Source organism: Apodemus sylvaticus, chromosome 1, assembly GCF_947179515.1.
Source record: "Apodemus sylvaticus chromosome 1, mApoSyl1.1, whole genome shotgun sequence".
Classification (NCBI taxonomy): Eukaryota; Metazoa; Chordata; class Mammalia; order Rodentia; family Muridae; genus Apodemus; species Apodemus sylvaticus.
This window is the reverse complement of record NC_067472.1, coordinates 76,969,421-77,243,183: the sequence shown is the minus strand read 5'-3', so window position 1 is coordinate 77,243,183 and position 273,763 is coordinate 76,969,421. Positions and strand designations below refer to the sequence as shown.

The following is a 273,763-nucleotide window of genomic DNA, read 5'->3' as shown; positions in this document are numbered from 1 at the left end:
GGTGTGGCCTTGTTGGAGTAGGTGTGGCCTTGTTGGAGTGTGTCACTCTGGGCATGGACTTTAAGACCTTTGTCCTAGCTTCCTGGAAGCTTCTCCTAGCAGCCTTCAGAACACGATGTAGAACTCCCAGCTCCACCCGTGCCATGTCTGCCTGGATGCTGCCACGCTTCCTGCCGTGATGAACTGAACCTCAGACCCAATAAGCCAGCCCCACTTAAATGTTGTCTTTTTTAGGAGTTTCCTTGGTCATGGTATCTGTTTACAGAAGTAAAACCCTAAGTGAGACAGAGCCCTAATATCAGTTGTTTGGCTTTTGCTGCATCTAGAAAACACTATCTTTTTCTGGAGATCCTCAGCAGGTAAAGTAATAGCAACCCAGAATACCTGATGATCACTACGTACAGAAAGTCTGTCACACAAAAAAAAGGCAACCAGAAGAAAACAGACATAAGAGATGGGTAGAGTGAGCCTGTGACCTAACCACAGGACTTGAGCTCCTGGATCTAACCAGGGAGGAATGCTATCATACTAATCTGTTTTCTATTGCTATAACAAAATACAGGAGGCCAGGCACTTAAATGTTTTGGAAGCTGAAAATCTGTGATCAGGTTGTACTACCCCCAAACTCCCACCCCCAACACCCTATTCTCAACACCCAGCTATGTCACAATGTGGTTTAGAAGCAGAAAGGGAAGCAGTCACACACAAAAATGGTGGCTTCACTTTATAATTTTATGTTCTCACAATAGCTAGCTTACTCTATGAGACAATATTAATCTCTTCAGAGGTCAGGAGCAATGACTCCATAGCCTAAGGGAACAGACTCCCTTCCAACATGAACACACCAAATCAAGCTTCCAGCACCCAGATCTCCGGAGGACAAACCACACCCCAAAACCATAACAGATGCTACTCCTCTGCGGGGAGCTTCCTGTGGAGAACACACACTTACATTCTTTGTTTTGCTTTCTGTTGTGTTTTAGCTGAGATGGAAGGCCCTGCACAAATGCCTTTCTCATCTCTTTTCCTTGGCTTTCTGACTCACGAGTGTTAATCCTAGTTGAGTCTGTGACATAGTCCTCCCTGTTCCTAAGTCAATGCCATTGGCTATAGGGCCTCTTGTTTCAGGGTGGTTATGACGATGTGTAGGAGAGGCCACGGAGGTTCTACAACACAGAGAGAACCCTTCTGAGACTGAATCACCCTCAAATGCATCCTGTGAAGCCAGTGTACTGGGCCTAAGGCCAGGGCAAAGTGAGTCCTTCCTTATCTACCTTCCTAGTTTCCCAGCTTCCTGGAAGGAAAGGAGACCCACTAACCCCTGCTCTGGGATTTATTAGCTGCCCCAGCCTCCAACGTGCCCCAACTCCTCCCTTAAGACTGGGCCAGCAGCATTAACATATATGTAAGTGCAGGCTGGAGAGATGGCTCAGTGGTTAAAAGCATGCTTTTACTTCCACTGCTTTTGCAAAGGACCCAAGTTTGGTTCCTAGGATCTATAGTGCGTAGTATCCAACTACCTGTAGCTCTTTCTCTAGAGGATACAAGGCCCTTTGCCCTTTTTTTCTGTTTTCTATGAGCACACCCCACCATGTATACACACACACACACACACACACACTCACACAAATAAAGACAAATCATTTTTTAAAGATATCTTTAAAGGGCTCTCATCACTCTATGCTGTCTGCTTTCTCACTTCCTAGTCCACTGGAGTTTTAAGGGTACAGACTTAGCTGGCTGGCTCTCAGAAGCTACATCTTATAGGACCATATTAGCAATCACATGTAAGTACAGGGACAAAACTTTCTATAGACAGTGTAAGCCTGTCAAGATCAGACACTCCTTTTTCTTCTTCTTCTTCTTCTTCTTTTCTTCTTCTTCTTCTTCTTCTTCTTCTTCTTCTTCTTCTTCTTCTTCTTCTTCTTCTTCTTCTTCTTCTTCTTCTTCTTCTTCTTCTTCTTCCTCTTCTTCTTCTTCTTCTTCTTCTTCCTCTTCTTCTTTTTTTTTTTTTTTGGTTTTTCGAGACAGGGTTTCTCTGTACAGTCCTGGCTGTCCTGGAACTCACTCTGTAGACCAGGCTGGCCTCGAACTCAGAAATCCGCCTGCCTCTGCCTCCCAAGCACTGGGATTACAGCCGTGTGCCACCACGGCCCAGCTAAGATCAGACACTCCTTAAACCTTCCCTCTCTTTCTACTTTTCCTCCTGCCCCTCTCCTGCCTTTTCTTTTTCTTTGCTCATTTCTAGTTCTCTGCCCTTTCTCTATCCCTGCCCCCATAATGGACTCTTAAATCCGTAGTCCACCTCAGGATTTGAACCCAACCCGAATTGTCTGTAGACAGATGCCCGAGCAGGATGGAATCCAGTTAGCCCAGTAATTTATTTGGATGAGGAGACAAGTCATAGATCACTGGCCTCTAGTTACAGGCTGTAGCTGTTTAGTGCTTCAGGATCAGGAAGTGGGGGTGATGTCTGGCTTAATAGGGGCTGTGGAAGGGAACAACGGGCCATGAAGAGCATCTTTGTGTGCCTCTTCACGCTTCCATCCAAAGCAACTGGCCCATGTGCTTAGCAGCCCGGAAGCTGCTCTCACTGCGCTCATAAACGATGTCTTTGTTATTGGACCAAATGGGTGGTACTCACTGCTCTCTGTGCACAAGTGTTCTGTTCTCCAAGCTGTTGACTCTTTCTTTGTAATTTCAGTGCCTCTCTTTCCTCTCCTACTTACTGTTCCGCAGTTTCTTTCCAGGCTGTCTGTGAACTTTTCTTCCTTCTTCTCTGATTCAAAGCCCGCTTCTTCTGCATGGGGGTTTTACTCTCTTCTCCAGGGTCTTGTTTGTTTTTGTTTTTCTACTTCTTCCACTGACAATCTCATTCTCCCATATGGCCCCAGCCAGTCACCCACGCTGTACTGACAGGTTCCAATATTATATATCGGCTAAGGCCCCTAGACCGCTTCTTGGACTGGGCTAATAGACTTGCTTAGGTTAAGACTCAAGTCAACAGGACATGTAAGTCTCTCACGCCTGATGGGTGTGACTTTCACAGGTGGCTCCACCCACTGTTCGAACTGAGAATAGCCTCATACTCAAGGTCTACCTCTCCCTCACTTTACCCTGAACTCAATAACGACACATAAAAGAATCAGTGCCCAACACATAAAAGAATCAGTGCCTGTGGTTCCACATGCTAAATGCCCGGTGTCCAGCCTCTAAGCGTTTTTTTCTGTTGACCTTCCACCACTCCTCTAAGTCCTGAGATTCTTCAGACTCCCAACAAGGCTTCCGTCTGACCTTCAGTTTTCCAACTCCCAGGTTTAGTTATGTCACAGCTCTGATAGATCCTTTTCATCGTACTTTTAATTTTTTAGCATGTATTTTTATTATTTTAATTCCTGGGGCGGGGGTTGGTATGTGCGTGTGGGTACAGGTGGTGCCTGAAGGGAGACTAGAGGCATTGATCCCAGGAGCTGAAATCCCAAGGCAAAGGTGCTGGGAACTGAACTCAGGTCCTCTTAACCATGGAGCTGTCTCTCCAGCTCACTATTACTCTTTAGAGCAAATGTAGTCATAGTAATTTAAATGTACAAAAAGACTCAAATCACTGCAGAATGGAGGAAGGCTTGCTTGCTTTAAGATAAATATATGTGTTAGCTACTCTTTTTTGTTTGGTTGGTTGTTTTTGTTTCTCCGAGACAGGATTTTACTGTGTACCTTTGGCTGTCCCTTGGAACTCACTTCGTAGACCAGGCTGGCCTTGAATTCACAGAGATCCACCTGCTGGGATTAAAGGAGAACACCAGCACTGTCCAGCTCTTTTAGTTACTGTTAAACATTTTATTATGCAGAATTTCGAACATATGTTAAAAAAACAACAACAAAATATTAGGAGCTGGAGGCGTGGTTCAGTGGTGGATCACTTACCTAGCAGATACAAGGTCCTAGGTTTAAGTTCTGCCACAGCAAAACAAAAAATAAAATAAAATAAAAAAAGAAGGCAAAATAGCATATACTACAGATTATAGCACTATCCTTCTCTCCCAGCCCCCCCAAAGCACTGATGATGCGAGCCAGCACTACCCTGTTCCTATGCAAATCCACTCCCACTCACATGATGTTTTGAAACAAATGCAGTATGCCTGATCATTTGATTCATACATATCTCAATATGGACTTCTAAAAGAAAAGGATTTGCCTAGAAGAGTGAAGAATAATTCCTTAGGATCATTAAAAACCAATGTTCATATTCCCAGTTGGTTGCATAGGCACATAAATGTTTCAAAGAAGAATGTTAAAATGCTAAGACAGGCAGTGGTGGCCCACGCCTTTAATCACAGTACTAGAGAGACAGAGGCAGGTGGATCTTAGTAAGTTTGAGGTCAGCCTGGTCTACAGACAGAGTTCCAGGACAGCCAGGGCTACACAGAGAAACCAAAACCAAAACCAAACCAAACCAAAGCCTTTGAAATGTAACTTCACCAGAACAGTGCATGTGACTCCTACAGAGACACATAAATACGACTCCCTGGAGACAGTTACACGCACACATGGGGTCCCCTGAACACCTTCTTCTTCCTAATTCCTGTGCTGAAATCTGCATTCAAGCCTTTTCTTAATAAACTCTTACTGTGCCAACACCAGCTCACCCTGGTACTCTTTTCTGTAGTGAACTCAGGAACCTGAACTTCTTCCGGGGAGAGTTGTCAGTAAAGAAGTCTCAAGGCTGCTGCAGAATCCCAATAAGCCCCCAGATCTGCTCCACAGTTACTGACAAAGTGAGGTCATAGGATGGGCTGTAACATAGCAGATCCAATATCCTTATAGAAAACAGAGAGGTCTTGCTGGAAAGATGGCTCAGCGCATACGAGCATTTGCTGTTTTTCTAGGATCCTTGGGAAACTCAAAGAACCTGTTCCACCTTAACCTTGGACCCTGAGCCTCTAGACAAGCTTGGCCTTGCTCTGCACCACACCCAGCTAGACAGCATTATGGGCTTTGTTCCAGAGAATATGCTCTCAAGTCCCCATCTGTTCCTGCGGCAAAATGAGAGACTGGCAATCAGACAACTCTTTCTCTGTTCTAATAATTGTGCTTCTTAGCCTTTCTTATTGTTCTATTACAGAGTCTGGTAAAAATGCTGGGCACTGAGACACTTACATGTCCTGTTCCCTCGCTTAATGAGAGTGCCTGTGGCATTTCATAGATGAATACCACACTTGCTGCTGGGTCTTAATCAATACCTTTCTTCCAATTAATCAGCCATGGGAAAAAAAACCCTCCTGTTCCTACCCTTCTGTCTGGAGACCCATGCTCACCCTACTGTAGAGAAAATAAATTACAGGCTCCTTTTTGTTCCAGGTCTTTGTCTAGCTTCTTTTTTTATGCCAGGAAAACCATCTTCAACTTTCAGACACCTGACAACTTAAAGAGGACGATGCGCAATTTCAGTTCCTTTTCTGTTGCAGCGTGGAAGAAGCAGGCTGCTGCTTTTATCTCCTTTTTGGAGAAATGCTGTCATCCTTTAATGGTTTCCTCTCTCTGGGGAGGGGAGACCACTCCTAGCAGTAGGTGGTCTTAGAGATGAGGCTCCAGGCGCTGCTCTTCTTCCATTTTCTGAGTTCAGAATGGACTCCCCTGTGTTTGCCATCCATTGCCAGGACTGCCTTCTGGGGAAGAAAGTGGTATGAATCCATCACTCTATTCTGGTTCCTCCATTAGGACTGGATGGCTGTGAGTCCTGTTCCGTTCAGTAGTCAGGGAGAAGGACTGTCTCATTTAGGGCTAAGCTTTCTTTTTTTTTTTTTAAATCATATTAAAATCTGGCCTTCACTAAAGTTCTCTTCAAAAATGGTGTGCAGTTTCCTATAGGGCCAGATACTCTTGCTCAGTTACATGCTCTATTGGTGTGAATTCTAGAACAAGACAGGACTCCCTCCACCAGGAACTCTGGAACTGAGTGTGGTCTCTCATTAGACAAGGACATGAGCTGACAGCTGACACCAGCCTGCCCCTCCTTTAATAAGAATGACAACTGTTTACTATGCACCTCCCATGAGCCAGGTAAGGTTCTCTCTCATTGGTACCTTCTATCTATGCCCTGGATGAAGTGTTGCCATCTTCATTTTCTAGAAGGAAACTTCATATATCGATACCATGACATGTGTGTTAGTGTAAAATCTCCACTGCTCATGGCATGGGCTGGGCCTAGCTCAGTCTTCAGCAGTACAGAGCCTGTGTTAGCCACATGAGTGTCTGATCTTGCCAAAACATGCATATGCTCTGATTTAGTTTCTGCATTAATTCAGGTACTTTGCTTTAAAAGACAGAGTCTCGTGTATTCCAGACAGGGCTTCTCACTGTGTAACTCTGGCTGGCTTGGAACTGTAGACCAGGCTAGCCTTGAACTCACAAAGATCCTCCTGGCCCTGCCTCCCAACCGTTCAATTTAAAGGTACGAATCACCACGCCCAGGCCCCAAATAAGTCTTTCTTTTTTCTTTTTAAATATGTATTTATTTTTATTTTATGTGTCTGAGTGTTTTTTCTACATGTATATATGTGTATTGTATGCATGTCTACTGCTCATAGAAGCAAGAGGAGGGCTCTGGAGCCCCTGAAACTGCAGTTACAGGTGGTTGTAACCCACTATGTGGGTCCTGGGAACTGAACCCAGGACCTTTTTAAAAGCAGTTAATGCTTTTAACTACTGAGCAATCTCTCTGTTCTCCCCCTCCCAGATAAATCTTCTTTTAAATATTGTGGCTTAGGGGCTTGCTTCTAGGCCTTATACTCTGATTCAACAATAATTCAACTTTCTTTATACAAGTCTATTTGCCTTGGCCAACATTTGTTGGATGACAGGTCCTTGGCATCCAGGATGCATGGGGAACACTGAGAACTAGATGACATTTGGTCCCATTCTACCACGCAGAAAGTGCCATCGCCTCCCGTGCCTCAGCTGAGTGTTTTGACCTCTGACCTAAATGTGTGGTTTTCATGCTAAAGAAGAAATCTGAGAAAGTCAGGACTAAGATTCTCTCTTGCAAGGTTTCTCTTCCCTTTTCTATTTCAACACTTTTACTCTTGGTAACCATGCATAAAAATGTCCCCACTCCCCTTTCTCTGTATTTCTCTTTTTCTGAAGAATTAAACAAGGTTGCCTCATTTTACAAACCTTTATGAAATCTCCTGTCACATACTCAGAAAAATGACTCTTCAAAAATGTTAAACCTATAGTTAAGCCTTGTCCAGCCCTGTAATTCCAGTTGCCAGACATGCATAAAGACAGGCAAATTGCAAGTTCAAGGCCCATCTAGGCTACAGAACAAGTTTCAGATCATCCTTAAATAACAAGTAGGAAGTAGAAACCTAGTTATCGGTGGGGAACACTTTCCCAGAATTCACAGAGCTTTAGGCTTGATCCCAAACACAGCCAACAGTAAAAGCAAAAACACCAATCAAAATAAAAAAATTTGGGGCTGGAGAGATGGCTCAGTGGTTAAGAGCACTGACAGCTCTTCCAGAGATCCTGAGTTCAATTCCCAGCACCCACATGGTAGCTCACAACCATCTATAATGGGGTTTGATGCCCTCTTTTGGTGTGTCTGAAGGGAGGGACAATGTACTCACATAAAATAAATAGATAAATCTTTAAAAAATAAAATAGAAAAAAATAAAAATTTGAAAGAGGGCCGTGGATCTAGTTTATTGTTAGAGCATTTGCCTGGCATGTAGGGAGATTACGGAGTCAAGCCTAGTACCACAAAAACAAGTAAATGTATGTATGCAACAATAATATTTCTACATCTACACCTGACAAATACTGGGTGTTCATGATCCCATTGTAGTCCCAAGCCTTTCTCAGGGTGAGTTTTTAAGCACAAAAACCATCTTGTAGGTTGACATACTTCAGTTAACAAGAACAATTAGCCAGAAGCAGAACTATAGAAGTCCCTAAAGCAAGAATAGTACATTTAGAGACTTTTCCAGAACAATGGGCTTGGGTGGATTAGGTCTTTGTTTTAGTTTTGTCTGGTGGGGCAGTTTACATGTGAAGTTTAATGGCCTGAATGGTTCTTCCATCATGGAGTCAGTTGTGCTAAGGTCTGGGACCTGTTATAGTCCTTGTTTAGCTCATGTTTAGTCAGGTTGGTGAGACTGTATGAGTGTAGCTTCTGACATTAGTAGGAGACAATGTCTCATAGCAAACTCCCTGATCATGCGGCTCTTTGAATCTTCACACCCCCTCTTGTACAATGTTCCCTGAGCCTTAGGCATGGGAGTTGTATTGTAGATAGATCCCCTGGGACTGAGCTCCAGGACAGCATTTTGATTGGTTGTGGTTTCTGTAGCCATCTCCCTCTGCTGCAAAGAGAAGTTTCCTGATGAGAGGCGAGAACCACACTTCTCTGTGGGAATCAAGACGGATATTTAGAGCATAGTTAGGGATTATTCTGGTTTATTAAAGTGATGGTTATAGGTTCTTCTCCAAGATCCATGAGCTCACAAGACCTTTGGTCCAATCCCAGACTGACATTATAGACATGCACCACATTGCTTGCTGTTTACAAGGGTGCTAGGGAATATTGTTGTGATCATAAGTCACAGCACCAATGTTGTGATAAAAAAAAAAAAAAGAGGAATAGGCATAGGAATATGTTCTATGGCGGTGCTGGGGAAGGGGGTGCCTCAGCAGGCCCTTGCCAGGGCATCCCTTCCCCCTGGGGGACCAGATACATGAATATAACATACATGAATATAACATACATGAATATAACATAGAATAGAGTTATTCAGGGCATGAGGAAGGGAGTTAAGGGGGTGGCAGAGGCAGAGAAAGGGAGAGAGAAAGAGAGAATAGAGAAGTAGGGGCTGGCCATGACCATGTGGAGAGAGGGGAGAGGGAGAGAGAAGAGCCCAAGAGGGCGAGAGAGAAGCTAAGAGAGTGAGAGAATAAGAGTGAGGAAGGGCAAGCAGCCCCTCTTATAGTGGGCCAGGCCTACCTGGCTGTTGTCAGGTGACTGTGGGAGGAGCTTACCTGGCTGTTGCCTGGTAACTATGGAGTGGCACTTAGACAGAATCCTAACAGATATGACCTCAGGTGCTGATGCTTGCAGTGCTGGTGCTTTACTCACTAAGCCATCCTTTCATTGTTTGTGTGTGTGCCCGTGTGCCCGTGTGCCCGTGTGCCCGTGTGTGTGTGTGTGTGTGTGTGTGTGTGTGCCTGTGTGTGTGCCTGTGTGCCTGTGTGTGTGCCTGTGTGCCTGTGTGTGTATATGTGCCCGTGTGTGTGTGTGTGTGTGTGTGTGTGTCCGTGTGTGTGTGTGTGTGTGTGTGTGTGTGTGTTAGGGACTTTTGGATTCCACATTAATCTCCAGCTGGCTCTGTAGCTGAGGATGACCTTGAACTCTAGTGCTCCCATGACTTCCTCCTGAGTGCTCTTATCAGCTACCACCTCCTTTCCTGAGGTGCTATGTCTGGACCTCAGAGCTTTATGAATTCGAGCTAGACAAGCTCCGTCCCTAGTTACATGGGCTCCTTAGCCCATACATTCCATTTATGTTTTTTTTTGGGGGGGGGGGTGTTTTGTGTTTTGTTTTGTTTTTTTTGGATTTGGTTTTTTCAAGACAGGGTCTCTCTATGTAGCCCTGGCTGTCCTGGAACTCACTCTGTAGACCAGGCTGGCCTCGAACTCAGAAATCTGCCTGCCTCTGCCTCCCAGAGTGCTGGGATTACAGGCGTGCGCCAGCGCGCCGCCACCACCACCACCCGGCTCCATTTATGTTTTAATCTATATGTGGCCTGGGAAAGCCTTCGGATTGGCTGAGGAATTGGCAAGAGAGAGAGGAGAGGCATGGTACAGGAACCACCCAGGACAGCCACAGAAACGCCAGGCACCGTCATGAATTAGGACGTGAAGCTTTTGTTTCACCCTCTGTAAACACTGCGACTTCTGTCAGGTCCAAAGAAACACAGGACAAATGGCTAGCTGTGCCTCCTATTAGCATACCAAAGTGTATGCTCGACTCTGGGCTCGCTCGCTCGCTCAGTAGCTCCTCTTACTCCTTCTCATCTGTCCCCTACCCTAAATTCTCCAGCTCATGGGCGCCCCTTTCTCCAGCTACTTAATCCTTTATAACCTTGCCATTTCGGTCATCCTCCCTCCCTCTCGGTCTTCCCTCCCCCAACCCCTCCCGCTCCCCCATTCCCCCACCTCCCGCTCGAACCCCCTTGGCCGGCCCCACCCGACCCGCCATGCGTAGTCTGCTACTCTCCCCCGCTCTGGACTCTTGCCAATGCCTCTGGCTATTTTCTCCCTCACATCTACAATAAAAACCTTCCCCTCAACCATACCTTGATGCGGCCATGTCCTCATGGGTACGTCTGGTGCCCAAACCCCCGACTCCATGCAACTTCCTGTGCACGCAGAATGAACTACATCTTTACAGTGTCTTCAACACTGTAGGGGCTGCCATGAAAATTGGAGGCGTTGCCTTTCTTCTCATCTCTTTTCTATTTGAACTGACTCCCTCTCATCCAGACTAGCTTTTCATTTCATTTCTGCTCCGTACCTGACAGAACTTCTTGTTCTGATTCATTGCAGCAGAGGTGTTATGTTTCCCATTCTAGCCACTTGAAGGGGATGGACATTTCAGTTTAATGGGTCCTTGGCTTGTTAGGTTATAAAGATGAGTGTAAATGGGACACGTCCTGCTTTGCTCTTTTGGTAATTTGTGAAATTGACGTAAACCCAGTGGCCCAGTGTGTTTTTTTTACACCTCCCACAATGATTATGAGTCACAGAGAACCTAGAAGTAACAATAGGCTGGTGACCTAAGAAGAGAGCCTCTGCTTAACGACATGATCATTAGCCAGACCCTCTGTGGCCTCCTACTTTCTGAGTCAACAAAGGTCCTTTTTTACTGTTGAAAGAGGATTCATTTGTCCTGGTGCTAGAGATGTTTGTAAGCTTTCCACACTCAGTGTTAACCCTTTAACAGAACACTGGATATATTTATTTTCCTTCATGTCATGAAGAAAACTATGACTAGTTAGATTTATTTCTGTGTGTGTTTGTGTGTGCATACAGTCCTTTGTCTTGCATTTTGTCTCCTTTTTTTTTTTTTTTTTTTTTTTGCTTTGCATTGTTTACCTTTTGTTGTGTTTGTCTGCTCTTTTTTTCCCCTTGAGACAGGGTCTCATTCAGGCAGCTCAGGTTGGCCTTGAAATTTCTATGTAGCTGAAAATAACCTTGAATTTCTGATCTTCCTGCCTCCACCTCCTGAGGGCTGAGACGTATGCTTGTATTACCACACCTGGTTTATTTGGTGCTGGAGATGGACTCTAGGACTTCCTGCTGCGTTCTGCTAACAGACCTCTACACCAGCATATCGATTTTTTCATTTTAAAGAGACAATATGGTCAGGTGGTTGCATGCCTATACTAATACTAACTCTGGGGAAGTCTAAATCAGGAGGTTTTCTCATTTGAAGCCAGACAGGGCTTCAAAGTGCCACCCTGTCTCAAAACAAAACAAAACAAGACACAATAAGACAATTTAAAAAAAGAACAATACTGTCTCACAATTTATGTTTCTTATGACTTATAAACCTCATGATTTTTCTCTTGCATTCAGAGGCTTTATCTTGTGCTGAGGGGTTATCTTTAGCATACAGCAAACTTGTGGTTTTAGGTCATATTAGTAAATAAAATTAAGTCAGTTTCATACCTATATTTTTCTATTTACTTAATAAATATTTGGGTGATGTCTCTGAAGCAATCACTTTTCAATAGTTACTCTCATTTGCTCAACAGCATTATATAGTATCAATCATGGATACATTTTGTGAAGGATCTGCCTTATTTGTATATTTATAACTTTAGTGATTTTGTATTATATAGAAGGAAAGGAATCAAAATTCTGCAGCAATTTGGATGGACTTTATATTAATTACTTTCTTTGTTGTTGTAACAAAACTCTAGACAATGGCAAGTTAGGAAAGTCCAGTGAATTCCGGCTCCTGGTTCAGGGTAGAATCCATTAGCAGGGAAGGTATTGTCGTAGGAGCAGGAGATAGTCGGTTCCATCAAGTCCTCAGTCAGGAAGCAGAGAGACATGAACCAGGCTGGTGGATGCTGGTGGCTTTTTCCCTTATTGAATCTAGGACCCTTGGCTAACACGGTGTCACCCAAATTCAAGATGGGTTTTCCCCCTTCAGTTACATGTTCACAGACACAGCCAGAAGTGTGTCTCACAGTTAAAATTGGCTTGTTGAAGTGACTGTATTTGGAGATGGGACTCTGACAAAGCTAGTTAGAGAGCAATGAAGTCATAGGATGATTTGGGGCCTGGTGAACACGGAGGCTGAGGATAAGCAGAGAGATGACAGTGAGACAGGGCCACCTATAAGCCAGAGAGGGTGAACTCAGCGATGAGCCCCACTGACTCCTTGGACTTGCAGCCTTCAGAGCCTTGAGGAAGAGAAGTGTTGTTGTCTCAGCCCCAGAGCCTGTGATAGCTTGTTATGGAAGTGCGGGCAGGCTGCAGAAGCTGGGGCCCAGCTGTCTTTTCTTTCCTGCTCAGGAGACCAGTTCAAAGGGCCCGAGAGGGACAGACCCATTGGTTTGGACATTTTCTGGATCCACCTTTGAGAATGCTGGGTAAGTCATCACATACAGGTTGGCTAACAGAAGGCATCTCTTTTGAAGACATCAAAGGAGACAAATGTGGATACCAGAAGCTACACTCAGCAGGGACAGAGGGAGAACACTCAGCAGGGACAGAGGGAGATGGTTGCGCATACTAGTACTTTGGTTGCAACATCCCCTGTTTCCTTAGGGCTGCTGCTCTAGTCTTCCTTGGAAATAAACAGATCTGTAGAAGGAGCCATAAAAAATCTAGGCGTGGTGGTACACCCTGTAATCCTAGCACTTGGGAGGTAGAAGCAGGTGGATCAGGAATTCAAGGCTAGCCTCTGCTTACATAGTGAGTTTGCAGCCAGCCTGTGTTACATGAGACTTTCCTTGTCCTTAGAAAAAAGTGTGGTGTGTGTGTGTGTGTGTGTGTGTGTGTGTGTGCGCGCGTGCGCGCGCGCTTTCTCACAAAGAGATAACTTGGGTAACAGTACTTGCTGTGCTGACCTTAGTACCCGAGCTTGGTTTCCCCACAGTGAAAGGAATCATTCCCAAAGGCCATCCTCTGCCCCCTTCATAAGAATGACATGGCATAGCCGGGCAGTGGTGGCACACGCCTGTAATCCCAGCACTCTGGGAGGCAGAGGCAGGCGAATTTCTGAGTTCGAGGCCAGACTGGTCTACAAGAGTGAGTTCCAGGACACCGGGGTTATACAGAGAAACCCAGTCTCTGGGGGAAAAAAAAACAAATCCAAAACAACAACAACAACAAAATGACATGGCATGCATGTACACACATACACATATCACATATATCGCATGCCACTCACATACACAATTTATTCGTCCATTCACTTGCTCATTTAAAAAGGTGTAGGAAGCAATTTATGGTGGCATATACCTCCAACCCCAGCACTCTGCTGGAGGCATTAGTAGGGGGATCTCTTTGAGTTCAAGGTCAGCCTGTCTACCTAGCAAATTCCAGGCTAGTCAGAGCTACATAATGAGACCTTGTCTCTAAATAAATAAATAAATACATAGATAGATAGACAGATAGATAAATAAGTTTGACAGAGGGTAAGAGACATAAAAGAAAACAGGGCTACAAGCCAGGGCGCAGCTCAGATTGTCAGAATTCACCAGAGCCTAGGACAGAAGGGGGGGGGGGGGGGGCAGAGAGACAGAGGTATGAAAGAACAGGTTGCTATTGTTTTAAGCCACCTGGTTTGTAGTGTTTTGCCTGACACTCCTAGGGCATTGATATGGGAATGAACAGGGCAGGAACACGTGTGGTCTAGGCAAGTGTCTGTCTCTTGGGGGAGGGGGTAGATCGGCAGATCCACAAAAATGCCAAGCCTGTGGATCAGCCAAATGTGAGCTCTCTCCTTCTCCCTCTCCCTCTCCCTCTCCTCCTCCCCTCCCCCCCTCCCCCTCCCCCTCTCCCTTTCTGGTACACGTGCAAATGGAAATCGCTGGCTGGGATCCCAGGAGGAAAGCTCTTGAGAGAATTTATCAGCATAGAGAGATAACACACAGAGCTTTAGAATTAGAGTGTGCCCCCAACTGTGGGGTGATTATTTTTCCTCTGGTGCAAAGGACCTTCTACACAGTGTTCTCAACCATCCTAATAGCTGCTCAGCCATGTAAATAGACTCACTGTTTAGAAATGTCCCTTTATGAGGCAGAATTATCATTTAGCCACAGTACAGGAAGCCAAGCATTTGGAACTGCAATGCAATGTTTTCTTTTTTTTTTTAAACTCTCTCTCTCTCTCTCTCTCTCTCTGTCTCTCTCTCTGTGTGTGTCCAGATGCCCAAGGATGTTTCATAGCCTATCACTGGAGTTACAGTGGGTTGTAAGCCATACAATGTGGGTCCTTTGCAACAGCAGCAAGCCCTCTTAACTGCTGAGTCATCTCTCCACGCCTGACAATGTTCCCTTAAATCCTTCAGAGATAAAGGATGCAGTCCCGGTGTCTGTGTTTAGTGGGTGTGATTTAGTAAAGTACAAATGTGTGGCTGATTGTAAGTGAAATCGCAGGCATCAGAGTTTGGGAGTCACCAGGAGGTGGGTGGTGTGGTGAGAACTGGGCTAGATTAGGTGTTCTGAGGCCTAATAACATCACTGATTTATTCCCTGGAGGTAGGCAAGTAGCCAAACTTGCTGAGTCCTCATGAGACTACACAGGTGCCTCCTGGAGTTGTCTCTTTACTCCAGGGAGGAACAAATGGGGAGTTGTTCTGATAATGTGTTGAATAGGATCCCCCAAAGGGGGACCATGAATGTCATTTTATTGGGAAATAGGGCTAGGTATAGTGACACACATTGACAATCCTAACATTCTAGGGGAAGAGGAAGGCAGTTCTCTGCCAATTCATAGCCAGCCTAGTATACATAGTGAGGTCTAGGCCAGTCAGAGCTAAAAGTGAGACCTGCCTTTTTTTCTTTTTTAAAAGATTTTATTTATGTATATGAGTACACTGTAGCTGTCTTCAGACACACCAGAAGAGGGCATCGTATCCCATTACAGATGGTTGTAAGCCACCATGTGGTTGCTGGGATTTGAACTCAGGACCTCTGGAAGAGCAGCCGGTGCTCTTAACCCCTGAGCCATCTTTCCAGCCCGAGACCTGCCTTTTAAAAAGGGCAGGGTAGGGGACTGGAGAGAGAGCTCAGGGGTTAAGAGCATATACTGCTCTTATATTGAGTTCAGTTCCCAGCATCCACATAAGATAGTTCTCAACTGTCTGTAGCTTCAGCTTCAACTCTAGGGATCTAACTAGCACTTCTGGCCTCCACAGAAACATACTCTTCCCACATCCAAATACACCTAATTAAAACAAACAAACAAACAAACAAACAAACCTGGGTCTGGAGAGATGGCTCAGTGGTTAAGAGCACTGACTGTTCTTAACCTCACTGACTGAGGTCCTGAGTTCAATTCCCAGCAACCACATGGTGGCTCACAACCATCTGTAATGGGATCCAATGCCCTCTTCTGATATGTCTGAAGATAGCTGCAGTGTACTCACATACATAAAATAAATTTAAAAAAAAATAAATAAATTTTAAAAAATATAGAAATTTAAGAATGTTTTTGTTTTAATCCCAGGTGTAGGAATGTAGGGCTGCTTTGGACTGACCATAGCAGCTGACTGTGGTTTGTCTCATGCTCTAGCCAAGGCATAATTTTGCCAGCTGCAGATAGTTTCTGTGATTGTGTGAAGTTTGAAATTCTGGGAACTTTTCAGACGGTTGTGCTCAAAGGAAAAAAAATTAGGAAAAGACTTAGAGATCTCTCTCTTTCTCTCCCCTATATTCTTCTTTCTGTTCTATCTAGTGATGGGGGCGAAATGGGGGGACGAAGAGTGGGAAAAAGAAGAACTCAAAGAGTAGCCGAGACCAGCTATACCCTTATAAGGGAGCGCAATGGAGAAAAGACATAGAAAAGGCAGTGGGAAGCCCATGTGAGGATGAAGACAGAGATGGAGCAATCCCAGTTAGGGAGCACAAGAACTGGTGAATTCCTTGAATGTATTCTGTGAGACCCTCGGAGGGAGCTAGCCCAGTGGTACTTTCTTCATTTTGTACTCTCCAAAACTGTGAGAAAATAAATGTACGTTTTAAAAATATAAGCTGGGCGGCGGTGGTGGCGCATGCCTTTAATTCCAGCACTTGGGAGGCAGAGGCAGGCGGATTTCTGAGTTTGAGGCCAGCCTGGTCTATAGAGTGAGTACCAGGACAGTCAGGACTACACAGAGAAACCCTGTCTGAAAAAAACTCTATATATCTATATCTATAGGTATCTATAGATATAGATATATTAAAGGTGAGGAAGAGAATTTGGGGACGTTTCTTAGCTCTTGGGAGAGCTTTTAATTGGCAAGTGAGGATGCTGGATGCCCACAGACACACAGCCTACCCTGAGTTGGTCGCCTTTGGCTTCTTGTTTCTTTAACTCAAACGATGAAATTCACAGATGACAGAGAGTAAGTTTTGAAAAGAAGTATTTTATTACAGGAAGATTAAGAGGGGGAGAAAAAGGTAGATGTCATATCCTGCTGTGTGGCAGGAGGAGTCCCTGGGCGTGGTACCTTGGAGTTGCTAAGGCTTTATTGGATGGAGACATGGATGAGGAAAAGGAGCTGGTCACTCCAGTTCTCATTCCAGGTGTCGGTGCCTCTCAGTCTCTTGTCACATCCTCATGGATGGTTTTCAGTAGATGGGATCCTTCTTTAGAAGAAGAGAGATAAGATCCCTGTTCCTGGCATCTCTGGCCTATGGTTAGAGCAGAACCAAAGATGTTTAGACTTATGAACCTCTGTCATCTCTAGCTTCTGTCGGTGGGGAAAAATAAAAGACTGTCAAAGGATTTTAGCCTAAGAGACACTGTTCCCTTTTGGGGTCCTTTACCATAGCCAATTTTTATCTCTTATTGTCTTAGTCAGGGTTTCTATTCCTGCACAAACATCATGACCAAGAAGCAAGTTGGGAAGGAAAGGGTTTATTCAGCTTACACTTCCACGTTGCAGTTCATCACTAAAGGAAGTCAGGACTGGAACTCAAGCAGGTCAGGAAGCAGGAGCTGATGCAGAGGCCATGGAGGGATGTTTCTTACTGACTTGCTTCCCCTGGCTTGCTCAGCCTGCTCTCTTATAGAACCCAAGAGCACCAGCCCAGGGATGGTACCACCCACAAGGGCCCTCCCCACTTGATCACTAATTGAGAAAATGCCCCACAGCTGGATCTCATGGAAGCGGCACTTCCCCAACTAAAGCTCCTTTCTCTGTGATAACTCCAGCCTGTGTCAAGTTGACACACGAAACTAGCCAGTACACTTATTATTGTCAACAGCTTGAATTGGGGATAGCGTCAAAGAACTATTTATAGGTGTTAGTCTCTCCTTCTGCCATGCAGGTTGCAAGAATCAGACTCAGATGATGTGGAGGCAAGCATCTTTACCTCTTGAGCCATTTCCTTGACTTCTAAATTTATGTTTTAACGCCCTCTCCCAAGTTGGAGGTCAATTTCACAGCAGCCCTAGCCAAGAAATGACATCTCTGCAAGTGAGGAAGACACTGGCACAAAAGTCTTTTGACCCCATGATCTCTGTCTTAACCAAGTCAAACTCATACAATAGCAGTCATGTTTCTTCCTATGGCTGGTGTGTCAATGACTACAGACCTGGTGCCATAAACTCATCCTGGAGCACAAAAGTCCAGTCTCACTGTTATCACAGTCAAGATTAGACTCACTGAGCCAAGATCAAGGTGACAGAAGGACCCTTGTCAGGCTATAAGGACGAGTCAGTTCTTGCCTTCTCCAGCCCTCCTGGTGTCAGTTTTCCTTGGTTTGTGGCCATACCATGTCTGTCTTCAGGCCCACATCTTCTGACTGTACAAACTTTCTCTGTGTGTTAAGTCTCCCTCTGCTTTTCTTATATGGATACATGTGGCTTGATGTAATATCACCTGGATAATCCAGGATACGGTATCTGTATTAGTCAGGGTTCTCTAGAGTCACAGAACTTATCAGTAGTCTCTGTATAGTAAGGGAATTTGTTATGATGACTTACAGTCTGTAGTCCAGCTCCCCAACAATGGTCAGCTGTTTTTGGGAAGTCCAAGGATCTAGCAGTTGCTCAAACCCACAAGGCAAGCAGGCAAAAAAGAACAAATCTTCCTTCTTCCAATGTCCTTATGTAGGTCTCCAGCAGAAGGTGTGACCCAGATTAAAGGTGTGTACCTGTTGTGGATGGGCTTGGTGCTGTTCTTGTGAACCAATTCCCTAATAAATAAGGGAGCCAATCACTGGGCAAGTAGGCTGGACTTCTGAGAGGAAGAGAGGAAGCAAGAGAGTCAGGTCTTTTTGGAATGATATCATGGTGGATCCAGATTTGTAAGGATCCTCCACGAGAGGAATCAGATTTTAATAAGGTTCACGAGATTAGGTTTTAGTTGTTGCGCCCAGAGATTGAGTTACCATTGTTTCTGAGCTAAGTTAGTGTTGTGTTGTCCTTCATGCGGTGGCTTGTCTGGGTTCAAGAGAGAAAGGGTGGCAAAGCATGTTTTTTCCAGGTGTGCACCACCATAGGGGATTTGAAGTGTGGGTTTAGCATGGTAGCGGCTCACCATTGGGAACCTAGCAAGCTGGGTGGAGAGATTGTGGAGTTCTGAGTCAGAGTCTCCATGAGATAAAAACAGGTCTGCCATTGCCCACCAGTGCTGCCGGGAGAAAAGGCACAAGCGCAGAAACATACAAGGTTTTTTTTTTTTTTTTTTTGGTTTTTTTTGTTTGTTTGTTTTATGTTTTGGATTTTTTTTTTTTTTTTTTTTTGAGACAGGGTTTCTCTGTGTAGCCCTGGCTGTCCTGGAACTCACTTTGTAGACCAGGCTGGCCTTGAACTCAGAAATCTGCCTGCCTCTGCCTCCCAGAGTGCTAGGATTACAGGCATGCACCACCACTGCCCGGCTGGAACATACCAGTTCTATTTTTTTTTAATATTTCCCGAAACATGTACCACCACACCTGAATCTGGGACTTGTTTTGCCCCAGGCTGACTTTGAACTCAGAGATCTCCTTGTCTTAATCTCCTGGGATTCATAACCACTATGCCTCAAGATCTCCATACCAAGAAACTTGTATCTCCCAGCCTTAAGATCTGGATCCTTTTTTCACAGGAAAAACCATGCTTTGCCACCCTTTCTCTCTTGAACCCAGACAAGCCACTGCATGAAGGACAACACAACACTAACTTAGCTCAGAAACAATGGTAACTCAATCTCTGGGCGCAACAACTAAAACCTAATCTTGTGAACCTTATTAAAATCTGATTCCAATTCTGGATTGTAGTTCATTCTAGACATGGTCAAGTTGACAACCAGGAATAGCCATTATGCAATATCTAATCACATCTACAAAGACTCTTTCCTACTATGGTAATGATCCCAGTTTCATTTTTGCTGCCATGATAAAATGACTGAGGAAAGTCAAATGAGGGGAGAATGGAGTTATTTTGATCGCAATTCCAGCTTACAACTCATCATTACAGAAAAGTCAAGGCAGGAACTTGAAGCGGCTAGTCACATGGTGACGAGGCAAGACAGTAAGCAGAGGTTCCTCCATCTTGTATTCTTGCTGAGGTCAGTTCAAGGCTAAAACTAGAATTTGATCTCCTTGAGGGAGAATTTCAATCCTAGGAACCAAAGGTCAGGATGCCCTAGATAACTTTTCTTAGCCTTTGTTAAAACTGCTTTGTTTGTGCAGAACCTCCTCCAGCTAACCCGTCATCTTAGCTGCCTGTTTATACAGATTCTTAGCCCCCCTCAACTACTTAGCTTCAGTTAAAACTTCCTGCTTCAAACTGCTTACTCTGAGCAAGATGCCTGGACGTGCGCTCTGCTTTTACTGGATGCTCACGGTCACACTGTGGGCCTGGCCAGACTTTCTATTGGCCAAATGCTGTGTCTGCGTGGTCAGCAATGATGGGCTCCCTGTAACAGAATCATATTCACAGTCAAGAGCAGAGAAAAATGAATGCATGCATGTTTAGTGCTCAGCCAGCTTTCTCTACTCGGAGGCAGTCAGATGCCCCAAGCTAGGGAATGGTGATGCTCACTCTCAGGCTAGGTCACCCCACATCGACTAATAAGGCAGTTCCCTCCAGATACGCCCACAGGCCAGCCTGATCCAGACGATTCCTTATTAGGACTTTTTTCTCTGGTGACTCTAGTTCGTGATGAGTTGATAAGTAAAATTAGGCATCACAATAACCTGGATTTTTCATATCCTTGAGGATGATAATGGTTCAGTTGATTACATTAAAGGTTTTGATGATACCTTTACTGACATATCAGATAAGCAACTTAAAACCACTCAGTAATGGGACTGGACACGGTACCTTCCTCTAATGGTTCTTTTGCTCACACAGTTTAGCGTGCTGATAGGGTGGTGTGGAGACTTGTCTCCGTTTAGGCTTTTGGAACATACTGAATGGGAGCCACATATTACCTGAGTTCTATTTCCTACCCTTCTTTAATTCCCCTCTCAATGAAGATTTCCCTAATCACTACCTCAGAAAATCTACCCTTTCCCACTGGTCTGATCTTTATTTCCCTAACTATCCTGTGATCTTTATGTCATTATTTAAATTGTGTTGTATTAGTGTGTCTATGGGTGAGCATGGAGAGCTCAGAGGACAAGTTTGCAGGATTGGCTCTTGCCTTCCACAACTGTGTGAGCCCCAGGGGATTGAACTGGAGTCTCCAGGTTTGGAAGGCAAGCACCTTCACCTGCTGAACCATCTTGCCAGCCCTCCTCTAATCTTTAAATGCTTATAGTGCTTCTCTAGCATTCAGTTCTGCCCTGTGGATGGGTGGAGTGACCTTGGACCCCCACTGCTGGAGGGGGAGGACAGTGGTACCATGCTGCTTCCAAGCAGGGCTTTGTCCTGGCCTAGCTGTGGCTAGGACAAGGACAAGCTCACCTTGCCACGGAGTATTCCATTCTTCCTCAGGCAACCTAGTCTAACATCACTTATGAAAGCACTTTCTTCCTATTAACGCTCTGTGATCCACCCATGGGGAATCTATAACCCGAGATTTACTGAATCAAAAGTGCTTCATAGCTCTGTTTTTCCTATCAGGGCTCCAGGTGAACTGGAAATAGCTCCACCTGAGTCACAGGGATGCCACCCTGGAACACTCAGTTTCCAATCTCTAAATTTCTCTCCTAATAGAACTGTGTGTGTGTGTGTGTGTGTGTGTGTGTGTGTGTGTGTGTGTGAGTGTCTGTGTGTGAACACCCAGCTATATAATTATTAGTGCATTAAGGAACTGCAGGGCAAGTCTAAACTCATAAAAGGGGGGAGGAATACAGGATAATGATTAAAGAGAGAAGACAATGAGCAGGCACAAAAGCCTTCTAGGGGATAAAAGCACAGAAAACTTTTTCATGCACATGCTGGAACTAGGTGTCTGGTATCGACTCTTTCAAATGGGAAGGGAGTTTAGAAATAATACAAAATAATAATCACAGAATCAGAATTTTGGGTGAAGTTGAGAGATCTCAAAGCTTAAGCTTTATCATTCGCAGGACACACCCTCTCTGTGTGGGAGTCAAGACTCTGATGACACTCCTGACCGATGAAGGTCAAAGGTCACTCTTCTCATTTCCCAGTGATGCATCTTGAAATGACAAATTTGAGTCACATGTACATACCTATGTGTGTGTGTGCATATACATACCCGATAGTCACAAGGATGGATGCTAGGTTGAACACAGTAGGCAATGAATTGTTATTAAGGAGGCAGAATAGAAGGCCCTAGAACATATGACTCATCCCTTACATTCCAGTTTGCCATAATCACTACAATTTTAGTTAATCAGTCTTGTAAGACCTTCAACCTAGACTGCCTTTTCCTGGGGAATTCTGTTCATAGTTAAAATGTTAGGGTTCTCTCAGAGGATGAATCTCAGAGGAGAAATTTTATACATTTTATATTGGAGACAAGATCTAACTATGTAGCCCTGCCTGGCCTGGAACTCTGAACAGACCAGGCTGGCTGACCTGGGATTTACAGAGATCCACTTCCTCTTCCTCCCCAAGGCTGGGATCACCACATCTGCCATGTTTTATTAAAATTTTCTATTTGTGTGTGTGTGTGTGTGTGTGTGTGTGTCTGTGTGTGTACTCATGCACATGAGTATAGGTGCCCTCTGAGGACAGACGAGGAGGTCGGATGAGTTGGAGTTACAGGAGATTATGAGCGGTCTGACTTCAGAGCTAGGAGTCAAATTTGGGTCCTCTGAAAGAGCAGTGCACCCTCTTAGCCTCTGGGCCGCTTCTCCAGGCCTGCATAAAGTAGATTTTGAGAAACTATGGGATGGCTCAGTGGTTAAAAACACTGACTGCTTTTCCAAAGAATACAGGTTTTTAATTCCCAGCACCCACATGGCAGCTCACACCTGTCTGTAACTCCAGTTCCAAGGCTTCTGACATTCCAATACAGACATACTGGGAGGCAACACACCAATGAACATAAAACAAACAAACAAAATGATTAAAAAGGAACAAACCCAAACACACAATGCCAGTGGTGGCATATGCCTTTAATCCCAGCTCCATGGAGGCAGACACAGTGGGTCTGCAATTTCATTGTACAGAGTGGTTCTAGGTCAGCCAGAACTACACAGAGAAACTCTGTTTTGAATTTCCTGAACCCCCAAGACAAAGAAAACCATAAAATTAAAATTTTCTCCTTGAAAAAAAATGTTTATTGAGTACCTGGCTTATTGCTCTGTTGGCCACACACTTGAAGACCGGTTCAGATGCAGGTGCACATCTATAATCTCAACAGGAGGTTTAGGCAGGAGAATCAGAAATATAAGGGCATCTTCAAAGTTGGAGGCCAGCCTGAGCTACACCAGATCCTGTCTTGGTGTAAAAAGAAAAAAGAAAAGAGAAAGAAAGAATGAAAGAACGAATGAATGAATGAAAAAAGTACCATCAGCAGTCATAGAATTACATTTTAGTAACATTACAGTTCTTCAAAGATTTTATTTCATTTATTTCCAATAAGAACCCCATGTGTGTGTAAATTATATTTTATCCCCAATTTCTATAGGAGAAACTGACCTTGGTAAGACTGAACATTTGTCTGGGCACATCTGGCTGGTTAACGGGAGAGAGAGAGGGGCAGGGGAGGCTAGGACTCAGATGTCAGCACTGACTGAGGGGGAACTAGAGTTGGTAAGCACAGCTGCTTATCCAGGCTGGCAGAGTTGGGGGAGGAAGGAGAGCAGGACTGAGCAAGCTGACGGGTTTACCTCAGCTGCCCCTCTCCCCCTCCCCCCACATCCAGCTCCTCGCCTCCACTCCTCCCCTGCAGGACTGAAAGTAATTTGCTCCAAAGAGAAGGGATCATCTGTAAACAGGGGTGGGAGAAACCCTGGGGACCGATTCTGAGCTTCAGCAAGTCCGTCTCTGCAGATGGCTCCCAGCTCCTGAAACGAAAAATAAACAAAACATCAAAAGACTGAAGAGAGCCAACAAAACCCCTGAAGTAGCTGGTCCTCTGTGAATTAAGCCGAGCTCCAGTCAGAAAATCACAGGGGAGGGAAAGTCCAGACACTACTCTGCAGTACAAACTCTCCAAATTGAATAGTTGATGGTTCACTTTTTGTTAATACCTTTCCTGAGACCTCACCAGATCCTTCCCTAGACGTGTCTGTGCTGAAGACTAGAGAGGCTTGGTGAAGGGTCAAGCAGACCTCCCAGCCTTTCCCTCTCCCTGCAGAAAGGACTGATTTCCCATCCACCAAAGAGGTCAGGCCCTAGCAGAAGAAGTAGCTCTCAGTGGCTTGGTTAGATTTTACAGCAGCAGGAAAAGAAGCTAGGAGTGTGCTTTAGTGCCTCCTCCCCCCACAAGAAGAGGCCGGTATAAGTATTGTGTTACAAAAAGATGGTTAACAAGGAAAATGAAATGAAAGACGATTTTTAAAAACATACACAGGTCTTTATAGAATTAAAGAATTTAAAATTATATTCATTTTTTAAAAATTATTTTTAATTACGTAAAATGGGCGCTGTGGAGGTAGAGGCAGGTGGATTAGGTGGGCCTGCTCGACATAGTGAGTTCCAGGCCAGCCAGGACTGCATAGTGAGAGTCAGTCTCAGAAAAACCTCAAGAAAGGCAAGGCAAGTGTATTTGCCATATTTTTCTATTCAGCTGCTCCCTGGTTTCCTCTCATAGTTAAAAATACCATCTTGGAAATTTGGCAAGTCACAGTTTGTTCTTGCCCTTCCCCTTCAGTACCCTACCCCCAAGCCTTTGATCATGGTCAGAGCCCTGCAGACACCCCCACACCAGCACAGTTATCCCACCCCAACTGCTTCAGCGCCCGCCCGCCAGCCTGCCCGCCAGACTGAATGAAGGATTGCTGTCAAATCACTGGGAAAAGAACGAACAGAAATAGGAAAGCCCGGGCCTCGCCGCTCTTTGCTTCTAGTGCTCTGCTCACAAGATGTCCACGCACTATATATACAATGCTATTATTTTCTTAAAGCAGAAGAGACAACAGGTCCAAAGTCAATCTGCCAAGCAGCTATTCCAAGGATGTGCAGACCCTCCTACCCAGAGTCATCCCCCCGCTGCTGCTTACTGAGGCACTGCAAAGTATTGTTTAAAAAAACAACCTCAGCGACAACGATCCAGCAGAAGGCATTTGGACAGTTGTTATTGACTTGTGGCGGTACAGGCCCTGACAGGCCATCAGTTATGTGAGAATTACAGACAACGGAGACATTAAAACCCGTGCAACTGCTGTAGCTGGGAAACCTGGGAACTCTGCTCCATCTATTCCATTTAAAAGCCTGGCATACAGCTTAGGAGGGGCAGGAGCTCTCAGGCAGTATGAGGAACGAATACAAAAGGCTTGTCCTGGAATTTCTTGCCTGCAAAGGCAAAAGGTTCTAGAGCCTCAGGTGTCTTTGTGTGAGTTGGAAGAATGATATACATGTAAGTACTTAACTAGGAAGGGCGTGTTTATTAATTTTTGTTTTGTTTGGGGTTTTTTTTTTTTTGTTATTGTTTTTCAAGACAGGGTTTCTCTGTAGACCCCTGACTATTCTGGAAATTCCTCTGAAGACTAGGCTGGCCTTAAATTCTGCGATCCACCTGCCTCTGCCTTTCAAGTGCTGGGATTAAAAGTATGTACCACCACCACCTGGCTTATCTTTTTACATCTTAAACATCTTTTTTAAAAAAGGCTTCTTATAAGGGGAGAAGAAAATATTAAATAATATTAAAATAAATAAATAAGTTTGAACCCAGAGCCTTGTATTTGCTAGGCAAAGTGCTCTATCATTGAACTAAATTCCTAACCCCCTGTCTCTCATTTCAAGGATTAAGGAAGTGGTTCAAAAATAAAAACGTTGGCTATGGGTGTGGCAGTTGGTAGAGTGTCTGTCATTCACTAGGATCTGGATTTGATCCCTAGTGCACCATAAAATTGTGCATGCATATATGCACATCTTTAATCCCAGCCCTTGGGAAGCGGGGGACAAAGGCTCGGGAGTTTAAGACCAGCTTCATCAATGTAGTGAGTTTGAGACCACCCTGGGCAAGTGGGGCCCTGCCTCAGCAACAACAACAAACCTGAGAAGCAGCGAAAAGTAAATGTACAACAGAAAAGAAGGGAGAACCATCTGTCTAACTTAGATAAATATGAGATAATTATTGTAAAAGGATAATTGGCAGCTGGAGAGACAAGAGATCATCAGTCAGGAGCACTTGTTGGTCTCCAGAAGACTGGAGACACAACCAAGCACAAACCCAGCTCCCCGAGATCCAGCACTCACTTCTGCCTTCCGGGGCCATGTCCCCATGGCCTACATCCACACACTCAACACAGATATGTAAATAAACTAAAGGGGCTGGGGAGATGGCACAGCAGGTAAGAGCACTAGCTGCTCTTGCAGAGGACCAGCTGATCTCAGCAGCTGCATGGCTGCTCACAGCCATCGGTAACTGCAGCTCCAGGGATTTGATGCCTTCTTCTGACCTCTGTGGACATTGCATGCACACAGTGCACATACCTATATGCGAGCAAACACTCATACAAATAAAAAAAAATATATTTTAAAACTAATTTAAAACATCTTTTTAAAAAAGGCTTCTTATAAAGGGAGAAGAAAATATTAAATTCAGGGAAGTCTGCCTTTCTTATACACACATTTACACATGCTAAATAAAAATGTTAGGGAGGGCTGGGGAGAGCAGAGATGTCTGAGCTGTTAAGAGTATTGGACGTGTAACTTGTGGCTGTGCCTATCTTTAAACCCAGTACTTGAAAGGCAAAGGCAGGCAGATCTCTGTGAGTTGGAGGCCAGCCTGGTCTACATAGTGAGTACCAGTACAGCCAATATTATATGTAGAGAGTGTAAGACTCTGGCGAGCCTTAGCTTACCAGAGACCTCCTGAGTGAACAACTCGGAGTCGGGAATCGATGCAAAAGGCAAGAGGAATTTGTTGTTCCAACATGCTGGGGTCATCTTGCACATCGAGAGAGAACGACCATGTGCAGCCTGTCCGATGAGCCTTTCTACAGTTCTCAGGGCAGCTGCCATTAGGCACAATGTGATTGGCAGAACGGTGTGACTTTTAAACTGATTGGTCTCTAGGGAATGAGGTAGGTGGCCAAGGATCAGCCCTGGGAAGGTGGTCAGTGGTCAGGGGTCAGTCCTTCCTTCCTGTGGTTTAAAGAATGTAATTTAGCCCCTCCCTTCTGGCTTTTGGTGGGGAGGGATGCCTATATTCTTTATAACCTTTCTCTTCCAGGAGGGGTGGTGTCTAGTGGAATTTTCCAAAGTTTCTGAGCTGACCTCTTCAAGAGAATCTATGTTCAAAGGGGGGAAGGGCACTAGCTGATTTTCCTGGGTTTGATTCCTAACACCCATATGGTGACTGTATTGGCTAGTTTTATGCCAACTTGACACAAGCTAGAGACATCAGAGAGGAGGGAACCTCAGTTTAGAAAATTGCCTTCATAAGATTGTGGTGTTGGCAAATTTGTAGGACATTTTCTTAATTACTGATTCATGTGAGAGGACCCAGTCCATTGAAGGTGGTAGGGCCACCCTTGGGCTGGTAGTCCTGGGTTCTGTTTGTTTGTTTGCTTTATTTTTCCCCCCGACAAGCTTTCTTTGGCTGTCCTGGAACTCACTATGTAGACCTGGCTGGCCTCAAATGCAGAGATCCACCTGCCTTTGCATCTGGAGTGCTGGGATTAAAGGCGTGTACTACAACACCTGGCTTAGCCCTGGGTTATACAAGAAAGCAAGCTGAGCAAGCCCTGAGGAGCAAGCCAATAAGCAGCATCTCTTGATGGTCTTTGCATCATGATGCTCCTGCCTCCAGGTCCTGTTTGAGTTCCTGTCCTGACTTCCTTCAATGATGAACAATGATGTGGAAACATAAGCCATATCAACCCTTTCTTCCCCACAGTTACTCATGGCCATGGTGGTTCCTCACAACAACAGTAGCCCTAACTAAAAAGACAGTGCTTACAAACATTTGTAACTTCAGTTTTGAGATCTGATATCCTCTTCTGGCTTCAAGGGCCCCAGGAATACATATGCTTCATAGACATACACGAAGACAAAACACCTATATATTTAAAATAAAATTATAACAGGGCCCCAGACCTTAGTAGGCCTCTACTGCCATTCAGGCTGTAAAACTCAGTACATAGACAGCCCCACCAGCCAAATGAGAACAAAGACCTAATCCATCAGAGCCCTGGGAAGCCATCAAAGTTCTGGGAAAGTCTCTAAATGTACTAACCTTGCTATTTTGCTTTGGTAGTTTCAATTCTGGCTAACTGTTCTTGTTAACTGAAGTATGTCAACCCAGGACATGTTTTTATGCCTAAAAGATCACCATGAGAAAGGTCTGGGGCTCTCTTGGGATCCTGAACCCCCATTGTAATTTCTGGCCAGCTAATGAAGACTTCTATTGGCTTAAACCCATGTCTAAACAGTCATCTCTGGTGAATACTCCACAACACAAATAAAATTTAAAAAATTGTGAATCTGGCTGAAATAACTTGGGTCCTTGACAATTGTAGCCAGTTCTTATCAGCTGTAGGATAGAGGGGAGGAAATTATGGTCTTTAATGTTAAACAGGGTGAAGTCTGTCTCTCCCACTCTCCTTAAAAACCAATATGACAATCTCCTCATGAAGAACATTCCCCATTGGTCTAATTTTTTCCAAGTATTTATTTTAATTTTAGGTCTCTCTGTCTGTCTCTCTCTCTGTGCACGTGCAAGTGTGTGTGTGTGTGTAGTATGTGTATATGCAGGTGCCTGCAGAAGCCAGAGGACCACTCTGGAGCTACAGGAAATTGTAAGCTGCCTGATATGGGTACTGGGAACTGAACTCCAGTCCTATGGAAGAGCAACAGTCTTCTTAACTGCTGAATCACCTCTCCAGTCATATAGTGCTTCCTAAACAAGTGTGTGTGTGTGTGTGTGTGTAATATAAATACAAAAACACATATGCATATATATATATATATATATATATATATATATATATATATATACTTTTACAAGGTAAGGTCTCACATTGAATATGGACTGAACCTTACTGATTCAGTTAAATTTGCTGGCCATCAAATCCCAAGTATCTCTCTGCCTCTCTAATGCTCCATTCTGTCAGGCTTTATTCATGTGTTTTTTGTTTTGTGTGGAGAAACAGAACCAATAGTATCCGTAAAAATACATGTAAAGTCAGGTGAAGTAAAAACTTGTGGTTTCTTTGGAAAGTCATTTATGTTAAATGATGTTTTGCTGGGGCACACAGGTAAAAAGATTTTTTCCCTTGTTTTTTTTTTTTTTGTTTTTTTTTTTTTTGTGTGTGTGTGTGTGTGTGTGTGTTTTGTTTTGTTTTGTTTTTTTGAGACAGGGTTTCTTTGTGTAGCCCTGGCTGTCCTGAAACTCACTCTATAGATCAGGCTGGCGTCGAACTCAGAAATCCACCTGCCTTTGCCTCCCAAGTGCTGGGATTACAGCGTGCGCCACTACTGCCCAGCATGAAAGGATGTTTTGCTGAAGCAGACACATGAAAGGATGCATGATGAAGGAGTATGCATATGACCCCACAGATGGCAGGAGCTCAAGCACTGGTTGTATTTGTTCTGCCTTGCTAGTCTTTGCTAAAGACAAGCATGTATTAGTTCACCTTATTGCTGAACTCTGCTTGTGGTGATGCCTTAGAGAGAAACTGGACAAAGAACCTCTGGTGAGGTTTCTGTGGTTCCTTGCTGCTTCCGAGGCCTTGGGCAGGTTGGCAAGCTTTGCTGTTTCTTATGGATTGAACTGCCCTTGCTGGTTCCTGTGTGGTGACTGCCAAGTGGAGTGGACTGCAGCTGCTGGTTCATGTGTGGTGTCTGCTGACAGCTGTATTCGTATTTGGTGTTTGCTATAGGACTGAACTGCTGATATCCTTACAACAAAGAATGGACTTGCCCCCAAAGAACTATTTTTAAATAGGTCTATTTCCCCCGTGTCTTAATACCTTTTCTCTTCTACTATCTCTGGTGGTGGTGGGCTAGAGGAGAGGTTGAACATTTATTAAAGTAGGTTGAGAAAAATGTATACTTATAGCTGGGTGTGGTGGCACAAGCCTTTAATCCCAGCACTCAGAAGACAAAGGTAGGGGATCTTGGTGAGTGCAAGGCTAGCCTAGTCTACATAGCAAGTTACAGCCCAGCCTGAGCTACATAGTGAGACTTTATCTGAAATAGATATATGAAATATCTGGAGCTAGATAGATAGGTCAGTGGTTAAGAGCATTTCCAGAGGATCTGAGTTCAGTCCCTAGCAGGTAGCTCAGAACCACCTATAACTCCAGTTCTAAGGCATCAGACTCTTTTCTCAATTTCATGGGCCCACACGCACAGTTGGCATGTACTCATACAGATGAAATAGTTTAATAGGAGAAGCTAGCTAGCCTCAGTGGGAGGTCTCTCGAGGGAAACAATTTAAGGCTATACATATCTAGGGAGAGGAAGCTTTGGCCAATAACTATATCCTGGTCAATTTTTTTTCTTGGATTTTTGGATTTGGTTTTGTTGAGACAGGGTTTCTCTGTGTAGCCTTGGCTGTCCTGGAACTCACTCTGTAGACCAGGCTGACCTTGAACTTAGAAATCCTCCTGCCTCTGCCTCCCAGAGTGCTGGGATTACAGGCGTGCACCACCACTGCCCAGCCTGGTCAATTATTAATAACGTAAATGCTCATATGTACTTAGACCAGAGGAAGGCTTTGCCATCTCTGTGCCTCACACAAATATTTGTATTTCCATGGGACTGAGGCATTGGGTCCTTGATCTGGCTGCACTCATCTCAATAATATACACACATTCTGGAATTGCTCTGCTCCCTACACTCTGCCTCTGCTTTTCTGGTCCTGAGGCAGCCCCCAATGGATTAGATATAACTGTCTACACAGATGAGGGGGACTTCTCTGGTAATAGAAAACTCCTCCATCACACCACTACAAAACCCAAAGCATCCTCCATCACAGCTGTGTCATGGGCCTGTAATCCTAAAGTTAATCAATTCTGACTGCTTATCTAAGTAGGCATACAAGTGTAATTACATCATGCAAGAGGTTAGGGATTGCTGCATGCTTTCATCCACCCACAGAGACATAGATCCTATCTCAAAGAAAGAAAGGAAGGAAGGAAGGAAGGAAGGAAGGAAGGAAGGAAGGAAGGAAAAAACAAGCAAAGGAAGGAAGAGTCCATCAGACAGCTGATCAAAGAAATTATCTTGTGAGGAGGGAAAAATATTTGTAAAAACAAAATAAGCCTATTCTTGCTAGGTATGGCATCTCACCCCTGTAATCTTAGCAGTGAGGCGTCTGGGGTGAGGAGGATGGCAACATTTTGGGACACTGGAAGAACATACTGAGGTCTAGGGCGGCCTAGCCCTTAGAGTAAGACTATCTCAAACCCCAAACCAAACAACCAAAAAAACCCAGTCTCTCCACCGGGATATTTTTTACACAGAGATAAGACCTAAGAGCACGGGCTGCTCTTCCAGAGGACCCATGTTCGTTCCTACCATCCCCATGCAGCTCACAATAAGTCAGGTTCCAGGGATGACACCTGCACACAGACGTATATACAGTCAAAATACCAAATGCACATAAAAATAAAAAAATACATCTAAAAAGGAAAAAAAAAAGAAAAGCAAAAGATCTCATAGACATACCATGTACATGACTGTGAACAATTACAAACAAGAGACAGGAAATGATTTCAAATTTCACCAGAGGATACCAAAGTCTAATCAGACTTAAACAAACAAACAAACAAACAAAAAAAAAAACCCAAAAAACCCTCAGTGTCAATAACACTAATATTGAGAAACTGGGGTTTATAGCTCATGTGTCAAGTTCTAGTCTGTCATGTGTGAGGTCAAGGGTTCGACTTCCTTTACCACAAAACCAAAACAACAACAAAAAAACCTGACATTGAAGGTCCAAAATTCTTATCAGAGTTGGGTCATGTACCACTTTTATTTGAGTAAAATTAAGCATGTGGATACTATTGGCATAAATTTTTTTGCAAACTACTTTTAAGAAGGAAGGGTTCAACCTCTCCTCTAGTCCACTGATGAGGTAGTGGAAGAGAAAAGCTATTAGCATGTGGGGGAAGGGGACCTGTTCAGCAATAGTTCTTTGGGGGGCGAGCTCGGATCTTCTTTGGCAGCAGTTTAGTACTGTAGTAAACATCAAATAAGACTCAGCCACTATAGTCCAGTCCACTAGGCAGTCACCACACACGAACCAGCAGCTACTGTCCAGTCCTTTCAGCAAGCAGACATCAGGCACAAACCAGCAGCTGTAGTTCAGTCCTGAAGGAACTGCCAGGCTCACCAGTTGCCTTGAAGAAGCAAGCTGCTGCAGGAACTTCAAAAGCAGTTCTTGGGGGACTGGAGAGATGGCTCAGAGGTTAAGAGCACTGACTGCTCTTCCTGAGGTCCTGAGTTCAATTCCTAGCAACCACATGGTGGCTCACAGCCATCTGTAATGAGATCTGATGCCCTCTTCTGGTGTGTCTGAAGACAGCTACAGTGTACTTACATATAATAAATAAATAAATTTTAAAAAAAGAAGAAAAAAAGCAGTTCTTGGGCAAGTTTCTCTCAATGGCTGTGTTACTCTGCCTGCAGTGCAGGGGGGGGGGGGAAGAGGGTACCTCAGCGGGCCCATGCAGAGGCATCCCTTCCCCCTAAGGGGCCAGACACACACCTGCATAGTATAGAATAGAGTTTATTCAGGGCATGGGGAGGGGAGTTAAGAGGGTAGTAGAGACAGAGAAAGGCAGAGAGAGGGAGAAAGGGAGAGAGGGAGAAGCAGAGGCCGGCCATGACTACATGGAGAGAGGGAGGAGGGGAGAAGAGCCCAAGAGGGGGCAAGAGAGAGGCTGAGAGTGTGAGAATAAGAGATGTAAGAGAGAAAGGAGGGGCTGAGCAGCCCTTTTTATAGTAGACCAGGCCCATCTGGCTGTTGCTAGGTAACTATGGGGCGGGGCATACCTGGCTGTTGCCAGGTAACTGTGGGGTGGAGCTTAGACAGAATCCTAACAACCATGAGCTGGGCTCAACAATGCTATATAAAGCATGTCATTAGTGAAGAACAGAGAGTTGGAGTAAACCAAACCAAGGCTCAGTGATCACCTCCCAGTGTCTGTGGGGTTATATTTACACTCCTTCATCGCAGGTCCTTCCATGTGTTAGCTCTATTAAAACATCCTTGCATTTGCGTCTGCTTCAGGAACGCATTCTCTCACTTGTTTTAGCAAGACACCCTTTCACCTGTGCGCCCCAGCAAACCATCATTTGACATAACTAACTTTCCAAAGAAACTAGAAGTTTCCACTTCAGGATACATTTGTGCACATTTGTTGATTTCAGTGCTGTAGGGATTCTCTATTTTTTAAATTGAAAAAGAAAAAGAAAAAATTGGAGAGGTGGTGCAGCATTTAAGAGCATATATTGCTCTTGCAGAGGACCTGAGTTTGGTTCTTGGGCACCTGACTGGAGTGTGTGTGTGGGTGGGGGGGCTGGTGGTTAGGGTAAGGGAAAGGACTTGAAATGGAAACTTAAAGGTTCTTTGGAAAGTTAGTTGTGTTGGATGGTGCTTTGTTGGGGCAAACACGTGAAGGAGTTTTTCCTGAAGCAGACACAAGTGAAAGGATGTTTTGCTAAGGCAGACTCGTGGAGGAATGTTTCACTGAAGCAGACATAGGTGAAAGGGTGTTCTGCTAAAGCAAGCATGTGAAAGGACATGTGATGAAGGATTCTTTGATAATGACACACATGTATTATTTTGCCTTACATTGTATAGTTGAGCTACATTTGCCCATAGAAAGAAATGAACCCCCCAAAAATTTGTGGTGGTGTCCTGCAGCTCCTTACTGCTTCCTCGGACTCTGGCTGATTGGCAGAGTGATGTCAGCTGAGATAGATAGACTCACGTGGCATTTCCTAAGACAGTCTCACACGCTGAGTCAAGACACATGGTGAGGCAAGAGCTGTGGAGGACATGTGATGTTTGGAGGGAGTACTGACAGGACTCAATGCGCCAGTGAGAGAGGCTGGCTGGTCAAGCTAGTTCTGCAACTCTTCTTGGTCTTGAAGCTTCGCTGATCTTTGCTTCGCTGAGGGAGGCATGGCAAAGAACTTCTCCTGGCATCCCTTTTGGTCCTGATTCCTCCTGCTGACTCGTGCCAATTCGCCCAAGGCCTGACTGTATTAGGCTGTACCGCCACTGCTGATTTATGTTTGCTATCACGATTCTACAAAACTGGCTTGTTGGTATATTCATGAAGTATTTGTGTACAGACTGAGTTGCTGCTGCTGACCTGTGAACTGAATTGCTGATTTCCCCACAACACAGATGGGATTTGCTCCAAAGAACCATTTCTAAACAGGTCCACTTCCCCCATGTCCTTACTTTTTCACTACCTCTGGTGGATGGTGGGATAGTAGGGAGGTTAAAGTGTTTAAGAACCATTATTAAAAGTAGGCTTTGAAAAAAATTAAAATAATAGGTTTCATACTCACTCTGGCTTCAGGGGATCTGACACCCTCTTCTAGCCTCTGTGGGCACTAGATTCATATCCCTATACACACATATTCATACTCACACTCAGACATATACATACAGATGCACAGACGCACAGACACAGACAGACAGACAGACACACACACACACACATACACACACACATGGACACACAGTTAAAAATAAAAATAGAAGGCAGGGTTATGGTAAAATGTGCCTTTCATTCCAGTACTTGGGAGGCAGAGGCAGGTACAGGCAAATCTTTGTGAGTTCAAAACCAAGACTGATCTAGGTATTGAGTTCCAGGCCACATATATAGTGAGACCCTGTCTCAAAAACCCAAACATAAGTTAGGCAGAGGTAGCACATGCCTTCAGTTCCAGCACTCGGGAATCAGAGGCAGGCAGATCTGTTCGAGACAGGCAGGGTTACACAGAGAAACTCTGTCTTGAAAAACAAACAAAAGAACAATTAAGATAATTAAAATATAACCATACATGTAAAGGACGGTAACTAACAAACATGTACAATGGTCATCGATGTTCAAAAACTAAACAACAGAAACCACTTCCCTTGTAACCTGGGTGACACGCAGAGTAGAAAGACCTTGAATCAGCAAGTTGGGAGAGGGATGAAGCTTAGAAAATAGCAATAGGCCAAGCAAGGCCATCACATGTCCACAGGACCTGTGGACAGGTCAGGCAGGGGTCAGGAACTCTGCAGGATCCAAGGGTCACACAGTCTAAGGTGAAGGGAAGTCAGCTGTGGCAGGAACTTGTTGAGATCCGCCTGAGGAACAAAGTACTGCCCCCTGGCCCTTGCCCCCCTTTGCCTGGCTGGGGCTCCACCTACCCCAGGGCTCAGTGTGGTTTTGGAACCTGAGGGAGAGAGCAGTATGCATTTTAGTCAGACAGATTAGGGGAGTATCATTTTCCCAGAGTGTCCTCTCTCTTACTGAGTGTTAGGTCTTGATTTATAGGTACCCAATCTCATACAATGATATTAAAGAGTAACTACTGTTTACCAGACTGTCAGGCAGTTTTCCAATTAATTTCATTCAAAACAGTGCTTCTCAATATTAGGTGCACATTATACTCATTTGATTGAGTTTAATAAAAAAAATACTGGTGCCAACGCCCTTCACTAACTAAGTTCTTCAGTTGGTCTGAGGTCTAAGCATTTATATGTTTTAAAAAAATTTCCAGCTGATTCTAGTAGGTAGCCACACGGTTGGAACCACTGGTTTAAAAGAGTCAGAGAAACGGGGCAGTGGTGGCATATACCTTTAATCCCAGCACTTAGGAGGTAAAGGCAGGCAGATTTCTGAGTTCGAGACCAGCCTGATCTATAGAGTGAGTTCCAGGAAAGCAAGGTCTATACAGAGAAACTCTGTCTTGAAAAAAAACCAAACCAAACCAAACCAAAAAACATTTGGAAAAGTTTTAATCATATAATTTTTTTTTTTTTTGGAGACATGGTCTCATGTAGTCCAGGCTTAGCTCTGAACTCTTGATCCTTCTTGCCTTTACCTCCTAATTGTTGGGGTTTTGGGCGTGCACCATCATTGCCTGGCTTAGTCTATTTTAAACAGGATTGTTTAATGTAATTCTTTAATAAATAATGAAATAATTTTCAAGACATGCTGTCTTCAAAGAACTTTCTCAGTACTTATGTTTGCTGAATGTGTCAACATATGCCTGAATTCAACAATAAATCTGCAGTTGATTTAATTTTCTAAGTTTCTGTTGAAACTTTTTACTGTCATTACCTGCTGTAGGGTTTTACTACTACATGGTGAGTAGACACTATGACCAAGGCAACTCTTTTTTTGTTGTTGTTTTTGGATTTGGTTTTTCTGAGACAGGGTTTCTCTGTGTAGCCCTGGCTGTCCTGGAACTCACTCTGTAGACCAGACTGGCCTCGAACTCAGAAATCTGCCTGCCTCTGCCTCCCAGAGTGCTGGGATTACAGGCATGCGTCGCCGGGCGGTGGTGGGATTACAGGCATGCGCTACCACCGCCCGGCGACCAAGGCAACTCTTATAAGGACAGCATTTAATTGGGGCTAGCCTACAGTTTCAGAGGTCCAGTCTATTATCATCAAAGCCGGAGCATGGCAGCATCCAGGCAGGCATGGTGCATGCAGAGCTGAGAGTTCTACATCTTCATCTGAAGGCTGACTTTCAGGCAGCTAGGATGAGGGTATTAAAGCCCAAGCCCACAGTGACACCCCTACTCCAACAGGGCCACACCTTCTGATAGTCCCACTCCCTGGGCTGAGCATATACAAACCAACACATTACCTTTACCCAAATCACCTCATAAAGATTTGGTAGAGTAATCACAACCCTTATGGTGGGCTGTCTGGAGCAGTCACCAGACACTGAGCTTATGGAGAAAGATCCCAGGACATCTTGTTGTCATGAGCCTTTTGATGGGCTGTGGAGATCAGTATGGGCTTAGCAATGATTAGTAATAAGAATTTCTTCCTGTTTTTGGAGACTTCTCAATTTCATTTGAGCAAAAGGTTGAAAGTATTACATCCTTTTTGGTATCTTAGGCTTTTTAAGAAAAACAACAACAACAACAACAACAATAGCAACAACCATTTACTTTATATTTATGTGCCTGTGCACTACATGCATACAAGAACAGAGGTCAGAAGAGTGTCCAATCACAGTTGGTTGTGAGCTTCCCTGGAGGTGCTGGGAACTGAACCCGGTCCTCTGCAAAAGTAGCAAAGTACTTTTGACCCACCCAGTCATCTCTCCAGCCCTTAGGACTGTTTTTTAAAAAAAGAATGGTTTTTTTTTGTTTGTTTTTTTGTTTTTTCAAGACAAGGTTTCTCTGTGTAGCCCTGGCTGTCCTGGAACTCACTTTGTAGACCAGGCTGGCCTTGAACTCAGAAATCCGCCTGCCTCTGCCTCCCAAGTGCTGGGATTAAAGGCGTGAGCCACCACGCCCAGCTAAAAAAGAATGTTTTAAAGGGAGACAAGTCATTAACATGCTAAGTGGAAGCCTAAGAATGTAAAACAAGGTCACAAATTCAACCAGTAGACACTAAAATAGTCCCAAGATCATATAGCAAAACATAACCAAAGAGGAGTCTGGAGACTGGGAGATAGGTCTAGAACTGGAAGCTTTATCTCCCAAATCCTTTCTGGTTCAGATTGCCACCTAGCCATTTTACTATCTCTGAGGGACATCCCTTTTACTTCATGAACTGACTTCCTATAGGTGGACTTCTCAGACTTTCCTTTACCTTCTCCTCACTAGCCCTGCTAACTCGCATGTGTATTCTGTTGTTTCACATCTCCACTGATGTGCATTTACTAAATGATTGTTGGGGTCCAGGTTCTAATAGGAAACGCCAAAATAGAGCGGCCTTTGCTCAGCGGTGGGCCAACTTGGGATAGAACTCTGGTGTCAACCATGGTTTGGTCTTCGCTCAGACTGGGGGTAAATGTACTCCGGGGAGGAAGTACTGTCAGGTGGATTCCGGGACTTGACCAGACTTTTTTAGGAGCTAATGGTAGGAATGAAGGACCGGCTTGCACATCAGGGAAAGATCAAGAAATGGCTGCACAAAGGGCGTCTAGCCAGTATAACCAGACTTAGTCAGGCCCAGGGTCTGCCTGTGGTCGCAGCTGCTCTCTTAGGCCGGCGAGTGGGAGAGGCGGAGGAGTGGAGATTATAGACAGAGAGGGAGGAACTGAAAGAGGCGCGGCGAGAGTTGAAAGAAGAGGCTTGAGACTCAGACTGGGAGAGGGCTGAGCTAGAAACTCATGGGCGGGACCAGGGCGGCGCCTAGGAGGGCCTTCGGAGAACTACAGAGGGAGGCGGAGTCGGAGGAGGAGCCTGATCAAGGGCGGAGCCTAAGGGAGAGGGGAGGAATTATAGGAGGGAAAGTTGCAAGGCGCGGGGCGGAACCTGGGAGGAACCTGGGAGGAGGCGGAGTGTATGGAGAGCCAGGATGAACTATAGGAGGTGGAGTCTCAGTGTAGGAGGCGGAGCCTAGGTACAGGAGTTGTGGGGGGAGGGGGAAAAGGCCTCCCGGGCCTCGGCTGCCCAAGCGCGTTCTTGGCCGGCGGGTCAGGCCCCCGAGTGCTTCCCCACCCTGTTCTTCCGTGGGGTGGATCCTAGGAGTCTCCTCGAAGCACAGACTCTGGTGGTCGCGGTGGAGGAGGACTCCTGCATCGCTCCCGGGCGGGCCGCTGCCGTGCCTGGGCCGGGGGACCGCCGCCTCCCGGAGCGCGTGGGGCCGGCATGGAGCTCTTTCAGGCCAAGGACCACTACATCCTGCAGCAGGGCGAGCGTGCCCTGTGGTGCAGCCGGCGCGACGGCGGCCTGCAGCTCCGACCCGGTAAGGCGCGCGGCGCGGGCTGGGTGGGGCGCGCGCGCCAGCTGGAGCGCGGGGGGCGCGGCCCAGCCCCTCCGGAACGGGGATCGGGAGGCTGGGCGGGATGCTTGGGGTTGTCAGCGCTGGTCCTGAGGGGAGCGGCCTCCGCCTCGGCGCGCATTCCTGCCTGAGTGAGGTCGGTCACCCCTTTAGTGCACCTCCTCCAGTATCCCGGGCCTGGGGTGGGGGGACCGGGTCCCTCATGAAGCCCCCGCAGGCCTCCACCTGGAGCATCGTCTCACGGTCCAGCGTGGGAAGTTCTGGGTTCCAATTCCATCAGTTCACTGGAACCTTTTTCGGGCCACTCCTTGTTGACATCCTTGAGTTGTTCCCGGTCACTTACTAGAGTGACTTCAGGACGGTTACCTCACAGCACTTGGTCGAAAACTAGTGTATGAACTGCCGTTTTCGAGAAGAAATTGTGTTGGATGTCACACACAGGAGAGGCCAAAGTCTCCAGCCACTAGTTTGTTTTAGGAAACTTTGTTTGCAGTTGGGTTAAGCAGTAGCTCCTGTTCTCAGACACCTGCCATCAGTTATCGCTCTGGAGGAGCTTGGGTAGCTTCTACTTAGTTCGCCAGTGCTGTTTTTTTTTTTTTTTTTTTTAATTGGTCAAAATCTTTTTACTTTAGGAAAAGTGAGACCGGAACTCTTGAACGAGCCACCGCATTGGACGTTTTCCTGTGTTCCTGGAGTGAATCTAGTAGAATAACTTCAAGGGAGCTTTTGAGGTCATCTTGTTACCTCTTATGGGATGGCTTCCAAGGACAGGTCCTTTAGTGTCTTAGTGCCAGTCCCCACAGCAGCCTGCAGGAGTAGGGTCTTGATCTTCTTTTTCAGGTGAGGAGAGATATGTGAGGTCCCAGAGAGTGTAGAAGAGTGGTTTGGTGACGCTTTTCAGTAGAGTCCACTGTACGGAGACCTAAGTTACTCTACTAGAGCGGTGAAGGAGAACTTGTTTTTCCTCCAGAAATATGGCTCTGGTTGCATTTTCTTGCCGCTGTATTTTATTTCCTCTTTTCAGAATGGTGGCACTACCGTGTCCTCAACTCTTGGTGACCTTGGGATAGATGATGTAGGTAGACTAATTTGGGCTAGTTTCTTGACGTTTTCTTCGTTATCCTAATCTGACCACTTTCCTAGCCTGCCACCCTCGTGAAGTGTAAAGCAGGGAGAATTAGGCTGTAAAATTCCCAAGAGCTAAATTCCTGGGAGCTGGAATGCATAAATGGAGGGGCTTGGAGTGCGTGTCAGACAGGACTCTTCTTTTCTTCAGGCCAGTTTCCTCAACCAGAAAGCTTAACCAGGGCTTTTTCTGGAATTATTAGCCTTGAGGTTTGGGCTACCTTTTGTTTGCCCAAAGTTCCTATCAGAAAGCAAACTTAAAACCTTTCGCCATTATAAAAGTTTGTTATAGCTTCTCAGTTCAGTGTGCGTCATTTCATAGATACACTCCCCATCACCGACATCCATAGGTAGCCCTAGAGGAAGGCAGAGGCCACAGATTTCAGATTTAACAGGCATGAGCCTTAGCTGTTCAAGCAGAGTATGTGAAGCATCCTGTAGCTACTAAATAGTTTAACCTATTCAGTGTTTAAGATTCCAAGTAGAGCTATTTTAGTAATAATATTTGATCTCAATGCTCTTTAGGTCTTTTTTTTTTTTTAATTTATACAGGGTTATTTCAGATTCTCTTTATTCTATTGAACATTCTCTTCTCTGTTTTTATGGCAAGTGTTGCTTTTGCTTGAAGTGACAGAGTTAAAATCTTTAGTTTTCCCCACCTGTGGTTAGTCAACAACCGAATAGACTACTGACCAAGTTTGTTTTGTTTTTGTATTACAAGTGGTATTATAGGACCAACCAGTGCTGGGATTATGATTTTTACACACTGAATGACCAAAAACAGGAAGTTTTCTTTTTCCTAGAGACATCAGAAAAAAACAAGTGATAATAATATTTAAGGTTAACATAGCCATTTCTGTAGCTTTGAATCCCTGTGACTTTCTGTCCCTGTCCCTGTCCTGCCTACTTCATTGTGTGAGACTCATATTCAAGGCCGTCTGCCCTGGGCTAGTCTGGCCCTCATCTACAGGGTAGTTATTGTTCACATTTATTTTCTTTCTTGACATTTTCCGTACGTTGTACACACCGAAATTATAACCCTCTCTACATGTTATATGATAATAGTTTGTGTCTTCTCCCCTGGACATAGGCCTCAGCACAAGGCCTTGCTTTACTAATCTTGGTGTCTGTAGGCTTAAGAGTGTTTAATGAATACAGAGCATGCTTCATGATTGAGTTAACCTGAATCAAATGCAACTCTAACTTTCCTCACACTTAAATTATTGCTATAAAAAAAAAGATTTCTTGGGTTTAGTATTTATTTTAGGCCCCATTTTGATGTCTCTCCCCCCCCCCCCCCATCTTGCTGTGTAGCCTAGGCTAGCCTAAAATGGACTGTAGCTGGTCTCAAATTCAACAATACTTTTGTCTCTGCCTCCTCCTCCTTTGGGATTACAGGTGTGACCTATGACACCTAGCCAAATTACTCTTTTTAAAGGGATTTATTTACACAAGAGTGGTTGCTGACCACCTTGAATCCTAGGACTCAGGAGGCAGAGGCAGGTGGGTGGCTTGTGAGTTTGAGGCTAGCCTAAACTACATATCAGATTTTGAGACAGCCAGAGCTATGTAATTGAGAGATTCTGCCTGAAACAAAACAAAAGAAAACAAACAAACAAACAAACAAAAAGATTTATTTAATTGGGTGGGAAATCTCCAGTTCATCGAGAAATGTGAGAATTTACACTTGGATTTATTTTACTTCTGATACACCAGCATCTGTTTTCTCTTCTTTCCCCGCCTACCCTTGTGTGGTGTGTGTGTGTGTGTGTGTGTGTGTGTGAGAGAGAGAGAGAGAGAGAGAGAGAGAGTGTGAGTGTTAAGTTTTTTTTAATAGTATAAATATTTGTCTGTTTTTATTTTCCTAGCAGTGGTAAGTAGTCTATTGTTTTGAAAAGCATTGATTTTAGTTTATTTTTAGATGCTTATCACAGTTGTAAGTTACGAACCACCAGAAAAAAAGTATGTAGCTTGTTTTACCTTTTCACAGGAAAGTGACCGAGTGCTGTGTACTCTCCAAAGAGTAGAATTTAACTGACACCGAGAGAGTCAGACACTAAGAATTATAGTTTAATCAAAAGGAAACCAGGAGAAGGGAAAAGAGGAGTTGAAGGAGGGGAGGGTAATGTGATATATGTGGTGTTGGAGTAGAAAAGAGTTCCGGGAGGTGGGCCAAGAGACCAGGGGCATGGCGGACATGATGGGGGGAGGGGAAGGGAAGACCAGGGGCATGTGGCAGGCATGAGGGGGGAGAAGAAGCAACAGAAACACATTTTGTTTGAAAATGTAAAAAAAAAAAATACTGTGTGTGTTAATTGAAAAATAAATATATATCTTAAGAGGATTGTAGTTTAACAAATTAAAAGAATATAATACAATCTGTTTTTGGAAGTAGTTATGCAGTCTTTTCCATTTTAGAATTACTTCCAGTCTTTTGGCTTTGTGTGAAGGGGCAGTGTTATGTAATTTATTTCTGTGTTACCTCATTTTATTCTGAGACCGAGTGACCATGAAAGATCTCAAATCACCTGATATACACACAGCATTTATGAGCATATAGTCTGTATGTAGCAAAATGAAACTTTAAATGGTGAATAGTAGTGGACACTTTCTTTCTTTCTTTCTTTCTTTCTTTCTTTCTTTCTTTCTTTCTTTCTTTCTTTCTTTCTTTCTTTCTTTCTTTCTGAGGGAATACTAGTTATCAGAATCCACACGAAGTTTTCTTGCTCTTCTTACAATTTTGACAATCAGATTATTGTATTTTTACTTTTGGGGGAAAGGGGTATGTATATACATGTTGCTTTGTACTTGTGGCGGTCTGAGGACAACTGAAATCTACATGGAATATGTATTTCTTGAGATACACTGTGTGAAACTGTATTTAGTTTGTTTACTATTTTATGTCCTATCATTTTACTTAAATAAAAAAAAAAAAACCTAAATTTTTGTTTTTTGGATATAGTATCTTATTTAGCTCAGGCTGGCCCTGAATTCTGCCCAATCCTCCCGCCTCAGTTTCCTGAGTGCCAGGATTATAGGCATGAACCACCATGCCTGGCTTCCAAATCATTTATTATTGTTGTAACCAGGTTTACTAGTGTCTTTAGTCTTTAATTTCTTTTTAAAAGACACTAGTTTTATATTCTGCACTATTTCTATTACCCTATATAGTATAGTGTTAATATGGTGGCAGGCGGGCTGCATGGGTTCTTACATTAGCTTGCCTCCTGTATTTTCACCCAAGATTAATACCAATTTACAATAACAGCCTTTTACCTGAGGAATATTTTCTGAGTTCTGTGTTCTAACGGACTGTATAGCCTATTCTATTTCTTCCTTCAGTAAAACTCTGAGGATAGTTTTGTTACTAGTCTACTATTACAGATGAGGAGGTTGAAGCATAGAGGAGGAATTTGTCCAAATTCTTGGAGAAAGAGAGCGAGCCAAGGCTTCTAGTCCAGTGTGTGCCTTCAGAGCCACATTCTTCAGCATTGGCATTGTTGTTTTATAAACCTCTCTACCTTGTTGACTATAAGGTTGTAAGTAAGGTTTATATTTCATGGGCACCTACAGCACTGTAATGTAACCTGCAGGGGAATAAGAAGCCCTTCACATGTCAAAGCGAGCATGCTAAGGAAAAAAAAAGTCACGGGCTGATAGTGTGGGCTTCTCATTTGTTTTTGTCCCCGTGCCTGCCTTACCTCATTTCCTGCAAAATTAGTTTATGTAGTTAATAAGAAACTCCATGATGTTGTTATGTAATAGACTGGCAAGCAGCCTTTCCAGCCAGTGTCAGTTCTTCAGGTTTCTCTTGGGCTTTTAGAACGTCTGCAGTAGAAGAAGGGAAGAGATCATGGGGCAGATCTCAGAGCAGACATTGATATGTGCTGGATAGGAACTGTTTCCTCCAGTGATGAGCAACCTGAAACCTCTCTTAGGGCTAGCTTTTGCAAGAATCCTAGATCCAGTTTCAGGGCAAGGTTTTAGAGTACACAAAGGAGAGAGAGCTGGAAGGGGAAGGAAAACCCCTTTAAGGCAGTCACCTTTAAAGATGGGAGGAATTTTTGTTTTTAATCCCTGATTCCTAGATACTTGAATTCTGACTCTGAGCCTCGAGGAGCACCATCCAGTCAGCACACTGAGGAAGGAGGCAAGGGTGAAAAGACAGACACAGAGTAGAGCTGCCAGGTGGCAGACCGTGGTGACCTCAGTATGGCCTTCAGGAACCTGGCTGCATGATGCTCTCCAAGAGCTCTGGAATGGAGGGAGAATGCACTTGTCTCCAGACTGCTAGTGTATGTCCCTCATAAGGTATCTGCAGGAGTTGTATTGAAATAACTATCATCCCTGTTCACCTCGTATAGTTTGAGCATCAAAGGGCTTGTTGGGATGATTAAATAGAGACTAGAACATTTTAGACCATCGACTCTGGTCCAGTGCTCATTTCTCATTCACATTTTATTTAGTTATGGGGGAAGTCCAGCTTGGAAAGTTGTGAGGTTCAGTAGATCTGTTTTCTTTTTAAATGAAATTAAGTGGGACACACAAACACTTTATTTACCCCTGGCCCTTCTACCACAAAGGTTACTTTTGTTGATTTTGGATCCTTGGATTTTATGGTGGAGTAGGCTCATGTCTTTGGGCACAGACACTAGACTATTGGAAAAATCAAACCAGTTCACCTGTACTGTGGATGCAGTATGTTCTCATTTTGCTGTGGGATCATGGATTTAAGCGTGTTAGGTCTTTGCAAACTGTGTTGCCATCTCTGTCTATTTTTATAGATTATTCTTTTCCTGTTCAAATGTTTTAAAATGTAACTCTTTAAAGTCTAGCCTTGCTTATCCAAGTCTGGAGGTGACAGTGATATTACAGAGCCTTTGATAAATCATGACTTGTTAGCTGATTTCAGTTGTGATCATTATATGTCAACTGGCCATAAGTGAACTGAGAACACTTGAACAAAGTCTGTTTATCAAAATGGTGGAAATGTTATTTCTGGTTGGTAGGGATATGTAAGTAATCATGTATAAATAGTGTTTTAAAGGTGAGACTAAACATTGAACTTTCAGCGTTAGAGTACTCGAAAACACACTGGCAGTGTCTTCATTCAGTTGCATGCTCTGTAGGATGACTCATTTTGCAGATGTTGAGAGACCCTTAAGGGAACGGCTTCCATTCATAAAAAGAAAAAAAAAATCCAGTCATTATTTTCCTTGGTAAATCTAGTTGAGAAACACAGAATGATTTTAGGTCCCTTGGAGTGTTTTCTCTTAAATTATTTTCACATGCCTTAAACCTAGAATTGGGAGGTGGAGGCAGGAGGGTTAGAAGTGCAAGGCTATCTTCAGCCACATGAAACCCTATCTGAAAACACCAGAGCGTGGGGAGGAGTAGAGCATGAATATGATCAAAATACATCTTATTAAATTCTCAAAGAATTATATATAAAAATTATGTCATACACACACACACACACACACACACATATATAATATTATATTAAGACAGGTATGGTGCATACACCTTTAATCCTGGCACTTGAGAGGCAGAGGCAGGCAGGTCTCTGTGAATTCCAGGCTAGCCAGCCAGAGCTACTTAATGAAACCCTGTCTTTGATACACACACATACACATATGTGTGAGATATTAACAAAAAGCAGCAAATTTTAAAAACTTACTTTAGTTTCAGTTTTTTTCAAATTTATTCTTGCATTTCCTTAACTTAATGGTAAGATATATCAAGATATACTAGTTTGTTTATGGAATTTTATTCTTTCCAGGGCATCTTTTTACTTTTTAAAAGTAATATGGACCTTTAAATTTATAATTTATGTAACACTAATATATCTCATTAGACAGTTTTAACATCTAACTGTAATGTACTGTAATATTAAGCTTGTGTGTGTGTGTGTGTGTGTGGTGTGTGTGGTGTGTGTGTGTGGTGTGTGTGTGGTGTGTGTGTGTGTGTGTATGAGAGAGAGAAAGAGAGAGAGAGAGAGAATAAGATTCCTGATGATTCACCTCATAAAACATGACTTTTATGCTAGATGCAAACATTCTTCTCCCTGTGCTGATGCCCAGGCACCTGTCTTTGCTCAGAAGGCTGTGGTGGGCACACTGAAGAGTTTCTGAGGATGGTTGGTGGTGTGCTGCCTACTTCTTGGACTCATTTCTAGAGCTGTGGCATTTCCCCTTGTAACCTTCAAGTTCTCTCATTTCTTGGAGAAGCACTCTCCCATTTAATTTAGCATTTAATGCTAAATATATATTCTTCTGAATTACTTTGTGACGTCATTTAGTCTTTTAAAAAAGTGTTGTTTAGAGGCTGGAGATGTATGTAGCTCATTTGGCAGAATTCATGCCTAGCATGCACAAAATTGGGGTGCTGTCCTCAGTACTGCAAAAAAAAACCCCAGTATAAAATGGTGGTGCACGCTTATAATCCCAGCACTCTGGGAGGCAGAGGCAGGTGGATTTCTGAGTTCTAGGCCAGCCTGGTCTACAGAGTGAGTTCCAGGACAGCCAGGGCTACACAGAGAAACCCTGTCTCGAAAAAACCAAATCCAAAAAACAAAAACAAAACAAACAAACAAACAAAAAATGGTGGTACAAACTTGTAAGCCTAGAATTTGGGAGGTGGGGGGCAGGGAGCTCAGGAGTCCAAGGTCAGCCTCTGATACTTAGGGGTTTGAGGCTCCTGTGTGTGACTTGAGAACCAGTCTCAAACTAAACAGAAACATGTATTGATTGGAGGCTGTCTACTCAGTTTGTGCCAAAGTAGGAAGATGAACAGTTCTGCTACCAGACCAGCAGGGTGTGTGGGCCGGTGCAGGAGACACACAGGGTTCTAGAGACAGATACTAGCATAGAACCTTAACAAAAAGTTATATGCAAGATTTGATCTGAGTCTTTTGTTTTGAGACAGGGCCTCTTATGCCCTAGCTGTCCTTGAACTCAGTACTGGAGGGCAACACTGACTCTCTGATTCCCTTTCCTCTAGCTTCCCAGTGCCCGGGCTGATGGAAATGGAGTGCTGAGAACACTATGCCTGGCTCATTAATTTGAGTCTTGAGGTCAGAGGTCTAAGTGGTTCCTACCCCATCCGCTGGGAGAATCAGGTTTCTTCCTAATAAAATAGGAAGAAAGGTGTTCTTTGGTTTATTCTAGGAAGTTCCTTCAGCTGTAAATTCCTAGTGGTTGTAACACCTTAAAAAAGTGAAAAGGCCTTTGGAAGGTACCACTAGCTGTGGGGATTTTTATCTTATCAAAAATTGTTTTTGTTTTTCTTGTGATAGACTCTTTATGTAGCCCTGACTGGCTTGAAGCTTCCTATGTAGACCAGCTGGTCTTTGACTCACAGAAATCTGCCTTCCAGGTGCTGGGGTCAAAGGCATGTGCCACCAGCTGAAATAATGCTTTTTATGTACAATTCTCTTATTCTACTAGGATATCAGAGAAGACAGAGAGCTTACGAGAGCAGAATAGGATGTAATTGGCCAGACTGTAAGATGGGGTACTGGTTTCTCCTCTGCTTCCCCTCTCTCTGGTGTGTTGTTGTTGTTAATCTGGGAGCAGTTGTTCATCTGAGGCAAGGTGAAACAGTGAATCCAAGATGATGATGGGTTTGAAGGCAAAGCTTTTGTGAGGGCCCACAGTATATACTATACATGCAATCCTAGAGCTACAAAAGAGTAAATTACTTTTAAACAAAGTTTTTAGGGAAAAAAGCTGCAATTATTTAAAAACCAGCTGAGAGAAAGGTTGCATCTATTTAGTGTTAGAAGTGTAGCCAGCTTTATGCATCTTTTAACTTTGTCTAAAGATGAGGAAAGGGAAATCCTAGTGTCCATCCGTTTACCTCTCATAGTCCTCCCTCCCTCCAACTGGCCTTGAGCTCACCACGTAGCCAAGGATAACTTTGGCTTTTGATAACCTCTCTACACCTTCTGAGTGCTGGAGTTACAGGAGTACCTCACCTTCTTTGGTTTACATAGCACTGACTATTGAACCCTGGGTCTTGTGGGTGCTAGGCACACCCTCTACCTACTGAATAGGTACCCACCTCTTGGTTTTGGATGTAGACCAGCCTTCATGCCAAGTTACTGTATTAGGTAATATCTGTGCAATGGGATCTTTCCGACTTTCGTGTATTATGGGTTCCATCACTCGTGAGTCAGACTGATAAGAGTAAAACTAAGCTACTCAAATGGATTCTTCCCAGGGAGCTATAGTCACTAGGCAAGATAATTCTAATGGTTTGCTTATTTATATATTTTATGTAGTTAAGTACTTTGTCTTCATGTACATCTGCACACCAGAAGAAAGCATCAGACAGTTGTGAGCTGCCATGTGTGTGCTTGGAATTGAACTCAGAACCTTCAGAAGAGCAGTCAGTGCTCTTAACCACTGAGCTATCTCTTCAGCCCCAGCAAGACAATTCCAAACCTGGTTCTATGTTAGAATCATCTAGATGAATTTAAAAACTTATGTTTATGCTGAGACCCTACCTTGGCCAGTTTAAGTCCAACTCTTCTAGATGAGCCCAGGCATCAGGAGTTTATAGGACATTTAGGCGATGCTAGTGAGCAGCCTGGATTGATAGCTGTTGGTTGAGCTTGGTTTTACAGTGGGAAATCACCAGCCGCCTGAACTTCTGAATTGCATGAATTCTTCAGCATGTTGCCTAGTAGAGAAATACTAACCACTATGGAGGCTGAGGAAATGAAGATCAAACTTTGAACTTTAAATTGGAACCTGGATGAGATTATCACTTACCCTGTCTTCCAGCCTCTTTAAATTCTGAGGCTGAAAGCCTGATGAGCTAACAATGGAGCTTTCAGTCCCCGTCCTAAAGCTGCTGCTTCATCCTTTTGATTTTGGTGTTGATGATTGTCAGAGCAATAATAGCCTTTGTCTTTAGCAGGAAGTGAAACTGGGGTCTGATTAGATATGCATAAACTACCTGCCCCCTCTTTAAAGACACAGATGAAACTTGCTTTTAAACTGTGTAAAACTATGCCGGCTGGCTCTTGCTTTGAGGGAGTGCCCTCACTCTGGGATCTTGGAATGAATGACTCATGCTCTCTGCAGGCACCCAGTGCTTAATCACTTGTTTTCTGTGTACCAGGAAGAGAAGGGCATATGAAAATAGAAGCTGTGTGCTGCTGCCAGATGGACTTGAAATTAGTGGAACTGTTGACTTAGTGGTCAGTTGAGCTTATTTGAATTACAGACTTTGGCTGTATGTTTCTTTATTATTTCACGAATTAAAATTTGGCATTATTTGTAAAATGCTATACTTATGTAGTTTGTAAACAACTCTTATTATGTAACTTTGACAACATTAAGCTTTAAAATTTATTTGTGAATTTAAAATGTTTCTCTCTGAATTAGCATGCTAGCTGCAGGACAGGTTAAAGACTGTTGGAGCGGTTCAGTACATGGGTGTTCTCTGTGGAGGACCAGCAGAAGGCATGACCACCTTCTCTGCCATTGTGATCAGTTCCGCCCCCGGAGTAGCCATTTAAAAATATTGACAGTGTCAAGTCCTTAGGTGTTGCATATACCTGGACAAATACCATCTCTACACATTCTCTATGCATTAGGTTCACTAGTGCTAACTTATTTTCTTAGAAAAGAATAAGATTATAATGTATTTCAGGTTTACCTAAAATGTGTGCATATATGCATACACACACACACACACACACACTCTGTCCATTTTATATTGTACTAAACAATAAAGTTCAGCAGCTCCCCAAACCCATGAGTCCCCAATGGCAGTTCCAGAACCTGTTCAGGTCTCACTGTTTCCTGTCCCGGGGGCCATTGCTCTAAGAAATTAAGTGCACATGCTAGGGATTTAAAGACAATTTTTACTAAGTCTTTTTTTTTTTTTTAGCTTTGTCTTAAGTTCGTCTCATCACCAAGTATTAGTTTTACTGATAGACCAAAGCTTTCTGTTTGTTTGTTTTTTGTTTTTCTGAGACAATGTCTCATTAGATAGCCCTGGCTGGCCTGGAATTCACTGTGTAAGAATTCCAGACTGCCTTGGAATTCTAAGAGGTCCTACTGCCTCTGCCTCCCAAGTGCTAAGATTAAAGGTGTGCACTACCTCGCCTGACCTAACACATTCATAGACTTATTTATTTATTTTTATTTATTTATTTATTTATTTATTTATTTATTTATTTATTTATTTATTTATTTTGTTTTTGAGACAGGGTTTCCCTGTGTAGCCCTGATTGTCCTAGGACTCACTGTGTAGACCAGGCTGACCTTGAACTCAGAAATCCACCTGCCTCTTGCCTCTGCCTCCCAAGTGCTGGGATTAAAGATGTGCACTACCCTCACCGTTATTATTATTTTTAAAAGGTTTGTTATTTTTATTTTATGTGTGTGAGTGTTTTGCCTGCATGTATGTATGTATGCATGCCTGGTGCCCTTGGAAGCCAGAAGAGGTTGCCAGATACCCTGGAACTGGACATAAGTATGGTTGTAAACTGCCATATGGGTTCATATTAATATGTAAGCCTTCTGTTTGAGCTCTAGCACTATGCAAAAACAAACAAACACCCTTAAAATGTTAGTCTTGCTGTGGTGGTTTATGAAAGTCACCAGTTGTTGAGAGACATCTGTTTTTACCCTGTGCATCTTTTTTGTTTGTTCACTTAGCTGAGTGACTGTTGCTGCCTCTTAGGCATCAAGCACTGTCCCCAGTCACAGGTGCACACAGGTAAACAAAATAGGATTTGGTGTTTAATAGCTGTTTATTTGGTTATCGAAAATGCTTACATTTATCACAACTATTAATATGCTATTTCTGCCATTTATTTATTTTTACATTTATTATGTTCTTTTCCTTGCCTGTTGTTTTCTCTGTCTGTAATTGGGTGGCTCAGACTTTTTCAGGTATGTTTCTGTTGCTGATGAAAGGTGACACTTGCAGGCCATGGAGGTGGCTCATGGGTAAAAGTGAGTGTTGCTGACCCTAATGACTGCAGTTTTCATCCTGAGAACGACAGGAAAGAAATGGCTCCTGCAAATTGTCCTCTGACTTCCATGTCAGATTTTGCTTTTTTTGTTTTTTTTGTTTGTTTTGTTTTTTCGAGACAGGATTTCTCTGTATAGCCCTGGCTGTCTTGGAACTCACTCTGTAGACCAGGCTGGCCTTGAACTCAGAGCTCTGCCTGCCTCTGCCTCCCAAGTTCTGGGATTAAAGGTGTGAGCCACCATGCCTAGCCTCAACATCAGATTTAAAAAAAAAAATTACATATCCTGAGGTCAAATATAGCAGGGGAATAAGGTAGTCAAAGCTACACTGTAAAAACCTAGACTGAGAATGTATTTTAGTGGTAGAGTAGTTACTTGCCTAACATGCTCAGGACTTTGATTTACTCTCTTAGTATCCCTTTAAAAACAAAACAAACAAAAAAGCCCGTCATGGGATCATGATTGTGCATGCCTTTAACTCCAGCACTCAGGAGGCAGAGGCAGGTCTCTGAGTTTGAGATCAGCCTAATGAGACCTCGTCTCAAAAAAGAAAAAAAACAAAGAGACCTACCTCCCTGTACATTCTATTCATATCCCTTTGTGGTTTATAAGACTTGGGATCTAGTACTTATTTTGACCAATGTAATTAACATCACCAGTATCTATGACTCTCCCATACACAGCTTCCTTCTTTTAGGCTTTGCTTCTAGATGCTCCCATGGAGGAGAGGGAGGAGGCTGGCTGTCACGCTTGATTTGCTATTTGGATCATTGTTGGCTTGCTGACACTCAGACTGGATGTCCAGTTTTAACCTGCATCAGAGCTATAGCTCAGTGTTTCATATTCTGAGGAAATAAAATTCTGGGATAAATCTAGGCATAATGATATCTTCATAAATTATCACCTGAAGAAGGCTTTAGAAGTTATAGCCTTACTCTAATATTTAAAAGCATAAAACTTTTAAAATTAAAATTAAATATATATATATATATATAATTTTTATAAATAATCAGTCAGATGTATATATCAATAAGTTCTCAATTCACAAGATGCCCACACAATAATATCTGAGCCAACTGCTAATGATACAAGCTGCCCACCTAGATTAGACAAGGTATCCCAATCATTCTATCCTTTTATGATATTTTATAGTTACTTGTGGTTATTTAAAGCCATGTGGAATCTAGATTGTCTTCCTCTTGCTCCATCTTCCTTCCTTCTCCCTTCCTCTCTCCCTGTCTCTCCTAATTGTTTTGTTGTAATTTTTTTTTTTTTTTTTTGAGACTTGCCATGTAACCCTGGAACTCATTGTATAACCACACTGGTCTTAAATTTCTTGGGATCCTCCTGCCTCTGCCTCCCACGTGCTGGGATTACAGACGTGTGCCACCCTTCTACCTGCCTTTTAAAAGCTTTTGTAGGTTCTTAAAATAAAAATGTATAGGCAAATTGTTGGGCTGTGAGATTCTGGACTCTTAAATATGTATACATTTCTCTACTTGAACTGAAAGTTACTGACATTATTACTATTATCACACTATTCATTTGTCCTTATGGAAACCTTGTTAAGTTGGATAGCATTTCCAAAGCAAAGCTGAAAAGGGTTCAGGCTGTGGTGGAGCTAGGGTCCTTGGTCTGGAGTACCATGTGGAAGCTGTGGTTATGCCACATGCAAACCACATGTTTTAGATGTTAGAGTTAGCTCCAAGGCACCTTAGTCCGCTCCTCGGAGTTACCCGTGTCTCGGATTTCAAACTGGCGCTCTCTTGTGTGTTGTCTGCAGACTTACTGTATCTCAACTGCAAATCTAGCCTGCTTGGAGGCAAACGGCTCCTGACTTTACTGCCTTGAGTTGATCCTTGTGTTCTCACAGCTCTCTCCACTCCTGCCGGCTAGCCCCGAAGAACTTACAGTGTTTAAGAGTCTTCTGTGCACCCAGTACATTCAGCACTTGTTATTCCAAGCTACCCAAACATAAAAGACCACTCACAGGGGCTAGCCCTAGGAAGGCATAGCCCTCTCTTAAGCTGTGCTATAGAGACAGGCCAAACAACTTTTGCTTCTCGGCCCTACCCAGTAGCTCAGGTCCGACTTCTGCCCCTTTTCCCTTTTTTCTGTCTCTTTTGGGTGCTGATCAGAACTCGAGTATGCTTTTTCTGGTGCTAACCCTCTCTGAAGCTTTCTCTCTGCCATGTGTGGCTTGTCTGCCTGGAATGGAAAGAAGTGTAGTAATCATCAGATATCAAGAGGAGAGAACCAATAGGTCTTGATGAGAAACAAAGGCATTTCAGATGGCTTGTCGGTTTTGGCTGGGACAGCTGGAATGATGATAGCCACCTCAAGTCCCATGCAAATACGGGAGTGGTACATCAGGGGGTATTTGATAAGGAAACCTATGGTGTTGGAGATATGTTAGAAAGAATCCCCTTGAACTACAAATAGGAGACTGTTCTGATGTTAACCAGCTGGATAATGGTAACAGTCGCTTTATAGCATCAGGCTTGATGGTCACATCTATAATAGGCCACATGAATTTGATTTTCATCAATTTAAATAGTAACCTTTCCAGTGTGGTTACTTAAATATTATCTGACTACAGTAAATTCCTTTCCATGTTGAAGTGGCCTGTTTAGCTCAGAACCTACAGTGCCATGCACTAAGAACAGACAGCTGAACTTTAAAAGGTCTCTGAGTTTCCTGTTTTTCATGAGTTCCTGTGTGATCAAGGAGTTAGTCAAGTCAATAATTACATTCACTAAAGCAAGGTGCTGAGGTAGAGATTTGCTACACAAATGTAAGATTAGTTCTTAGGGTGGGAGGAGTGAGGAATGTGTCTTGAGACCATTAACCCTTGTTCTGAGGGTAGAAGGAAGAACAGGCAGAAGTGGGCAGGAAGCAGCATTCCAGACCCAACCTCAAAGGGGTGGACGGTGACTTCAGGCCAGGATGCTGATCGTGGAGAAGGGCAGGCAGGATAACCTTTCTTCTAAATATTTTTTACATTTTTGGGTGTGTGTGCATGGGGGTGCGGGGACAGGTTCTCTCTATGTAGTCCTGGCTGTCCTGGAACTCCTCATGTAGACCAGGCTGGCCTGCCTTTCAGAGAGATCTCCTGAGTGCTGGAATTAAAGGCATGTATCATCAAGCCCCTCCCTCCTTCACTTAGCTTAAAAGCCTTTCTAAGGAATTTGGACTTTGTTTCCAAGGATGTGTGGTGTAGAAGTAATGATTAAGTTAGCAGTGTTCATAGTTATCCTTTTTAATGCTGAATGTGGGTTTTTTTTTTTTTTTGGCATTAATGTTAAACTAGGCAAATACTCCCACTGGGTGGCTTACAACCTTCTGGCCTCTGTGGGCACCGTTTACATACGTATGTATACATAAATAATGAAAATAACCTTAAAATATGTATGCACATAAGCTTCCCAGTGTGTCATCTGAGGTGTTACATCTCTTTTCCTATTATTTTTGTGATACTTTTTTAAAAATATATATTTGGTAAGCCTAGGAGAGAGAGTGTGTATGTGTGTGTGTGTTTGCATGCACACACTTAGTGATATGTGTCTGTGTGGAAGCCACAGAACATTTGCTGACTTTTCTGTGATCTTCCCATCCTGCTGCATGTCCTTCCCCTTGGTAAAGGAGGAGGACTTGGGTTCTCATCTCTGTCCTTCAGAATGTGTCCTCATGTGCTTCTTCTCCTTTACTGTTTCCTCTTACTATTTTATTTTTGAGGTAGAGTCTTGAACTCACTACTACCATAATATAGGAATGCCTACTTTATGCAGTGCTGGGGATGAACCCTGGGCCTTGTATATGCTAGATAGGCCTTCTTCCGGCTGAGCTGATCTCCACCCTCAGTGTAATCTTTAGTATACAGTCATTTTTCTCTCCCACCCTTCCCAGTGTGTCCTCTGAGGTGTCACTTCTCTTTTACTATTAATCTTTGTAATACACTGTTTAATATTTGTTTGTTTTTGGAATGTGTGTTTTGGTATATGAGTGTGTTTTTGTCCTGTGTCTGTGTATGTTTACGTGTGTATGTGCCTCCTGTTGTGTGTGTATGGATGTGTTTATTGTGTATGTATAAGTGTTTCCTATTGTGTGTATGTTTCCTGTTGCGTGTGTGTGTGTGTGTGTGTGTGTGTGTGTGTGTGTGTAGTGTTGTGTGTGTATGTAGAGGCCAGGAGAGGTTACCAGGTATCTGCTATTGCTCTTTGCTCTCTTACCTTTGAGGTCAAGTCTCTGACTGAACCTGGAGGTCCCCCTCTCCCTGCCTCAGCTAAATGACTGTCAGTAAGCCCCAGTCGCCCTCTTGCCCGTGCTGCAGGTATCTGCCACTGGGCTCTGCCTGTTACGTGGTGTGGGGATCTGAACTCGGTCATCATGCCTGTACAGTAGGCTTGTACCCACTGAGCCATCCCAACCTCTTCTTCCAGCTTTTAAATTTTTTCTAGATTTTTATCTAGAATTTTTTTTCTAGAAATCTAGATTTTTTTCTAGATTATTTATTTTCTATATGTACATGTGCATCATATGCACGTCTTGTGTCTGGTATCTGCAGGGGACTTGGTGACTCACAAGTCTGCTGCCTCCCCACCTCCCAAGCTTGTTTGTCATTTCTTTTTCTGCAGTAACTGCTGGTTTCCCTGCTCCCAGTCCCCATCCAGGAAGCTGTATTTCTGCCACTTACATATTTGAATGTGTTCACCAGGTCATGGTGTGAACAGTATTTCTCAATGTGGACCTCAGACAATTGCAAGCACTGTTTAACTTTTGGGTGAGCATTGGTTCTGCCACCTGAGATAAAACCCCCGGCCATAAGCCTGCCCACTGTAGACTCCAGGAAGTGCGGGCTCACTGCCCTTTGCTTCCCTAAGTCTCTCCTTAGCTGGCCTCAGTTTGCTGCCAGTCCTCTTCAGATGTCCACCGAACCTACGGTTATGTTGCCTAGATACTACTCTATTGTTGTTGCTGTTTATGTTTAATTAATTTATTTGTTGTTTGTGTCTGTGTATTGTTAAAAAAAAGAAGCTTTTCCTCATAGCCACTTAGTTCCCAGAAATAACAACTGTGATTCTAATTATTTATTAATAAATGCCTAGGCCATAAGCTTTAGCTTGTTCTCTGACTTGCTCTTAATGTACTATCCCTTTTATTCTAACTGGATTCAGCTACATGGCTGGTTTACTCCCCTTGTCTTCTGATGTCTGTTTCCTCAGAGTTCCTGGGGCAAATCTGTTTATTCTAACCTGAGTTTAGCTACTTGCTGGTATATCTCCATCCACAGTGTTTATGGTGAATCTCCCATGCCTCTGACTATTTCCCAGAATTCTTTCTATTTCTGCAGGATGTCCCACCTCCTATTTTCTCCCTCAGCTCATTGGCCATAAGCTTTTTTTTATTGACAGGTGATGCTTATTAATAGATTCTCTCTACAGTGATGTATGTGTGCTTGTGTGGGGAATAGTGGAGTGGGGGGGCGGGTGGTTGGTTACATGTGTCTGTGCACATATAGAGACGAGGAGGGAGCCTTTGGTATAGTCTTCTTTTTTGGTTGACCTATTCCATTGAGTCAGGGTCTCTCCCTGAACCCGAGGCTGTGTTTTCTTAGCTAGGCTAGGAGCCAGCAAACCCTAGAGATTCTTGTGCTTCCACCTTCACCCCCAAATTGGGGGCTGGACACCCAGCTTCTTCCGTGGGTCCTGGGATCCAAACTGTAGGCCTCATGATTGATCAGCAATCACTGTCACCACCTAGTCATCTCTGCTGCCCCTGCCTGGACCTAGGGCAAACCCTCTACCTTTGAATGACAGCCCTCACCCTGCTTCTTTACTTCTGTATCTTTGAGCTTGCGTCCTTACAGGTATTCGACATGTATGTCCCTGACAATGGAACAAATTCCAGAGCACATCTTCAGTAGTCCCTCTTGTCCTGGCCGTGAGGCTTATTACAGTTGTAACCTCTGGAGGGCAGGGTGTCAGGGTTAAGAGAGCTGGTGCTCTCTCTTCAGCAGGACATCTGTGTTGGCAGATGTGAGACTTGGCATGTCTGATAGAGGCTTGACAGACTGGTTGTTGGTGTAAAGGTTAGAGTAACACATTTAAAAGTAACAGATAAAGCAGCTAATTCATAATTGGTGCTAGGTAAGGAATGCTCTTTTAAACTTTAAGATAGATTTGTACAAAAGATAAAAACACAGCATCTGCAAACAAGTCAAAGATTTGAAGTCCTGAGTACACAAAGGATTCATAGGTCAACAAGAAATATACTCTAGGGCTTCACATCTGCTAGTGTTAATCCCACTGGTCAAGAATAAGACCACTTTACAATTTAAAGCCAGTTTTAATTAAATACGCACCAGGATTGACTCTAGTCAAGTCCGCCTCTGAGTTTCCAGAAAATGGCCACATGCTATGTTTTGTAGAGGCCTAACAAGGTAAAACTGATCATTCATATTTCCTATCAGTTCCAGTCAGGGACAAGCATACACCCTGACGTATTTCCTGCCCATGTATTTCCTGCCCACTTGTGATCAGGCACATTCCATCAGATGGGTCAAACAAACCATCTTATGTTTTGTTTGGACAAACAGGAATTTATTATTAACTGCAAGCAGAACTCTTAACCTGCAGGAATATTTTTCCTGTCTTAGTCTCACAGGGAAATTAAAGATACTAACAAGAAGGGCAAAGCAGATGGCTGTGAGCCACCATGTGGTTGCTAGGAACTGAACTTATGACCTCTGAAAGAACTTTTGGTGCTCTTTTTTTTTTTTTTTTTTTTTTAATTTTTCTTGAGTATCTTCTTCATTTACATTGTCAATGGTAAAATCTTTCCCAATCTCCCCCCTCCCAAAAGCCCCCCTCCCCAAAGATTCCCTACCCTTCCTCCCACCCCCTACCTCTATGTATATGCCCCTCTACCGGACACACTCGCACTTCACCCCCCCCCCCCCTTCCCTTTGTTGGGGCCTCTATTGAGCTTTTACCTGACCAAAGACCACTCCTCCCACTGATGCCCAACAAGGCATTCCTCTGCCACATTTTTGGCTCAAACCATGTGTACCCCTTGGTTGATGGTTCAGTCCCTGGGAGTCTTGAGGCATCTGGGTGTTCTTCCCATGGGGCTGTAAACCCCTTTAGCTCCTCCGGACCACCCTCCAGATCCTCCATTGGGGACCCCAAGCCCAGTCCAATAGTTGGTTGCTAGTTTCTGCCTTTGTATTTGTATCTGGCAGGGCCCCTCTGGAGACAGCCATGGCATGTTCCTTTTGGTACACACTTCTTGTTATAGTGTCGGGGTTTGGTGACTGTTTATAAGATGAATCCCCAGGTAGGGCAGTCTCTGGGTGGCCTTTACTTCAGACTCTGCTCCACACATTGCCTCCCTTATTGCTCCTGTGAGTATTATGTTCCCTTTCTCAGAGGAACCATAGCACTCTCACTTAAGTCCTCCTCCTTCTTGAGCTTCCTTTGCTGGGTGAATTCTAAATTGTTTATTTTGAGCTTTTGGACTAGTATCTACTTATTAGTGAGTGCATACCATGTGTGTTCTTTTGTGATTGGGTTACCTCGCTTAGGATGACACTTTCTAGTTCCATCTATTTGCCTAAGAATTTCATGAATTCATTGTTTTTAATAGCTGAATAGTACTCCATTGTGTATATATACCACAATTTCTGTATCCATTCCTCTGTTGAGGGACATCTGGGTTCTTTCCAGCTTCTGGCTATTATAAATAAGGCAGCTATGAACATAGTGGAGCATGTGTCCTTATTACATGTAGGAGCACGTTCTGGGTATATGCCCAGGAGTGGTATAGTTGGGTCCACAGATAGTACTATGTCTAATTTTAACCACTGAGCCTTCTCACCAGCCCAGGCTGCATACTGTTAATTTCAGTAATCAGGAAGCAGAGACAGGTGGATCTCTATTAGTTCAGACTAACTTGGGCTACATAGTGAGCTTCAGGACAGCAAGGACTACATACAGAGACCCCGTCTCAGTGTGTGTGTGTGTTTTAAAATTTACCTGTATATATATGTAAATATTATATATATTGTATACATATATACAGGAACATTATATATAAGTAAATTTTAAAATAAACCTTTAAATATGCTTTTGGCAGAAATCAATGTGACATAACATTTATAGAAGTAATTTGGTAATGCTCGAGAGCCTTAATTTTTTAAATGTTGTGACTACTAATTTATTCCTGGGAATCTACCTTAAAGCTAGTAAGGATGAAAACAAGTAAAATATTTGTATAAAATTCATCATTTATCACAGTATTTTTGTTGTTGTTGTTGTTGTTGTTTTGAGTCAGGGTTTGTCTGTATAGCCCTGGCTGTCCTGGAACTCACTCTGTAGACCAAGCTGGCCTCAAACTCAGAAATCCACCTGCCTCTGCCTCCTCAATGCTGGGGTTACAGGCGTGCACCACCATGCCCAACTATCACAGTTATTTTTATAATAGAAAAATTCTTTTTAGTTTTTTGAGACAGGGTTTCTCTGTATAGCCCTGGCTGTCCTAGAACTTACTCTGTAGACCAGGCTGGCCTTGAACTCAGACATCTGCCTGCTTCTACCTCAATTCCCAATGCTGGGATTAAAGGTGTGCACCACCACTGCCTAGCAATAGAAAGATTCTTAATTAAATATTTATGTGTGAAAATACTTTCTTAAATGGAAAGTTATGCTATCATGAAGTCATGATTTTACAGGATGTTCTATTTTTTTTAAAAGAGATTTTTAAATAAGGTTTATTTATATTTATTTTTTGTTTTGTTTTTGTTTTTGTTTTTTTGCCGAGACAGGGTTTCTCTGTGTAGCCCTGGCTGTCCTGGAACTCACTCTGTAGACCAAGCTGGCCTCAAACTCAGAAATCCACCTGCCTCTGCCTCCCCAATGCTGGGGTTACAGGCGTGCACCACCATGCCCAACTATCACAGTATTTTTATAATAGAAAAACTCTTTTTTTTTTTTTTTTTTAGTTTTTTGAGACAGGGTTTCTCTGTATAGCCCTGTAGACCAGGCTGGCCTCGAACTCAGAACCCCACCTGCCTCTGCCTCCCAAGTGTTGGGAGGTGTGCGCCACCACCGCCTGGCTTTATATTTGTGTCTAAGTGTATGTGAGTAAGTGCACTCAGTGTGCAGTGCCGTGGAGGTCAGAAGGTGTCAGATGCTCTGGAACTGGAGTTCCAGCCAGCTTGTGGGTTCTGGGAACTGATCATCCTCTGTAAGAGCAACAAGTGCTCTTAATGGTTGCACCACTGACCTGGACTAAGATCTTGGTCATTCTTCAGTGACAGATTCTTGAGAGGAAGGACCAGGAGATCAGAAAATAGAGGGGATGGGAAAATTGAGGTCCAGGAGGTCTCATATAAGCTATGAGCGAGTTATCTGAACGAGTTTATTAAGTAGTCCAACATCACATATGCAGTTTTCAGGGAAGGAGACAGACAGAAGAAACTTTCATATGATGGTTGAAGTCAGCTGGATGCTAGACAAGCAATGTTTCACAAAGGGAAACTCAGGACAATTCAAGTATGTCATAGACCAAGTATGCATGCAGTATCCTTGGGTCTGATAACCATAACTCAGTGGTTCTCAACCTGTGGGTCATGACTCCTTTGGGGTTGAATGACCTTTTCATAAGGGTCACCTACGAACATCAGAAAATATAAATACTTATATTACATTTCATAATAGTAGCAAGATTACAGTTATGAGGTAGCAATAAAAATAATTTATGGTTGGGGTCACTACAACATGAACGGTATTAAAAGATTGCAGTGTTAAGAGGCTTGAGAACCACTTCTTCAGGGGGAAGAGTTGGGCTCTCAGGATCCAAAGCTGTAGCTCCCCTCGGGAGCCTTTTGTATACATCAGGGCTTGAGAGAGTACGACAGATCTGCCTGCCACTCATCACACTATCTCTCTAGCCCTTGAAAAGGACCTTTAAGAGGAGGTAGTTCTGTGTGGCACTGCAGTTAATATGCAGACAGAGATCTGAAATGAGACAGAACAGTCTTTCCTCAGTGTCCCGTTTCCCCCTCCGTTTCATACTGATACTTTGTAATCACACGTAGCATTTAACACTTCCTGTTTCCGCTGCTCACTGTGCTGTTTCTGGGGTAGGTGTTGCATCAGGTTGCTGTGGTGTACAACCCCAGTCAGATAGGCAGGCCTCTTTGGTTTTGTTTATTTTGAGAAACAATCTTGCCATAAGACCAGGTGGCCTGAAACTCAAGATCCTCTTGCTTTAGCCTGGATAACGGTGGAGATTACCGGCATGCACCACTATTACTGGCTCTTTACTTATTTTTTAAATTTTGAGACAGGTTCTCAAAATTGTGTAGTCCTGGCTGGCTTGAAATTCACTATGTGGATCAGGTTGGTCTTGAACTCACAGAGATCTGCCTGCCTCTATGCCCCAAGGTTTGAGGTTAAAAATTTGTGCCAATATACCTGTTTTTAATTTATGTTTTTTGATGTTTTTAACTTAAGTTTTTTTTGTTGTTGTTTTTTATTTTTTCCGTTTTTTTTTTTTTTTTTTTTTTTTTTTTTTTTTTTTTTTTTGAGACAGGGTTTCTCTGTGTAGCCCTGGCTGTCTTGGAACTCACTCTGTAGACCAGGCTGGCCTCGAACTCAGAAATCTGCCTGCCTCTGCCTCCCAGAGTGCTGGGATTACAGGTGTGCGCCACCACCGCCCTGCTTAACTTAAGATTTTGAGTCAGAGTCTTACTATACTTCTTTTGATTGAGGCTCTGACTCCTGTCTTGTGGGTCAGTTGACTGTTATTTTTCTTTTTCTTTTTTTTATTAAATTTATTTATTCATTCAACTTTACATACTAATATCAGCCCCCTCTCCTCCCAGACCTCCTCACACAGATCCTCCTCCATTCCTCCTTTGAGAAGAGGGAGCCCCCCTCTATGTATTACCCCTTCACTCCCCCCCACCCCTAGGCACATCGAGTTGCTGTAGGACTAGGTGCATCCTTTCCCACTGAGGCCAGACAAGGTGGCCCAGTTAGGAGAACAGGATCCACAGGCAGGCAGCAGGCAGGTAGGCAGCAGGCAGCAGGCAGCAGGCAGGTAGGCAGCAGGCAGCAGGCAGGTAGGCAGCAGGCAGGCGGCAGGCGGCAGGCAGCAGGCAGGTAGGCAGCAGGCAGGCGGCAGGCAGGCAGGCAGCAGGCAGGCAGGTAGGCAGGCAGGCAGACAGCAGGCAGGCAGGCAGGCAGGCGGCAGGCGGCAGGCGGCAGGCAGCAGGCAGGTAGGCAGCAGGCCCGCGGCAGGCAGGCAGGCAGGCAGGCAGGCAGGCAGGCAGACGGCAGGCAGGCAGGCAGGCAGGCAGCAGGCAGGCAGCAGGCAGGCAGGTAGGCAGGCAGACAGCAGGTAGGCAGGCAGGCAGGCAGGCAGGCAGCAGGCAGGCAGGCAGGCAGGCAGGCAACAAGTTCAGGGAGATTCCTGTTGTTGGGGGCCCCACATGAAGACCAAGCAGCTCATTGACTACACGAGTTGCTGTAGGACTAGGTGCATCCTTTCCCACTGAGGCCAGACAAGGTGGCCCAGTTAGGAGAACAGGATCCACAGGCAGGCAGCAGGCAGCAGGCAGGTAGGCAGCAGGCAGCAGGCAGGTAGGCAGCAGGCAGCAGGCAGCAGGCAGCAGGCAGGCGGCAGGCGGCAGGCGGCAGGCAGCAGGCAGGTAGGCAGCAGGCAGACGGCAGGCAGGCAGGCAGGCAGACAGCAGGCAGGCAGGCAGGCAGGCAGGCAGCAGGCAGGCAGGTAGGCAGGCAGACAGCAGGCAGGCAGGCAGGCAGGCAGCAGGCAGGCAGGCAGGCAGGCAACAAGTTCAGGGAGATTCCTGTTGTTGGGGGCCCCACATGAAGACCAAGCAGCTCATTGACTACACATCCACAGGGGACCTAGGTCCAGCCCATGCTCGCTTGTTGGTTGGTGATTCGGTCTCTGGGAACCTCCAAGGGTCCATGTTAGTTGACTCTGTTTGTTTCCCATGGAAGTTCCTGTCCTCTTTGGGTCCCTCAAGCAACTATGTTATTTTTCTAAGCATTCTTTCTTTACTTGTAACCTGGGTCTCCTAATTTTAATCTCATAATGTCAAGACTGGAAATGAGGGTTGGCAAGATGGCTCAGTAGGTAAAGGCACTTGCCTCAAAAGCCTGGCAACCGGAGTTTGATCCCCGGAACTCACATGGAGGAAGGAAAGAACTGACTCCCACAAGTTATCCTCTGACCTCCATATATGCGCCTTGGCACATTTGTTACCCCACTTTGACACACACAAAACAAACAAAACAAGAAATATTAGAAATGATGATATGTCTTTAAGATATTTTTAATTCCTCGAGATAAAAACAGTGAAGTTGAGGTGTGAGTGTGCCCATCATGCATGGAAACCCTAGTTTTATGACCCTGGGTTCACCCCTAGCACTGCAGAATAGCTACAATCAACTGAAGAAATCTATTGGTTGTTTGTTGTTGTTGTTTTTTTTTTTTGGTGAAAATGTAACAGTAAAGATGGAGAAGAAATAACAGTTCCAGTTTTGGAGTCTGAAGCAGTCCCAGTTTTGGAGTCTGAAGCTGGAGGATCACCGTGAGTTCATAGCTAGCCATGGCTAACCCTGACTCAAGAAATTAATGCATAATGAAAAGAAGTCAAAACCGAAATGAATTTGAAAACTAAACTATTAGTGTATAGTTACTCTCTGAATGACAGATAATATTTCAGTAAAATAAAGTTTAAGTGGTAGTAATTAAAATTAAAATGCAATTTTAGCAGAAAAAAATTTATTTTAATTACTTAACTTATTGAGACAGGATTTCTCTGTCTCAGTGCAACAATCCTGGCTGTCCTGGAACTCACTTTGTAGATCAGACTGGCCTCGAACTCACAGAGATACAACTGCTTCTGCCTCCCGCGTGCTGGGATTAAAGGTGTACACCACTACACAGGGCAAACTTTTCATTTACTGTTAACACATGTGCCTCAGCACACGTGGAGGTCAGAAGGCAACTTTTGGGGTTAGTCGGTCCTTCCCCCATCGGTTCTGGGCAGTAAATTCTGCTGTCATGGTGAGCGCTTCCACTTTCTCAGTCATCTTGCTGGCCTGAACCAGCAGAAAGATGAATTCTTTGTAATCTTTTTCAGCTGTTGAACTATCAGAAATGTCACATTTATCACTATGTGTATAGCAATCTTTTGCAACCTTGGTTGCAAAAGAGTTAAATTACATCCTTTGTCCTTATACATGTTTTATATGTAATTTGCTTCTCTTCTGGGTGTCTAGAGTGTTATTAATTTAAGAAATGATAAAACAGTGCCACAAATCACTCTAGTCTATTCTGTGGTTCAGATGAGGGACACGGTGCGGTGGCGCTCAGTAACTAAGCAGCTCCTGTTGGTTTCGTCGTAGAAGTCACAGATAAGGAAAGTGACTTTCTAGGTTCCTTTGTTTGTCATGTCTGACTCTTTGGGGAGCAGTGTTTTTCAGAGTGTATTACCATAAGTGGACTGCTTCACGGCCATTGTCAGGCCATATCCTGGATAGGGGGCGAGCGGACTGGCCTCCCATTTGCCCTCTTTGTAGTGTGACCGCCTCTTTCCTCACTTGGTGGGGTTCCTCAGTCCACTTAACTGTGCAGGTTTCCAGAGTCTTACTGAGACCTGAGAGTTAATGCTTTGCCACAAACTAATTAATGGTAATATGTTTGGTGGGAATGTTTATTTTATAACTGCTTTTAGGGGGTGTTGATTCCCCCAAAATATTTTAAAATATTTAAATTAAAATTTAAAAATATTTTAAAATATGTTGCAAAAGATAGTTTCACATTTCTGGTGAGTATGTTCTTACAGTTACTTCTTACTTTATTTTAGCCACTGATCTACTTCTTGCCTGGAACCCGATTTGTTTGGGATTGGTAGAAGGAGTAATTGGGAAAATTCAACTTCATTCAGGTATGTTTTTATAAACTCTTTACACTTACAAAATTTAACATGCTATTCTGTAATGTCCTTTTTCTAGGTTGCATGTAGATTCTGTTATGACATTGGCTACTTTGTCATAGTTTTGGGTCTTCTCAAAGCATATGTGTTTTTATTTAAGTTTAATGAGATGAAAATAAAGCTTTTGAGAAGAGATGAGATGACACAGTGTTACAGTTGTTTTGCTATTTTGTTAAAGAAAAATTCTCACAAAGTCCCTTTTTTGAGCCAGGAATTGTACTAATGAGTGTAACACAAGTGTGATCCCAAACTGACCCTTACTCACTTGCCCAGAGCTTAGTTTAGAGGAAAAGACAGAATGTGTGACCACTGTGGTGCACGCGTGGGCCCTGGTGTGGGCCCTGGTGTGGAGGTGGTTCTGTTAACGGATGGCACAGCAAGTGCCTGGGCAGGAAGGAAGGAGGAAGAGCAGAGCTGGGAGGGTGGGCGAGGGCAGCTGTGACTGCTGGGCTTGGGGCAGTGGCCTGGTCCTCACCTGGGACAGCAGCTGCCCCTTCTTCTGGCGTGAGTGTGTATGCTACATAGAGATGGGCACCCGAGGTGGGTGGCCAGAAGAAAGGCTTGTTCTGCTGTGGCTGGAGTTAAGGCGCCTGTGGCCGGCGCCATGTGGCTGCTGGGAACTCCAAGAGCAGGAAGTACCCTTAAGTTCAGAGCCATCATTCCAGCTCCTTCATTGTTTCTCAGAGACAGGGTCTCAGTCTAGCCCAGGCTGGCCAAGAGCTTAGGATAAGAGTCCAGGTTAACCTTGAATTTTGTCTGTGTCTGCTGAATACTGGGTTTACAGGCATATACCATTACACTTGGCTCATCTAGTAATAATTTTAGTATGATTATAATAATAGTATATATTATTGTAATAATATTAGTATGATTAGGAGGCTTTGGTATTGTTTCTGTGTATCTGCCTGTGACGTCAGTTACATCTCTGTAGTGCGTGTGTTGTGACTGTTCTTTCTATTCTTTAGTGATTATTGTATGAGCAGTGTGTGTGTGTGTGTGTGTGTACATGCATGCATCCCTGCTGTGGGTTCAGTGGGTGGAACTCTGGTTTTCAGGCTTGTGTTTGCCCACTGGGCTATCTCACTTGCTGGCCAGTTCTTTGTATGGCAGGGTCTCATTTTGTAGCCCAGGTTGATTTTGAACGGTTTCTCCTGATACAGCCTTCCAAGTGTTGGGATCATAGATAGGAGGCACTAACACAGCTGTTCTTAAGTTTAAGGTAAGATTCTTGAGCATTTAGGTGCTGGGTTGATTTTTGTGATTTACAAAAACATATTACTAGAGACAATTGTAGTTCTCTTTTCCTAGATTCTGTAGTGAGAATTTTGGAATTTTGGATTCTTTACAAAACACAGAAATATTATCAGTCTGTTTTTGTTTTAATTCCAGGTATAGGATTTGGGGCTGCTTCATATTGTCCCCAGAAGCTGACTATGATTTGCCTCATGCTCTGGTTGGGGTGTAATTTTGCCAGCTGCAGATAGTTTCTGCAGTTGTATGATGTTTGGAACTCTGGGGTCTTTTCAGAGGATATATAAATTCTAGGGCCACATGAACGGATGCTTGTTGCTTGGTTGATTTTGGTCGTTTAGGGAGGTTGGTTGTAGTTTGTTAGTAGTCATGCTCAAAGAAACAAGAAAGAAATTATATTCAGAGCACTTCCCTCCTCTCCCCTCTATCCTTCCTCGCTATTGAGTGATAGTGGGTAAAATGGGGTGGGAGAGTGGATAACTGGTGGGAAAAAGATGAACCCACAAAGTAGCAAAGACCAGCTACAGGATTCTTTGGTTATATTTTAAATTATGTTCTTATTATGAAATATTTTTATAAATACATGGAATTGCTTATCACAGGTAAGTAGTATAAGGTGTTATAAAGTGTACATATTTATTTCTTATCCAGACTAAGAAGTGAGACATGACTGTGACCTCAGAGCTATCACTGCCGTTTTTTCCAAGTGTGTTCTTCCTTTGAAGGGAATTGATTCTTGAGTTTTGCTACTCCATTGAGAATTATTGTTTTTCTCAGATGTATATTCCTAAGTAGTATGTGCAGATTTATATTTTAGAGATTTTTATGAAAATTCCATTAAATTATCTGTTCTCTCTTGATCTGTCTCTCTCTGTGATGTATGTGTCTGACTGTGTGGGTGTGCGTGTGCATGCATACATGTGCAGACTGTGTGTGGAGGTCAGAGGTCAGTGTTGGGTATCTCCCGAGGCCCTTTGCTTTCTTTTTTGAAATAGGGCTTAGGGTCTCACTGAGTCTAGAGTCAGCTGGGCTGACTAGCCAGTGCTCCCACATCTTGTCTATGTCCTCCCAGAATTGGGGTTACAGATCATTACCCTTGACTTTTGTATGAATTCAGACACACGGCCCTCTGAGTCATCTCCTTAGCCTGTATTCTGTGGTGATATGCTATTGTGAGACTTGCTCTTACAGTCTTTTGATCTTTTTTTAAGAGCATAAATTGCTTTGGCAGTTACTGTTTATCAGCTAACCTCTTATTTTTAAATCTTTTCTCTCCCCCCCCCCTCCCCTTACAGTGTATCCCTGAGGGGCCTGGAATTTGCTATGTAGACCTGACTGGTCTAGCATTCACAAAGATATGCCTACCTCTATATCCTGAATGATGAGATTAAAGGCATGTTCCACTCTCCTTTCTCCTCTTTGTATTTTGTTTTGTTTTGTCTTTTTGGATTTGTTTTTTTCGAGACAGGGTTTCTCTGTATAGCCCTGGCTGTCCTGGAACTCACTCTGTAGACCAGGCTAGCTTCGAACTCAGAAATCCGCCTGCCTCTGCCTCTGCCTCCCAAGTGCTGGGATTACAGGTGTGCTCCACCACTGCCCGGCCTTTGTATTTATTTTATGTATTAGTTATTATTATTTTGAGATAGGGTCTGTGTAGCCCTGGCTGGTCTGGAATTTACTGTGTGGACCAAGCTAGACTGGCCTAGAAGTTACAGAGATCCATCTGCCTTTGCTTCTGAAGTGCTGGGATTAAAGGTGTTGCACTACCATGCTTGGCAGTTTTATTTATTATCTATTTTTTAAGATGAGGTCTCAAACATCCCAGATGGACCTCACACTTGCCGACCTGGGGTATTTGAGACCATCGTAACAAAAGATGACCTTGAACTTCTGTTCTTCTTGCTGTCACCTCCTGAGTTCTGGGTTTATGCGTGTGCCACCATGCCTCTTTCCTTCCTTCTTTTATTGTTAATATTTTTGAGATTAACCTGTGTTGATACATGGAACTAGCATTCCCCGTTCTTCCTTATTTGAACATTTCATGAGCTGTCTGTCTTCCCTCACTGGGAAGTTCTTCCTGGATTTTTATTTCTTTTTTCCCCCTGTTATAAATAACATTGCACACAGAGAAACCCTATCTCGAAAAACCAGTAAATAAATAAATAAATAAATAAATAAATAAATAAATAATAACATTGCTTGAGTTTTGTTGTGTGCTCTGTCTTTGGTGGACTTTTAAAAATCTCTTTAGCCTAGCTGGGCCGTGGTGGCATATCCTTTTAATCCCAGCACTGGAAAGACAGAGGCAGGCTGATCTTTGAGTTTGAGGCCAGCTAGGCCTACAGAGTGAGTTCTAGGACAGACAGAGCTACACAGAGAAACTATGTCTTAAAAATTGTTTTTTCTTCAGCACAGAGGAGAAAAGTATTCAGCCATTGTGTAACCATGCTAAGTATTTTAATAACACTGTCCTACCTGTCCACATTTACATACATATATCTTTAATTCATTTACATACTGATAAGATAATTTCATAGCTGGATGTTTTGAGCTAAAATTCGTTTTCTATTATGTAAATGACGTGTATGAAATTTCTGATTATTTTTCTCTAATTTCAGTCTCGTCTCAGAGCAGTGAATAAATCACTGAAATCAGTCCGGAGACTTAAGAATCAAGCTCTGTTTGTTAATAATAACATTATTATTATTATTATTTTATTATTATTATTATTTGTTATCGAACTCTGCCATCTGCCTCACTGTCTGTTGTGTAATCAGCCCTCCTAAAGGTTGAGTGGTTTAAGAAGGCAACAGTGTGCAGTCCTGGGACCCGTGGGCTTTGTCTAGGTTGCCACATTGGCCTTCATGTCTGCATCTCTCCATGGCTCTCTTCCTACAGGGCCTCTTTCCTGGGATTCTCATTCTGTTCCGGTGTCCTGTTCTTCTGAATAGTGGCAACATCTTTTCAGGGAGTGGCTGGGAGCCAAGAAGACAACCCCCCAGGTCAAGGGCCTTATTGCTTAAGCTATAAACCAAGAACCAGAGTAATTTGCTTCATTATGTGCCCGAACGAGATAGTACCTGAAGGTTCTTAGTAAATTACAAGGCGCTGTCTTATCAAGGCTCTCTTATACAAATCTATCAGCTTAACTTAAAGGGGAAAATCGATAGGCTGGTGCAAACACAGTTTTTGTAAGGAACCAAGAAACTGAACATGGATATGACATAGGATGTGAGGTCCCTCACCACCATTTCTCTTTCCACATCTTCATCTGTTTCTCTTTATTTATTTTTTTTTCTCTTTTGAGATGGAGGTCTCCCGTAGCCCATGCTGACCTCAAACTTCCCATATAGCCAATAGAGCCTATTTACATGGAGAAAAAGAATTCTGCTCTAAAGATGGTGTTCTCATCCCTCAAGCCTAATTTGAGGTTCCCTGTAATCTGGGGAGACAGACTAGCAATCAAAGAGATCGGCTAGGGAGGGAGCGTGGCTCACACAGTAGAGAAGAAGTTGATTGGTCCCTGGACCTCCAAGGACCTCCCAGGTCACCTAGTTCTCAGGGCCACTTACCTAGCCGAGGGGAGCATTTAGAGCAGCAGGGAGTAACCTTGGAGAGAACACTAAGTTGCCTTTCATCAGCACTGGCTAAATTGAAATTAGTGCCTGCTGAACTTCTCTCCTGTGCTGGCGGATGCAGATGCATGTCTGTGGTTGGCCTTGTGTAGGCACTTCACACTGTAGCAATGGAAGTAGTGGAAGAGGGAGTTGGGAGGAGAGTGAACTGGGGGAAAAAGTATAAAAATGGAAAAGGAGAGCAGAACAAGTCTCTCAATTTTTCACCAGTCTTATCCTTCTCTTGTCCTGGTCATGGCCACTTAACAGATTTGGTTTTAAAAGAAGGAAGTCGGGCTGGGCTGGTGCACGCCTGTAATCCCAGCACTCTGGGAGGCAGAGGCAGGCGGGTTTCTGAGTTTGAGGCCAGCCTGGTCTACAGAGTGAGTTCCAGGACAGCCAGGTCTACACAGAGAAACCCTGTCTCGGGGTGGGGGAGTGGGGGAGTGGTGAGGGGAGAAGGAAGCCGTTGGAGATCTGGGCCCTCTGTTGCTCTTTCTCCGCTTTCCCACGCCCCACAGCCTTTCTCTGTGCTGCTCCGCCCCTGCTCCTCACTGAAGGAAGGACATGATGTGCCCTTCTCTCCTCTTCCCTTCCATCCTCTGTCCTCCAGGCTGCCTCATCTCTCCTCTCTATTGCTCAGAGTCAGACTGGCCGGAAGGAGCTGTGCTCCTTGTGGGTCAGAATTGAGCTGGTATTTTGGGGGCATTTTCCTATGGGGAGGATGTCTTACCATTTGGGGATGATGATGAGGAGATGAGGGGACGAAGGCATCTGTCAGTACGCTCCCCTTCCCTCCTGTTTCCTCCTACTGACTCCCCTATTAATGCGTGCACTCCTGTTCCTGCCTAGTGTGATGGGAACATGATTTTATTTGAACAGATGTCATTGTCAGTCTAAAAAATGGTGTGGGTGAGCTGTGCTGCTGCTCAAGATTGTCACTGAACTCTGGACTCCAAGGAATATAGCAGGCTTTCGTGACTTCTGGAACTATATACTAGTTCGCTAGGTTGTGGGAGGCGTTAAACAACAGGGTTTCATCCTCCTGTGACGCTGGAGACTAAAGAGCTGGCAGGACTGGTTTCTTCCGGGACCTCTGTCCTTGACTTATGGGCTGTGATTCCCTGTCCTCACTCCTTTGTCCCTTTATGTCTTTAAAGGGTTTTGTTTTGTTTTGTTTAAATAATATTATTTGTTGGACTAGAGGTAGCTTAGCAGTTGAGAGCACATACTCAGCCCCCCAGCAGGCCTTGAGTTAGATTTCCAGCACCCATGTCAGGTAACTCTCTCAACAGCCACCAGCTCCAGCAAATCCAATGCTTCTGGCCTTTTTGGGCATTGGTGTCTGTATGTACATACACATACCCTGCAGAGTTATGCATAACTAAAAATAATTTATTCTTTAAAAACTAACAAAGCCAGCTGTACTGGATTAAAGTCCACTAGTGAATTCACTTTAATGTAATTCCTCTTTAGAGATTGTCTTCAAATATGGCCACATTCTAAGATGAAGACTTCAACTGAAGAGATGGCTCAGCCCACAGCAGGAACCTAATGTTCGTAGAAGCCCTTACTATAAAGCATTGCAGGGAATCCTCTCCAGTCCCAATTGTCTCTGTTGTGTGGTGACATGTTTTTCAAATGTGTCTGACTAAACAGGGAGGAGGTAGACTAGACCTGAAAGATCACATGATGACCTTGGGTCAGGATTCTGTGAACCTCAGGTGCTGGGTGGCCATGCCTCCAAAGCAGCTGGACAGGCTCAGTTCTTGATCATAGCAATCACCAAGAATGACTGATTTTTTTCTTGTTTTCTCCCTTCTTTTTTCCTTCCATCTTTTCTTTCAGTTGTTTGTGTTTGTTCTTGCTATGTTTTTCAACTGATTTGGAAGTGTCATACAAGATGGTGTTGAGCTTGTAATTTTGATTCCACCTCCTGCGTGCTGACATTGTGTGGCCATGTGCTGCTGTGCCCTCTTTGCTTGGCTTTCTTTTATTTTTCCTTTAAAGAACCTAAGAGGCGACCTACTACAGAACCACCTAATTTCTACGTACATAGTTTTTTGGAGGAAGAAAAGGTATAGTTGGAATGGTTTGCTCAAATTAATATTTACTGATACTGAGGTGAAATTAGTCAGTCACCAGAAACTATTGTGAGACTGCAAAAAAGGTTTTAGTAGTAAAATATGAAAAAAATTTAAAGTATGTTTAATTGTGCTTTTTTTCCTGTGGGGGAGAACAAAGTCTCATTATATATTCCTGGGTGGCCTGGAACTCATAGAGTTGCTCTTACCCACTCCTGCCTCTTGAATGCTGAGATTGAAGGTGTATGCCACCAAGCTCAGCTGTTCATCTCTCACTCGGTAAGGTCCTCTAAAAATTGTCCTATTAGCCTTGGAGGCCAGAAGATATCTATGTAAGCTGTTTGCTTGTTTCTCATTGAATGTTCGTCCTCTGATATGTACAGGCAAGCATATCGTCAAGGTTTAGTGTACTGTATCTGGCAGTTTGACAGTCTGGCTTTGAGTTGAGCAGTTGAGATTTACTGATAGAAGAACAGAAAATATATAGAAGGAATGTGTGTTTGCTTGCCGAATTGAAAAAGGTAAAGCACCAGGAAAAATATTTTTATTGGGGGATGGAGAGATAGCTTAGCCGTTTAGAGCGCTAACTGTTCTTGCAGAGGACCTAAGTTCCCAGCACCCACACCAGGCGCTCACCACTGCCTGGAACTCCAGCTCCAGGGGATATGATGCCCTCCTTTTGGCCTCCTAGGCCACTATCACACCCAAGGTATACACTCACTCACACAGCCTGACAGCCAGCCAGACACATCAGTAAACATTTAAAAACAAATCTTAAAAACAAAATACTTTTATTCATTGTAGTATCCAGAAAGAAGTAAAAACTATAGTGAGATTCTTACTGTAATTCTTTTGATTGTTTCATTTGTTTATATGTTGGCTTGTTTATTTATCTGCCATCTTAATGTATGATAAGCTCTAAAAAGATAGGGGCTGGAGTGCTGTGGAGTGCTGCGGTTCCACTGGGTGTGTCTGTGTCCTGGCCTCTGTGTACAGGCTATTCTTAAATTTTCAGTAGGTGCTTATTGTTTTATCAGATATTTAAGGTGTGCCTACTGTGTGCTAAGGACTATAGTTGGACTGGAGACTGTAGAATTAACAAAACTTGGAATGTCTAGGCTCATAGACATCAAGTAGTAATATATATTAAACTACCTAGTCATACTGTTTGTCCTTAAGACTTAAGCTTCTAGGGTTTGGGTGTCGTGTGCCTCACTGGATCGAGTTGGGACCCAGGATGGAGGGCATCTTTGAGGAAGTGATGTATGACTTAATATCAGAAAAATGAGTGTATAAGACATAGGCTAGTGGAAAGGCAGTTGAGGGGTAAGAGGCAAGGGAACAAGGAGTGCATGCCAGAGTAAGCAGCTGTAAAACTCACATGATGGACATTTTTATCATTTATTTTCTGTGTACGAACTGGACTACAGTTTTATCTTCATGCAAGCATCTATGTAAAGATTGCTTTACACCTAAAGAAATGTTCACTATCCTTAGATATCAGGGAAATGCAAATCAAAACAGCACTGAGATTCTACCTCACAACTGTCAGAATGGCTAAGTTGAAAAACTAGGGACAGCAGGTGCTGGAGAGGATGTGGGGAAAGAGGAACACTTCTTCATTGTTGGTGGGATTACAGGCTGGTAAAACCACTCTGGAAATCAGTTTGGTGGTTCCTCAGAAAATTAGACAATTAGACATAGTACTACTATCTGAGGACCCAGCTACACCACTCCTGGGTGTATATAGTGGCATATACCCAGAACGTGCTCCTACATGTAATAAGGACACATGCTCCACTATGTTCATAGCTGCCTTATTTATAATAGCCAGAAGCTGGAAAGAACCCAGATGTCCTTCAACAGAGGAATGGATACAGAAATTGTGGTACATTTATATAATGGAGTACTATTCAGCTATTAAAAACAATGAATTCATGAAATTCTAAGGCAAATGGATGGAACTAGAAAGTGTCATCCTGAGTGAGGTAACCCAGTCACAAAAGAGCACACATGGTATGCACTCACTAATAAGTGGATGTTAGCCCAAAAGCTCAAAATAAACAAGTTACAATTCACAGACCACATCACAGGAAGCTCAAGAAGAAGGAGGACTGAAGTGGTGGTGGGGTGCTTTGGTTCCTCTAAGAAAGGGAACAAAATACCCACAGGAGCAATTATGGAGACAAAGTGTGAAGTAGAGACTGAAGGAAAGGCCACCCAGAGACTGTCCTACCTGGGGATGCATCCTATAAACAGTCACCAAACCCCAACACTATTATGGACAATAATAAGTACATACCGAAAGGAGCCTGTTATGATTGTCTCTGGAGGGGCCCTGCCAGAGCCTTACACATATAGAGCCAACCATTGGACTGAACGTGGGGTCCCCAATGGAGGAGTTGGAAGGCAGACTGGAGGAGCTGAAGGGGTTTACAGCCCCATGGGAAGAACAATGATGTCAGCCACCCAGATGCCTCAGGACTCCCAGGGACTAAACCATCAACCAAGAAGTACACATGGTCTCAGTCAAGTGTGGCAGAGGAATGCCTTGTTGGTCATCAGTGGGAAGAGAGGTCCTTGGTCCTGTGAAGGCTCAATAGATGTCCCAACTAAGGGAAATTGAGGTGGGGAGGTGGGAGTGGGTTGGGTAGAGGGGGCATATACTTGGAGGCAGGGGGTGGGAGGAGGGGTTGGGGGTTTTCAGGGAGGGGGAGAACCGGGAAAGGTTTTACCATTTGAAATGTAAATGAAGAATATATTCAATAAAAAAAAAGAAAAGATTGTTTAGGCTGGAGATTTAAAGTGGGTCACAAAAGCTCAAGTTAAATACACTTTAACTTGAAGATAAGCTCAACTAAGCTAAGAACTAACTAAATATAAAAAGTACAGAGATTCATTAGCAAAGATACATATTGCATGAAATATCAGAAATAGTTTGAAAATTGTCTTGGTTAATTTGGCAGATCTCTTTGGTAATTGAATTACTCCTCATAGTACTGAACAGTCACAGACAGAGTCACTCACGTAGATCTCATTCATTAAAATAGTACTCACCATCTGTGTTTTCCTAGTTTGGAAATGGTGAATATATCTCAATCATTAAGAGGCAAAATATATTGAGCATATGATTTTTGAACTGACTATAGCCTTCTTTATATAAAGGGCTTCCTTGCTATAGGACTAATGACAGAAGTATTTCATATGCTTTAACACTGAATAGACTGTCATTTGCATTGTTTCAGTACTTGCCTGTAAGGCCATTGAGAAGCCCTGTCCTCAAGGGCGTTACAGCCGAGAGCCTGTGCAGAGTTCGCAGCCCTATGGAGGCCTGGCTCCTCGGGCAGCACTTTAGATACTATGTACCTTAGCCAGTGTTCTGTTGCTGTGAGAGACACTATAACCATAGCAACTCCTATAAAATAAAGCATTTCATTGGAGCTTGCTTATAATTTCAAAGGTTTAGTCCATTTTCATCATGGGGGAGCAAGGCAGCAGGCAGAGAGAGATACTGGGTGTGGCTTCAGTTTCTGAAACCTCAAAACCTACCTCCATTGACACATATGCTCCAATAATGCTACACTTCTAATCCTTCTTAACTAATGCCTCTCCCTGAAGACCAAATACTCAAATATATGAGGGGGGGGGGAAGGGGGGGACATTCTTACTTAAACCACCATAGTAATCCAATTTGAACATGAATTTTATGTCTAAGCACAGTGTATCAAGTGGGAATAAATTTTTTATTATCTACTGACAATTCACATTATTAAAACCATGTAGGAAAACTGGTTGTGGTAGCCCATGCCTGTGGTGTCAGCACTGGGGAGGCAGGGAGGAAGATCAGAAATTCAAGGTCTTCTACAAAGCAGGTTCAACTGCTTTGGACTATATAAGACCCTGTCTTAAAAACAAACCAAAAATTTGGATTGTGATTGTGATGAAACTTTCACAACTATGGATTTATTAAGATCATTGAATTACCTATTTATAAGTGGCTGGTTTTCTGTTTATTTCTTGAGACTAGATCTCATTATGTGTTCTTGGTTGGCCTGAAACTCAGTATGTAGATGAGGCTGGCCTCAAACTCACAGTGATCCACTACCTTCTGCCTCCCGAGTGCTGTATTTTTAAATTAAAAATTTTTTTACATTTTTTTTTGTTTTTTTGAAACAGGGTTTCTCTGTGTAGCCCTGGATGTCCTGGAACTTACTCTGTAGACCAGGCTGACCTCGATCTCAGAAATCCACCTGCCTCTGCCTCCCAAGTGCTGGGATTAAAGGTGTGAGCCACCACTGCCCGGCAATTTATTTTCATTTTTAAATTTAAAATTCTTTTTTTTTGTTGTTTTTTTTTTGTTTGTTTTCTTTTCTTTTTTTATTCGATATAATTTATTTACATTTCAAATGATTTCCCCTCCCATTCCCCGCAAGTCCCATAAGCCCCCTTCTCTTCCCCTGTCCTCCCACCTACCCCTTCCCACTTCCCCGTTCTGGTTTTGCTGAATACTGTTTCACTGAGTCTTTCCAGAACCAGGGGCCACTCCTCCTTTCTTCTTGTACCTCATTTGATGTGTGGATTATGTTTTGGGTATTCCAGTTTTCTAGGTTAATATCCACTTATTAGTGAGTGCATACCATGATTCACCTTTTGAGTCTGGGTTACCTCACTTAGTATGATATTCTCTAGCTCCATCCATTTGCCTAAGAATTTCATGAATTCATTGTTTCTAATGGCTGAATAGTACTCCATTGTGTAGATATACCACATTTTTTGCATCCACTCTTCTGTTGAGGGATACCTGGGTTCTTTCCAGCATCTGGCAATTATAAATAGGGCTGCTATGAACATAGTAGAACATGTATCCTTATTACATGGTGGGGAGTCTTCTGGGTATATGCCCAGGAGTGGTATAGCAGGATCTTCTGGAAGTGAGGTGCCCAGTTTTCGGAGGAACCGCCAGACTGATTTCCAGAGTGGTTGTACCAATTTGCAACCCCACCAGCAGTGGAGGAGTGTTCCTCTTTCTCCACACCCTCTCCAACACCTGCTGTCTCCTGAATTTTTAATCTTAGCCATTCTGACTGGTGTAAGATGAAATCTTAGGGTTGTTTTGATTTGCATTTCCCTAATGACTAATGAAGTTGAACATTTTTTAAGATGCTTCTCCGCCATCCAAAGTTCTTCAGGAAGAGGCTGAAAACATCCAATGGAAAAAAGATAGCCTTTTCAACAAATGGTGCTGGTTCAACTGGAGGTCAGCATGCAGAAGAATGCGAATTGATCCATCCTTGTCTCCTTGTACTAAGCTCAAATCCAAATGGATCAAGGACCTCCACATAAAGCCAGACACTCTGAAGCTAATAGAAAAGAAACTGGGGAAGACCCTTGAGGACATCGGTACAGGGAGAAAGTTTCTGAACAGAACACCAATAGCGTATGCTCTAAGAGCAAGAATTGACAAATGGGACCTCATAAAATTACAAAGTTTCTGTAAGGCAAAGGACACCATCAAGAGGACAAATTGGCAACCAACAAATTGGGAAAAGATCTTCACCAATCCTACATCAGATAGAGGGCTAATATCCAATATATATAAAGAACTCAAGAAGTTAGACTCCAGAAAACCAAACAACCCTATTAAAAAATGGGGTACAGAGTTAAATTTAAAATTCTTATGCTTTTGCTTTTATTTTTACATCTAATTGACTAATTCCTAAATTAGACATATGTTTTTTGTGTGTGTGTGTGTGTGTGTTTATATGTGTGTGTGTGTTTATATGTGTGTGTGTGTGTGTGTGAGAGAGAGAGAGAGAGAGAGAGAGAGAGAGAGAGAGAGAGAGAGTGCATGCACATGCCTATGTGAGTGGGTTCTGGGACTCCTGTTGTCAGGCTTGGTGGCAGATGCCTTAATCTGTTGAATCGTCTGGTCATTTCCTAAGTGGGCAAGTTTTATGGTATATAATTTATATCTCAACAAAGGATCTCAGACCCATTAAAGCTGGGTGTTATGGCAAAAACCTATAATTTCGGCAATTGGGATATAGAGGCAAGAGGATCATGAGTTCAAGGCTAGCCTGTGCTACATAATCGAGTGAATTCCAAGCCAGTGTGGGGGGTGGTGGTACACAGAGACCTTGACTCAAAACAGAGCCATCCCTTCCCCTGTTGTGTGGGCATTTGAATTGTGTGGATGTCAGGACACCTGTGGGGGCTGGCACTTCGTTTCTACCATGTGGGTCCTAGGGTATTGAACTCAGGTCATGAGGTTTGGTGGCAAGGACCTTTATTCATTGAACCATCTCCCTAGATCCTGATTCATTTTAACTAAAAGATAGGGGTTGGGGGTGGTGATACACACCTTTAATTTTAGCACCCAGGAGGCATAGGTGGGTAGATCTCTGAATTAGAGGCCAGCTTGGTCTGCCTAGCGAGTGTCAAGACAGTTAGAGCTACATTGGGAGACACTGTCTCAAAAACAAACAAACAAACAAATGGTAACAATGGTAAAAACCCAATGAGGATATGTCATGTTAGTTAAGAGTATGCGGTGCTCTCACAGAGAACCCAGGCTCAGTTCCCAGTACCCACATGGCAGCAAACAACCATTATTAACTCTAGTTCCAGGGGATCATTATATACTCACACTAATGAATCAATAGATAAATACATACATGCCTACATATATACATACATACATACATAAATAACTATAAGCAAACAAAACCAACCAGAATACAGCTCAGTGGAGAACATGTGCTTAGTTGGCACACACATTGCCCCAAGCTCCACCTGTGTGGCACAGTAAACAAAAACAAAAATCCAAACAATTGTATTTTGATATTTATAGGTCATTACTCCTTAGACTCAAGTTCCTGTGGAATATTTTCCTTAAACTATTAGCATTATATATGTATAATGTCTACAGAATATAAATGATGTAAAATGTTCTTCAAATAAAGCTTCTTAATTCATTTTCTTTTTCACAGGGATCTCAGAATTATTTATTTCATCCACATGTAAGTTTTTTTTTTCTTTTTTTACCAGTAAGTAGGATCCTGGTTAATTTTAAAAGAGTTTTGGGCCAGTTTTGAAATGGCTCAGCAAGGAAAAGCAGCTGCTTCCGAGCCGATGACTGGAGTCCCTTCTCTGAACACACTGTGGGGAACAACCAGATCTTGCTGGCTGTCCTCTTAATGCACCTAAGAAAATGTGAAGTCCGAGTTTGGCTGGGCTTAGTTAGCCCATGCTGTCAGTAGCTCTGTTCTAGAAGACAGCAGCTAGTTGCTAGTCTAGTGGACAGTTGTGGTCAGCTTGGTTTGTTTGTTTGTTTGTTTGTTTGTTTGTTTTCTCCTGTCCCTCCTGTTCCCCGGGTGTCTAGCCAGGGTGCTGAACGTCTCATCCATTTCTTGGCTGATGTGAACTCTGGTCTCCTGGATGCAGATGGCTCCTCCTCCGCTGTAGAGCGAAGCTGAACGTGACCCATGGCCCCCGTGCACACAGCCTCGCTCTCCTCTGATGGCAGAGCGGCGGCTTGCCTCCTGCACACTCTACTTGCCACTCGTTCTCCTTGAGCTTCAGTTGTTTCCTTCTGTGAGTTCTCTGGGCACTGAGAGGAAAAGTTTATGGATTGACAAGATGGCTCCAAGGGCAGAGGAGGTTTCCCCAAGCCTGATGATTTTAATTTGATCCTAGGATACCACATGGGAAGAGCGAGCTGACTTTTACAAGTTATCCTCCAACACAGACACACACACACACACACACACACACACACACACACACACACTAAGAAAGATTTTAAGAAAAGTTTAAAAAATGACAACTCTAGTAATCAAATTTGACTTCGCAGATCTACTGAAGTGGAGGACCTGCCCCAGCTTTCTTCCTACTCAGGAAGGACCATGGCCTTGGATGCTGAGTGTCCATGTCCACCTGGCTTTACACAAAAGCCACCTGGCCCCGTAAAAGTGGGTCATCCACAGGAACCTGAGGAGATGTGTCATGATGTCAGACCCATCTTGGAGTCATTCTTGCCTTGCTTTGAAGAACTGTGCACATTTTCATCACATGTCTGCTTGCTCTATAGAATCCCAAAAGCTGGCATCCCCTCCCCCACACGCTGATGGGTTTCTTGCCAGGATAGCTGGATCTACTCATCTGTACTAATTTCTTTGCCACACAGATGCTGGGCTGTAATGTTTTTTCCAGAGTCCCTTTGCCTTTCTCACAGTTGAAGCATGGATGGGTTGAGAAATATTCAATTCTTTTAAAAAAAAAGTTCTGCTTCTGATTTTTTTCCATTTTTGCTTAACAATTGTGCCTTTGAGTCATATTTGTCTTCTTGAATTTTACCATAATCAGTCAAGAAGAGTCATTTAGCAGTGACATTTTACTTAGAAATAGCTTCATCTAAATATCCAGCTCCATTATTCTTCAGTTCTGCCTTCTATGAAATAGTAAAATGTGAACACACTTCAAAGTCTTTCCCTCTGTGACAAAGCTGGCCCCTCATCTTTGTCCAGTAATGTGTTTCTATCTAGGACTTCCTAGAATTGCCATTGGGTCTTCTGAGAAGACTGAGCCTTTCTCTTTAGCTGTTTAGTTTCAGAGCTGTCACTTGAATTACCTTTAAGGGTTCATTCATGACAGTGTTGGCTTTTCCCAGCGTGTACCTCCAAACTTCCAGCCCCTCTGTTACCCAGTCCCATCCCAAAGCTGTCTCCACAGTTAGGGATTTGGTACAGCAGCCTCTGTTTCATTGTCTAGCGTGTGCGTGAGCTAGGACTCTCCAGACAATCAAAGCAGAGGTAGGGAAGTGAAGAGAGAGGAAAGATTTACTGTGATGTCAAGTGGAAACCCAGACCTACCATCTGTAAGCCTGAGAACCAGCAAAGCCTCTGAGGCGCTTCCAGTGCAGGCCCAGATACAGAAGCCTGGAGGAGCCAGTACTACCTGACCTGTCCAGACCCAAAGGCCAACCACAGAACCGGAGGCCTCTCGGGGTTGGGTCAGCCAGAGGGCACACTAGCCCTTCCTCTTTTCCTTTGTTTTCTCCAGCCCTTAGCCGATTATATGGCTCTCACTCTGGTCTGCCATTTTAAATGCTAATCTCTTCTTGTGATAGCATAGACTCACAAAAGTACCACTTATCAGGATATTACTTATTTCAGTTGAAATTAATCAAAGGATCACATAGCCAGGTATAGTGGTATACAGAGGCAGAGGCAGGTGGATCTCTGTAAGTTTGAGGCCAGCCTGGTCTACATAGTGAGTTCCAGAACAGCCAGGGCTACACAGTGAGACCCTGTCTCAAACAATTAAACAAGCAACATCAAAAACAGCTCGTCACACAAAGCTAAAATAAAAAACTGGGTGCCATTGTTAGTAGTGATGGAGTGCTGCCTGCGACAGCTCCCCACTGTTGTCCATAACAGCCTGAGGGGCTCTTTTCAGAGAGTTGTTCACATGGGGCTCCCCCCATGTGCACTCTGGATGTCTGTGTGGACGGGTACCTGTGCAAGTGTGTATATGTGCCTGTGGAGGTTGGAGATGGAGGTTAGATGTCTTCTTAGATTGCTATCCACTTTCCTTACTGAAGAAAGGTCTCTTGCTGAACTTAGGTAGTCTAGCTGACCATTTTGTCCTAGGTCTGTGCCTCCCAAGCTTTGGGATTACAGGACAGCCATTATGCCAGCCCAGTCTGTAAAGTTAATTGTGAGTTAGGTGTATCGAACAGGCTTGGAACATGTATGTTGACGGAGCCATATTTCCGACCCTTTGCCCAGCTTTTATGTGTGGGCCTCGTGCTTGCCGTCTCCCTAACTTCTTTACTTTGGAACAGAAGCCAGTATGATGCAGAGTTAGAGTTTGAAGAGGAGATTTAAGTAGATTTAAACACAGGGTTAGTAGGAAACAGAGGTGCTAAAGAGAGTACATGATCCAGGCCTGTTTGGTGTGGACTTCTCAAGAGAGGCAGGATTGAGAGCCTGTGAGATAGTCACAATTGCTTTCATGGCTTCTGAAGTCACATTTGGGAGGCTTGCTAAGGGTTCTTTTCTTTTCAGTATGATGCACTTTAGATGAGGTCACAGCTGAAAAGGTAAATCCTAGGTCTTGGGGCTGCAGAGAAGTTAGGATGTCTTTACTACAAACAAAAGGTTCAGATTTGTTTGTGAAGTTCTCAGAAAATGTCTAGGAAAGGAGAAAGGCCACACTTGAGAGTCATACAGGCCTAGGTGTGGTTTGTTCCTGAGTTAGCATCTTCTTTTTATATTATTGTTATCACTCCATATGTACACAGGCACCAAAACATTCAGAAGGAAAAAAATACATAAGCAATTTTATCTCTGTCAGAAGCTTTCACACCAACTGTGGGTAACTGTGCTGAAATTCTTGCTTCTCAGCGGCCAGGAGCTTTGGCCAAACTTCTTTCCCCTTCATGTGTCCTCTTCATTTCCCTGTATTACTGTTCTGCTTTTATCCCACCCTACTATTTTGGAAAAGAAAGACAGTATTAAATAGTCAAAAACTAAAATATATGTCAGTAGTATGTCTTCGAATTAAAAGAAATGTTAAGCCGGGTGGTGGTGGTGCACGCCTGTAATTCCAGCACTCTGGGAGGCAGAGGCAGGAGGATTTCTGAGTTCGAGGCCAACCTGGTCTACAGAGTGAGTTCCAGGACAGCCAGGGCTACACAGAGAAACCCTGTCTTGGAAAAACCAAATCCAAAAAAAAAAACAAAAAAACAAAAACAAACAAACAAACAAAAAAAGAAATAGTAGAGTTCTTCAGGGTCTATAGAGGTGTAGCTCAGAGATAGAAAGCTAACATCATGTGTGCAAGGCCATGGGTTCAATCCCTAGCAATATAGCATAAAAGAAAGTTCTCCAGTCACAAAAGAAATGAGTGCTCCTGGAAGTGTGGGGTATAGGAAGGAGTGAAGGTTTATAGGATAGTAGTTGCTAAATGTAAATGAATTTGACTTCATATGGAGTTTAAATTTAATGTAGAATTAACAAAACAATAACAACAACATTACAGAATTTAACAAGAAGAAAGAGGAAGAGGAGAAGATGAAGATGCAACACAAAGAGAATTTTAAAAGGTTTCTATTCCAAGATTATTCTTTCATTCTCTAGGAACTGATAAAGACTCTAACTTACTTTTAGATTTAATAGATTAAGGTTCATTTCCTACCGTATAAGGGCAAGCAATAATAAGATTAATAATAATAATAATAAAGATTGTAAAAGCTATCAGTAGGAAAATGGGGTGATAATAGTTAAGAGAAGCTAAGAAAGTAAAAGGCATACTTGGAATGGGTGACAGAAGGAAGAGATGATGGACTTATTCTAGACACATTACGGTGGCATTTCATAGAAAACCAAAGACTTTGTAATACTGGAAAACCAAAATCCATTTACATGCTGCTTGCAAGATAAATACCATAAAGGCAGAAAGTAAAGAGTTGTGACAAAGAAACTGCCACCTTTAATCTCAGTGCTCAGGAGGCAGAGGCAGAGGTAAGCAGTTCTCTGGAATTCTAGGCCAGCCTGGTCTACACAGTGGTAGAAGCAAGTAATAATCTCAGCATGGCACACGTGACACATGAACAAAGAAAATTAGCTCGGCCAGGCAACTCTTCCTGAAAAAATCTATGCACCAAGTCCCACGTAGTCCAGCAAGCACACTTGGCCAAGATGGATCCTGTCTTTTGTGTCTGACATAGTTAGGCAGTCTTTGTCTCATTCCATTGGAGGAAGCGTGACTTCACAGTTTGTCTTGATTTTCTGATCCACAAAGGGGAAGAGGAAGGGTTAGGAAATATGAGTCCTTGCCAACTAACGACTTGTCATTGAAAAAATGTTTCTTACAATAGTGAGTTCCAGGCTAGCCAGGGCTGCACAGTGAAGACCTGTCTCAAAGAAGGGAAAAAAGGACACAAATTAACCTAATAAAAACTGATATAGCTGTTACTATCAAAGTAGATTTAAGGCAAGAAGCATAAAAAGAGAACATTTCAAAATACATAGGGTGAGCATGTCACTAGAAGGATAATTAAAAGCTGTAGTTGGGTTGGGTTGTAGTTCAGTGGCTTGGTTCTCGTGCACAAGGTCCTGGGTTAGATCTTCAGCACTGAAAAAAAAAAGGTGCATCTGAGCAGCAGCCTCCAAGGACCGTAAGAGCAGTTAGTCATCTGGCTCACATTTCTTCCCTGAGATGTCAGTTTGAAATGACAGAGAAGCATGGAAATGTTCTTATTCTTAACTTCACAGAGAACAAAGGAAAGGTGAATAGATTTTTAATCTTTTTTTCCCCCCTTTACCAGTATATTTTCATTCTCTGAAATCACTGGTAAAATGCAGAGCTCTTTCTGTAGGTATCTGAGATATAAACTACAGAAGCCCTTCAGGAATTTGAGACTGTGGCTGGCTTTGGTGGCTCTCATCTCCACTCCCAGCACTTGAGAGGTGGAGGCAGGAGGATCAGGAGTTCAAGTCATTCTTCATGGCGTATTCCAGGCCTGTGTGGGCTTTGTGAAACCTTCTCTCAACAAGATTGTATTAGCAATAATAATTTGGATCTTTGTATTTAAATCTTATGCTATATAAGAATAACTGATTTCTACCCCGTCTTTGGATTACTGTGATGCAAATGTAACTTCCATGTGTGGCTGGTCCTCAAAGCCACACACTGTGTGAGTGTTAAGGCAGGGCTGTGCTCTGTTTTTAGGGAGGGGTAACTGGCCTCAGGAGTCTAGCCTGCAGAACTAGGCCATCAATATAAGCAAGCATGTGAGAAACAGCAAATATTCCTGGTCAGCATTTCACCCTTGTTATTACAGGGTTGGTTATGTGGAAAGAGAAATTGGGAAGCATCTAAACAAGCAGTTGAGTGGTGCCTATGAAATAAGTAATTGTTACACTGTTTAAGCCCTCAAGCAAAATTTGAAGGGCTAAGGCTGAGAAATGGTAACCATTTTCTCTCTCTCTGGGGTTCTCACATGAGAGACTAACAAAGTAGAGGCTGGAGTCAAGTCAAGACTTTCCGTAGAGTACGAGATGATGGTCAGAGGCAATCAAGAGAATGTTAGTTTTATCTATAATGTTCAAATCTTAAAAAAAAAAAAAAAGAAAGGATATATTGGGGCTGGAGAGACAGCATAGCAATTAAGAGCACTTGCTCTTTCAGAGGACCTAGGTTCATTCCCAGAACTCACATGGTGGCTCATAATCAGCTGTAACTCCAATTCTAGGTCGTCTTTTTTCTGTGTCCTAAATGTGATTACGTCTTCAACTTGCCATAGAGTGGTTTGTGCCCCTTGCATCTTGTGTTGAGTTCCCTCACATTCTGGGTGACTGAAGCATTTTTGTTGTTCTAAGAACTGGAACTAGACTCAGAGACCATTCATTTTTAAGAATGTGCTCTGAACTGTTACCCTCCTTTCCTCTTCCTCCGCCTCTTCATTTTTACTATCTTATTATTTGATGTATGTGGGTATTTTGTTTGTGGATATGATGGATATGTTTATGCACCATCTGCGTGCCTGGTGCCCGAGATGGCCAGAAGAGGGAGTTACAGATGGTTACGAGCCACTCTGTGTGTGCTGGGAAGCACACCCATGTCCTCTGAGCCATGTCCCTACATGTCCCTACACCAACACTTCCCTTTTCTGCCCCAGTCCCTTAAGCCCCTTTCGACTTCACTTCTGTTTTCCCTTTTACATTGACTTCTGCCTTAATTCTCCTCTTGCTTTTGTATATATGAATCTACATATGCATATGATCTTATTACTTCTTTCTTCTTAGAAGTGTGGGGGGTTCAGTATCTCCTTTTGTCTCTGGAGGGGGGTATGCTGTGTACCCAGTAGATGCTTGAAATAGCACATAGTACCATATTGCATGTGCACAGGCATGTGTTGTTAACTGTGGTGAAAAATCTGGAATTTTATTTCTTTAAAAAGATTATAAGAATGTTTTCATTTTAATCCCAGGTGTGGTATGGGGCTGCTTTGGACTCCGTAGCAGCTGACTGTGGTTCGCCTCTCACTCTAGCAGAGACATGGTTTTGCCAGCTGCAGCTGGTTGTGTGACGTTTGAAATTCTGTAAAATTTTCAGAGGTTATATGAATGTCAGGGCCCTGATAGGCAGGGATGGTGGTGGGGGTTTGTTTGGTGGGGGTTGGAGGGAGTGTTTAAGGTTTGTTAGTAGTTGTGATCAAAGGAGAAACTAAAGGAAAGAAATTAGATTCATAGGTCTCTCTCTTCCCCTCTGTCTTTCTTTATCGCCTAGTGATGGGGCAGGGGATAGATAAAGGGTAGGAAAAGAAGAACCCACCAAGTAGCAAAGACCAGCTACAGTCAACAGTAACATTTTGGTCAACAGTAAGATGCCACAGTAGTCCAGTAAGAACATGTATGACCTATTGGCATTATAGTTGTCTTTGGAAGTACATCCTAAATGTTCTCACACAAAATCACTTAACAGCACACTTCTCAGAACATAGCCCCATCATAAACAGTTCATGGCTGTATTTTTTTCTAATTGTAATACCTTGAAAGTCTGAATCTTCAAATTGAGCTTAATAAGAGATTAACAGTAATGAGATGAAGTAAGGTGAATGGCAAACGACGCTGTAACGGCATTAGGGTACTATGTACGGCTACTGGAACTGCACTGACGCTGTGCTAGTCAGTCTGATAATCCAGCTGAGTACTACCAGACTAATGGCAGGGAGCATATACAGCATGGGCACAGTGAGCAAAGGGGCTTTGGTGGTGAAACAGTGTGATGGCATGTGACTGTGTTGTACTAGTAAGAATGGCATGCAATTTTTAAAATTTATTTTGAAGTGCTAGGAATCGAACCTGGGACTTTTTACTTGCTAGGCAATTTTCTGCCACTGAGCTATATTCCAGCTTTTTTCTACTTTTTGTTTTAAATTTATCATTTTATTTGTGTATGATATGTTTGATTTGGTTTGGTGTGTGTGTGTGTGTTAGGGGAGAAAGATGTGTGTGTGTGTGTGTGTGTGTGTGTGTGTGTGTTAGGGGAGAAAGATGTGTGTGTGTGTGTGTGTGTGTGTTAGGGGAGAAAGAGAGAGAGAATGTGTGTGTGTGTGCCACAGGATGTGTAGAAGTTAGAGGCCAACATTCGTTTTTCCACCATGGAGTCTGGGAATCAAACTCAGATTGTCAGACTTTCATGGCAAGTAATTTTACCCACTGAGCCACCTTACTGGTCCTTACTTAATTAAAAAAAAGATTTATATTATTTTTACTTTCTATGTGTGTCTTGCCTGCATGTGTGTCTGTCCACTGTGTGCTTGTAGCACTTGAAAGAACAGAATTGGCACAAGACACCCAAGACCAAATTCTCAGCACAAAGATTTATTTGCCCCAAAAGGACAAAGGGCAGGGAATAAGAGACAAAGACAGGAGATAATAGGATGAGGGCGAGGGGGATGGAACAGGGGAGGGGGAAAGAATATTTGTCTGGGAGGGACAAAGGACTGCCTCTGGAGAGAGAGGAGACAGCCATGTGGCCCATAGCACAGTGACAGTTGATAAAGGGAAAATGGGGAACCCTGTGTTAGGATGAGTGGGTTAATTTTGATTGGGCATATTAATTAAGTATGACAAAGAGGGCTTTTGATTGCTGGACTTCAGTACTTTGATAGCTGTACCTTGGTAGTATCCAGTGTCCAGGGGGAGGAAGTGGCCAAATAAGGGATTAGACCTTGGTGGGTAGCTTTAGGAATGTAACCTAACAGTTCAGCAAAGCAGAGGGAATGGAGGAGAAGGTAAAAGAAAAAACCTGTTTGCAATGCTCTGGCCTGCTAGATCCCTCCAGTGCCTGAGGCCAGAAGCAGGGTTAGATCACTGGAAACTGGAGTTATAGATGGTCATTAGCTGCCAAGCAGGTATTATTAGTAACTGAGTCTCTACAAGAGCTGTACGTGTTCTTAACTGCTCGGCCATCTCTCCAGGCCTCTGGGGCCTTCCTTTGCTGAGATGTCAAGGCTGGCCTTGACCTCCCAATCCTCCTGCCTTAGCCTCCTGAGCAGCTGGCCACCCATGCCCAACTTCATTACCTATGATTGAAAATATTCTAATTGTTCAGTTCTGAAATTTCCCATTTGATGCTTTTAGACCAGAGTTGACCACAAGGGACTAAAACTACAGAAAGTAAAGCTACTGGTGAAGAGGGACTATTGTGGTTTTTTGTGCTTTGGTTTAATAAAATATATCTTAAATTGTCATAATGCAGTATGTGTTGCTTAATAGTTGGGATGTTTCATAAGCAGGTTATGAAGTGACTTCATCATTATAGGACCATTATTAAAAGACCAGCCTCTTGATATAAATCAAATTGCTTGACAAAGACTCCTAATCAGGCCAGAGTTGTGATAAATATGATATAGAAGTGTGATGTATGAGGTCCTGCTAGTGTAATCTTGATGTAATGTTGTATAGCAAACTTAATTAACTTTTGTTTCATTTTGTTTAGATTATTTTGTTTTATGTGTGTGTTTTGCCTACATATGTGTGTATATGTCTGTGTGTCTGTGTGTGTCTGTGCACATGTGTGTGCCAGATGTGTGCCTGGTGCCTGTGGAAGACAGAAGGGGTCTCAGAACCCTAGCAACTAGAGTTACAGACAAGCTGTCATGTAGGTGCTGGGAACTGAGCCCAAGTCTTCTGTAACAGAAGCAGGTGTGTGAATAAATTTAAAACAATGGTAGGTACGATTGGTGATGCAGCTCAGTCAGAGTGGTTCTCTGATGGGTAGAGTCCTGCACTCAGCACCATCCCCCCAAAGTGTGATTCTCAATCTTTCTAATGCTATGACTCTTTAATACAGTTCTTCATGTTGTGGCGACCTCAACCATAAAATTTCCATTGCTACTTTATAGTTGTAATTTTGCTATTGTTATGAGTCATAATATAAATATTTTTGGAGATAGAGGTTTGCCAAAGGGGTCTCAACCCATATGCTGAGAATCATTGCTCCAAAGTAAATATTCCATGATAAATCAGTGGCAAATATAATATATTGTGTATATTCTATTAAGTTTTATGGTCTGAATATAATTGTATATTATACTTTTATACTATAAACAACATAGTAGGTTTGTTTATACCAGAATTCCTCATTACTACAAACATGATTAGATCAAATCAAAATGCCTGGCATACTAGGCAGTGGGAATTTCCCAGATCCATTATAATTTTATAGAACCATGTCATTGGATGCATCTCACAGTGTAGCACAGCTATATTATATTACGTACATTAGTAACACACCCAAGCTTTCCACTTACTACATGTACGAATCATCTTATCATAAAATACTTTAATTTTTATGGGCATCATAAGTTGTTTCTCCAGTTGTGTCCATGGGTATCCTGCCAGCACTGCTGTGTGAGAGTTCTTGTTTGCCCATGGCCTAGCCACAAGTGTTTGCACTCCAGCTTACATTGCTCTGAGTGATCCTGGACATCTTGTGTTTAGGGACTTTTGGTGTCTTTATTGTGCATTTTACATTTTGTTACTGTTGGGCCCTTTACCCTGGATCAGCAGCACTCCATGAACACCATCGATTTATTAGAGTTTCTCTTTCAGATCTTCCATGGTGGCTTATTTTAATTCGGCAGAAAGCATTGGTGGGCAAACTCCCAGGAGACCATGAGGTCTGTAAAGTCACCAAGATTGCTGTATTGTCACTTTCTGAAATGGAACCTCAGGAGCTTGAGCTGGAGGTAAGGTGACATCAAGGGTACTGTCACAAAGACAATGTGATAGCAGACATGTAGTATGTGTCTTCAAACCTTGTGTTAGCAGCAGACCCTTCAGGACCTGTGAATTGCAGTGTATAAGACAGAAGCAGAGCTGCTTTAAGGGTCGAGGGACAGATATCTTTAAATAACATGAAAATGAGGCCTCTCTCAAGACATGTGCATGTGTATGGAAGAGGGGAGTGTGTGAGTGTGTGCGTGCATATGCTTGTGAAAGTGCTTGCGTGTGCACATATGGAGGACAGGTCAACATCATGTATCATCCTCTACCACTTACTTTCCTTGTTTTCGTTTGGGGGTGGGGTGTAGAGGGTTTGAGACAGGGCCTCAGTATGTATCCCCAGCGACCCTGGAACTCCCTACATAGACCAGGCTGGCCTTGAACTCACAGAGGTCCTCCTGCTTCTGCCTTCTGAGTGCTTGGATTAAAGGCATGTGCTACCATGACTAGCTTAGCATTTGTTTTCTTGAGACAATTTTTCACTGAACCTGGTGCTCACAGGTCGGCTAGACTGTTGTGTGGCCAGTGCGTTCTAGGGATCTCCCTTTTCTATCTTCTTGGGGTGGGCTTACAGGCGCATGCCTCCATCCATGGCTTCCTACATGGCTACTGAGGACACAAATCTAGGCCCTCGGGGTTGTACCATAGGCGCCGTCATCACCGAGCCATATACCCAGCATGACTGAGTATTTTTAGAATGATCAGGTTGTTTTAACTATAGTGTGTTTATTAAGGTCACCAAAGATTATGCTTCATGCTAGGGATGGAATATACGTTATGACCTGTGCAAATTAAGGGAAAGGGTAACACTTTTTGTTGCTGTCCTAAAATACCATGACCAAGGCAACTGAAAGAGTTTATTTGGACTTATGGTCCCAGAGGGATAAGAGTCCAAATGCAGTGACTGGCAAACGTCGGCTTGAACAGAAGCTAAGAGCTCTTTACACCACCACAGAACTAGCGTACACACGGGATGGCATAGATCTGAAATCTCAAAGCTTGCCCTAGCCACATAGCCTAACCCTCCCCAAAACACCACCAACAACTGGGATCAAGTATTCAAATGTCAGAACTTATTGAGGATGGTTTTCATTCAAACCACTGCGGAACTATAGAGAAAGTATTTCCATTCCTTGGGTGACTATTTTAGAAATTATTATCAAGCCTTTTTCCCTTTTACTTTTATTTTATATTACAATAAAGGAACTTTGCAACAGTGAATAGCAGGAGAGGCAAGGATACCTATGCTGATAATCATAAAATTTCTTCTAATCTTCTAATATTAATTTAAATCTGTCATCTCCTCCTTCCTTCTGTTCACGTAAACTCAATTAAAGGAGCTTTCCCTTAAGGCCTACTGTCATTCATGGGTGCACACATACGCACTTGTTAGGTGGAACTGGCGCATGTCTTCTACTGCAGCACGCCCCTCTGATTTGAAGCCTGTTTACTGTTCTGTGTGACCCACTGCTGTTATCCTACCCAGCACAGTGATCCCTCCCGCTGTTTGTCAGGTTGGCCTCCTCGGTTTGCTGCAGCCCGGTTCTCTTCTGTAACTGGAGCAGAAATGGTTTTATTATAGATTCTAGTATTAGAATTTAAATTTCTACCTCAGTTGTGTTTTAACTGAGATGGGTGTGGCTTATTTGCCTGCCAGTTTACTTGTGGTAGTATTTATCAATACTTTATTCCTTATTGTTGTCAAATAATATTTCACTGTGTGAGTGTGCTTTTTTTTTAACTTTCTATCAGTTGATGAATATTTGAGTTGTTTCCATTTTTAAACAATTATGTATAATGCTGTGGTAAACAGTTTGTACTATACAAGCTTTTGATATACATAGGTTTTCATTTCCCTTTGGTAATTCTGCTTAACTTTTTTTGAGAATTGCCATACTGTTTTCCAATATAGAGTATCATTTGAAAAAATATATATGTATATGGTTATGGGTGAACTTTAGGGCTCAAAAATTGGGAAGACATGCATTATGCATTTTGAAAAAATACCCTTAAAGCGTCAAAGGCTTCTGTTCCCCACCTGCATATCACATGTGCTGTATCTCATTGCTGTAATAGAGAGCAGCAATGCTTTCCACTTTCCCATCAGGAAGCTGTTTAAAATTTTATCTCAGAATGGATATAGATAACAAAATTGAAAGTAAAACCATTTGTTTTCCTCTTCTTCAGTAACATCAGCTTTTAATCTTGGTTGTAAAATATAACTTGTAAGAAGAATAAAAACACTGTGGGAGTTTATGGTAGTGAAATTTTTTAAAAAATAATCAGAACTGTAATAAGGGCCTATCATACACTTTAGAGAACTTATAGTCTGCTGGAAAGGGAAGACAGTCCTAGCATTAACATCCAAGGATAGTGTCCAGACAGAATAGTTTATGACTGGAAGGATTCCCAAGAAATCATTTTCTTTACACTATTTTCTGGTAGGAATGACTTTTAGCTTAATATACCAAGTACAGTAATCTATACTTGTCTTTTCTAAAATATAGAAGATTCTAGAAGATTCTACCTTTGGTTAAGGTAGTTCAGAGAATTTATCCTTTCTTCCGTAGATTTGTAATTCTTATCTGAACGTTTTTATCCGTATTTTTTACAGTTCTGTTTTTAGTTGGTTTTGTGCACAGACTTGCATGTAATATCAAAGATGTGCTAGGGGAAAAAAAGTGTATTAGTTAGCCAGACATGGTGGCACCCATATTTAATCCCAGCATTTGAGAGGCAATGACAAGTGGATCTCTGTGAATTCAAGTCCAGCTTAATCTATATAGCAAGTAACAGACAAGTCAGGGCTACACAGGGAGTAAACTAGTCTGTCTGTCTGTCTGTCTGTCTGTCTGTCTGTCTGTCACCTCTACCCTCAGAACACACAGACACACACACACACACACACACACACACACATACACACATATACATGCAGAGTGTGTACTAGTTGTTTTTCTATTACTGTAATAAAATACTATAAGGGAAGCAAATTAGAAGAGAAAAGGTCTGATAGTGGCTATGATTTCTGAGCCACAGTCCATCATGTTGGGAAAGGTATAGCAACAGACAAGTAAAGCATTTGAGTAGGTGCAAGGAAGCTGACTGATCCCATTTCATCCTCACCCAGGAGAGTGAGGATGGAAGAGAGAGAGAGAGAGAGCAGGAATGGAGCAAGGCTGTAAGACCTCAGGGCCCACCCCAGTGGCATACTTCATCCAGTAGTCTCCACCTTCCAGAGCGTCCAGAACCTTCCCAAGCAGTGCCACCAACTGGGGTCTAAGCTCAAATACATGAGCTAATGGAGGGTATTTCTCTTTCAAAAGATATCAGAAAGTTTATTCCATATAATTATCTATGCCCCTAAATGAATCTAAAGCCTTATCCCACAAGATGTTAATATTTCCTGAATAATCAGATGAGTATTTATACTAAATACTCATAAATAAATATTTATGCTAAATAATAAATGATGGATGTCATGTATTCTCAGGGCATAGCTTATAAATGCACTCTTTAATTGGGAATTTTTATGTGTATGGTTGTTTTGCCTGCTTGTATTCTGTGTTCCATATGAATGTATGGCACCCTTGGAGACTGGAAGAAGGTGTTGGATCCTCTGGGACTAGAGTGTCCCAACAGCCATGTAGGTACTTGGAATTAAAGCTGGGTCCTTTGGAACTGCTCTTAATGGCTGAATTAATGGCTGAATCATCTCTCCAGTCCCTATGAGATGATTTTTTTTTTGTTTTTGTTTTTGGTTTTTGGTTTTTCAAGACAGGGTTTCTCTGTGTAGTCCTGGCTGTCCTGGAACTCACTCTGTAGACCAGGCTGGCCTTGAACTCAGAAATCCACCTTCCTCTGCCTCCCAAGTGCTAGGATTATAGGCGTGTGCTACCACGCCCAGCAAGATGAATTTTTAATAAATTTCAAAAATAAATATTCAGCTCTCAGAGTTCTTTGGATTTTCTGATAAGAAGCTAAGGGATAGCAGGCCCAAGTAAACCCCCCTCCAAGTTGAGATAAAAGCAAATGAAGGAAATAAAAACAAAGATAGTTGTCTTAGTTACTGTTCTGTTGACCTGTTGATCACCGTGAGCAAAGCTTATAAAATAAAACATTTAATTGTCTCACTAGCTATCACTCATTAGAACTGCCTGTCCCCTGTTCTTACATCAACACATCCATATTCATGTTTCCTTTCTCCTTCCTTTGACAGTTAAAATGTTATTTTCTGATTTCCTTATTTGGTATAAAGATAGGAGGAGAGACTGTTGAAAGGGCCAGCTTTTAAGATTCCCAGTAGAAGGGACTCAGGGCATTTTCTCAACCAAAACACTCATGTAGTTAGTATAAACGAATATTTAACACAGATGTTTGTAATGACCTAAGGCATAGCAGATGTGTATTTTGCAATATTTTGTTCTTAGATGCTAGCTTTCAAAGCATTAATAACCTCGACCAGAACAGAACATTGTATCCTTTGGACATGTTCAATAAGAGTAAACTATGCTTTGAACCTGGGTTTGCTGCCTTTAACCCCAAGTATGTTTTACCTGTATTGTGAATTATTTGTAGTGCAGCTCTAATTATTGAAATCATAGCTATATTCTGCCTGCTTAGTCATTTCACTAATTCTTAGGGTCTACTTTCAACCCAAATACCCAAACAGTAGCGTTCAACTTCTGTACTCATACTTGAACATCTAAAGCAGATAATAATTAATAATGAATCATCCTTCTAAACAATTATTTAGCTCTGTAAGAAGCATCATTTTGGAATTAACAAGCCCGAGAAGATTATACCATCTCCTGATGACTCCAAGTTTCTACTGAAGACATTTACGAATATCAAATCCAACGTGTCTGCTCCCAACAAAAAGAAAGTAAGAGTTTGATTAGTTATAAGTTGAGGGTAAATAAATACATCTGGGACTTTTTTTTCCTTTCATGTATCAGAAGACTGTCCTGTGTTTTGGGGATTGTCCTTACTTGAAGTCTTTCATTATCTATTGACTTTTCATCTGACTCTTGTACTTATAGATTGACTTCTTACAGGTTAAAGAAAGTAAAGAAAAGGAGAAACTGGAGAGGCGTTTACTTGAGGAGTTGCTGAAGATGTTCATGGACTCAGAGTCCTTCTATTATAGCTTGACCTATGACCTGACCAACTCGGTGCAGAGGCAGAGCACTGGGGAGAGGGATGGCCGTCCCCTGTGGCAGAAGGTATGCTCACAACGCAGAGCAGTGATGACTCATGACCAGTGCCTGTTGGCCTTTTATAGGAAACTAAGGTGTTCCTGAGCTGATCTTCTCCTCTACCTTTCTAGGTTGATGACCGATTTTTCTGGAATAAGTACATGATCCAAGATCTCACAGAGATTGGTGTGAGTAGATGTTTCTAAAACATAAGTAGTTGCAACTGTTAAGCAAAGGTTACTTGATTAGGGTGAATTTTGAGATTTTATTAGGAGCTTCTCCCTTGGAGGAGACTCATTTAACTAAGGAGATGAAGGCATTTCCTTCAGGTAGTTTAGAGTCCCATGGTGGTCTCCTCAGCACTGCTTTAGATGAATGTGATCTCACACACCTGTAAGAGACGTGCCACAAGTGTCGGGTCTCTAGGCTCTGTAAGTATGTTCAACTCCATCCTAGGCTATATAGCAAGATCCACCTTTCAGAAAAGAGAAGTGGGGGCCAGTAGTAAGCCCAAGGAATCAATAATGTACACAGAGTTCCTGTAAATATTTTTTTTTTACATCCATTGGGAATACAGAAACCTATTTCTGTAATGCTGCCACTTTGGTTTGTATTCTGGGGTTTGGAGCAGATGCACCTTTAAGGCTTGACCAGTACTTCAGTGGTTACAAATTATGGGGTGGTGGTGGCATGACTGCATGGAGTTCTCTCTGGTTTAATTGTTTTTACATTGTATTTATTGGGGGGTGGGGGTGGGGGTGCGCACGCACGTGTGTGTGCACACACACAGAGAAATCAGAGGACAACATTTGGAGTTGGGTCTCTTCACTGTGGCATGTAGGGATTGAAGTCAGGTTGTCAGGCTTCCTTGGGAGCTGCTTTTGCCCTCTGAGCCATCTTGCCTGTCTCTTTCTGGAGTGATGGTTACTTTCTTTTTCTTTGTCAGAAGTACTTGAGTACAGTGACTTTTTGTTGCTGAGATAAGGATGTCTGAGATGGGCAGATATAGAGAAGAAGGGTTTATTATGGCTGATGATTTCAGAACATCATCATGTGGGGGAACGCATCTTGCCATGGCGGGCCAGGCAATAGGGAGTCAGGGATAATATACGCGTGTTCACTTTCCCCCTTTCTGCTGTCTGGGCCTCTCATGGTGGGATGATACCACCCATGTGCGAGGTACATCTTTTCTTTGCAGTTAGTTCTAGAAACACAAAGATACACTTAGAAGTCTGACTCTTCTAGGTGATTCTGAATCCAGTCAAGTTGACTAAAGATTAGCCACCAGATCCTATTACACATGTTGGAGAATTATGCCTGAGGGCTGCTGTGTGCTGTGTGTTCTAGACACTGAACACTACACAGAAGTAATGGAATGGGGTCATCTGTCAGTTTCCTTAGCCTTTCAGCTACTTTCCTTTCCCCATTTTCCCCTTTACTGATTATTCATAGCAGGTACTGAAATCTTATCTAGTCCATCTTCAGCCAGACACCTACTGTGTCTCTACTGAAGCTGAGGCATGGGTTGTTCTTAGCCTTCTGATACTCATCATGCTGTGACCCTCAAAACTCAGTGACGGAAGACAAAGAAGGGCATTTATAATGAGTATTTGTCTTTATGATGACAATGAGGAATTCCCGTGTTTGGTGAACTTTTGTCAGACACTTTCACATTACTGTTTAAAGCTAATGACTTGTGATAATGATGGCATTTGGCAACATATGTTTATATGTTCTTGTCAAGAATCTGTTGGATTTATTGCTAGAATGAAAGTTTAAGTAGTGAGAATAGTAAGTAAAATGATGAGTATATGCCAAGCCTTTACCTCATTGTTGCCATCGCCAACCTTCTGAAGGTCTGCTTTACGGAGAACTAAGTGAAACTAAGCTGTGAAATGGGTAGGACCCACAGTGCACAGCACAGAGGGCAGGGGGACCCACAGTGCAGAGGGCAGGGGACCCACAGTGCATAGCACAGAGGGCAGGGGGACCCACAGTACACAACACAGAGGGCAGGGGGACCCACAGTGCACAGCACAGAGGGCAGGGGGACCCACAGTGCACAGCACAGAGGGCAGGGGACCCACAGTGCACAGCACAGAGGGCAGGAGGACCAACAGTGCACGGCACAGAGGGCAGGGGACCCACAGTGCACAGCACAGAGGGCAGGGAGACACACAGTGCACAGCACAGAGGGCAGGGGACCCACAGTACACAGTGCAGAGGGCAGGGGACCCACAGTACACAGTGCAGAGGGCAGGGTGGATTTGGAACTGATGTTGAAGAGGGTGTGATAGCACATGTCTGTAATCCCACACTCCAGAAGCTGAGACAGGATAACCTGTGTAACCTGGACTACACAGGAAGACCCTGTCTCAAAGCAAATAGTGTGTGTGTATGTGTATCTGTGGATGTCAGAAGGCGGCCTCAGATGTCTATCTCAGGCACCTGGTTTATGTAGAGACAAGGTCTCTCACTGGCCTGGAGCTCACCAAGGAGGCTGGGCTAGCCAAGCACTGAGCCCTAGGGGTCCACCTACCTCCACCTCCCAGCACTAGGTCACAGAGCCTGTGTCCCATGCCTGGCTTGACTTTAACACACGAGTACTTTAGACTGATATTCTCGGTCTTAATCTGCTGTTTTTGAGACAGGATCTGATGTAGTCCAGTCCATTTTCAAACTCATGTGGCTAAGGATGGCACTGAACTTCCTACCATGTTTCTTCCTCCAAGTGCTTGGTTTAAATCCTTAATGTGTTTAGTTTACAAGAACAGAAGAATCTCTGAACAGGACTCTCCTAATTAGTTAGTTGACATTTTAAAACGAGACATTTATGGAAATACTCTCTGCTGCTCATTTACTATTTGAATTCTAGGCTGGCGAAGAAAGTGCTTCTCTAAAGCAGGGTGTGGAGTAGAGCGGGCGAGGAGAGCTCAGCTGCAGGATGGTGCTGGCACGTGTGGGGCCTGGGTGCCTGTGCCCACCCGCCGCCCGGTATGTGGGGCGGAGGTAACATGTGCCTGCCAGCCGGTACCTGGGGCTGAGGCAAGGGCCCCGCCTAGCGTTCCAGGCCCATCTGAGCTGTGAGTGAAGCTCTGCTCAAAGTAGAAGGGGGCCTGGAGAGATGGTTCAGCAGGCACAAGCCCCTTGGAGAGGGCCTGGGTTTGGTTCTCAGCCCACCCCGGTAACCCCAGTTTCTGGGGATCTGATACCGTCTTCTGGCCTCTGCAGGCACTGGATGCACCTGGTGCACATACAGACAAGCAGGCACATATACGTACTAATAAACAAGTGGGTTTTCTACTTATTTTTAAGTAGTAAGCTGTTTTGTAATGGATGATTGGGATTGATTGCATTTTATTATAGGCTAATGCCACCGAACTTTGAAACGCAGCTTTAAAGCTTCGCTTCCCTGTACCCAAAGGACCAGTTCTAAGAGCTCCGCTGTTAACTACTCTGTGGCAGGCAGCGTGCTTCACACATTCTTATATACAGGCTCTGAGGCCCTGGTAGTCCCATTTCACAGAGGAGGACATTGAGGCAGAGTGAGGGGAGTGAGCCACTCTGTCAGGGTGTGGAGTTTGAGTTTCTGTGGAACAAACAGCCTGTCAATCAGGTCTGGAGAAAATCATTGTAAAGGACAGGGAAGGCCTTTAGTCCTCATCCTCAGCTGACATCCTGTAAGTAGAACATGAGGTTGAGAAAGGGCCTGTGCTTGTGGAAGGCTGACTATAGGCTGTGCTCAGTTATTTGGCTTTAAGTAAGAAGCAGTGTTGTGCAGAATATAAACAACCATATTTGTTCCCATCCTAGACTCCGGATGTGGACTTCTGGATCATCCCCATTATCCAGGGTTTTGTGCAGATTGAAGAACTTGTGGTTAATTACAGCGAGTCATCAGATGATGACAAGAGCAGCCCAGAGACCCCCCCTCAGGACTCCACTTGTGTAGATGACATTCACCCTCGATTTCTAGTGGCTCTTATATCTCGCAGAAGTAGGCACAGAGCAGGTAAGTAAGAGCATGTAAATGAAATGCAGGTGGGGGTGGGGGATGCAGATGTGCAGAAATGCAGATGACAGTCATGGCCCTGAAAACAGTTAGCTCCAAACTCCAAAGACTGGGATGCAATTAGAGGCTGATTTCTGCACTGGAGGAGCAGGGCAGACAGCAAGTCAGACTGCAGGCAGCATGCAGACAGACGATAAGTAAGTCACTTGGGATGTGTCTGAGAACAGAGTTCCAACTAAAAGCCTGTGTCACAGTGATAAATCCTTTCAGAGTGCTAACTAGCCCCTTTGGGAAAACCGTAGTCTTTCATTCAAAGGATTCAACTTAGCTGTGACCTTGGGTATGTTGTTGTTTACCTGTAGGTGTGTGCAGGTGCCCCAGGCTTTCCTGTAGATATGTAATTAGAAAGCACAATCTAATCAGGCACTTTTGTTGATTACATGTGTAGCCCAGGCTGGCCTCGAACTTGAAATTCTCTTACCACAGCCTGCAGAACATTGAAATATCAAGTGTGTGCTCCCATACCAAGCCACACTGAATATGTTTTTTTTTGTTTTTTTGTTTTTTTTTTGTTCTATTGCGGTTTTCTGTTTAATTTTCTTCCAGGAATGCGGTATAAACGAAGAGGAGTGGATAAAAATGGAAATGTTGCAAATTATGTGGAGACTGAGCAGTTAATTCATGTTCATAATCATACCCTGTCATTTATTCAAACTCGAGGCTCCGTGCCGGTCTTCTGGAGCCAGGCTGGGTATCGCTATAACCCAAGACCTCGGCTAGACAAAAGTAAGTACTTCAGTTATTTGGTTTACAAGTGAGGATTTCGATGAAAAATTTTAAATAAAAAAATCAGGTATGCCAGATAGGTATGAATTTGTTTCATCAAAAAATGATAACTCTCAGGGCTGGGATGTGACTAAGGTGTATGGTTTCCTGACCAAGCTGCTAGAAGCCCTGTCCAGTCCCTGTACTAAAACTACTCAACAAAAGCCAAGCTTCCCACTGTGATGCATCCTGACAGGAGATGGAGGTGAGGTAGTAGCCTCAGGACTGAGTCCCTTCCTGGGTGTTGCTATTTGTCAGCTAGTGGCTAGTTAAAGCACCTCACCTCACAGATTCCGAGCTGCTGTTGCTTTGAAGCTTATCTTGTAGAACATTTAACTCTGGAAAGGATGAATGTAGCTGGTGTCTGTAGAAGCAGGGAGTGTTTGGTGTAACTAGACCACAGTGCACAGGAAGTCAGAGATAGGGGGCTTTTTGAAACATTTAAGCTTTATTTTCTTAGAATATTTTAACTTTAGTATCATACTATCATTTTCATTTTCTTATTATAAGTCACATGAAACCTTTACTGAAAGGTAGGGTGTGTGTGAGTGCATGTGCTTCTGTGTATATACTTGTATGTGCATTTATAATTTCGTAGTTGGTACTTTCAGATATATTTTAGCTCAGTCTAGTTGGAAAAAAAGAAATCTTAATTTAAAATGATGGTTAGATGATCTTATGTTTAAACTGTTAATGAATTATTAGAAAGGAAGACTGGGCCCTGCCCTGATAGTGCATGCCCTTGATTCAGCACTCAGGAGGCAGAGGGCAGTGGATCTCTGGTCTACAGAGTGAGGCCCAGGATAGCCAGTGCAACACAGAGAAACCCTGTCTTGAAAAATAAATAAGAAAGTAAGAATAAAGATGGAGTAGGCGAGGCTGGAGAGATAGCTCAGTGGTTAAGAGCACCGACAGCTTTTCCAGAGGTTCTGAGTTCAATCCCCAGCAACCACATTGTGGCTCACAACCATCTGTAAGGGGATCCGATGCCCTCTTCTGGGGTGTTTGAAGACAAATTCAGTATAATCATGTACATAAAATAAAGTAAATCTTAAGAAAAAAGATGGAGTAGGCACCCACCTGGCTCAGCATTGGGATTTGTGTTGCTTTTTTTGCAGGTGAGAAGGAAACGGTTGACTGTTTCTGTGCCCATTTCGAAGAACAACTGAAAATTTACAAAAAACAGGTGGGCTTTAGTATGTAGTAAGAACAATTTCCTTACATGTGGAATTCCATAGAAAAGAAAAACATATACCGTTCATAATTAAACAGCCACTTTTAGTGTGAAGACTGAACATGAGTAAGCTAAGAATACTTTGGAGTAAGCTGCTTTAGCTGTTTGGAGAACATGGAGTAGGTGCTGTCAGTTTTCACAGACTAGGATAGGCCTCTCGGGACCTCGTGTACTCACACGTGGAGTACAGTCAGATAAGGCAGGATAGACTGAAAACCTCTAGGTGGAAAATGAGTTCAATAATTTTGATACAAGATTAATATATGAAAGTCAGTAATGTGCTTGTTTATTAGGAATGACCAATCTGACTGTATAATGACATGGGAGTCATTTTTTCCTGGCCAGTCTGGTCTACATAGAGGGTTCCAGACCAGCTAGCCAGGCAATATGGTGAGACCCTGTCTTAAAATAAAGGCCAGAAGATGCTGAGTTCCTGGTTCAGGAACAGACTCAATGCTGCATGACTTCCAGTTCTTCCCAGATTAGTATCTAGACTCATGTAGTTTCAGCCAGAGTCTTAAAGACAACAGGAAAGAACAAACAATCATTATTTAATAACAATATTAAAAATGTAGCTAGTTTTATAATAGATAAAGGCAGGTATTTGCTTTTAAAAATGGAAACTCATATATTGCTAGCAATAGCATAAGTTAGTATAGGCACTTTGAATGTTATTATCAATTAAAATAAAACATGATACTACTTAGCTATACTTTTCTTTTTTTTAACATCCACTATATATATTTCTGAGAAAGACTCATGATTTGAATGTAAAAGGTTAAAAATTGACGATTTCAGAAGACAACATAGTGCTTCTGACTTTGAGTCCTGAGAAGGATTTATAAAAGAAGTTTCCTTATCTTTCTTTGTTTCAGATGTATGATTATCTATGACATTAGTCACTTAATAAAGAATAATGCCCAACCAGGAAATAGTTATTTTTAGGCTGGAGGGGGTCTCAGGTTTAATAAGAAGAGTATGTCCTGCTCTGCAGAGGTCCTGGGTCCCAGCACCCACTCACACAACAAAGAAGAGAAGAGAAACTGTGACATGACATATCTTTAGTCCTTGCACTTGGAGCCAGGGAAAGGAGGATCTCTCTGAGTTCGAGGCCAGCCTGGTCTACAGAGTGAGCTCCAGGACAGCCAGGGCTGCACAGTGAAACTATGTCTCGATAAACAAAACAAAAATAATTACTTAAAATAAAATGTCTGGGGAGATGGCTCCATGGGTAAAGTATGTAACGCACAGATGTGACATGAACCTGAGTGTGTCCCCAGCGCTCATGCACAGGCAGACATAGGGCCATGGTGTGTAATCTCAGGGCTCTTCAGGAGAGCTTGGGTGTGGAGAAAGGAGAATCCTAGAGGTCTGTAGGCCAGCTTGCTTTAAGCAATACAGACACCGCCCCAAACAAGATGGAAGACAAGGGCTGACACCAGGTTGACCTCTGACCTTTGCACATGTCTTGTACTGTGCATACCATACAAAAATACATACATGTACAAAACAACAACACTAACCATAATGGAAAAAAATTAACTTGATTTTGACTTTAAATTTCTATTATTTCTTATTTCTTATTATTAATGTCTGGGGAGATGGCTCCATGGGTAAAGTATGTAACGCATAGATATGACATGAACCTGAGTGTGTCCCCAGCGCTCATGCACAGTTAGGCATAGGGCCATAGGACTTGGTCTTATTCTGATTATGTACAATAGAAACTCGTGCATAAAATTAAAAAATACTTTTAAAAAATCATTATGAAGAGAATGAAAGGTAATTCAGAGAGTAGGAAGGGCTGGAGAGTTAAGAGGACTTTATAGATGACCCAAGTTCGATCCCTAGTATACATATGGTGGCTCACAACTGTGAGTGAGTCCAGTCTCAGGGAATCTGACACCTCCTTTTGACCTCCGAGAGCAGCAGGCATACACACGGTTCACAGAGATACATGTAGGCAAAACACATAAAATAAATCTTTTTTTTTTTTTTTCTGGAACGCACTCTGTAGACCAGGCTGGCCTTGAACTCAGAAATCCGCCTGCCTCTGCCTCCCAGAGTGCTGGGATTACAGGCATGCGCCACCAACCCCCGGCAAAATAAATCTTTAATAGTTAAGATTACATCTGTTATCTTACAGCACATTTAAATGTCTTCTGAATCTATTAACAAGGATGTACAGTACAAAGAAAACTGGACAAAATAATGTAACAGGATCTTTATGTACAAGGATATTTTATAAAGTCAAATCTATGAGAGAAGGTGCGTCATCCTCATTAATCATCAGGGAAATGCAAATTAAAGCCATGACTCACACACTGGGGAGGCTGAGGGAAACCGCTGAGAAGCGGCCAGTATGGGAAAGGATGCAGAGCAATTAGTACTTAAATAGAAAACCCGGAGCTCCAGTGTGCTCAGTCCTCACTGCAGCGTCGCGTCAGAGGCGGGCAGCTGCTGAGGACTGGACGTGGTCAGGAATGACTTGGTCTTATTCTGCTCTAAGTTCCTTAATAATGTGTTGATTCATGTTGATTCATGTATTATTGATATTTCTAATTGTAAGTAGCATTAGAAAGAATAAGCCATATTTAAATGCAACACAGATTGTAGAAAGGAGCAGTATTGAGGTGTGCATGCCAGGAAATAACGTCTCCCCACACTTGTTCCTGCTCCCCATAGACTCACGTCAATATCCAGGGGCGGCCGCTGAGCAGGCTCCTCCTGGCCTCCAGCAGTAGCCTGGCAGTGTTCATTTATCTGTGTTATCTGTGTCCTTCTCCCGGGTAATTGCTTTCTGCAGTGAGGGGCCCATGGTCAGGGTGACTCATCCGTGTGGCTGCATTGCTCTAGCTCATAATTGGTTTAGGCTGGAGCTGTTTGACAGAAGGTCTGATGTGGGAAAAGCTTCCTGCTCTAATAAAAGATATACGGGAACCCACAGTGCCCTCGAGGCTGCTTTGTCAGGATTTGATGTCAGGGACTTTTGCATCTGTCTCAAGATGGTGAATGAACCAGTCCGGCGTTTATCCAGTATGCTGCTAGGGAAAAGCAGTGAGGGAATGGCAGAGGAAGGCAGAACATACCCAAGTCCTCAGTGGCTTCTGAAGTCACTGCACTCAGCCTTGCGTCTTCCAGTCTTGAGATTTGAGTTAGCAATCTACTGTTTGTAGCGAGAATCAACTGCACCAGCACATCCACAAAGAGCCGAAGTCACAAAGAGCCGTGTGTAAATACTGTTGTGCAGTAAAGTCTCTGGCTGTTAACTTTCCCCCCAGAATTCTTCGGCTCTGTTGTGGTGGCACATGCCTTTAATCCCAGCACTAGGGAGGCAGAGGCTGGCAGAGGAAAAAAAAAAAACATTCTGAATTGGGAATGATGATGTGTATCTATAATCCCAGCACTCAGGACGAGGCTGTAGAGGTTGTGGAGGGGATTAGTCCAGCCTGGGCTATCCAGTCAGTTCAAGGCCTGGGCTATATAAAAACTCAGTTTGAAAAAACAAATTGGTTATAGTGGTGTACACCTTTAATCTAGCACAAAGAGGCAGGTGGATCTCTGTGGGTTTGAGGCTGGCCTGGTCTATATTGCAAGTTCCAGGACAGCCAGGGCTACATAGTGAGACCCTGCCTCAAAAACAAAACAAAATAATCCAAAACGAAGAGCTGGCAAGATGGCCCAGCAGGCCAAGCGCTCGATGGGCAAGCCTGACCACACACGTGTACATTTTCATCCCTGGAACCCACATAAGGGACGGGGCATGAGAACAGATTCCATAAAGTTCTCTAACTCTCTCTCCTGCACCCTGGCTTGTATATGTGTACCCCAATAGTAAAGACAATTTTAAAAGTTCAAGAATTAGGGCACTTGTTTTTGCAGAATAAATTTGTGAAGGCAAACTTGTTGATTTAGACACCTATACATTTAAAGTTGATATTTAACATTCAGTTGCCTTCAGAGATACTGCACCAGAATCAGTGAAATTCCTCAAACTTGTCCTGCCCACCCACCACAAACAGTGGTAAACCAAAAACATTTTTTAAGAGATCATACAGTTTATATTCCCTGTGACGATGGGACTCTGTTGTGTTCACCAATGCTGACTCTGTTTAGTATTTAAATTTACCTGTCTGCAGGTAAAAACCTTTTATATCTTACCATTTGCAATTTACTGTTAATAGGGCTGTAGCATATTGTTTACTGGGTTCTTTTGTGAATTTACCCATTTTTTCCTTATTCTATTTATGACACTCTATAAAGAGTTGATTTTGTGTGGCAAGTACATTCTCATGAGAGTTCCTTGTTTGGTTGTTTGTCTTGTTCTTTTAAACCTTTGCTTATAATGCCACTTGTACACAGATTTAAATTTTTCCTGCTGTCACATCTGTTCATCTTTGAATTCTGATTTTTATTTTATGCCTGGGAGGTTATGCTTGCATTTATGGCTGTGGAAAGACTTCTAAGTTTTCTTGTGACTTTTTTTTTCAAAAATAACATTTAGATCATTGATGCATCTAGAGTTTACTTTGTGTCTCATTAGAGAGGTGCAGGGAGCTACTGTAAGTCTCTTTCTGTTATAGACAGACAATTGTCCCAGGGCCCCTGATGGTACTCTCTGCTTGCCAACAGTGGTGTGCTTAACTACCTACCCTTCATACCTCAGTGGACTCAGGTCTTTGGCCTTCAGCTTGTTCTTTTCTGTCAGTTGCCTATCTTTAGTTTTCCTGTCTTGCTTGCTACATAGATTATATAGAATTGTTTCAAATGGGGCAAATTTCTCTGTGTTTATTGTGTTTCAGTTTTTCTTCCAAATATTTACTCTTTCAGATGAACTTTAGAATTTACTTATCTTGTCCATGAAAAGATCCTGGTCGAATTTTGATTGGGATTGTTGAATATATAGATTAATTGGGGAGACTTGACATCTTTACAATATTGGACATTGAGATTCAGCAACATGGTACATATTTATGTCTATTCAGATTTTCTTTTACATATTTCAGTAGTTTTATGATGTTTAATTTGTAGGTTTTTGTTTTGTTTTTGAAAAAAAATATTCTGCCACTCTTTAGCCTGGGCTCAGTAGTCAAGACCATGAAGGTCCTGAAGGGTCCAGGGTTCAATTCCCAGCGCTCATACACAACTGTCTGTAACTCAAGTTCCAGGGGATCTGATGCGTCTGACCCGCAGGGGTACACACACACACACACACACACACACACGCACACAATTAAAAATCTTGATAAAAAAGCTTTACTGTTAAAAAGAAGCATGTTTTATTTTGTGTTTTGGTTGGCTATTGCAAATTTATAGGACTATTACCATTGATGTCAACAGTTCTCATATAGCTAAATTTAAATGACAAATATTTTAATTTTATAGGAAAGTTGGTGCTTGAGTGGATTAGTTTATAACTAAGCACATTTATATTTGTAAAATGTCATTCCAAATGAATTGTTGCACGATTCCGAGGTCTGGTTAATACTGTTTCTTTCCTGCTCGTCATTCTCACAGGTTATTGTTAACTTGGTAGACCAGGCTGGAAGGGAGAAGATTATTGGTGATGCTTACCTGAAGCAGGTGCTGCTCTTCAACAACCCCAGGCTCACCTATGTCTCCTTTGATTTCCACGAGCACTGGTAAGGGGCTTCCCCAGAGGGAAGCGACTGAACTAACTTTGCTCTTTCCTGGGAAGGAAAATGTCCTTTCCTCTCTGCTCAGAAGGGAAGGGTGTGATGTTTACTTGCTGTTCATGTCCGTGGGCTTTGCTTTAAGTTGTTTGCCTTTAAATTGTTGCTGAAGTATTTACAGTCTTTCTGTTCCAAAATGTATTGGGACACATAATCACAGCCACGGAAAGGCACAGTTATCTTTCTGGCTATCTTCATACTCTTAGTAACACCTCTGTTCCTAGGATAATTCCTAGTCTGCTCTGATTGGTCAGCAATAGGTGAATTCTGTTGCTGATACCTTTATGTTTATTCTGAAAGCAGGATCCTTTTCCCACAATGCTTGTTCTGACTGTGAATTTGCCTAGGTTGTAAGGAATTGTGGGGAAAGAAGCATCTGTGTATTGCCTCATTGTGTTTGTACGTGTGCTTTCAAGTGCAAATAGGTATAGAATTATCTATACTTATTCTTTTTAAGAATTTTGAGCTACTTATTAAAGATCCTAAGGAGCTGATAAGATAGCTGGGTGGGTAAAGACATCTGCTATCAAGCTGGACAACCTGATTTTGATCCCTGAAATCCATATGGTAGAGAGAACCAACTTTTGAACATTGTCCTCTCACTCCCACACCATGGCATGTGTGCCTCTCATTCCAAGCATGAACACATAAGTAAATAAAATGTGATTTAAATATAAAAAAATATGATTTTAGTAAATTTTTTTTTCTTAAGATAAGGTCTTACTATATAGCCCTTATCTGGCCTCAAACTCAAAGAATTGTTTCTGCCTCTCGGATTCTGAGAGTAAAGGTGTGCCCTCCCACACTCAGCTTCTGTTTGTTTTGATTGTGCTGGGGATTGAAACCTGTGCACACTAGGCAAATGCTCTCCCCCAAGTTACAGTCCCTGGCCCTTTTTATCTTAAATAAATTAGAATATAATTAGACTACTAAAGATCGTTCTTTGTTTTCTGTTTGGGGAATTGGATTTAGCCGAGGAATGAAGTTTGAGAATGTTCAAACTCTAACGGATGCCATTCACGACATCATCCTTGACATGAAGTGGTGTTGGTAGGTATTTGTCTTAGTTACTTTTCTACAGTTGTGAAGAGACACCGTGACCAAGGCAACTTATAAAGAAAACATTTAATTTGGGATTCATGGTTCCAGAGGTTTAGAGTCCATGGCAGGGAGCTTGGCAGCAGCAGCAGGCAGGCAGCAGGCAAGCAGGCAGGCAGGCAGGCAGCAGGCAGGCAGGCAGGCAGCAGGCAGGCAGGCAGGCAGCAGGCAGGCAGGCAGGCAGGCAGGCAGCAGGCAGGCAAGCAGGCAGCAGGCAGGCAGGCAGGGAGGCAGGCAGGCAGCAGGCAGGCAGGCAGGCAGCAGGCAAGCAGGCAGGCAGGCAGGCAGGCAGCAGGCAGCAGGCAGGCAGCAGGCAGGTGTAGCTCTGGAGCCATAGCTGAGCATGCACATCAGATTCACAAGCACAGGGCAGAGGAGAGAGAGGGTCTAACTGGGAAACCTTAAAGCCCACCCAGCCACACACTTCTTCCACAAAGCCACACCTAATCCTTACCAAACAGTTCCACCAGCTGGGGACCAACATTTAAATGAATGAGCCTATGGGGCATTCTCATTCAAACCACCGAAGTATTTCACAAAAGTTGCTTTGACTTTTGGTCTGTCAAATCATGTGTTTTCTGCTCTATTTTCTTCCTTTCTGTGAGTACCACCAATGAGCAGGGCCCTGTGTCAGATAGTTGAAAAATGAAGTGGAATGCAGCTGCTGCTCTTGAAGGACTTAACCATGTTCCTCGCACTCTGTGGCTTCCATTTTGTTTTCTTCCTTTCTCATGCATCTTGTGGGAAGGGAAGCTTAACAATATTCAGACTTTAGGCATTTAAAAAGTAACAGAGAAAGAACAGATTCCCAGGCTCTAGGAAGTAGGTGTAAGGAGAAAATATACGGTCTTAGAGACCAGGAGAGAACATTTGATTTGATGTGAAGACTGCATGATGGTCTGAGAAACTAGAGGGCACAGGCCTGCTGCATGACTCCTTGGTAGCCAGTAAAGCCAATTATTGTGTGTCTCAGTCAGGGCTTCTATTCCTGCACAAACATGACCAAGAAGCAAGTTGGGGAGGAAAAAAAGGGTTTATTCAGCTTACACCTTCCACATTGCTGTTCATCACCAAAGGAAGTCAGGACTGGACTCAAGCAGGTCAGGAAGCAGGAGCTGATGCAGAGGCCATGGAGGGATGTTTCTTACTGGCTTGCTCTGACTTGCTCAGCTTGCTTCCTTATAGAACACAAGACTACCAGCCCAGGGATGGCACCACCCACAAGGGGCCCTCCCCCCTTGATAACTATTGAGAAAATGCCCCACAGTTGGATCTCATGGAGGCACTTCCCCAACTGAAGCTCCTCTCTCTGTGATAAAACCAGCCTGAGTCAAGTTGACACACAAAACCAGCCAGTACAATTGACAACTTGACATACAAACATATCACTATTAAGCCTCAACCCTTACTTTCTTATTCATCCCCAAGATCTACATAACTTTAAAAGTTCCACAGTCTTTACATATTAAAAGTTTGATCCCTTTAAAATGTCCATTATCTTTTAAAATACAGAGTCTTTTCAAAATTCAAAATTCCTTAACTGTGGGCTCCACTAAAATACTTTCTTTCTTCAAGAGGGAAAAATATCAAGACACAGTCACAATCAAAAGCAAAATCAGACTCCAATTGTCCAATGTCTGGGATCTAACTCACGATCTTCTGGGCTCCTCCAAGGGCTTGGGTGACTTCTTCAGTTCTGCCCTTTGTACCACACACCTTGTCATCTAGGGTCCAGCTGCCTGTACTCCACTGCTGCTGCTGTTCTTGGTGGTCATTTCATGGCACTGGCATATGTAAAATACTGCTGTCTTCTGCTGTAACTAGGCTTCACCAATAGCCTTTCATAGGTTCTTTTCATGGTGCCAGGTCTCAGCTCCTTTGCATGACCCCCTCAGTCCTGGTCCATCAGTTGGAACTGAGGTTGCACCTTCACCAGTGGCCTTCTGTGGCCTCTCACAATGCCGAACCTCAGCTGATCTTCATGACCCCTTCATGCCTTCAAAACCTGGGTGACTCTTACACATTACCAAGTCCAGCCACCGCACAAAGTACAACCGTAGTTATCTCTGGAACACAGCCTCTGTGCTCTCAGAAAATACTTCACAGATTTCACCTCAATGATGCTGGTCTCTTTTTAATCACCACTATTTCTTAGCTCCAGCTAACCAGCATCAATAGTCCCAGTAACACAGAGGTTTGCTTTAGTGGTTCTGGTATCTTGTTAATCACAGCTGATTCTTCAGCCCCAGCTAGCCAAAACCACAGAATCTTCACAATCAAAACATGGCCCTGATAAGAGTCTTTAATCTTCCCTCTGAGATTTCACAAGCCAGGCCTCCATCTTCTGCACTGTTCTCAACATTATCTTCTAAACTCCTCCACAACATCCCACAGAGCTCTTAACACTGAATGGATCTTCTAGCCCAAAGTTCCAAAGTCCTTCCACAGTCCTCCCCAAGACATGGTCTGGTTGTCTTAGGAATACCCCACTCCTGGTACCAATTTGTCTTAGTCAGGGTTTCTATTCCTGCACAAACATCATAACCAAGAAGCAAGTTGGGGAATAAATGGTTTATTCAGCTTACACCTTCCACATTGCTGTTGATCACCAAAGGAAGTCAGGACTGGAACTCAAACAGGTCAAGAAGCAGGAGCTGATGCAGAGGCCATGAAGGGATGTTTCTTACTGGCCCTTTCCTCCTCATCTTGCTTCTTGGCTATGATATTTGTGCAGGAATAGAAACCCTGACTAAGACAGTGTGTCTTAGAGAGGTCCACCTGGAGTTAGAAAGGGAAGACAAGATGGGGTTTAAAATGTTTATGGTAGTGTGCAACCCTACTGCTCCAATGTTGTGGCAGTCAGTTTCTCATATCTTGGCTTTTGAGTTCTTAAATGGGGATAACAATACCTCACTGCCAAGTTATTGTAGCCAACAGTAAAGTGTGTGGAGTGCTCTGGGCTGTCTGACATTTAAGGATGTTCCTACACAGTTGCCAGGTAATACTGATGCTGCTGTTGCCATAGTTTTAAGAGTTGAGTTTCTTGAAAATGTTTTTGAAGTTGTAAAATGTAATCCCATGCTTCTTTTGACAAGGGTTGATCAAGCTGGTGTAATATGTAAGCAAGAGGGAATTTTTCGAGTTAATTGCATGGACTGCCTGGATCGAACCAACGTGGTCCAAGCTGCCATAGCTCGAGTGGTCATGGAACAGCAGGTAATCTGGAGTTCTTTGGATTCCAAATATTCACTTGAAAAATTAAAATGGTTTAAACTTCATGTGTAAGTAAATAGTGAAATGTCTTCTCTAAGTTCAAATATTTCATGGAACATTTTTTAGCATGCAAATATTCTTGTTACATAAAATCCTGAGAAATGTAATTTAGAAGTAAGTAGATGCGGTAGCATTTTCTTAAGTCTTCAACCTGCCAACATTTTAAGTCTGTTGGGGTATTACGTGTTTATTTCCCATTGTCCTTTGAATTCCAAACCTGCCCATCTGTATTTTGGGCTGGGAGCCTGGACCCTGCACGCTGAATTTCTGTTTAGCCAGCCCTGGCACTATGAGGTGCGGGCGGGGCTGAGCTATCAATGATGGAAAGCCACAAAGCCCTTTGTCTGTTGCAGGCCCCCCACCCCCATTAGTAGATGGCGCTCTGGGACTCAACTGGTCCCTTCCTTCCCTGTCTGGCTCTGTGGGTGGTGGCTGCTCCTCCCTCCCCTGGCTTGGTTGTTACCTCAGTGCTCCACCTCATCCTTTCAGATTCCTAACACCTGGTGACCAACTTCCTGAGCTACAGTCCAAGGTAGAGACACATACTGTAGTTCTGCTTGTTTCCCTGGCCCCACAGAGCCTTGTGACTATTCTTGGAGGACTTCGTTCTGTCTTTTCAAGTATATTTAGTCAGTACGTCTTTTGAATTTAAGCTCTGTCTTCACCATGTAGATGTTGACTCCAGGAAACCTCCCCAAACCTGCGTCTTAACAGCTTTACTACAGGGTGGTAGTGGTTGTGGTTGTGATGAGTAAATGAGATAATTCTGTTAAAAAATCAAAACAAACGACTCCCTACCACCACCACCAACTGCCCTGGCACACGGTCTGATTCTTTGGGCACTTCTTATTCACCTACTGCTCAGGGTTATTTCTTCGTGTGGTTCTGATATTTGGTTCTACTTCTTAGGCAAATTTACAATAGGCAAAATATAGTAGTATTGGCCTATTTAAAAAAAAAAACCACTGTAAATATTAAATTTATTCATCTATGGTAACTGATAGCAGCAGTTTTTATGTAATAATGATTGTTTCTGAAACAGGGCTCATTATTTACCCCGCCTGGCCTGGAACTCACAGAGCTCCATCTGCCTCTGCCATCTGAGTGACGGGACTAAAGACGCGTGCCACTACACCTGGCAGTGCTTTATTTTTAAAATCACGTCTGAGCTGGGCATGCCGTCCGCTCCTGTCCTCAGCACTCGAGCCTGAGTCAGGGGGTCTAGAACTGTAGGCAAGCTTTGGCTATGTAGCAAGACTGCGTCTCAAACATAAAGCCTGAGGGAACCAGTGGGATGGTGCAGTGGGTAACGCACTTCCACCAAGCCTGCAAACCTGAGTTTGATCCCGGGACACGTGGTGGAAGGAGAGAAGTGACCTCCCTGACCAAAAAACTCTCCACACCTCCCCATGTTCTCAACCTGTAGTTAAATAAAATCTGAAGCACTTCTTTTATACAAGGGTCCTAAATTATGTCCGCTTTCTCTCCTTTTCTACAGTACACAATTCATGCTATGGTTTCTCATATATCATTTACCCACTAATGTGTTTATTTTAGCTTAAAAAACTAGGTGTGATGCCCCCAGAGCAGCCACTACCTGTAAAATGTAATCGGACCTACCAGATAATGTGGGCTAACAATGGTGACTCCATCAGCAAGCAGTATGCTGGGACAGCCGCTCTGAAGGTAACCATCTGTAGCAGCCATTGTGGGCCATTCTATCTGAGGTTCAAAGCAAGCCTCAGTTTTGAGTATGTGTGTGTGTGTGTGTGTGTGTGTGTGGCTTGCTTCCCTGGCCCCACAGAGCCTTGTGACTATTCTTGGAAAACTTCATATATATATGTATATATGTATATATGTATATATGTATATATGTACATATGTATATATGTATATATGTATATATGTATTATGTATATATACATAAAATGTATGTATGTGAGCCCCAGATGAAAGGTCTACGGGTCTGCGTGCTTCTTTCTGGAATGTCTGTGACAGAAATCTGCTGTTAGATCAGGTGTAGGTGGCCTGTGTGGGCTGAGCAGGAGTACTTTGTCTCTGGAGAAGGCTGATCTTTTTGAGGAGATCCCATGTTGCTTTATCTTCTAGTTGTTCAAGGGAATCTGGAAATCTGAAGTTCTCTGTGCATTTATTTTATTTTGAGGCAGGGTCTTCTCTTACTATGTAGCCCTGGCTATCTTAGAATTCACTATGTAGGTCTAACTGTCCTCAAACTTACAGAGATCCTCCTATTTCTGCCTCCCCGTGTACTACCATACCTGGCTATGCATCCATTTTAAAGCTGTATACAAACAAAACATATCTCCTAGGACCTGACCTATCCTGGGATACTTTTGTCTTCTCTGAGTGTGACTCTTAAGCCTGCCTCTTACTCAGAATAACCTTGGGCAGTCACTTATCTACTATGTTCCATTCGTTGTTCAGTGGAAATACCAGGCCTTCTGTGACAGATTGTTATAGGCTATAAGGGCTGGGACTATTTCCTGACACTGAGTGTGTGCTGAAGGCTTTATTAATTTTTTGTTGATATAAATTAAGTTTTTTGAAGAGCCCATAAAGCTTCATAGAAACTTGAATGTAAATACAGTCTCAGGTAACATTCTCAGTTTATGGGCATTCTTTATGGGCAGTAGGAATTGGCTGAGTTGGTTTGAATTAGCTTTACTTTGATTTCCTTTCAAGATCCTATTTGACCTGGGGCCATATCTCTTCTAACCAAGTGTAGCTTGGTTGGTGAAGCACTTGCCTGGCATGTGTGAGCCTGGAGCCTATTCCCAGCAAAACCCAAACCAAACAAAATAAGTGGGACCAAGGCTCAGCAGACATCAGCTTCTCTAGGTTTTGGTTGAGTAATAAATATAAAAAACTTGTTTTGTTTTTAAAACAGGGCCTCTGCTTAGGCTATATTGGCACTGTACACCCGCAGCTAGAATTACCAGTGTGAGCTATCTCCTCTGGCTTGGAGTATGTTTCTGTGTCTGAGTTTATGTGAATCACATACATTTAGATACTTAAGGAGGCCAGGGATGTCATGGCCCCTGGTCCTGGAGGTCCAGGCACGTGCGAGCCGTGTGATGTAGGTGCTGGAACTGAACCAGGCCCTCTGCAAGAGCAACCAGTCCTTTTAATTACTGAGCCATCTTCCCAGCCCCACGAACATTTTCTTTTGGTTTTTCGAGACAGGATGTCTCTGTAGCCTTGTCAGTCCTGGAACTCACTGTAGACCAGGCTGGCCTCAAGCTCAAGAGATCTGCCTGACTCTGCCTCCTGATTGCTGGAATTAAAGGTGTGCACCACCATTGCCTGGCTCAAAAAAATTTTTTTTTAATAATTAAGGAAAATAAGCTCTATAAATCCTTATCCAAACACTTTTCTTCCTCTGAGTTAGAACTCTCTGGAGTCAGCATGCATGTTTTTCTCTTTGTACATGTTGCTGAACTCAGACTCTGAAAGTGGCCAGCTTGTTGGCAATGTTTTTCCTAAATTTCCTGGATTTAGTTTCCAATAAGCCTGTGCCCTAAAACTTGCCATGAAGAAACAATGCCATGATCAAAGGCAATTCTTATAAAAGGAAGTATTGACTGGGGGCTGGCGGATAGTGTCAGAGGTAGTTAGTCTATTATCATGATGGTGGGGAGCTTTTGAAATCTGGGTATGATGGTTCATGCCTGCAATCCTAGCTCTTGGGATGTGGAGGCAGGGGAATTGAGAGTTCAAGGCCATTCTTGGCTACAGAGTAAGGGCAGTCTAGGTTACACGTGAGCTGTCTCAAATCCTTTCCTATTCCCTCAAGTTTTTTGTTTTGAATATTATACCACTATGAGCCCTGAAAAATCTTTTTTATCTTTTTGGTATTTGATATATAATTGGTTTGGACTTAGAAATTCCAGAAATTCTACAAGTTGCTAGGAATAGCTTTGTCCTAAAGGGCCATCTAACTGAAGGCTTGATGTCATGAATATATATTACATATAATTATTTGACAAGCTTAGATCAGAGTCAAATCTAGTACATATTTTATTTAACTACAATACTTAGGACTTTTTAAAATTTATAATTTGGAAGCCTGTGGAACTTTTGTCTGGAACTGAAAGTCTCAAATGAATTTTGGGAACATTCTTATATTTGAGTAAATTTCTGCAATTACCTTTTCTCTGATAGGGTGACTTTACAAGAACAGGAGAAAGGAAGTTAGCAGGAGTTATGAAAGACGGCGTTAACTCAGCAAACAGGTACTACCTCAGTCGGTTCAAGGACGCTTATAGGCAAGCTGTCATAGGTAAGGAACAGGAGGGCTGCTCTTTTCTTCTGTGAGTGATATTTTGCAGAATTCTGCTTCTTGCATTTATCATGTTTTGTAATATACTTGTGTTTCTAATATATCAAAATCAAATTTTCACATGCTTAGCATTTGACAGATGTTTTTGGCTGGAGCAACAAAGTAATATATAATTACATATGAATTAGTTAGTAGTTACGCAAGTAATTGGAAAGCAGGGCTGAGGCAGCTAGCGTGTGGGATGCAGCCCCCGCACCTCAGCATGCAGAGTCTTCATACTCATTTGTTCTCTGGTTGCTCAAGCCATGCAATTATAGGATTTTCTTTTCCATAATCACGATTTAGCAAGAATTACTGATTATCCTAACTACCTCACTACTTTTTAGAAGAGGAAGCAGAATGGTAGATTACCCATAAAATTCCCACATAAATGTGTTTATTTAATTTTCAAAAAAAGTTATTTTATAGAATTAAGGTGAAAGTAGAATGTTCTGGATTAGAAACAAATATGACATAGATGATCTGCGGTCCCTAAGAATATTGTTAAAAATCTGTTTCTTTCACCTGATTATTTTTGCACATGTAAAATAACCCTAGCTACATTCCAGGTAGGACTTGGAGAAATCTAATGTAAGGAGGTACATTCAGAACAGGGTTGTAATTCAGTTTTGGAATACTTACCTAAAAAATGTGAGGCCCTGGGTTTAATCTCCATAAATAAAACAATGTTTAATTCATTTGTCATAAATAAGTACATAGTGTAATTAGTGTCTTGGATGTTTTAAAACAGTATCTCAATGCTGTAATGCTGGCTGACCTGGAACTAGCTACATAGACCAAGCTGATCTCAGACTCAGAGATCAACCTGTCTGTCTCTTGAGTTCTGGGACTGAAGGTGTACACCACATCTGGCTGAGATTTAGATTATAGTAGTATATTCAAAGGGAAAAAATATGTCTTGCTTCCACTGGCTAATGTTCCTACTTACTTATGTCACTGAGAGCCTGGGTTCTGTGCCTATCTCAGGTCAGGTATCTGATCATCTTGGTCAGATGTTTGGTCTCCTCAAGGTTGAGGGAGAGGCCAACAGCAGTAGAAGCTTATTGAGTCTGTGAGGCCCGTGGTTAGCAGATCTTCTTTCCCATAAGCCGCCTCAGATCTCAATGTCCTTCATAAGGAATGGACTCAGAATGGTTTATTACAGCTTTAGCTGCATACCCCATATGGAGGAGGTTAGCTCATCTATTAAGATTTTTGTTTGTTTTAAAATTAGATATACTTTGTATTGCCAAGCTGTTAGGAGTTCTTTGTGTATTAAGTATGCATATCCCACTCCGACAAGATGAACAGTTGTAAATATTCTCATGTGTTTATGGATTTTTTTCACTTTCTTGATAATGCATTTTGAAATGCAATTTGGTTTTTTATCTGAAAAACTCAAATTTCATTAAAAAATCGCATACACAAAATAATCTTACATTCATTTGAAGATCTTTTGCATTGAGCTTTCCCCTAGTTTCCATAGAATCTACACTAAAGATGCACTCCATGTAGTGAGGAGCTAGCCCCTCATCAGCAGGTGGGACAGTATCTCCACTGGGGATTGGGTGCTGTGCATGACTTCATCAGTCGAGTTGTCGCCTCATGAGACCCAGAAGGCCAGTTACTTTATCATCAGGTCCATGCAGACTGTCCATCGGCCTCACCTGCAGCCTCATGAGCAGCTCTCCTTGCAGGATATGTAAGCAGAGGGTGGGCGGCTGTCGGCAGACGCTTCGTCTTCCTTAACCCACAAGCTCTCAATGCATTATCAATTCCAACTGGCCTGTATCCTGGGGCATTACGTTTGCTGTTACCCAGAATACTATCTTCTTATTAGGGCTAGCTGTGACCCATCAGAATTCATCACCCAAGTATACAGTATAAAGTTCACATCTGAGATGAGGTCCATCTTGAAATATTTGTCCTCACATGCAGAGGTTGGAGAGAAATAAATAAGGCAGAGCCAGAGTAGGAAGTGGCCGATACCATGGCTAATGGTCACCAAGCTCCAGGGATGACACGTGTGAAGCCAGGGAAAGCCACATCTCTTCACCCATGAAATGTTTCCAGAAACATACAAGTTTGTAATTTTGATGACATCTGACTTGTTTTTTCTTCTGTTAGATTTTTGGTATCCAGTCTAAAAACTTGAGCCTGCTTTAAGGTGGAAAAGATTTAAGCCTCTGCTTTCTCTGATGAATTCTGTTGTTTTAAGTCTCAGAATCTGTTTTCTAGAAGATACATTAGAAGAGCTAAGATGATGACAGTGTTAACACTTTCTACCCTAGATTTGATGCAAGGCATTCCAGTGACAGAAGATCTTTACTCCATATTCACCAAGGAGAAGGAGCATGAAGCTCTGCATAAGGAGAACCAGAGAGGCCACCAGGAGCTCATCAGCCAGCTGTTGCAGAGCTACATGCAGCTGCTGCTGCCGGGTGATGAGAAGTTCCACGGTGGCTGGGCCCTAATTGACTGCGATCCCAGGTGCGCTGAAGTAGTCTCAGGTTCAGCCTGCTTCGTGTTCAGGGTTGATAAGTTATCATTACTAACATTGGCTCTCGTCCATAATGTGTGGGCTGGATTGCATGAGCATGGCAGTTTCAGTGCAAGGCACACTCAACATTTGGTATATAGTGAAGGAGTGCTGAGAGAGCATGTCAGCTAGCAAAAGAAATACTTAAATATGATACTTGATGTTAAAAAAGATTCATGCCTGGAATGGTAACTCACACTTGTAATCCCAGCTCTTTAGAGGCTGAGGCAGGAAGATTCCCATATCCCAGCCTTTGGTGGCTTCTTGAAGATACATACTAGGCTATATTGTTTCACATTCATTTTCCTGAACCAGTCTCCAGACATAAATGTACTTCTTCTTGTCCCTTAGTTCAACTTCAGGAGTAGACCTCGGGTTAGGTGTCCTGGCTAGTGTCTAGTTCATTATTAGATTCACTTCTCTTCCTGATAATAATGGCGTGTCTTCTAATTCTTCCTTGGATGGTCAGTCACCAAAACTGGTTCTGGGAATATGCATTTGCTCTTTGACTGGCCAGAGCTCCTACTGTTAGTCTCTCTTTCCTCTAGGACATTAGTGTAAGCCAGACTGGGTGCGTTTGTCAGCTTTTTAGTGCCAATTCTGCCTCAGGTCGATGTGCACTGGGGAGCGACATTGCTACCCAGCACAGAAGGGCTGTCTGAAGGAACGATGCATTGCTGCTGGAGAGGTGGCTGGGGCACAGAGGATCGGAGCTGCAGACTTTTAGAACAGATTTATGGTCTGCTCCTCTGTGACACCCAGGGCTGCCGAGGTTGACACTCTCCACTCAGGCCCTAGAAGGCTGTCTGCTAGGTTGGCCATGTTAGACAGGCTGCATTGCACAAGTGGTTGAGATGTTTGGCCATTTTCCAGCCTCTCCCCTAGCCCCCCCCCCCCAACTGTTACAGTTGTTAGAAACTGCTTTTTTTGAAGTGTTGGGATGGAAGGACTGATGGGAAAGAAAGTGAGTTAATTTTTATTCCTTTTTTTAAAATTCAATATATTATTTATTTACATTTCAAATGATTTCCCCTTTCCTGGATCCCCCCTCCCCAAAAGTCCCATAAGCCCTCTTCCCTCCCCCTGTTCCCCCATCCCCCTTCCCACTTCCCTGTCCTGGTATTCCCCTACATTGCTGCACTGAGCCTTTCCAGAACCAGCAGCCACTCCTTCCTTCTTCTTGGACATCATTTGATATGTGGATTGTGTCTTGGGTATTCCAAGCTTCTAGGCTAATATCCGCTTATCAGTGAGTGCATACCATGAGTGTTCTTTTGAGACTGGGTTACCTCACTTAGGATGATGTTCTCCAGCTCCATCTATTTGTCTAAGACTTTCATGAATTCATTGTTTCTAATGGCTGAATAGTACTCCATTGTGTATATATACCACATTTTTTGTATCCATTCCTCCACTGAGGGACATCTGGGTTCTTTCCAGCTTCTGGCTATTATAAATAGGGCTGCTATGAACATAGTAGAGCATGTATCCTTATTACATGCTGGGGAATCCTCTGGGTATATGCCCAGGAGTGGTATAGCAGGGTCCACTGGAAGTGTTGTGCCCAGTTTTCTGAGGAACCGCCAGTCTGATTTCCAGAGCGGTTGTACCATCTTGCAATCCCACCAGCAATGGAGGAGTGTTCCTCTTTCTCCACATCCTCGCCAACACCTATTGTCTCCTGAGTTTTTGATCTTAGCCATTCTGACTGGTGTGAGGTGAAATCTCAGGGTTGTTTCGATTTGCATTTCCCTAATGACTAATGATGTTGAACATTTCTTAAGGTGCTTCTCAGCCATCCGAAGTTCTTCAGGTGAAAATTCTTTGTTTAGCTCTGTACCCCATTTTTAATAGGGTTATTTGGTTTTCTGGGGTCTAACTTCTTGAGTTCTTTGTATATATTGGACATTAGCCCTCTGTCAGACGTAGGGTTGGTGAAGATCTTTTCCCAATTTGTTGGTTGTCCTTTTGTTCCTTTGACAGTTGTAATTTTATGAGGTCCCATTTGTCAATTCTTGATCTTAGAGCATAAGCTATTGGTGTTCTGTTCAGGAAATTTCCCCCTGTGTCCATGTCCTCAAGGGTATTTCCCAGTTTCTTTTCTACTAGTTTCAGTGTGTCTGGCTTTATGTGGAGGTCCTTGATCCACTTGGAGTTGAGCTTAGTACAAGGAGATAAGAATGGATCAATTTGCATTCTTCTGCATGCTGACCTCCAATTGAACCAGCACCATTTGTTGAAAAGGCTATCTTTTTTTCCACTGGATGTTTTCAGCTCCTTTGTTGAAGATCAAGTGACCATAGGTGTGTGGGTTCATTTCTGGGTCTTCAATCCTATTTCATTGATCCACCTGCTTGACATTGTACCAATACCATGAAGTTTTTAACACTATTGCTCTGTAGTATTGCTTGAGGTCCGGGATACTGATTCCCCCCCCACCCCCAAGTTTTTTTACTGTTGAGAATAGTTTTAGCTATCCTGGGTCTTTTGTTATTCCAGATGAAGTTGAGAATTGCTCTTTCTACCTCTATGAAGAAATGAGTTGGGATTTTGATGGGGATTGCGTTGATCTGTATCTTGCTTTTGTCAAGATGGCCATTTTAACTATATTAATCCTGCCAATCCATGAACATGGAAGATTTTTCCATTTACTGAGGTCTTCTTCGATTTCCTTCTTCAGAGACCTGAAGTTCTTGTCATATAGATCTTTCACTTGTTTGGTTAGAGTCACACCAAGATACTTTATATTGTTTGTGGCTATTGTGAAGGGTGTCATTTCCCTAATTTCTTTCTCAGTCTGCTTATCCTTTGAGTATAGAAAGGCTACTGATTTGCTTGAGTTAATTTTGTAACCAGCCACTTTGCTGAAGTTGTTTATCAGATGTAGGAGTTCTCTGGTAGAGTTTTTTGGGTCACTTAAGTATACTATCATATCATGTGCAAATAGTGATCCTTTGACTTCTTCCTTTCCAATTTGTATCCTTTTGACCTCCTTATGTTGTCTAATTGCTCTAGCTAGTACCTTAAGTACTATATTGAAAAGCTATGGAGAGAGGGGGCATCCTTGTCTAGTCCCTGATTTTAGTGGGATTGCTTCAAGTTTCTCTCCATTTAGTTTGATGTTGGCTACTGGTTTGCTGTATATTGCTTTTACTATGTTTAGGTATGGGCCTTGAATTCCTGTCCTTTCCAAGACTTTTAGCATGAAAGGATGCTGAATTTTGTCAAATGCTTTTTCAGAATCTAATGAAATGACCATGTGTTTTTTTTTTCTTTGAGTTTGTTTATATAGTGGATTGCACTGATGGATTTCCATATATTGAACCATCCCTGCATCCCTGAGATGAAGCCTACTTCATCATGGTGAATGATCACTTTGATGTGTTCTTAGATTCAGTTGGCAAGAATTTTATTGAGTATTTTTGCATCGATGTTCATAAGGGAAATTGGTCTGAAGTTCTCTTTCTTTGTTAGATCTTTGTGTGGTTTTGGTATCAGTGTAATTGTGGCTTTGTAGAATGAGTTGGGCTGTGTTCCTTCTGTTTCTATTTTGTGGAATAGTTTGAAGAGTATGGGTGTTAGGTCTTCTTTGAAAGTCTGATAGAATTCTGCACTAAAACCATCTGGTCCTGTGCTTTTTTTGGTTGGAAGACTTTCTATGATCCCTTCTATTTCTTTAGGGGTTATGGGACTGTTTAGATGATCTATTTGATCCTGATTTAATTTTGGTATCTGGTATCTGTCTAGGAAATTATCCATTTCCTCCAGATTTTCAAGTTGTATTGAGTACAGGCTTTTGTAGTAGGATCTGATGGTTTTTTTGAATTTCCTCAGTTTCTGTTATTATATCTCCCTTTTCATTTCTAATTTTGTTAATTTGGATACTGTCTCTGTGTCCTTCGGTTAGTCTGGCTAAGGGTTTATCTATCTTGTTGATTTTCTTAAAGAACCAGCTCCTGGTTTTGTTGATTCTTTGTATAGTTCACTTTGTTTCCACTTGATTGATTTCAGCCCTGAGTTTGATGATTTCCTGTCTTCTACTCGTCCTGGGTGAATTAGCTTCCTTGTTCCAGGGCTTTCAGGTGTGCCATTAAGCTACTAGTGTATGCTCTCTCCTGTTTCTTTTTGGAGTCACTCGGGGCTATGAGTTTTCCTCTTAGCACTGCTTTCATTGTGTCCCAAAGATTTGGATATGTTGTGCCTTAATTTTCATTAAATTCTAAAAAGTCTCTGATTTCTTTCTTTATTTCTTCTTTGGCCAAGGTATTGAGTATTGTTCAGCCTCTACATGTATGTGGGCTTTCTGTTGTTTTTGTTACTATTGAAGACCATTCTTACTGCATAGTGATCTGATAGGGGGCATGGGATTATTTCCATCTTTTTATATTTGTTCAGGTCTGTCTTGTGACCTGAACAAATATATGGTCAATTTTGGAGAAGGTACCATGAAGTGCTGAGAAAAAAGTATATTCTTTTGCTTTAGGATGGAATGTTATATATATGTATATGTATATATATATATATGTTAAATCTAATTGGTCTAAAGCTTCAATTAGTTTCACTGTGTCCTTCTTTAGTTTCTGTTTTCCTGATCCGTCTATTGAGGATAGTGGAGTGTTGAAGTCACCCACAATTATTGTGTTAGGTGTAATGTATGCTTTGAGCTTTAGTAAAGTTTCTTTTACGAATGAGGAAAATGCTTTCATTTGGAGCATAGATCTTCATGATTGAGAGTTCTTCTTGGTGGATTTCTCCTTTGACCAGCAAGAAGTGTCCTTCTGTGTCTCTTTTGATGACTTTAGGTTGAAAGTCAATTTTATCTGATATTAGAATGGCTACTCCTGTTTGTTTCCTGAGACCATTTGCTTGTAAAATTGTCTTCCAGCCTTTTACTCTAAGGTAGTGTTTGTCTTTGACACTGAGGTGCGTTTCCTGTATGCAGCAAAATGTAGGATCCTGTTTACATATCCAGTCAGTTAGTCTATGTCTTTCTATTAGAGAATTGAGTCTATTGATGTTAAGAGATATTAAGGAATAGTGATTATTAATTCCTATCATTTTTGATGTTATTTTTATATTTGAGTGGTTATCGTCTTTTGGGTTTGATGAAAGAAGGTTACTATCTTGCTTTTTCCAGGGTGTGGTTTCCCTCCTTGTATTGGAGTTTTCTACCTATTAACCTTTGTAGGGCTGGGTTTGTAGAAAGATATTGTGTAAAGTTGGTTTTGTCATGGAATATCTTGGTTTCTCCCACTATGGTGATTGAGAGTTTTGCTGGGTATAGTAGTCTTGGCTGACATTTGTGTTCTCTTAGAGTCTGCATGGGATCTGCCCAGGATCTTCTAGTTCTGGTGAGAAGTCTGGTGTGATTCTGATAGGTCTTCCTTTATATGTTACTTGGCCTTTTTCTCTTACTGCCTTTAATATTCTTTCTTTGTTTAGTACATTTGGGGTTTTGATTATTATGTGACAGGAGTTATTTCTGTTCTGGTCCAGTCTGTTTTGAGTTCTGTAGGCTTCTTGTATATTCATGGGCATCTCTCTCTTTAGGTTAGGGAAGTTTTCTTCCATAATTTTGTTGACGATATTTGCTGGCCCTTTAAATTGTAAATCTTCACTCTCATCTATGCCTATAATCCTTAGGTTTGGTCTTGTCATTGTGTCCTGGATTTCCTGGATGTTTTGGGTTACAAGCTTTTTGCTTTTTGCATTTTCTTTGACTGTTGAGTCAATGGTTTCTATGGTATCTTTGGCATCTGAGATTCTTTCTTCTATCTCTTGTATTCTGTTGTTGATATTTGCAGGTCTAAGTGATTTTCCTAGGGAGTTTGCTACTCAGTGATGCCACCAACAATGCATTTATTATTATTATTATTAGTAGTAGTAGTAGTAGTAGTAGTATGTGCACGTGTATGTGTGTATGTACATGTGCACGCATGTGTATGTCCATCCATACACAACTGTGCCCATGTGAAAGGTCTCCAGACTTGAATGGCAAGTTCTTTTTCTGGTGGTACTAGCGCCAGTGCTTTTATCCTTTTGTCCTTGAACCATAATTGTTTTTTTTTTTTTTTTTTTCCAATACCAGGGCTAAAACTAGGGACTGGGAAGTAAGGCAGGACTGTGAAAAATGCAGGAGTGAGTGTCTTTACATAAACATTTGATATTTAATTCTCTGTGCTTATTTTGGTATTTGGATTTTTAAAAGAGTGCAGTAATGCATTATCCTAAGGACTGTTTCGGCAGTGTAACAGATTTTTGCAGCATTCACTGAGGTATCGGTAATATAAAACAGTCTGGAAAGCAGTTTTACCCAGAGCCTTACGCGCGGGGGAGATCAGAACGGAGGGGAGACAGGAAGCGGCCTTGGGAACTGTGCAGTGCGGCACCGTGCCGCGGCGGTGCGCGGTGCGCAGTGCGGCAATGCAGCGCTCAGTGGGCTTCACAGTCCATTCCAGCAGACATAGCATAGAAGCATCCCTCAACTGTGTTTCCTTCTTGCCTGCGCTCTCAGCCACCTTAGTTGCCACAGACCAGCCGGACTTTAGCGCCTGGAAAGTGGCTTGGGTTTGAAAGGAACTAGGAGAGCAGCGGACAGGCGCCAGAGCGGCCGATTCTGGCCTGTTCTTCTATCCTCCGCGGGGTGTTGGGACTAGCAGGAGCGCCGCAAAGACGACTGCATGGCAACCCTCTGCCCATCAAGCCGTGATAAAGGCGCAAGCCAGAAGCCCTTCCATCCACAGCTCCACTGGCCGAGGTCTTTATTCTCCGTGGAGGGCACAGGATGCGCAGGATACAATGAGTAGGCACAGTGGCAGCGGAAGTGGGTGTGACTAGAGCGAGTCTGCAGTGCCATTCTCTGCAAGTGCGAGGTGCGATCCAGACTGAGGATGCGGCGCTCCCATTGGCAGCCGCTCTCCAGCCTCTCCGGCTCCAGCTGCCAATGCTGCGGAGCCTAAGTCCGATGGTGTGCTCGCCATGACTTTTAAGATTTTCCTCCTTTTTGCAGGGTTAAAGTACCAGTGGGGTTAAAGTATTTTTCCTGTAAATTACTTCTTTTCCAAAGCCTGATGTTAATGTCCCTGGAAGACAGTGCTTTTTATGCGACTATTGTCTCCGTGGTTGGGCCGCATGTGGTTTTGGCAATTTTTGATTTTATAATATGGAAGGAAGGTTTGCCACAGTGGCGGGAAAACAAAAATGATTAGGGCAGCAGCAAGGAGCTGCAATGCAGGGCATCAGGGGTGCATTACATAAGGGGTTTTTTGTTTGTTTGCTTTTTGTTTTTCTTGTTCGTATCAAATGTGCTTTTTCTTTTTTAAAAGGGTAGGGGGTAGGTGGGTGGGTGTATGGGCCGGGAAGATTATTTACTGCACCTAAGACTGCAGTAAAAATGAGGTGGGAGAGGGGAAAAGGCCGACAACATTTGACCGCTTGTTTTGTGCCAAATGCTTTTAGATAAGGACATAATGGTTTGGCTGATGTTAATACTAACTCTAGAATAGGCAGCCAGGATGGAAGTGACACTGTAATTAGATTTCTTGTGTGTGTGTGTGTGTGTGTGTGTGTGTATGTGTGTATAAAAATTGTGTCGTGATGTAATTTTTGTGGTGTGGCTCGGCTCAAGCAGCGGTTTTCAGAACGCAGTATCATGCGCAAAGCTCGATTCCATTGACCATATCATTCTGCATTGCTTCTGCTATACTGCCAGGATTTCTGAATTTATGGTCTTTTACTCAGATACTGGCGGCCAGAATTGGTCTGTGCTTTATTAGTTGTTTCTGTTCATTCACTGAGATCCAGAGCGTAGGTAAAAACTGAGGAATCATTTCACATTAAAACTGTTGGATTTGGGCTGCAACAAGGCAGTGTGGATGCAGAAAATGGAAATAAGGTTTTGGTGAAAACATAGTCCTCAGCAGTGCCACCTAACCATGACCTCATGCCAGGAAAATGTCTTAGTGGTTTAAGTTCCATCTGTAATTGACATCTCCTATCTGGGTCTTTTATTTGTTCGTTTTTGAAGAGCCAGGGGATGGGTTTGAGATCCTGTGGCGGGAAAATCTTATTGTAGAATAGTAAGATCAGCAGTCAGAATTTGGAGTATATCAATGTGGCTGGAAAGGCTGCCCATGCCAGATTAGAAATTAGGTTAAAATTTTCCTTATTTGAAGCATCTTAAGATGTGCATTTTACTATAGTCTTGGTTTAAAATGACTCAGCAATTCACCTAAATTCTATCCTAATCTGTTTTGGTGGCAGTGGTAGTGGTGGTTTGTGTGGGGGTGGGGGGGGGGGAGAGAGAAATCTGTTGTTGTTGTGGTGGTGGTGGTGGTGGAGGTTTGTGTGTGTGAGAGAAAGAGAGAAATCTGTTTTAGTGGTAGTAGCGTGTGTGTGTGTGTGTGTGAGAGAGAGAGAGAGAGAAAGAGAGAGAGAGAGAGAGAGAGAGAGAGAGAGAGAGAGAGAGAGAGAGAGAGATATCTGTTTTAGTGGTAGGGGTATGTGTGTGTGTATGTGTGAAAGAGAGAGAGAAATCTGTTTTAGTGGTAGTGGTGGAGGGAGGGGGAGAGAAATCTGTGATGGTGGTGGTGGGGTGTGTGTGTATGTGAGAGGGGAGAGAGAGAAATCTGTTGTTGTGGTGGTGGTGTGTATGTGTGTGTGATGTATGTAGAATGTGTGTGTATATTGGGGGAGAGAAATCTTGTGGTGGTGTGTATGTGTGTGATGTGTGTGGTATGTGTGTGTGTATGTTGGGGGGGAGAGAACTCTGTTGTGGTGGTGGTATGTATTTGTGTGTGATGTGTGTATGTGGTTGTGTGTGTGTGTATGTGGGGGAGAGAGGGAAATCTGTTGTGGTGGTGGTGTGTATGTGTGTGTGATGTGTGTATGTGGGGTGTGTATGTTGGGGGAGTGAGAAATCTGTTGTTGTGGTGGTGGTGTGTGTGTGTGTGTGAGAGGGCAGGGAGAGAGAGAGTACACAATGGGTGGGGAAGGGGGTGTAATGCGACAAAATGGCCATAAGGCAGCGCTTACTCATTCCTTGAAAGCCAAGTGAAATCTATAGTGAAAAAAATGGAGTGTGGCTTGCCTTCATGTTCACAACAATTTATCTAAGACTATTTCAGAATAGCTGTTTTCTAGTAGTGCAAAAATATCCTCAGCGTCTAGTATGCTATTTTGAATACATATGATTTCTCTTTCTGCATGTCACGGTTCTTTCTTCTTCCCAGTAGCCACCTCTCACCAGCTTTTCCTCTTACATTACTTTTTCCTTTGAGGACTGCGCCCCCTTCTGGTCATGTCAGGAATAGACCTCCCTTCACTCTTGCATCTGTTCCTTCCTAATGGTGGGGGTGGGGAGATGTGTTTAAGCTCCCCTCCCCCATGGATATAGATTGATTTTGTATTAAATTTAACTTAAGAAGTACAGTCATTTCATTTTCATTTGCTCCCCTGGGCAATCTTTTCTTGTAAGGAGGAATATGCTTGCAAAAAGATGTGAATAAAAATAATTTATCAGGTATCATATCTGTCCAGCCTCGCTGATGCTGCTCATAGAGATGTGGACGTGCTGCTGCTGCTCTCTAACTCCGCCTACTACGTGGCCTAGTAAGTTGCCATTGATTTAAAGCTTTTAGTTTGTTGTTTTTGTCTTCATGTATATATATGAGATTTTATTGAGCCCTTTAAATAATCTTTCAAAATTTTAGTTATTACTGTTTTGGCTTAGTATTACTTGGAATTCATCAAAACCTGGGCATTGCACACACTTTTAATTTAATCATGGAGGCCATGTATCATGGATTGTCTTACTGTATTTTTCCCATTGTTCAACACTGAATTCCCTGCAGCTTTTGCCATTGAATGATTCAGCTCTGCAGATGCACAGCTTGTATGTGCGCATGTGCGCACATCAGTGTTGCCATGGTTACAAGCATATGATTATGCGACTTTCAGTATCTCCTTGGTTACAAGCATATGATCAATTATGTGACTTTGGTGGTTTATTAGCGCCATCTCCAAAAAGGCAATTATCTATGCCACTTCCAAAGCTGAAGTACTTGTTCCTGAGCTCTCCAGGATGCAGGCTTCACTTCCTTCCTGCGTGAAGTGCTCCCTTTGCCTTCAGCTTGCCTTCAGCAGCATCCACATGCCTGTGGCACAGGTTACGACAGTTTTCTTCCTTGATTTGGGGTCTCAGACCCATCTGCTGTATATTACTTAGCTAAAGCGTTTCAGTGTATATTGCTTTCATTTTAATTAGGTTTGTTTTCATATTGTTTATAAAACTGAAATTATTTTTGCCTTGTAATTGATTTACTTTTGTATGTAAAATTCGCCATTAGCTGTTAAATTAAGTTACTCTCCCCTTCCACCTTCCAACCCCGGACAGGGTCTCTCTATTATGTAGTCTTGACTGGCCTAGAACTCCTGTAGACCAGACTGGTCTGAAATTCACAGGGATCCGCATGCCTCTGCCTCCTGAGTGCTGGGCTGTTCCTCTTATTTTATATATACTTTTTATGTTTCACTTCATTCTGGAATGCATGCTGGAAAGATTGGATTTTAAGTGCATGTGGTAGCTTTTAACATTATACCTCAGCTTTGGAGCCAAAGCCAAACACTTGCTTTTAACCTGCGTTGTACTTCCCTTTCCCTAGTTATGATGATGAAGTTGATAAAGTAAACCAGTATCAACGACTGAGCCTAGAAGACCTGGAAAAAATAGAAATAGGTAATGCTAGCACATTAACTAACTCACAGAACAGGATGCCCCAGGTCATCTGTGGTGCAGACTTCCCTTCTCTCCTTTAGAGACTAATAACGGGTGTGGTTGCTTTCTTCTTGTGCCTCTTGAGAACTCCAGTGATCAAAAAGTTTAAACAATGACAACTTAAGAAGTGTTCTTATGGCCTCATAAAATCATGTTCATGATAAAAGAGGGCAGAACACAGGAATGCCTTGTTATGGTCAGGATTCGCACATGCATGAAATGTCATAATGAAACCCAAGATTAGCACACTATGAAAACGTTTTTATAAATGGCCATAAGTTTATACCTTATGAATAAGAAAACTTTAATTTAATTATGAATAGAAATATGCTCAGTTAAGACATATTTTATGTGTATGTGAAGTAAAGGAAGAGACTGTTCTGTGGAAAACAACTTTAAACACACTCCTTTTGTGTTAGGTCCAGAGCCTACTCTCTTCGGCAAACCCAAGTTCTCCTGCATGCGGCTGCACTACAGGTGTAAGGAAGCAGGCGGGTACTTCCACACACTGAGAGCTGTGCCCCGCAGTCCTGAGGAGGACGGGAGAGGTGAGGGCGAGCAAACGGTTCGCTTTTCAGATAATTTAGTGATAGCTTGTGTTTGTTACAAGTCCATTGCATGGGACACTGTACAACAACTGATTTCTAGAAGGATGGCTCAGGAGAGGGAAACTTCTGCTCTCTGCTCCTGCTTGAGTGGGTGTTAGAGCTGGCATGCGACTGTGGAGTGTTCTCACCTGTTTCCAGAGGGAGCCGCTACTGCTTTTTCCTGCTGCCCTGGGGACTAGCAGAACTTAAATCTCCGAGTTGTAAGATATTCACTTGCTGTTCATTAGCTCTTTTGCTCTTAACTTGACTGTTAGAAAATCCTCATCTAACATGCTCTGTGAAGAGTCCAAAGATGGTGGCAGTGGTGTGCAGTGGCAGCGCTCACTGTTAGCCCTCATGCAGGGGTGCACTGAGGAAAGTCAGTCCATAAGAGCACACATGGGATCAAGTGTCCGTTCTAGGCGCTTGCAGCACAGTAAACGGGTCACCCTGTAGCTGCAGCTTCTGTGCTTCGAGATGACCCTTACTTTCCTCACATCAGCCTCTGCTGTGGAGTCTTGTTTTTACTGGCAAAGAAGTCTGGAGAGACTGCAGCAAAGTTTATTATAAATTCACATCCCAAATATTTCCAAAAGGACATAGCTGAGCCTCATACTCCGTGCTTAATGCCTGAGTACTTTGAACCTCAGACTGAAGACTCAAGTGAAGCTGCCCTGAAGGAACCAATCAAATTCAAAAATCAACGCTTCTGTGGACATTTCTGAACAGCTCTTGCAAGCAGGTGACTCTAATCAGAGCCCCTCTTGGAGCATGGGGCCATTTTATATGGTCCAGTTAGCTTTGAGTAAAAATAGCAAATAATGTTTACTCTGCTTGCTGGCGTTGTTTGTGATTTAAGTGGTATAATATACATTATTCATTTTCTGCTCTAGCTTCACCCTGAAATTAAGTGAGGTGGAGCTGCAGGTTTATTCGCTTACTGGCTTTTGTCCTGGCAAAGGAAGTACACGGTCTGTTTTCAGCATTAGGTATGACAAGGCAGAGCCAAATAAAACAAATACTTTATCTTTTAAAACAAATTTTCATCCAGAACATGCGGAGGACAGTGAGCAACGGATAGGTGTAGGCAACACACTAGTATTAAATCTGTGCCACAGGTTAGCCTCAGGCTGTATGTGCTAGTGTCTGAGGCCACGGTAAGAGCTGTGTTTGCATTGCAGACACTCTTCAGTGCATTGCAGAGATGCTGCAGATCACCAAGCAAGCCATGGGCCTGGATGTCCCCATAACTGAGAAGAAACTTGAGAGGTCAGTATCCAGGGTGAAGCTAGCGCCCTGCATGCAGTAGCCCCGCACATCTCAGGGTGGCAGCTTCATGCCACCTGAGGCTCTGGACTTTGAAATGTGACCAGTCCCAGTTCAGGTATGCTCTAACCACACGACTACACACTGACCACTGTGCAGACCTGCTGCAAAAAGAAAACAAAAAACAAGATAGAAATATTTTTATATATCTGTATTGAGGTATAGTATTTTGTATGTAAGTAAACTTTTTAACTCCACCATGTTTTGTAGTTGCTAGAAAGTTTCAGTTCTATTCCTAGCTGAAAACACTATCCGCCATCTAACACCTTTTGGATGGTGGAGTTTCAGTGTCTACTACAGTTATTTGGCTTCAGTCAGCAGCCCCTGCTTCCAGTATTGTGGATTCCATGAGGAATTAACTTTTTTTTTTCCCAACCTACAGGAAGAGCAGTAAGCCTCATGAAGACATCATTGGCATCAGATCTCAGAACCAAGGCTCCTTGGCCCAGGGGAAAAGCTTTTTAATGAGCAAATTTTCATCTCTAAATCAAAAAGTAAAGCAGACCAAATCCAATGTTAACATTGGCAACCTACGAAAATTAGGAAACTTTACAAAGCCGGAAGTGAGAGTTAACTTTCTAAAACCAAACTTAAAAGTCAATCTTTGGAAGTCAGATAGTAGTCTTGAGACCATGGAAAACCCAGGAGCGATGGATAAGAAGGCCCAGAGGGAGTCTGATGGGGACATTTCTTCAGATAACGACTCGTACCACTCTGACGAGTTCCTTACAAATTCTAAGTCAGAGGAAGACAAGCAGCTAGCCAATTCTTTAGAGAGTGTAGGGCCCATAGATTATATTCTCCCAAGCTGTGGGATTATTGCTTCAGCACCTCGACTGGGCAGTCGGTCCCAGTCTGCCAGCAGCACCGATGTCAGCACTCACGCTCCCTCAGAAGCTACTGTTGGTCATGGAAACGAGCTTGGAAAAGGCCTGGAGTCTCCTTTGAAGAAAAGCCCCTCTGCTGACAACATACACATACTGACTGGCTTTGCAAAGCCCATGGACGTTTACTGCCAGAGATTTGTGCAGGATGCACAGAACAAAATGAATGAGCTGTCAGAGATCAGGTCTGTATCTCAGAATAGTGAGGAAGGAAATCACAAGACTAACCGTGTTTCTAATGAAAAAACCCAGTCAGAATCAGTGGAACAGATGCTTTCTCGACCCTCTCAGTTAAATGTTTCTTGTGCTGTGACAGGCCCACAGTTCTTATCAGTTGAACCAGTGCATTCAGTGGTATCTCAGAAGACCCCCAGTTCCGGGTCTAGCCTGCTGGAACTTGAGGCAGGGCTTTGTGTAACTCCTTCTTCAGAGGGCAGCAGCAGCAGAGCAGTCTCTCCCTTTGCAAAGATCCGCAGCTCCATGGTCCAAGTTGCTAATATTACCCAAGCTGGGCTAACTCATGGGATAAACTTGGCAGTTGCCAAAGTTCAAAAGAGCCCAGCAGAACCTGAAGTGGTTAATGAAATTCAACAAAATGAACTTAAAAATATGTTTACACAATGCCAGACACGAATAATTCAGATTTAGATTTTTTTAGTCACAGTCCTTTGGCTTTTATTTAAAATTTCAAAATGAAGTTTTCACCTATCAGGCTATTTTAACCTGTACTGAGTTTAAGGATTTCAAATTCTAATTATGTTTATTGGCAATTGTTTTACAAGGAGTCTGAACCTTAGCACATTTCCAGACATGTAAGCCAAGACTACAAGCAATCATCCTGGATTGTGGACCAGAGTAGCAAACACACTACAGTGGTTTGTGTAGCTCACCTGGGAAGGAACAGTAAAGAAACCAAGCTGGTGTCTGGAGGGGAGATACTCTGGAAGCAGATGTGGTGTGGACACCCACTTGCGGTTAGCATTTTCTGCTCTATCAGTTCATCCCTCTATACTGCTTCTATAAAGGAAATTATTCGTTTAGATTTTAGTGATACTAGTGTGCATTAGTATCTAAGTTAAAAAAAAAAAGTAGTCTTGTGGCTTAACCATTCTCTGAAGTTGAGACTTAACAATGGTGAAAATGTATTTTCATTTGTCCCCAATCTCTGCCATATTTTTTTTTCCTCTCTCAAGTTCTTAAATATGGGCTTGCCCATCATAAAATAACTTGCTGCAGGAACATAAGATCATGTTTATTGACTCTAGGGATCTCTAGAAAAGTCGTTTGAACTCTTTCAAGGGAGACATTTAGTATCTCTCATAGGTTCTAAAACTATGGAAAACATATAGCTAAAGTACAGGTTAACCTGGTTTTATGCAGTGACTAACCACCAAGAACCTCTTCTGTAACCCAAACGAAGAAAGTTGTAGGGCACATTCTAACAGGTTATCAGTGTCTCTGGCATCCTTTAGAGCCTTACTCCAGTTAACTGACTCTGTTTAACATTATGTCTGTTAAAACTCTGGTAAGCATTCTGCTTTTGTTATTTATTAGAAGTGTCAAGTCTTGTGACTATTAAAAGTACCACTGTAATTCAAAACATCAGTGTATGAGAATTTATTGTATAGCATTTAATAGTAAGAGTGGTTTTCACTCAAAGAATTCAGAAATGGTAAGTTTGCTACAGCCATTTGAACCATTTGTTTTGGACTTTCAATTAAAGTGTTCTATTTTAAAAATGAAAACTGTATTTTAAATCCCAAACATTAAAAACTGAATGCTGCAGTCTGTTTTTTTCCCATTTTTTTCTCTTTTTAGGGTCTTTAGAGTAAGCCAGGTCAGATGGGAAGATAATGCATGTTTGGGTTTCTGCAGAAATGACCATGAAATGTGACAACAGAAGTTAAAGCAATGGTTATTTTCAAAGAGACCTGGATGCCTGGTCAGAGTTAATATCTGGTCCAGACTCAGAACTACAAATGTGAACATGTGTTTGTGTAGGCAAGGGAGAGATGGTGTCTCAAAAAGCTGAAGATTTCCATCTCTTCAGTTCAACTATCCTTTATTTCTAATTCATGAAAAATGGTCCATGGTACTGGTAATTTGGAAGCTTTATTTACTGGACAGAGTTATTTAAGGGTACTTTTCTGTAAGACCAAGCAAAATTATGACTTCTCTTTGGTAAATTACAGTTTAAGATAAACTAAAAATGTTCTAGGACAAAGAAAATGCATTTTCAAAAATCTATGCAAACGCTTTATTTTCAAAAGTTTAAGGAAGATCTGTCTACCAGTTATAAAAATGAAAACCAGTTAGAACTCTAGTATGAACATTATTTACATTAACTTATAAAAATAGATTTAAGGTTAGGAAAAGAATGCTGAACAACTAGTGGTTTGTATTTCTTTTCATTAGGCTAATCCCTTGATTTATCAAGGCCGACCCTGTTTCCTTGGTTAGCAGGAAAAAAATTAAGGGACCATTGCCTTCATCTGTTTCCAAGTGAATTCATCTTCATACACACCTAGCAGATGAGGTTAACAACAAGGTTCTAACTTTTCTAAAGATTTTTGTCACAATCGCCATTATACTACATTAACTTGCAAATTATAAGTACTAACATTTTTATTCATTTGAAAATACACATATCAAAATGCATCGGTCAGAGGAAAACCTACCTATAACTGTATCAGCTAAAAGGAAAATGAAAAAAGTCCCCACCCCGCACAGGCTGGGGGTGCAGCTCAATGCAGACAATAGTTCTCTAGCCTGTATGAGAAGCCAGGGTTCAATACACAGCACCAAAAAAAAAAAAAAAAAAAAGATTTCCCCTCAAACTTTAAGTGGCATTTTCTCGTGTCTGGACAAGGTTCCATGGGAGCAGTATCCCTCCAGTCCCATAAGATGATAGTTGCAGGTGACAGATGCAGGAGATGAGAAAAGTTAAGGACAATGTGGTGGTGATCTTCACAAAGCTGCATTTATTCCATTAAAAGATTCTCATGTTCTGAGAATGTCCTTTATGCAAACAAAATAGCGATCACAGTGTTTTGTTCTTTTTTTCTTTCAAATGACTTGGCAAAATCAATTGGCACCCCTTCCCCAAAAAGGTAGTACAAGTCTGTGAAGTCTGGAGCCGCAAGCCGCTGCCATGACAAGGCCCGGCTCTGCCGCCGTTAGAGCTGGGATGTGGGAAAACGCTTCTGTGGCAAATGTGTAGAATATGACATTAGAGAAGTCACATCTCCTCGAACTTGTCACTCATACCTGTTCTGAATTAACACAGCTTTTCAAATAACTGCAGAGGAAGCTGGCACTTCATAGTCTGGACTAAGATGTAGCTGTGGCTAAAGAAATGGTATGATCAGTAATATTATCACTATTAAACTTTAATATCAAATACAGTTTTGTACATCATAACTAATTATAAAACAAACTCCAAAACTCCATAAAACCAGTAAGGTAAAAGCCCTTACAGAGAATCATATAAACTTTTGGTGTCACCAGACTTGATTTGAGGAAAAGTCATTGTGTTTTTGGATACAAATTATCTATAAAACAATGTGGTATAAAGGACTCTGGCCTGTAGGGCACAGGGGCTGTAGCTCGCCGTTCTGACAGTTCAGAGCTCTACAGCTCGTTCCCGTTCACGCTCTGCTGCTGCTGAAGCCTGCTCTTCCTGGAGAACTCCAGCTGCTTGGCTCTGAGCCATCGCTCTCTGGAGAGTGTTGTCTGACCGGCGCTCAGAGACAGAAAGCTGGTTCACATAAAAATGACCTAGAGTTAGGATGGTTAGCTTAAAGAGTCGCCCCCCACCTCCCCCGGAGACAGGGTTTCTCTGTGTAGCCCTGGCTGTCCTGGAACTCACTCTGTAGACCAGGCTGGCATCGAATTCAGAAATCCGCCTGCCTCTGCCTCCCAGAGTGCTGGGATTACAGGCGTGCGCCACCATGCCCGGCCCAGTTTAAAGTTTTAAGAACCTGGAAAACACTCTCTCCCTCTCTCCCTTCTTTTCCTCTTCTCTGCATACGCCCTGTTCGCTTTCTCATTCCCTACTTCAACCTCCTCTTTAAAAAAAAATGAAAGCCCTCAGGGGCCAGAGTATATGGTTGGTACACACCAACTGTGACCTCACCAAGAAGTCCTTGAAGAGCCAGAATTAGAGGGAGGCTGTCTCTCACAAGCTTAGAGAGCAAGGCTGTCTACTGCGAAGGCCCTGCTAAGTATCTCTCAACAAGCACTTGCATTGGGTGGGTCTTTTCATTTAACTTTTTCATGTCTGTGTCTTATGGTGGACTAAGCCTGACATCAGGAATCTTCCTCAACCACTCTCCTACTCCTTCATGAGCTCGGGGCTGGCTGGTATGACTAGGCTAGCCAGTTTGCTCTGGGATTCCTTGTGGCCATGGCCACATACCCAAATTTAAAGTAGGTTCTGAACTTCAATCTTCAGACAAAAGCTTTGTCCATCTGTTCAACCCCTACATGTCTTTAAAAAAAAAGTTCCTTTGTTTTTAGAATGCTGCCTCAGATACCGTTGAATAAATCATAAGTGCACAGAGCCAATCGCACAGGTGATCTGGGAGAGCACACTTACCGAGCCACCACAAGCAGCTGGTGAAGATCATCAGCAGTGATACTCTGAGGATCATTTTTACGCATTTCCACAAAATCATCTTCAACTGCCTATATCATAAGAATAATACACTTACATTCCTTCAAACCTTTTAAGTGCATTTCAAAACAATTTCCTTACTTTTTATAGAGAAAAAGAAACATGGTCCTTGACTGAGGTAAAAATAATGGTAGACAAATGGTGGCAAGATAAGTAAAAAAGGAAAAACCAAAACTTAAAGCCCCATTACAAAACGCAACATGGAAAACATTCTTCATTCAGCTCAGCCCTGTTGAGAAGCCAGCGTCCTCTACAGTGTGATGGTACACACCTGTCAGGCCAGCACAGGTGAGGAAGCCGAGGGAGAAGGACCGCAAGTTACAGGCCTCTGGCTGGACTCAGCGCTGCTAAAACCATGGAAACGTCCAGTAACTTGGGTACCATTTATGCAAGAAAACCACGGCTCTTAGTAAGAGTGCTGAGGCTGTGACATTCAAACTTGTTTTCACACTCCACCCCTCAGGTGATGTCCTCTAGGCAGCCGCTCTGATCTGCCTGTTATAGCTGTTCTGTTGTTACCACTAATATCTTGGTATATAAATTAAGCTCCAGAAACAGATTATTTATACACACACCATTATGTTTCCCTTGCATAGTACATGTGAGACCAGGTACTAGCTCCAGTTACAGTCACCTCTTGGGGTTTGAGCATGCATCACTCTTGGAAAGGGGTGACTACTGTATAAAGAACTAAAGGAGAATATGTGAACAGTGCCCCACCAAGCAGAGAACATCAATAAGAAAATAATGTTGAACAAGAAGTAAACAGGAAATTCTATAAATAAAAAATAAGGCAATTAACAGCAATAATTGTAGAAAATTTGAGCAGGCACAAAAATTAGTCAAACTTCAAGATAGGTGAACAAAGGCTTTTTTAGACTGAAGCAGAAAAAAAAAAAAAAAAGGGAAAATGACCAAAGCTTCAAAGGTCTGCAGCTCACCATCAAATGTACTGATGTAAGTGTAATGAGGGCCAGTGGGAGAGAAAGCAGCAGGAAGGGACTAAAAACGAAAGCCAAAAACAATGGCCCCTAAAAGTGTGTGTGTGTGTGTGCGCGCGCGCGTGTATGCACACATAGACTCAAGTGACTCTGTGTCCTGGCCCTCAAGTTATTTCTGAATAAAGATACCCACAGCCAATCGCTGGGCAAAAGAAGCATAGGCAGGGTTTAGGGTTCCAGGGCCTGGGGGTGGGGGTGGGGGAGAACCAGGAGGAGAGAAGAAGGTGAGTGGAGGAGAAGCTGCCATGGTTTAGGCGGGTCATGAAAACATGGCCCTGAGGGCTGGCCGACTGAAGGTGAGAGCAGCCCAGATGAAGCACATAAGTAATAATGGGTTAGCAAAGTAGATTGCTACACTGACTTAAAGGAGTTGGCTTGATCCCCAGTGCTGAAAATAATTCAACCAACCAAACAAAAACAACTGAAATGCAGAAAGAAAGGAGGTTGCTAAGAAAAAGGAGAAAAAATGAAATCTCTTTTAAACAGAAGACCATAATGAAGACTAGAGTGGCCCAACACTAACAGGAAACTGCGTGAACCCCAGAACGTAGCAGGATTTCTTGCTTGACTATGGCGCACCTTGGTTATGTCGTCTGATATGTTGTAATCCAGGAATCTCAACAAGGTCAGGTAGATTCGGAACTTGTTGAGCACCGACGGCAGCACAGCTGAGAGCAGGCCGTTCATGTATTCCTCCATGTTGGGTGGCATCAGCTGGGGCTGCAGGTGAATCTGGCAGTCTGCCTGGAAAGAGAAGGACCAACTGATTCCCACAGTCCTACAGCTGCCTCTATTTCAGAGGAGGCATCTCTCAGCTTCGAAGGTAATTAGGAAACACAATTTGAGGAGGATATTTTTAAAATCTGAGTGTGCTCAATGTGTCTGGATCATAAAAGGCACAAAACCACTGCAATGCTGAGCCTGATTCAGAGGACCCACATGGATGGAAAGGGCGCCAACTCCTACGAATTGTCCTCCAACCTTTGAACAGTGGCTGGTGCACATGTGCCCAAACCCCAAATGATCAATGAAAAGAGGAAAACATTAAAATAAATTTGCTACATAACTCATGATGGCCTTCAACTGGAGACTGGCCAGCCTCACAGATTTTATAGCACTGGGATTAGAGGCAGGCAACCAGCCCAAAGGGAATCAATGTTCTGCTGCTTTACAGAACACTGTACAACTTGGCGGGTCAGGGGTTGGGAGGGACAGACAGGGACTGTGACAGATGAACAAAGAAAGCAAGGACAGTAGTTTGGATTATTATGGGGAGTTAGTTCTACTGTTTGTCTGATTGCGTTTCAAAGACAAGGTTTCTCTCTGTAGCCCCGGCTGTCCTGGGACTCACTCTGTAGACCAGGGAGGGAGGCACTGAACTCAAGAGTGCTGAGATTAAAGGTGTGCCACCCCACCCCAAGGCATCTTCTACTCTTTACTTCTAGATGAAGGTGTCCCTACCTAGCTTTGGTTATCTTGTGATTTATATCTTGACAGTTATAAATAATTTTTTACATGGAGGTAAAATGAAAATATTAGATTCCCTTGTTAATAATAATTTCAATCTCCTTTTTGAAGTCTATGGATGGAATCCAAGGCCCTACACAAGATAGACAAATGTTCTACCACTGAGCTATACTCGCTCTTGGCCAGTCCAAGCCAGTAAGAAACTGGGTCTCAAAATGCAGGGTATATGGTTTCTGAGGGCAATCCCTGGCCTTAACATCCGTGTGCACAAGTGCACCTGTGTACACAGACAATATAAATGATAGAAAAGGACAGAGGGACAACAGTAACATCTACAGTGTAACCTCCCTCAACCCTCAGCCATCATACCGGAAGTAGTGACCTTCCCTCGGATGTGATGAGAACATTGATGTTACATGGGAACTCCATCTGGTGGTAACTGAAGTCATAATCCACCTTCTGCCAGGTTATCAGGTTGCTCAGGGCGGTTACATTATGAACACCTGGAAAAGCAAGACCATTACTGGCAGTGATGTGATTTTAATCATTTAAGCCAATTAGTTTGGGTGATCATAAACTTAACACATGTGGTTTCTGCTGCTTAAATAAAGGACACAGGAGCCAACAATCTTAAGGTGAATTTAACTACGTTAAGGTAAGTTTAACTACATAATGAACTCCACAGACAGTATTAGGCCAACTGAAACTTTCTGGGAGCTGAAACTCACCCAAATTAGACTCTGGTAAGTTCATTACTTCCTAGGTCATGGCTATAGTAAGATGGGAAAACCATTTCTTTAGAAAGTAAGGTTGTTGAATTTTCCCAGTTTACACATTTCTGAGACAGGATCTGACGAAGCCTAGCAGGCCTTCAACTCCTGGTTCTCCTGCCTCTGCCTTCAGGAGGCGGGACTGCGGGACTGGGGGGGGGGGGGAGGCGGGACTGCGGGGGAGGGGGAGGGGCGGGGCGCCGACTCCTCCTGTGAGCCTTCCCTCTTTGCCTTACACATCCCCACTCTCCATCACTTCCCACCCCCTCTTGTGCCTCAGCTTGCTACAGTGTGCCGTGCACTCCCTTCATGTGGACATGACAGAGCATGCATGCTCTTGTTATCCGTTTTAACAAGTTCCACAACTGAAGTTAGTTTAAACTATATGATCTATTTTTTCCCCCAGAAACTATAAAAACTATAGAAAGTTCCCATGGGATGTACAAAATGTTACGTGAAATCTTTTCTATCCTTTCTTGAGCTGATAGGCAACCAACAGAATGCCACAACAAAACATTTAGTGCACAGTTTGTGGTACATGCTTTAGTCAAATGACTATTTTAAAAATATTTGCTAAATGTTAAGTTTGCCTTAGAAGTCATCACCAGATCTGGCTAAATGGAGCAAGGCCTGAAGAGGTCAAGTGTCTGCACACACCTGGCGTGTCCAACTGCCCTTGCTCCAGAAGGGTCTCATCGATGACCAGGGAAGTATTGTTGGGCAGCTGAAGGAGGCCACTGACCAGTCGGTTGGCTGTGTAGTCTTTGTGGGGAATGAGTTTCAGCTGGTTCATGTTTTCTATTGTCATCTGTAGACGAAAAGACTGAAGACAGAAACTGTAATAAGCACAGATCCAAGCTCTCTATTAACAGACACACACACAGAGAGACAAAAATGCTTGTATCATTTCTAAGAAATGAGATAAATGGTCTTTGCAACTCTTAGGAACTATCTGTGGCCACACTCCACGACACGCCTCCTCTAGCCGCTCGTGTCCCATGTTTCAGCTGAAGCAGTGCCCGCTGGAGAGGTAAGGCCAGCAAGATACAAAATGGTAGACAGCTGCAGAGAGCCGAAAAGCAGCCAGTCAGAACACTTCACTAGGGAGCAGGAGCTAGAGAAATGCAGATTGCTAATTCTGGTCACGAAGCAAGAGAAAAGGCTCTATAAATTAGAACAGACCACGCACGGCTCGACACTGCAGACCTCATTATCAATGCTTCTGCCCAGAGCAGGGACACGCCACACCCCTGCCTCCAGCCCTACCACACTCAACTCTGTCTGCTCTAGATACAGGGAACTCATGCATGTTCCAGCCTCCAGAAAAGCACGTGGTGAGAGAAGAAGGAAGAGATACAGCTGAAATTTAGAGAATATTCTACTTTGCCTCAATCATTCTTAGAAAGGAGGGCAGTGGTTAATTACAGATATGAATGAAATCCCAGAAGCAGGGCTCGTCAAAAAAGGTGGCCGGCAGCAGAGACGGCTCACTGGTGAAGAGCACTTGTTCTTGCACAGGACACCGGTTCTACTCCCAGCATTTAGATGGTGGCTCACAACTATCCATAACTCAGGGGACCCAACGCCACAAGCACCAGACGTGTGTATGTGGCAGAGACATACATGCAAGCCAAACACTCATATACATTAAAATAAGTGACCACGTGCTGGGGCTGAGCCTGACTTGGCCACAGAACCACAGCAGGACACACATAAAAGTCATAAAAAAAAAGTCATACAAGCTGAATCTCTGTTCCAGAGAGAAGAGCACTGAGAAGGGCCGGTGCCAGTGTGCTAAGAGTGATGAGAGAGGAGACGGTCAGTGAAATGCAAAATAAGGAAAGGTGACCTCTAAGCCCCTTCCTCCAATCACCCTTCCCCATGTAAAGATGTAACCTCGGCCGCACAGCTGAGACATAGATGTCTCTGGCGCCATCTTGTGTCTGAGAGATGGTACTGCAGCAGCCTCTGCTGGCATCCCTTACAGGCTCAAGCTGCTTCTTACTGTCTCTGCCTGTTCTCCATGTAGGAGGACATGGCCCGCCCAGGCAGCCACCAATTCTGCTCCACATGGAGTCTCAGACCCTACTGGAGAGATGGGCATGTGTCCACTGGCAGTGACTATCCTAAGGATTCACTGTTTTGCAGAGAATTTTTAAAGCACACACCAGCAATTACTTTCTTGATTGTTATACCTCAAAAACAGAAAATTCCGTGAGGACAGAGAAGCTATTTCAGATGTGGGCCTAGCAAACTGCCAATTCAGATCCTATTGCAGGGTCCATGAATGAAAGTCACATATTTAAAGACAGAGCAGGCTTCACTATAGAGAATATGCAAACTCCACCGACAGCCAGGCAGGCTCTCAGCTCACACACCTCAGCTACCATCTAAGAAACAGATCAGATGAACACAGCACTGCAGGGGCAGGTATGGAAGCAGAACAGAAAACCGAGGGGTCTCTGAGGAATCTAGACACTCAAGAGCTTGGCAAAATGCAGAACGCGGCCAGCTTTGCCACTACTTCCTAATGCATTATTCACCATGTCTCCAGCTCATGCCAGGAGCTAGAGGAAGCCCAGCCCACTGAGTAAGTGGCTCCAAGTCCTCAGGACTCCCGCAGGGCTTGTCTTCAAGTACAGATGCAGCAGGCTGTTTAGAAGGATCTGGCTTCATTTTCATAAGTGCCAAAGTGGCCAAAATTCTTAGTTATCAGAGAAAGGCCCTTGTACCTGAGATCCTGCCACAAATATTCATTCCAGATGCTTACAAATAGCAACTGACCCTGGGACATGGAGATGGGCCACTTTATTATTTCAACTGAGATTACTGGGTTCATATAATTGAGAGCTTATTCAGACCTCAGGTGTTATATACACCCAAAGGAACAAACTGGCATAGAGGGGAAGCGTAATTCTCAGCGAGTCACTGCCATTGCATTAATTTTTTTAACTTAAAAATTTATGCTGGGTCAATCATTGTGAATGCTAAGAGTGCATTCTAAATGATGTCAATTGACAGGTCTTGTCCCTTGTAAATGAGACCCACAAGGAACACAAAGCCAGTACTCAAGGGGAGTGAGAAACAACTGGGTCTGACATGCTCATAAGCCTTCATAATACTGTCTTACTGCTGGAACAAGATGCTGGATGATCCGGTAGAGGTGTTCCGTGAAGGTACTGTTCTGTGGGCAACCACTCAGGTTAACTGTAAATTTTCCTAGTGGAAGTACATCTCTTCTTGTATACCTAGGAGAAGGGAAAGAACACAAAGCCAAGGGTAAGACACTGAGACACCCTCACTACAAAGTCTGAAGAAGCAGAGAGAGATGGCTCAGCAGTTATGAGTACTGGCTGCTCTTCCAGAGGACCAGGGTTCAATTCCTAGACCCCAGAGTAGCTCACAACCATCTGTAACTTCAGTTCCTGGGAGAAACAGATGTCCTTTTCTGCCTTCCACAGGCACTGCAAGCACAGCTATGCAGACAAAACAGCCATACATAAAGAGTAAAAATAAACATTTTTTTTAAAAAGAATATTTTTCTCTCTCTCTGCCTCTGCCTCCTGAGTGCTGAGATCAAAGTTAAATAATTAATAATATTAAATAATAGCTACTCTGAAGTACAGGCGGAGCGCCCCTTATCTAAAATACTGAGACTCAAGTGCTTCACACTTCACAGCATCCGCAGACTTCACCGCTAGGCGCACTTGATGTAAGCTGGGGGGCACTGCCTTACAGTCTGACTTCAACAGCATGCCTATGGCTCAGGCACCGCAGACTTCCCAGAATTCCAGGGTTTTCCATCAGGGTTGTCTAGTCAAGCAACGACAGAGCTCTGATGTGAACCCAAACATTACATACTACCTTAGAGGCCACCAGGGAAAGGAAGATTTATAATGGAAAGATGCTTACTATAAAAGCATTTACTTAAAAAAAAAGTGCAAAACCCTAACACTTTGGAAATGAATTTATGATAAAAGATCGTTTGGTCATTAGAAAGCTTATGAAAGGGGCTGAGCACGATGGCTCACCCTTAATCCTAGCACCCAGGAAATAAAAGCTGAAGGATCTTTATGGAGTCCTTGGTCAGCCTGGTCTACATAGAACATTCCAGGCCAGGACTACATAGCGATACGCTATCTCAAAAAAGAAAGAAAAAGTATTACGATATTCAATATTAAAAGTAAAAAGCAGATAAGGTGTGTGCTTCAACCACAACTGATTGGCCCACCTTACTAAACACAACACAGGGATGTAAACCAAAGAATATGCTCAAGTATTAATGTGAGAGCAGGCAAATTTCTTCCTTTAAAAAAAAAAAGAACCACAAACCTGCCAAGTAGTCGTGAAGCACACCTTTGATCTTAGCACTCAGGAGGCAGAGGCAAGTGGATCTCTGTTCGGGGAAAGCCTGGTCTACAGAGTGAACACCAAGATAGCCAGGGCTACAGTGAGACCCTATCTCAACCCAACATGGTGGAGTCAGAGACTGAGGCACTGCTGGCTGGTAGTGTGTGCACCTTCTATTCCAGCTCTCGGGAGGGAGCCAGAGGCAGGAGAATCTCTGTGAATTCAAGGTTAGCCTGGTCTACAGAGCTACAGGACAACCAATGCTAAACCAAGAAACACTGTCTCCAAAATAAATAAATAAATAAAAATTAAAAAAAAATCAAAAACCAAACCACAAAGGGGCTGAAGCATTAAAGTCAACTTAAATGTACATAAAGACAAAGACAGCCTTCACTGTTTGTATAAGCAAAGCCTGGAGAAGAACACATACATACATGCATACATACATACATACATACATGTAAACATACAGGGGTCTACGGATGAGACTCGGAGATAAAACGCATTTGAAGTATACATAAGACCCTGGGTTTAATCTACATCACCACAAAATAAAACATAAAATGAATGCAGAAAAACAAATTGCTCATCAGTCATGCTCTATCTGGAGGACGGAAACAAAATGCATTTTCCACTTCAAAGTGGAAATGTGTGTTTGGTGCAACATTTGTAGAAGTCCACTTGAAGGTAAAGCTAACCTATTAACCTATTAACACACACACACACACACACACACACACACACACACACACACACACACACACACACAGCTGCTCCCTTCTTTATCCCACATCCTAACTCCTAGGAAGAGCACAGACTTACACTGTAGAGATGAGATGCAATATAAGATATTCAGCAGCCAAACTGTCTCCCAAGAGCGCGTGAGTGAGGAATCCAAGCAGCTCTGCTCTGACTGGAGACAACTCAGACATGAAATTGGATACAACTGCAGAAGGAAGGAAGGAACGGCAAGTGAGTGTGCAGGCCCGCTCAGCACCAGCATCTCACACAAGAGCAGGAAGGAGCACTACAGTTCTGGAGACAGCGAGTGATGCCAGTGATCCCCAGGACCCGCCCAGCAGCAGGAGAGCTGAGTCTTTTAAGTTCTTCTACCTCCACATGTGTGCCCTGACACATGCATATTCTACTCTTCCCCACAAGCAAATGTGATTTTTTTAACTAGAAAGTGATGTAAATGTGAGAACAAAGAGCTTATACCCTTCGTTGTGTCTAGGTCTCATCTCAATGACAGGAATTAATAGAAGAGGAAATGGGGCAAAGCCACAGCCATGACTAGAAAACTCCCTCTGCTGAGCAGGGACTGCAGCCCACACAGGTGAGGCCCCACACTCACACTGACAGGCTCTGCTCTCCTCCTTGTTAAGGCAAGTGGGTAACAATGGGTTGATGTGCTGCAACTTCTGGGCTAAGATCACATGAATCCTTGGCACTAACGAAGCTGGAGGGCTGTGCACTCTCTGCTCCTCAGCCACGTCTGTGCACTCCATGGGGTCCAGCAGTGCCGACGCATCCCTGGGGAGACAGGGCATGTTACCTTGGTTTAGAGATGTCAAAGAGCAAAGGTGTCAAAATAACATGCACTCTGTAGACACTCGGAATCCTACTCGAGGGATTCTCCATCCCCCATGGCAGGATGTGGTCGCGCACTCCAGAGTGCTTATCACTCACACCTGCCGTACAGCGCACTGGGTTCATTCCACTGCTCAAGACTGAGGTGTCTGACTTACTGCCACAGACAATCCGTGTACATGACAGAGGATGTCAGTCACAAGACCATGTCAAAGCAGATGCTCCTTGCATTCTCAGCACATAATAACACTGGGATCTTTTTCTCCAAAATCCACGTCTTTATTATTTAGTGTAGAGACCACTCACTTTTATCTTTGCCAAATTTTATTCTGATGTGATACTCCACCTCTCCTGAAGTGTGAACAGGGGATTAGAACAGTGTGAGCATTCAGGCTTGCTAATCAGCTCAATGAGATGCTCACTTTGGCGTCACTGAGCAAATGACTAAAATGTGTCAAGTGTTCAACTCTACTATGCACAAAGGCCTACACTACAGTGAGATCTCACGAGACAAGTTCACAAATCCACTCCAAATCTGCCCCCATCTGTGCTCTTCCCTTCTGAATCAAGAAGCCTCAGTAATCAAATAATTTACAAGGAAAGCTTTTTGGCTGTGGTGGCACACACCTTTAAGATCCTAGCATTATGGAGGCAGAGGCCAGAGTGAATTCTAGGCTAGCCATGGCTACACTGTGCGACCATGTCTTGGAAACAACTAGAAAATATTTGCCAACATTTTTGTATTGTTGTTTTCCCCACCCCCACCTTTTTCTCCCTCCTCCTCCTTTTTTTTTTCTCCCCCAAGATAGGGTTTCACTATACAGTCCTGAGTATCCTGGAATTCACAATGTAGAATCAGGCTGGCCTTGAACTCAGAGGTCTGCCTGCCTATGCCTCCTCTAAGTATGACAATTATTAAGTTCTTGCTATGTAGAAAGCTGGTGGTCATGTGGTGTCCAACACGCCTCCTGTAGGTGTGCTGGCAACAGTCCTTCCTTCCCTTTGGCAAAAGGAAGATGGAACAAGGTCTACGTTATCATGTCTTGTTAGGGAATAAAAGAGTCTAAAAACACACAAATAGGGGCTGGAGAGATGGCTCAGTGGGTAAGAGCACTGACTGCTCTTCCAAAGGTCATGAGTTCAAATCCCAGCATCCACATGGTGGCTCACAACCATCCATAAAGAGATCTGTGTACTTACATATAATAAATAAATATTTTAAAAACACACACACACACACAAATATACAATCCCTTACTGAAGCAAAAAGGGGTGGTGATAAATACACACAAAGCTAGCTATGTATAAACACAGGAGGGACAGCCTGTACTAGGAAGCTGGTTCCCAGCAGGAGAGACCAAACGAGCTGTGGAACACACAAAGGCGTTCTTGGGTACTTCTGAGACAGCAGAATCCTGCTTCTGTAGGGCTGAGGAAAGGCTGGGCAGTGAAATATAATGACACAAATGAACCTATATGAAGCGACTACCAGAATCAAAAGGGGCCACTGTGGAGAGCAGCACTGAATACAATGCCTTGCTCTAAAACAACAGAGTACGGGACGCTGGTGTCCACCTGCAATCCTAGCATGCTGCAGGCAGAGGTGGAGGACTGAGGACACAGCAACACGCTATCTGAAAAGTGAAGAAAGAAAACAAAGTCACTGGGCACACACGGGGTGTCTGATAAAGAGGCTTTCTGAAGTGGCACTGTTTGCCACTTCTCTACATCCCCTGCGTGCATGCGAAACGGAGCAAAGCACAGAGGGCGACGGGAGGACAACTACAGGAGGAAGAGATCAAAACAACAGCTTGGGCTGAATGAAGGTGAGCTTGGGCTTTTTCTTCTTTGAGATTGTCTTCCTATATTACGGAGCCTAGGCTGGTCTAGAACTCAATTCTTTCTGCCTCAACCTTCTAAGTGCTGAGATTATGTGTGCATATCATACACAGAAAATCCAGAGTTTCTTATAGAAAATATAGAACTACAGTTTCAAGTTTTAATATGGGTGATGTAGGAAGGATCCTTATTTATTATCCTACACAAAACTCAACTACAAATGAACCAGGGAGGGAATACTCTTGAACTTACAGGCTCAGGAAAAGACTTTCTATGCAGGACCCCATTGGAGGCATTGAGACCAACAACCGACAAATGGGATCACGCAGAAGTCCTGTGAGATAATACAACTTTGAAGAAGCAGAGAGTAGAGGTCGAGAGACCTGGAGGAGTGCCTTCATGGGGGATTCTGGAACTGGGTTCTTCTTTGTCTTTCACAGCCCAGCCACTAGATGAGCATTTGCCCCGCTTCCCCGCTCCGATACACTACGTCCATATGGAGCAAAAGGACCCAGCGCATGTGACAGAAACTCTGCACCTGTGAGGCGGGCACATGCTGACTTTCCCTGTGAGTGGATGACCTCAGGTAGAAGACAGAATGCTGACAGTCACCTGCCTCTGTCCATCATTAGGATCCAAAATGAACCAACCTATTATCACTTAGTATTTATTCTTGACTTAAATAAAATTCCTCACCAGAAGAAAATTCGCTCCTTGAAAAACTAGACAATAAGCTAGTACATACAAAATCCAAGCTGCTTAATGTGACAGAAAATCAATCCTGAAAATCATGAGGTCAGCTTGAGGCCCTGGAGTCTGCTCACAGTGTCATCTACTTGTTAAGTCTGGGAGAATCTGAGTCTCACCTGCTCACAGTGTCATCTACTTGTTAAGTCTGGGAGAATCTGAGTCTCACCACGACCACTCTCTCTACATAAACAGCAGTAATAACAAGCACGTGGGGCATGGGTGGTGGCAACTGGTAAATCTGAAGACAGGAAGGGAAGTTCTTTATAACTATCTGTCACTGTTCTAACATTAACTCCAATGAAAAACCAACAAAAGAAAAACCTACCAAACAGACTCACCTTTCTTCACTGTTCAGTATGCTCAGGACGGGATCCACAGAGAGCACACCATATAACTCAAGAACATCGTTGACTTTGAAGCAATCCCAATCTTCATAGACCTGATGAGAATACAACACCAGGTTAACCCTGAATGACATACCAAGAGCAGTCACGTCCTTGCTAGCCAGACTACTCAGTCAGCAAGCATGTGAACCACCACACTCCCACAGGGACTGGTGGAGGGCCAAAAGCTAACCCAGAGCCAGTGTGTCCACAGGGTTTACCTGGCTGGTTTGATACTTCCTGTGTGGCCCACATTGACTCAAACCAAATCTTCTCAGGCCTCTGCCTCCCAAGTGCTAGGACTGCTGGTACAAGACACTACAATCAGTTTAACTTACGTTTTTTGCACCCGAGTCATACTACTGTAGCTCAGGCTAGCCTTGGTTTCCTTTTTAAAAAAAAAAAAAAAGAAAAGAAAAGAAAAGAAAAGAAAAGAAAGAAAGAAAAAAAGAAAAGCATGGGTGCAAGGGACTCTCAGGCTGAGTACATTGCAGTTCTCTTCAGACACCAGAAGAGGGCACCAGATCATCCAATTACAGATGGTTGTGAGCCACCATGTGGTTGCTGGGAACTGAACTCAGGACCTCTGGGAGAGCAGTCAGTGCTTCTTAACCACTGAGCCATCTCTCCAGCCCTAGCCTTGGATTCTTAATCTTCCTATCTCAGCCTCTAAAAAGGTGGGATTATGGGCATGTGATGCCACATTCAATATTTTATTTTAAGAGCAATTGAGAAATGGGTTTTGAAAAGAAATATGGAACAGCAGAAATAAAACATGAAGTGAGAAATGACACAGAAAGGAAGTAGACACGAATTTAAGGGTTGTTCCACTTCTGAATATCACCTTTCCCCTCTGACTTTGTGAAACAGGGTGTGTGCCCTACTTTTATGTCAACCTGAGACAAGTCAGAATCATCAGTCACGAGGAAGCCTCAAGTGAAAAAAGGTCTCCTTAACACTGGGCTGTAAGTTTGTAGATCATTTTCTTAATTAGTGATTGATGTAGGAGGGTCCAGCCTATCATGGGTCGAGCCATCCCTGGACTGGTGATCCTAGGTTTAATAAGAAAGGAGACTGAGCAAGTCTTGAGGAGCAAGCCAGTAAGCAGCACTCCTCTGCATCAGTTTCTTGCCACCAGATTTCTGCCCCACTTAAGTTTCTATCCCAACTTCCTTTGATGATGAACCAATATGAAAGTGTAGGCTAAATAAATAAACCCTTTCCACCCCAACTTGCTTTTGAACATGGTGTTTCATCAAAGCAATAAGCACTCTGATTAAGACACAGGGTCTCACTATGCAATTCAGTCTGCGCTTGAATTCTCTACCCTTCTGCCTCTATTCCCTGAGAACTTGGACTGCAGCCGTGCGCCACCACACTAAGCTCCCGATTGGCCAATTCTTTAAGAATGCTGTAACCAAGCCGGGCAGTGGTGGCGCACGCCTGTAATCCTAGCTCTTGGGAGGCAGAGGCAGGCGGATCTCTGAGTTCGAGGCCAGACTGGTCTACCGAGTGAGTTCCAGGACAGCCAGGGCTACACAGAGAAACCCTGTCTCGGAAAAAAACAAAAACAAAAACAAAAAAAACCAAAAACAAAAAAAAAAATAAATAAAATAAAGAATGCTGTAACCAGAATAAGGAGCCCCAAAAGATAGATTCCAGCCACTGGAATGCCAACTTGCAAGTGTGCACAAAGACCATGAGGTAGGTGATATCTCCCCTCCCCCATGATCTAGGTGGGGAACAGTGTCAAAGACAGAGCCTTTCCTGGTAGAGATGTGACTATAAACATATGGTCAGAAAGATGCAGTATTGCTGCCTTAAAGATGGAGAAGCCACAAGCCTCAGGACAACTTCCATACCCCGATTTTATACACTTCTCATGTCAGACTTATGGCCTAAGCCTGTAAAATAACTTATTGTCATAAATATCTAAATCTGGAATGATTTGCTATTGTGGCAAAAGAAAATTCAGGCAAATGCTGAGGGTTTCTAATGCGTTATCTCTGAGACGTCACAGCTGAGGACAGAGCTGGGAAGGCTGTACCTTAACAAGGCAGGCAGGGCCCTTTTCTCCTGGCAGAGGAAAGTTCAGATCAAATGGGGAAGAAAGGTCCAAGGAGTTCAGCTGCTGCCCAGAGGAAGCTTCGGTCTCCAAGCGCTTTGGCTCTCCGCACCGGTGAAGGCCCTGGAGGCCTCCTAGATTAAACAGGATTGCATGCCATCACTTCTGAGCCCAAAGAAAAGAACATTCCAAAAGAGCTTTTCGAGTGTGACATAAATCATGTTTATGGGTTTGAAAAGGCCAATGTCCAGTTAATAATATTGTTTGACTTATACCAGAACAAAGATAGATACGCACCTAAAATATTTAACTCCTTCAATTGGTCATCCTCTTGTCTTAATCCTCTTAATATTAGGATTTCAGATGTTAAGTCATGATGCCCAACACATGTAAGTACTTTTAAAAGTTAATTTCATCGTATCCAGCTATGACACTTATGAACCAAATCAACAGTCAGGACAATACGATAACCCTAAAGATTCTGTAGTGGTACACACACCTTAGCAGTAACCAGTAACTCTGTAATTGGACTTCAGGCTCACGCAACAAGAGGGAGACCATGTCTGGTACTGGATTCATAGCTAACTACTCAAGTGTTAGTGAAGTCACGGTCATTGGAAGAGAATCTATAACCACTGATCTAGCAAACAGCATAATCCCTAACAACAATTTTTGAGTTATCCTTACCCCCACAGGTAAGTGTAGTCTTAACCTTCATATAGGAAACTTCCCTTTGCAACAGATGAGAACCACTAGAGAAAACCACACCCAATCAATCTCTACTTGAGCCTGGCGTGGTGGTGCACCCCTCTAATCCCAGCATTCAGGAAGCACAGACAGGTGGCAGATCTCAGAGTTTGAGGCCAGCCTGGACTACAAAGTGAAAGTATCAGCAGTACTCAAGGAAAAAAATTACAAATTCATCCTGCAATTTTGCATTTTTTTCCTTTGCTATTTCTGGCCTTACAAAATTCAACAGATGTACCATGATTCCAAAAAGAACGCAAAAAAGGATGTTTTCAGGTTAAGTCATTTTTAGGGTAAAGTGTGATTTATATGCTTCTTATTGTTTAAGAGTCAGGACAACAATTATCAATTATGAAGACAGAAAAAAGATCTTTTTTTTCTAGATGACCACTTGAGACTAAAAGCATCCATCTGAGCAGCTTTCCAAAGAGTACTCACTGTGAAAAGGCTCAAAAGTGTCTATGCCCATCCCAGTTGTTTGCGTTAGAATCAGAGCCTCATATACTCAAGACCAAAGTTCTACTCTGAGCTTCACCATGACCAACACCATCCAGTTATGATAAACTTCACGTGAAATAAGGTTATCACAGCATGCCAGTTCCCAGATCCAGAACAATCCTAGAACAAACCTAGACGTCAGGAGGAAGTTGAGGGTGCACATTACCTGCTTGCCGGGCACCCGAGTGTTGGTCTTTCTGTTTACTGGGCTGTAGGTCCATATCTTCATCATCTTCGTAACTCCTCTTGTGCCTACTGGGAGTATAGGAAGTCGAGGGACTGACTCGAGCTTGGTTTGCATTGACATAGGCGTTAAATGAAAGGTTAAGAAGAAAATCACCTTGAACCAAATCATCCTAAATTAGGCTAATTATAGGGTTATAAATACAACCAATCTGATAATTCAGTTAAGAGGAAGTATTTTTTAAAGATTTATTTATTTTTATTTTATGTTTATGAATGTTTTGCCTAGAAGTATGTTTGTGTGCCACATGCATGCATTACCCTTGGAGGCCGGGAGAGGGTGTCAGATAACCTGAACCTGGAGTCGCAGACCATTTTGAGCAGCTATGTGGATACTAGAAACTAAACCTAGGTCCGCTGCAACAGCAACCAGTGTTGTCATAGCTGAGTTGTCTCCTTAGCTCCTACAATAATTTTGAAAGAAGGCTAGACTTCCAATTTTGGTCATTGTCTTAGTTTGGGTTTTACTGCTGTGAACAGATACCATGACCAAGGCAACAAGGCAAACATTTAATTGGGCCTGGCTTACAGTTTCAGCTGTTCAGTCCATTATCATCAAGGCAGGAAGCAGGCAGACATGGTACTGGAAAAAGACCTGAGAGTTCTATGTCTGTTTCAGGAAATATTAAAGTTGAGCTGGCATGTTCCCATGCTTGTGCCTCTAACTCTCCACCCCGGCGACCTGGCCTGCCATGCACTGGAGATTCACTGGCCTGGAGCTTCTGAAACATCTCCACCCAGCTCGCTAAGTTGCCATTGGCAAGTCTCTAACATGCCATCCCCAACAGCCTTTGTGGAGCACGTTAGACAAACCCATGCTTTGCTGCTGTACCTTTCTCTCTTGAAACCAGATGAGCTGTTGTGTGAAGGAAAATGCAACACAAACTTAGTTCAGAAACAATAGTAACTCAATCTCTGGGTGCAACAACTAAAACCTAATCTTGTACGCCTTATTGAAATCTGAGCCTCCGGCAGCAGATCCACAATGATACTAGGAAATGCTCGCTGCTATATCTTACGCCTCTGCTGTTCTGGTTCCAAAAGCAAGTCACTCTCTCCTGCTTCTTCTCTTCCTCCGTCCAACCCGGAAGTACCGCCTACTCACCCAGTGATTGGCTCCTTTATTCATTAGGGGACTGGTTTACATGAATAGCACCAGGCCCATCCACGACAGACATATGTCTTGATCCAAAGGTAGAAGACTATTCCACACTGGGCATAACTTGAGCATGGCAGACCTCCAAGCCTGCCCCAACAGTGACACACTTCCTCCAGTAAGACCACACCTACTCCAAAGGGGCCATACTTCCTACTTGTGCCATTCCCTATGAACCTAGCATTCAAATACACAAGTCTATGGTGCCATACCTGTTCAAATCACAGCTATGAAAGTAAGAGGTTTTATTCCATGCCCCACCTCAACAAAACACAGATGAAGCAAATGTCTGTAGGCACAGAGAGGATAAGGTTATGATCCTTGAAGGAGACATAACCCAAAGAAAAACTCTGCAACCTTTTGGTGACAAATTCTGTCATTCCTGCCGGCCTAGCAGAGAACTTAGAGACTGTGAATGCAAACACACATGGGCTGGAAGAACATCACAGGCATTTCAGAGCTAAACACAGCCCATTCTGTTATTCAGGGGCCATGCCTTGGGAACAGGAGTAATTATATATAATCTTGATAAAATTTCAAACCACTCCTTGATAAGAACAACCTGATACAACATACCAACTGCCAAAACCAAATTTAACCCTTCTGAAGACAGGAAACTCAATTCTCTACTAGTGTTGCTTTTCAGGAGATAATAAAACAGTTAAGTGAAGAAACAGAAAAATTGACCTATTATCAGATTTAAAAATCAATACAAGGAATGGAGAGATAGCTCAGCAGTTAACAGCACTGACTGCTCTCCCGAAGGTCCCGAGTTTAAATCTGAGGAACCACATAGTGGCTCACAACCATCTGTAAAGAGATCTGACGCCCTCTTCTGGTGTGTCTGAAGACAGCTACAGTGTACTTAGATATAATAATAAATAAATCTTTAAAAAAAAAAAGATAAAAATCAATACAAAGAAACCCTGAGATAACAGACTCTGGGATTAGTGGGTAGGTAACTCACAATATTAAAGGACAGAGCTGGAGATGCAGCTCAGTTGGTAGACTGGTTGCCTAGCACGCACAAAGCCCAGAGCTAATCCCTTGTAGCATAAAGCAGGAGTGGTGGTGCATGCCTGTAATCCCAGCATTCTGGAGGTGGGGGTAAGATGATCAGAAATTCAAGCCAAACTCAAGCCCAGCCTAGGCTACGGTACACTGTCTCAAAAACAGAAAAAGGAGGAGGAAAGAGCTGAAGAATACTCACAGAGAAAGAGAAACAAACACTGAAAATCAGTTGGACAACTAGATCTGAAAATAAAGGACAGAAAACAAAGGAAGCAACAAAGACTCACACTATGTCTGCTGACCCCATCCCTGTCCTAAACACACACACACACACACACACAGAGAGAGAGAGAGAGAGAGAGAGAGAGAGAGAGAGAGAGAGAGAGAGGGAGAGAGGGAGAGAGGGAGAGAGGGAGAGAGGGAGGGAGGGAGGGAGGGAGGGAGAGAGGGAGGGAGGAGTGGAGGTTGTCAATAGATTAGGGATGGAGAAAAGAAACTTAGTGAATTGAACACAAGTCAACACTAACCATTTAACTAAAGCAAAATGAGAAAGAAAGCACCAAACAACAAGGAGACAAAACTTAAAGCTGGAGATGCCCAGCCTCCTGAAGGGAGATGCCCAGCCTCCTGAAGGGAGATGCCCAGTCTGGCTTGGAAGGGCTTGGGCTCGACTTACAGCAACAGGATTAAAAAACAAGCAAGAAACAGGAGAGGGAAAATGAGCACAGCTTAGGCCATCAAAAGAAAAGATCAACTTGTGTTATGATTATGTGTGACATTCCAAAATAGGGCTGGGAAGACAGCGCAGTCACTGAAGAGTGCCTCCCAAGAGCCGGCATTAACAAACAACAAACCCCGGCTGGTCATACACACACTCACACAGCTCAGCCTGTGTTTACACACTGAGACTGGGACAGAAAAAAATATTTCAAGAAATGACTAAAATTGTTTCTAAAAAGTATCTACAACTAGAAAGTTCAACAAAACCCAATTAAGAAAAGTACATTTTAAAAGAAAAGGGCAGGGGAGATTCCTAAACCCAGAGACACCCGTAGTAAAAGGCTGAAAGCAAAAGAGAAAGAATATTTTAGAAGTAGCAAGAAGAGTACAAAAGATATCTTATATAAAAGGAGTAAGAGTAATAGAGATGCTTTCACCAAATAAGAATGGAGGCAGAGACAATGGCGCTGCATCATTCCCACACCAGCAGAGTGGGATGTATGTCAATCATGGACTCTACATCTAGTGAAGATGTCATTCAAAAATGAAGCTGAAAAGACTTTCAGTTGAACTTTCATGAAGGAATTCACTACCCTAAGACCTGTTCTTTTAGAAAAGAGGGAAGGCACCTAAGGGAAATCATTTTACATACAGAACAAAGAGAACCAAGACAGTGAATGTATTCACAGTATAAATGATGGAGGCTCTCCCTCAGCTTCTGGAGAAGACAAATGACAGTCAAAACACAAGGGCCGGGTGTTAGCTCAGTAGCTCAAGAGTCAAGAGCCAGAGGGCCAGGGTCCAGTTCCTAGGACTCACAACCACCTGCCACGCCAGGTCCAGGGTAGCCAAGGCCCCCTTCTAGATAAAGTAAGGAAACAAACAGAGATAAACTGATTGACTAGTTTAAAACAGAGCTAGAAAGATAGCTGGCTAGGTGGTTAAGAGCACTGGCTTCAAAAGGGCTTTGGTTCCACCCAGGAGGGTAATAACAGTTTCGAACTCCTACTCCAGTCCCAAGGAATCTAATCCTCTCCCCTGGCCTCCAAGGGCAACAGACATATCCTTGAGGCACAAGCATACATTTAGTTGACAACAACAACAACCACACACATAAACAAATAAATAAATACAAATAACACAGGCTCTCTATAGTTTACATACAAATGAAATACATGATGCCAGTAACACAAAAAGGGAGACTATTGAACAACAGTGCTAAGACAATCAGTGATCAAAGAGATCACAAGAAACCAAAGTGGTGGTTAGAGAGGGATGTGCTGCTCTAATGTTAGAGAGGAATTTGTTTATTTTAACTGCCTGTACAAGAAAATTTGAAATCAATAACTGAGTGTCTCATACAGAAATACCAAACTCTGAAGATGTAGGTCAGGAGCAGAGTGCTTATCTAGCATGCGAAAGGGGCTGGGCTCAATCCTCAGCTCTGTAGAGGAAGAGGTAGAAAAGCTAATCCCAGACAAAGTAAAATAAAAGGCGGCAAGCAGAGGCAGTAGACCGGCACCTGACAGACTCCTGGCAACCATCAGGGCAGGAAACACAAAGCAGCATCACCAAAGATGACAGAAGCAAAGCTAGCGAACCCACCTGCACTAAAGGAGGCAGAATACTGTGAAAAGGGTTAAAGGTCAAAGGCTGGGAGTCATCCCAGCATCTGGAGGAGGATGGGGACCTGGAGCTGTATGAGACCTCACATAAAACATAACCACCACCCAAAAACCAAACCAAACCAACCACCTCCCAAAACTCAAGTTTTAACTAAATGATTAAAACAAGTGTTCAAAGACTCAGATGACTGGAGCTGGAGAGATGGCTCAGTGGTTAAGAACACTGGTTGCTCTGGTAGAGGATCCAGGTTCTGTTCCCAGTACCCACATAACTACTGTAACTCCAGTTCAAAAGGATGTGAGACCCTCTTCCAGCTGCCCCATGAGCTCCTACGAGCATGCAGCACCCATGAAAAAAAAACACCCCCACACAGCCCCCCACACACACTTTAAAAACTAATCTTTAAAAAATTAGAATGTGGGGCTGGATATAGCTCAGTGGTCAAGAGCATTCACTGGCTGCTGTTCCAGAGGACCTGGGTTCAATTCCCAGAACTCACATGGCAGCTCATGTCTGTTTATAACTCAGTTCTAGGGCTTCTGACACCCTCACACAGATGGACATGCAGGCAAAACACCAATGTACATAAAAAATAAAAATTTTATTAAAAAACCATTATAATTTGAAACTGTACTTATTTATTATTGTGATATTTAACTACCTATATATTATAATTTAGGTATTGCTCTGTGATTAATGTCTTACTAAAGACATACTTTGTATATAAATACATTTTTTCCCAGCTAATGTCACCAAGGTAAAAAGACTACAAATCTACAATCTGAATTTTGATCCTTTAAATTATTTAAAAAAAAAAAAACAACAACAACAACAACAAAAAAACCTCATGCAGCAAATAGTGAGGTTCAGATAAAGGATATCTCTTTGACCCATGAAGATTCCCCGGGCACGGGGACACAGTAGAAAGTCTGTCTTTCCGAAGTAGTGGACCGCGGAGAGCTCAAGTCAAGTTCTTGATGGGGCTATAATACATAGACACATATTTTTAATTTTTGTTAAAAAAAACACATTTTCACATTATAAAAAATGTTACCTCGAGTTAATGTAAATAAGCAATTAATTAAGTAAAGAAGCACCTCCTTATGTAGCTCTAGCTAAAATGAAACTTGTGATCCTCCTGCCTCAGACTCTCAAATGCTAGGAAGTATTGTAAGTAACATGCTGACAGGACACATCCTGCTTCCAAAACTACCTTCTTTCTTTATTATTTTGGGGGTGGGGGTAGGGTGGGAAGGTGTCTCACCCTGTAGCTCTAACTAACATTTGGCAATCCTCCTGCATCAGCCTCCTAAATTCTGGGATTATACTAAGCCACTCCATCCAGTTTTACCCCCTTCACTTCCTGATGTGTCCGTGGGGAACAGGTACGTATGTACACGCCAAGGCTTAAATATGGAAGTGCGTGCAGGAACACCCTGCAGGAGCTGGTACTCTCCCTTTACCAAGTGGGGTTCAGAGACCGAACTCAGGCTTGGCAGCAATTGCTCTTATCCAGCAAGTCACCTCATCAGTCCCTAAGCTACCATTAAAATAATAACAAAGCCCTGCAGTGGTGGCACATAACCCTAGCACATGAGAGGCAGAGGCAGGGCAGGTGGATCACTGACTTTGAAGCCAGCCTGATCTACAGAGTTGAGTTCCAGGATAGCTAGGGCTACATAGAGAAACACTGTCTCAAAAACCAAACCAGCCGGGTGGTGGTGCCGGTGGTGGTGCCAACCAGCCGGGTGGTGGTGCCGGTGGTGGTGCCGGGCACAAAGCCTGTAATCCCAGCACTCCAGAAGGCAGAGGCAGGCAGATTTCTGAGTTTGAGGCCAGCCTGGTCAACAGAGTGAGTTCCAGGACAGCCAAGGTTACACAGAGAAACCCTGTCTCAAAACAAAACAAAACAAAACAAAACAAAACAAAACAAAACAAAACAAAACAAAACAAAACAAAAAACCAACCAACCAACCAAACCAGTCCCTCATGTTAACAGACACACATAAAATCACCAACTTCATTATATCATTTTCATACATGTAACATGTACTTTACTCATAATTAAGCTGGAAACTGATTTTTCTTTTTGTTTTTGAAACAAGGTCTGATATATACCAGCCTGGCCTCAAACACACTCTGTACTGAGGATGGCCTTGAACACCTGACCCACTTCCCAAGTGCTGAGGCTGAAGCCAGGGCTTCATGCATGCCGGGCAAGCATGTTATATTCTCCATCTTCAAACCGTACTTTTGTCTATTTTTCCCCCTAGGAGCAAAGGTCCCTTTCATTGGAATGTGGCTTTCAGTTAAGATTTGTTTGGTTTTGCTTTTTTAAGACAGAGTTTCTCTGTGTAGTCCTGCCTGTGCTGCAATCCACTTTGTAAACCAGGCTAGCCTCAAATTCTGCCTGGCTCTGCCTTCCAAGTGCTGGGATTAAAGGCATGTACTACCACTACCACCCTGCTCAAGAATTAATTAATTAATTAATTATGGCAGACACACAAACTCTGAGCTCGTGGCAGTGTTATGCCAAGATTACCAACTTGTAATTCATGCTACTGTACACAGAGGAGGAAACCTTAAATAGTAATATAATCAGCAATCCATTAACCTGGTATTACATTTGACGTATGGAAACATTCTAAAAGGAAAAGAGACAGGACAGGAAGAGTCGGAAGCATGTGCGAGATTAGAGAGAACGCTCTTTAAATGAGCCCAGTACTCTAAATCACCGCCAGGAGTTACACTGCAGCCTCCCCGTTAATGCTGGGGCTCTGTTCCATGAACCCACCTAACCAGACCAGTCCCTTAACTAGGAATGGCTCTCTGAGTTGTATAATTGTAGCTAGTATTAATAGGGTTATCTATCAGTTCTCAGGAAATTTGAGTAAGAGATTAAAAAAAAAAAAAGTTGGCCGGGCGGTGGTGGCGCACGCCTGTAATCCCAGCTTTCTGGGAGGCAGAGGCAGGCGGATTTCTGAGTTCGAGGCCAGCCTGGTCTATAGAGTGAGTTCCAGGACAGCCAGGGCTACACAGAGAAACCCTGTCTCAAAAAAAACAAATCAAAAAAAATAAATAAATAAAAAAAAGTTAAAAGCCTCAAATAAGATAATGGAGCAAAGGTTTTAGGTTCATAATGCAGAGAGCTAGACCCAGAGGAGGTCGCAGCAGAGACCTCGCTTTCATACTGACCTACCCGGTTAACCCCCACCTATAATCCTCATTTTATTCCCCAAGATGAATAATTAAAGTCTGTGTTTCAATAGAAAACACATGAAAAACACAAAGCAAATGACAGAAGAAGACATTATCTTCTATTATCTGGTCTATTTAGACATGCTAATGGTCTTTTTTACTGTTAAAATAAAACAAGCTTTTTACAGGCCCAGCTAAGACACCACATGCTAAACAGGTGTCAGAGTGAAGTCTTTCTCTCCTATTATCAGAAAGGCAATGCAAGGAAAGGAACAGAAGGCAGATAGTTTAGAGTTCATTTACAAATGCCTTCTAGTAAAGCTCTACCTCCATGCGGTCCCTTCGGGGCCTGGCATCCATGGAGCTCTACTTGCATCAGAGTGGCCAGCCGCCCCTCTGCCTGACACCCAATACTCTGTGCTTTCCCCGTTACTAATACACAGAAGAATGCTTTCATTACTTCCTTCTGCCAATGAAAATTTTGTTTTGAAACCCATATGTAAAGTCAAGTATGATAGCAAAGCACTTGCAATCCCAACAGCTGGTAGGTAGAAGCCAGACAGATACACACTCAAGTCAGGCCGGTGTGGCTCCATAGGAAGGCCCTCATTCAAAACAGCATGTTTTCAAACTGGAGGTTGTGTTCAATGGTAAATACGCTTCTTTAATCTCTGACACCCTCTCCCAACAACCTTCCCTATAAAAACAGAGTGAGATTTAACTGTACTCAGTTGAGGAGTGATAGGGTGCAGTGGGCAGTCCTGAGGACCTGAATTTGAGCCCTAGGACCCACAGGACCTCCATGGTGTGTGCCTTCTGCCTTACAAAACAAGCAAGCAAATGTTTGATTAGACCTAGTTGAGAAAGTGCTAAGTCTAAGTTAAGCTTTCCACGTTTGTTTCAAGAAACAATCACTGTGCTTTTAGTCACAGATACTAAGGAAGAACCCTGTCATTTATAATCTTGCCAGAAATCTTTAAAAGATAAATAAGAAAATTAAGTCAGAGAAATTCTTAAAGACAAATAAAAAAATATTCTGCCTGATTTTTTTAGAACTCATTCACATACAAGACAAGTATACTGAAAACCAACCAAAGAAAGATGAATTCTTTTTTAGGTGGAAAAAAATCATGCTTAAAAAAAAGCCTCAAGCCGGGCGGTGGTGGTGCATCCCTGTAATCCCAGCACTCTGGGAGGCAGAGGCAGGCGGATTTCTGAGTTCCAGGCCAGCCTGGTCTACAGAGTGAGTTCCAGGACAGCCAGGGCTATAGAGAGAAACCCTGTCTCCAAAAAACAAAAACAAACAAACAAAAAAAGCACCAAATACTGCAAAGGATACATACCCCACATTCTGCTACGTCTCGGTATTTTCCAAAATGAAGAACCTACGACCAAAGCGGAAAAACAGAGTATTTTATAAATGTGATTAATATTCCCAATTACAGATAGCATGGTTTGCGGAGAAAGCAATACATACTCGTGCTTTTGTGTTCTGGTTAACCGTTTCATAAACTCCCATGTAAAACTCAGGATCAAACATATCCTGAATCATGCAACGGAACTTGACAAAACTGTTGGGCTTCAGATAATGAAGGGGGACTTCATTCAGTGATGGTACCTTCAGAGAAAACAAGCAAACAAGTCAGCAAAGTTGTTGTCTGTAAACGTTAAGAAGACACATTTTCAAAACCTAGCCCAATCCAGCTGTGTGCTCTCACTGCTCAGTATAACATCTGCCAGGGGAGAAGAACTTTCCTCTGAATTCTTCCAAGTTCTTGTGACAACACTTGACTCTAACAGGATGCTTTTCCTTCTAAAAGTATCCATAGTATGTATAACACCTACAAAAAAGTATACATAGTATACATAGTATAACACTGCCTTCTTTTGGTTCAGTTTTGTTTTCTTGCTTTGGTTTTGTCTTTGTCTTCTTTCTTTAAAGATTTATATATGTACATGTATATGTATATGACTACTCTGTATGCCAGAGAAGACATCAGATCTCATTAGAGATGGTTGGGAACAGCCAGGTAGTTGGTGGGAATTGAACTTAAGACCTCTGAAAGAGCAGCCAGTATTCTTAACCACTGAGACAGCTCTCCAGCTCTCCTGTTTCCTTTCTTTTGAGACAGTATCACTTTGTAGCTCAGCATGGTTTGAAATTCACTAGTAGCCCAGGCTAGCCCCAAACTCATCATGCTCCTCTTGTGTCAGCCTCCTAAGCCCCCATATTGTAAACATCAACTATTATGGGGGTTTGCTGAACCCTTGCAGTCAACAGAAACGCATATGTTTTGATGAGTTCCTCTGAATATTCACACTTGCCAATTCTTTTAGGAAGGAACAAAATACTCTTAGAATCACAATTTACTCTTCCGAACAGTCATTTGCTACCATCTAGAGGCACAACACAGAGGCATCAGACCAAAGCCCCTTTACTCTCACATACTCTTTAGAGTCCTATGCACTCACTTCTCTACTTCTAGTCACGTGGGTGGGTGGGGTGGTCGTCTACTCTGCTAAGAGAAACTATAGCCGGCCAACTCAGACAACAGCAGTATGCTCACCCATTTAGGAGCATTATTTTCCTTCAGCTTTTCCTTGAAGTATTCAATAACTTTCTTCTCCCAGTCAGGATTAACTCCATTTTGTGCTGAAAGAGAAATATGGTCATCAAAGCACAACATAGGCCAACAGATTATGTTCAGGTCAGTAATACGTAAGCTGGATAGTTAATACAAGTGAATGCACAACTGGGACACTCACAGGCATCGATCGGGGAGCTTCCCTGCTGGGCGCCCGGGACCAGCACTCAGGCTGCTGCCCCTTAGCGCTGCCATTAAGAACTGAGAGCCAACACCTGTGGAGTAGTGTGTGGTTTGCCTAGACAGAGCAGCAAAAGCTCAATATATACAGCACTTAGCTCAAAATACTTTATATATACACCGTGAAATGGAAGGTGGAGACTTTAAGTCACATCTGTTTATTGGTTTAGCATGTGTATGTACACGCACATGGGCAAGGAGGCCAAAGAACTTGCAGGAGTTAGTTCTTGGGGATCTAACTCAGGTCAGTCATCAGGCCTGTCAGGAGAATCAGAAAGTTCAGGGTTCTTTAGCTATATAGGAGCCTGAGTACCTGTGCCATCTCAAACAAAATAAAAACAAAACAGAAAAAAAGTTTAAATTGTAATTCTGTCCTTCAACACCAATCATACTGTTATGTAAGTGATGTTCTAGCCTTCTGGTGCTACATATAGACAGTATGTCTGTCCTCTCTATAAAAGCTCCACTACACATACAGTATTATCTTGTCCTCACAAGGAAGAGACAACCTGCAGGGGGACTTACAGGAGATGAAAAGGAAGACCAAAGAGGGAGTGACCCACAGAACAGATTCTTGTGAACTAACCCCCTAGCCTACATGCCTACAAGACTTCTTGTTTATCACATGGCTGCCTTAAGATGGTGAATAAGGGGAATTTGTTTCTAATTGTGACGTCGCTGAGCCTGTCAGAAACACTTAGAAAAACTCTGCTTCAGCAGAGTGTTCAAACATTTTTTCCTTAGCTAGACCAAGCTTGACAACTGTAGTGGACCCCACAGGATCCGTGTGGTGGAAGGAGAGAACTGATTCCCCAAGTTGTCTTCTAACCTCCATGTGTGCACCACCTGTACTCATATTCATTAATTAATTAATTCATTTTTTTTAATAAAAAAATGAAGAACAAAACAAGCCTTGGTGCCAAAGTTCAGGCGCTATCTCAGATCTATAACCAACTTCAGGTTCTTTTCTTAGATCTACAACCAACTGAATTAGTTTCTATGTAAAGAATGAGGTTTAGGTTGAGATTTCTGTTTTTTGCATATAAATGTTTAGGTATGTTTCAAAGAACATCCTTTACCACCGGATTATCTGTGTCCTTTGATTAAAAAAAAAAAAAAAAGAAAGAAAGAAAAAGGAAGAAAGAAAAAAAGAGTTGAGAGTAACAGCAATAGAGCCTGCAAAGATTTTGCTAAGGAAGACAACCCCACAGACGGGGTCAACCCCACAGACGGGGTCAACCCCACAGACGGGTCAGCAGGGTGGTTCTATTTGCATGGGAACTAAACTAGGCCAGTTCATAAACACATGGGGGAGGCTGGAGGGAAGGTGAGCTGGACAGTTTGTGATTATGGGACAAGGAATGCCCTGGCGGGGCTTACTTCCCACAACTGAGTCAAAAACTAGCAACCTTAAAACAAGGAAATTACCAAGGAGGGTTCACTGTGGAAGGAAGACCGAGAAGAAAATATGTGAAAAGCTAAGTGTCAAGCTAAGTTAAGAAGGCATCTGAGTTCCAGAGTAGTCCAGACCACACACACACACACACACACACACACACACACACACACACACACAAAGAACCCATGACAAACCAAGTCTGAGTGATAGGAAAATTGTTCAATTTGTTGGTTATTGGGGTGGGGGTATGTGCTCATATGTGTGTGCGTATGGGCAGGGGACACAGGACAACCTAGGGTGTTGTCGGGCATTGTCCACTGATTTGTTTGGAAAGGGTCTCTCACTAACCTGGCACTTGCCCAGTAGGTGGGCTGGCTAGCTGATCGACCTATTTCCACCTCCCTAGTGCTGGGATTAAGGGCATGCACTCCAGGCTGAGCTTTCACATGTAAATTCTGGGGACTGGCCTCAGGTCAGCTTGCAAGCCATGTCGTTTATTAATTGAGCTGTTCCCCAGTCTGGTAGCCAGACTCTTTAAAGCTCAGAAAAGACAAGGAATTAGATTTGTTCTTAGAGCCTCCAGATAGGGATGCAAATCCTGCTGACAACTTGATTTTTACTCCAGTGACATATGTCACATTTTTGACCTCTAGAGCTGTAAAGTAATGAATCTATATTGTTTCAAGCCACTGTGTGGTTTAAGTTACTGCTGGGACAGGAAGTTAAATAAATTGCTGAATATATGTATCCAAGTCTTCTGTTCTATCTGTACAGTCTATCTGCACAGTGGTATTACCTCCTTATTCTTGCTATAGGTAATTGTCTTCTTTTTTTCTTTGCTAGTCTAACTTAGGGGTTTATCAATTTTGCTAATAAGGAAATAAATGATTAGGGATTTAGTTCAGTGGTTCAATCCTCAATTACACCCCCTTCACACACACACACAAATCCCTAAACACACTCAAAGGCACGGTGAAGAGGGGGCTGCACATGTAGCTCAGGTGGCAGTGTCTGGCATGAGGACCTAGCTCATCGGCATAACCAGGTGTAGTGGTGCATGCCTACCCCCAGGAGACGTAGGCAGGAGGATCAGAATGCTCAAGCTCATGGCCATTGATGCTACCAACAGATCAACTGAGTTCAGTCCCTTGAGGAGGAAGAGAACCTAGCCCCAAAGCTGTCCTCTGACCACCACACGCACAGTGCCTGCAATGTGCAGCAACTCCCTGCAGCATAATAAATAGAAAGAGGTAAGGAAGTTCGGGACCACCGTCACATCCTAGTGAGTCTTAAGGCAGCCTGTAATACATAAGACTGTCTCAAGAGTTTCAGCGATTTGCTGTCTTGTTTTCAGTCCTTAATTTCTGTTCTTCTTTCATTATTTCCTTTTCTTTTTTCCATGTGACTTGGATTTTAGTTTGCATTTCTGATTTCATACATGGATACAATGCTTGAAGCCTGTGTAGCTGGGAACAATTTTAAGTTTCACAGGGACTTCTTTTTGATCTACTGTTTATACAAGTCTGAATTTTTCTGTCATCTTTCAGATTTCCTATCCTTTCTTATTACAGACAGAATGCACACAATGATTTCCCTTTTTTGAAGTCTGATGATACTTGTCCACAACTCAGAATGATTTATCTTGGCTCAAGTTCCACATGTGGGTGGACAGTGCGTGTTCTGGGGTGGGAGGTGAACATACTAAATGAGCCTGCGTGGCTGGCACTCAGAGCTTTAAAAGCAACGACTCAAAACAGCAGCAAGCCCGCCAGCTACGGCCACATACTTGCCACTCTTGAGCTGGCCAGTGTCTGTAGGCAGTCTGAAGCCTGCAGCCGGTGCGTGTGTGAAAAGACCTACCGCAAAGTCTCTCGGGACAGCTTTAAAAACTTGGGGCTGAGCCGAGCTGTGGTGGTGCATGCCTGTAATCCCAGCACTCTGGAAGGCAGAGGCAGGCGGAGTTCTGAGTTCGAGGCCAGCCTGATCTACAGAGTGAGTTCCAGGGCAGCCAGGGCCACACAGAGAAACCCTGTCTCGAAAAAACAAACAAACAAACAAACAAACAAACAAACAAAAAGAATGGAGAAAGAACTGTAAGAAACAGTATCAGAATAAACCAGTAACACTGCAAAAATTACCTCAAATCTGTCACAAAATTAACTTAAAATAAAGAGATCACAGAACTAAACAAACAAAAGTAACATTATAAAACTCACAGAGTATCACACAGAAGAAAACCTAGATGTTTAGCTAAAACTGTTTAAATAAAATACCAAAGACACACTCCACAAAAGAAAATAATAAGTTAGGCTTAACTACTTTTCTGTTACATGAATGAACTGTCAAAAAAAGCAAACACAGGGTTACACAGAGAAACCCTGTCTTGAAAAAACCAAATCCAAAATACAACAAAAGCAAACACACACACACACACACACACACACACACACACACACACACACACCACTACAGAGGGATGAATATACAGACAGAACACTAACCACACTACATGCAGATGAGAAAGTGTCCAAACTGATCTTTCACGAGAACAAATCCTGGCCATTTGGTAATGGCTTACACTTTTAATTGTATCACTAGTGTGTGGCCCATGTAAGGCAGTCTGGTTTCTGGTTGAGCTAGGTTTGAAACCCTGGTGACCCTGCAGATGACCATGCAAGGAGGGGTAGGTGTTTTGCCACCATCCTGGACACCAGGCCCCTGACAGGAGGCAGCAACTCTCTATAGGTCTGTGGCCATCAGTCAAGTAAGGGCCCCTCCACAGGTAGAAAACCTTGACCACAGGTCACATAGCCTCAAGACAGATCTCTATGTTAATGAGGTACCTAAAGGCCTGGAGGCTTAGCCAATAAACTCCCCTTCCAGACACTCCTCACTGCAAAAGGTATTGAGCTCAGGCCGGCCCTGAGAAAGGGCTATGGCTTTACTCATGGACACTCTCAGCCATGACAATAAATGCTTTAAAACCATGGACTGCCTCTTCTCATCAGAATCCGCCCTGTGGGGAGCAATGGAGCAGGACTTCGCCTAGTCTCCCACAGAAGGCCTCTCAGCACTCCCAGCCAGGGCCACCACCCCTGCCAGGACAAGCCAAGGACTCTCCTCCCCTGTGGGTGGGACCCTGCCAGAGCTCCCCTCTTTTTCCCTTCAGCCCCAAGCTAAATCCACTCTTTGGGGCCCCACTCTGTTCTCAACTTCTGTGGCATCCAGCTGAGTCTGGGATGTCCATGAGTCTGAGAACCTGATGACTCTGGCCCCGGGCAGGTCTGGGGATCCCCTGGGACCTCAGACTGTGCTCCCCCACCCCTGGAGTGGAGCACTGGTGTGGGGAAAGCAGTCAAAACCCATGCCCAAAGCCCAGGAGCTAGAGCCCCTGACGCGGGATACACCATCTAACCCACAATAGGAGCTGGAGGCAGGAACTCTGTGAGTTCCAGAATACCAGCGAGTGCTAAACAGAGAAACCCTGTCTAGAAAAACCAAACCAAAAAAACCCCAAAAAGGCAAACCCTAAATAAATAAATAAATAAGTAAATAAATAAGTAAATAAGTAAGTAAGTAAAAGCAACTCTGGGATGCAGATGAGCAGAGTGCTTGGCCTTGGCAGTAAGAGTTGTTAGCGCAGCAATTTCCATTCACTGCTGCTGCAGAGCAGAATCCAGTCTGGCAGTCATCACTAAGCTAAATATATTCCTATCGCACTACCCTAGCAATGCATACTATGGACTTTGGATGATAACAACCCTATTTGTTTAACACCTATTTGTTTAAAAAATATATACCTTCGGGGCAGGGCAACTTTTTAAATAATCATTCATGTTATCTTATATGGAGACGTGGTACCTGAATATAAATATGCATACCATGTGGGAGCTGACAGAGGTCAGAAGAGGGTGTTAGAGCCCATGGAACTGGTTACTGACAGTTACAATTACCATGTAGTTACTGTGAATCTAGTCTGGGTCCAGAGGACAACTCTGCTCTTTCACCTCTAGACAGGAGTTCTAGAGACCGAGTTCAGGCCATCGAGTTAGCAAGCACACTGAGCCACCTCAGCTCCATGAGATTCCTAACTGTGACAAATATGCTTTTCTGGGGAGAAACGTTACCATTGGAGGAAGTGGACATGTTACATAAAAAAATCTTTACTTTTCCCTCAATTTTCCTGTGAACTTAAAAAACAATTCTAAATAAATTGCTCAAAAAAATACAAAAGCAACAAAAATTAAAATGGATAGAAAAGTCTCAAATGATTGTAAAAGCAAATAGTGTCTAGAATAGTGTTCTAGGTTATAAGCAATAATAGCTGATGTTTGGCTGCCCCTTCCCAAATGCTGGAGATACCACCTAGGTCTCAAACACGGTGCGCACGCGCTCCACCACGAAGCTGCTGCCCACAATCCACACCCTCTCCAGGTGGATTTCTGAGTTTGAGGCTAGCCTGGTTTACAGAGTGAGCTCCAGGACAGCCAGGGCTATACAGAAACCAAAAAAAAAAAAAAAAAAGAAAAGAAAAAAATTAAAAAGAATCTCACTATATAGCTCAGGCTGGTCTTTAAATTGATGGTCTTCCTGCTTCCATTTCTTGAGTAGATTCCAGGACTATGTATATGAACCCATAGGACAATGGATGTCATTTTTTGACAGCTGTCTTTTGAAACAGGGACTCCAGCTGACCCAGAGTTCACCAAGTAAGTCAATACAAGCACACAACAAAAGCTAGCCATGGAATGCCTATAATCCCAGCATTGGGTGGCGGTGGGGATGGGACAGGCAGATTCTAGGAACTGGTTAGCCTAGCCAAAGCTGCAGAACTGTGGGTCTAGTGAGAGACCCTGCCTCAAGAGAGTAAGACAGGACGTAATAGAGCAGGTTACCCCAGTCATCCTTTGATGTCTGTTCTATGTGTATGCAATCAGACAGACAGATTATACCACCCCCCCACCCCCCACCCCCCGCAACACACACACCATCCTCAACAATAAAACAGAAAAAAGTCATAGCAGTCTAGACTACTACAGTTTTGGCATTGAGACCGATCATACAGACCACTGAGTGGAAATGAAATACAACCACACTTTACCATCAACTGGTTTTTAACAAATGTGCCAAAACTATAATAAAGAAATGATAGTCTCCCAGGCCAGCCTGGTCTACAGAGTGAGTTCCAGAACAGCCAGCGCTATACAGAGAAACCCTGTCTCGAAAAAACAAAAACAAAACAAAAAACCGATAGTCTCTTCAACAAATTAGACTGGGAAAGCTGGACAGCTATATGCAAAAGAATGACTTCAGACCCCTACCTCACACTGTATTAAAAAACAAAACAAAACAAAGCAACAACAAAAAACACAACAGAATGGGAAAATATACAGCCAAAAAAATTTTAAAAAAGGAAAATAAATGAGACTTTATTAAAATTAAAAATGCATAGCCACATTGCTGAGGGGAATAAAATTCTCTGTATCAAGCACAAAGACCTAGGTTCAATCCTTGGCTATGCTTGTGGACTAAAAAGAAAAATATTTCACAATTCTACAAGAAAAAAGATAACTAAAACCTTTGCCTAAGGTGGTGACACAAGTCTTTAATTCCAGCACTGGAAGGCAGAGACAACCAGATCTCTGTGAGTTTGAGGCCAGCCTGGTCTACAAAGCAAGTTCCAGGACAGCCAGAGCTGTTTACACAGAGAAACCCTGTCTACAAAACAAAAAGCCTTGCCTACATAGTAAGTCTGTGACTGGTCAAGAATACATGATATGTGGTTTAAAAAAGAAACAGAAACAGGATGGGACACAGCTCATCCGCTAGAGTGGTTGTTCAGCATGTACCCAGCCAGCCTGGGTACATGAAATACTGGCTCCCCACTCACTGCCTGCCAAGGGCTTGAACAGGTGCTTGATCAGGTAGATGGTCTAGGAATGCACTTACTATGCTATGTGGTTCAGGCTGGCCTCAGACTGACCTGCAGCAAACCAAACTTTCTCCAGTCACCTTCCAAGTGCTGAGCTTACACTACACACATATCTTCAAAGAGAATACCCAAATGCCAATATATAAGATGTTATGTTATTAGTGAAATTAAAATAAGATCCCAGCAGCAAATACACTAAAACAGAAACAATACAGAGATTAGCATGGCCCCTGTACAAGGATGACAACACAAATTTGTTAAGTGTTCTATATTTAAAGAAAAAAAATCCCAGCAGCATACAACCTTACTCCCACCCAAATGGCTATTATAAAAAAGAAATTCTCCAGAATAGATCCGGAGAAATCAGAATGATGTGTCTTGGTTAGGGTTTCTATTGCTATGATAAAACACAGACTATGACCAAAAGCAACTTGGGGAAGAATGGGTTTATTTAATTCATCTTACTGATCGTAATAGTCCATCATTCAGGGAAGTCAGAACGGGGACTCACGGCAGGAAATGATACTGAGGCCATGAAGGCATGAATGAAAAAAAACAATTTTTTTTTTTTTTTGATTTTTCGAGACAGGGTTTCTTTGTATAGCCCTGGCTGTGCTGGAACTCACTCTGTAGACCAAGCTGGCCTCCAATTCAGAAATTCGCCTGCCTCTGCCTCCCAAAAACATAAATCTTAAAAATTATTTTTTAGTTTTTATGTCCACAGGTGTCTTGCCTGCAGGTACGTCTGAGCACCATGTGTGTGCCTAGTGTTGTGGAGGCCAAAGGAGGGCATCATATCCCCAGTGACTGCAGTTACAGACAGGTGTGAACAAGCCACCCGGATGCTAGCCTGGGTCTTCTGGAAGAGCATCCAGTCACCAGTCCCTAAACAGAATATTTACAGTTACACACAGAGGAATATTATTTTTAGCCATAAAAAGAAATGCAGTACAGATGCACACTGCAACATGGATAATGCCTGAAAATATACTAAATGAAAGAAAGACAGCAGCCCTACAGGCCTCATGTCAGATGATGCCTTATATACAATAGGTTTAGGGTGGTGGTCGTTAGAGCATCGGAGTGTGTTGGAGGGATGAGTGCTAATAGCTTTGGGGTTTCTTTCAAAGATGATGGAAATAATAATGGTGCTGTCCATCATAAAAATACCAAAACCAAAACAAAGAAAACACCCAAACAAACAAACAAAAATGGCTAGAGAGATGGCTCTGTGGTTAAGGTTGTTTGCTGACAAGCCTGATGACCTGAGTGATTTTTGGGGCCCTACATAGTAGAAGGAAAAAGCCAATCCCTACAAGTAGTCCTCTGACCTCCACATGACCTGTCTCATTCATTATCTCTCTCACACTAAATGTAATTTAAAAAAAACTAAAAACCATTGAATATTAATTTATATGACTTAGTAGTTATTAAACTTAAGCCCCGCTGTATAATACCCAACCACACTCAGCTATCTCCCAGGCTTCTTTAATTTGGAGACAGATTTTCTTTGCTGCCCAGGCAGGCCTTGAACTCAATCCTCCTGCTTCAACCTCCAGATCAAATATATGTTCCTAAATTGTAAGTTTTATGTGAATTATATCTGAATTAAGAATGTTTTGCCACTTTAAAAAGTCACGCACACACCACTGGAAAGTAGGAACAGTTAAGAGGGTTCAGCTCATAACTTTAATCTCAGCACTTGGAAGCCAGAGGCAGTGTATGAATGTGAGTTTGAGGTCTACATAGTGTGATCCCATCTTAAAACAAACAAACCTCAAATAAAAGGAGTTTCATTCAATGGGAGAACATACAATAACTTATTTAACAGATCTGCCTTGGCCTTTTAACTACATGTTAGTGTTTATTTATAACTGAAATACTCACATTTTGTCATGGCTGTTCAATTCAGACTTCTTTGAAAACCTCCCACCGTCAGGACAAGCCTCAACAGCCATGGCTGTCCTACAGAACCCTCACGCCCATCAGAGCTAGCTAATCATGGGCTCACAGTAGAGTCTACCCTGGGTCAAGTAGATTCTCTATCCCTAGAATTTGGGACGAGGTAAGTGCAGGCTAGAACTGAGAACAAGTGAGTCTGAGATATGAAAGAGAAAAATCAGCAAGTTAATACACAGAGCTGAGTGTCTGCAGAGAGCTACCTGGATGTCATCTTGCTTCTTAGTCCTAGAACTCGATTCTACTCGGTTCCTCAAAATACCCGGGGCCTTTCCTTGGGCTCCAGTCTTAGCATAAATGACTCTTTAGTGTCATTCAAGAGCAGGGTGGTAGACAGAAGAGCTCCACACTGGGTTCAGGCTGATGACAAGATCAGAGCAGCTTCTACTCATCTTATCACTGCTTTGAACTTTTTAGAGCACTAGTGCCTAGACTCACACTTCCTCCTTCACAGGCTTGCCAGCCTCATCCATTAGAATGAACCAAGGAACCAAACTAAGCCCAAACTGAAACACCTAAAGCGAAGAGGCAGCCCGTTGTAAGTAGCCTGGAATGAAAAGCAGTTATGTGGCCAGTGGGGTGGCTGAGTGAGTGGGAGCACTCCATGTCACTGGAATCACAGGGCACAGAGGGATTCCCACACGCTGTCGTCTGGTCCTCACATGCATGTGTGTGCAGTTATGGGTAGGATTAGTGGCCCATGTTTTTAGTTCCAGTTACTTAGAAGGGAAAGGAGGGTCACTTGAGCCCAGGAAGTGGATGCCAGCCTGGGTAAAATGACAAGAGCTGGTCTCAAAGTAAGTAGGTATTAATTCGAGTTATTAATATGGGGGGGGGGTAAGCACAGTGATACATGGATGAGATCCCAGCACTTGGAAAGCAGGCATCTTTGGTTAGTGACCTGGAGGCCAACCTGAGCTACACAAAACACTGTCTCGACAAAACAAGGAAACAAATGAAGAATAAGAGGAAAACTAGAGTAAAAGTGTATCCTAGCACCCACAGAAAATGGCTCACAACTGCCTGTAACTTCTGATATCCAAGGGCACCTGTCCATGTACATATGGCCTCACAGAAAAACACACAAGTAGATATAAAAACACCTCAGGCCGAGCAGTGGTGGCTCATGCCTTTAATCCCAGCACTTGGGAGGCAGAGGCAGGCGGATCTCTGAGTTCAAGGCCAGCCTGGTCTACAGAGTGGGTTCTAGGGCAGCCAGGGCTACACAGAGAAACCCTGTCTCAAAAAAAAAAAAAAAAAAAAAAAAACCAAAACAAGAGATAGTGCATGCCTGTAATCCCAGAATTTAGAGGCTAATGCTCAAGACCAGCCTGGGCTATACAGTGTACAGGGTACCAGAGGAGAAAAAACGGTGTAGGTCAGATCCTAAGGTCATAATATACTCAGGTCAACAGGAGTGCAGTGAGGTTTATTTGTAATCCCTGCACACACCAGAGGCTGAGGAAGAAAAATAGAGAATTCAAGGGCAACCTGGGGATACTAATGAAACTAAAACTCCAGGGGGGAGGGGGGGAGTCTCTAGAACCAACCGGAAGCCACTGGTTCTGGCCTAGAAAATGCAAGAGAGACATGGAGGCCGTTGCAGAAATCTAAAACATGATTACAGGGCTATGACAGCAGTGTTGGAGATGAAGATTTCTGGACAGGGTCAAGAGATAATTAATATCTAAAGCTGATACAACACACGGACAGAAGCTGGGTCCACGTGGAGGCACATGCCAGTAAGACTAGCTTCAGTGGTTGACTATTTGCCTGCCTGTACTGGGTTCAATCCCCAGCACGAAAACCAAAAACCAAACACAGACCAAACAGTCTCCAACTTTTCATACAATACCTTCAATACTCTCATCATAAAGGTGCCCAATGTAGTCACAGCGACAGGAAAACACAGCAGAAATACAGAGCGGAGTAGATTACACTTCTCTTCATTCAGAGGACAGCAATGAACTTTCCAAAACATTCCACAAAATTTATAAAACACTGTAATATTTATAATCAAATTCCATTTTTTCCTGTACTCTAAAGAGACGTGTGCCTTAGGAATCACACTTAAGGAACAAAATATGACAACAATCTATTCAATCTGTATTACATTTAAAACCACTTCATTCCAACAGCAAGACCAGGGTAGTGGGATATTTCTCACAAACGGAGATTATGGCTGGGCAAGGTGGCACACACACACACACACACACACACTCCAAAGGATGAGGCAGGAGGACTTCCATGAGCCCCAAGCCAGCTAGGGCTAGAGACCTGCCTCAAAGTGAAGGGTAAGGAGGAGCTCTGGTATCAGTCGCTGGAACTTAACCCTTTAAGCTCCAAACCTTTTAACTATAGGGAGATTTTTCCTAAAAATTTATCCATGCATTTGCACCTTCAGCCAGTACAGAACCGAACCTTGGCTTAACATTTGGGAACCATTATTAGTCTCAACACGCCAGCAGTTGGGCCCACAATTTTGAACTTCAGTATATCACTTAGTGAAGGGTTCTGCCTTCCAGGTGATAGAATCACAGGTAAGGCACTTACACATACCTTTTGAAAATCACCCTAGATTGCTAGGAATGAATCTGTGTCTCTCCACCCGCACTGTACTCAGACCATTCATCAGGCCTGGCACGCACTCGGCTACTGAGCTATTATAATACCCCAAGCCCATGTTTTACTCTTCCGTGGGGTTGCACGTCCCTGCCCCTCTTTATGAGACTCTGTGTTCACTGGCTATAATCTTAATGTCTACCCAGTCCTACTATCTGCCAGCTTTAGTTTCACCCTGGTAAACTACCTGACTAGTTAGAATTCTAGGTAAAATGAATCCGATCTTATAGGAGCATTACTACAGAAAACACATACATTCCAAGGAGACCGGTGGCTCAGGCCAGTCATTAAGCTCACCGAAATCAGGGATGCAGGTGGGAATCAGAGATCTAGTTAACCAAAAAAAGTAACGATGACAATTACAACTAGAATATACTCAGCTCGCGTTCTGTAGCGACTCATCTAAGTAGTTTGAGCATTTCTAGCTAGCCCCGGTACAGGAACAGGTACCAGAGCAGACGAGTTCTAAAGTCAACAGGGCAGAAAAAAAAAAAAATGAAGCATTTTCTGGGATGTCAAGAGAGACGTGGGGAAACGGACTGAACTTCTGGGCGAAGGATCGAGCACTCCCCTACACACACACACCGGAAGTTTTGAAATATCCCGCAGGCTCCCACAGGCAGTGGCTTGTCTCTGCGGCCGCTCTGAAGGCCCTCCGTGGGCAAGGGGACCTCTCCGCGTCTGCAGCACCCGGGCTAGGGAGGCCACCAGCCGGGAGCCAGGCCGTCAATCACAGCTAGCGCTCGCAGCTGCGTCCCCGCCGCCAGCGAGCAGGTGACGGGAGGCGGCGGCACCTGCGTCCGCGGCCCGAGACCGCTGCTTCAGCTCGGCTGCCAGGCCCGGGGCCACGCGAGCCCTGCGCAGTGTTTCCCCCGGACCGTGGTCCCGAGTGCGGCCGCGCGGCAGGCCTGGCTCCGCAAACTCCGCTCCCCTCCCGGCCCTGCTCGCCACGCGCCACTCACCGAAGAAGCCTTGCACGATCCCGAGCGGGTGGCTCAGCCAGTCTTCTCCACAGGGCATGGCGCTGAGGGCCGGGGTCAGCGCGGCCCGTGAGGCGCTTTTCTGCGGGCCGAGCGCGCTCGGAACCCGGCTTCTCCTCCCGGGCTCAGCCGCTCCTCGTCCGCGCCCTCCCACGCGCGGGGCGTTGCGGGCCACGGGCCTCCGCGCGTCTCAAGGAGAGGAGGCTGCGGTGACGGTGACGAGCGCCTCGGAGCTGCTGGCCACCGACCGGAGGAGGGGAGACGGTCCCAGCCTCCACTTCTCACAATGGCGGGAAATCGCGGCCACCGACCGCGCTGCCAGAGACCTGGGTGGAGCTCGGGAAGGAGGGGCGGCGGGAGCGTGCTGCGCACTCCCGGAGGGGAGGGAGTGGGCGGGGCGGGAGGCCATTTTGGAGACGGGTACAGATCCGGTGATCCTGGGGCCGCCATTTTGGAGATGGGCAGAGGAAGGCTATTGTGCTTGGTATAGTGGTCACCATGTGGCAAACTCCATCAGGGTGCTTCACTGGCTCAGTTTGAGTCCTTGCACATGGACCAAAAGACACAAGTTCAGCCAACTTCAAGAGTCATTTCTGAGCAAAATTAAGAGTTGAAACTCTGTTTGGTGTTTGATCATCTGATCTCCTTGTTTCTGGTGGTAGAACCCTTCTAAGGTGCCTGCCCAAAATCCTGTATAAGAGCTTGCCCCCAGCTCAGTGAGTTCTTCCTAAACGATTTAATCAAGGAGGTTGTGTTGGGGTTTTGTGTAAGCTCCACCCCACACCTACCTGGCAATAGCCAGGTATGCCCCGCCCCAGAGATCTGGCCCACTATAAGAGGGGCTACTTGCTCCTCCTCTCTCTCTTTGCTCACCGCTCTCCCACCTCCCACGTACTCTCACCTCTCTGCCCCTGGGGCTCTTCCCCCCCCCCCCCTCCACGTGGTCATGGCCGGCCTCCACTCCCTCCATTCTCTCTCTCTCTCTCCCTCTCTCTCTCTCTCTACCTCTCTCTCTCTACCACTAACTCCCATCCCCTATTCTGAATAAACTTTATTCTATACCATGTCTGTGTGTGTGTGGTCTCTCAGGGGCAGAGGTGCCCAGGCAAGGGCCCGCCTGGACACCTTCCCCCACACCGCCTAGCCACACTCACCTAACTCACCTATATTCTCACCTAACCTCTTATATTACCCCCTTTAAGCCTCATCATCCTTCAGGTTGTGTAGCCTTTGTGGGCATCTCAATATGGCCAAGGAACTGGCAAGTGCTCAGAACTCTCTTTTAACCCAACCTTTAGTTTCTAACTTCAAAACACCCAGATGCCCTCTGCTTCCATCCTGGCAACTAGGTAGCTATGGCAAGATACCTGTACAGCATACAGATCAGAATACTCTCACAGGACAGACCCAGAAGGGCCTAGATAATTTAGGAACTGTCAAATTTTCATAAAGAAGACACTTTCCCTGTGTATGGGATATACCTCAGAAAACCCTGATTTCATCATCTATACCTACCTGGCTGTAAAAAGGTAGTGGTTATCTGAATATCTTTATAGATTCCATCTGAATGGAATCTATGAAGTAGATAGCTGAAGAATAAGAACTTCTCGATCGGTGGTAGAACACTTGCCTGCCATGTAAGAGACACCTGGATTTAATCCCTAGCAAGGGATCAAAGAGGGAGAAATGGCAACAGATAAACAGGGGTAGCTATGACTGAACCCAGAACTCTGTAGAGCAGAAGGAAAGGAGAACCAAATCTGCCCCTCTGCCTTTGTTGGTCCGCTGGAGGAGGGAAAGTATCTTTAAATCATAGCACTTGGGATATAGGCAAGGAAGGTCAAGAGTTCATAGCCAGCCTTGGCTATACATCCAATATGAGGCCAGCCTGAGCTACATATGACCTTGTCTCAAAAACAAATAAATAGATAAATATTAAGAGCCCCCACAGAGGTGGCCCATGCTTTTAATCCTATCATTCAGGAGGCAGAAGCAGGAAGATCTCTGAGTTTGATGCCAGTCTTGTATACACAGTGAGTTCTAAGACAACCAGGGCTACATGGGTTTTCAAAAACCTCTGCCTTGAAAGAAAAATTAAGTTCATGAACATGTGTGCCACGAGTTTATGAACAACTGGGGAAAGTAGTTTAATTGCTTAGAATATGAGGTTTTACAGCAGTCACCCACAAAGAACAATAACTGTAGAGAAATGACAGAAGACAGTAGTTCTTAGTTCCCAAAGGCAACAAGCTGCAGGAAATCAAAATATGAGAGATTTAGGGTAGACAAAGTAGATAAGATCTTTCCACTTCTGCATTGATAAGGATCTAAAGCTCTTCTGGATGACTAGCTTCTGTATTTTCTAGTAGAAAGGGGAGGGAGGATGTCTTGAGACCCTATATCCTGCCTTTGTGCAAACGATGGAGGTCAGGAGTTTTTCTTATATATGGTTCTATTCAGTTGCCTTTAACTCAAGATAATCTTTATGCCAAAGTGGCATGATTTGGAGTGACTCCCTGTTTTGCCTCAGGATGAAAGAGCAAACTGGGACTTGGCATGTCAATATGCCTTTTTGTCTGGATTTTGTGAGTTGAGAAAACTAACAAGGCTAGGACAATGTAGTTGTTTGCATGAGAATGGTCCTCATAGGCTCAAATGTTTGAATACTCGATCCCCAGTTGGTAGAACTGTTCAGGAAGGATTAGAAGGCGTGGTCTTGTTGGAGAAGATGTGCCATGGGGGCAGACTTAGCTTCAAAAACCTCCTGCCACTCAGTGTGCACTCTGCCTTCTGTTTTCAGATTTTTTTAAAAAAAGATTTACTTATTACATGTGCGTACACTTTAGACACTCCAGAAGAGGACATCAGATCTCAATACAGATGGCTGTGAGCCACCATGGTAGACTCTGACCCTATAAAACCATAAACCCAATTAAAATCTTTATGTTTTCTTAGTCATAGTATTTTATCACAGCAATAGAAAAGTAACTATGACAGATGATATCACCACTTCATTCATTCATTCTTTCAGTAGAGAGAGCAGCCATGTTCTTGGAATTGAATGGGGGAAATTTCGTATTTTATCTCTGTGCCTCATAATATACAAATTAAAGCTGTGTGCTATCTGACTTTAGAGATTCTGTCTGTCTGTCTGTCTGTCTGTCTACTCATTTAGCCTTAATTTCCTTAGCACTCACTATGTAGCCCAACCTGGGCTACATCTCCAGTGCCCATCAGTGGATCCTTAACTGGGAAGAGTGTAGTCATGAAGGGATCTGGTTAGAAGAAGGTCTGTCCTTCTTCTCTTCTTAATTATTGTTTTAGTTTTTTTCCTTCCTGTTGTGGTCTAAAATAAAAAATATCATATGTTGAAGTTAATTATGCAAATGATGGTTTTAGAATTTAGGCTTTTTGAGGTAATCGTGTATAAGGGGAGTGAGTCATCAGGAAAGAGATTCTGTGCTTACGAATTTTGTTTGTTTTTTTGTTTTGTAGAGACAGGGTTTCTCTTTGTATAGCTCTGGCTGTCCTGGAACTCACTCTGTAGACCAGGCTGGCCCCAAACTCACAGAGTTCTTCTTGCCTCGACCTCCTGTGTGCTGGGATTAAAGATGTGCAACAACACAACAGGGTTGGATCTCTGGGATCCCTGTACTCATAAAGAGGCTTGAAGTTTAGTTTTTCTTTCTCAGTGCAGTTTTTTTTTTTTTTTTCAAGACAGGGTTTCTCTGTATAGCCCTGGCTGTTCTGGAACTCACTCTGTAGACCAGGCTGGCCTTGGACTCAGAAATCTGCCTGCCTCTGCCCCCCAAGTGCTGGGATTAATCAGTGCAGCTTTTTATTAAGGGTTTTTTGTTTGTTTGGTTGGTTGGTTTTGCTAATGAACTGATGGAGAGAGATGCATGCTCGCTCCTCCTAGAATGTTTAGATCTCTGTCCCCTGATGGTGCTAGTGTTCCAGGAAATACACTTAAGGAAAGCCTGCAGTTTATTATTAGTTTGTGTTTAGTTGATTATTTTGCCAGATTGTAAACTCCAAAAAGGAAGGATTTAGAGTTTGTTTCATACATCATTTTCCGGTATACGGTTCTTGGTCTTGCTTATTTATCATAAAAGAGAATTTTCTTGACCAATTTCTAGTCTAGCATGGCTTTTAGCAGTTTGAGGCCATGCTATCTATGACTTGCCAGAAGTGTCCCCACTACTACACCCTGTATTCCTTGGCCCCATTGAAATGCTTGTCAAAGGAAATTCAATACCGCCAGAATTTACTGTTTTTATTCCAGCCAAAACCTGGTAGTAGGTAGATAGGCCCCCGAATCCTAAATTACAGCAGTTACTCTAGAATGTTGCAATTATACATCTTTCCTCTGCCCCTTTGATACATAAATCCTCTATCACTTGGAACTGCCTTACCAAAGGCACTTTTTGTTGATGCACACATTCAAGGAGATAGTAGCCTGGAGTGATGGAACACTCCTTTTATGGACTTGGGAAGAAGAGGCAGGCAGACCTCTCGAGAATTCCAGGCAACAAAATGAAAACTTATCTCAAAGAGAGAGAGAGAGAGAGAGAGAGAGAGAGAGAGAGAGAGAGAGAGAGAGAGAGAGAGAGAGAGAATTCTAGCCGATAGTAATTCTTACTTCCAATTCTTATTACTGCTTGTCATAAAGATATAGAAATTGCTGTGTGTGGTGTTAGTAATCTCAGAACTGGGAGAGGTGAGGCAGGAGGATAAAGGCCAGTTTGGGCTGCATAGCGAGATCCAGTCTCGCAAGCAAGCAAATAAACCAACCAACCAAAAACAGATACCCCATGAGAACCTCAGGGCGTCCAGAACACCTCAGAATCTGCGACTTTGATCATCAATTAACTCTAGGATTCAGAACCTTCACCGGCCACACCCCTCTAGGCTGTGATTCCAGCGACTGGCCTAGTCTCGCGAGGCCAAGGGTGTCACGTGATAGGCTTGGGTCTGAAGCCGATTCCACCTTATTGATTTTGGTCGGCGTCAGCTTCCGGAAGAAAACCGGTCCCTGAGCTGCTGTCCTCTGGCCCCTGTGCGCAAGTGCGGAAGTGCGGTGGCATCCTCGGTGACTGGCTTCCGGTTTGTGTGCAGCACCGGGCTCACAGAGCCACGTAACGGACGGGGGTCTGCAGCCATGGCGGATAGGAAGGCTAACGGTGGCGGAGCGTCCGCCCCCTCGTCAGGCACTAACTTACTCTTCTCCTCCTCGGCCACGGAGTTCAGCTTCAACGTGCCCTTCATCCCCGTCACACAGACCGCCGCCTCCCCGGCTTCTTTGCTCTTACCCGGAGGTAGTGAGCCGGGGGGCGTTTGGGGGCAGTGTCCTGGGAGGCGGGTGGGACAGGAGCATCGCCTCTGAGCCGCTTGTCAGGGCCAGCAGTGACCAGCTTCCAGAGGACCAGGGACTGGGGGATCCTGGAGGAGGGGCCCCGGTGATGAGGCTTGGAACTCCTGTCATTGCGCAATTGTTTGTTGGACACCCACTGGTGTGCTGGTGCTGGCAGAAAACGCAGCTAAACACAGTTACCCTTTGGTAGAGTACCATAAGCTGTCCTCTTGGCGGGCATCCCCTAGGAGACAGTAGCTGTCTCTAGAGGAGGCAATGCCTCTCTTGTAGAGTACTATAAACTCTCCTAGTAAAGGACCCCAGTTACAGAAGGACGCCTTCTAGGATAGAAGCACTTTCTTCTAGCTTCGATGTGTAATATCTGAAGTACAGGTACAGAATGCATTTCTCATTTTTCAAGGTATCACTTCCTTAGAGTTTCTCCCGTGTTCTCTTAGGCCCCACACCTGCTTTCACCTGCTTTTGATTAAGCTCGATGTATTATCTGGGAAGACTGGTTTTCCCTCCCCACCACTCTTAGAAAACTGTGGTGGTTAGGAACTCAGACTGTGTTCAGACCTGGCCCTGCCATTAACTTGCTGTGTGGCCTCAGGCATGACATTTTACCTGTCTGCTTACATTTCATGTTTTCAGCCCTGTCCCTGGGTTTGAGAGCAGGCTCTCTCTATGTAGTACTGACTGTCTTGGAACTCACTGTGTAGACCAGGCTGGCCTCAAACTGAAAAGGATCCACCTGCCTCTGCCTGTGCCTCTGCCCCTGAGTGCTGGGATTACAGGCATTTGTCATTATGCCCAGCCTCATTTTTTGCAGAGTTCTAAGTCTAGTGTCCCACGCATATTGTTGTGTGAATACTTGTGAGCTCAGTACCTCTGCCCCTCCTTGTGGACTGAGAACTTCTTACCTCTTTTCATTTTCAGGATCTTGTTTTTTAGTGTCTTGCACATGGGTTACGTGCTGAACTTTTCCCATTAAATAATCTGCTTGGGAGACTAAGGGAAGTTTCCTGGAGCCGGGAAGAGAGGCAAACTGAAGCATGTGTATGTGAAGGGCCTCCTTTCTCTTGTGTCTTTTCGTGGTGCTTGTAACTGACTGACATGTATATATGCCTGCTTACCCGACCAGGCCACCTACCAGGCCAGCATGGACGCTTCGTCAAAGCTGGGACTAGTCGGATGCCTAGAATGCAGAGTACAGAATATCTAGTGGGTGTTTGTTGAGCGAGTCGGGAGATGGATTCCAAGAGTGCCCCTGCCTCTGTAAGCAGTGTTGCTGAAAGGTTAAGTGTTGCTTTCCTCGTGAAGACTTGTGGCTGGAGCAGAGTACTGTGGAAGGATCCAGGAACCAATAAGGCTGTGCCTTGGGTTTTTCAGATTGTTCTTGGCCTCCAGAGTGTTGCTGGATTCATGCTTTCCTTGATGTATAATATTTAATTTGTGTGTTATTTGTCAGTGCTTGATATTTCTATTTTCTTCATTTTTTTGTTAATTTTATGTGGTGTTTTGCCTGTGTGTGTCCATGTGGGGGTGTTGGATCCCCAGGAACTGGAAGTTACAGACAGTTGTGAGCTGCCATGTGGGTGCTAGGAATTGAATCCAGGTCCTCTGAAAGAGCTGCCAGTGGTCTTAACCACTGAGCCATCTCTCCAGCTCAACATTTCTATTTTCAGCTTTAAGATAAGTATACTGATCTTCAGATTTATTCATTTATCAATTACTTTTTGAGACATGGTGTCATTTTGTAGCCCAGGGTAACCTGGAACTTGTGGCAGACCTCTTGTCTTAAGTCTCCCAGGTGCTGTAACTACAGGCATGAGTCACCATTCCCAGCTTTATACTTTAAAAAAAAATTCCTAAAAGTTTATCTCTACTGTTTTAAAAAATGTGTACTTGGGTATGTCTGTTTTTGTGTCCATATACACCAGTGTAGTTGCTCTCGGAGGCCGGAGACTTTGACTGTCTCCAGAGCTGGAGTTACAGGTGTCCCGGGTGCTGGGAGACAGTTAGGGCTGTCTGCTAGCCATTCTCTGTAAGAGCTTCACATGCACACAGTCACCCAGCTAAGTCTCCAACCCCATTTGAAAACTGCTGTTTCTTAGATGCAAACTTACCTTTTGTGTTCATAAATAGGTTTTAGAACTACCATTCAGGAACAAGCATTTTTTCTTTCTTTTTTTTGAGCTAGGATCTCTCTGTTATGTAGCTCTGGCTGTTCTGGAACTCTTGTGTAAACCAGGCTGATCTTGAATTTACAGTGGTCCACCTTCCTCTGCCTTCTGAGTGTATAACAAGTATTTTCTACACTTAAAGATTTCTTGATTAGAAATCAATTCAGAGCATTTCCAGAGACAGAGGAGATCCCATCTCCTTGAATGCAACAGTTAATCACCTCAGTGGAAGAGGCACACAGGAAGCAGAAACGAACCGAACAGCTTGTCTTTGTCAGGCCCTGTTGCAGATGTCAAGGTAGTATGGGACAGACAGTTCTGCCCTCTTCCTCAGACCGGTGTATACATACACACAAACACTAGCTTTCATAAGCTATTGTAGTACAGGTTAAAAACTGCTGGAGATGGAAGGGTCGGCCACTGTGAGTCTCAGCTGGTGGAGTGGAGAGATGATGTCTCTTAAAGGCCTCAGAATCTTTTTAAAGAGATTGATCTGAGGGGAGTTTGGAGGATCTGTAGAGGAGTCTGGAGATGAGGAACAGTCTGCAGGCTTGGCAGGACTTGCGGTGTTCTGTGTGGGGCAGGAAGGACCTCTTTCCTCTCCTCTGCTCTAGTCTTCAAGTAGGTCATGCCTAGCGTGTATGCAGGACATTGGCTTAGGTGTCTGTGGGCCTCGGACTGTCCTAAAGGGTTTGCACTTCGTTGACCTCTGTGGGGAGCCTTTGAAGGTTTTGTTGCTGAGGGTCACTGTGCAGCTCTGATGGCCTAGAAGTATGGAATTAGGAATGCTCCTAGGGCAGAGCTTGCCGCGTGTTGAGGTCAGTATTTTATTTATGATTTGTATTAGTTTGCAAAATGTTTCTTGGACCAAGTCAGTCTCAAGTTTCATGTTCTCTTACTGGGTGAGAGGTTCCACAAAAGGCTCTTCATTGTCGGGGATGACCATAATCCTAGTGAGGTTTCCAGGACTAGAGAGTGGTGAAGTCGGAGTGGAGTATTACAAAAGTGGAAGGCTGGAGCAGAGGGCGCCCTGGGCAGGAGGTATGTTTTCTTCAGTAATGAAGAAACTGTTGATAAGAATATTTTTCTTTTTCTGCTTTTACTTTAAAAAAAAAATTCTGGATATGGTGGTGCACAACTTTATTTGATCTTAATATTTAGGAAGAGTCAGGTGGATCTCTGAGTTCAAAGCCATCCTGATCTACAGAGGAGTTCCAGGACAGCCAGGGCTGCATAGTGAAGTCTTGAAAAAAAATTTTTTTTTCAATAAGATTGGCTTTAAGTGTTCTGCCTGCCTCAGTCTGGAGAAGCTGTGACGGTACGCATGTCTTTTGAATAGTTTTCATAGTTCAGAAAGGCAGCCTTAGATACCACATTTTGATTGGAATTGTGTTTTGTGCATTATGGCCAAACCTGTGTAGTGGCGTCCCTTCACTAATTTGGTATGTGAAGTATAACTGGGACCGCCTGGAAGCTGTGAAGCAGGGTTTCTGTGAGGTCACAGAGAGCCCAGAGCATTGGCAGCTCTCCCAGGCCAGGGACCACAGTGTGCCCGTTGTGCTGGGAGTGGCCGCACACAGCTGATGGGCTGTAAGCCTCCAGCAGTCACAGATAAGCGAGGCCAAAGCAAGGGAAGGAAAGATTACAGGGGAAGCTGGAAGCTGCTGTAAAAGTAGGGCAGGGAAGGGTCGTGTGAAGGTCTAGTTGGTGGGAAAGCGATGCCTTGGACATTGACAGTGGGATAGGAGTGGCACATTTAAGCAGAGAAGGTAGTAGTGAGGAGGATGCTGGCCAAAGGGAAGTGAGATCTTCCCCCAGAAAAAGGAGATTGCTAGTGACTTGCCATTTTGTTTTTCTTTTTAAGCATTTTTTATTCATTTATTTATTGTGTGTGTTCTGTGTGGAGGGTCAGAGAATGCTTTCTGGGAATTGGTTCTCTCATCCTCTCCTGTTGGTTCTGAGGCAGCCAGTGTTTCCTGCTGAGCCATCTTGCCGACCTGTGACCTGGTGTCTGTGTCTGCACATGTAATTGTGACTACTGCTTAAGGATGCAGTAGTGGGTTCCTATGTGGTAGCAGCAAAGTAGCACATGCTCAATTGTAAGGTCCTTCCATGCCGCTACTTGTCTACAGGACTAATGCCTGGACTTTAGTTTCCTCTTCTTATTGTAGAAATTAAATTACATGTTTACTTATATGTAGAAATTAAATTACACGTTTAGTTATATATAAAATAAATTCAAAGTATAAAAAAAATAGTTACAAGTTTATTTCTCTAAAAAATCCTTTATGTAACGCGAACAAAATAAATAGAAAGTAAGAAGGGCACAAAAATGCTTTCTCTTTTCTCTTTTACTTTTTTTTTTTTTTTTTTTTTTTGTACTTTGAGGTAGGGTTTCTCTGTGTATCTCTGGCTGTCCTGGAACTGTCATTGTAGACCAGGTTAGCCTCAAACTCACAGAGCTCTGACCGCCTCTGCCTTCTGAGTACTGGGATTTAAAGGCATGTGCCACCATGTTTGGCTCATTTTATGGCTTATTCAAATCACATTTTTTGAGAGAAAAGTTTTGAAGAAAAAGTTTTACTTTTTTTCTGTTATGGAGAAATACAAGTTAGTAGACCAAAGTAAGAGGTCTCGTTGCTGGGTTTTTCTTCCAGAGCCCAAGAGGGCGGTGTTGCTTCTAAACCGCTGCTCTCCTTTTCTGTTGCAGAGGACTCCACAGATGTCGGTGAGGAGGATAGCTTCCTTGGTCAGACTTCTGTTCACACATCCACCCCACAGACATTCAGTTACTTCTCTCAGGTATCAGGCAGTAGTGATCCTTTTGGGAACATTGGACAGCCACCCTTGACGACATCAGCAGTGTCAGCCGGACAGTCAGCACTTCCCAAGCCCGTAGCCACACTCCCTTTTGCAGCTGGATCCCAAGATATGCTGAATGCCTTTCCACCATCTGTTTCCAAGGCTCCCTATGGTGCTGCACCTTCCTCACAGATGGGAACAAGTACCTATTTGCCTTCTCAGCCAAGTAGTCTCCCTCCAAATTTTGGGAGCCCACCCCAGGGGATTCCTCAACAAGGACATAATCCATATCGCCACACTCCTGTCAGCAGCCGGGCAAATCCCTATATAACACCTCCACAACTACAGCAGTGTCAGACGCCAGGCCACTCCTCCTACCCTCCGCCTTCTGGACCCCCTGTGCAGACATACCAGATGCCGCCAGGACCACTGCCTCCGGTATGTGAATATCATACTGCTTTTCTCTCTCACCTTAGTGAAAGTTTTCAAAAGCCTTTGCATGTTTTAAAAAAACATTTTGAGATTTCTTATATTACGTGTCATGTTGTCAGTATGTGTGTCTATGTGCCATGTGCATGCAATGCCCTTGGCAAGAAGAAGGCATGTGATCCCCTGGTACTGGAGTTACACATGTTAACCACTCTGCTAGGATTTGAACCTGGGTACTCTGGAAGAACAGTCAATATCCTTAATTGCTGAGCTATCTCTTCAGCTCAGCTTTATGCATTTTAATATGCACATGAGGATAATTTTTTAGCTTATTTTAATATAAATATAAATGTGTGTGTGTGTGTTTTACTTGAATATGTTTCTGTACACTATGTGTGTGCCTAGTGTCCCGGGATGCCAGAAAAGGTGGTTATATTCTGTAGAACTGGGGTTATAGACTGTTGTAAGTTACCATTTGGGTTCTGGGAACTGAATCCAGGGTCTCTGCAGCACAGCAAGTGCTTTTACCCAGTGGGCCATATCTCCAACACCAGGACAAATGTTTTTCCAGAGGAGTGTGGTGTATTACCAGTCAAAGCCAAGGTGTTAGATGTGGTAGGTAGGCACTCCCTCTGAACTGTACCCGCTCACCTTTTAATTTTGACACAGGATCTTGCTAAATTGCTGTGTTTGGCTTCAAGCACTTTCCTGCCTCAGCCCAAGTAATTGGTATTATGTGTGTATGACACAAAGGGTATTCTTTGTAAACTGCATGCTTTGAAGTAAACATTCTTTTAAAAGGAGCTGATTGGAGGCTAGCAAGATAGTGCAGAGTAAAGCACTTGCCACCAACCTGAGGATCTAGATTTAGATCCCCAGGGCTCATGCACTGTGAAGAGAGAGCTGGTCCTACAGATTGTCCCCTGGCTTCCACACTTGCTTATGGCGTAAGCATGTCCACCCAGATAAGCAACCAAACCAATATATAAAGTTTGTTCATATTCAAGTTTATAGCACCTATTTACTGGAGTAATAGTTAATTTTAACTGCCTAGGTACTCACTGGTAGTCTTGATATTAGTGTATAATATTAATATATAAATGTTAACTAAGGACATGGGAGAATTGAGGTAATGTAAACTGCTAGCTTCTCATCTTAATTATACTAGTTAGCAAAAATGCCCAATTACAGTGACAAAAACAGATTTCTCCACTAAGGTTTTGTTAACTCACTCTATAGACCAGGCTGACTTTGAACTCATAGATATCCACCTGCTTCTGCCTTCACAGTGCTGGTATTAAAGGCATATGCCGCCACTGCCCAGGTCTCTACTAATTTTTTAATGTTTATGGAAATTCTTCTCTCTGTGTGTGTATGTGTTAAGTTAGACTAACATTTAAATATTTACATTCTTAGAAATGGAGTGGCTGGATCAAGAAGTATGGGTGGTCAAAAGATTTTAAAAATTATGGGACCTGTGCAGGCAGATTGTGTGCATGGAGCCCAAGTTCAGGCCATCCAGAGTGGTAGCACCGAGGAGGGGAAGTGGGCATGGAGTGCCACTCCTATCTGACAAGAAGCTCTTTGTGCCTGGGAGAGAGAAAAAGCAGTTGTCTTTCATGGAGTGGCACGGTGTGTCTACCACACTCCAGGGCAGGCCTCACTCTCAGGATGGGTGGGACAGCACAAAATGAACTCTGGTTTGTGTGTGTGTGTGGTGTGTGTGTGTCTTTGCTTTTTTTTTGTTTTGTTTTGTGGTTTTTTGGATTTGACTTTTTCGAGACAGGGTTTCTCTGTGTAACCCTGGCTGTCCTGGAACTCACTCTGCAGACCAGGCTGGCCTGGAACTCAGAAATCTACCTGCCTCTGCCTCCCAGAGTGCTGGGATTACAGGCGTGGGCCACCACTGCCCAGCTCTGTGTTTGCTTTTTTTTTTTTTTAAAGATTTATTTATTATTATATTTAAGTACACTGTAGCTGTCTTTGGACACACCAGAAGAGGGCGCCAGATCTCATTACAGATGGTTGTGAGCCACCATGTGGTTGCTGGGACTTGAACTCAGGACCTTCAGAAGAGCAGTCAGTGCTCTTAACCGCTGAGCCATCTCTCCAGACCCCTATGTGTTTGCTTTTTTTTGACAGTTTCCTTCACGTAATTTTGTTGTTGTTGTTTGAGTTTTTGTTGTTTTTAAGAGAGAAAAAGAGCAAGAAATTGAGTGAGTGGGAACCTGGGAGGGGTCAGGGGAAGGGAAAGGATATGACCAAACTATATTGTATGGAAATTTTAAAAATAAATTTATTATTTAAAAATTTCAAAATTATGGGAGATATTGGTGGGTGTCAGAAGCCATTAGCGTGCAGAAGTCTAGTTCACTTTGTAACTGATTTGAAGTTTTCGTATACTAGTTACGATACTAAGTGGTTTCCTGAAAAGACATGTAGGGTAATTATTACTGATATCAATCTGATTCTGAAGCGGTTACAGGATTCCTCTCAGATACATGTGACAGTCTTCATTTCCTTCAGCTTCCTACAGCAGTGCAGTCACCAGCACAGCAAGTCCCTGCCAGACCCGCAGGACCCCTTGTGCCGGGGCCACCTCCTTTTGTACTTCAGAACCAGTACGAACCTGTTCAGCCACACTGGTTTTACTGCAAGGAGGTAGAATACAAACAGCTCTGGATGCCTTTCAGTGTGCTTGACTCTTTGAACCTCGAAGAGATCTATAATTCAGGTAAGCACCCATCTTGCATTATTCCATCTCATTTGAGCCGGAGAAAGAATGAAGGGTATTTATCCATGGTCTTTTTTTCAGCTGTCAGATTCTTCAATTTGTGTAGGTTTCCAGATCATACTTTAAGATGGTAGTACTAATGAATATATCTGAGTTATTGAGCAGAGTATTCAAAGACGCGGTTTAGTAATAGCTCGTTGCACGCCTTTTCATCCCAGCACAGGCAGAGCTCTGTGAGGTTAAAGCTAGCCTGTTTACGTGGTTAGACCCTGCCTCAGTTAAACAAAACATAGCCAAAGAGTTGGTTTGAATCAGACAGGTAGAGGTGTTACATAATTCAGGTTTTAGTTTAATTTCTTTTACTCATTTGGAATTATGGGGTATGAAGTATTTCCTGTGGAACTCTGTTTTGTGGAATGCTGTGTGAAAAAAATGTTGAGGTCAGATGAGTTTTGGAAATAATTATTTTCATGTCTACCTCTTGAGAGAGATGCCACAAAGGTGTATTGTAAGGCTATGAGTTGTCCTGCAGCATACAGATATGATTCTTTATCTTGATATTATTTGATTATGAAACTCAAATATCAGCCAGTCTTCTCTAGCGGTGTCCTTCCTGGAACATTTTGGTGCATTGCTGTTATTACTCTGTTTTACTTTTTAAATGGGGTCTCATTTAGCCCAGGCTGGCTTCTAACCAAGTAGCTATAATTATCCAGTAACTCCTGATGCTCCTGACTCCATGTCCCGAGTACTGGGGTTACAGATGGATGATAGCTCATCTGGTTTGATATTACTACTTAAAAAACTCTGTTTCAGTTGTTGTTTGCTGATGGTGTTTTTAAAACTCACCCTGGTTCCTTGTTCCTACTCACGAAGTCATACTGCATAGCGGCTCACCCCTGTGATGTCAGCACATGAGGGGATGGAGCCGGAAGGCTGCTGGGAGGTTGAGGCCAGCCTGGGCTACAGAATGGGACTCTGCCTCAAAAGCAAGCAGACAAACAAATCGATGAAGAAATGTCATGATTTTGAGCAATACGGATTATCTTATGTTTTCAAATAAGAAGAAACGCTTAATTGTCTGTCTTTGAGTATTGACTAGTAGTATCATGAATGTATTTTCAAGTGTGCCTGGTAACATTAGAAGAAAATGTCCTCTTGGTTTCTAGTGCAGCCAGATCCTGAGAGTGTGGTTCTAGGCACGGATGGCGGACGCTATGACGTGTACCTGTATGACCGCATGAGGAAGTCTGTGTACTGGGAAGAGGAGCCAGCTGAAGTGAGACGCTGCACTTGGTTTTACAAGGGGGACACAGACAGCAGATTTATTCCCTATACAGAGGAGTTCAGTGAAAAACTAGAGGTATGAATGTGTTATTTCTTTATGCTTCTCTCAAGGCATGTGTGCAAGCCAGGCTTCTGTGATAGCACTCACAGTGGAGATGGTTTATATACAAGGTGGCCTGTGTTGATCCTGTCAGAAAGGAGATTGATCTGTAAGTGATAAGTCATGCAGGAAGTGCTGCATGTCACGCAATCCTGTGTCTCAAGATAAGACTGTATGTTTTGGAAGGGACACATTCCACATACACTCAGGTGCTCATATCAGGCCTTCAAGCAAATTTAGGTAGAAACTAGCCATGGTAGCACTTGCTTGTAATCTCAGCATTCATGAGGCCAAGGCAGAATATCATGAGTTTGAGGACTGCTGTAGGCTAATAGAAGAACCAGTCTGCAAAAATAGTCTCTCTCCCTCTCCCTCTCCCTCTCCTTCTCCCTCTCCCCCCCTCTCTCTCTCCCCTCTCTCTCCTCTCTCTCTTTCTCTCTTTTCTTCTCCCTCTCTTCCTCCCTTTCTCCCTCTTTTCCTTCCCTTTCTTCTTCCTTCTTCCCTCCCTCTCGCTCCCCCTCTCTTTCCTTCTCCCTCCATCTCTATTTCCCTTTCCCCCTCCCTGTCCGTCTTCCCCCTCCACCTCTCTTTTGAGACAGGATTTCTCTGTGTATCCCTGGCTGTCCTGGTTCCACTCTGTAGTCCAGGCTGGCCTTGAGTTCACAGAGGTCATTCTGCCTCTGCTTCCTGAGTGCTGGGATTAAAGTTGTGTGCCAAAACAGTCTCTTAAAGCATAATTTTTCAAAGGTTTATGGCACTTATCTATGCGTATGCTCCCACATATGCACATGTTGTGTGACTGGAGGTCGGAGAACATGCCAGAATTGGTTTTCCTCCTTCTACTATGTGGGTCCTGGGCTGAAACTTAGGTATTTAGGCTTGGCAGCAAGTGTCTTTGCCCACTGAGCTCTCTGCCACGGACCCTAAAGCCTAATTTAGTTAGTTCAGTGGGGAGTATATAAAAGGTGCTACTCCCTAGAGCTTACTCCAGTGCTCTTAGCTGTTGAGCCATCTCTCCGGCCACAGCAAGTATCTTCTTTTAACTATAATGATAACACTGAGTGAGTGTGGGTGACACAGCTCTAGGCTGGGCTAGCCAGCCAAGTCTTGCCCATTGCATTGGCATGAGGCCCAAGCTCCTGCCCAGCTTTCTAAGAAACCCACTGCCCAGTGGCGGCAAAGGAGGGTGGGAAGTGAGCCACAGATGGTGCCCATGACTGCTGTGGTTGATCCTGTCCTTCTGACGACCAGGACAAAGAGCAGAAGTGGTTTCTGATTTGAAAATGCCTTTAATTTTATGATACAATTATCTCTGCAGAAAACCGGGTGAACCTTTATAAATACCATTAGCCCCATACAAGAGTTGAGAGTGTCTCTCTGTAAAATCAACCAGTGTAAATTAGCAACATTCCTGTGCGATAGAACTAACCAGTTAGAAATCATAATAGAAGATAATGTTTATGATGCCAAGGCAACTACAAAGTTTGCAAAAAAGTTCAATGAAAGATACTCATGAGGGCTAAGGCTTGTAGTTGAGCAGAAAATGTCTACACAAGCCCCTGGGTTTAATCTCCAGCACTTTGAGGGGAGGAAAGATTTACATAAGCTGGGCACAGCAATTATGAGCCTCTAGGCTCAGCTATTCAAGGCTATTTATAGCAAGATTATTACCCCCACCCCAGTTGGTCTTCATGGAGGGAAGCTATAAAGCAAAAAGAGTATAAAAGTGACTAGGTACAGTAGCACATGCCTTAGTCCATTCAACTGGGAGGCAGAGGCAGGTAGATCAGTGAGCGAGAGGCCAGCCTGGTCTATATAGCAAGCTTGAGACACTGTCTCAAAAAAAAAAAAAAAAGGCTGATGGTGCACACTTTTAATCCCAGAACTGAAGAGGCAGAGGCAGACAGAGGAAGACGAATCTCCAAGTTTAAGACCAATGTGGTCTACAGAGTGAGTTCCAAGACAGACAGAGCTACAAACAAACAACAAGGAAACACTGGGTGCTTTTACAGAGGGCTCAGGGTTGATTTTCAGCACTCATGCACAGCTAATAGCCATTGGTAACTCCAGTTACAGGGGATCCAACACTCTTCTCTGACTTCCTAGGACACCAGAAAGACACATACATGCTGGCAGAACACTCACACATATAAGAACCCCAGTGATTTAGGAGTCGAGCTAACTACTGTGTTTATATATGTACAGTCTCAGCACCAACGCTGTCTCCTCCCCTCCACCCCAGAGCACTGTTGAAGTTCTAGCCCCTGGTACCCATGACTGCCACCTTGTGTGGAGCTAGGGTGTTCAGATATAATCATTTGAGAACTTGTGTAGGGTGGTCTCTAACCCCATGTAGCTAGTGTCATTATATATATAATAATCACCAAGAGAGACTGGTTCAGAAAGACAGAATGCTGTGATTTGATAAAGGCAGAGGTGGGGGTCAGGCTTACAGCACTGAATTGCCTTGATTGTAGCAAACCAAGGATAGTTAGGAAGGCACGCTCCAAGTAGATTTCCTAGGATTGGTGTCTAGCCATCACCTTGATTTTAGAGTAGTAGCCTCAAGAATTATGAGGCAATAAATAAATTTTACGCTACTCAGCTTGTTCAGCCCTAAAAAAGCTTATGTACTGTTTAAAATCCCCATTGTTTTTCCCATGTAATGGATATATTACTTAGGAGTATGTGAGAGCAAACACTGGAGTAATTTATGTCAGATAGTCAGATGTCAGGACAGTATGGCAACCAGTGAACCAGATCTACCGCTATTGCTGTGCCTCCAATGTAGACCTGATGGCCCTCCACACTTGTTTTGATGTAACTCAGATCTACTGCACTGCATTGTATGTTCTGTCTCTGCAGGCTGAGTATAAAAAAGCTGTAACCACAAATCAGTGGCACCGCAGACTAGAATTTCCAAGTGGAGAGACTATCGTTATGCATAACCCAAAGGTAAGGTGTGTTTTGAGAAGGTGGTAGACCCACTGTAAAATTAATTATTCTGCTCTATGTGTGATAATGTTTCATTTTTAGTGGTTTTGGCAGTGATTTATTTACAATAAATGTGTTACTTTTTCAATCAGTCAATCAATCAATCAATCATTCATGCAATCAATCAATCAGTCAATCAATCAATCAATCAATCAATCAATCAATCAATCAATCATTCAAGACAGGGCTTCTATATGTAGCTCTTATGTCCTGGAACTCACTTTGCAGACATGGCTGGTTTTGAACTCACAGAGATGCACCTGCCTCTGCCTCAAAGGCCCAAATCACCACACCTAGCAAGTATATTTTGAAATAATTGAATTATCAATCATGGAAATTCAACTTTTTTTTACAGAGTGTCTGTTTGGTTGACACATTAACTGATACTAAGTATCATCTTAGAAGAAGCTTAGTAAATTTTTTCACTTGGTTTGACAGAGCCCCCTCTTTCTACAAAGGGCTAGAGAAGATATTCAGGGTCTGTTCTCTGTTGAGCTCTTAGCTCTGTCCTTGTATTATGAGAGTGGTAGTGGGCAGACAGTTTGCAAACCGATGTATATTTTTGAAAATTAATAATAATCATAGTTTATTACCTTGTTTTGTAGGGTGTTTTTGTTTGTTTGTTTGTTTGTTTTTGTTTTTTTGAGACAGTTTCTCTGTGTAGCCCTGGCTGTTGTGGAATTCACTCTATAAACCAGGCTGCCCTGCCTCTGCCTCCTGAGTGCTGGGATCAAAGGTGTGCTGTTATCACTTGGGCTAGAACATACACTTGTTTTTATGTTCAAGAAAACTATTAAAATGTAAAAAACAGAACAAAACTCCGTGTATGTAATCCTTATTGATATTGAAATAAAAATATAAACAGCATGCAAAGGTAACAAATAAAAAATAAATGCCTCTCCCTCACTGAATTTGGTGTTGCCTGCATTTAATCCCAGCACTTGGAAGCTGAGACATTCAGATCTCTATGAGTTTGAGGCCAGCCTGGTCTATGTAGTGAATTCCAGGCTAGCTAGGGCTACATAGTGAGACCCTGTCTTGACAAACAAAACAAACAAAAAAAGTTTTTTTTTTAAAAATCTTTGTCACTGATGTCAAATTTGTAAATTAATTGGGAATTTTGCCACTTAAAGGGAGGGAGTTTTTTTTTTTTAATTTTAAAATTTTTTGGGGTTTAGATATGTTTATAAGAGAAAGATTCTTAGAGGTAACTTGTACTTGTACAAATCTGGAATTTTACCTCAAGTTTTAATTCTTTTATCTGCGCGCGCGTGCACGCACGCACACACACACACACACACACACATTTATAACCCTCTCCCATTCTTGTAGTGCTGAGACTCTCAGGAAAAGGTCAATATATACTACTTTTGATTTAGGTGTGTGCCTTTCCAGCTTAAGCATCCGAAGTAGTGATAGGCTGTTTTGATGGTTGATCGTAGCAGGACCTTCACATAATTTGCTTGGGGAGCAGTTCTTCTTCATTTATAACATCTGCATTGTGAAGCATAGAGCTTTTTATATTAAACACATTACTTTGAAGTAGGCTTAGTAGTATATTCCTGTAGTCTAAGCACATGGAGGCAGAGGCAGGATGATGGCTGTAGATTGTGGTCTAACTTTATACAGATGGGCTCCAAGTCAGTCTGGGATGGGGATTAAGACCCCCATCTTGAGACCAACTAAACATCTCCCCCAAATAGTGCTTAACTTATGATGGGAAATAATTCTGCTAATGAACCTGTCTTAATCTTGTGTCTTGAAGGTTATTGTCCAGTTCCAGCCTTCTTCAGTGCCTGATGAGTGGGGGACGACACAGGATGGACAGACAAGGCCCAGAGTTGTAAAGCGTGGAATTGACGACAACCTTGATGAAATTCCTGATGGTGTGTTTTGTTTGCTTGAGAGAAAAGTGCATTGGTGCTGCTCTCTTAGTGTTGTCCTCACTGTGAAGGAAGAAGCAGTTACAGCTGAATGCTGGTTACAGTTCTGTCTTTTTTTAATTATTGTTCCTTTTTAAGTTTTAGATTGATTAATTAATAAAATGTGTAGGAGTGTTTGGCCTGCATATATGCACCATGTGTGTGCCTGGTGCGAACAGAGGTCAGAGAGAGATTCTGATCCCCTGGATGTTTGGGATGGCTGTGAGCCACCATGTAGTGCTGGGAGCTGAACCTGGGTCCTCCATCACAACAACAAGCACTCTGAACCATTGAGCCGCTCAAATTTTTATATCTTTGTTTTGGGGATTCTGTTTAAAATACACAAACCAGATTCTATAATATGTGTAATATGTATATATGTTGTTATGACAAATTGCTTTGACAAATTTGGGGAATGTGGAGTTATAGCTTTTAAAAGGTTTATTTATGTATTTTATGTCCTTAGATGCTTTGTATATCTGCACACATCAGAAGAGGCATCAGATCCTATTACAGATCAAATAGTTGTGACTTATCATATGCGTGCTAGGAATTGAACTTAGAATTTAGAAAAGAAGCCCCCGGGGTTGTGTTTGTAAACAATGCTTGTCTGTATTACTCTTGTAGGAGCTGGCAAGCTTTTCTATGAAGAGACAGGAAATATTTCAGACTTCATACATGTTCTAGTTTGATCTCTATTGCTGTGATAAGTATCATGACCAAAAAACACTGGAAAGGGAAAGGCTTATTTCATCTGACAGTTTGTAGTCCCGTCATTGATAGAAGTCAGGGTAAGAACTTGGAGCAGAAACTGTGGAAGAACACTGCTTCCTGGCTTGCTCTCTGCTGTAGGCTTAGCCAGCGTTCTTTTGGACCAAGGACTGCCTCTTGTGTTTGTGTTGCTGTAAAACATTTTGTACAGATAGGTGGTGATTAGGATTTTGCCCACAGGTCTTAGTTTGCCAATCCTGTGCAATAATGTTTGCTTAGTTTTTTCTGTTAAATCTTTATGCCTTTTATTTTGAGATAGGATCTCATGTAGCCCAAGCTAGTCTTAAACTCTGTGCAACCAAGGCTGACCTTGAACTGATTCTTTTGCTTCTATCTCCCAAGCACTGATATTATACTCATGAACCATTTTGCCCTGTGTTTTTTAGAGGGTTGTTTCATTTATTTATAGTTACTTTGATATAGGCCCTCACTGTGTAGCACTGACTGGCTTAGAGTTTGCTATTTACAACAGAGTTGCCTTATATTACAGAGATCTTTCTGCTTTAGCTTCCTAGGTGATGTGATTATTCTAGGAGCTACCAAACTTGGCTTTTTGAAAGATTTATTACTGTTCATTCATGTGTATGTGCAAATGATTGAGGAAGCCAGAAGAAGGTATCATATCTCTGAAAGTGGAAGGGAAGTATAGGCAGTTGTGACCACATGACATAGGTGCTGGAAACTGAACTTGGATTCTCTAGAAGGAAGAGTAAATGTTCTTAACTTCTGACCCATTTTTCCAGCAAACCTGCCCCCAACCTTTTTTGAGACAGCCTTTTCCTATGTAGTCAAAAAACATCAGTTCCTCCGTCTCAGCATCCCAAGAGCTGGGATCACAGATGTATACCTCCACACTTGTTTTTCCTCTTGTGTTATTGAAGAACAAGTTTTATTTTGACACTAGACATTTCATTGTCTAATAAGATAAAATAAATAGGTGTTATGAGAGCTGGATAAAATAGTGTAGGAAAGCAGATTGAACTTTGAGATATTTCTTGTCATTACTATTTTATTATTATGAAAAGACACCAAGGGGTTGAAGAGGTGGCTCAGCAGTTAAGAACACTGACTGCTCTACCAGAGGTCCTGAGTTCAATTCCCAGCAACTACATGGTGGCTCACAACCATCTGTAATGGAATCAGATGCCCTCTTCTGATATGTCTGAAGATAGCAACAGTGTATCCATATACATGAAAAGACCAAGGCAACTCTTAGAAAAGGAAGCATTTAATTGGGCCTTGCTTTCAATTTCCATCATCATCATGGTGGGAAGCATGGCAGCAGGCAGGCATGCAAGCAGGCAGGCATGGGGCTGGAGAAATAGCTGAGAGCTTTAGATCCTTTCTGAAGGCAAAGAGAGTGACTGGGCCTGGTCTATGCTTTTGAAAAGTCAAAGCCCATTCTGTGACATAACCCCCCTAAGGCCACACCTCCAGTCCTTCCCAAACAGTTCACTCCCTAGTGACTGAGCATTCATATATGAGCCTATGGTGACCATTCTTACTCAACCATACTCCTAGAGGTTTTTGTTTTGTTTGAAGGCAGGGTTACAGTGTATAGCTCTGAGTGGCCTGGAACTTGCTTTGTAGACCCTGCTAGCTTCCAGCTCACAGAGATCTACCTGCCTCTGCCTCTGCCTCTGCCTCTGCCTCTGCCTCTTGTCTCTGCCTCTGCCTCTGCTTCCAGAGTGATGGTACTGAAGGTACCAGGACCATGGCTGGCCATCCTAGAATGTTTTTGAATTAAGGGGAAGGATTTTGGGAGCAAAGACTTTAAAGCTTTATATTGTCAGATTGCTTGTCCATGCTGGCCTTAGTTTTCTATGGAGGATGTTTATTTTGTTTTTTTAGTGCAGGGGGTTGAGCTCAGGGCCATGTTCATGTGCAAACTTTATATTACAGAGCTACAGTTTCGTCCCAGTCCTGTGGAGTTCTGAAAAACATCTTACATTATAGAGAGTCAGTAGGTGTATGAAGAACTGATATTTCCTCGACATCTCCATTTAGTGTGCCATTATTTGCCAAGCTAGACAAATTATTTTAATTTGATACAGGGTAATGAGAGATATTTGCTTGGGAGGGTAATAGATTTCTTTGGCTAGTTTATGATAAAAAAGGATATCAAGAATTTAGCAATTTAATTAACAATACCAAATACTCAGCTTTGTGTATGTGTGTATTTCATGATGATGATAATTTATTTATTTGTTTTTACCAGGGGAAATGCCTCAAGTTGACCATTTGGTGTTCATGGTGCATGGCATTGGGCCTGTATGTGACTTGCGCTTTAGAAGCATTATTGAATGTGGTAAGTGCAAGTCCCATTTTGTTTTGTAGAAGACTCTGAGTGCTGATAGAGGGCTCTTTACTATTCATTTTTATGATAGTTCCTGGCTGTGTACTTGTGGCCGGGGGCTCTAAGTGGAGATTTCTGTGGTTAGTAAGAAGTATTAATCTGCTCTTATTGCATAAAATCCTGGATTCTGAAGAATTAGAAGGTATCATGGTAGTAATTTCACCATTTTGGCCAGCAGCAGCCTGGCTGCGCACCTACAGCAGTGTAGAGCCCCTGTGTGCTGAGCTGCTACATAGGGAGTCCCCGAGAAGCTGCTTAAGGACCAGTGACTCCTAAAGGCTTTGTCTGTAATAACAGTCTGCATGTGCTTTATCACAGATACACCTTTGTGTGTGGGTGTGTCACTGTTACCCAGGCTGGGAGAGGAAAGGCCTTGGCTAATGCACTACTGTAACAGTTGGTTGGTTCTGGAACCTGGTGCTGAGGAGGGAGTTTGAGGTAGTCAAACTAATTTGTTTTTAGGCCTTAAATACAATGAAACTTAAAAAGTACTTCTGAATAGTGGGGTGTTCATTTACTATTTTGTTGTCAATTTTTTTTTTTTTTGATTTTGGTTTTTTTGAGACAGGGTTTCTCTATATAGCCCTGGCTGTCCTGGAGCTCACTCTGTAGACCAGGCTGGCCTCGAACTCAGAAATCCGCCTGCCTCTGCCTCCCAGAGTGCTGGGATTACAGGCGTGTGCCACCATCGCCCGGCTTGTCATCAATTTTTAAGCATATAGCTTTATCTTATTAAAATGCCATACATTGGGGCTGGAGAGATGGCTCAGCGGGTCAGAGCACCGACTGTTCTTCCAAAAGGTCATGAGTTCAAATCCTAGCACCCACATGGTGGCTTGCAACCATCCGAAAAGAGAAAAAAGATCTGATGCTCTCTTCTGGTGTCTGAAGACAGTTACAGTGTACTCACATATAATAAATAAATAAATAAATAAATAAAAGCCATACATTTTCGTTAATTAGCTACAAAGCTAAGATAATTTACTGTTGATTTTTTTTTTTTAAAGTGGATGATTTTAGGGTGGTTTCTCTCAAGTTGCTGCAGACACACTTCAAGAAGTCTGTAGATGAAGGGAAAGTCAGCAGAGTGGAGTTCCTGCCAGTTCACTGGCACAGCGCCCTGGGTGGGCATGCCACGGGTGTTGACAGGTTTGTAGATTTTGATAGCTTGTTTTTCACAGTAGCTAAACTTATAATACAAAATGGCGTATTCCAACATGAGCAAGTAACAGCCTGTTAATATCTGGCTGTTCCCTGGGCGTATCTGGGTTTATTCTGATTGTAAATATTTAAGGATCTGGGAAATCTTAGATGGAGTTTATTTTGGATGCTGGAAGTTGAATTCAGATTCCAAGACATGATGAATACCCCCTAGCTCTCTCTGAAGCTGGCTCTACAGCCCCTGATGTGTTGTGGGTTAGGAGAGCTGCCGAGAGTGTGCGGATGCTCTGCGCACCTGGTCCAGTTAATGTCAAACAGATCTTCTCCATGTGACAGCAGACCTGCTCACATCACGGCAGATTTCCCCATCTGGTGAAAATCACCCCTCTTTGGGACTTACATTTTAGTTTCTTGGTGGGGAACACATAAAACTGTTAAACTGCAGGCCATTTATCAATGCCACTGAATGTTAATGGCATTTACTAGGCACTGTAGCAGAAATTCCCCCTTCAGTTCTGAATGGACCCATTTCAAAACCACAGGTCCAGACAGTATTTATGCTGCCACACAATGCTAATAGCCTGTTTCTAGCTGTTGGCATTGTGATGTGATGGGGCCTGTGCTTTCTTAAAGCTGGCCCTGCAGACAGCCTTCTGTCCACGCTATGCTGTGCTGTGCTGCCCTGCGCTGTGCTGCGCTGCGAGGTGCTTGCCTCCTCTGAATGCTCACAAGCTGCTCTTAGAGAGTTTCTGTTTGTGGTAACTCCTTTCATATTCTAAGTGTGACGGCCTCTGTCTCTGCCAGCCACAGTTTTGTCAGGCATCTAGATTTTTAATTATTCAAAGAAAAATGGGACAGTAGGCTTGTCTATTTAAAAATGGAAGTAAAGTCTAAACTTACACCATATTTTACATAGCAGCCCATTGTAGAATTCTGAAATTCAGAGTGCAGTTGTGGCACAGATAACTTTTTACTTTATCTTGCCTATTTATGAATTATTCTGCCAGCAGAATCAGCTCATAGCTAGCCTGTGACATCTACAGGTTGATTGTACAAATTAATGTATAATCTATACCTTGTACTCTTTTATTTTTAATAAATGAAATTTTAAACTGTTAAAAATTCAGAAGTTGAAGGCACATACTGACAGTAACTTTTTTTTCCTTTTAAAACAGGAATATCAAGAAAATTACCTTGCCAAGTATCGGTCGGTTCCGGCACTTTACCAATGAGACTCTGCTAGATGTTTTATTTTACAATAGTCCTACCTACTGCCAGTCAATTGTGGAGAAGGTGGGAGTGGAGATAAACCGGCTACACTCACTGTTTATGAGTCGGAACCCAAACTTCAAAGGAAAGGTCTCGGTTGCTGGTCACAGTTTAGGTAAAGCTGTCCCACGGTCCCAGCTGCGCTGCGTGCTTTGTTCACATGTCGCACTTCCTCTTGTTTCAAAACTGGGAAAGCTCGGGTTTGTAAGCAGAGGACAGTGTTTGCAATTGAGACTGCCTTTGCTCTTCAAATCCAGTAGCAGAGGGCGGCTGTGCGTTTTTGTTGTTGCTGTTTTAAGATTTTTATTTTGCTTGTGTGTATAGGTTTGAGTCTGATGCATGTGTGCCATGTGTCTGTGGGTGCTCTTGGCGGTCAGAAGAGCATATCTTATCCCCGGAGCTGGAGTTGCAGGTGCTTGTGTTGGATATGAGTGCTAGGATCTGAGCTTAGGTCCTCTGGAAGAAAGGATGCCCTCAGCCCCTGAGCCATCTCTAGCTGGTAGGCTGTATGTGGGTTTTTGTCGTTAGATGAAATAGGAATATTGTTGCTCTTTTTAATAAAAAAAAGTGTAAGTAAAGCTCTCCTACGTAATGTGAATTTGCTTGTTTGGTTTGTTCAGAAGTTTTTTGTGTTTTTCTGGCTGCAAAACAGAGCATATATAAGACTCACGTGTACATGCATGAACATGTGTACTAGAGCACCTTTGTGGAGGTCAAAGGGCAACTAACTTGTAGGGTCAGTTTTCTTCCAACTTTACATTGTACCGTAGTTTGGTTCCTATTGCTTTGATAAACACTATGGCCAAAAGCAATATGGGTAGGAGAGGGCTTATTTCAGTTTACAGTTGTAGTCCATCATGAAGGGAAGTCAGGGCAGTGCAGAAAAGCCTGGAAGCAGGAACTGAAGCAGAGGTCATGGAGGAATGACTCTTCCTGCCCATCAAGGGATAGATAGGCCTTTCTTCATGAATTTTGACTAGTCTCATGGGGGTGTTTTCTCAGTTGAGGGTTCCTGTTTGCTGATGACTCTAGCTCCTGGCTAGTTGACAAAAACCTATGAACCAACAACATATGGGCTCTGGAGACCCAACTCCGGTTGCTAATTTTGCATAGCAAATGCTTTTACTGGCTATGCTGTCTTGCTGGCTATGATTATCAGATTTTAATCAGAAGTTCATCTTTGTATGACTTTTGTCAGAGACTGAAGAAAAGCAGGAGAACTTATTTAGAGCTGAAAAATACTTGGGTTAACTTTGTTATAAAGCACAATATCCTTTTTTTAGGTTCTTTGATACTGTTTGACATATTGTCTAATCAAAAAGATATGAGTGTCTCTAAGTCTCCAGGATCTGTGGCTGTTTCAAATGGAGTTATGAAACATTCAAATTTTCAGGAAAAGCAGGTAAGTTTGACCCTGAGAGTTAAAGCTGGAGCTGAGCTCCTCTCCAAAACCTGTGCTGTTTCTGTGACTGTTTGCAATTGTCAAGATGCATTGAGGCTCAGAGGTATAGTTGACGAGCTGAACTAGCCGCCTGTAATCCTGATTGAGGCGGGAGGAGGATGAGTTCAAAGCCAGCCTGAGCAACACGGAAGATGCCATCTCTAAAAAACAGGAGTTTCTTATTTTTCCTTATGGATTATAAAGTAAATGCGAAGGCTTAGGTTTCTAAAAGTAAATTGCTATAGGAAATGGGAGCATATTTTAAAATTCAGGTGAAAGATGGCAGAGTGCTAAAACTATAGTTTATTTGTAGAGCAAAATTATTTCAGATTTTATGTAGATCAGGAGACATTTAATGAGAGTTTTGTCTGAGCTTTGCATTGTTTTCTTCCCCTTTGTATTAAGATATCTGAAGAGTCAAAGTTGATGTCCGATGAGTCATGTGACCTTGATGTTGAAGATGAAGAACCCCTAACTTTGCATGGAACCCTGGAAGCACTCAGCCTGTGTGATTACATTAGCACTTTTGAAAAGGAAAAGATTGATATGGAATCTCTGGTACTGATAATAGCCTGAGTTATTTTGTTTAAAATTATTTTTCTTTTGTGTAAGCTTAAATATTAAAGAAAAATATAAGCACTTTTATATCAGAATTTATTCCATATAAGCCCAAAATGTAAATGTTTTTAAAAAAATAGAAAAAAGAGGGGCACTGGGGAGAGGGAGATGACTCAATGGCTAAGAATACTTGCTGCTCTTGTAGAAAACTGGGGCTTGGTTTTTAGCATCCACATTATGCGTCACAATTATCTGTAACTTCAGTTCCAGGATCAAGCACCCTTTTCTGGTGGCTCTGAGCATCAGCACACACACACACACACACCCAGCACACACTTGGGATACACACGCACATACACATACACACGGGAACACGTACATATACATAAAAAAATAGCTTGTTTGAAATTTGAGAGTAAAAACATGTGCGAAGCTTTTTTTAGATAAAACCCAGTGCCATATGTGGACGAGAAGTACAGGAAGACAATACCCAATGGCCAGAGACAGATTAGGGAAAGCACCTGGACACAGACGGGGCTTTTAGAGTCAGAGCTTATACCGAACTAATGATAAGCAGCAGGCACACAGGCAGCGCAAACAAGTGCATGGCTTATAGGAAAGAATGTAACAGGTGGCCTCATGCCTTGGGGGAACAAGTCCAGAATGCCTGGGAGCACTACTGGAATGTTCACTGAACACTGGTTTAACACTGTGGGACCTTAGCAGCCAGAGTGCACTCAGGGTGCTGGTGGAGTCATTTGTGCAGCCCTGCCTTAAGGCCAACACACACACACACACACACACACACACACACACCCACACATACACACAGGAAAGGATTTTGCTGTTGTGTGCATCCGAGGGATTTCTGCACAGAGGGCAGGTTGTTAGCAGTTGTCCCTCAAAGAATTGGATGGTTGGGACCAGAATGAACAGGAAAGATTTGAGGGGAGAGATTAATTGTATGTTTTATAATATAGTTTCAGAATTTTACATAATATAAACATGTTTTCTATTAAAAATAATAGAATTTTTAACGGAGACACTAATTCAGATTTTTGTTGTAGTGCTTGATATTGAAGTTAGGGCCTCACATGTGCTACAGAAGTGAACTGAGACCAAACATGGTGAAGTTTTATTTATTGCTTAAAACAAAAGCCCAAGCTTCTTGAAGTTGATTCTTGTAGTATTTTCGTGTCCCACTTTGAGCTCATCTGTTTCTAGATTAATTAATATGTTCTTTGCTTCCCTTTAAAGCTTATGTGTACAGTTGATGACCTGAAGGAGATGGGGATACCCCTTGGGCCCAGGAAGAAGATAGCCAATTTTGTAAAACTTAAAGCAGCCAAACTGGTAAGGTTCGTTTCTGCCCTCAAGATAAATTGACACATTTTGTAACCTGACCTTTGTGGTTTGTGTGTGTGTGTGTGTGTGTGTGTGTGTGTGTCTGTCTGTCTCTGTTTTAAAGAAAGGTTTTATGCTGTACCCCATGCTAGCCTAGAACTCATTAAGTAGCATGATCCTTTTGCTTCAGCCTCCTGAGCCTCTTGGAATTATAGGTGTGAGGCCCTGAGCCTGCCTCTCACTTTCATTTTAGAAGCTTACAATACCCTTTTGGTTGGGCAAACTATTTTACTTCCCCCTGGAATACAATAATGGAAGCCCAGGCCCCAGGGTCCGCTGGGACTGCATTGTATTCACTAGCTGAGCAACTTGCTGTTCTCGGACAGAGTTCCCGGGACAAAGGGCTTTTCATCTTTATTTGTTTATGGAAAAATTCTTTAAAAGATTTATTTTATGTGTATGGAAGTTTTGTCTGCCTGTATGTATATACGTTCTCTATATGCATGCCTGGTGTTCATAGAAGTCAGAGGAAGGTGTCGGGTCCCTTGGAACTGGAATTACAGATAGTTGTGAATGACCATGTGGTTCCTGGGAATTGAACCAGAATCTTCTGCAAGAATAAATGTTCTGGGGGCTGGAGAGATGGCTCAGCGGTTAAGAGCACTGACTGCTCTTCTGAAGGTCCTGAGTTCAAATCCCAGCAACAGCATGGTGGCTCACAACCATCTGTAATGGGGTCCTATGTCCTCTTCTGAAGACAGCTACATGTAGTCACATACATTAAATAAGTAAAAAAAAAAAAAAACTTAACAAGTGTTCTTCTTAACTGCTAATCCATCTCCCTAGCTCCAGCTTTCCCTTTAAAACTGATATTTGAGGATTTCCAGGTGCAAAAAATTGTAAGGTTCTTGATGATGAATGAGAGGCCCAGACTCCCAGGGAAGCTGCTTGCTAACAGCACATTTATGAGCATTGACTTGATTTCTCTGATCCTTGATTTTTATTACTAAAATGCGACCCACATGCTGACAAGATTGCTAAGCAAATAAAGGCATCTGTCACCAAGCCTTACTTTCTGAGTTTGATCCTACAAGTTCTTCTCTGACCTCCATGTGCATACTGTGGCATGTGCATATCCATTTCTCTTTCCCACATGTACAAACACAGATAATGAAGTGAAAATAAGAATAGTTAAAATGGAGCTGTACTTTTTCACTCATAGGTTAGAATGAGTATGAAATAGTGTACATGATTTGTGTGTTATCCTGCCAGGTTACAGTTGAGCACATACTGTTCTATTTTGTCTAAATTTTATATTTTTATTTGAGACAGTCTCATGTATCTTAGGCTGGCATGAGACTCACTGTGTAGCTGAGGATGACCTTGGCTTCTGACCCTCCTGCAGTCACTTTGCCAGTGCTGGGATTACAGACTATGCCTGGTTTATTGCCGTTCTGGGGATCAAACCCAGGGCTCTGTGCATACTAGACATGTAGTCTACCACCTGAGTTACATTCCTATAGTTTTTAAAAAACTAAAAATTTTAAAATATATTCCATAAGTCATATAAGATTTCATGAACTTATATTTTCTGTAATGAATAAACTTTTAAATATGCTCTATTTGCTTTTTTTATTAGTTTTATTTATTTATTTTTATGTGTATGAGTACATTGTTCTTATTTTCAAACACACCAGAAGATGGCATCAGATCCCATTACAGATGGTTGTGATCCACCATGTGGTTGCTGGGAATTGAACTCAGGACCAATGGAAGAGCAGCTGGTGCTCTTAACCACTGAGGCATCTCTCCAGCCCCCTCTTTTCTGCTTTTAAAAATGATTATTTTCTGTCTTTTGCTGGGCCTTGAAAATTTTAATGTTGAAATAAATTCATTGTTAGCTGTCTTGTCTTCCCCCTGTACATTAAATTAAATTTCACTTTGTATCACTAAGTCCCGTGGTTCAGTATGTGAAGGGCATGGCTAGAGAACCTGCGCAGGCCTGGGGAGTAGCGCCAGAATTCAGTTGGTGCAATTCTCAGAGCAGAGGGCAAAGCTCCAGGCTGCAGTGAGAACTGCAGTGAGAACTGCCAAAAGGCAGTAATTGTAGTTTTTCAGTTGCGGAGAAAGATGATAGTGGTGTGAATTTGGGATGGAAAGAGAACAACTCAAGACATTTTAGCTAAAGCAAACTATTTGAGTAAGTTGAGAAAAGCTACTAGGCTATGAAGTGTCTTTTCTTTTCCCTGTGTTGTAAATAAGTCATTCCCCAATTCCAGTTCACAGACAGCTTCCTCCTCTTACCTGAGTCCTTCAGCAGTCTATGGGCAGATCTCCAGAGGGTAATCTCTGTTTGCAGTTTTATCCAAAAGACAGGATGATCTAATGTTGCTCTGCTGAGCATGTTGGTCCAACCCAGATTGTCTGAGGAGTGTGCTGTGGTGCCTCTGTCCGTAGGCTCAGTTGGTTTTCCATCACAGCAGTGAGGCCAGGCCCATGGCCAGACAGGCGAGGACTGAGGAGTGAAGTCATCAGGCTCTGAGTTTCATGTCCTCAGTTCTTTTCTGCAATAAAAGATTAAAAAGTAGAAAAGTTCTTTGAAAAACTCTCAGAACCTGTTTTATACATTGCAATGGCTTGGATATGGAAGCTATGGAATTTTAAGCCTGTTTGGAAATGAATAATGATCTATAGTATACTTACACTTTTTAAATTCAACTGTAACTGCTTTCAGATGAGCCAGGAGACTTTGCCAGGCACTTTGCATTGATTGGTCTGTGTTGTTCACAGGTGAATTGTTGACAGATGAAGATAATACTGTGTCTGTCTTAGTGACTTTCTAGTACTGAAAAAAATGGAACTAAAAGTAGCCCTTTTTTTTAAGCAAGGATATCAAATATGCATGGTCTGGTTCTTTCTCCTATATAAACTATCTTTGTCATTTTCATTTGAAAAGGAGTGGTTTGAAAAAAAGTAAAATAAAAAAAAAGAAAAAGAAAGAAAGAAAAGGAGTGGTTTGTAGGATTGGGAATATTACCAGTACATGATTTCTTTTTTCTTTGTAAATTTGATGGACATTGGTGGGTTTTGTCTAAATTCATGTCTCTGTGAGGGTGTCAGATCACCTGGAAATGGAGTTATAGAGAGTTTTGAGCTGCTATGTGGGAACTGAGAATTGAACCGGAGATCTCTGGAAGAGCAGCCAGTGCTCCTAACCACTGAGCCATCTCTCCAGAACGAGAAAGTAAATAGCAGCTGGAAGAATTGTTAGAATTTTTGATTTTAGGTTTCGGATTGTGCCACCTCACAAAGGGTGAGATAACGAAGCTAGCTGTCCAGAATCCCAGTGGTGGAGTGAGCACCGCGGGGGGGGGGGGGGGGGGGGGGGGAAGGGAGGGGAGGGAGGGCGCTGCTGCTGACTGAGCTGACGTTATTGTCCTTCATATTAACCAGTTGGCTACTTTCCTGTTTTGTTAGTATTTTGGAATTAATCAATAGGAAAGAACAGTTGGTCAGCTGTTTAGTTTAGCTGCTGTTAAACAGAGACTAACCTAACCCTTCCAGCCTAGGGAGCAGGGGCTCTGAGGTTGTGGATACAGGTCCACTTTGACAAGGATGCCCCTTCTGACAGTCAGGTGCAGGCAGGGGGAACTTACCAACCATGGGAGATGGGCCTTGTCTTACCAGCAGTAGCATCTTTTTATATATTTGCCCCATAGTTTTTGCTGTTTGCTTTGTGAAAATATAGCTCTTAGAGTGTTCTGGGTCCAGCTAAGCACCTAAAGAAAGAAGCAGAGTCTCTCGGAGCCACTGGGCTTCCTACTGGCTCTTCCCTCTCAGTGCCTTGTGAGTGAAGTCATTACAAAAATGTTTCTGCCTAGATCATGTGGGTAGAGTCAGTAGAGTCTATTATTTTTGTGTTTGCCCTCTCCTATACTTAATTATTTTGAGGTTTATGTTAGCTGTTTTACTATATTTTGTCTTTTATACTCTTTATTTTTCTAAGAATTGTACAGTTTATTATAGCTATCACAGCATGCCTTTCCTAATGATAGTATGCGTCTCTAAAAAGTGTACTTTTTCTGGGAGGTTGGAGAGATTGCTCAGCAGCTGACAGAACTTGCTACTGTTGTACAAGGAGCGAGGCTAGGTTCCTGGCACCTGCATGGTGGCCGCGTGCCTTCATTCCAGCTGCCAGAGGTGCAGTGCCTTTCAGGCCTTCGTGGAAGCCAATGTACACTTGGCATCCACAAAGTGACCAACTGGCTGTCCTAGAACTAAGTCTGTAGACCAGGCTGGCTCAGACTCAGAAATCCGCCTGCTTCTGTCTCCCAAGTGAGATGAAGGGAGCTTGCCACTATTTTCTAAAATAAATATTTTCTAAAAGTACCTTTTCCCAATAATCCCAGTCTTGGTACTGCGCCTAAATCAGCAAGAATTCCTTAATTGCTTGGCAGTATATCTTGTGATAGCTAAGAACTGGACTTTCCTCAAGATTGTCTTATACTATTGTGGTGTTTTATAGGAGCAGAAAAAAGCAACAGCAGAAAAGAAGGCAGCGCTGACTGCTTTGACAAAAGGACAAGATGAGAATGTTCCAAAAACTAAGGAAATGGCATCTCCATCTTCAGAAGCGAACGAGTCCAAGAGGAAGCTCTCAGTTGGGGCTTATGTGTCTTCTGTACGGGTTGATTATGAATCTTTTGAAGTTGGCACAGGACAGGTGAGTTTGTGTTAACGAGGCTAGCGTCTTAGGTTAGAAATGCCCCTTTATCATTTGGTCTGGCTCTATGTTTGGAAATAGCTGTGTAGCATGCATTTGGAGCTGCACACAGAAAACTGGTTTTCTGTTAGTAAACATTTTATGCTCTTTGGTAATGCTCAAGAGATGGCTGTATTCAGAGCATGTTATCTAAGTTCTGTAACTGTCTTTAGTCTTTCCACTGTTCATAATTTATAGCATTAAGTCTCATAATTGCTAATAACACAAAGGGCTAGAGTTATAAAATCATGTTCAGAACATGCACATTTTTTTGAGGAATTGCAGTACTCACTTAATTGATATGTCCTACTACTAGTAGTTTGTGTGTGGGGAGTTCCTGTAAAAAGTGAACAAGCCATTGACAGTACTGCAAGTATATCCAATATACTTGTATTCAGTTGCCTAGAGTATGGAAATACTCTGGGATGATGCCACTTTAAGTATACTCACTGTTGTTCATGCAGGTGTAGAGTCCAGCTCACACATTTTAACCGTGGGTTTTCTGGAAGGAGAGATGGGTAAGGAACAGGCTGCAAGAGAAATCACATGGAGAGACACAAAAACACATGGCTTCTGGTTTAAGTCTCCATCTTTAATGCCTTTCTCCCAAGAAACAAAGGCAGACCAAGCCCCTCCCCTGAAGGCTGGAAACCCGGTTCTTCTTGTTCTTCAGGAGGTGGGTGGTCAGGTTGCTGGCTGCTATTCTTGAGAGCAGTGGGCAGGGGGAAGTCACAATTCCTCTCTTCTATTCTTGAGAGCAGTGGGCAGGAGGAGGTCACACAGGGACCTATTAGTCTGAGAGAGTTCAGAAAGCACAGTTTGGAACTTGATGTTTGATCTAGCCCCTTCATGCTTTTAAGTCCAGTTCCATCCTAAGATTCTATTTTTTAGTGTTGGGAAGATGGCTCAGTGGGAAAAGTGCTTGTCATGGAAGCATGAATACCCTTACCCTGTGTTTGTGTGTGTGTGTGTGTTTTACAGGGCTTGGGAATGTGCAGATGTGAGTGCAGGTCCAGATGAGTCCTGAAGAGGACATCAGATCCCCTGGAGCTAGTTACAGGCGGTTCTAATGCAGGTCCTGGGAACCAAACTCTGGTCCTCTGGAAGAGCAGTACTCAATCTTAATGGCTGAGCCATCTCCCTGGACCTTTATGAGGTGCTTTAACTTGAGTCTGGATTTAGGAAGGTACAGGTTGGTTGACTCAGACCAGGCTACAGGCCACATCTGTTGTTGACAGGCTGAGGCAGGCAGACAGGAGGTTGTTGGGTAATACAAACAGTAGCCACAGTGTACATTATTTATTGCCAGAAAGCCCTGCAAAGCAGATAATCAAAAGTTGTTTGTTTTGGTACAGGGACTCATATAAAGTCCTAGCTTGCTGTGTAGTTCAAGCTGGCCTCGAATTCACAGAGCCCACCTACCTCTGCCTCCCAAGTGCTGGGATTAAAGGCGTGTGACACCAAGCCCCACCAGCCAACAGGGTTCTTTTGTTTTGTTTTTTAAAAAAGACAGCAATAAACTTATTATTAGCTATAATTAATTATCATTAACTATTTAAGCAATGCTTTGTAGACTTGTTTGAGGATATATTTACATACTGTCTGTATATGTATATGTATATGTATATGTATATGTATATACTATTGCTGTGATTAAACACCGAGACTAAAAAACAAGTTGGGAAGGAAAGAGTTTATTTGCTGTATACTTGCTATCACTGAGGGAAGTCAGGGCAGGAACTCAAACAGGGAAGGATCCTGGGAGGCAGGAGCTGATGCAGAGGCCATGGAGGGGAGGCCTTGGAGGCTGCTGCTCACTGACTTGCTCCCCATGGCTTGCTCAGCCTGCTTTCTTTTTTACAGCACCCAGGACCACCGGCAGGGATGGCACCACCCACAATGGGCTGGACTTTTCCCCATTTATAACTAATTGAGAAAATGCCCTACATCGACTTTTTTTTTTAAGATTTATTTATTATATGTAAGTACACTGTAGCTGTCTTCAGACACCCCAGAAGAGGGCATCAGCTCTCTTTATGGATGGTCTTGAGCCACCATGTGGTTGCTGGAATTTGAACTCAAGACCTTAGGAAGAGCAGAAAGTGCTCTTAACCACTGAGCCATCTCTCCAGCCCACATACAGCAGCTGTTATGGAGGCATTTCCTCAATTAAAATTTCCTCCTTTCAGATAACTGAAGTTTGTGTGTCAAGTTGATCTAACACTAGCCAGCACACATACATATCTTAACAAAAATCAAGGAAATTTTGTCTATAGCATTTTTTGAACCGTGTATTAGCAGTATAGTCCTACACAGGAAGTTAGGGTTTCCTCTAACTTCACTTGTAATGATTGCTTGCTTAATTATTATTTGGAAGGATAGTGATGTACCTGCCACTTCCTTATGTTTCTGAGAGCCGGATAACAAACTGTACTACATCCTGGGAGGCTCTAAACCATGGTTTATTATCTCCCTGTCCAGAGGCCAGGGCTTTTAGCAGACCTTTGCTTCTGAAAACCTGCAGGCCATGCCTTTCTTATCTTTCCGTCTGTTCCCAGCTCCTCCCTGTTTACCAGCCATCTGCATCAGTTTTGGAGTCAGATGCCTCCCTCTGCCCTCCATCTTCTCCTCTCAGCCTGTGTGCCTACATTGTGACTGTGGCTCTGTCCTAACAACCTTCTCACTGTAGGTGAGGCGTGCTGGCCAGGCCTATGTTACCTGCCTCTGCGGAATGGATTATCTTATCTCCTCACTGGGTGTTTCTGAGGAAAGCCACATTTTGAGATTAGAGTTTTGACTCACTTGTGGGGGAGGGCTGGGTACACAGCTAGCCCCTGTACTAAACATAGGCTATTTCTAGGGTTTTTAATCCTTTTAAGCAATCCAGTGATAACTATTTTAAACCACATGTTGTGTTCTGGTTTATGTGTGCAGCTAGACTCATATACATGTGAATACTCCCTCAGTCACTGCCACTTCTTTTTGTTTGGTGTTTGGAAGCACTGTGTAGCCCTGGATGTCCTCTGTAGATCAAGCTGGCTTTGAACTCAGAGACCCACCTGCCTCTGCCTGCCTCCTGAGTTCTGGGGTCTGAGGCATGTGCCACCACTTCTACTTTTGCAAAATGCCAATTTTCCTCTTCCTGATGGTTTATGAGCTTGATTTTCCCACCAAAACCTGCCAGTGCACTGTTATCAGTCCCTTTTTACTTTTTTAATTTTAAGTTATGTATTTACTTATTTTATGTGTCTCTACATATAGGCATCTGTGCAGTGCCTACAGAGGTCAGAAGACAGTGCCAGATCCCCTGGAACTGGAGTTACAAATGGTTGTGAGCTGCTGTGTGGTTCTGGGAAACTCAGGTCCTTTGCAAGAAAATCTTTTTTTTTTTTTTTTTTTTTTTTTTTTTTTTTTTTTGAGAGACAGGGCTTCTCTGTGTCATAGCCCTGGCTGTCCAAGACTCATTTGTAGACCAGGCTGGCCTTGAAGTTACAGAAATCTGCGTGCCATTGAGTCCTGGGAATAAAGGTGTGTGTCACCATGCCCAGCCTGTATCAGATGTTTTTAACTGCTGAGCCATCTCTCCAGCCTGCATGATCACTTTACAACTTTGTTCTAAAGAAGCAATTTTTAAACATAAATTGAATTCCTTTCTTTTTTGTATTTCATTTATGTTTCTGATGACCTTTCAAGGAAAATGGTACCATGGTATCAAATTGTATTTCTTTGAGCACTTGATATATTTGATATTTTCTCTCTTTCTTTTTTAATGTGTTGTGTGTGGAGGCTGGAGGAAATTTTTGGATATGACACTCAGGAACACTGACTGTTTTATTTGAGACGGGGCCTCTTCCTGATCTGTAAGTCACCAGTTTGGCTAGACTGGCCAGCAGGCCTCAGGGATGCTCCTGTCTCCACCTCCCAGCACTGGGGTTTCATCCATGCACCACCACATCTGGCATGATGTAGGCTTTAGGGATTAAACTCAGGTTCTTAGACTTGAAACTGGTGTTTCCCTATTAAACCACCCCAAGCCTCACTTGTATTTCTTAAGGCATTTTTTTCACCATAAGGTGTTGAAATTAGGCCCCAGGTCTGCTTCCCAGGCCCATGCTCTCAGAAATAAGACTCAGACTTAAATTATATTTACAGTTCCTTGGCTATATAGCAGGCTCTACTCTGACTAGATGTAAGTAAGGACAGCCATTTCTTTTAACCTGCTTTCTGCCATGCGACAGCTTCCCTGTGCTCAGCTGCCATGCGCCCTCTCCTCACCTCTTCTTGGGCTCCTCTTCTCTCCTGCCTTCTTTCCCAGGATTCTTTCTCTTTCAGATATCCCACCTTTTTTCCTGCCTAAGACATAGGCTATAGGCTCTTTAATGGATAGGTGAGGCATCCATATAATACACAAGGTGATCTTTCTACAGTAAGGTACTGATTTTATCCGAATTATAGAATCATTCATTTCTTTACAAAAAAAATCTCCACTGGGTGGTGGTGGCACACACCTTTAGTCCCAGCACTTGGGAGGCAGAGGCAGGCGGATTTCTGAGTTCGAGGCCAGCCTGGTCTACAGAGTGAGTTCCAGGACAGCCAGGGCTACACAGAGAAACCCTGTCTTGAAACAACAACAACAACAACAACAACAACAACAACAGCAACAAAACCCAAAAAAATCTCAATCCTGACTTGGCTTTCTATGCCTATAATCTCTGCACTTTGAAGGCCAAGGCAGGAGGTTGCACATTCCAGCCCAGCCTGGGCTACATAGTAATTTAAGGTTAGCTTGAGCTACACAGTGAGAACATAACTTAAAAGAGAAAAAAGGAAAAAAAAAAGACATCTTTAAATATTAAGAATGTTTAGCCTCTTGTCATATAGGTTGCAAATGTCTGTTATACATTGTGATTTTTGTTTTGTTTTTTCTCATGGTGGAGTAAAACTATTGATTTTTTTTTTTTTTTGAGACAGGGTTTAACTTTGGCAATATGTTCTAATCTTTTGGCTCCTTCTCATTCTCTGGCACATTCTGTCTTCACCTCAACCTGTGTCTGTATAAGTGTCCCAGGAAATCTGACCCCTCCTCCCCCACTGCCCTCTCTTAAAGTCATCTCTCTTTCCTCTGTTCTAGTGTGAGTTGGACATACCCTATTCTGTCAAATCTTTCTCTGATTTGTCAGGGGAAGGTGCTTCCTTCTACAAACTAACTTTACCTACATTGTTTGGGATTAAAGGTATGTACTAAGGCTTGAGCCACATCTCAACTAGAAACAGGATTTTTTAGTAAACAACACAATCTCAGGGTTCCTGGTATGATCAGATATTCTGCAACAGATATGTACCACCACTGCCCAGCCTAAAACCATTGAATTTTCAAAGATAAAGGCGAATGTAGGCAAAGATAAACTGCTGTGAAGTGTAGACTTGTAGGAGGGCAGCCTAGCTGTGTATATAGAAGGGATGCTGGGTCTGAAGTCACACACCTAAGTCTGCACAGTGTGACTGGCTGCCTGCACTTGAGAGAGGGCGTCACTCTCAGACACTCCCTGGATTTACCTGTGAAGTGACGTGATGGGTGCGTCTGTTCTTGGATCATGCCATTCATTATTCTTTGTTCCCAAAACACCAATGTAACTTTACTTTTTTTTTTTCCAAATCCTACTTTTAATGACCGTTCTTAAATGCTTTAACCTCCCTTGTACCCCGCCATCCACCAGAGATAGTGGGAAAGAAAGGATACAGTGGAAGTGGCCTGTTTAGAAAGGTTCTTTGAAGCAACTCCCTTCTGTGTTGTCTGGAAATCAGCATTCAGTTCACGGGTTAGCAGGCGTTGGCAGCTCCATCCACTCACAAACACTTCACGGATACACCAGCAGTTCAGTTCAGTAGAGTCAGGTTAGCAGCAGTGGTGGCATGATTTAGCAGAGACACCAGGCCTCAGCCTCAGCTACAGTCAGCAGGAGGGACCAACAGGAACACCAGGAGACGTTCTCGGCTGTGCCTCTCTCAGGGAAGTGAAGATCAGGGAAGACTGGAGATCCACAAGTGTTGCATAGCTAGCTGTATCAGCAAGCCAAGCTGTGTCTTTGTCACTCTGTGGAATCCTATTCATACCCTCCAAACATCACATGTTCTCTGTGTGCCTCATCTCGGCATGTGTTCTGCCCCAGCACGTGCATCCAGTCAGCCCACGTCCTTGAAATTAGCAACAACTGCAGCACACCACCAGAAGATTTTTGATGTGTTTCTCTCTATGGCATCCCGAAGCTCAACTGTGCAGTGTAAGGCGGACCAATATATTCGTGTTGTCAGCAAAGACTCCCTCATCACCTGTCCTTACATGTGCTTCCTTTAGCAGAACATCTTCTCTCTTGTGTCTGCTTCAGTGAAACGTTCCTTCACAAATCGGCCTTTGCTTTTCACACCTGTGTCCACTTTAATGAAATGTTCCTTCATGTATTTGCTCTGCAAAACACCATCCAACCAACTTTCCAAAGAACCCTTAAGTTTCCTCTTCACACCAACGTGGCAAAAAGATACTTTCCTGCCCCTGAAATAGAGTAAAGAGGAAGAACTTCATAAACATAGTGTGCTACCACACAGATGTCTATGCTTACCCTTGAGAGACTCCATGCAAACTATCTCAGATGTGCTCCTTCATACAAATCCTTTTTCTGACAGGAAATTTGCTTTAAATGGTTTTTATTTTTGGAGACTGAGTCTTGTGTATCCTGGCTGGTTTCTATATCACTGTATCCAAGGGTGACCCTGTGCTTTCCTATTTCTCCTGCCTCCAACTCTAAGGAGAAGATAGAGTGGTAATAGAAGTAACAGAATACCGAAGCTCAGAGCCCCTCTTTGTCTGATAAGTGCGTTCTGTGGCCTTGCCTTCCCTCATACTGCGTTTGGTATTGTGAAAATCCCCGCGTTATAGCTCTGCAGAGGCACACGACATGATTGAGGTTGATGAGGGTAGAAGCAGGCTCTGCGGTTTGAGGTACAGTTCCCACCATGCTTCTGTGCTGTGTGTATTATCATAGAGGTAGAGCAGAAGGCCACAGACTCTGAAGTTCTAATGAGAGACGCTTCCCTTCCCTCCTTCAACTCACAGCAGCTGTCTCTGAGGCCTCTGTATTGGGATACTTGGGAGCCAGTGCAGATCCAAGAACGCAGTAAAATTCAAAGGGTTTGTATGTGTGTCTGTGGAAATATTTTCTTATTGTGTTTTTTCCTAGGTTTCTGTTGCTTACAGCTCATTAGACTTTGAAACGGAGATTTTCTTTGCCCTGGGCTCTCCAATTGGCATGTTTCTCACTATTCGAGGTGTGGATAGGATCGATGAGAACTATCGCCTCCCTACCTGCAAAGGCTTCTTCAATATTTACCATCCGGTGAGTTACTTTGTGCTTTAAAAAGATGAAAGTTTGTCCTCTTCATCCAGATAAATCTTAGGTTCTTACTTGAAATTAATAGCAGTCATGATTTGCAAAGCTCAGCTTCCATCCTAAGAGTCTGATGACACCTCTGCAAGGATTGGAACCAGAGAGCTTCTACTCAAATGAAAAAAAGGTTTGTTGCTTTGTTTGCAAAGCAGTTTCACCTACAAATCACAAATCTTGCAATTGCCAGTAGCTGAGGAAGATGTGGCAGTGTCACTCTCTGTGGCTTGCCAAGTAGCTGTCTGCTTCCCTGACTGTGGCCTGTGGCTTCAAGTAACTTACGGTTCCTACTTCCCTTCCTTCAGCTCGATCCAGTGGCATACAGATTAGAGCCCATGATTGCTCCAGATTTGGACTTAAAAGCTGTTCTCATTCCACATCACAAAGGCAGAAAGAGACTTCACTTAGGTAAGAAGCAAATGTTGTGTACACTTACTGCAGAGCAGGCAGAGGGTTAGGAGTTCAAGGTTGTTCCTGACTGCAAAATGACTTAAAGACACTGAGTCACAACAAACTGTCCTGTAATCTGTAGTTATTATGAACATTTAAACAATTTATATGTGATGTCTTTGTGTAGAGATCAGAGGACAGCTTTAAAGAACCAGTACTCTCTACAGAACCCTGGCTGTCTGGAATTCACTATGTAGATCAGGCCTCACCTTGAACTTACAAGACATCCACCCACCTGCCTCTCCCTCCCAGGTCTGGGATTTAAAGACATATGCCCCAGCTCCTAGCTGTTACAGACCTCTTTTAAGAATTTCAGTAAAAATTTATAGGATGATGTTTATGTTATGGTGTTTGAACTTCTTTTTAAAAAGATTTGTAGGTTTGGAACAGATCAAATTGCTAAAAAGAAGTGATTCCTGTAATCTTGGTGCTCATGACTCTGAGACGTGAGGATTACCCTAAGCTTGAGGCGCTAAGACCCTGTGTCAGAGAACAAAAGCCAGGCCTGCAAGCGCACACTTAAAACTTCAGTACTTGGAGGCTGAAGCAGAAAGATTTAGATTTTAAGGCCAGCACTACATAGTGAGACTCCATCTTGAAAAAACTCAACCCCAAGTCACATTTTATCCTATTGAGGGTTCTTGGTTCCAAGAGGCTCCCTATGATATTTAAGGGAGGAGGAGGAAGAAGAGGAAGAGGAAAAGAGCCTTGCTTGCCTGGGGTATGGTTAACTTTTAATTTCTGGATCACAGACTTGTAGTGACTAAGTAACCTGGGGTGTCATCTGAATCTGTCTAGAGTTGAAAGAAAGCCTTTCTCGAATGGGATCTGATTTGAAGCAGGGCTTTATCAGCTCTCTGAAAAGTGCTTGGCAAACACTCAATGAATTCGCCCGTGCTCACACCTCTTCTACTCAGTTGCAAGAAGAACTAGAGAAGGTCGCCAACCAAATCAAAGAGGAAGAGGAAAAGCATGTAGTTGAAGGTAACTTTGCTACTGGGAGTGCTTTCCAGGACAGACCATGCCTGAAGAGCATGCTGCGCCTCATTGGAGAGTTTCTCTGTCTGACCCCTTCTGTAATGGCGCCTGTGTGCTGATATCCTGCAATGTCAGTTGTAGCTGCTAATTACATTTTATCTGCGATTTCTTGGCTGTTTGCTATGGTTTTAAGGTTTTATTTAGATTGTTCAGGCTGGGGTGGACTGTGAGTTGAGAGCTAAGTTTGTATCCAGGCTTTGTGAAGACTCCATGAGGCTCTGTTCTCCTGCTCCTGCAGGACCGTGTTTGTAGGGTTCTCATGCAGTGTCAGGTCATCATGTTTTGTGACATTCAGATCCTAATTCTGTTTTTTTTTTTTTTTTCTACAATGCTCTCTTGCCCCTCACAACTTCTGTCAGTTGTTGTCAGAACTGACAGAATTGTCTCTCCTCTCTCTTGGGCTAACCAGTCCCTCTTCCCCTGTTCTCTGGAGGAATGGGGAGCGAGCCTCGTAGCTCCCCAGTTGCTACATGTGTCAAACAATATTCATTGAACACAGAGAGTCAGCTAAAGTCAGAGGATAATGATTAAGTGATTGATTTTGATATTGAAATGGTTTAAATTCTAGCAGAAAAGATTGTTGAAAGTCCAGAATTTTCCAAGGATGAGGACTACTTAGGAAAGGTTGGAATGTTAAATGGAGGCCGCCGGATTGATTATGTTCTTCAAGAAAAGCCAATCGAGAGTTTTAATGAGTATCTTTTTGCACTTCAGAGTCACTTATGTTATTGGTAAGTATTTTTCACTTTGATTCTCTTTGAATGGATTTAACTAGTTCAGTGTTTTCACTGTGGAGAAAGTCTTTTTATTAATTGCCCATTTATAAGGACTTAATAGATTCCATCCATCGAACTCCTACATTCAAAACATTTCCCCCTTTAAAGTTTTGTTTGGTTTACATTCAGAATGGAGATAATAAGGAATAATTGGTTAGCAGTTTACATTTCTGACTCATGAACAACCTTTCTAAAAGCTTCATAGAATTTGAGCTATCCACAAGGTGGCAGTGTGTCATGTGCTTTTGACTAGAGACCATTGGTAACTTGCACACTGTGTTTGTAGGGGTATCATAGCAGGAGCGTGAGACCATTACAAGGCATTCTTCCATATATGCCCACCACTAAGGCGAGTTCTCACATGACTATTTTGGAACTGAGTTGAGTCCATACAGTCTTTAAACTGCTTGTGCTCCACTGCTGTGCTCTGATCTGCCCATCTCAGAGCTAATAGAACAGCAGATGTGGCTTATTTCCTTTGTAACATTTACTAATTGTTTGAGTGTTGTTTTCTTTCTGACAGGGAATCTGAAGATACTGCCCTCTTGTTACTTAAAGAAATTTATCGAACAATGAACATTAGTCCAGAGCAGCCCCAGCATTGAGTAGACTTGCATTTACTGGGTGAGTTAATCCTTATGAAATGTGTACATGCTGATGTTTGTGTTGTTGGAATTTTGGGGTCCCTTTGTGATTGTCAGATGATAGAGGGAAATCAGGTCCTCTCTTGGGATTTTAGACTCATTAATAAAAGAATTTAGGGGGCAGTGGTGACGCATGCCTTTAATCCCAGCACTTGGGAAGCAGAGGCAGGCGAATTTCTGAGTTTGAGGCCAGCCTTGTCTACAGAGTGAGTTTCAGGATAGCCAGGACTACACAGAGAAACCCTGTCTCATAAATAAATAAATAAATAAATAAATAAATAAATAAATAAATAAATTAATTAAAAAGAATTTAGGATTGGACTCAAATGGGAGCTCAAGGACAATTTTACTAGTGTTTAAAAGAAAACATCCCAGCTGGGCAGTAGTGGTGCACTAAAATTTCAGCACTCAGGAGGCAGAGGTAGGCAGATCTCTGTGAGTTCAAGGCTAGCCTGGTCTACAGATTGAGTTCTAGGACTGCCAGGACTACACAAAGAAAATCTGTCTCGAAAAACCACACATACACAAAAAAGAATCTTAGGGCAGGCAAGCTGTAAGAGGAGGAGAAGAGAAGGGGACAAAGCCATTCAAGCTGGCGCAGTGGTCAGATACATGGTAGACAAGCAGCCATGTTGGAGAAGCTGTAGGAAGGACTCTCCAAGATGCAGGGAAGAAGTATGCTTCAACTCTGGCCAGCATCTAAGAGAGAGACAGGAAAGGGAAAAATCGTGCCTTTCTTACTCAGGCCTCAGAGAAGTGGAGACCCAGCCAGATTTCATGGTGCCTCAGGGGGATGAGAGGCAGGGTAGAATTCTGGGAAGGGAAGAAGATACAGTTTCTTATTAAAAGGTAAACTATTCTGGCCATCTTGTTAGCATGGCCCAAGGCAAACCTACCCTCATAGGAATGGTCTGCTGGCCAGGTAGTTACCCTTTCCCAGGCCAGAAGCCTGTTCCCTTGACCAGAAGGAGTTCTCCTCAAATAGCTTTTATTATATTTGGACTCTGAGGTCTCTGGTGTGACGTTGTTTCTGTTACGGTTGGTGCTCTTTAAATTCAGAATAGTGACTGGTAATGAGGAAAGAAATGGGTTTGTAACATACATCTTACTGAAGTTTTTCTAGAGCCAGGTGTAGGCATGTCTATAATTCTAGAACTTGGGAGTCCGAGGGCAGAGGATCTTAGTTTAAGGTTAGTGTGGGTGATGTGCTGAGACACTGCATAAACAGAATAGACAATTTAAAAATCTTTCCCAAATCCGAGTAGGATTTGGGTTCTCTTCTCTTCTCTTCTCTTCTCTTCTCTTCTCTTCTCTTCTCTTCTCTTCTCTTCTCTTCTCTTCTCTCTCTTCTCTTCTTTTCCTTCCTTCCTTCCTTCCTTCCTTCCTTCCTTCCTTCCTTCCTTCCTTCCTTCCTTCCTCCCTCCCTCCCTCCCTCCCTCCCTCCCTCCCTTCCCTTCCCCTCCCTACCACCCCCTCCCCTTTTCAAGACAGGGTTTCTATGGAACTCATTCTGTAGATCAGACTGGCCTTGAATTCACAGAGATCTGCTTGCCTCTTCCTCCTGAGTGCTGGGATTAAAGGGCTATGTCATCACCACCCAGTTTATTTTTGGTTTCATTTAAAAATAGATTCCAAGGCATGGCAAATAGGGATTCTTTTGTCTGTGGGTCCCGGACCCCAGTTCCTTGATTTCCATCTGTAGCAGGAAGGGTCCTCTGTTGAGTGACACCACCAGACACTCAGGATTCATTATCGTACTGCCGGAATAGCCGTAAGAAAGACTTCCTATACTCCAGACATCATGTCCATATTCATGTGATGAACGCAGGGGGCAGTATCTATCATATGTGTCCCTTTAACTAACAAGCAAAGGCATGCTTTGTGTGTTAGTACATGCCAATAATGTCAGACCTTGAGTGGATGGATGAGGCGGAAGATTTTTGAGTGTGAACCCAGCTACACAGTGCCACAAACCACTGCTCTGTCCAAACACTGGCCTGACCTGCTGATGGAGGTCTCTGTTTCATGCCCCATACAGCTCCTGGTCTGTACAAAGATTGTAGAGGTGATGTTTAAGTGCTTCTGATCTTGATAGAGAAAACACATAGGGAAGATGGCTAGGCCAGGTCTGTGATAAGTGATCCAGTCTGCAAGTGAGCCATGCTGTGTGGTTTTCATTGTCTTACTGAGACACCAGGTACCTGTTTTCCTCAATAGGTTATGAATGTTTAAATTTAAAAAAATAAAAACAAAAAACAAACCAACCAGAGTTAGAAGCCCATGCTTTTAATCCTAATACTCAGGCAGATAAAGATCAGTCCCAGCCTGGTCTGCATAGTAGATCCAGGACAGCTGATGCTACTTGGAAGAGGCTAGGGCAGGAGGATCACCATGAGTTCAAAGCCAGCTTAGGTCTAGAGATTGGGCAGGTGTGTATCTCATGCTCTCCAGTGTATGCCCAGTACATACCTAGGTTTGGTTCCTAGCACCACAGGAAACCAAGCATGGCAGCCCCTTCTGTGATCCCAGTGCTTGAGATGAATGGTCTGGAGCAGCAGAGGCCGAAAGGCAGCTGAAGCTATGTAGGAAGGTGGAGGCCAGCGGGGCTAGTGAGGCCCTGTCTCATGTCAGCACCCCCACCCCCAAACCACAGTGAGTTCCAGGCTAGCTTAGGCTACTGTTAGGCCCTGTCTCAAAAACTAAACCAAAGGATCAAAGAAGAGACTAGTATGGTTTTTGGGTTTTTTTTTTTTTTTTTTTGGTTTCTTTTTTCTTCTTTTTTTTTTTTAAGTTATTTATTTATTTTTTTAAAGGATTTATTTATTATTATATGTAAGTACACTATATGTCTTCAGATACTCCAGAAGTGAGCATCCGATCTCATTACAGATGGTTGTGAGCCACCATGTGGTTGCTGGGATTTGAACTCAGGACCTTTGGAAGAGCAGTCCTGCTCTTAACCACTGAGCCATCTCTCCAGCCCTTTTTTCTTCTTTTAAAGTAAGAAAATGTAAAGCCTCTGAAAGAGTGAGACCTCAAGTCTGATATCTAAATTGTCCAATCAAAAGTAGACTCTGGAACATTTTGATTTTCTGATAGTGAAAGGTAAATGAACATTCCCTTTAGCCCTAACCTTCTTCCTTCTTATTTTATTTTTTGAATTATTTATTTTAAAGATTTATTTTTAAAAAATTGCATGTGTGTGTGTGTGTGTGTGTGTCTGTGTGTCTGTGTGTGTCTGTGTGTGTCCAAATAGGCCCCACACATTAGAGTTACAGGTGGCCGAGAGCCTGGGATTCAGATTCAGACCCACTGCCCTCTGCCAGAGCCCTACACATGCCGAGCGCTTTCTGCTCTTAGCTGCCGAGCGGTCCTAAGTACCCTCCTCATTTTAAAGAGCTAATCATTTATAGTGGGATTTCCTTAAAGATTTTTTTTTCTGTGCAAATATTTATACATTTTAAAATGAAGACATGCCATTCAACATTGTTTGCAATTGGATGTTCTCAGACAGCCAGCTGTCATATATCAGCACTTGCAGATTCTTTTTATTCTTTTTAATAGTGGCATATAGTCCTTTGAATGGCTATGGTCTATTTAGCTAGTTTACTGTTGTGAACAATCAGACAGTTTTCAATGTCTCCAGACACCAGTTTTTGGCTGGGGAGAATGGTAAACCAGATTATATCCTCACCTTCAAGGGCTTTGTTCGCCCTTCCATTGGGTGGGATTGGCAGTAAAGTTGTACTCCAGGATATTAGCAAATGCCAATATTGGCAGGTTTGATAGGAAAGTAATACAGGAAGTGTCAGGTGACTGGGGTTGTTTCTTGAAGATTGGGCTGATGGTATTTGAGCTGTATTTGGGGTAGAAGAAGGTGAGGTGTGGATATTGAGGGAAAATCTGCTGCAGAGGTTCCAGATGGGAACAGCGCTGTTGTGGTTGAGGGACAGAAAGCCGAGTATGTAGCTGGAGCATCAGAGATGGGGTGAGACAGAGCAAGGATTCTTATTATAAGGACATTGGCTCTAAGCATCATAAAGACGCTGAGGCTTTTAAGAAGAGGGGCAACATGAGTTAGTTTTGTCTTACATGGGGTTTCTATTGTGCTAAAACACCACAACCAAAAACAATTTGGGGAAGAATGGGTTTGTTTCATCTTACAGCTTGGGTCCACCCTCCAGGGATGTCAGGGCAGGAACTGATGCAGAGGGCACAGAGCATGGCTTGCTCCTCATGCTTGCTTAGTCTGATGGTTCATATATCCCCGGACAGCCTACCTAAGATGACATCATGCACAGTAGGCTAGTCTTTCCCACGTCAGTCATCAGTCAGAGTCACTACAGGCTTGCTCACTGCCAGGTTATTTGGGATCTTTCCAAATGGCTCTAACTTGTATCAACTTGACATAAAACTAGCCAAAAATTTCCACTTTAGAAGCCTGCATTGGGACAAAGAGGGAGGGAGGGAGGGACTTAAGTGTTGATGGTCCTGGGAGAGGGCTGGGAGAGGTGGTGGTTATGGAGAAAGAGGTCTGAGGAGGTTGCTGTGATGACTTGTGGGATTTGATGTGAACTGCTGGGCACATGGGGATGTTTTCCTTTCGGGGCACAGTGAGGAAGCAGGTGTTTGGGGGGTGGGGGTGATGGGGAGTTGGTTTTGTTTTCTTGAGTCAGTGGTTGACAATGCTGGTCTGAAGGTCAAAAAAAAAAATCTCAGAAGAGCTAAAGATGACTTTAGAGACACTGGCGTATATTTGCCATCAAAGACTCAGTTAAGCTCATTTGGAAAGAGTGTGGGGGAAGAGGGAATGTCCCTGAAGTAAAAGAAAATTCCAGGACTTGAGTTCTCGGGAAGCCAAGGGAGGTGGTGGTGGTCAACCATTGCCTGCTACTGCTGAGGCCCGGTCTGAGTGCAAGCGGGAACTGGCCTGCAGCTTCAGGCAGTGACTTTGATCAGAGTTACTTTAATGTCATGCCAGTCGTCAAAAGTGAGAAGGAGCTTTGCGGTGAGGTACTAGAGGAAAGGTGGGGAGTGGTTGGGATAGAAAGGTGTTTGTGGCAGGGATGGTCCAGCCTTGAGAGGAACTGACAATTTTGGATGAAGGGAACACTGGGGTGTGGGCATTTGGAAAGGCAGGGAGAGTGGAGCCAAGTATGGTCAAACTGAACTGTAGGAAAGGAGCAAGGCAGCGAAGTGTGCAGGTTTGGGCTGGCAGGGTATGGGGGGGTGCTCTCTGACAGCTCTGCCTTCTCTGAAGTGTATGGGAAGGTCACCTCTGAGAATATGGCAAGGCCTGCTGGGAGAGTTGGGGAGAGAACAGCGGATGTGTCCCTCAGCGTGGGAGAAAGGGGTTAACTAGCCAAGTGTGATTGGACTTCTTTGCAGGTTTGAATGCCCACTGATACTTTGATCAGAAGTGTGAAGTTACGTACTTTGGTACAGTGGCTTGGCTTCTCTGGCCATGCTCTGTTATCTGGGCAAGGTTTAGAGTCAGAAAATGCTTGTGTTTACCAGGGATAGGCAAGTGAGATAGGAAAAGAAAGGAAGTGTGGGCAGTGTAGGGAGCTGTGTTAGGAAGGGGGTGGACTCCCTGCAGTGGGGTTACCTGAGACATCAACCTCCAATGGGGTATGTGGAGTAGCGGTTGCTGAGGTTCTGGTTTGTCCTGTGGCAGAGCCCAGTGGGGCTGTCACACTTTGTTCAACAAATACCTCATGTACTTGGAAGTAATTTTCTCAAACATTTATGTTAGATTTATGTTTATATATATGTGAGTGTACCTGTGTGTGTGTGTGTGTTTGTGTGCGCACACACTATTTGCATGCAGGAGCTGATGGAGGCCTGACAAAGGTGTTGGGTCCCCTGTAGCTGGAAATAGAGGTGGTTGTGAGCTCCTGACTTGGGTGCTGGGACTAGAACTGCTGGTTTTCTGCAAGAGCAGCCAGTGCTTTCAGCCCCAGGTTTTCTCTTTATATATTTCATTCTGTTTGCTGTCCTTTCTATGTCAGGTAGTATATGATTTTACCACTTCAGAGATTGGACATAGTACCTTGCATATGCCGTGGCACAGCATATGCACACTCAGCCCTGTTTCCAAGTTTTGTATCTGTATAAATGAATTTTATATACATGTGGTTCAACTATATTTGCTTACTTAGTTGCTTTAAAGCTTTTAAATGAACATTTATCATTTATATTTAGGTGTATGCATGTGCCATGCAATGTGTGTATGTGGAAGCCTGTGGGCAGCCAGCTGGAGTCCTGGGATTTGAACTCAGCTTGTAAAATTGTGTCATAAGCTCCTTCACTTACTCTGAACCATCTCACTGGCCCTTTTTGAACAATTTTATTGCATTCCATTTCATAGTTTTATTTATTAATTTATCCTCCATTGTTGAGTATTAGGTAATTATTTATCTTCCCAAATTTCACTATTATACATAATTTTGGCATGTAGCTTTACATGTTTTTGCCTGTCTCTGACTTGAGATAAATCCCTGAGTGGTACTGTTAGTCTAGAATATTATACATTTTGAAAGCTCTGATGTCTTAAAGTTCAGTTGCATTCTAGAGAGGCCCCTCAGTTTTCACATGTAATATTAATGTAAATTGCCAGTTTTTCTGACCCCATGTCAACACTAGTTGTTACTTTTTTTTGAATTTTTGCCAATCCATCCTTCTTTCCTTCCTTCCCTCCTTCCTTCCTTCCTTCTTCTTCCCCCTCTCCCCTTCCCCCCACCTCTCTCTTTCAATTGCTTCTTGATCTTTTTGCATTTTTCTGGAGGTATAGGCTAGGATTTTGTTGGGTGTGTAGACTATGTAGATCTGGCTAGCCTTGAACTCAGAGATCTGCCTGCCTCTGCCCAGGGCTGGTATTAAACGTGTGCACCGCCACAGCCAGCTTTGCTGGGCTTCTTCACCTCCCTGACCTGGTCTCGACACAAGCCCCACACTTCCCCAGCAACCCCCATCCTGCCCCGGCCTTTTGGAAGGTGTGTCTGGAGACCTGCGCTGGAAGTCTGCTCTCTGGCAGTTGTTTGCAGTGCTGGGTAGTGAAGCTGAGAGTTTGGGAAATGTTCTGAGGAGTTTTAAAGACTCTCTTGTCTTTACAGGGAGTTCCAGCGTGAGTGTCACTGCCGAGAGGCTCCGTGATGGCTGCTCCGTCTTCGTCTATGGCAGATGGCAGAAAAGTGACTCAGCAACAGTTGCTAACGTGGACTTCTCAGATGTAGGGATTTGTTTTTAAAACAGAACAGAAAAATGCTGAAAAAAAAATCAATACCATGTTTGGACAATGTAGAAGAAAAACTGCAACCATAAAATGATGCTGTGGGAAATTCTCAGATCTGTTTAGTTATATAGTTATCTAAATTAAGTATATCCTAATGAAGAGATATTTGTAGCATGCAAATGGTTATTTCTATTTCTTAAAACTATTCTCAATGGGCTATTAAACTTATATTTTTCTTTGTATTAATGCAATATGTTATTTTTATTTGGACTTCTTGAGAAACTACAGTAACATGATTTTTAAGAAACTTAGGCTAGGCATGGTGGGACATGCCTTTAATCTCAGCACTTAAGAAGCAAAGACAGGTGTATCTCTGTGAGCTTGAGGTCAGCTTGGTCTATACAGCAAGTTTCAGGACAGTCAGAACTACACAGTGAGACTATCTCAAAAACAAAAAGAAAAGAAACTTGTGCTGTCCTTTAAATGTGAATTGCTTGGAGCTGGAGCTGCCCTGTGTGACAAGGCCGCCTGCCTCACCCCACGCTGGTCTGTCCCAGCTTTCTGCCCTGAGAACCCGCTGCAGGAGCGAAGCACTTTTCACTCTCCAGGACTCTGGCGATGATCTGCTCTCTCCTGGCACGCACACATCCCCTGGGAGGTGAGCAGATAGCAGGCTTTCCCAGGGAGCCGAGGTCCAGCTAATGTGAGAAGCAGAGTGGAAGGCCTGGTTTTGCTTTGACCTTCCTTTCACCCGTGGGTTTGGAAGGCTGCAGAGCTGCCTGAAGCCAGCTCGGCAGCACCATTGTTAACTCTACCCTCACTCTCTAAACGGTTCCTACAGACTCTGGGGATGCCGAGTTCCTCTTTTGTTACATAGCAGAAACATTTTATGTCGTTTACATAGTTCTCATGGAACATGGAGTTTTTTTGAAAGCAACATATAATACACATTTTTGTGTATGTGTTCTACCTGGTGTGAATAAAACAATAACACTGATGACCTTTTTACAGCTGCAAACTGTTGTCTCTCCCTTGTTAAGGTGTTTCCTTGTCAACCTGTGGCCTCCAAGTGGTTAATTCATAACCAGATGGAATTACAACGGGAAGATTTAGAGCAGTGGTCCTCAACCCCTTCACAGTGGTCACATATCAGATATTTACACTATGATTCATAACAGTAGAAAAATGGCAGTTATGAAGTAGCAACAAAATAATGTTATGGTTGGGTGTCACCACAATATGAGAACTAACTGTATTAAAGGGCTACAGGATTAGGAAAGTTGAGAACCAATGATTTAGAGCTTCCTTTCTTCCTAGACAAGTTTCCACTCATGTCTTTGTCTATCTGAGGACACAACACTAAATGCCTATCCCCGCCTGGGAGGCATAGCCGAGTTCTGGTTCCCTTTGGCCTTAGTTTCTCTACACCACAACATCGATCGACTCTTCACTTAGCTTCCATATGAGTTCTGCTACTGTCAGAATAAGGGGAAATAGCGGTTCTTGGTATGTATTTTAATAAACTCTATTTAGCATTTTTCAAATTTAACAAGTTTGAGTAATCATTCTGCTTGTGTTTTATGAATCTTGGGCAGAGAAGGGACATTTGGAGCAAGAAGTCCATGCCGGCTGAATGCCCCTTGTTGCCTGCCACTTAATTTCAATAGTTAGGGAGCATAAAATAGACTGTTTTGGTGAACTTGTCTTTGACTATTAACACCCCCATACCCCCTACCCCCACCCGGCCCCCCACCCCTTGGCCCCATCCCCATCCCCCAGACAGTATCTCTTGTTGCCAAGCTTGGCTTTGACCTCAATTTGTATTTGAAGTAGGCAATTTGCAAATACTTGAGTTTTTCTTTTAAAAAAATGGAGATTAAAGCCTTGTATTAATAAAGATCCTCTAATACTTTTCTGAATAAGATATAACTATAAATACCCTTTGAACTGAAGAGGGCTAAATACAAGATGTTCTATTTGTCCTTAGGGTGTGGGAAGTATAAATTAATATAGGAAGTAGTATATATATATAAAACTTATGTTTCCATTGATTCTATATTTTAGTTACTGTGACTACTTCCTTTATTCCTCTCTCTCTCTCTCTGTGTGTGTGTGTGTGTGTGTGAAAGAGAGAGAGAGAGAGAGAGAGAGAGAGAGAGAGAGAGAGAGATGGAGTTTTACTTACCCATAATGAATAAAGTGTTTTTTATTATCCATCCTTCTAGGATGGAACCAGAAGTCATTCACTGTGCTAAGTGAAATAAGCCAGACTTGGACAAATATTGCATGCTGTCTTTTTTTTTTTTTGGATTTAAATTTTTTATTAGCTATTTGCTTTATTTACATTTCAAATGGTATCCCTTTGCATGTTCTCTTCTATAGTAAAATCTAGAATTTTAAAAGTAGGCATTGGTTTTGCAGAAAGTCATAATTCAGTTCCCTGTGTATACATACATTAGGCACTTTCCCGTGTATACATTAGGCAGTTCACAGATGGAGATGTTTCTCCATCTCCATAGAATCTACTGCCCTCTTCTGTCTCTGTGGGCAGCTGCACTCATATGATCATACCTATACATAGACATACATAATGAAAATGAGTCTTAAAAAATAGAAGAGGACAGGGACCTTAGTGAGGGAGGAAGGGGAGAATGAGGGGGAGGAGGGTGCATATGATTGACGTACACATTGCTGCAACAAAGCCCACTATTTTATACCGTTATACATGCTGTAAGAGTTTCTTTAAAGGGGCTGGGGAGAGGACTTTATCCTTAATGTGTTTGCTGTGCAAGCATGAAGATTTGATTTTGATCTCCATCACCCACATAAAAGCCTAGGCTTGGTGCTTGGAGTTCCAGCCCTGGGGAGGTAGAGACAGGCAGAGACCAGGATATCCTAACCGGTGAGTCCCAAGTGGCAGTGAGAGATCTTGCCTCAGAAAACAAGGTGGGTGGCATTTATGAGGAAGGGCATCAGAAGCTGGCCTTGGCCTCCACATGTATACTCGTGCACACACACGTAGTGTAGGAAGTGTCCCTACCCTGTGTCCCCAGCCCTGAGCTCTTGGTAGTCACTGCTGAAGGTTGCCTCTCAATTCTTGCTTCGCCCCTGCTTCCTCTGCTCCTGATTGTCACAATAAACACCATTTTTTTCCCATGGCCTTTGCTTCAGTTCTTGACTCCAGGTTCTTTCCCCGACTTCCATAATGAACTATGAACTGTAAGCTGAAATAAACCTCTTCCTCCCAAAGTTGTTCTTGGGTGTGATGTTTTAATCTAAAATAGAAATCCTAGCTAAGGTAGGAATTGGGGCATGATGGGACTTGAGGCCCCTTCAGTGAGAGGGAATACATGCTTGGCACCATACATCTGTCAAGTCCTATGGCCAAGGATACCACAGTCCCTAAACAGGACTTCTACTGATGTTTTGCCAGGTGGACATGTTATTCCTTAAACTGCCTTCTAAATATCTATACCCATAGATGAGTGTAGCTGTTGGCTGTGGTCATAGGATCCTAAAGAAACCTCTTCAGCGTTGGCCATCACTCTACATAGAGACTCATGACTAGTCAGAGGACTGAGAAAAAGATTGCTTGGTGCTTGGCCCCAAATGGGATATCTCTATCACTGCCTCTGAGACCCAGTGAACAGCACAAAATGGGCTGAAACGGCCGTGGGAAGGGAAGGCGGGGAGGAATGTGTGGGTACTGTTTCATGACCATGGCATAGCTGTTGCAGTCTTGAATACACAGCAGCTTCAGCTGCCTTAATGAGGCCTGGGTGGGGGATGAGTGGGAGAGGAGGAGACCTCGTGGGAAGTGGAGTTGTAAGAAAAACAAAAAAGTACAGTGGTGTGAATGTGTGTGTGTAATCACATGTGTGATATTATAAAAAATTATTTTTAAAATTAAATTTTTTTATTTAAAACTTTTGTTAGTTCTTTGAGAATTTTGTAAAATGTTTTGATCATATTGACCCCTCTCCAAATTCCTCTCAGATCTGTTTCTCTTTCCCTGTTCACCCAGTTTTCTGTTCTCTAGCTCCACCCCTACCCCCTTTTCACACCATCACATCCAATGTATGCTCCTCATGCATTCTCGGTTGTGTAGTCCTCCCCTGGAGTGTGCTCAGTTTACCATGGTCAACACTCTTAAAGAAAAAGAACTCACCCTCTTCCAGAACCTTTTAATTGCCAAACTTTAAAAATCAATTAAATAAAATTTTAAAAGAGTTATCTTTTTAAAAGATGACCAAAAGCATGCATATAGCCAGTATTCACCTTTAATCTCGGTGCTTGGGAAACAGAAGCAAGTGGGTTTCTGTGAGTTTGAATTCAGCCTTGTCTAAAGAACAAGATCCAGGACAGTTAAGACTACACAGTGAAACCCTTTGTCAAAAACAACAAAAGCACCATTCATGGGCCTAGAGAGATGTTTCAGCAGTTAAGGGCACTTGTTATTGTTGTAGAAGACCTGGGTTTGATTCCTAGCAACCATAGAGTGGCTCACAACTATCCATGACTTCAGCATCAAGGGATCTGATGGCCTCTTCTGAGCTGTGGGCACCAGGTATTCACATGGTACACTTATCTACATGTGGTGAAATACTCATAAAATAAATCTTAAAAAAAAGTTTGGAGAAAATCAGAGGAAGGGGAGGGAGAGTGAGTTTAAAATGACATTTCTGGACTTGGTCACAGGAGTCACATCAGACAATAAAAACCCATGACAGGTCAGGACAAGTCTGTAGGGAAACAGCTCAAGACTGCTGGTGTGAATAGCAGTTGGCAGCAATATCTGTATTAAAGTCAACACTCCAGAGCTGGGGATCTGCTCAGTGTGCGTGAGACCCTGGAATTGAGTCCCAGCCTTTAATAAACTGGCATGGTTGCACAAGCCTGTAATCTTATCATTTGTGATGCAGAGGTAGCAGGATCAGAAGTTCAAGGCTACATACGGAGATGGAGGTCAGCCTAGGATACAAGAGACACTGGTTCAAACAGTAACAAAGCATTAAAAAAAGCCAACACTGCAAAGCAGGAACCCATCCCAAGGCAGGGACTCACCTGGAGGAAACCAGCCATGGAGAGCAATTTATACTGCCAGCGTGCCCACTCACTGAGTTCCGTAGCTGACTTTTGGTACTTTGTGGATTATTCTTTCTTCCATCCTTCACCCCCATTTTTATTGCATCTATTCAATCCCCTAACACTAGTCAGGAGAGAAAAAAGCATAGAGAGGAAAAGGGGTGACATCATAATTAGACTACTTCCTGCTGAGAAAGGAAAGGGGGTGACATCATAGTTAGACTACTTCCTATTGATTAGGGGTATAGAGTTCCTGGGGGGAGGGATTTAATCCTCACAGTCAGGAATTTCTTCTTTATTCTTTGCACACAACAATTTAACAAACTGCAGCCAAGAGCAAACAAGGAACAACCAAGCAAACAACCAAAAAACCAAAAACCCACCCACCTGCCTCTGGGCCCTAGGATTCATATGCCATCTAAAAAGTACCCAGAATTCCAAAAGTCACACAATCACAGAAACTATCTGCAGCTGGCCAAATCACACCCCTGTTAGAGCACAAGGCAAATCATACTCAGCTGCTGCGGACAGTCTGAAGCAGCCCCACATCCCACACCTGGGATTAAAATAAAAACATTCTTATAAAATTTCTGTGTTTTCTAAAGAAACTGAAATTCTCACTACACAGTTCTGGACATTCAAAGGGAAGCAGGCATGGTCACCATATAACAGTTTCAAGACCATAGCGACAATCTTCTGAGTACAAGTTCAAGACCATCTTGTGCCCATGACCTGTGAGCAGCTTCATTTGTGTATCACAGCCTGGGGGCGGGCGGCTCAGGCCTGCTCTATGGAGGCATAGGGTCAGAGAAGTCTGGTGTCTCCGGCAAGGCTGAACATGTGCTAGACTCTGGTGGCCATTAACAAACACTCTAGCTGGGATGTCTGTCGAGTCTGATCCAGCCAGAGGAGTTTATTAAAAAGGAATACCCAGTCTTACAGACTGGTCTGCCAATGACTCATATATACATACACTCCTGTGAACCTAACTGCTTTGTTTCTGAACCATTCTGAATCTCTTGTAAAGAGATTTTGGGGAGGTTTTGAATTATAATATCTTGTGTTTGCTGTGTTGTGATTAATATCACATTTATTTGTTTTATTCCAGTGCGTGAGTCTTACTTTTGTATTCAGTCTGATTCATATAGTTAGTGTCAGCAGTATTTTAAATTCTTCTCATAGTATCTCGGGCATTTCATTTATTTCCTCCCATGTTCAAATGAACTTCACTCTCAAACATAAAACTTACTTTTGGAAAAATATAATAATAAAACTGGGTATGGTAGCTCCCACCTGTAATCCTGGTATCGAGAAGTAGAGGCAAGATTATCATAACTTCAAGCATAGCCTGGGCTACATATAGACCTTATCTCAAAAACAAGCAAGCAAACCCGAAGATATCAAAAGGAAAATCTAATTATTAACTCTAGGTTTTTGTCATATTTGGGGTGTACAATTTCTCTGACAGACTCGAGTGTTTGCGTGCATGGTCTGTATCTGGGGACATTGTTCTGGGAGATTATGGGCCCACTGGGAGATTGGAGCATCACTATGGGAAGTGGCTTCCTAGGAGTGCCAACTTTGAGGCTTAAGTAGCCTGTCCTGGTTCTGTCATCCTGATCCCCCAGCCTTACTGCAAGCTCTTTCCACCACAACCCTGAGCTATCCTCCTCTGCCCCACCTTCCCAACCACAATGGACTGTTCTCAAATTGAGAGCCAGAAATAAATCTCTTCTCCCTTAAGTTGTCTTACAAATATTTGGTCACAGGATAAGCAAAGTGGCCAACCCAGTATTATTCCCTACGGATCTGTTCAGAACTTCCAGTTTCCCTTGGACAAGATCTTGAAGTTCAAATTATCCATCTAAGGGGGAAAGAGAGCTAAGAATCATCCAGTGCTCCCTCTAGCTGCAGAGCCTTGTCTTCAGGGTACAGCTTTGCTGCCCTTTCCCCCATTCATGTGAGACCCAGTAAAGAAGCAAAGACCAGGGGCGTAAATGGTGAAGTCTGGAAAGAGAATGTGGCACAGTACAGTACACATTGGTGCCCTTTTCTCTGCTGAGTACAAGCCAGGCAAATGTGAGAGGCCAAGAGGGCGATGATCAAGTTTCCTTGTCAGTTTTAACTGGATTTGGATCCAGCAGTGGATCTCAACCTAATACGGTGACCCTTTAATACAGCTCCTCATGCTGTGGTGACCCCCAACCATAAAATTATTTTCGCTGCTACTTCATAGTTGTGATTTTGCTACTGTTCTGAGTCGTATTGAAAATATCTGATATGTGACCCCTGTAAAAAGGTCATCTGACCCCCTTAAAGGGGTTATGGCTCACAGGTTTGAGAACCTGTTATTTAGGAGATGCCTGTCAGAATGGTCTATGACACTGCTTCCAGACAAGTTTAACCAAGGACTGAAGATCTAATGAGGCAGTACCAGCCCATAGGCTTGGATTTCAGGCAGAATAAAAAGAGATAAAGAAGGGGGGTAGTTAAGTATAGAGAGAATCTCTTGTTTTGTGTGAAGCATCACCTGTCAATGAAGTGCTGTTGGCCTATTAGCTTAGACAGGAAATTGGAGGTGGAAATTCTGGTACAGAGAGAGGATTCTGGGAGGTAGTGAGACATGGGAGACCTGCCCTGAACTCTGAGGAGAAGACAGAAGCATGAAACTGAGAAGAAAGTACTCAGCCATGTGGCATGCTTTGAATAGAATAAACTGGATTATTGAGATATGAGCTAGTGAGGAACTGAGGCAAAATTATTGGCCTAAGCATTTATTCATATATAAGAAGTCCCAGAGTTGTTATTTTAGGAAACAAAATAAACAAGTGTTTAAACATGAGGTTAGAAATGGCTTTATGGATTTAACTACAGTTAAGAGCTTTCTGTTTGTTTGTTTGTTTTTTTAAGAAAGGGTTTCTCTGTGTAGTCCTGACTGTCCTGGAGCTTGTTCTGAAGACCACCCTGACCTTGAATTCAGAGATCTACGTGCCTCTGCCTCCAGAGTAAAGGGGCTGAAGGTGTGAGCCACCACTGCCCAGCTGCATGTATGGCTTTTGTAGAGGACCTGAGTTCAGAAGACCTCAGCGCCTATGTAAGACTGCTGAGAACTGCCTGTAACTTCAGCTCCAGGAAATCTGGTGTTCTGTCCTCCAAGGGTGCCTGTACTCAACGTGTATTTGCCTCTCCCCACCTCTCTCACACACACATATACACATAATTTAAAAATAAAAATGTGTCTTTAAATGTATTTTACTTCTCGTATTGCTGTGATCAAATACTTGTCAAGAATCAATTTAAGGTCAGATGGTGGTGGCACACGCCTGTAATCCCAGCATTTGGGAGGCAGAGGCAGATTTCTGAGTTCGAGGCCAGCCTGGTCTACAGAGTGAGTTCCAGGACAGCCAGGGCTACACAGAGAAACCCTGTCTCGAAAAAAAAATCATTTTATGGGAAGTAGAGTTCCTTTCAATATAGAGTGCCTGCCAAGGGATTTATCCATCATGGAGGGGAAGACATGGGGACAGACGTAGGAGGCAGCTGGTCACACTACATCTATGTTTAGGATGCAGAGAGACAGACATTCTCCTTTACATTCAATCCAGTACCCTGCTCATGGGATGGTGCCAATCACAATTAATCTGGGTCTTCCCACTGTAATTAATCTCACCTAAATAACCCCTCACAGGCACGCCCTGAGGCCCGTGCCCTAATTCTATTACCTTGTCATCTTGTCACTCTTAACCAGCACAGGGTATGAGGAACATTGCTGGGGGTGACAACTTGATTCCTTTTTATTTTTTCCAAATTAAAAATAAAACAATATGCCATTTCCTTTGAATGACTTGCCTATTTGGATTGGGCTCTTCCATCCCAAAGGATTTTTCTGACCCAAGTGTGGTATTTGTTGCTTTGCCATTGCTGGTCCAAGAATGGTGACATACAGGGTCTTAGGGTGGCTGAGGCTGCTGGGGAGCTTGCTCTGTCCTAAGGTCCTTAGAGTCCAACCCATCAGTGCCAGTAGTCATAGCAACAGTAAGCACTCTTCCCTGATTGGTGCTGAGGCCACTCTGCTCCCTCTCAGCTTCTAGTAGCAGTTTTCATTTTACACGAGAAAGATGGGTGTCGGGAACAAGGGAGTAGGTAGGACAGTCACACTTGTCACTTAACACTTTTGGATGAACACCAAGTAGATAGATGCTCCCTGTGTGGTCAGACGGCATGCCCCCGTGTGATGGAGCTATAAGCAAGTCCTCAGTTAAATGCTTCTTTGGTCACGGTGTGTCTTCATGGCAATAGAACAGGAGCTGAGATGGAAATTGGTAGCAGGGACTCAGGTACCAGGGACTGTCAATGTTGTGACAGGCATGACAATACTGTGGTTTGGAGGAACATGGAAGAGAGGTTGAATGCTTTGAGCAGGGCTTAGTGGACCATCCTCGTAGGAGTGTGGAAGGCAGTGGTGCTGAGGGCAGTGTGGACTCTGAGGTCGCAGCTCAAGAGATTCCAGAGGAGAAGAATATTACTAGCTGGCCTGAAGACTGCTTTTGTGATATTTTGATAAAGAATGTGGCTGTCTTTTGCCCTTGCCCTAAAAATGTGCTTGAGGCGAAATTGAAGAGTTTTGGATTAATGTTGTTGGCAGAAATTTTATGACAGCCTAGTGGTGACTGTGTCACATGGTTATTAGTGATCATTCTCCTGCCTGTCTAAAATGAAAAGGAGCAAGTAGGGTGAAGAGAAATACAAACTGCACAGTTTGAGGAGAAATAGAACACCAGGAAATGTAATGTTGGAGCCAAGTCCTGTGCTCAAGGGAGTAAAAGAAAGGGCTGATGTAACTGCGGCCCTAGTTCCCAAATAACAACTCAGAGGCTATTATTTATTAATGAATGCCTAGGTCATAAGCTAGACTTGTACCTCAACTAGATTGTAACTCAATTAATCTGTTCATACTATCCTATGTCTGCCACATGGCTGGTTACCTGTCCTCAGTTTCATATATCCAACTTCCTTTGAGTCTGGGTGGCAAATCTTCCCGTGCCTGACTATTTCCCAGAGTTCCTCTCTCTCTGCCAGATGTCACACCTTCTAATCCTGTCTCAGCTTATTGGCCATTTGATTTTTATTGATAGGCAATGCTTCCACATAGTACACAAGAGGTTATCCATATAGCTTGACTCAAAATGGAATGAAGGGAGTAATGTCCTTGGGGCAAGACTCCATCCAGCTAAGCTTCCAACTTGTCAAAGGGATTAAACTGAAGCAGCAAAGAAAACCATCAGCAATGGGCAGCTTATACAAATGAAATCCAAGGAGGGGTCTGGGTTCCAGCCCTAGCAAGCAGAAGAACTTGGCAGCTTCAGCTACGTGTTTCTGGCTTTAGAGTTAAGAAACATACAGGATAGAAGCTGTGGAACCTCCCTCTGTGGGGAAGAAAAACCAGTGAGGCCAGCTAGGTGGCAGGGGAGTCCCTAGATGAAGACCTAGAGAGGCCATTGCATGCAGCTCTGAAGGTTGAAGGTTGAATTGCACTGGGGACCCCAAGATGTTGAAGATGCTAGAACTGTGGGACACCTATAAAGGAGAATTGCAGGTCTAGAACCAGCCCAAGAGAGAGAAGTGTGCTATAGTCAGCAAAGCTGGAAGGGAGGAGCCGTCTAATAAATTCTTTATCATCAGACAAGCAGTCGTAGACTGTGGAACTTGGCCTGGTTTTCATTCTTTTTTCTTTTTCTTTTTTTTTTTTTTTTTTTTTTGGTTTTTTTGGATTTGTTTTTTTCGAGACAGGGTTTCTCTGTGTAGCCCTGGCTGTCCTGGAACTCACTCTGTAGACCAGGCTAGCCTCGAACTCAGAAATTTGCCTGCCTCTGCCTCCGAGAGTGCTGGGATTATAGGCGTGCACCACCACTGCCCGCCTCTGGTTTTCATTCTTGCTGTGGTTCAGTATTTCTCACTGTTCTCCCTTCCCCTTTTGAGATGGTGATGTATACCTGGTGCCATTGTATTTTATAAGGGTTTACAGTTTAAGAAACAGCCTTGAATCTCAGAAGAAACTTTGGACTTTTAAACAGTGTTGAGACTGTGAAAGACCATGGGGACTTTTGGAGTTTTTCATGTCTTGGACTAAATGCATTTTGCATTTATGGTATGGCTACAATCTTATGGGGGCCAGGGGACAGAATATGATAGTCTGAATGAGAAAGGCCCCTCTAGACTTGTAAGTTTAAGTGTTTGATTTCCAGTTAGTGGAACTGTTTGGGATTAGGAGGTGTGGCCCTGGAGGAAGCACGTCCCTCCAGGGTGGACTTGACATGTCACAAGCCCAACCGGGCCCACGTTAGTCTCTCTCTGCCTGCTGCCTATGGATCAGGATGTAAAACTCTCAGCTACTTTCCAGTGCCATGCCCATCTGCTTCCTGCCATGATTATCATGGACTAACCTAAAATTGTAAGCAACCTCAATGAAAGGCTTTCTTTTTTATAAGAGTTACCTAGGTCATGCTGTTTCCTCATAGCAAGGCTCCATAAATAAATTCACTGTTACTCCAATGTAAACTTGGGCAGAATGGTACCTTGGTTTGTTATTGGGAGGAGGGTGATGTTGCTTTACATTTCCCCCAGGGAAGGAATTTTAGCAAAATCAGAACAAGGTGCAGGGACTATCACTCACATGGTACAATGTCCTGCCAGCTTGCTCACGGGTGCCACATGGTGTCCCGGTTATGAAAGTTCCTTCTAGGAAAAGTCTACGACACTGTTCACACTGGAGTAATTGCATTACCTGCTGGTGCCTACTGAGTCCCCACAGGACATTGGGTTCTGTGTTGTATTTTAATGGTGCTTCTTAAGAAAACTCTAACAGGCCAGGCGGTGGTGGTGCACACCTGTAATCCCAGCATTCTGGGAGGCAGAGGCAGGTGGATTTCTGAGTTCGAGGCCAGCCTGGTCTACAGAGTGAGTTCCAGGACAGCCAGAGCTATACAGAGAAACCCTGTCTGGAAAAAAGCAAATCCAAAAAAAAAAAAAAAAAAAAAAAAAGAAAAAGAAAAAGAAAAAGAAAAGAAAACTTTAACAGAAATAGGGACAAAAGGGAAAATCCACAGGGACAAACAGAAACCCCCAATGCCTTCACTCTGAAGTTACAATCCAATTGAGTCTCTTTTGTGACCTCTGAGTATGACATCAAATACATTTTGTCTCAGGATAGAACTTGGTCCATGCCAAAGGTCATTCTAAGTAGTGGCCCTTGGACTCACACCGATCTACTGCCCCTCTTATCTCTGAATGACTTTTAAATGCACGTTTAGCTTTTTGGTAATTTCATACATACATGCATACATACATATATACATACAATGTACTTAGAGCATTACCACCCTTCCCCTTTCCAAATCACCTACCTCCCCCCCCCCCCCCCCCGCACCACCTCCCCCATTTTATGTCTTGTCTCTCTTTTTTAAAAGAATGAACATTCTAAGCCTTATTTTTAAATATTTAAATATTATGTAAGATATTTTATTTTAAATATAGCAAAACAATTGCTGTAAAAGCACACCTGCACGGAAGCGTGCCAGGTCACATGTGATTTGCCTCACTTGCTCTCCTAATCCTTTGGTTTCTGTTTCTTCAGTATTTTGTGTCTTGACCGGTGAACATCTTTTTCCTATCCTTTTGTGTGTCTGATGTGTGCGCATGTACCCTCTGAGCCATCTGCTGTGGCGTGCCAGACTAGCCCATGCCTCTTCTCAGAGGCCCTGATGGGGGCCCAAAGGGAACTTAAGTTTCGTGTCTTCGTCCAGGAGTACACTTGGTAAGGCCTGTCTGAGGCTGGAGCCAGTGCTGTGAAGGAGTCAAGGCCACTGTTTCTGAGGCTCTATATCTTCCTTCTGGGCTATGGTAACGTCCTAAGGCACCGTGTTGTGGTAGCCTGTCTTCTCTTTGCCAACACTGTCTAACTTAGCTCTGCTGACCTTGGCTACTCTTCCTCTGTAAATAGGATGTATAATGCTATACTTGTTAATACACTTCCTTGGCATGAGATATAGCTTATTCAAGACCTCCTGATGTAGATTTTATCTTCTCTGTCTTTCTTATCTCCTGGCACCTTCCCATCAAGACCTTGTTACTGATGAATGACCTGCTGGTCCACCAGGTGTATATGAGAAGCCTCTGTTGTGAATTAAATAAAAAAAAAAACCATATTCAAATAGGTTACTGTTAGCACACAGGAGAGCATGACTACTCCTCGCCATTGCTTGTCAGTCTGCATTTTCTCTCCTTCCTATTGGTGCCCATAGTTGTCCGCCGTTCTTGGAAAGGTTGAACATTGGTTTCTTTGTCTGTGAAATGTAAATGCTGTTCACCTCCCAGTGCTTTAATAAGGCTCTGGGCATCTAGCTAAGTTCCTTGAATTGTCATCTTGGTGACATCATCCTCATGATGTCATGCCTGCTCAACTCATATGAACATGTGACAAAATGGATCATAGAGAAAAATGATTTGGTGCTTATTATTGCTGAGAAGAAAGACATCAGTGAAGGAGCTGCCAATTAAATTTTGTTCTGTTTTCTTTGTCTAGCTTTTAAATTTTTATCACATTTATATGTGTGTGCATGCGCGCATGTGTGCATATGCACGGCTATACATGAGAATGCTTTCAATTTTCTTGGGTATTGAAGAAGTGTGGCATGTGTTTTTTAAAATTTTTTTGAGACAGTCTTTTTTTGTAGCTCATGGTGGCCTATAATTAATGCCCCTGCCTCCGTTTTCTGAGCATTACAAGTGTACAGCAATGGGGTTTTTTTGAAAGCTCTAGCGTATTGAGAAAAAAAAATTCCTATGTATCTTGTTGTGTCCTTTCCTCTGAGAACTGAGGCCTGATGGGCAGGCACAGCTTCTTGTGGCAAAAAGAGGCACATGTGTCTGATTGTTCTCCTGTGTGTTGAGCTTGCCAAATCCCTGTCTCCATGCTGGTTCACACCAGGGCTGCCGAAAGCATTCGGTGAATGGAAGATTTGCTTCTGTTGTTAACTTTCAAGACTTCCACAGATGCACATTTTTCTCTTTTATTGTGCATGTCTAACCATTGAAATGACCCTGAACAATGTGTAAACTGCAATAAAGCATCAACATTTGACATCCAGAAAAATAAAAATATAGGGGGAAGAAATAATAGTGGGGGAGAGAGGTTACTGGCCAACGTGCCTATGCCTGTAATGAAATGCCAAGACTGGTTAATAGATCTCTTCCACCCCACTGTTTAAATTTTATTATATCCGATGAGACATTGTGACGGCAGAATACTGTAAACAACTGCAATGTCTGTCTGGTAGAGATGGCTAGATAAACGACAGCCCTCCATGCCCCAGGGTCCTAGACAGCTGTGACAAAGAAAGATGAGCATTCCGGATGAGGAGGAGCCAGCCAGCAGCTACAGCACAGGTCAAATGGTGGGTAGACTGGTTCGTATGCCAGCCCGAGTGGGAAGGTAAATAAGGGTGTGTGTGTTTGCACACCTGCATGTCTGATTCATCCTTATGCTTGCTTGTATTTTTCCAATGAGACCCAGGAACGACAGACACATAAGGAGCCAGTATTAGTGGCTACATACATACTTCACAGCAGCATCTCATACATGTACATAGAGTCATGTGACTATGTCTCTTATTGAAAATAAAAATAAAAAGGGCTTCTATTTTCTAGACAGCCTCACTGTAGGTGATTCTTGATATATAAATTAGGTTGATTTATGGACAACAAACAGTTGTATGATTTCTTACAAGGAGAAGAAATCTGTTATAAGCCAAACTGAATTTATTGTTTGGTCAAGAAGTCAGCAGCTTCTGATCCCCACTCTGTGGGTGCCTCAGGAGAGATGGGGGTGGGTAATGGGGCTCAAGTCTCATTTTGCCACTGGCCCTCCAAATCTTTGATGAAAAGGGTTGTTTGGCACAGGGCAGGGGGTGGGGAGTTGGTAGAGGAGGAAACTGAAGGCAGGATAGACTAGGACAGGTTTGACTTGGGTTCCACCTTTCTTCAGATTGCTTTGGTCGCAGGGCATGGCTTGGTATAGTAGACCTCGGCTTGTATGGGGTGGGGGACCTGTGGGGCAAGTGGAACCATTTCACCAGACAGAACAACTATTAAGGTCAAGTAGATTGAGGAACTCCAGCAATTCTCATAATTGAGAATGGAAGGCCTTTGAATCTGCTCCTGACTCAATTCCTGTACTGGCATGTGACCACAATACCCCACTAAGAGGACCATAAAACTGGTCATGTAGCATGGAGCCCAGAGTTCTCTATGCTAATGAGGTAACTCTATGGGTCATCTCAGAGGGTCTAGCCAATAAGCTTCCCTTCCTGGACATTCCTTCCTGCAAAAGATATTTAATATCTGGTCTACCCTGAGTAAGTTATATCCATTTTCCCACCATGAATTAACAGTTTGGACAAGCACGAACTGTCTCCTTCATCAAGGACTGCTGTGGGGGGAAGCCTTCATCACTGAGCAGCACCATGCAAGTCTCCTGCAGAAGACGCTCCTGACACCCATCACCTGCCTGGGCTCATCACTGGTCCACAGGCCCCCTCAAGGTTCCCAGCAACATCTGTGTACTGAGGAATTTGGGAACCACAGCTTCAGCCCCAGTCTGTGCCATTTCTCACCCGGAGCAATGTGGGTTGGGCCCCTATCTTAGGCAGAATGGATGCCAGCAGAGATGTCTCTCCACTAGGGCTTACCTGAAGAAGCACAACGTAGCACCTAGACTTTTGTCTATCCAAGAACCAACACTAGCCAAGGGACGGTGTACCTTAAAGGAGTCATGGCTAAGTCAGACATAATTAAATATCTTCAGAGCAGACACTCCGTGAAAGAAAAATGGCTGCCAAATATCAGAGAGGCTCTGATGTGCTAGATGAACAAATCCCAGACCCAGAAATACATTATCTCCTTAGGCACATCTAAAAGAAGAAGCAATAGTCAAATGGGAATGAATAGATGAGAAGAGACATGTCTGCCAAAGATGAACAAAGGAAACCTCAGTAATCCAGCATCACACAAAATGTACTTCTGCCTCAGGATAGGATGCACAAAATGGATGCATACTACTCACATAGAATACATAAAGCTCTAGGAGGGAGCCCCAGTGTATGTATGGTGCATGTTTGTATGTGTGTGTGTGTGTCTGTGGTATGTGTATGTGTGGTATATGTTTACATGTGCCTGTGTGTGTGTGTGTGTGTACATGCACATGCTTGTGGAGGTCTGAGGTTGACTTTTGGTGGCGGAATTCAGACATTTCAACCAGTCTTCCTTGGTTGTCAGAGATACCAGTTTCTTGCAGCATTACAGCAAGCAAGACAGAGCACTGGTTAACTGTAGTCTTGGGGAGAATGCAGAATTCCTAATGAACCAAAATGGCACATGGTGATATTTTCATGATACAATTACAACTACGGTAAGAGGGAAATTCATAACATAAGTGCAATTTGAAACAAGCAAGAGAGATAATAAGTGAGCTTGGCCTTTGATTCAAATAACTAGGAAAGGAAAAAAACTTCAGGAAGTTTGGAAAAAGTCATGATAAGCAGAAAGTCACGGAAGAGTGAAGTAAGTGGATTTTCAGAATCTAGAGCTAGATTTTGGCTAATGGGTTTGAAGTAAGAATTTGTGTGTAACTTCCCCCGTCTGCCCTACACCTTGCTGTAGAGAACATGGGGGCATGAAGAGACCACGTCTTCAACTTGATGGTAAGGATGACATCCGAGAGTGTTGGTCTAGCCAGCAGCCTAATGGCTGCAGGGATAGTGCGTCATCCCAGTCTCCTACACTCAGACTTTTACAAGGAATCAAAATAAATGTTTGTCATTTTGACAGTTTTGCTTTATAGCCCAGGCTGGCCTTGAACTTACTAAATAGCCCAGGTTGGCCTCTAGTTTTTGATCCTTCTGCCTCAGCCTTCCAAATGCTGGGATTACGGGTGTGTGCTACCATGCCCGGTTGAAATTATGTCTTCTTGGAGCTGTGGTTATTTATGTCTCTTGTACATACAGCTGAATCTATATCATAAGTAATATAGGATTGAGGCAAACTGTCCTGCTTTTTAGATAGCATGAGAATTTACATTGTAAACTGAAGAGAATAGACAAGACATTACAATTAATAAGAGAATTAAAAGTTCAGCAAGATAGGGGTGAAACACCAAGACTAGTGGTCCCTTTAGTCTAGAAATAACTCATTATAAAATACACATGGAAATAAATTACCAATTAAAATCATGAAAATACCCAGACCCGACAGATCTGTAAGTTTTCTGGGAATTAACATAATAAAAAGTCTCAAGACCTTTATGAAGAAAAATGTGAAACCCACTGAAAGAATATAAAATAATATGTAAATAAATGAAGAGCAGTGGGTGGGAAGACACAATTATAACCCTGCTGAGGCTCACCTAATTAGTCTATAAATTCAATGCTACTCCAATTAAAAAACCAGAGCCTGTTTTTAGGGGACTTAATAAAAGAATTCTACAAATTAGATTGATGAACAAAGCTTTGTGAGTAACTAGACACTTTAGGGGAAAAGGAGGATGAGAAGGAGACTCATGCTACCAGGTAAGTCAGTTCTTTTTGTTTTCAGCTTGGATGATTTCTATTTATTTATTTGCCAGTTCTTTTTACTTTTTTTGTTTGTGTGTGTATATATATATATATATATATATATATATATATAGTTTCTATCTTACACCTTTAATTCTGAATAGTCTCCATATATATTTGAATACAGTTTTTAAAAATATTTTTATTTTCTATATTCTTTGTTGACATTCCAAATGATTTCCCCTTTCCCAGATCCCCCCTCCCCATATGTCCCATAAACCTTCTTCTCTCCATCCATTCTCCAATCACCTCCCTCCTTTTTCTCTGTCCTTATATTCCCCTCCAATGCTAGATCAATCCTTTCCAGGATCAGGACCCTCTCCATACTTCTTCATGGGTGTCATTTGTTATGCGATTTGTGCCTTGGGTATTCAGGGCTTCTGGGCTAATTAATATCCACTTATCAGAGATTGCATTCCATGTGTATTCTTTTGTGATTGGGTTACCTCACTTAGGATGATATTTTCCAGATCAAACCATTTGCCTAAAAATTTTGTGAATTCATTGTGTAAATATTCCATTGTGTAAATATACCACATTTTCTGTATCCATTCCTCCTTTGAGGGGCATCTGGGTTCTTTCCAGCTTCTGGCTGTTATAAATAAGGCTGCTATGAACATAATGGAGCATGTGTCTTTATTGCATGCCGGGGAATCCTTTGGGTATATGCCCAGGAGAGGTATAGCAGGGTCCTCCGGAAGTGTCATGTCCAGTTTTCTGAGGAACTGCCAGACTGATTTCCAAAGTGGTTGTACCATCTTACAGCCCCACCAGCAGTGGAGGAGTGTTCCTCTTTCTCCACATCCTTGCCAACACCTGCTGTCTCCTGAGTTTTTGACCTTAGCCATTCTGACTGGTGTAAGGTTGTTAGCCATTCTGACTGGTGAGGTTGTTTTGATTTGCATTTCACTAATGACTAATGATGTTGAGCACTTCTTAAGGTGCCTCTTGGCCATCCCAATTTCTTCAGGTGAAGGTTCTTTGTTTAGATCTGTACCCCATTTTTAATAGGGTTATTTGGTTCCCTGGGGTCTAACTTCTTGAGTTCTTTGTATATATTGTATATTAGCCCACTATCAGATGTAGGGTTGGTGAATATCCTTTCCCAATTTGATGGTTGCCGCTTTGTCCTTTTAACAGTGTCCTTTGCCTTACAGAAACTTTGTAATTTTATGAGGTCCCATTTGTCAATTCTTAATCTTCGAGCATAAGCTATTGGTGATCTGTTCAGGAACTTTTCCCCTGTGCCCATGTCCTCAAGGGTCTTCCCCAGTTTATTTTTTATTAGTTTCAGTGTGTCTGGTTTTACATGGAAGTCCTTGATCCACTTGGAGTGAAGTTTAGTACATGGAGATAAGAATGGATCAATTCATATTCTTTTGCATGCTGACCTCTAATTGAACCAGCACCCTTTGTTGAAAAGGCTATCTTTTTTCCACTGTATGTTTTCGGCTCCTTTGTCGAAGATCAAGTGACCATAGGTGTGATGATTCATTTCTGGGTCTTCAATTCTATTCCATTGGTCCACTTGCCTGCCACTGTGCCAATACCATGCAGTTTTTTTAACACTATTGCTCTGTAGTATTGCTTGAGGTCTGGGATACTGATTCCCCCAGAAGTTCTTTTACTGTTGAGGTAAGTTTTAGCTATCCTGAGTTTTTTGTTATTCCAGATGAATTTGAGAATTGCTTTTTCTAACTCTATTGAAGAACTGAGTTGGGATTTTGATGGGGATTGCATTGAATCTGTATATTGCTTTTGGCAAGATGGCCATTTTAACTATATTAATCCTGCCAATCCACAAGCATGGAAGATTTTTTCATTTTCTGAGGTCTTCTTCGATTTCCTTCTTCAGAGACCTGAAGTTCTTCTCATACAGATCTTTTATTTGTTTTGTTAGAGTCACACCAAGATACTTTATATTGTTTGTGGCTATTGTGAAAGGTGTCATTTCCCTAACTTCTTTCTCAGCCTGCTTATCCTTTGAGAATAGGAAGGCTACTGATTTGCTTGAGTTGATTTTATAACCAGCCACTTTGTTGAAGTTGTTTATCAGTTGTAGGAGTTCTCTGGTGGAGTTTTTTTGGGTCACTTAAGTAGATTATCATATCATCTGCAAATAGTGATAATTTGACTTCTTCCTTTCCAATTTCTATCCCTTTAACCTCCTTATTTTGTCTAATTGCTCCCAGACCACAAGCAATACTACAGAGCAATAGTGATAAAAACTGCATGGTATTGGTAAGTGGATCAATGGAATAGGATTGAAGAGCCAGAAGTGAACCCACACACCTATAGTCATTTGATCTTCGACAAAGGAGCTGAAAACATCCAGTGGAAAAAAGAGCCTTTTCAACAAAGGGTGCTGGTTCAATTAGAGGTCAGCATGCAGAAGAATGTGAATTGATCCATTCTTATCTCCATGTACTAAACTTCACTCCAAGTGGATCAAGGACCTCCATGTAAAACCAGACACACTGAAACTAATAGAAAATAAACTGGGAAGACCCTTGAGGACATGGGCACAGGGGAAACGTTCCTGAACAGATCACCAATAGCTTATGCTCTAAGATCAAGAATTGACAAATGGGACCTCATAAAATTACAAAGTTTCTGTAAGGCAAAGGACACTGTTAAAAGGACAAAACGGCAACCATCAAATTGGGAAAGGATATTCACCAACCCTACATCTGATAGTGGGCTAATATCCAATATATACAAAGAACTCAATTGTATATATTGAAGAATGCGAATTGATCCATTCTTATCTCCTTGTACTAAGCTTAACTCCAAGTGGATCAAGGACCTCCACATAAAACCAGACACACTGAAACTAATAGAAAAGAAACTGGGGAAGACCCTTAAGGACATGGGCACAGAGGAAAAGTTCTTGAACAGAACACCAATAGCTTATGCTCTAAGATCAAGAATTGACAAATGGGACCTCATAAAATTACAAAGTTTCTGTAAGGCAAAGGACACTGTCAAAAGGACAAAACGTCAGCCAACAGATTGGGAAAGGATCTTCACCAACCCTAAATCCAACAGAGGGCTAATATCTAATATATACAAAGAACTCAAGAAGGTAGACCCCAGAGAACCAAATAACCCTATTAAAAAGTGGGGTACAAAGCTAAACAAAGAATTTTGACATCAAGAACTTCGGATGGCTGAGAAGCACCCTAGGAAATGTTCAACATCATTAGTCATTAGGGAAATGCAAATCAAAACAACCCTGAGCTTTCACCTCACACCAGTCAGAATGGCTAAGGTTAAAAACTCAGAAGACAGCAGGTATTGGCAAGGATGTGGAGAAAGAGGAACACTCCTCCACTGCTGGTGGGATTGCAAGATGGTACAACCACTCTGGAAATCAGTCTGGTAGTTTCTCAGAAATCTGGGCATGACACTTCTGGAGGACCCTGCTATATCACTCCTGGGCATATACCAAGAGGATTCCTCGGCATGCAATAAGGACACATGCTCCACTATGTTCATAGCAGCCCTGTTTGTAATAGCCAGAAGCTGGAAAGAACCCAGGTGTCCCTCAATGGAGGAATGGATACAAAAAATGTGGTATATTTACACAATGGAGTACTATTCAGCCATCAGAAACAACGAATTCATTAAATTCTTAGACAAATGGATGGAGCTGGAGAACATCATACTAAGTGAGGCAACCCAGTCTAAAAAGATCAATCATGGTATGCACTCACTGATGAGTGGATATTAGCCTAGAAACATGGAATACACAAGACATAATCTACATATTAAATGATGTCCAAGAGGAACGGAGGAGTGGTCCCTGGTTCTGGAAAGACTCAGCACAGCAGTATAGGGGAATACCAGAACAGGGAAGTGGGAAGGGGTGGATGAGGGAATAGAGGGAGGGAAGAGGGCTTATGGGACTTTCGGGGAATGGGGAGCCATAAAAGGGGAAATAATTTGAAATGTAAATAAAAAATATATCGAATAAAAATTTAAAATAAGAATTTATTATTATTATTATTTTCTTTTATTATTATTAATCATTCCAGTCATATACATCTCAAATGATATCTCACTTTCCAGTTACCCCCTCCACCATCCCCTATCCCATGATATCCCACTTCCTGGTTACCCCTCTGCCATCCCTCATCCCACATACATCTCCCCTCCCCCTCCCTTTTGCCTGTGTGAGAGTGCTCCCCCACCCACCCACACTCTCCCACCCCACTGCTCCAGCATCCCCCTACTCTGGGGCATCAAACTTCCCCAGGGACTAAGAGCTTCCCCTCCCATTGCTGTCGGGCAAGGCCATCATCTGCTACATATGTATCTGGAACCATGGATACCTTCAGGCACACTCCTTCGTTGGTGGTCTAGTCTCTGGGAGAACTGGGTGGTTAGGCCAGCCTATGTTGTTCTTCCAATGGGGTTGCAATCCTCCTCTACTCTGCCAGTCCTTCTGCCAGCTCCCCGACCAGGTTCACTGAGTTCAGCCTGATGGTTGACACCAAGCATCTGCATTGGTCAGTTGCTGGCTGGATCTCCTCAGGAACTGCCACACTTGGTTTCTATCTGCAAGCACCTCTTGACCATGGCAACAGTATTGGGTTTGGTGGCTGCAGACATGATATATCCCCAGGTGGGACCATTCCCTGGTTGGCCCTTCCTTCAGGCTTGGTTCCATTTTTTTGTCCCTGTTCTTTCTTTGGACAGGAACATTTCTGGGATTAAAAAAGCTTTGAGATGGGTGGGTGGCCCCATCCCTTGACCAGGGGCTGTGCCTTATTTACTGGAGGTGGTCTCCACAGATTCTATCTCCCCCTTCTCTGCACATTATGGCTAAAGTCAATCCCTTTGGGTCCTGGGAGCCTTACATTTCTCTGATGTCTGGGACCCTCCAGTGGCTATCCCGTTTTTTCACCCCCTACCTCTTTTTATTTGATTTCCTGATCTGAACCCTCTCACGTCTCCTCCAGATTCTGATACTGCCACCCTTCTTTCTCCCTCCCCTCTCCTTCCATCTCCCACAATTGTTCCCCCCTCAATGCAGGACTGAAGCCTGCATCGCCTGGTCTTCCTTCCTTCTATGCTTCATATAGTCTGTAGTTGTTTCACAGGCATTGTGAGCTTTTGGGTTAGTATCCACTTATTAGTGAGTACATACCATGTGTGTTATTTTGTGTCTGGGTTACCTCACTCCAGATGATATTTTCTGTTACAGTCCGTGGGTCTGTCTCGGAATAACCAGGATTCTTTGGTCCAGGAAGGCTCAGGTCCAGTTGAGATGACAGACAGAACAAACCACACACACACAGAGGCGGTTTGAATCTGAATGTATTTTTGGGTATCTCCCAAAGTCCAGTCAAGTTAACATCTCATATGAAGCATCACATACATCTGTAAGAGGCTAGCTAGGCTTTCTCGGACAATACAGGATGTTTACCCAAAGTCCAGGGCCCACGCGGCTAAACTGCTTCTTCATCTTGGTCTCGATGTTGCACCGGCCCAGTAGCTGAAGAAGGATGGTTCCCATGCCTAGCCTCCTGGCGTTCTCGAGTCTAGCCTCCTGGCAAAAATGGCGGCATCATAGAGCTTGGGAAGCTGCCTGACTCGCACTGTCTTTCAAGAGTCCTTCTGCCTAGTCTGCTGGTTGCATTCTTCTCTGTGCCATGCCTGGGGCCATCGTAGGCCCTCTGAGGCCCCTGGTGATCAGATCCTTGTAGTTCCTAGCTTCAGCCTGGGGCCACCCTAGGCCCTGGGCGATTAGCTGGATCCGCTCCAGCCTCTAGCCCTTAGCTTGATGAATTAACTAACTCATCCCTCCTCTGAGTCTCTCTCTCTCTGACTCAATTCAGTCTTCCTGAGTATTAAGTATAAACTGTATCCTGAATCACACCTGGATAAGCCAAGAAAGGTTGTTTTTCTCAAGGGCTCCCTGTGTGAGGCCTGCAACACAAAAGGCCAGTTCCTCATAAAACTTCCCTTGCTATTCAGGTGGGCCTGAGATAGCCTATCTGTAAGCAAAATCAAGAGTTAAAGGCAGAACTAGATTAACTTGTGGGGGAAGGTAGTAAGCTATGGGACTAGGTATCAACTCAAATGTAAATTCTTTCTACCTTGCCCAATACTCACCTGTATGGCAGGGTAGACCTCATAAAAATTTTCAGATGTAAATATCCTTAGTCTGGCCTATCGTTTGGAATACACCTGCCCTGAAAAGGCAGTGACTGGAATTTTTGGAATGCCTTTTCTACCATAATAACATAAGTGGTTGGAGCAAAGCAAAGCAGAATTTTTTGCTATAAGATGGATTCTTACATATCTATATTTGCTTGGTTAAGCCATGTCTTGGCTATAAGGAAATAGGAGAGTTTAAGAAATTGCCAAGTGAGATTTATCAGCTTCTAAATATACGGGGAGGTCCATTATTCCCAGGAGACATTTTTTCTTTCGCTTCTGTCTGTAAAATATCATTTTTACAGACTTAACTGGGCCACCACGGCAATTTTCTAGTTTTATCCATTTCCTGCAAATTTCATGAGGTCATTGTTTTTCATAGCTGTGTAGTACTCCATTGTGTATATGTGCCACATTTTCTGTATCCATTCCTCTGTTGAGGGACATCTGGGTTGTTTTCAGCTTCTGGCTATTATAAATAAGGCTGCTATGAGCATAGTGGAGCAGACCCACAAGGAGACATGTGCCCTTGCTATATGATGGAGCATCTTTTGGGTATAGCTGGGTCTTCAGGTAGAACTATTTCCAGTTTTCTCAGGAACTGTCAGACTGATTTCCAAAGTGGTTTTACTAGCTTGCAGTCCCACTAGCAATGGAGGAGTGTTCCTCTTTCTCTACATCCTCGCTGACATCTGTGGTCCCTTGCGTTTTTTGATCTTGGCCATTTTGACTGGAGTGAAGTGGAATCTCAGGGGCAGTTTGATTTGCATTTCCCTGATGACTAAGGATGTTAAACATTCTTTAAGTGTTTCTCAGCCATTTGAGTTTTCTCAGTTGAGAATTCTCTGTTTAGCTCTGTACTCCACTTTTTAATTGGGTTATTTGGTTCTCTGGAGTCTGCCTTTCTGAGTTCTTTTTATATTTTGGATATTAGCCCTCTATCGGATATAGGGTTGGTAAATATATTTTCCCAATATATGTGTTGCCAATTTGTCCTATTGACAGTGTCTCTTGCTTTGCAGAAGCTTTTCAATTTTATGAGTTCCCATTTGTCAATTGTTGCTCTCAAAGCATAAGCCATTGGTGTTCTGTACAGGAAGTTTCCCCTGTGCCCATGTGTTCGAGGCTCTTCCCCACTTTCTCTTCTATTAGATTCAGTGTATCTGGTTTTATGTGGAGGTCCTTGATCCACTTGGATTTGAGCTTTGTGCAAGGTGATAGGTATGGCTCAATTTTCATTCTTCTACATATAGACCACCAGTTTAATCAGCACCATTTGTTGAAAATGCTCTTTTTTTCCACTGAATGGTTTAAGCTTCTTTGTCAAAGATCAAGTGACCATAGGTGTGTGTGTTCATTTCTGGGTCTTCAATTCTATTCTATTGATCTACTTGCCAGTTCCTGTACCAATACCATGCAGTTTTTTTTTTTTTTTTAAATCACTATTGCTCTATAGTATAGCTTGAAGCCAGGGATGGTGAGTCCCTCAGAAGTTTTTTTATTGTTGAGAATAGTTTTCTCTATCCTAGGTTTTTTGTTATTCCAAATGAATTTAAGAATTGTTCTTTCTCACTTTATGAGGAATTGAGTTGAAATTTTGGTGGGGATTGTATTGAATCTGCAGATTGCTTTTGGTAAAATGGCCATTTTTACTATATTTAATCCTTCCAATCCATGAACATGGGAGTTCTTTCACTCTTCTGAGGTCTTCTTCAATTTATTTCTTCAGAGACTTGAAGTTCATGTCATACAGATCTTTCACTTGCTTGGTTAGAGTCACACCAAGATATTTTTATATTATTTTAACTATTGTGAAGAGTGTTGTTTTCCTAATTTCTTTCTCATCCCTTTTATCCTTTGAGTAGAGGAAAGCTACTGATTTGTTTGAGTTAATCTTATATCCAGTCACTTTGCTGAAGTTGTTTATTAGCTGTAGGAGTTCTCTGGTAGATTTTTTTTGGGTCGCATATGTATACTATTATGTCATCTGCAAATAGTAATAACTTGACTTCCTCCTTCCCAACTTGCATCCCTTAATCAACAAAACTAGGTGCTGGTTCTTTGAGAAAATCAACAAGATAGACAAACCCTTAGTCAGACTAACCAGAGGGCACAGAGACAGTATCCAAATGAACAAAATCAGGAATCAAAAGGAGACATAACAATAGAAACTGAGGAAATTAAAAAAATCATCAGGTCCTACTACAAAAGTCTATACTCAACAAAACTAGAAAACCTGGATGAAATAGATGATTTTCTAGACAGATACCAGGTACCAAAGTTAAATCAAGATTAGATAAACCATCTAAATAGCCCCATAACTCCCAAGGAAATAGATGAAGTCATTAAAAGTCTCCCAAACAAACAAACAAAAAAAGAAGCCCAGGGCCAGATGGTTGTAGTTCAGAATTCTATCAGACCTTCAAAGATCTAATACTAATACTCCTCAAACTATTCCATAAAATAGAAACAGAAGGAACACTACCCAACCCAATTCTTTCTATGAAGCCATAGTTACACAGATACCTAAACCACAAAAAGACCCAACAAAGAAAGAGAACTACAGACCAATTTTCCTTATGAGCAGCGATGCAAAAATACTCAATAAAATTCTCACAAAGTGAATCCAAGAACACATCAAAATGATCATCCACCATGATCAAGGAGGCTTCATCCCAGGAATGCAGGCATGGTTCTATATATGGAAATTCATCAATGTTATCCAACATATAATCATCTTATTAGATTCAGAAAATGTCTTTGACAAAATACAATACCCTTTCAAGTTAAAAGAATTGGAGTGATCAGGAATTCAAGGTGCATACCTGAATTTAATAAAAGCAATATACAGCTAACCAATAGCCAACATCAGACTAAATGAGGAGAAACTCAAAGAAATCCCATTAAAATCGGGGATTAGACAAGGCTGCCCACTCTCTCCCTACCTATTCAATATAGTACTTGATGTTCTAGCCAGAACAATTAGACAACAAAAAGAGATCAAAGGCACAAGCATATATTCCAGACAGGTCACTGTTGTTGATCAAATTGTTTGTTTCTGGATTGGTATTTGTCTCTATCCTCTGGTAGCACACAGAGTTCCTTCTAGTACCATGAACACCAGTCAGTAGGGATGAAGGCTCTAGGCAGGCACCAGTGGGACTTCTCTGTGTTCAATGAGTTGTATAAGTGCTGTTTTCAACAATAGGGTCTTACCATCATTTGTGGAGAGCAACCAATAGTCTTGGCACTAGCCCAGGTTGTTTGGGGATTTCCTCGGTCCTCTCTGGCCAACAATTCAATTAAATGTAATCTATTTTCAGAACTGGAGGTTTTATTTGGTGATGAGAGATGTCTAGTTGGGACTCACCTCTACTGTTATTTGGTGATTCTTTTCATATATGTATATACTTTAAGTAGTTTCTGTTGTATTAGGTTTCCATATGATCCTTCAAATAGCCTTTAGTTTTAGCTGTCCCTATCCTTATTCCCTTCCTTGCCCTCTTCTTCCCTGGCTATTTGACCCTCCTGTTCTAGTTCTCCCTTCCCCATCTACCAGTAACTATTCATTTTCCCCTTCCCAGGGAGATCCTTCCCCACACCCTAGTCTCTTACTTTATACCTAAGCTCTGTGGTTATGTGGATTGTAGCCTGCTTATGGAAGACTCAGCAGCTAATATCCACATATAAGTGAATATAAACTAGTATTTGTCTTTTTGATATCCTCACTGAGGATGAATTTTTAGCCCCATTTACTTGCAAGTTTTACAATTTCATTGTTTAATGGCTGAGTAATATTCCATTGAGTAACTATACTACACTTTCTTTATCCATTTTTCCATCAATGGATATCTAGGTTGTTCCCATTTTCTGTCTATTATAAATAGAGCTGCAGTAAGCATGGTTGAGCAGGTATCTCTGTAGTAGGATATAGAGTCTCTTGGGTATATGCCTGTTGTTTTTAACAACATCTTAATTGTCCGATCTTAGCAATGAAGATTCTGGAGACAGATGCTGGAGTGAAAGTCTGCTATCTCAGAGAGGAAGAGAAAGCACCCAGATGTCCTTCCTCCTCAGCAAATGTCCCAAAAGGAAAAGGAAAGAAATTCTCTTTCTCCATGCAGTCTCAAAATTCCTTCAAACTGAATATGCCTCCCTCCTACTTCCTGTGCGTCTCTCTCCGTCCTCCTGACTTCCTCTTATTCTCTGTTTTTTCCCCTATGGTCACTTCCTGTCAACTGGTTGCTTGCTTTGCCCCTTGACTTTATTTAATCCTGTTTACAATAAACAGAAAGCTCTTGGATTAAGGATATGTGCTAAGGCTGAGCCACACAACAACTAAGAACAGATTTTTCCAGTAAACAACACAATCTTGAGATTCACAGTGTGATCAAATATCCTACAGCATATGTGCAAGAGTGTCACAGCTGGATCTTGAAGTAGATCTATTCCCAGCTTCCTGGGGAGCCACCACACTGATTTTTTACAGTGGCTGTACAAGTTTGCATGTCCACCAGGATATTCCTGTGTGCCAAGCAGGTCCTAGAGCATTGCAGCCAGTGAGGGGGCAAGAAGAAGGGAGAGCACCTCTCCTTCACCCAAGGCACTCCACAACAGGGGGCAGGACCAGCTCTGTTGGGAATTGGTTCTAATGCTTTGTCTTCATTCAACTCTCCAAATTACACAGTGATCTGAATATCCAGACACTGAGGGTCCCTGTCCTCAATTGATTTTTGATTAATCAATAAAGAGCCAATGGCCAATGGTTGGGCAGGGTAAAACAGACTTGACTTTTAGCATTGCTAGGTAAGAAACACAGAGGAGAGAAGGACAGAATCACCATGGCGCAGAAGCAGAGAGATCAGATTTAAGAGCTGCAGGAGGGAAATCATCCAGCGGTGTAGATGCAAAGGGAAAGCAGCCCCGTGGGAGGGCTGCCCAGAAGGAAACAGGGCAGCAAAGATAAAGTATAGATTTAGAAAGGGTTGACTCAGGGATACGTGAGGGGAGTATGTGCTAGCCACAGGGAGGTTTAGAGTGCTCAGCCATTGAGTTAGTAAGGCATATTAAAAATAACGCTGCACGTGTGTGTCTTTCATTCAGGAATCCAGAGCTCTTGGGCGTGTGTGGAAGCCCAGAGTGGATTAACAGTTCACTGCTGTAAGCACTCCGTCACTCATGCTTGGCTCATCTGCTTCTCCACATCAGGGTCAGCTCTACTGCACTGCCCAGGCAACAGGCAGGGCCAGCTTACCCAAGTGAGGTGGCTGACAAGGGATGGGGCCAGTTCTACATGTTGCCTCAGATGACAACAGGGACATCTGCATGGACTTTGGTCGTAACATGGGCCTGGGATATCAACACAGACCCTGGTTGTCATAGGAACACAGACCCAGACATGACTCCCGGGAACAGCCTGGGTCTGAATGGCCACCTCATATCTGCCTATTCCTCACTGCTGTCGAGGCTCCTGTTTCATTTCCCCCCAGTGTGTGAAGCTCTCAGCTTTGTTTTCTCTTGCATCTCCCCACGGTGTACCCCATCTTTCCATCTCTCCATCCCACATTTATCCATCACAGTGGTACCCACAGCAGGTGTTTGGAAGTCTTTCTTCCTGCCACTGCAGGCTGGCCTGGCCAGGGTGGGTAAATGCAGGGTCTAAAGTGTGTCCTTACAATTCTCTTGAGTTTCCTGGTGTCTTTTGTTATGTCCTTTTTTTTTTTTTGTCTCTAATTTTAATTTGCATCTTCTCTGTCTGCCTTTTATTTAATTTTAATTAAATTTGATTTATTTTATTTACTGATCTTATCAAAGAACCAACTATTTCTTTTATTAATTCTTTGCAATTGTGTGTGTGTGTGTGTGTGTGTGCATGGTTTCTTTTTTTTGTTCTAGAATTTTCAGGTATGCTGTTAAGTTGCTAAAATGGGAAATATTTCTTTCTCTGTGCTATGAACTTGACTCTTAGAACAGCCTTCATTGTGTTCCCATGGGTTTGGGTGTTTGTGAATTCGTTTTCATTCAGTTCCAGAAAGTTTTAAGTTTCTGCCTTGGTCTGTTTTTCATTCAGTAGTGAGTTGCTCCATTTCCACGAGTTTGTAAGATTTCGGTTGTTTCTGTTGTTCATATCTAGCTTTAATCTGAGGTAGTCAGATAGGAGGCAGGGTGTTATTTCAATTTTCTTGTATCTTTTGAGACTTACTTTGTGCCAATGTATGTGGTCAATTTTGGAGAAAGTTCCATGAACTGATTTTCTTTTATGTTTTGGTGAAATGTTCTGTAAATGTGTTAGGTCTATTTGGTTTATGATATCATTTAGCTCCAGCATTTATCTGGCTGGCTTTTCTGGGTGACCTGCCTGTTGGCCAGAGTAGGCTATTGAAGCCACTCACCATTACTGTGTGAGGGGCAATATGCAATTTTTAGCTATAGTAGTATTTATTTTATGAACTTTGGTACTCTTGTGTTTGGTACATAGATGTTAAGAATGGCAATATCCTCTTGGTAGATTTTTTTCCTTTAAAAAGGAATTTTTTCCTTTGATGAGAATATAGTATTCTTTTCTATCTAATTTTGGTTTGAAGTCTATTTTGTCTAATAGTAAAATGGCCACACAGGTTGCTTCTTAAATCTATTTGCTTGGAATATCTCATTTTCCTAATGTGATTAATTAATTAATTAATTAATTAATTAAATGTATTTGAGAACACTGTAGCTATCTTCAGACACATCAGAATCAGATCCCATCACAGATGGTTGTGAATCACCATGTGGTTGCTGGGAATTGAACTCAGGACCTCTGGAAGGGAAGTTAGTGCTCTTAACCACTGAGCCATCTCTCCAGCCCCATGTCTGTGTCTTTTTATTGAGGAATTGAGACCATTGATGCTGAGATTTATCAAAAAACAGTGTTTGTTGATTCCCAATATTTTATTATTGGGGCATGGTTTCCCCAACCCTTTTATTTATTGGTCTGAGATTATTTATTCCTTAGGTTTTCTTGGATGTGTTCAACCTCTTCAGGTTTAAGTTTTCCTTTTTGAACCTTCTGTAGATCTGGATTTATAGATAGATACCGATTTAATTTGATTTTATCATGAAATGTTTTCTTTCTTCATCTACTGTGATTGAATGTTTTGCTGAGTATAGTAGTCTAGACTGGCATCTGTGATCTCTTAGATTTTATTGAACATCTCTACAGTGCTTTCTGACTTTTAGAGTCTCTATTGAAAAGTCAAGTGTTGTTTTAATAGGTCTGCCTTTGGATGTTACTTGGTCTTTTCCCTTGCTTTTACTATTTTTTCTTTGTTTATTGAGTGTGTTAATCATGTGTCACGTGAGATTTCCTCTTCTGGGTCTGTCTACGTAATGCTCTGTATGATTCTTGTATCTCGATAGGTGCCATCGTCTGTATGTTATGGGAATTTTCTTCTATGATTTTGTTAAAAATATTTTCTTTGCCTTTGACCTGTTTTTTTCTCTCTCTAGTATATTATCTGTAGGTTTGGTCTATTTCTAGATATCCTAGATTTCCCAGATGTTTTGTACTTGATTTTTTTTTTTTTTTTTTAGATTTAACATTTTCCTTGACTAACTCATCCATTTCTTCTATCTTTTCTTCAGTGCCTGAGATTCTTCTTTCTATCTCTTCTATTCTGTTGGTGAGGCTTACCTCTGAGGTTTTTGTTTAGATTCCTAAGTTTTTCATTTCTAGTTTTGTTTAGGTTTTCTTTGGTGATTCTTTTTCTACTTCCATGTCTTGCCCTGCTTTTTAAAAAAATTCGTTTGATTGTTAATTTGTATTTTCATAGATTTCATTAGTGGATTTATTTATTTCCTCTTTAAGCTTCTTGAACATATTCATAAGAGCTATTTTGAAGTCCTTGTCTTGTGCTTCAGTTATATTTTATTTCTTGGGCCTCCTATAGGAGGGTTGCCGGGTTCTGGCATAGGCATATTGTCTTGGTTGTTAGCGATTGCGTTTTTACACTGGTGTTCAGGCATCTGGGGTTGGGGGATTGTGATTCTAGTGTTAATATCTGGTCTAGTCTTTGTTGGGTGGCTGTTCCGCTCCTTGGTTTCTGTTTCCCTTTCTGTATTTTAGAAGACTGTGGTGGCAGCGGGTCATCTGGTAGGGAGTGCTTCTGAGACTCTTCCAGGTATGGACACTGTGTTCTGGAGAAGAATGCATTTCTAGACATTGTAGGCTGACACAAAGGATGGGGATGGGCTAGAAGGTGGGGAAGCTGAAAAGGTCCCAGAATGGAAAAGGTGAGTCTGCCGTGAGGTTTTGTGGCATTCCCAGGGAGTGGAGTAAGAGAGGGAGAACAGGCCCCTGCAAGTGGTCTGTGAGAGGGCTGGGCGTGAGACTGGGGAATTGGAATTGGAAAGCAGGAAGGAGAGTGAAGATCACCTATCTCTGGTCTGTGTTAAAGATGCTTTTGATGTAATTCTTTGACAGGGACACAGGCTGTAACAGTTATCCTATTCACTAATAAATTTTCTATTCATTTGCCAAAGTATTTGATTTCTCTCTTCCCAGTAGATGGAAAGACCCATGAAGCCTGGGCCATGCTTGCTTTTACCAACTTTGCATGATGCCTGGTACACAGCCTCTTCATTAATATATGCAGAATAAGTTAACATATTTTCCATATCTCAGGGTTTCTATTGCTACGATGAGAAAATATAACCATATAGGATTTGGGAGGAAAGGGTTTATTTGACTTACACTTCCACATCACTGTTCACCTTGAAAGAAGTCAGGACAGAAACTCAAACAGGGCGGTAATCCAGAGGCTGGAGCTAATCAGAGGCCATGGAGGGGTGCTGATTTCTAGCTTGCTCCCCAAGGCTTGCTTAGCTTCTTTTCTTATAGAACCCAGAATCACAGGCTCAGGGATGGCACCCACACCCACAATAGCGTTGGTCCTTCCCCCTTAATAGCTAATGATGAAAATGCCCTGCAGACTTGCCGCAGCCTGATCTTATGGAGGCGTTTTCTTCATTGAGATTCCTTTGTCTCAGCAGACTTTAGCTTGGGTCAAATTGATATAGAACTACTATAAAGCACACTCTCTGTGTTAAATAGTATTTCATACATTAAATTAAAATGTATTATTGTGAGAGGTGAGTGGCATGCATTTCTCTGAGGCCCATTGTTTGGCTCTGGGCTTGGTCTTCAGTTTAGAGGACTCTTGTGGGACCCTAAAAGCATGATGTCTCCCCCTGGAAACCTTTAGGGACCCCCCAAACTAGCCATCTTGGAACCCTGCTCTACCAATCCTAGTTGAATCTGCCCACCATTCCAGTTGGGTTTGACTGGAACACAGCCTGTGGAGTAGAGTCTGCCTGAGGCACAGCAGAGATGTGTACTCTGACCTCTGTTGTCTGGCCCACAGCTCCCCCCTCACCTTCCTAAGGAGTCTTGCTGCCATCAGGATCATTGAGCAAACACCAGGAGGGAAAACAGATGCCTACAGGACAGAGTAAAACTATAATCAACAAGACCCAGGACAATATGACACCATCAGAGCCCAGCTATATTCCTACAACAAACCCTGGATATCCTAATGAAACTGAGGCACAAGAAGAGTACTTTAAAACCAATCTTATAAAGATGATAGAGGCCTTTAAAGAAGACATGCATAAATCTCTTAAGGAAATACAGGGTAAACATTAAAAAAGGTAAGGCAATAAAAGAATAAGCAAATAAATATAAAGTCATAATCTGAGGCAATTCTACAGGTGGAAAACCTAGGAAAGAGAACATAAACTACAGACATAAGCATCACCAACAGAATGAAGAAGTTAGAAGAGAGAATCTCAGGTGTAGAAGATATGATAGAAGAAATAAATATATCAGGCAAAAATTGCAAAATCTAAAAAGTTTATGACACAAAACATCCAAGAAATTTGGGACACTATGAAAAAACAACCTAAGAATAATAAGAATAATAGTAATAGAATTAATTACTAAGAATAATAGTAATAGAAGAAGACTCCCAGCTCAAAGGCCCAGAAAACACCTTCAGCAAAATAATAGAAGAAAATTTCTCTAATCTAAAGAAAGAGATGCCTATAAAGGCATACAAAGCTTACAGAACATCAAACAGATTGGACCAGAAAAGAAAATCCTCTTGCCACATAATAATCAAAACACTAAATGCACAGAACAAAGAAAGAATTTAAAAGTAGTAAGGGGAAAGGGCAAGTAACACATAAAGGCAGACCTATCAGAATTACATCAGCCTTCTCATTTGAGACTCTGAAAGCTAGAAGGGACTGGGAAGAGGTCTTGCAGAACCTAAGAGACCACAGATGTTGGCCCAGACTACTATAATGGGCAAAATTTTCAATCACCATAGATGGAGAAACCAAGATATTCCATTACAAGATCAAATTTAAGCAATTCCTTTCCACTAACCCCATCCTACAGAGGATACTAGAAGGAAAACTCCAACCCAATGAGGTTAACTGTATTCAAGAAAACGCAAGAAATAAATAATTTCATGCCATTAAAACCAATAGAAGAGAAACACACACATGCACACACACTCAGTCACCACCAACATAAAAATAACAGGAAATAACAATCATTGTTCATTAACATGTTTCAACATCAATGGACACAATTCCCCAGTAGAGAGACACAGGATAACAGAATAGATGTGTAAACAGAATCCATTATTATTCTGCATACAAGAAACACAGTAACAAAGATAGTAATTATCTCAGTATAAAGAGATGGAAAAAGGTTTTCCAAGCAAATGGACACAAGAAACAAGCTGGAGTAGCCATTCTAATATCTAATAAAATAGATTTTCAAACAAAATCAATCAAAAGAGACAGTGAAGGACAACGCCTACTCATCAAAGGAAAAATTCACCAAGAGGACATCTCAATTTTGAAAATTTATGCCACAAAATACAAAAGCACCCACATGCATAAAAGAAACATTACTAAAGCTTAAATCACACAGTAAGCCCCAGATATTAATAGTGGGAGACCTCAACATCCCACTCTTAACAATAGACAGGTCATCGAGACAGAATCTAAACATTAGAGAAATAATGAAACCAAAAGAGGTTATGATTCAAGTGGCCCTAATAGATATCTATAAAACATTTCACCTTAACACAAAATAATATACCTTCTTCTCAGCATCTCATGGAACCTTTTCTAAAATTGACCATATAACTGGTATAAAGCAAACCTCAACAGATACAAGATGTGAAATAATCCCATACATCTATCAGATTACAATGGATTAAAGCTGGATTTCAACAACAGAAACAACAGAAAGCCTCCATATATTCATGGAAACTGAACAACTCCCTACTCAGTGATCACTGGGTCAGGGAAGAAATAAATAAATAAGGACTTCCTAGAGTTCAATGAAAATGAGGGTACAACATACACAAACTTATGGAACACCATGAAAGCAATACTAAGAGCAAAGTTCATAGCACTTAATGACCTCATAAAACAAAAGTACATTTAAAAACTCTATGCAAAAAAGAAGAAAGAGAAGAAGAAGAAGGAGGAGGAGGAGGAGCAGAGGAAGAGGAAGAAGAAGAAGAAGAAGAAGAAGAAGAAGAAGAAGAAGAAGAAGAAGAAGAAGAAGAAGAAGAAGAAACAGCAGCAAGCACACCTAGGAGGAGTAGAAAGCAGGAAATAAACTCAGGGCTGAAATCAGTCAATTAGAAACAAAGAGAACAATACAAGGAATCAATAAAACCAAGAACTGGTTCTTTGAGAAAATCATTATGATAGACAAATCATTAGCCAAACTAACTAAAAGGCCAGAAGACAGTATTCAAATAAACAAAATCAGACATAACAAGAGACACTGAGGAAATTAAAACAATCATTAGGTCTTACTTCAAAAGCCTATACTCCACAAAATTGGAAAATCTAAATGAAATGGATGATTTTCTAGGTAGATAGCAATTACAAAAGTTAAATCAAGAGCAGGTAAACTATTCTAATAGTCCTATAAACCCTAAGGAAATAAAAGCAGCCATTAAAAGTCTCCTAACCAAAAAAAAAAAAAAAAAAAAAAAAAAAAAAAAAAAAAAAAAAAAGAGCCCTGGACCAGATGGTTTTAGTGCAGAATTTTACCAGATGTTCAAAGAAGAGCTAATGCTAATACTCCCCAAACTATTCCACACAATAGAAACAGAAGGAACACTGCCAAACTCATTCTGTGAGGCCACAGTCTATTTAAACTACACAAAGACTCAACAAAGAGAATTTCAGACCAATTTCCCTTACAAACATTGATGCAAAAATACTCTGAACTTCACAGCCCTTTTAATGTTCTCCACTGCATTTGGCTTTTGATGTGGGTTCTGAAGACTGAGCTGAGGCCAGCAGGCTTGCCCAGGAGGCACTCTTACCTGCTGAGCCACCTTGGCCATCCCATTCCATACATTAACCCCAGCACTGGTGAGACAGAAGTGAGAAGGATTGTTGCAGGTTCAAGGCAAGCCTGGTTTACACAGTGAATTCTAGGCCAGTCAGAGAACATAATGAAACCTAGCCTCAAAACCCTAAATGAATAAACAATAAAAAAGATTTGCTTACAGTAAGCCCTCCACAGGTAGTAACTGTTTGCCCAGGCTCCTTGGATTTACCTACACTAGCTTAGGGCGTCTTCAGTTTAGTTATATAAAATACGAGTTGCGAAATTCTTCTAGAGGACTCTGCCTGGGCTGGAAAAATCCGGTTTGGTTCTTGAGAACCAATGATTCCACTTAGTTAAGTCTCATTCAGTTGAAGAGGAAAAAGCTTCCAGCATGGTCACAGCCGCTAATCCAGCTTCAGTTTATGGAAGGCAGGCAAGGAAAGACAGCAGGGGTCTGGTCAGATCTCTCAGCAGCAGTGTGTTCAGAGAAAAACAACACGTCAACCATGTGGGGCAAAAAATCCAAATTCTAGACTCACCTCTGCCTCTGTGAGACCTGATGCCCATGTACAGTCTAATTCAAACCAATCTATGATATTTTAATCCGGCGAAGAATTCTTACAATCTTTTAATATTGGGATTTAATTTTCTCTGTCTTTAATATTATTCTGCACATAGCCATGGGTGGTTTAGTTAGTGTTCCTCGTTCATTGGATTAGCTTATTGTTGGAAAGGTGGGAGATGACACATCTGAGAAGATAGGAAAATAAATCTTAATGGGATTTGGGAACCAAGCTGAGGTGATGTCTGTGGTAACTCAGCTGATGACATTATTAAGAGTTTTACAAGGCAGTTTATGTATAATTTAGAAATAATAATAAATTCCAGTTGAACTTTGACACTCTTCCAGATTAACTCCTTTCAGTGCATATCTCGCAGAAGACACAGACAAAAAAAGGATATAAATTTTGACCGGCATATCTATTTAAATTCAGTAAGGGGCATTTCTTGTTTTTGTTTTGCATGTGGAAGAAGTAAAAATAGTTTTCAGAGTGAAAGATAGTAAAGTTTTTGTAGTAGAAGTCCAGGGCTGAGACACTAAGGTATTTGCTGGTGGCAGTGCAGCCTGATGAAGCGGGGCTGTTTGTTTACTTTATAATTGATTTTCCATATTTTTTAGAAGGCCACAGAAAATTCAGCCTTAAATATGTCTGGTTTTTATTCTGTGACCCTCTATGGGAAGAAATTACTCTTGTCCATGTTTTAAATTATTTGTCTTTCTGAGATTTTTCATTACTACATCCAGATTGCAATTTTGCAAGAAGGCCACATCCATTTATTCATCCAGTGGTTTAGAGCCTTGCCTTGGATTATGATGACTGAGGCCATAATCCAAGTTACAGACCTTGCATATCGTGGGATCTTTACCTATTTATTGAATGGAGAAACATTGTATTGCCCCTTCGTATGATGATGCAGACAGCATCTCTGAATGTGTTTACTATGACGGGGTTACTCTCTAGGCAGCTAATCTAAAAAAAAAAAATCACATTCTTCCTTGTCATGGACAGTAACAGTATTTTCACCTTTAAAAACATACATGGACACAAAGGCAGGTGGATACCTGAATTTGAGGTCAACCTGGTCTACAGAGGGAGTTCCAGGAGAGCCAGGGCTACACAGAGAAACCCTGTCTTGAAAAACAAAACAAAACAAAACAAAAAAACCCAAACCAACCCAAAAACCAACTAACCAACCAACCAACCAACCAACCAACCAACCAACCAACCAACAAAACACCAAAATGAACCCAAATCCCCATTTTTTTTAAATTTACTGTGTGTGTGCTTACACACTTATGACATTACATGTGCATAGAGGTCAGAGGGCAGGTTTTGAGCATCAGGTTCTCCTTCAACCCTGTGGGTCTCAGGGATTAAATTCAGGTGGTGGGACAGACAGACAGACAGGCAGAGATCTATCTTCTAACCAAGCATCTAGTTCTAGACTAGTGAGTGGAAGAGTAGGCTCTGACAACCCTAGTGTGAGTCAGGATAGGAGATGTTCTACAGGAGAGGCCGGTAAATGGTTTGAGGGTCTGGAGGAGTGGGAGCTCATGTACACTGTGTGTGGCAGTCCATTTGAAGTGTTCATTTGACACAACCTTGAGTCACTTGGGGAAAGAGCATGAATGAAGGAGTGCCTAGCTCAGGCTGCTCTCTGAGGGACTGCCTTGATTGTTGCTTGGCTTAGGAAGGCATAGTCCACCCCAGGCAGCACCATTTCACGGGCTAGACCCTGAACTGTGTGGAGAGGGCAGTAAGGCAGCAAACAGCATATATGCATTTGTTTCTTTCTGCTCTTGGATGTGACGTGACTAGCTGCTCTGACTTCCCCTGTCTGGGCTTCCCCTCAGTAATGGACTGTGGCCTGTAAGTGTAATGAACCTTTTCTCTTTTAAGTTGTTTTGGTCAGGGTGCTTTGTCTCAGCAACAGAAATAAAACTAGAACACTGGGTGAGAAAATCCAGCATGCTCTAGGGAGCAGAATGACTAGCATGTGATGGGCATGGATATTATTTATTGTGTGGACATCTGTTCCATTGCTCCCTAAGGCTTCAGAAGGATTACGCCACATGGTTGGGGGTATGTGTGGATCAGCGCCCACCAGAATGAAGAAGTGGAATAAGGTTTATTCTTTCAAGTGCATGGACTGAGAAATTGTTAAGGTGGTCAAGAGTATGGGCTATAGAGTCAGGCTCTGGAGTCAAATTCTGTTTCAGCTACTTACCATCAGTGACCCTTATAGAACATTGAAACCATCAATGAGCTAGGACCCCAAGTTTGGATCTGTGTTCTGCCACTTGGGAATTACATAACCAATGCAATATACTTAACTTTTCTGAGATGACTTTTTTCATGTATGAAATGGGGAGGCTGTTGGGAGGAAGGAGGAAGGGGGAAGGGGGAAGAAGAAAGGAGGAAGGAGCTTTTGCAGTACCAAGTCACCAGCACACATGTAATGCTTAGTTTGCACCAGGCATGCATAAATACACTCTCTCAGACAAACAGACACACATGCACACTGCACACACATACATAATTTTTGCTTTGTTTTGAGACAGGTTCTTACATTGTAGCCAAGACTGACCTGAAACTCATTATGTTAGCCCAGGTTGCCTCAAATTGATGGCAATCCTTCTGCCTTAGCCTTCTAAGTAGTGGGATGTATGTCAGTGTATCCAGATCACACTTATGTTTTTACTTAAGTTGCATGAGCAGAATTATTGCTTGATGTTGTATGTGCCACAGTAGATAAAGAAGCTCACCAAGATGCTAAGCCATCATTTTCTGAAGGAGCAGAGGGGTTCAAGCTTCTTGGAAAAGACTGACACCCAGATAACTCACTCCAGTTACTTTATTCAAACATCATACCAGGTTAACTGGGTCTGGGAAAGGTTCCAGCTACCAATGTTATCTTGATCTTGCTGCCTGAGAGAGCAGACAACCCTCACAGATCTTAGTCCCTTTTGACCATGGCTAACCATAATCAAAAGAACTCCAGGTTTGCCAGGAGTGTCTTAGGACCAAGGTTGGTGCTGCAAGGTCTCACATAGCACCACGTGCAGATTCTCTAGAGAGACATTTATTCAAGGGTCTCAAGATAATTTCCCACTCTCTATTGATTGACCCAAACATAGCAAAGGCTTTGGGAAAACATTTCTCTCAAAGCCAGACACAATGGCTTTACTATATACATCAGTACACAGAATAATGTTTCCTATACTAAGTACTTAATGTGTACTTAGGGTGACTCCCTCTTATTGCGGTTGTTATTTATGTTCTTAAAGTTCTGACACCTCACTTTACTCTTGTGTAAAACACAGTTAATATTTTATTTCCTTGTCTTCATTTGTAAAGTAATTGCTGACTTTTTGGGTGATGTTACTAGGTCTGTAAGTCATTCATATACATAGGAGGATTAAAAATTATGACATAACTTTGAAGCAAGTTTCTAAAAATTCTCCACAATTTTCTGGTTTTTAAGGGGGAAAAGGGTTATATGAAATTTTGGTACGTGCAGTTATGAGGTCCAGGGAAGTCATGACATCTGGCAGAGAGCAGGTGCTTAGCCTAATGTGTTCCGTGCTAATCATCTGGCATTGAGAGTCGCTGACATTCACTGAGGTTTCTTCAGAGGTTCACCGAAGTCTGAGAGAGTGCTAGGAACTCAAGGAAATGGGCGTCTAGAGAAGCACCTCTCCTGTGAACTGTGCATGGTCTGGGGATCTGTGCCCCATCTTCTGCACACTCACTTTGGGACTCCCTTGAAGAGTGTCAGGAGTCAGATGGGGAACTGGACAGGCATGAAGACGAACTTCTCAAGGTTTCTGTCTCCCAGGAGTACCAGCGAGGTCCTGTCCCTGTTCCCACTGTCCACAAAGGGGCCCAACCCAAAGAACACTGCATCCTCATGGTGGTCCCAGGGCTGTGCACATTAATTCCCTTACACCTTGAAAGTGGGAGGAACAATCCCTGTCTTCCCTGCCAGAAAAACTCCCAGGAAGCCATCCCTTAGTGTCTTCAGACCTGTGGGTATCACTGGGTATGGTCAGGAAGGGACCATTGAATGACATCACGTGCTTCCAGAACTTTCTGCAGTATTAACCTGGGACAGTCCAATTCCCAAATGGACCCCTGCCATCTTTTCAGGGCTGTTCTAGAGGCCAGAGGTTGAAAAAATTGTAGAATCAGCAAGAGAGATACCTGGTGTTAGTTTAGAGAGGCTGAGACAAAGACACTGGAATTGATTAAACAAATGGTGGGCTTGTCCATGACATTTTCACACAGTGTGTCGTGCTCCTTCCTCATGCTCATCCCCACCAGTCTTTCTTGTACTCTTCCTCTTCTCGAATACTCTACCTTCAACTTTTCTGTACCTCTCTCTTCTTTGCTGTTGTCCCTTTGACCAGTTCTCACTGTGTAGCTCTGGCTGGCCTAGAACCTGCTATCTATACCAAATCGTAAAACCCACAGCTCTCTGTCTCCCAGAGTATTAAGATTATACGAATGTGCCAATGCACCTGGCCTTCCATGTCTTTTTTTAAATTCAGATTCCTAGGGAGATGGCTTAGTAGTTAGGAGATCTTGCTGCACAAGCACTGGGACCTGTGTCCCATGTCCCATGGGAACAGTACCCATGTTAAAAAACAAAACAAAACAAAAACAACAATTTGGCACACATGTCAACCCAGTACTGTGGTGGGTGGAGACAGGAGGATTCCTGGTTGGGCTTGCTGGCCACCAGGAAGCTCTAGGTTCAGTGAGAGACCCCATCTCTAGAGAATGAGAAGAGTAATTGAACAAGACACCCATCCCCACCCCCGACCTCTGAATGCTCCTACAAGGGCATGGGTGGTGTGTGACAGATGCTTCCTATGGAGTCACGCACATACGTATGTCTACTGGGAGCATAGGACAGACCCAATTACAGATGCCACCAAAGTTCAGTTTAGCGAACCAAGGAGTTTTATTGGAGTTACTTACAGGAACAGAAATGGCTCAAAGACTTCTGCATGTTTTTGCTAAAAAGGTTAAAAGATATTTTGTATAAGAACGGATTTTTGTATGATAAAATGAGATTTTGTACTAAGAATGAAAAAAGAACAGATCAGGACAAAACCATAAAAAGTTAAAACCAAATCACAGAAGGCCTGACGGAGTTATACAAAGTTTGTAGAAGATGGACTTAAGAATAATATATGATTGATGTTTATAAATTCCCAAGGTTGTAATGGTCTACTCACAGTAATAAGGGTTGATTTAAAGATATGTGTCTAATCACCTGCCTTTGCTAACTTAGTTAAGCTTTAGCTGAGTAATATAAAAAGCTGCAATATTTTGTAAAAGTACATTATAAAAGGATCAGGAAAATGAGGGTTCAGTCTCTCTATGGACAGTATGAATGACTTAAATTTTATTTTGATACTAAAATAACTTCAATTAAAGATTATTATTTTTATGGTTCAAAATCTTAACGGGAGAAATCTTATGAGAGTTACTAATTTATTGAAAACTGTTATAGATGTAAAAATTATCGGTCACTTATAAATGATCAAATGTCTTCAGTGTGCTCAGAACAATGTTTGTAGTCATGGTAAGTACAGAGACTATGTTTACAGAGACTAATTTATAGTTTCCATTATACAGTCTTCTGTATATATTCTCAATTTATACCTGAAGCAAGTAACTTAAAGCACATTTAAAGTTAATGTAAAATAAGATTCAGAGCCAGGTATATTTTTTTAAAAAGCCCTGCTTATAAAACTGAATGTTTGAGTGAAACCTGTTAATGTTACAATACATTTGCATTGCAGAACACTTCCAGGCTCAGGTAGTGCCCTTGCCCTTGGGTGGGGCACAGCTCTACCAGAGCGGAGTGCGTACTTGCTTCATTTCAGGATAAGGATGCTTGGGGAAATAGGTCCTGCCAGAAGTCTGCTGCTCCAGTCTCTAGCAGTGTAGGTTGGACCAGCTCTGGATATATAGGCCAGACCAGAGAAGCCTCCTCCTTACCTATAGGAAAGTTGAATAATTCCTCATGTCTCACATGACAGGGGGATGAATTGATTCTCTTGTCCAGTGGAGGATCTTTGAGTCTACATTCATATCCTAAATGTTTAAACAACAGAGAGACAAATAGCAATTATTCTGCCTTCCGTGTCTCCTGATCTGACATATGAGGATGCTTTGAGCAGGGGAACCTGGTATGTAACCCACCATCCAGCTGGTATGGGATCTGCACACTGTTCACTTGGCCTTGCCCTTTACTCTGGATTTCAATTCTTCCTCTTAGCAAACTCTAATTCCAGGGTCCACACTCCAGTCACCCACATTCCCTGATTAAAGGAGGCCATCAGATACCCTGTAATCAAACTCATACAGCTTTGGAAAATTCTTCAGGACATCCAAGCAATGTCCTTGGAATGTTGCTAGACAATCCTATAAAAATAACTCAAAAAGATTCTATTTCTTTTTTAAATAATTTCTTTTTAAAAATCACTTAGATGAAGAATTAAATTGATTTCTTTTTACAAAGTATCCAGGTGCTTGTTTTCATGCAAGAGAATGATGTAGCAAACAGCTAATTACAGTTGTCATATCCTTCTACAGAACTTGGGTACACGGTCTAGCTAGCAGTATAACTGCATTTAACCTTACTAAATAAAACTTATGTTAATCTTGATGTAAAACATCTTCCTCATTAACTTTGTCCCTTAATGTTCCCCACAAGATTGTACAGTTATTACCTCCCTCATGGAACACAGTCCGAAAATATATGTTATCACCAAATGGCTGACTTATGCTCTGGATCTCTGCCATCTGTTACGTTTTATTATGTCCCCTTGAACGGATGGCCCTCTGAGGCATTCCAACTGCAGTTCCTCCTACAGTGCTCCTTTTGGCAGCTCAAAGCAGTTAAGAGAGATCGGCACCTTTAAACTCCTAAAAGCAGTTTGGGTGACCTCTAAGGAAGGAACTAAGGGGTATGGGGTCATCTAACCCTTCCCTCTTCTTGCCACTAGAGGCAACAAGAGGCTGTGGTGTAATCTCACTGGGGCCTCCAGAACGTTGTGGGCATTTCTGGGAAACTGAGTCACTGAGCTGGTTTCAGGTGGGGAGAGGAAAATTTATAAAGCAGGTAGGCCATGCCCAGATCTCTATAATGGCCCTGGCTTCCTGCCTCAGATTCAGCAGCCTTTTATATATAGGAGAACAGAAGGGAACTAGCAGGAAGTTCAAGCACAAAACCTTGTCTGTGGCAGTAAAAGACAGTGGCTGGTCAGGGTTAAAATTCATTCACCCACCCCTCTAGTGTCTGGTGTTCATGGAGATACAGTGGGGTCAGCTCAGTGGAACTGTCTCAGCACTGGGAAAATGTCCTTAACATTTCACAGTTTGGGGATTTTCCATCTCAGCACCTTGTTGTGCGTTCTTTTTAAGTTTATTTTTATGTGTATGGGTACTTTGTGCACCATGTGCATGCAGGACCTGTGGGGGCCAGAAGAGAGCATCAGATCCCCCAAGACTGGGATTTCGGATGAGCTGCTTTTAACTACTGAGCCATCCTTTCTAGCACTGGTTATATTTTTCATGCTTTCTCTATCTTTTCATATATTAAAAATAATCATCTCTGGAGTGCCAATGCCCTTGTTTTGACTGTAGCCTTGATTTATGATTCAATCTGATGAATTCTCACATTAAATACCCTAATTCGACCTCACGGGACAGATGGGCTAACTTTCAAACCCTGAAAACAAAAAGTTAACTGTTGTTTTAGATGTTCTATTAAGGTATGCTAATGAGACCTTGGCTTAAGGAACACATTCTGAGGTCTTGTAAAACGGATGAATTGAAATTCAATTTTTTTAAATGTAGATCTCAGTAGTCATGTTTACTTCCCTGATGTTAATTCAGCCTGAATTGATTTGTGTGTTATGATGTCATTCCCCTGCAGGGACAGAATACATTGGCAGCATAAATTACAGAACTAAAGGTTTCAGAATATCCTTCTTCATTACCAGGGTCCAGTGTTCTTTGCTGATAAATGAAAAATAATTCTGGAGAAAAAGATGAGAACAAATGTTCTCCCTACATATCCCCTACGTAAAAATTACTTATTTTTCTCTGCCCCTGTAAAACTATCCAGAGTCCATCAGGAAGTGCTCTGGCTTTCAAGACACCAAGGACTGTAAGTGTGCTCTTATGTGGAAGAGGACACCAGATCCTCTGGAGCTGGGGTTACAATGGTTGTGAGCTGCTTTGTGAGGCTGCTGGGAACCGAATTTGGGTCCCCAGGAAAAGCAGCAAGTGCTCTTAACTGACGCTCCTTCTCTCCAGCAACCTGCTAAGGACTTGGTTTGCTTCCTGCCCTGGTCCTGAAAATGTAGGGTCTCCTGGGCATTTGTGTTGTTTCTAATAGTCTTGAGTGTGTGTTGATAGACAACGGGGCATATCCACAAGTCTCGGAGGTGTCACCTACACCAGATCACTTGATCCTTATAACACACCACAAGTCACCTGTGGATGCTCTTGCTCCTACCACACTGATGGCAAAATGAGCCGCAGGCTCCCACAACACGTGAGTGGCAGGACTCAGATGCAAAGGCAGGATAATGGAGGCTAGGCGTGTCTTTTTTCTTACCCATATATCGCCTTGTCCCTAGGGGCTGGAGGTCACTTCTGCTCCCCTCTAGTCATGGCTGGAGTCTTTCTCTACCTGTTTAGGAAAAGCGGCTTGGATGGATCTCAGCGTGGAAAGCTGACAATCAGGCGGAGTTACCCGAGCGCCCTGTGCTGCAAAGGTAAGCAGCGCCTTACCTGCTTAGGTGTCTGCTGGGAGAAGAGCTGCTGTTGGAGAAACCGCTATTTCTCAGGACAGATGAATCTTCCAGCACAAGGGTGTGCTACCCCTCTCCACCTCCACGATGTCTGGAGTCTGTAGGTTGTCAATGTGGATGACTTCGACCTCATATTTACCTGAGTTGTAGAGGACAGTGAGATACCGGAAGAGGCAGAGCCTGAAGAGTGATGTTTGGGAGAGAGGACCATTGGAGGTGTGGAAAGGAACCTGGTGGGAAGAGTAGTGTTAAAGGCTTTGGGAGGAGCCTGGTGGGAGGGGAAGGGCATCAGAGACCGAGGGGGGGAGCCTCAAAGGAGAGGGCGGGGCATCACAGGCAATGGGCAGTAAAGGCAGGACTGTCCAGGAATCTAGTGTTGCTATAGTTGTGTTTCTCTTGATAAAACTTTACCAAGAACTGCTTAGTCAGGAAGAGGGAGCTTAAAACCACGGAGAGTTCCCTAGAGAAGTCTTATGTGGGTAATGTTTTCAGGAACTTTGTTTTTCAATTGATGCCGGGTGATGGAGACAAATTCCTTCTGTGAGATTCAGGGGGCAAATAATCAAATCATCAGCATTAAAACTTTCCGAAGTAGTCTCTCCCTGAAGATGCTGAAAATGTTCTTGCTTGCTAAAAACAAACCCTGGTTTATGAAGAAACTGCAAGAAGGAAGGATAGAGGTGCCAGGTCTCGTTAAAATTCACTGTACATCCAGTTAGGAAGGTTTATGGTCCCGGCAAGCTGGATTACCTCTTGCTGATCATCGGGTTTATTTATCCTCCACTCTTTCCTGTACAAGGCTCTGGTTTCATCTTGCTTAATCATAAATACGAATGAGCTAGCATATCTTCCCTGCTGACAGTAATGTAAAAGGAGGATTGGTATGGTCTCCTACAAGTCTCAATTTACCCAACATTGAGCTGTTTAGATGGACAGTTGGACAGCATATTATTGTGAAGTAACTTACAGGCTATATCTTGGGACAGATCTGCTTAAGAGGCAGAGAAGCAAGTAGGGCAGGCAATAGGAAGAAACATGGTGGAACTTGGGAGTGCAGTTGGCATCTCACAAAGGGGGAGAATCACTGTGCCAACTGGTGCAGGTGCCAGAGGGGTGGGAGGGCTGAAACGCGAGTTGCCACCTTAGTAATTTAGTCCAGATGATATAGGCTTTTCCAGTTAAAGAATAATTATATGCATATTGCAATTTCTGCCTCTTCACACACACACACACACACACACACACACACACACACACACACACACACACACACACAATTTCTAAAGTAACCTGTTGGGACTTAGTATTTTTCTCTTTCTTCAATTTGGAGAGCAGTTTTTAATTAATTTTTTACTTATTTATCTTATTTTTATTTTTTTGCCTAGAGAGGCTCGTGCTTGGCCAGCTGTGTAGCTAGCTAACCCTTCACCTGGTGGCTTATTGCTTGGGTATCTCAGAAGTGAAAAGGGATTAGAAATCAAGGAATCAGAATTCTCAGCTAAAGGCAGTTATATAGATGTTTAGCAACTGTTTCTTCCTTCCCAAAGTTAAAGTTGCATATATTTAGGACCTCGTGTTCCTTAGAAAAGAACCGTTTAAATGTGCTAATGTGGACAAGTCTCTGAAGATGTATTAAGAGAACAGAATACAATTCAAGACTTGGCCTAATTAGGATATACTTATAAATACATGCATTTTGCCATAGACCTTCTATATTGCAAATGTATATGTGAATATACATTTATATTCAGCATAATATACAGTAGCTGTCTCAAACTGTTTCTGGAAGGCTTTAAGATTTATTTATATTTATTTAAGAATGGGTGTGT

At 42.9% G+C, this 273,763-nt stretch overlaps 3 protein-coding genes and 1 non-coding gene across 7 annotated transcripts; 3 read left to right on the top strand and 1 right to left on the bottom strand.

Moving 5' to 3' along the window:
- Window positions 1–38,254: 38,254 nt before the first annotated feature.
- Inpp5f (inositol polyphosphate-5-phosphatase F) lies at window positions 38,255–133,284 on the top strand. Of its 3 annotated transcripts, XM_052197359.1 has the most exons (21): window positions 38,255–38,635; window positions 64,694–64,774; window positions 78,761–78,790; window positions 89,399–89,535; window positions 94,329–94,457; window positions 94,630–94,797; window positions 94,902–94,958; window positions 98,584–98,782; window positions 99,389–99,568; window positions 100,726–100,793; window positions 106,359–106,483; window positions 107,507–107,584; window positions 110,728–110,848; window positions 112,463–112,591; window positions 115,088–115,205; window positions 117,536–117,734; window positions 127,321–127,392; window positions 128,445–128,518; window positions 128,977–129,105; window positions 130,326–130,413; window positions 130,853–133,284. In XM_052197359.1, exons 1-21 carry the CDS (start codon window positions 38,539–38,541, stop codon window positions 132,000–132,002), a joined length of 3,429 nt encoding a protein of 1,142 aa, XP_052053319.1. In that variant the 5' UTR covers window positions 38,255–38,538; the 3' UTR covers window positions 132,003–133,284. The 3 variants fall into 3 exon arrangements, with proteins under 3 accessions (XP_052053319.1, XP_052053329.1, XP_052053337.1); XM_052197369.1 differs by lacking the exon at window positions 78,761–78,790 and having other exon boundaries at window positions 38,256–38,635; XM_052197377.1 differs by lacking the exons at window positions 38,255–38,635; window positions 64,694–64,774; window positions 78,761–78,790; ... (9 more) ...; window positions 110,728–110,848; window positions 112,463–112,591 and having other exon boundaries at window positions 115,088–115,158.
- A 677-nt stretch (window positions 133,285–133,961) lies between these two features.
- Mcmbp (minichromosome maintenance complex binding protein) lies at window positions 133,962–175,511 on the bottom strand. Its single transcript, XM_052197406.1, has 16 exons — window positions 175,143–175,511; window positions 162,011–162,096; window positions 160,921–161,061; window positions 160,787–160,828; window positions 157,127–157,228; window positions 151,656–151,800; window positions 150,227–150,378; window positions 148,135–148,235; window positions 144,972–145,150; window positions 144,440–144,563; window positions 142,398–142,515; window positions 139,925–140,090; window positions 138,867–139,000; window positions 137,610–137,774; window positions 135,952–136,040; window positions 133,962–135,111 (listed from the first exon to the last, which is right to left on the bottom strand). Exons 1-16 carry the CDS (start codon window positions 175,198–175,200, stop codon window positions 134,985–134,987), a joined length of 1,929 nt encoding a protein of 642 aa, XP_052053366.1. The 5' UTR covers window positions 175,201–175,511; the 3' UTR covers window positions 133,962–134,984.
- LOC127676637 (U6 spliceosomal RNA) lies at window positions 169,774–169,875 on the top strand. The gene has a single exon (XR_007976086.1). It is a non-coding gene; the product is annotated as a U6 spliceosomal RNA (small nuclear RNA).
- Window positions 175,512–180,223: 4,712 nt separating the features above from the next.
- Sec23ip (SEC23 interacting protein) lies at window positions 180,224–227,215 on the top strand. 2 transcript variants are annotated; one of them, XM_052197394.1, is made up of 19 exons: window positions 180,224–180,478; window positions 185,410–185,939; window positions 188,457–188,664; window positions 189,834–190,027; window positions 192,917–193,006; window positions 194,811–194,931; window positions 197,957–198,046; window positions 199,102–199,243; window positions 200,431–200,639; window positions 201,808–201,926; window positions 202,371–202,523; window positions 203,781–203,876; window positions 208,393–208,590; window positions 215,865–216,020; window positions 216,374–216,476; window positions 217,317–217,502; window positions 218,128–218,287; window positions 218,856–218,956; window positions 226,092–227,215. In XM_052197394.1, exons 1-18 carry the CDS (start codon window positions 180,322–180,324, stop codon window positions 218,935–218,937), a joined length of 2,994 nt encoding a protein of 997 aa, XP_052053354.1. In that variant the 5' UTR covers window positions 180,224–180,321; the 3' UTR covers window positions 218,938–218,956; window positions 226,092–227,215. The 2 variants fall into 2 exon arrangements, with proteins under 2 accessions (XP_052053354.1, XP_052053347.1); XM_052197387.1 differs by having other exon boundaries at window positions 180,225–180,478; window positions 218,125–218,287.
- Window positions 227,216–273,763: the final 46,548 nt, after the last annotated feature.

Bases quoted from the DNA above. Each gene is read 5' to 3' on its own strand.
- Inpp5f (XM_052197359.1), top strand. From the start codon at position 38,539: ATGGAGCTCTTTCAGGCCAAGGACCACTACATCCTGCAGCAGGGCGAG. The intron at 129,106-130,325 runs GTGAGGGCGAGC...TTTGCATTGCAG, and splicing joins TCCTGAGGAGGACGGGAGAG to ACACTCTTCAGTGCATTGCA. The intron at 130,414-130,852 runs GTCAGTATCCAG...CCCAACCTACAG, and splicing joins ACTGAGAAGAAACTTGAGAG to GAAGAGCAGTAAGCCTCATG.
- Mcmbp (XM_052197406.1), bottom strand. From the start codon at position 175,200: ATGCCCTGTGGAGAAGACTGGCTGAGCCACCCGCTCGGGATCGTGCAA. The intron at 148,236-150,226 runs GTACAGCCTTCC...TATTCTCATCAG, and splicing joins GCCCTGCCTGCCTTGTTAAG to GTCTATGAAGATTGGGATTG. The intron at 136,041-137,609 runs GTGCGCCATAGT...CTTATGATATAG, and splicing joins TATCAGACGACATAACCAAG to GCAGTTGAAGATGATTTTGT.
- Sec23ip (XM_052197387.1), top strand. From the start codon at position 180,322: ATGGCGGATAGGAAGGCTAACGGTGGCGGAGCGTCCGCCCCCTCGTCA. The intron at 180,479-185,409 runs GTAGTGAGCCGG...TTTCTGTTGCAG, and splicing joins TTCTTTGCTCTTACCCGGAG to AGGACTCCACAGATGTCGGT. The intron at 194,932-197,956 runs GTGTGTTTTGTT...TGTTTTTACCAG, and splicing joins CCTTGATGAAATTCCTGATG to GGGAAATGCCTCAAGTTGAC.